This window comes from Podarcis liolepis (assembly GCF_965112155.1).
Source record: "Podarcis liolepis genome assembly, chromosome: 15".
Lineage (NCBI taxonomy): Eukaryota > Metazoa > Chordata > Lepidosauria > Squamata > Lacertidae > Podarcis > Podarcis liolepis.
Genome location: NC_139566.1, coordinates 42676354 through 42943495, shown reverse-complemented (window position 1 = coordinate 42943495; position 267142 = coordinate 42676354). Strand labels below are relative to the sequence as shown.

The window sequence follows — 267142 nt, the reverse complement described above, 5'->3', positions numbered from 1 at the left end:
TCACCTGCAGGCAGAATGAAAACCACTTAAAGCTGGGAGTGCATGCCCAGGACTTGATTTAGTTTTTTGTACCTAGAAAATATTTTAGCCCAGGTTTGAACTCTGTATTCACTCTGAGGTTTGCAAACAAATAAAATTTAATAAAAGTTTCATCACTTAGAAATTATAAATACATTGCTTAGAAATGCCAATGATTCTATGGTGTATAAATGCCTTAAATAAACTGTGAATTTTGGTTTCCTGAAAAAGAGCACCAGCCAAGTTGGGGGTATGATACATAATTATATAAATGCCAAGATGTGGGGAACCTGTGGCCCTCCATATATTTTTGTCTCTAACTTCCATCATCCCTTCTGGTTGCTAAGAGACTTCTACTTCTAGCTGGAAGGATAAATGCTCACCATCCACTCTGCAATGGTTGGAGAACCTCGTGGTCCTGGCTGCAGCTGAATGTGTTTCATGTGTGGATGCCTATCTGGACATTTGGAGGGTTTAAGATTAACTTAAAAGTTTAACTTAAGTTTCTATATACTGATGGCTCATTCTTAAATATTTGCCATGCTTGGCTGGAGATGATGGTAAATAGAGCCCCAAACTTCTGGAAAGCCAGAAGTTTCCCATCCCTGCTCTAGTGTGTCCTCTTGCAGCTTTGAAGGTGGGTGTGTAAAGGCTTCTATTTTTTGCTTTCTCCTCGCTGTGAGTATGAGAATTGTTTTGAAGTGGTGACATGGTGTTATGCCACGGTTGTTTTACTATATTGGGCTGAGAGGCTCAGAGTGTTTATTTTCAATATATTTACAAGTGAAACTGGCAGTGGTGACAAAGAAACATTGTGGCCAAAAGTCCTCCATGCCTGTTTATTCTAGTGAAAACACCACCAAACCTTGTGTTACGTGAATGTTTATTCTAGTGATGCATCAAGATGCTTGTTTTTAATTTTTGCAGCTACAATGCTTTTTTAAAATAAGAACTTGAAAACGTTGTAAATATTTTATTATATCAAATATTCTTTTTTAAAAATTGCAGCCTGCTTTTCCCATGTCTCAAAGTGGCTTAGTAAAAATAAAACAGCATACAAAATTTAAAAACATAAATAAAAACATCAGAGAGCAGTTGCTCTTACATAGTTTTTTATGGTTGAGTTTTATCCCCTTGAACCTTTTCCTTTACTTTGGGTTTCCTGAAAACAGGAATGGCCTTCATGCTCTTACAAAACACACCAGCTGGCATCTGACCTACCTCTTCACAGAAGTCCCAGCTCAAGCTGCAGAAAATATTCTTGGACGCCCCAAACCTAATGAATAAAAGGCATACAAAGTACATCAATAGCAACAGTAATACAAGACACAGAGTTTTGTACTGGCATAATCTGGACTCGCCAACAGAGGCTTGGGTGGGGTTTCTATAAATAGGATTGAAACATTTGCTTCCCATGAAACTCTCTCATCTAGGAATGGGGAACCTGTGGTCTTCCAGATGTTGTTGGACTACAACTTCCATCAGCCGGTGCAGCCAGGATGGCCAAAGGTCAGGGATGATGGGAATTGTAGTCCAGCAACACCTAGAGCGTCACAGGCTCCTGCTCCCTGCTCTTGCGCTAATCCAGCAGGCTTTAAGATGCTGCTTTTGCACACAAAGGGGTGGAAATAATAACAAAAAGATAACCAACATAAAAACCATTCACAAATACAACAATGAACAGACAATAAAGGTACCTTGTCATGCTGGTTTTAAGATTTCTGATTGACGTTTGTGGCCTATCTCAGCCACCACCAGAATGATGCCCTCCAGATGTTTTGAACTACAATTCCCATCAGCCCTGCCATCACATGGCCATGCCAACTAAGGAAGATGAGAGTTGCAGCCCAAATAACCTGGAAGGCAGCAAGTTGGCAAAGGCCAGTGCATTTTAAGGTGTGAACTGTACAAATAATAAATAAATAGCACCTCCAGAACAGGATCCCTGACCTGCCTGAAGCAGGCACGTGCAGAAAATGGGTTGATTCTGATTCTTCTCTCTCTCTCTCTCTCTCTCTCTCTCTCTCACACACACACACACACACACACGTGTCCTGGGGATATGCTGCAACATCCTGGCCCTCTCCTACCTGTCTTAATAGTGAGTGTTTTGCTAGATCAGCACTCTCCCATTCAGCCCACATCCCCTACATCAAAATCAGCACAAATGGAGCACACCTGTAGAATAAGGAGGCGAGGCCTCTGGCCACACACAGAGCGTCCCTCTTCTGCAGAGGGATGGCCTCAACCCACTTCGTATAGTAATCAGTTACGGCGAGGATGTGCGTCTTGCCCTGGACAGACTCTGGGAAAGGTCCTAGGAACAGCAAATCCAAAACAGTCAGTCAGTTGTCATGATGGCATCACAGAGGGCAGTGCTATTGCAGAGAGGTTAGTGGCTGAGGGGGGACCATCACTTTGGAGGTCCCATGACAGAAGCCCAGCCTCCTCCCCCTGCACGTATGCCACACCTTGCCCCACACCTTTGCACTACTCTTGGCTTAGGTTCAAAATTAAGGCTATGACCTTTGGCTTATAACATGCACCATTTTGCTGAAACTTCAAAGGTTTTGCAAACGGTTGCTATCTCCTCTCCTTTCCTTGTCCATTCAGATAAAGTTCACAGATACACACCCCATCAATCAAAGAGACTGTGCACAAACTAATAAGAATGATAATAGAGGCCAGCTGGAATGCCAACCACATCTCAGCATCACAGTGAAGGAAATAGGTCCCAATGCTGAATGAACTGGCATGTACTGAGAGGATCCCATGACTCAGGGGTGGGGAAATGTCAGACCCTCCAGGCATCTCTTATCTGGCCCTCAGGAATCTTCCCCTTGGCTATGCTCCACATCCTTCTCTTTTGTGTGGCTGGAATGTGTCCTTGAAGTGTGCTAAAGCCTCTTGCTTGGCTGGATGGAGGGTGCAGAGATGTAGAAACCTCTGAAAGCGTTTGCCCACCCCTGCCATGAAGGGTGCAATGTGTCTCTGTAGAGAGACGTATTGCCTGATCCCCCACTTGCCCAAGGTTCGTGCTATATTCAGTAGTAGACATCCTCCATCAAAGCCAACCAAGGATCCAGGAGAACTCAGTGCTGCAACTCTTTCCTGAAAATCCAGGATAAGAGTGCTGGGCGGGAGCAGGGGAGTGTTGAGAAAGAAGGAACAGAGAAAACTAGAGCTTTAACAAAGACGGCTTAGCAGTGAAGGGACTTAAGAGTGAGAAACTGGGACCAGAATCTGATATGAGGGCGACGGGCACAGCTGAGCAGTGCTGCAGCTGTGTTGCATTGAGAAGGCCCCTGGTTCAGTCTCTGACATCTCTAGCTAAAAGGACCTCAGGCATGAGGCTGAAGAAACCATGGAGACACGCCATCAGTTGGAGTGGACAACCACCACCAGGCCAGGTAGTACGGGGACCCACATCCGACCCCGGCCTGGCTGTCTGGGACTGATGGGAGTTGGCATCCAACACTCTCTGAAGGCCACATGTTCTCCATCCCTGGCATAAAGGCAGCTTCCTATGGCCCCATGACGGGCATTTCCATAGCCCTGTAGTGTAGGGTTGTCGTATTTCAAACAGTGACAAATCCGGACAGCTTTTTTTCAGCAAAGTTGTTGAGCTATTTTTATGCCAAATCGGCAAAAACGACACTGCCCTCATGGGTTGCCATAGGTCTGGATTTTCCCGGACATTTTTGCTGATTTCTGCCCAGATGCTGCTGCCAACTGCAGTATTCTGGATATGTCTGGGAAATTCCAGACATATGGCAACCCTACCATAGTGCAGATGTGCATACAGATCCCCCACCACAGGCACATACCATAGACATCAAGTCCTAGAACTTCCCAAGGCGACTCCACTTTGACAGGCTGGCTTTTTTTCGACAGGCTCTTGTTATGCTCTGTGTTTTGGCAGGTTTCACACATCTTGATCTGGGGATGGGGCAGGGGAGGAGGACAGAGAGGGAAAGAAATCAATAGGTGCATAGGATTTTGGAGAGGGTAATGGTGTTCCCACCCAGACCATGCTAACCACTTTGCTGGAACAAGAACAGTAAATGAAGGTAATCTGACAAGGAAACAAATATAGCTCAGCTCCTTTTACTTCCAGAAAACTCCGGGAGGTTTTCTGAACATTATTTACCCAGTCCACCACGTCCTTGACAATGCCCAGCCAGTAGTATCTGCTCTGAATCCGGTGCACTGTCTTCTTCTGCCCAAGATGGTTCCCAATCTCGGAGAAGTGGCTTTCAAGGAAGACCTGCCGCCGCCTCTCTGGATCAACCACGACTTCACGTTTTTCCTCTTTCTTTGGACCCACATAATAGAGGCAGCCCCCTGTGGGAGGATGACAGAAAAGCCTAGTAGTTCAGAAGGGGTCATGCAATTGGTTCTGGATGGGGGTCAAACACCCTCTGAGAGATCAGGTTCATAGGTTGTTGTGTCCTTCTGGAGTTGGCTCTATCTGTAGAAGCACAGGTGTGTCTTTTGCCAGCTTAGGCTGGTACACCATCTGCAACCTATCTGGAAGCAACAGATCTTGCCTCCATTATTCATGCTCTGCTTACATACCAGCTGGACTACTATAATATATACTCTCCCCCATGCTTTTTAATATCTATATGAAGCCGTTGGGAGAGATCACCAGGGGGTTTGGACTGGGTGTTCATCAGTATGCAGATGACACCCAGTTCTACCTCTCCTTTAAATCAGAACCAGTGAAGGTGGTGAAGGTCCTGTGTGAGTGCCTGGAGGCGGTTGGAGGATGGATGGCGGCTAACAGATTGAGGCTGAATCCTGACAAGACAGAAGTACTGTTTTGGGGGGACAGGGAGCGGGTTGGTGTGGGGGATTCCCTGGTCTTCAATGGGGAAAGGACCAGGTGCGCAGCCTGGGAGTCATTTTGGACTCACAGCTATCCATGGAGGCGCAGGTTAACTCTGTGTCCAGGGCAGCTGTCTACCAGCTCCACCTGGTACGCAGGCTAAGACCCTACCTGCCCGCGAACTGTCTCGCCAGAGTAGTGCATGCTCTAGTTATCTCACTCTTGGACTACTGCAATGCGCTCTATGTGGGGCTACCTTTGAAGGTGACCCGGAAACTGCAATTAATCCAGAATGCGGCAGCTAGACTGGTGACTGGGAGTGGCCGCCGGGACCACACAACACTGGTTCTGAGAGATCTGCATTGGCTCCCAGTACGTTTCCGAGCACGATTCAAAGTGTTGGTGCTGACCTTTAAAGCCCTAAATGGCCTCGGTCCTGTATACCTGAAGGAGCGTCTCCACCCCCATTGTTCAGCCCGGACACTGAGATCCAGCGCCGAGGGCCTTCTGGCGGTTCCCTCATTGCGAGAAGTGAGGCTACAGGGAACCAGACAGAGGGCCTTCTCGGTAGTGGTGCCCGCCCTGTGGAACGCCCTCCCATCAGATGTCAAAGAGATAAATAATTACCTGACATTCAGAAGACATCTTAAGGCAGCCCTGTTCAGGGAAGTTTTTAATATGTAACGCTGTACTGTTTTTAACACTGATTGGGAGCCGCCCAGAGTGGCTGGGGAAACTCAGCCAGATGGGTGGGATATTATTATTATTATTAATATTAATTAATAATAATAATAATAATAATAATAATAATAATGTGCTCCACCTGGGGCTGCCTTTAAAGAGTTCCAAATGCAGCAAAATGTAGGAGCCCAGATACTTGTACAGGCTAAATGCTTGAAGGGAAACCCAACATCGTGCCCTCAAAACTTCATTGGACTACAACTCCCAACAGCCTCTGCCAACATGTCCAATGATTGGGGATGATGGTAGTTGTACTCCAGCAGGCCACTAATTGGCTATATTCTTGGTTCAAAAGAAATTGCAGAGATTCTGTACCAGCTGCACTTGTTTCCCATTCATTCAAAATGCACGTTTGGGAGAAGGCCACCTGGAGTTCTGCTGTCTCTGTACTTCCCAGCGCTCCAAGATCAGCCATAGAGGCTCTCCTTGTATGCCCACTAATAAGGTCAGTTAGGCTGATGGACACAAGAGATGGGGCCTTTTGGGAGGCTAATTGGACCTACGGCACCTACCTTTTTAGGAATTAATCTCTTTCCATTTCCATCTCTATTGAGGGAATTCAAAGCTGTTAAGGCTGAAATCCTAAACACGCTTACTGGGGAGTAAGCAAGCAAGCTCCATTCAGCCCAGGGAAATTGCTTCCTAGTCAATGTGTGCAAAATTGTGTACACTTTGCAATTTCATGGAAAAGCAACTCATAAAACGTGCACAGTGACATCATGTTACTGTGGTTTTGAATCACTGCATCTTCAGAGGTCCCCATTCCCTCATATTAAAGCCTTCAAGCATAAAGAGGACGGTTGATCAGGAAAGTAAATCCGCATGGGAACCTGAATAGCTTTGGGAAGTCTAGATTCAGTTTCAATAGAAACTGGTCAGGAGTCATCCCTGCTGCTCGGGCGAAGATGGACATTTTAAATGTCTTGAAGCAGCTCTTTTAAAAACAGCAGCCATCCAGTGACAGGAGCCTGGCTGGGGATGCGCATGTAGCAAAAGCCTTGTTTGCTTGTTTGTTTTGTCTTCTGCTTCGCCCCCCCGCCCCCCCCCGCGTTACCTTCCACAATGAATTTCTGAGCGTAGCGCTTCAGGTTTTTCCTTTTGATGGAGCAGAAACTGTGGGGGAAGCAGCCCTCGGACAGCAGGCGGAAGATGTCCTCGAATTTGCTGGTGGGGCTGCAGGACTCCACCACTTCCTCCTCGGCCACTTGCAAAGCGGAGTCCATGCTGGGGGCCGGGACATGTCCCGGGCATCAGCCCCAGGTCAGTCCTGGCTCGAGTCCACGGGCAGGCGGGCGTAGTTCAGGGGCTCAGGCCCCCAGCTGGGAAGGCAGCCACCCGGACTTGTTTCAAGGAGACACAGCACCACCAAGCCGAGGCGAAAGGAGAACGCGGCTAAAGGGGCCGTCTGAAAACGCCCGCCTGCATCACAAGGCCTGTCGCTCCCCCTGCCCTGCTGAATTGCAAGGTGGAAGGCATCCTGGGGGTCAATGCAGGAATCTGCAATGCAGGAATCTCAACTAAAGCATCCGAGACAGGTGACCCTCCAAGCTCTGCTTGAAAACCTTCAAGGCTTCTGTCCTCCTACATCCCACTTCAGACTTCATGGCGTATCTCCTCCACAGGCTCCTTTTCTGCAGGGCTGTGAGGTGCTTGGGATACCTTCCCTTATACAGATATTTGTAAACCTGCCTGTACCTCTCCAGGGGCTCCGCCTGGACACCTCCCTCCCCCCCGCCGCCGCCCGCAGCTGTCAGGGATCCAGACACTCCTTCAGGAAACGAACAAGTTAATTGTTTGCCACAAAGGAAAATGACGGAAGCTTGCTTGCTCCAAATGTTCAAATGCCCTCTGCGCCTTCAACCCCTTAAATAAGGTTGCCAATCTATCCCACTCCCTGCACTGGGTCAGGGCTCCTGTGCCTTTAACAGCTGTATGACAGGCAGAGATCCAACAGGTACAGTCGTTCCCTACATGCCAGGTAAGAAAAGCTTTGCATGTTGCATTCAGCAGAAGAAGCCTAACAGATGCAAACAGTGGCAGCCCCTTCAAACCTCTTACTCAAGAGTAGTCTTGGACTAAGTAGAGCCTGCAAGTTTTTGTAGTTGCCACTACTCAGTGGTCTGCAGATCTTACTGCCCTTTCTGCATTGGGATGCCTGCTTGGACAAATTGACTGTTTATATTAATTTATATGTTTAACTTATAACTGATGAAATATTCTTATTGTTAAGGTAGGCTGATGATACTACCACTGCTTAGTTGCTATGTTTGCAAATTAAAAATAAATTTAAACACTTGAAAGAAAGAAAGGGTGGCCTCAATCGGATCAAGTTAAGGGGAAAGGGAATCCCCTTGCCAAAAAACAAGAGAGAATCTTGTGGTGACTTTAACAAATTTATTAAGGCATAAGCATTTCTGGACCACTACACTAGATGCATGAAGTGTTACCCTGAGATATACAGTACAGTGGTACCTCAGGTTAAGTCCTTAATTGGTTCCGGAGGTCCGTTCTTAACCTGAAACTGTTCTTAACTTGAAGCACCACTTTAGCTAATGGGGCCTCCTGCTGCTGCCGTGCCGCCGGAGCCTGATTTCTGTTCTCATCCTGAAGTAAAGTTCTTAACCTGAAGCAAAGTTCTCATCCTGAAGTAAAGTTCTTAACCTGAATTTCTGGGTTAGTGGAGCCTGTAACCTGAAGCGTATGTAACCCGAGGTACCACTGTATATGGATATGGCTGGAGGGAAATGTTCTTTCGCTTCTAACTCTTAAATGTTTGCATGCTTGTACATTGCTCAGTGAAACTGACTATCACAATATGCGGTCGTGGTCATTAGGTGGCTTTTAAAAGCGATAATTCAGCTGTCACTGGCCACCACAGCCATATGTTCAGAGGCAGTGTCCTTCCGAGTGACAGTCAGGAGAGCAACAAAAGAAAAAGAGGTCTATTGCCTGTGGCTTCCCAGTGGCAACTGGTCAGCCACTGAGGTAGACAAGTTGCTGGCTATGTGGACCTCAGTTCTGATCTGGCCGAGCTCTTTTTTAATTCTTACTAGCCACGTGACAGTATAGAAATGGAACCTCCATATGCAGGCATAGCCTACCCCCCAGTGGGGAACAAAACTGCTGTGCCATACGGCTCTATTGCCTTCATGCCCTGCCTGTGCGCTTTCTGGGGGCGCCCGATAGGCTACTGTGGGGAAACAGACAGCTTGGGTTTGGGGCGATGTAGTAGCAGGTTTCATTCATTCTTCCTTCCTACAAGTCTCAGTGTAATTCGTCGACGCTCCCTTAAGGAGAGCCCTCGTTTCCTACCGGGGCGTTTTCGCCGACGGACCCGTTGCCCCTGGAGATCTGTTCCGTTCCTCTTCGGGGTCCGGCTGGAATCATGGAGCCCAGCGGTATGCGGCCGAGGCCAGGGCCGTTCCTGGCCTGCGCCTGCTTCTTCACCGACAACCTGTTCGTGCCGCGGTATGGGCTTCACCTCCGCTACCACGGGGATCCGGAGCAGCTGCGGAGGGATTATGGACCGGTAAATACATAGCGCCGTGGACGTTTTCCGGAGAGCAGAGACTTTATACACGCGCACCCTCCTCTCCTATCGTTAATCCGGATTGGAGTCATAATTCCCTACACGCAACGAAAGCAGAGGCGGGGGGGGATAGTACGCTTATCCCCTGACTTCTAACAATGCAATGCTAACCGTGCCTACTCAGAAGTAAGCCCCATTGGGTCCAATGAGGCTTACTCCCAGGTACGTGGGGAGAGGATGGCAGTCTCAATTCGCACACTTTAGGGAGTAATCCCTCTGATCCCAGGGAACTTTTTTCCTGACTAAAAAGTAAACACATTTAGGATTGTACTGCAGAGCTGCTTACAGTTACAGTACTGTGTTTTAGAGTTTTAAAAAAGTTATCAGAATGAAGCAAATACAATAGCAAGTACATATAAATAGTAAGCAACCCCCTATGTTGAAATGGCCATAGTAAAGAAATGTCTCCACAGGGCTTACTTCTAGGTTAAAAGAAAGAGGAGAATTGGGCTTTAATCCTATAGGAAGTCCTATTGAGCTGAATGGGGTTTACTTCTGAGTGAGCATATAAAGCCTTCTCCAACAGTGTTTAAGTGCAAAAAAGGGGCACACACCAGAGACTACTGTTGCTTTAATTTTATCCAGACTGGTGTGCCTTTTAAAACAATAAACCCTACTGTATCTGGAGAGGTACAGAGAGAGGTCTTGCCTCTGGCCTTGTGGGTTAATTTCAGGGATAGTCCCATGCTTTTCTAGACCGTAGCGGCATTGGTGTGGAAGGACTGGGACTGTAATGTAGAAAACAAAAACGTGTGTCACACATATAAACTCAGCATCTATCCTACAGGTATTAAGACAACGGGGCTGCAGAAGCGTGGAAGAATTTGAGGCAGTAATCCAAGAGGTACTGTACCTGGCTTCGATGTGAGAGAACTAACAGTCTGATCTTGTGTACATGCTATACTTTACGCTGTGTTTTTCAACCGGGTTTGGCTACCAAGAGCTACCAATAAAAATTCACACAGATGTGTAATGGAGGCAGGGGGAGAGCCGCTGCTTCTGGCCCCAGGTAGTTGGTGATGCAGGTCAGGTTCTCAGCTCTTCTCTCCAGAGGAAGTGGGTAAAAACAGTTACATATGGTCTCAGGCTTGGCTTTGTAGTAAATATGTCAACAGCCAGAGACAGCCTTTGCGTTGATATGCAGAATGTTCCAGTGACATAATCCAAGTTTCAGAGCGCTCTGTAGACTGCAATCCTATACCCAGGGACCTGATGAACTCAAAAGAACTCATAGGGTTTGCTTCTGAATAAAAGCACATAGAGGTGGGCTAAACATATATAAATAATATTTGATTACACAGCCCTGGCATTTCTGTTGCTTAAATATGGAGCCTGGACCTATCCACCCAAACATGGTGAAGACCAGAGTGATACATCTCCATAAGCTGCCTTTTACTGAATCAGACCTTTGGTCCACCTAACTCCCTACCAGAGGTTCAGAACCCATAGCCTGGGGGCCTAGATGGAAAGATGTATATCCAGGCACGTCCAACAGGTAAATCGTGATCTACTGGTAGATCACTGGATGTCTGTGGTAGATCACTGGCTCCCCCCAAAGAAGCTCAACAACTGTTCCTCCTCCCTAAAAATCTCAACCTTTGACCTGAACCCCCCAAAAGGGGGTAGATCACTGCCAGTTTTTAACTCTGTGAATAGATCAAAGTCTCTTGAGAGTTGGCCACTCCTGTACTATACTATGTAAACCTCTGACTTTTGCATGCCTGGAATGCAGCTTCTTGTATGATTCGCACCCACTTCTCCACTCACTTTTGCCTCTGGTCTGGCCCATGACTGATATGTGGTCTCAGGAAGGTTGCCCACGGGCTGAAAAAGGTTCCCCTCCTCACCTCTGGTTTACATTGACTGACTAGGCATTGAGCTTAGAACTCTTTGCATGTAAATCAGATATTCTATACTGAGTTACAGCCTTTCAACTTCAGAATGAATTTTCCTAGGTTGAAAAAGAAGTCCAGAGGAGAAAGGAATTAGAGTACTGCTCTAGGGAAAGGAAAGCAATAATTTCCCAGAACTACAAGCCAAAACATCCTCAACTGTATACTTTACAGGTAAATAACTTGTTTCTTCTATTTGCATGCAAGTCCATAGCTAGAGATAGTTTAGGAATGGCTTCTAGTCTGGCGACATTTCCGTACAACAGTTTAGCAGGAGGGTCGGAGTCTATACTCCTGCAAGTTGGTGCAGAGTTGAAGATGCTTAGCTATCACTGGATAAAATGGGACCTGCATACTCTTAACACACTGGCTAATGTTGGTGCTGATATACTGTGGTTAATGGGGCACAGTTAATGGAGAGGGGTAAATTTTGATTTAATATTTGTATGCTGCTTTTTCAGTAGCAAGGTTTATTCTCAATGCAGCTTAAAACGACAACAAAACATTGAGGGGAAAAATCACACTTTCCCTCCATTTAATAATATCAACAAAGGCTAATATATCAGCAAAGCAAAACCAAAACAGTTCAGCAAAAAAAAAAAAAATAAAAAAAAAAAAAGAAGTGCAGATTCAGAATTCAGAATTGTTCATTAGAAATAGTTGCTGAGTAGCAGCCCATTTTCAGCTGACACCATTCCTCTGGGAAGGGGCTTCCTCACTGGGGACAGGACAAGACTCTGCCTGTACTTTTAGCAGCACAAATAAGAAAAAGAGTTGTCACAAGAGTTGTCCAAAAGCAATTCTTCTTCTTACTCAGCCCTGCATGGAACTTGCACCCCCTTTTGGGAATTTGTCCTGGGCGGGGTAGAGTGTCATGTAGAGAGAGGTGCACACCTTTGCAACCCCACTCCTCCTCCTCATGGTTAATTCTGTGCAAGCAGCCATTATTCACTCTGTCCAAGAACAAAATTAAAGTTGAAGCACATTAAAAACAGGTTAAATAGAAGTAGCTTGTGTGTGTGCGAAAATAATTTTTTCCCACCCTCCTCTCCTCTTCCAATGCTAGGAATCATTTCTTGCACCAGAATTTTTAGAAACGGTCAGATACTGCACATCCAAAGGTGCTGATCTTCAAGGCCTCTTGGACCGTGTGGAATCTATATCAGGTGGGGAGACTGGGTTAATTTATCAGCAATATGTGTACATGGTAAGGGGCTGCCCATATTAATTCTTTTTAAAATATAGGTTAAGCATATGTGCAGTTTGTATTCTTGGAGGGAATTAGTGGTATACACATTACCTTCATGTTTAAAAAGATGCCCAGAGGGTGCGGGCTTTTAAAAGGCTGTTTCCCACTCTGCAAAAGGAAATGGCTGCATGCCCCATGTTGTCTAAGTGGCCCCTTTGGTTTTGGTTTGAAAAGATGCAGGAGACTTTTTTTTTACTGGTTTTTACTTCTGAAGGTTCCAGTTCTGAAAATGTTGCAAATCACAACATGGTCTGTCTCCACTGTTGGGGGTAGCATGTCTCTGAATGCCAATTGGGGTGGGGAGATTACAAGTGGGGAGATTACTGTTGCATTCAGCTTCCCATACATTTGCTGGTCCACTGTGAGAACAGAATGCTCAGGGCCACTAACCTGGTCCAGCGGAGCTCTTCTTATGCTCTGTTCTTAACATAGATGATCTAGCCCAGTGCACTCTGTTTTGACTGGCAAAGGCTCTCCACAGTCCTGGGCGAAGAGGTGTGTCTTCCCTAGACTTTCTAATTATAAGCATTTTAACCAGTGCTTTTCTTCTAGGAAAAAAGGTGCTGGTATCCACCATGAAGTTGTTACAATCAGTGCCACACTTTTAACCAGTGGTTTTCTTATAGAAAAATGGTGCTGGTGCTTTGAGTACTCTAAAAAAAAAAAGCACTAGTTTTAACCAGAGATGCCTGGGGCCTTCTGCATGCAAAACATGGTCTCTGCCACTGAGCTAAGGCCCCTACCCATTAAAGAAGAACAGAGAACCAGCTTTTCTTTGCACTTACAAAAACCCCACCACCACCACCCTTCCCATTCTGGTCGCCAGAAGGAGATTTTCTTCCACTACAGGTGATTAAGCAAGTGGCTATGTGCTAACTTCTTCCGATTTTATTTCCCATCCTCCCCACAACAGATAAGAGAATCTACCGACTGCCAGTGTTTGCCAAAGAATTCTGTCAAGCTTTCATTGAGGAGCTAGAGAACTTTGAACAATCTGAACTACCCAAAGGGAGGCCCAACTCTATGAATAATTATGGGGTAAGAGTCACTATTTAGGATTGTACTGTTAGACAAGTTGCTTTCTCTTGACAACCCCCCCATCTGTAGTAATGGGGTTAATAGCAATTACAGTCTTGTAGTATAGATCACTGTAAGGACCACAAGAAAATAATCAAGTAGTTTGAGCCCTCCAAAGTGCCAGGTGAGAAGAAGGAACATTGTTCCATGCCTGGTGGACTTGCGAAAAATCTAAGGCATGCTGGGGTTTGATTCATGAAGAACTTTAAAAAGTGTTAAACGTGTTAAAAGAGGTTAAAATGCAGAGAGCCAGTGTGGTGTAGTGGTTAAGAGCGGTAGTCACGTAATCTGGGAAACCGGGTTCGCGTCTCCGCTCCTCCACATGCAGCTGCTGGGTGACCTTGGGCCAGTCACACTTCTGTGAAGTCTCTCAGCCCCACTCACCTCACAGAGTGTTTGTTGTGGGGGAGGAAGGGAAAGGAGAATGTTAGCCGCTTTGAGACTCCTGAAGGGGAGTGAAAGGCGGGATATCAAATCCAAACTCTTCTTCTTCTTCTTCTTAAAAGTGTTAAAAGAGGCATATCTACTAGGTCTGATATTCCGCAAAATAAGAAAGGAATTTTCTTATATGCCACAGCAGCTGCCAGGATTGTATTTGCCAGTAAATAGAAGAGCGAGACAATACCTTCAAAAGCCGACTGGCTATACAAACTAAGCGAATTCATGAAAATGGCAAAGCTAACTGCTTACATAAGAATGCACTCAAACCAAAAACTTATTTTTAAAGTCCGATTCTGTCCTACTCTCAAATCTTTGTTTAATATCCAATTGTTCAAATTCTAGGTACTCACAGGTGCTTATTTTAAAGTCCAAATTGTCCCAGGAAAAAGGCAGCGCTCTCCGGCAACAGCTATGTGGCTTCGCTCCACGGAAATAGCGATTGACTCACAGCACCGCGCCGCTTCCCCCTCCTCACTTCGGAGCCCATTGGTGGGTTCCTTAGTGGATTGGGGGGGCGCTAGAGGTGCCCGCCGAGTCCCACGGTCACAGGCTTCATCCGCCTGTGATTTTAAAAGGGTCCCCGCTTCGCCGTAGCGGAGAAGACCCTGTTTACCGCGGAGCCAGTCCCTCCAGTTCAGAGGGAGTCCGCCATTGCCGGTGGCACCACCCCGGAAGTTCAAACCAAAAACTTAGACAAGAATGGCGATGTTTTGAAGAATATATGGATAAACACTGTTCCAAAGAGAACATGTTGATATGCTTAGATTAAAAGAGTAAAGTGAAACAAAAATCATTACTAAAACGTGTTAGAAACGAAATAAAAGATAATACCTTAAAAGATTGCAATGTATACCATCCAGTCTAAAATATACAGAAGTCAAGATGGGGTGGAGGGAAGTTGGGGAGGAGGTGATGGGTTGTCACAGGGTTGCGCTCGATTATTATATGTGTAAGTTGTAGTTTACTTTTTGTTTGTCTATGTATTTCTTTTTTGGCATTTTGTACATTTTAATTAACAAACAAACAAACAAACAAACAAGCAAACAAACAAAGTGCTAGGTGAGTGCTAAGATTATTATGCTTACCTAGACTCACCCCGTATTATAATTAATTTATATATCATTACTATTATATTATTATTTATTAAAATTGTATACTGGTCTTCATCCATAGATCTCAGGGCGGTTCGCAAGATAAAACTGCAATATAAAAGACACAAAATACATAATAAAAATAAGAACAAAAACAGTAACAGGCCAATAATCCCCCCTCCCACAACACATTTAAAAGGACAATGGAACCAGGTTCCATTCCTCTGCTGGGATAGTTAAGTCAGTAGAGCATGAGACCCTTGATCTTAGGGTTGTGGGTTCAAACCCCATGCTGGGCAAAATATTCCTGCATTGCAGAGGGTTGGACTAGATGACCCTTGTGGTTCCTTCCAATTCTGTGATTTGTTGATCTTAAAGTCCTTACTGGGCAAAGAAGCAAATCTTTACTATCCAAATTGAGAGAATGTAGCATGTTAGAAAATGGAGGACAGTTTTTAGCCATCGCGAGAACCTGACTACCGCAAAATGCCCTGACCCTTCTGCAAAAAATATTTATTTTGCATTCTGTTTGGTTCCCCTTTAACTCTTTCTTTTGCATGTTCATATATGACCCACTGCAGGTTCTCTTAAACGAACTTGGGTTGGATGAAACTTTCATCACCTCTCTGCGTGAAAAATACCTACAACCCCTCACAGCTTTGCTTTACCCGGACTGTGGGGGAGGCTGTTTGGACAGTCATAAGGCCTTTGTGGTGAAATATGCTTTGCAGGAAGACTTGGATTTGAGTTCCCACTATGACAATGCGGAAGTGACTCTCAACGTTTCCCTGGGGAAAGAGTTCACTGAGGGCAACCTCTATTTTGCTGAATTCAGAAAGGTGCCTCTTCTTTTAATGGCTTACTTTCACTTTATTATGCCTATTATTTCACAGAATTTGTAAGAAACATGCGCAGTTCACTGCCACAAGATGTGTTAATGACTTTAAACAGAAAAGATGGGGTAAACCAGTGTGTTGGACCCCAACTCTCATAATCCCTGATAACTGCCTGGGGCTGATGGTTCCAAGAATACCCAGAATGCACCATGTTGGCTATGCACAGACCCATGACACTTACATGGAACTTCCATGTATAGCGGCAGTACAACTCTGCTTATTGGCTGCTGGGGTGAAAAAGCAGAGAAAGCCTGCTCCTCCCTCTCCTGCCCTCCTAGGGAATTTCCAGAGGCAGAGTGGTCCCTATTGAATAAGTAATGCTAACCTCAATAGACTTTGGTCTAAGGTTCCATTTAATCCAAGGGTGAGGAATGTGTGGCCCTCTGGATGTTGCTGAATCATTCATCCCTGACCATCCCTGGGCTGATGAACTTTGGGGTATACCAGGTCTTTTCAAAAACACCTAAGCCACCCACCATATCCACAGCTTGCAGCAGTGAGTTTCTCATGTCAAAAGATGTGCCGTGTGAAGAAATCCTTCTATTTGTCCGATATGCTTTTACCCAAAGCAGTCTCATTTTACTGGACCATTATGAGTCACAGAGGTAGCTGCTAACAAGCAGTGGCCTGGAAGACAGCCCTCTCTGTGGAACCCCTAAGTCAGTGGTGTCCAAACTTTTTTAAAAGAGGGCCAGATTTGATGAAGTGAAGGGCCATGAGGGCTGACCAAAGGGCCAAAGTTGTTAACCTTTTTTTAGGATTGAAGTTGTGGATTTTACCCCAGGAAATATACTGCAATAGGGGCTGGATTAAACCAACCAGCGGGCCGGATTAGGCCCCCAAAATGGACATTGGACATGCCTGCTATATGTTTTTCTTCTTACAAAGATGTACTCCTTGCTGTCTGCCTCTTGTCACGTTTCTCTGCCTGGCTCGGACAAAAAGAGCAACCCAGAGCCTTGGAACAAGCTGTGACCCAACGACCCGTACAAGGTATGGGAGGAAATACTTAACAAGGGTTATGATGGGTTATGATGATGAAGCCATCCGCACAACTCATACACTTAAATCATCCACGAAATCTTAAAACTGATTTCACAATTCACTTAAAATTCAGGCATGTCCAAAGTCTGTTTTGGACCCGCTGGTCGGTTTAATCCGGCCCCTGTGGCGGTTGGGTAAAATCCCAAAAAACCTCAACAACCTCAATCCTACAAAAAGCTAAACAATTTTGGGGTAAAATCTTTTTAAAAAAAGAAAGCTCAACAACTTCAATCCTAAAAAAGGTTAACAGCTTTGGTCGGCCCTTTGATCAGCCCACACGACCCTTCACTTCATCAAATCTAGAATCTCTTTGAAAAAAGTTTGGACACCACTGAAGGGTTAAAGTCAAAGAGTTCAAGAGAAGCAGAGAAGGGGGTGCTGGATACTGACCCCACCCATGCCGCTTCCGTTGGGAAAGGGGTGTGGTTTAAGCAGCCCGGTCGCCCCGCCCCTGCCCATTGTGCCCCGCCCCTTTCCCTGCAAGGGTCCAGGTGAGTGCAAAACGCCTTGGGGCTGCTGGGCAGAGAGACCCCACCCCAAAATGAAGGGAGGTGGGTGTGCAGCTGAGCCCCCGCCCCATTACGAGTATTCCGAATAGCAATATGGATACTATAGACACATGCAGAAATACAAATGTTTCCTAAATTTCAGTTGAGTTTCCTGCATTTCAAGGGGTTGGACAATCTATTTTTAATAGGTTTAATTGGGTTTGGTGCTTTGTCTCTGCATGTCATTCCTTGAACAGCTTCCTGTGCAAAGATAAGGCTTGCTTTCACTGCTCTGTTCATTTGTGCATTTGACTAGTGTTGGGTGGAGGGAAATGCAGCCCCTGGGCTGAAAAATGTCCCCCTCCTGCCCTCCTGGGTCTCTTTGTGACATCACAGGCAGACCATGCATAGACAGGGCTGGGGAAACTAGGCCTCAAGGGGGAGCACTTGTTAATAAAGACATGATGACTGAGGAGCCCCCCCCCCTTGTGACACGTGTGGCTTGTGGACTCCATGGCACCCTCAGAAACCCTTCTTAGCACCCACCAAGGCCCCCTGACCCATTTTTTAAAAGTTTCCCCAGAATCTGTTAGTTTTTACAGTGCTGCAAGACCGTTTGTTTTGGCAGCTGAAGGATTGGTATTATTTATTTATTTTGCCCTTTGTGAGAGATAAATAAACTGGTTCCTTTGGCTTAAGGTCTCTGGATCCTTTTAAATAAAGTGATCTGGACAAGATGGGTGAATTAGAAAACCTTTTTATTATACACACTTGCAAGTGGGGTAACCCAAGATCAGGCACATCTTCATCAGGAAAAACACAGCTTGTAAAGTCTCTTGTCCGCCTGCAAGTTCCTCCTTCCACGCCCACCAGAAGGGAGTTTCAGTTGACAGACGTATTGCGTCCGCCTCATTAACATTTTACCATCCCACTTTCCATATTAATCATTATACAATACAGTACAATACAATACAAATACCTTTATTGGCATTTCAAATTAAGACATTTCAAAATGGCATGAGAAACAAAGTCTTTCTTGTTGTTTCCGAGAGATTTGAATGGGGAAATCTTTTTGATTCCTCAAGAATAAGGGGCAGTGGGGTGAGGGAGGCCAGGGCCACATCCACACCTTTTAACGCGCTGTGAAGCCGCTTTAAACACTCATGGCAGTGGAATGGACTGTTTTATTTGCGATTCCTGCACTGCAGGGGCTGGAGTAGATGACTCTCAGAGTCCCAACTCTTCAGTTCTATGATTCTAAATAATAATAACATGTGGTCTTTCTTATTCCTTTTCAAGGACAGCAACCCAGTGCCAAAATACATCGAAGTTGAACATGTTCCCTTCCATGGCTTATTCCACCGGGGAGGACAAATTCACGGGGCGCTGCCTATCGCCTCTGGGGAGCGCTGGAACCTGATTATCTGGATGCGATCGTCCACTGTCCGGAATCATCTTTGCCCCATGTGCAACAGAGCGCCTGAATTGGTGCAGGCAGAGGGATTTGGAGATGGGTTCACCAGGAATTCTGAAAATGTACAGCTTGAGACTCTGGATGTGTGCTCCTTAACCTAGGGAGGTGATGTGCGGCAAATCCTGTGCCTTGATTTCACTGAAGACATTGCTAGAGGGGCTGATGACAATACTGGCAGTAGCCCCCAAGCTGTTTTCTGTAGGCCAAGCTGAGAGAACGTGTCATACATTAAAGTCATACATTAAACACATTGAACACACTCTGAAAAGCTAACTGAAAAGGTTATGTAGAAGCAGATGCCACAACAGCTAATCAAAACACTATGGTTGTGATCACAGATTGTAAAAATCAGCATTTATCCCTAAAAGACAGGTGTCTGTTTTGCAGTATAGGTGGCACACAGTAGGTATTTGTCAACAGGAGCAGGAGAGCAAATCTGAGGGCCTGGCTACCATATCGTCAAGCGTACATGGAACTCCCGCCTTGCTCAGAGGGATTGCGGAAAGCTGCCTGAAGCCTGGAGAGCAAGAGGGGTTGGCGCGCACCGACCCCTCTCGCTCTCCAGGCTTCAGCGAAAGCCTGCATTCGCCCCATAGGACGCACACACATTTCCCCTTCATTTTTGGAGGGGAAAAAGTGCGTCCTATAGGGTGAAAAATACGGTACATGAAATAAAAAGTGGGACTGTGGCTAGTGCAAACAGACCTACAGACCACAGGTTGCTGACTAGGAAGATGATGCCAACTTACTTCGCTTGCCAATTATGCTGGAGCTAAATTCCTGATGTACAATTCATTTTGAATTTGCCATATTTTGGACAAGATGCAGGCAGCAACGAGCACTGGAAGTGCAAAATGGGAAACGGAAGCCTATCATGTGCATGGTGAGAAAGGGAGTTAAGGAGCTCTTTGCTGGGTTCCATGGAAAGGTGGTTGCAGGGGGTGCATTGTAGCCAACAGTGTGCTGAAAGACTTCCGGGGTGGCGCCATCGGCAATGGCGGACTCCCTCTGAATTGGAGGGACTAGCTCCGCGTGAAACGGGTCTTTTCCGCTACGGCGAAGCAGGGACCCTTTTAAAAATCACAGGTGGATGAAGCCTGTGACCATGGGACTCAGCGGGCACCCTTAGCGCCCCCCCACCCCGCAAAGGAACCCACTAACGGGCTCCGAAGCAAAGAGGGGGAAGTGGCACGGTGCTGAGTCAACTGCTATTTCCGTGGAGTGAAGCCGCACAGCCGTTGCCGGAGAGTGCTGCCTTTTTCCTGGGACAATTTGGCTTCTAAAATAAGCACCTGTGAGTACTTAAACTTTGAACAATTGGACTTTAAATAAGGACTGGCGAGCAGAAAGGAATTGGACTTAAAAAATTTATTTCAATTTGGTACTGAAACGGGAAGGTCTAAACAGGAAGTCAGCCTTCCGTTTCTTTGTAAACAGAATAAAGCAAAGACAACTAGAGCTCAGAAACTAGAGCTCAGAAAATCACTTCTAAAGGTTTGGCTTTCATCATTTAAAATTGTTGAACCCCCCTTCGGCAGCAGGAGAAGAAGGAGGATCTTTTCTGGACTGTTTAAACCTGCAGAAGTGAGTTTAAAGTAAAGTAACTTTCCACCGTCCTGATCCTGGAGCGGGGTGTCAGGACTGACGTTTGAAGCTCATTGACCAGAGACAAACGCTTTTGACAGATAGCTAAAAGAAGAGAAACATAGTGATTCCATTGTTTCCTTTCGCACCTTAAAGGAACAAATATTGACAAAATATCTGAAAAAAGGAAACTCTGTTGCTAGACTTGTCTTTAAAAGAAAGATTAAATAGAAGTTTCCCCCCTAGAGGGAGACTGTGAAACTGTAACCAACTCCTGGGAGCTGGCAGCTGTTACAGATTACAATCGTGGGAATAGACATCTGACCTTCAGGACAATGTATTCAGAAGCTCTGTTGTGTGCTTTCTATAAAACAAATGCCCTACTGGAACAGCTACATGAGAAGACGAATTTGATGGCTGATTTGATTAGGGAAATTTTGAACAGGCAGTGGGAAAATATGTGGAGCCCACCCAGGAATTAAATCAGGAGTGTGCCCTGACAGAACAGGCCCAACAGGAATATGAACTTTTGGATTTGACAAATGAACTTGGAAAAAGCCAGATTTGGAAAGACAAAGCTTGGTTTGGTCTGGAAATGGGGGGTTGGATAGACCCTCCTATGCAGGGATGTTTGGACTTTTCAAGTCTGGCAATGGGCCGTGAGATGTTTGGGATTGTGGGGGCTCTCAATTTTGGAGAGATTTTGAAACATGTCTTTAAATACCATATGGAATTTAGTGTCGATTATGGAAAAGGGGCTGATCTGTCAAGAAGGGTCAAAAATATTGCAAAGCTGGAGTTCCCACGAGTGAAACGAGCAGGAGACAAGGGAAAATACAGTTACAAATATGAATAAGAGCTGTGGAAGGGACATGGAAGAGACTTAAGGGCCTCGGATATTAGGATACCAGGTTAATGCGCCAGATTGATGGGATAATGAGGACTGACAAAACCCGGGACCAGGAGGAAAGGACGCTGGATGAAGACTGGATTTGTTTTTATTTCCTTTTTTCACTACTAGGACTGTTTTACAAAATTGATGAATGTTAGAAAAATGTTGGAATGAAATTACTTGGCTTTAGTAAAAATGTTTAAAGAATTATGCAAGAATATTATGGTTATGAGAAGTTGGTAAAAATAAGATTTAAGTTTTAAGTTTCAAGGTTTTTTATAGTAAGATAAGATTAAAATAGTTTAAGGTAATGTAATGACAGAATATTATGAAATATGGAAAGGATTTGCTGTGACAATTAACAACCAAGATACAAGGAAAGGGAGGAGGAGGAGGTCAAGGAAAGAGGGTAATGATAGTTGAGGAGTTGAGAATAATGGATTTGTTTTTAAATGTTTTTAAATGTTTGTGGTGTATTCTTGTCTTGTTTTTTTTTTTTCTTGTTCTCTTATTTTGAATTTGTATATGTATGGTTGGAAGTGGCTTGTTTTTTTCTTTTTCTACTTTGTTTTTCTTTTGTAACTTTAAATTTTTTTCTCTCCAATAAATATTATTTAAAAACAAACAAACAGTGTGCTACATGAGGATTGGAGCTTATGCTGATGGCTAGATGTCTTCTGTGATTTACAGTTGACAGTCACCACGTGAAAGGGTCAGTAATAATCTCTTACTCTCCCCTCCACCTCCTATCAAGCTGATAGCTCTTACAATTGTAATTATCTCTAACCTTAAAAAACATCATTTTATTTTTAATTCATTTCCAACTGTCTACCTTGATTTCCCAGCAAACTAATTTCATACAATTTCCAATTCAGAGGCCAGCTCACAGCTGTCTTTGCTTGGTGCAAGCCTCTAGAGGCAATCAAATGTCCACTTTGAAAATTAATCTGCACAGTTATTAATGCAAAAGTAACCTGATGAAAGGAGGCAAAAAAATCTCCAACACCATTCATTTCCCTGTGAGTGGGATGAGAGAATGGTTGTGTGTTTTGAAATGTCGGTGTTCTGAGTCAATTATATTTTTGTCCAGCTCTATTCTGTCAAAATCACATCTGGCCATTGCAGTGGTGTAAAATAAAGGGTGTAGGAAATGAAATAATTGTTGCCTTTTCATTGTTTAAGGATGTTTTGTTAAGACTTTTGATTCAACACACTTATTTCAATATACAGTTGTACCTTGGTTTTCGAACTTAATCCGTTCCGGAAGTCCGTTCTGAAACCAAAGTGTTCTTAAACCAAGATGTGCTTTCCCATAGCAGCAGGGGACTCAATTTACAAATGGAACAGACTCAACAGGAAGCGAAACATGTTCTGCATGCAAGGCAAAGTTCACAAACCAAAACACCTGCTTCCGGGTTTGCAGCGTTCTTAATCCAACTTGTTCATAAACAAAGCTGTTCTTAAACCAAGGTACCACTATATAAGCGTCAATAGACTGACCTTTTAAATAGGAAGCTACTCTTTATGTTTCTAAGCAATTTTTTACCTTTCAATTAATTCAACAATTTTATAATGGCTCTTAGTACCATTAAATAATGCCTTATAGTGGTACCTTGGTTTACGAACTTAATCCGTTCTGGAGTCTGGTCTTAAACCAAAGTAGTCTTAAACCAAGGCATGCTTTCCCATAGAAAGTAAAGGAAAACGGATTAAATCCGATGATGAAAAACAACTCCTAAAACAGCAATTTTACATAAATTTTACTATCCAACGAGACCATTGATCCATAAAATGACAGCAATAGACCAGGCTGCAATCTACTACCCAGTATAGAAACCCTTCCCCTGCCCCTGCCATCCTGGGAGGGAATGCCGCGGCAGTCACTTCTTGTCGGCGAAGCTCAGATGCTGACAGGAGGAGAAGCAGCAGGCAGAGGGAGAGAACCGTTAGCAGAGGAAGGCAGAGAGGAGGGGAGAGCAGCTGTAATCTGAGCGCGTTAAGCAAAGGGGGGGGGACCAAGGTGCCAACAAAATTCTGTTTTATTTTTTAGCTATGCTAGAAAGACCAAAGCAGGTTGCAAAGAATTTCGTTTTATTTTTTTAAGTAACAGCAACACTCCTGAATCGCCCTCCCTCTCCGCAGCAGCTGGAGGGATAACCCTAACATACAATAAGTCATATAAAACTTGTCAATAAATGATGGTCAATTATATTTTTGTCCAGCTCTATTCTGTCAAAATCACATCTGGCCATTATATTTGTAGACGAATCCCTATGACAATTGCTAAAATGGCTGTTTTAAACAATAATACAGAGTTATTTCACCAACCCACTGGGGTACAGTTTGACATGCATGGAATTTATAGCATATTTTTATTAAAGTCAAGGGTAAGATAATAGTGGTACAGAATATAAATTCTATTTTGTTGCATTTTGTGTGGAAGAAATAAGAAAACTGAAGCAGGACCCAAATATTCACTGTTCGTATAAGAGCTGGACTAATTAACGGTTGCAATCCTATATACACTTTCCTGGGAGGAAGCCCTATTGAACTCAATGGTGCATGCCTCCGAGTAGACATACTGTACCTTAGAGTGTACTGTATAAAATCATTATAGTAAAGCCTTTGTGGTTAAGAGTGTTAAACAGAGGTGGAGCAGGTTTTGTTTTGTTTGCTTATTTAGCGTTCAAATCCAGGCTTGAACCGCTACTGACTCAAAGTCTGCTGCCAGATTCTGGGCTATGCTCAGCCTAACCTACCTTACAGCATTGTTGCGAGGATAAAAAAGTGTGTTGCCTCGAGTTCTGTGATGAAAAGGTGGGATAAAAATGTAAGAAGCAACTACTAAATGCATGTTTTGCCAATTGTTAAAAATATGAATTATACTGCTTTATTTTTAATAATATTTATTTTAAAAGATGCACGCTCCACCTTCTGATCTAAACTGATCCCACAAAATGGTTTACCATTTTATTTTTTGCTTCTTTTTATGATTATTGTTCTTGAACGCCACTTTGGATATTTTTGAACAAACACGTACAGAACACAAAAGGAAAATTTCCCCCCTTAAAAATTGAAAGAAAGAAAACGGGGATCCTCGATCTTCGGCTCCGCTCCCCCGATTTTTTGGGTTGCAGGGATCCCCCTGGGCCACTCGGCACCCTCCAGATGCTGGCCTGACCTCTCGCCCCTCGCTCCCGGGGCCCAGGGAAGCTGGAGCCCAACAACCCGGCGGCGCTTCAGGGAGGCCGGGAACTAAGATGCTCGGCCTCAGTGTTCCCCGCCGGACACTTCATGGCGACGGACGAGGCGAGGACAGGAAGTGGCCGAGGAAACTCGAAAGAGTTGCCGGGGGCCCCGCTCGGTTTCCGGGGCTTCGGAGGCGCAGCCCAGCCCGAGAAGCCCGGCCTCTGCAACGACGCTTCTCCGGGCGCCGCGCCGCGTTCCCTCGGGGCGAGGCCCGGGCCCGGCGGGGTGAGTCCGGCGGGACGGGGCGAAATTGGTTCCGCAAAGATTCTGGCGAGCAGGCACCCAGTGCGCATGCGCGTTGGCTGCCTGACGGAGCCCTTATCTGGCAGGCGGCGGGGCGGGGCTTAGAAAGAGGGCGGGGGGAGACGGAGCGCCGGGATTGGGTGGAAAGGCTTTGAAGGACAGCAGAAACCGCGCGGGTTTTCTTAAAAGGGTCAAGGCGCGGCTGGGTCTTAAAGGGGCCGAAGTGCGCGCGCAGGTATACAGGTGCACGAATTGACAGAGCAACGCTAGCACAGATTTGTGTTCCCGGAGTGGCTTCTTATTATTAAGATTTGTTGGTCACTTAATTTTGCCCAAGGCAGCCCAAAGCGACTTACAAAGTAGTAGGGAATAAAAAGTACAGTTATAATGAAGAAGAAGAATATCAGGTAAACCTACTACAGCCAAATAAAACGACAAACTGAAACGACAACAGCCAGTTTAAAGAAGGCAATAAAATCAAACTGCTCTTGAGTTACAAAAAAGAGGGTTGTGCACTAGAAATTATCCAAAGCTAACGATGAATGAGTTATTGTGGTTATTTTATTTTTAAATTTTCTCTAGTCAACCGAGGTGAGAAGTTGTTGCCCTGAGAGAAACAGCCCTGGCTGCTGAGCTCCAAGGCTGCTTTAATCAGGAAGGTTGCCAAGCTTTAAAAACAAAAAAACCCTGACCCCCATTGTGGCCCATGAGAGGCTAGCAAAGATATTGTGTTAGGCTGTAGGGCAGGGATGTGGCCCTCCAGTTGTTGTTGGACACCAGCTCCCATCAGCCCCAGCCTGCTTGGTCAGGGATGGTGGGAGTTGTAGTCTAGGAGCTTCAGGAGGATCACAGCTTCTCCCTCCTTTCATTTTAAAGAATGAACCACTTGGCATAGAATTAACCTATAGAACTTTCAGGATCTTGCAGTAACCTGTAGCCCCAATGGCCAAGGAAGGATTAGATGACTACATGCCATGGCTTCACATCTGAATAGGCCAAAGTGCAATCCTTGGCTCTGACTAGCAACACGGATGGGATGCTGCTATTTTGCAAACCTTGCAAGACCAAATTTCCCTAACCAAGACCTTTCTGAATGGACATTTACTTCTGGCTGGTTTGAAACTTGAGTAAGACTGAGTGTGATCTTCAAGGGCAGGATGGTCATAGGTAGCCAAGCAAGTAAATAGATCTCCTTGTTTGGAACAGACCTGAGAGTATGATGGCTCACAGCCAGGCGAGGAAAAGGTTTCGGAGCAGGAGCCGAAGCGACTCCCAGAGCAGGCGAGATGTGGAGGAGAAGGAGAAGGAAAGGAGGAGAAGCAGCAGAGAATCCCAGGGGAGGATGAGGAGTTTGTCTCCCGCCAGCAAAAGAGGATCTGAGCCCCCAAGGGTCCGAATGGGCTCAGCCTCCAGCAAAGAAGGTAAGGATGTGGGAAAGGGTGTCAGCTGCTTCTGAAGCAATAGCCTAAGAAATGCAGAACTCTGATCTCTCAGTGTTGGCCAGTAGTGCAGTTTCCTGGGGGAGCTATTGTCACTTTCTGGTCACTGAGGCTGCTCCCTGCACCCTCCACCATGGTCCCCTTGTTTGCTTAGGATGAGGCACTTGTGTAGAATGCAGCCTGCAGAGCAGAGTATTTCTCCCGTAGGTTTTTTTTTTAAATTATCACTCCTTTTGCTTTCATAGAACTTCCCACCAGAACCATCAGGGCTTGAAACTTTGCCTTCTTAAGCTTTGTCCCTCAAGCGAGCGATGGCTGCACACTGACAGCTGCCTTTTGTAACATCCAGGTGTGTCTTAAAATCAGTGCCTCTGATTATATCATTTGTTGGGCACTGACTTCAGAGCCACATCTATGCAGCAGATTCAAACCATATTAATGGGTTAGAAATATGTCCTGGCTGCCCCAACCCCAGGCAAAGAATCCCATGGAGACACTAGACTAGTTGCCTCCCCAACCCCAATTACAATACCTAGGTTATTCTTGGAGGTGAAGCCACAACAATTAAGCTAATCAACAAGTTCCAGTTCTGGGTTCTGTCCAGGGCTGGAAAAGAGAATTCCCTCAGTTTATTTCTCCCTTTGGGTAACAGTTCTGGTGATGTATTGCAACATGATAGATATTCCCTGGTGACTTCTGATTGATGCTGGGTTCCAGTGAAAAAGAAGAAGAAGAAGGAGAAGAAGAAGAAAAGGAGAAGAGGCAGCAGCAGCAGCAGCTCCTCCTCCGAGACCAGCTCCTTATCTTCAGGATCGTCCTCCTCTTCCGATTCCTCTACAGATGTGTCAGGTGACGATGAATCCAACCGCAAAAGGAGGAAGCAGAGCAAGAAGAAGCTAAGCAAAGAGAAAGATAAAAAGCAAAAGAAGAAGAGGAAGAGGAAAACCAAGAAGAAAGCAAAGAATAAATCAAAGGGGAGGGAGAAAGAGGGAGCAACAAAGGGGGAGGCACTCCCTGGCCCTTCCCTGGACCAGTGGCAGAAAGAGACCCTGGGAGACTCCGGGCCAGGTAGGACTGGAAAACAATAACAACACTGTTGGTTAACGAGTGGCAAAATGAATGTTGCAGTCTTGCAATAGGGACCTTAATTAGATCCATTTTCTGTAAGTTTGTTTATTACTAGATGGATTTTTAAAAAATCATTACTAAGCTATTTGTACTTTTAACTGATAGTGCAGTGATTTCTGAACACACTGGAGGAGCCTTTTTTCTGTGGGATTAAACAACAAAAATGCTCTCCCTACCAGTGGTAATACCAGAGCTATTGGTGAGACCACTGCTTTCTGACTTGGGTCTGCCTCTCAGCCCTGACAGATGAGCAGAAATCCCGCATCCAAGCAATGAAGCCCATGACGAAAGAGGAGTGGGACGCTCGGCAGAGTGTGATAAGGAGAGTCGTTGACCCTGAAACAGGAAGAACAAGGTGTGTTGCGTGGGGGGGGGGGGTTGTCACTAGAAGATTGTCACTAAGTTAAATTTATGTAGACCCTCTGGGTTTTCTCTCCTGCATCTGCATTATCCTCTGAAAAGACCACATAGTTCAGTTTCTTTACAGAGCTCTTTGTATTTTCTGTTCTTAAGTTCCTTCATTGGCAGTTTATTTTTGCAAATGCTGACCCCGATTAATAGTATCGTTTTAAAAGCACCACGCGCAGAGCTTTTACACTTTCTTTTATTTTCCCCTTGCAACATCACCATGTGCTCAGTCACTGTTGGTCCCATCTTACAAATGGGGAACTGGACTGTGATAAAGCGAGTGGGCACAACAAGCCATGTTCTTCAGCTTATGAACCTTTTCTTCCTAAGCTTAAAAGCCCCTAATGTAGGGAAGGTGCTCCAGACTTGCGGTTATGTTGTGTCCCCTTTTCTGCACCGTTCACAGGATCCCTTTGGGGTTTGGTCCAAGTGTGGCTGTGCCATAGACAGGGAGAAGCGCATCATGACACTGGTAGCTATGGATTGTATACAGCCTTAGTCATACTCAGAGAAGACCATTTGAAATGTGCCAGTTATGGTTCTTCTCTGAGTAGAACTTTGTTGAATACAGCCCTGCTTTTAATCCTACCCCTCATAAGCTCTAGCTTGGAATTTGCTTTTTCTGCTGCAGCCGAGTTGGCATTCTTTGTGACTGGCCCCATTGCAGCAAGGCGATCCCTATATTCTCACATTCTTAACTATGGGAGGCAGCTTCATACTGGCCAGACCACTGGTCCTCTTGGCCCAGTATTGTCTACACTGACTGGCAGAGGCTCTCCAGTGTTTGGGGCATAGGACATTCCCATCCCTTCCTGGAGATGTAGTTGGGGGTTGAGTCAGGGACCTTCTGCATGCAAAGCAGGGAGCTATGGCCCCCTCTGTTGATAGGAAGGGCATATCTACTGTTTGTGCAAGGTGGCCAGGACTACAATCTGAGTTTCAATTCCAGACTTATTAAAGGTGATGGCGAGGTCCTTGAGGAGATTGTTACTAAGGAGAGGCATAAAGAAATTAACAAGGTATGTGGCTGTTTATTATTGCAAAATCTAACGGATGTAATCTGGTAACTGTAGACTTGAGTATTTAGAGGACAAGGCTGGGCTTTGTAGGCTGGGTTTTGTTCAGTGGCTTATTAATTCCCCTAAAGTGGTTCCACTGACTACAGTGTCATAGGATCCTAGAACTGTAGAGTTGGAAGGGATCCTGAGGGTTATCTAGCCCAACCCCCTGCAATGCAAGAATCTCAACATTCAGTCCCCCATCCAATTTGAAACCATACCAGACCCTGCTTAGCTTTGGAAATATGCTAGCAGTTTTATTGCTAAGAGAGAGAATAAGCTGACTTTTGGGTTGCTGAGACTTTCCCATGTAGGTCCTCTTTGCCTTTGTTTCCATCAGTTTGTAGATCAAGACTTTTTCATATCCTAGATGAGAACTTCCTTCCTTCCTTCCTTCCTTCCTTCCTTCCTTCCTTCCTTCCTTCCTTCCTTCCTTCCTTCGAGGCCTGCAGAGTGTGGGGACATTGATGCTGTTCCCCTTAAATGAATAGAACTTCAGAAATTGCACCAAAGGCTGATACGATTTGCAGACCTTTAATGCATCTACCTTTGTTCACAGCAAGCCACGCGGGGAGATGGCCTTTCCTTCCAAGCGAGGACGGGGATGCTGCAGTGATAACTGGAAGGTTTTCAGAGATGGTTTTATTCCCAGCTTCAGAAGCTTTGCTGAAACCAGGCACTGCACTCCCCACACCCAACACCCGTCCCCATGGAATTTGCATGCCAGTGACCTCAGGACTGAGAACTGCTGGGGCAGGAAGATGCCCAGATTCATCAGCTCCTAGTACAAATCCTTCTGTTTTGCAGTTCTCCCCTGTGAGGCTTTCCAATTGCTGCCTCCAGCTTGTTTCCTCATCAAGGCACCTCCCTTAGCAGTGAAAAACAGTGAAAATAATTATCCCAAAGCAAAAGGGAAGTGAGCAAAAACAGAAGACCCAGGTCACTGGAAAGGAAGCGATGGAAGTCTGACAACAAATGCTGTGGAGATCTTTTGCCGCTCTGCCTGCCTCCAAGGCAGGTGGACCAAGTGCAAAGTGGGCTGGAGGCTTCTGGTTTTGACCCTGCTTGCCTCTATCCTGTGTGGGAGGGGACTTTTTTCTAAAGCTCAGCCCAGCTACTTCCCAGCTGGCTTCATGGTGTCTAGGGGCGAGGAAGCAGCTAGGCTGCATCTCTAAATCCACTGTCCTAAGAAGGTGGTAGGAGGAGCACCAGCAGCTGCAACCTGTCTCCTCCTGCTCAAGGCCGAGGGAGTTTCATGCTCTTGGGTTCTGCTGGGAAGAGTCAGAGCAGGGTAAGGGCGTGCAGTTCTCTCACAGGTCCACTCTTGCTGTGCCCCACCTCTAGCATCTCTGACTGAGCAGCATCTACTCAGGTGTGGGGCTTGGCAAGGTGGCTGGTCAGCCATGTTCTGCTGCTACCTCACCTTTTCTTGTGCTGTAGCCTGACACAACGCAGCCTCTGCGTAAGGGCACCTTAGTGGTGAGATCTGGATCGCACTTCAGGCTGTTCTGGTTTCCAACTTCACACTTACACCTACCTAATATAGCAACAGGAATGCATTGAGGCTTTCCTAACAGGTCCACATGGTAACACTTTTCTGCTGCAGCGTTAGCTAGATAGGATGCATTAAGCTCTGGATTCTGAAAAGTGCTGACACCTGCTGCGTTCACGGGAAATTCAAAGCCTTGACCCTTTAAGGGTGCCACACAATTTGCTTCCTTGCTAGAGGGCCCTTGTGTGTCCTTGTGCCAACAGCTATGCAATTGGCAAGCAGGTCATCCTTTCAGGAGCGACTCTGTCCACGCTGCTTTGCTTTGTTTCCAGGCTCCATTTGGGCAGATTATATATCTGGTGTATCTCTGTATGCCAGGGGTAGCCAAATGCTTTTGGCCCGAGTGCCAAACATTGCCAATCCTCTGAGGGTTGCATGCCTGTGACACACTACACACACAATCACACAGGTACACAAAACATCTCCATCACTATGATGGTTATTTCCTTAATGAAGCACTGGGCTAGGTGGAGAGGTTTAAATCTCTGTTCTCAGGGCAACACTGTGGTAGGATTGTTGCAGAGGTTTAAACTGTGCATGTTACTGGCCCAAGCAATTGATTAAGGGGGGGCATGAGAGAGGCTACAATGCCAAAAATGTATTGGGGGGGCAGGAGGAGAAGCCTGCTGGTTCTGCCAGTGACCCTTAGAGCAACAGTGTTGTTGCTGGGATGGCAGACCTCACACCCACCCCTTTCCTTAGAGGGATGGTAAGGGAACTGATAAGCAGCTCTCCTGAGGCAGGACGTGGTTGTTTGCTCACCAACTTTTGGTAATCAAACAAACGTCAGTTTGTGTGAAATTCATTTTAATTATATCCTGTTAATTATTTACCCAGTGCTGAAGAATAATTCACACTTTGGCCTTATTCCTCCAAGAAGAGTCAAGCCAATGAATTGTTGCTTTAACTCTTTTTCATCAAAACTAACAGAATGATTAAAAAAATGCTTCACTTTACATGGATTGTGCCCTTTAAGGGTGTGGTCTTTGTTTTGCAAAATCACAGCACTCCTATTTAACTGGTAGCATCCAGGTTTGTCCAGGTAATAAATGTCATGTCATCAACTTGCACAGGCTTGCTGATGCAGGTAATACCAGGCCTGTTCATTATAACAGCCTTCCCCATCTTGTCTGTTTTAGGGTATCATCTGTTTATTATGGTTTTGTGCTGTTCTGGGAACAGGGTTGTTCCACTGAACCAAGAAGAACTTCCGACTCAGACACGTGTAACCAAAGTCATGTACATAAGACCGAATAAAGCTTTCCTGCTTTGCTTCAGCGATTGAGAGTGGAGTATAAATGCATCCATATTGCACATACTGCATAACAGCTCCGTAAAATAGGTAGTGCTGAGAAGTTGGGACTCGCCCAACCCAGCTTCTGAACCTCCAAGCTGAAAGGGGGATTTGAAACTGAGATGCTTCCTCTGGCTTCCTCTTCCTCCTCCCTGACAAGTGGGGACACCAGAGAACTGGACCAATTCATACTTGGGAGACTGATAAACAGATTGGATTGCAGTTATAATTTTTGCACTTCTCCATTTTTTCCAATACTGCTCTGTGCTCAAAAATCATATGAAATTTCTATTTTAGGTTAAAATATGCAGTGCAATACAAAATGCTCATTTTAGGATAAATGTGCAGCACAATTGTGTTTTTGCTTATGGAAACAAGACAGAACCGACTTATTAATGAACATCTGCTAACCTGACACTGGGCAGAAATAGACTGATCCCTACTGACAAGCAGCTCTAATTTAAATGCATTTCAAGCTCTCTCCATTGCATACTAGTTGGATGTTGCATGAATATCTTGCAGGGCACGAAAATATTACTGTAACTCTTAGCCATAATAGCTTCGTGCAGGAATGATGATGAACTTCAGGTCTGGAGGCCAAATATGAGTCCAGGTCTCGTCACCTGGCCCTCAGAAATTGAGCCAGGCCACACACACTGCACCTTCAGACCATTCCTCTCCTCAGTGGCCCTGCTTTGCCCCCTGAATAATTATGTTGCTATCCCATTTATATCCCACTTTCTCCAAGGAACTCAGGATGGTATACATGGTCCTCCAGCTCTGCATCTGAACTCCACAGCAGCTCTGTGAGGTAGGTTAGGCTGAGAGGCAGTGACTGGCCTAAGGTCACCTGGTGAGCTTCATAACTCGGTGGGGATGTGAACCCTGATTTTCCCAGGGCCTAATGCCTTAGAACGCTGGAAATCTCTCTTGTCTGTTTGGAGGAGAGATAGGGGTGTTATGGGTATGTAGAAACAAATGTATAAATAAGGTAAAATTTATATGGCTCCACCCACTTTTGCATGTGGCCCTCAGAAGGCCGCTCAGAAGAGAATGTGGCTCCCAGGCTGAAAAAGGTTCCTTGCCCCTGGGCTTAATGGCATTGCTCTGTAGAGAGGCTCTTTGTGCCTTAGGGAAGCCCATGCCATGGTGTCCCGATTGCGGATTTCCCCCGGAAATCTGGCTGTTATAAAGTCAGAATGCTGGGATTTGGTCTGATGCTTCAGGGCTACTTTCTTGGGCTCTGAAAGCAAGTCGCTTTGAAGCTTTATGCCTGTTGTGGACTTTGCAAAGAAGCAGACACAGCAAGAGGGCCTTCCCGTTTCTTTTAATTGGTGTTAACGTACAAGGGATAACCATATACAAAGCACAACCAGGTGGCAGGACGAGGCGGCAGGACCAGCAAGGAAGAGGGTGGTCCTGACATACAAGAGCAAGGAGACAGACAGGATCATGCAGACATAAACGCAGGTAGCTGGACTCTGGGCTGATCTGCCCTTGTGACCTTTCCATAGGGAACGTTCTTGGAGTGCTGCCCCTCCAGCCGAATCTTTGAGAAGCCTGCCCTCAACAGAATGAACATGGTTGAATACAGAGTAACAGTCAGGCAGGAGAAGGAAGTGTGGGGTGGGGTCTCAGTGATGAAGGAGAGGGAGACAAAACCTTAATGCTTTTGGAACTAACAGGAAAAACTGCAGCAATGGTGGTAAATACCTGAACTAGAGGGATGGCTCCAGTAAAGCCCGGGATAAAACTGTCTCGGAGGAGGAGGGTTTTGTTTGTAACTGACGTCGCTCCCCACCCTGCCTTTGGCAGACAGCTTCCCTTGAGCTAGCTTTAAGATACAAAACGTTCATCAAAATTAAAGTTGGCTTGTCAGAAGATGCTAACAATCCGGCCCCAGGGCGAATTACAGGGAAGCTATCTTGTTTGGGAAGAGGTTGGGCCTCTTTTTCCATCAAACCATTGATTGTTTTGTACATTTATATTCTAATTTTCTTTGAATGGAATTCTGGGAGGTATTTATGGGGTTCTTAGGTGGACTCCCCGCCATCTAGATCTGCTTCATTCCAGCAGGCTGGTGTTGTCAGTGCCCTTTTGTAATGTTTGGATATCTAAGGCTTCAATCCTAAACACACTTAACAGGGAGTAATGTGGAGCAAGGCCACAGAACACAATGGAAATTACGTCTGGGTAATTATGTATAGGATTGTGTCATAGGAAATGCCACCTAGAACCCATGTGTGTCCTTTTGTTTCATTTGTTTTCTCAGACTGCAAACATTTTAGGAGCTTTCCAAAATTTAGCATGCTCTGGCAAACTTGGGGGTTGTGCAGAGGCAAGCTTTATTAAACTCCACACCCACCTTGGCTTTTCAGAGCATTAGGCTTTCCCCTGCCCATCTGGAGCCTTTTTTGGCTTAAAAGAAAGGAAAGTTTAGTCCCATGTGATGCCTTTAAACATTTTTAGCCAAGTTTAAACACTTCAGCACCAAATTACCCTGCAAAACTTTCCCCCAAACGCAAGGTCTGTTGATATGGAACATCTGAAAAGAGTAAATTAAGTCTATGTTAAAAAATAGACCCAAACTCAGCAAAATTCTTGTTCCGTACCAAGGCAGCTCCAATTGTGCAGTGTGAATACATGATGTAAACCATACAGCTCTGCATTATGCAAAGTTCCTTGGCTTATGGCAGGAGGATGGGGGAGATGTGGACAGAGCACTTGATCTCGTGGGAATTCTAAATGCCACCCAAACGCCAGGTTGCTGGTGCAAGCTCCTCTAAATATTTGCGGGGGGGGGGGGGTTCCTGATCTCTTGACCACTCCTTTCCTCAAATATCACCCCAGTATGTCCCCCTGTCTTTTAAAAGAGGAAACCACTTCAGAGTCCAAATTACTTGCAAAACATACTTCAAAGACAACAACAAACAGAAGTTATGTGATCCCAAGACAAAAAGTGCAAGTTTTACCTGTTCCTTGGCTGGCTGGGCCTTGCAGCTAAAAACATCTGGAAGGTCTCAGGCTGGGAAAGGCTGATCATCATCCTGGCTGAGTCCTAGGCACACCCAGGTGGCTCTAATATACGCAATGTACTGAAACTCTTCTCCCTGACCACTCATTCATTCACCCGGCTGAGAAGACTCTTGAGGGGCAAGTCTGCACACCTGAGGTTCCCACAGCAAGTTTAGCAGACCTGCCCTTTCCAGGGGCATTCCTGCCTCCCCACTCCATTGAGCTGTCAGAAAGTGCCACAGAGACACAGCCTCATAATAGACACTTACTGGCCCTTAAGGTATAAACTGGATCTGGGGCACTGATCTCAAGGAAAGACAATCACTGAGGCTACAGCATTAAATACAGATGGCTTCAGATTCCACAAATCAGTCTTTGCATTTCCAACTGGGATGGCGAATGCTGCTCTCCAGATTCATTCCAGAGGGAGCCACACTACTTTCTAATGAAGCTATTGCTATTGTTTGTTTAATGCCAGAGTAGCAAGTTCAGCTTTCAACATCAAGGACAACACACGAGGGGTATACATACATAAGTCATGGACCAGAATGATGGCATCCTGCTTAAAAAAATGAAAAAAGCCTCCAGCCATAATGTCACTTGCTCGCCACTCACTTAATTCAAAATTATTACAATCGCAAAGAAGGATGAAGAACCACCTCCATCCCCTTACACACACAAAACAACCGTCTTGAAAAGAAACGGGGAGAATGGCTGGAAGAGAGGAGACGCCTGGCCAAGGGGTGGGGGGTGTACACAGGAATGACTGTCCCTCTCACGGATCATTTGTTTCAAATATGGATTGGCGAGAGGCAATGAGAAGATTTCTTTTAGCATCCTTGGACAGTTTAAACTTGGTCCATAAAATGAGTCTGTTGTAAATTATGCCTGAAAACAAGGGGGAGGGGAAGCTAGGTCTTGAAATGTTAACAAAACCTGAAGGTTTATTTCCCTCCAGACATAGGTTTTGTACATAAAATAAATTACTTTCACTGCATATATATATATATATATATATATATATATATATATATATATATATATATATAAAACCCACTTCCTCCCCAACCCGTATCCAGGCATTTTACATTGGTTTTTTCCTTTACACTGCCTACTCACACACACACACATTAAAAAGGAGCCACTGAACGTCTCAAAGTTTGAATAATGTACATGTCATGTCTTGACTGTTCAGGGGAGAGGCCAAATCAATGAAACTCAAATCCAGATCATGTGGCCGCCTAGTCTGTTTTTGCGATGATGGTCAGATGATACACTGAGCTAGCAAAGAGCTATAATGCAATCCATGTGGATTCTGCATGTCAAACACCCACCCACTCATATTTTTTAATGTATATTTGCAAAGAGCTAGGCTGAGGAGAAAGGGAAGTCAATAGTGCTTGGCTTTTTTTAAAAAAAAAGTAGTAAAAACTCGCCAAGATTTTCTTGTTGACTTCATCTGAGACAAGAGGCTTATAATCTTGCAGTATGGCTCATCATCAACCGTTTAAGAAATGTCGGGAGTTGCAAGCTTCATTTGAAAAGAGCAGCAGTTTCCATGGATAAATAAATGGATTTTACCCCTTTTGGAGAATCACATTCATATGGATGGAGCACACCATTTTAAATTTGGTGTTGAAACCCATGTAGCAAAGTAGCTTTTTACATGTCCAGGTGAGTTGTTGAGCCTCATGGCTTGGAAAGAGGCCGTAATTCACAGTGCTGCCGAGTCTTGGTATTGAAAAAAAGAAACAATGAAAGAGATGTTGGTCTAGGGGGGAAAATGTTTTACGTATAAAGTGGAACACTGAACAAAGAAGCACACCTGTGCAAATATAAAAAATGCCAGAAGCTATAGGCAAGAAAGGGCAACCCCAACTCTTGGAGAACTAGTCCATTATCTCAGGCTAACCGTGTTCTGCAGCAGCTGGGAACTGAATCTGCAGGGTGAGGTGGCGTGATGGTGGCTAGGGAAATTTTGCAGACCCTTCCTTGTAGGTCTATGTTCCCTTGTGCAATTTACCCCCATTCTCAAACAGCTACTATAAGGTGGCAGAGCTCGCAAATGTACTTCACAGAACTTTGCAGCGAATCCAAACCATCAAAGCTGCAACTCCTGTACAGAGAGTAGTTAGGGAAATTTAAGATATTTCTATCCTCTCCTTTTAAAAATCGCATTTCCTTGGTTTGTACCTCTCAATTTGTTGCACTTGTTCTTTTTTAAATCTCCTGACATTGTTGGTGGGGAAAAGCCCTGTGTGTATGCATGTCTGCATTTGGGTAGATGCATCCTGGCTTAGCAACATTTGACTGTCATGCGCTATAAATAGGGAGGGTGTAGCTTCATAAAATAGTAATAGGCCTCCTTTCTAAAAATTATCAGTGCAAAACAAATAAAAACAATGAGGTTTTACAGTTGCATAACTATAGTTAAAAAGAAAAGCAAAATTTACATCCTCCGCTGAAAGCCATTGCAAAAGTTGGAAAGAAGGACGGACTCCCTTCTGAAGAGGGTCATGAGGCAGAAGAGAAGTGGGCGGAGTGGGGAAGAATTTGGACTTCGCTTTTTTTAGGCTGAGCAAAAATAGCACACTGTTTGTTTCCTAGATGCTTGAAACTAACTGTTGGTACTTTCCAAAAGTACAAAGTAGTGTAACTGCCCAACTTCTTTCACCCTGCCCCTCCCTCACACACCAAAGAGCAGAAAGCAGCAGATAAAATCCTTTCTCTGCATTAATACAATCCACCAGTTTCCAAAATCTGGTTTTTGTTTTCCCTCCTTTTTTAAGATGTTCACTTAAAAATAATCGTAGGAAATTGTACCCAAATAAAACAAACTGCTAATCGGATCCCATGCTTCTCGCACCAAAGATGCCTTGAATTAGCCATTGTCCACATGACTTTGCTTCCTAGCGGAATAGGAGTGTGTTCTAAGCATCCTTTGCTTGTCTTGAACTCTTCCCTGTGTCCAACCCGAGTCTCTCCAGATTCCAGAAGTGGAGCAACTTATTTCAAAGTGGTGGCAGGATGCAGCTCCCTTCACTTCAGATAGCAGAACAAGCCCACAGTCGCGGCTCCCCCGCCTGACTGCTCCAGTTCTGCCCGCACATGGCACTGGGATGCTCCCGCCCTCCGTTGCATCTTTGACTGATGGCTAAGAAGCTGAGGAGGCACATAATTGCAATCACCAAACCTGGGTAAGAAAGGGGGGGGGCAGGAAAAAGCTGCACCCAGAAGCTGCCAAAGTATTCATCTTCCCCTTCCTGATGCCCCTCTGCTTGAAAAGGCAGTTTTCTTGTTCCTCTTTGCACAGTGCTCTGCAAAAACCCAGTGCCCCCGTCACCAAGGCCTGTGTGTTTTGCATGGAGGGGGGAAAAACCAGTCTGTTATCGCCTCATAAAGTTATGACTGCCTCTCTGGCAACGAGTAGCACCATGTTTGCCCCACTACACCACACCACAGGCCTCGGTTGTTTCACCTCCGCTGCTGCTGCTGCCATGCACGGTTGCCTCCTGCTGCTGCCGCCCGGCTGCTCTACTTCTGCCCCAGGCCCCCCGGCTCCAGTCTGGAGGCTGTGCTCCGGCCCCAGCACCCTGTGGCAAGGCTCATGCTCCTCTGGCTGCGCTCCCTCTCCCTCTCCCGGTCACTCTCTGACTGACTCTGGGTTCGCTCCGGCCTGTAGCCACTGCTTCCGCTGGCTGCCGTGGCTGGCTGAGAGGAGATGGTGCGCAGCAAGTGGTTTCTCTTGCGCAGGAATTCCGTTTGGCCCGGGAGGCCAAAGCTGCCTTTCCGAAGAGCCATCCGGGTGGTGTTCTTGGCGGGGCGGGAGCGATGGGTGTATTCCAGCTGGGCCAGGTGGGCTGCGTATCCCTCGGTAATGAACTGCAAATTTAATTAAAATGAAAGCTTATTTTTGGAAGACATCTGCAGTCCAAAACTTCAGTCTGGTTTCATTGCCAAATGCAATTTCACAGCTGCCATTTCAGATGCTGCCAAGGCAACTGTTTACCAAGTGACAAATTTATCTCAGGTTGCCAGACCCAGAGAATAATCTGCCATACAGGATGTGGTTCTCACTGCTGAAGTGGGGTAAGTGGAATGTGTGAACCCCTCCATAAGCTGGTCATCTCTACCTTCCTGCCAAGTGTCAAGGAGAAGTCTCTCTGACACACTAGTTTAGAAATTGAGAAGCAGGCACCAAAATCTCCTCAGCAGCTGGCAAAACAATATAGGCAACCAACTTACTTGTATGTGCACCAGGATAAGTTATTCAGCAAAAAGCCATCTAAATGTCAACCCAAATAAGCAAATTTGCTAAACATATTAATGCTGTTTCTGCAATGGCCATTATTCATCCTTGATACACTTTGTGTATATATGTATTTTATTTAATATAATATATGTCTAAACTGTGTTTCATCAAATGGATTCCAAGGAAGTGTACAAGATCTGCGTACTCAGTTCTCCATCGCCTAAGCTCGGACCATGCTATTAAAAGACCCAAATCAAAAAATTTAAAAATCTCTTAAAGCACACTGGTAAATCTTGATAGTACAAATGTAACACTGATCCCCTGAAAATTTTGACTGAAATATGCTTCAGTTTTCAGAAAGACACATAGCCAGGCAAGGCATAGGCAGGCTTGCTGCTTCTCCCCTATCCAATGACTTCCCATCTTGTTCCAGGCCTACTGGGCTACTTGCCTGCTTTTCCTGCGCATCCCCTGACTGGGTCCGTTTTAGATGAGGCAGATACCTTATATGGAGTCAGCATTTGGTGCATTTAGCTCAGTACGGCTGACTGGCAGCGGCCCTCCAGGGTTTTAGGCAGGGGTCTTTCCCAACCTGACATGAAGATGCTGAAGACTGAAGAAGCTGGGATTTTCTGTATGCAGAGCAGATGCTCTACCTCTGAGCTACAGTCACTTCTGCAACTACCTCAGGAGATGCTTGGCTTTCTTTCCACCATTCCTCTCCTCCATGCCAACAAAGATGGCACCATAAAGGTAAGATCTGTGCTAGACTGCTGGTGCTCCAAAATGCCACCCTCCTCTATATCTTCTCTGGGTATCTCTTCGGAGCCACTTCTCGTGAGCCCCACTGACACAGAAGTTGCACCAGAGGCATAGCTGCGGGGGGGGGGGGGGAATGGGCACTTGGCGACCACACCACAGGGGCAGCACTGACCATGGGGCCTGCAGCATGCCTGAGCCACACATCTCCTCTGGGAGTGATGTGATGCACTGGCTCCCGGTGGAGTACAGGATCAGGTTTAAGGTGCTGGTTTTAACCTTTAAAGCCCTATACGGCCTAGGACCCTCGTACCTACGGGACCATCTCTCATACCGCCTCTCCTGGTATGTCCCACAGAGGACCTTACGGTCTTCAAACAATAACATCTTGGAGGTCCTGGGCCACAGGGAGGTTAGACTGGCCTCAACCAGAGCCAGGGCTTTTTCGGCTGTGGCCCCAATCTGGTGGAACGTTCTGTCACAAGAGACTAGGGCCCTGTGGGACTTGACATCTTTCTGCAGGGCCTGCAAGAGAGAGCTGTTCCACCAGGCCTTTGGCCAACGTACAGCCTGACCCTCTCCTTTGGTAATCCTCACAGAACTCTAGCCCAATGGTTGCCATTAATTTGATTCTGAATTGATTTTAAAATGAATTTATTTTAGAATGCTGTGTTACTTTTATTGTTGTTAGCCGCTGTGAGCCTGACTTCGGCTGGGGAGGGCGGGATATAAATAATAAAAAAATTAATTCTTCTTCTTCTTCTTCTTCTTCTTCTTCTTCTTCTTCTTCTTCTTCTTCTTTGGTGGCTCAGGCACCTGCACGCTCCATGCTGCCCAAAATGGCAGTGTGCGGCTTTGCATCTGCTCACCGCCTCCCCCTCTGCTGCCCTACAGCTGAGGGGGAGGCAGTGAGCAGACTCCTTGGAGGCTCCGTGCAGCACGCCCTGCCCGGGCTTACCCTGCCCTGCCTCCAGGCACAGGAGCCACCCCAGGCGCCTGAGCAGCCAGCTACACCGCTGAGTGGCACAGCTGCAGGGTTTGGCCAGGCTGCACCCCCAGCTTCATCACACAGGCACTCATCTATCCCTTGTGAAAGCATCTGAATTCTGAGGTTACCTGACAATGGTTCTGTAACTTCTTGGTTGGCCGCCCAACAATGTAGATCTGCATAGGCGGCAGGCTGATGGAGGTGTAGACCGAGACATCCTTGGTGGATCCATAGGCCGCATGGATCTTCATGTCGAGCTGCAGGGTGCAGGGCAAGAAAAGGCAAATCATTGGCAACTGGGAGGGAAATGTACCCTCTGGAATAGCACCAGACCCTTGGTTTTCACACAAAGATGTTGCAATGTAGCATCTTTTGCAGGATGCCTTGGGAAAAGGTTGTAATGTTAAGAGTAAGGATGCATTTTAGGAGAAGTGCTCGGGAAGGCCAACACCCTCCTTGAATGCTCAAAAGCAGGACTGGCGTTCACAAGGTTCACCCTGATCCTGCAAGCCCACCGGCACAATTTCCCCCAGTAACTTAAGCTGGGCCAGGAGGAAGGCAGCGGTGCCAGCAGCAGCTGCTGCTTCAGGGCCTTCCATCTGGGAAGGGCACAGCGAGGGGTCTTGGTCACAGCCTGCCCAGAAGTGGTGCCACTTTGGGCAGGGTTTGGGGGCATCATTCCAGGGCTTCACCTACCAAGATGAGCAGTCTGGCCAAGTATACATGTTGTAAATCACTCTGATTTTTTTAATGAATAGCGGCATATGAAAATAGATAAATAAAAGTAATGTGCTTATAATAAAAGCTGCATAAAAATGTGTATATTATAAAATCTCATGCAAAAAGATATAAAACTGCTTTGTGTACATTAGACAAAAGTGCATTAAAATGTGTACAGTGGTACCTCTGCACGCCTCTAGTTGTGTATCCTTCAGGATGTGAACGCAGCAAACCCAGAAGCATTTTTCTGGGTTTCGCTGTGCGCGCATGTGCAGAAGCGCTCTACCGCACCGCAGCACCTCCGGTTGCAAATTGCTCGGGATCTGACCGGAGCTCTGGAACTGTGCGCAACCAGAGGTACCACTGTATATTGAAAGAGAAATCTGCACTAAAATGATGAATTTTCATCAGGCTTCTTTTTTTAAAGTTGCAAACTGATGTGGCATTGTTGAGAACTGAAGAATGGAAAAATGAGAAACAGAGAGAAACTTGAACCTGACACCTTTTCCTATTTCTATTACCAAAGAGCCTCTGAAGACACTTGGAGTCTAACATTGCCTAACTGGGCAAAGGCCCCACAGCCTGCAGCCGCCACCTCTGCTTCTTCCTTGCCTGCCCAAAGGGAAGTTTCTTTGTCTACTGGCAGCGGAAGAGGGAGGTGGAGGAGAGTGCTCAGCGCTTTTGGAGGGATTTCGCACATGCTCACTTAGAACATACACCATCCACAGCACCTTTTTGGGAAAACGAATGGAAGCTCTTGCATCCCTAGTTAAAATGTCTCAGGTGGATGTAATGAAGAGGTTGGATGGCCATCAGTCATGGATGCTTCAGTTGAGATTCCTGCATTCTCGGGGGTGACCCTTGTAATCCCTTCCAACTCTATGATTCTATGAACTATGGTTAAAAATTGAACCTCAGTGAACCGAGTTTGTCAAAACTGTGTTTGTTAGATGTTTAAGAGGTTCTGATCAGCTGATTAGTTCTGAGGGAATTCTCCTCTGTATTAGTATATATTCCTGTTATGGACTAGAGCTTAGCTACTAAGAAAGACAGAACACCTCTCTATTTCTCCTAATATGATATACTGGGTTTTCCTGTTCCCCAAAGTATTATCAGTTTCTTTTCTCTCTGGACTCTGTTTGCTATATTTAAGTGACTTCGCTAACAACTGGCCAGTGCCTGGAACATCACCAAAAATCTTCCAGTATCTGTTGGATGCTTAGTTTGATTCAGGATGACACCTCCCCACACTACCCACAGATATTTCCATGCACTGTTTGGATAGACACAGCCTCTGGGCCTTTGAGAAGTTCTCCCTAAACCTGCTGAGAAAGAGAGAGAATGAACCCTGCTCTGCTTGCTTACTTCTGTGAGTAGGGACTTCAGGAAGTTGGCCTTGTGCCGCAGTGGGTCGTGAACCAGACCATCGCAGAACGAGACGATCCCATGGGGGAAGTTGTGCTGTGCTAACCAGGCAACCACCCGTTGCTTCTGCATGTCAGGCCGGCCCGTGACGTAGATAATGAGGTAGCCAAGGTCTTGCCAGTGCCTAAGAAGGGGAAGAGAGAAAACAATTAATAAGAACAGGAGGGAGGGAGGATGTATGCAGCACATTACAGGCTGGGGATCTGGCAAGGGGGAGTGGGAAGGGCTTTAACCATTTGCCCGCTGCTGTAGTCCTGAACCATCTTGGCACATTCACGAGCCTATTTGTATTATAAATGCTTCTGACGAGATATTTCAGAGGAAAACTCTCCAAGTGTTGCCAATAGGTGCTTTGTTTGTACTTTCCCCCAACTTATAACCAACACAAGAAGCTGCCTTATGTTGAGTTAGGCTGGGAAACTCCCAGACCTAAATCGAGATGTCCGTGTGCTGCGCTGGCTCGCCAGATGCAGCTTGTCACGCTGGCCACGTGACCCGGAAGTGTCTTCGGACAGCACTGGCCCCAGGCCTCTTAAGTGAGATGGGCGCACAACCCTAGAGTCGGACACGACTGGCCAGTACAGGCAGGGGTACCTTTACCTTTACCTTTAATGCCAGACTATTTATGTTACTGCTAACACAGTTTTGTGAATTGTCACTGTCTGGATTCCCACCCCCCTATTTTATGTAGATATCAACCCCTCAGGACAAATACTTCATGACTCTAATGGACTCTGGCTCACAAAAGCATATGCTATAATTAAGGTTTTTCCCTGAAACCCTGAGGGTCAGCAACTTCCTTTTTAAAAATGAAAGGGGATATTTTCATAATTTTGCACTCCAAAGTACAACAGCAGACACAAAGCATTTCCAAATCCTTCATACCGTACTACATCAACTGCTCCAGCTCTGACTTTGGGGTCACTGCCCATGATTGAAACACTGGCTGCAAAGGAACCGTCAATGCTGAAAACCACAAACTCAGTCCCCCTGGGCAGAACAGTGATGTAGCTGTCGGCATACGTGTGGTCGCCTCTAAAGGAAAAGGGAAAAGGGAGGTACTGAGTTAGTTAAGAGACTGATCAGGGAGCAAACATGTTTGGGTCAGTCCCTTGCCCTCAAACATTGTAGCTCCAAGTTCAAGTTACTTATAAAGGGATGCAGAAGCCAAACACCCTGCAGCACAGCTTACCTGACCACCATCTTGACAGGATATACGCCAATGCCCAGCCGCCTGTTTTCGGGGATAATGTAGGAAATCCTACCACTGCTGTTGGTGACCTCTGTGTCAAAGTAAGCCCATTCTCCTGATGGGGGTTGTGTCATGATATGAATATCCACCTACGGCACAAAGGAAATTGGGAGGAAGAAGTATGTGGAATCATGAACATGCGTAGCAAGTAACAATCTAGCAAATTATCTTGTTCTGATTTCAAGGTTTCAGGACATTCATTCTTTGTCTACTATCTTCTTGTCTACTATCTATGGTCTTCAGCATGTCTGCACACAGTATTAAAAGTGTCTTAGGTAGCAGGGCCACAAATAACTTCCAGTGCCTGAGATCTTACGAGAGTCACTGCCAATCATAACAGACTATAATAAAAATAATAATTTGTTTAATTTGTTTAATTTATTATATTTATATACCACCCTTCATCCTAAGATGTCAGGGGGGGAAATGTATACCGCCCTATACCTGTAGATCTCAGGGCAGTTATAATGAGGGGGGTGGATCAATTGTATACCGTGGTTTAAGCTATGTCTCTTCCATTTTTGAAATGAAGACTATGAACTCCTTGGGGGCATTTGACATTTATCTAACGCTTAGGTTACTTTGCAGAGCACCCTGAACACTGAGGGTGTTACTCTCTCCTTTAGCACTCTTATGACCCCTTCCAATATTAGCCTCAAGACTAATTTCAAACACCCTGAAGCAAGGCTGAGTGTGCGCGTTTGGTGGAAAAACAGGGCGCCAATTATAACAAATAAATAAATACATGCCACCATTCCTGCCAAGTACAATGCAGAGAAGGTGCTCATTTTATTCTACAATGAAGACAGGGCTTCTCAAACTGTGGTCTGTGGACCATTAGTGGTTCTCAGGTGGTTGGTGAAGAACACATACAATTTGAATTTATGGAATTTGAACTGTAATGCAAGAAAATACAATATAAGCAATAAAAGAAACAATGCTAATGTGATTAAAAATCAAACAGCATCTAGCACAGCACACTGGAATTGCTATAAGAGACAGAAAAACAATGAGGTGGTCTGCCAAGAACCTCAACGATTTTAAAGTTGTTGGGGGGGGGGGGAATTGTTTGGAACCTCTGACATTCCTAAACAATTTCTCCTAATAAAAAGAGAATATGAATATTGGATCCTGGCCTGGGAACTACAGAGAAGAAAAGGGATAACAGCAGCAATTCCTAATAACAATATTTGCTATGCCCACATCAGAGGCAAAAGCACCTTCTCTGTATCACTTGCAAAAGTGCCCTTACATGAAGTCACAAATCAAGTTTCTGAGCAGACAAAAGCAGACCCAGTTAATTGATAGAGTATTACATAGCAGCACTATATAGTAACTTGGTGCCTTGTGGATGTCTTAGATTACAATTCTCACCAGTCTCAGCCAGCATGACCTCATTTGACAATAGACCTCTGGGATTCAGGTCATCTAGCGTGTGTGTGTGTGTGTGTGTGTGTGATGATGAGGCTTCAGGTTCTGTTTATGTTGAATAGCACCAAGCACATTTCAGTTTCAGCTGATCCAGACATTAAATCTATCTGCAAGTTGGGCGTTTAAGATTTATACTCTGAACAAAAAGTTATTGTAGAAAGATAAATGGAACATTTATTTTCTTCTTTGTTTTAAAGGGATCTGATTAGATCTGTAACAAACAATACCTTTTCTCCTGTGAGTGTGACCATGTCCAAGGGGCCATACATAAACCTTCCAGTTAACATCTGGGGTCCGTCCTCATTGGCAATAGCATCATTTATTCGGTGATTGGCTGTGACGTTCTATGAAGAAAAGAAAAACAAGCTTGTTTTTTCCTGCTCTGGAGGTGAGGAGCCAAAACAATGGATTCAAGTTACATGAAAAGAGATTCTGACTAGACATCAGGAAGGACTTTCTGATGGCAAGAGCTGTTTGACAGTGGAAAGGACTCCCTTGGAAGGTGCTGGACTGTCCTTCATTGGAGGCTTTTAAGCAGAGGTTGGGATGCCATCTGCCATGAACACTTTATTGAGGTTCCTGACTTGCAGGGGTCTGGACTAGGCAGGGGTCTGGACCTCAGGGTCCCTGCCAGCTCTACAATACTATGATTCAAAGCCTGTCCTTTCTGCAAGTTAGGTCTATCACCTACCAGCCTGAGGGTGCTGTGTCTTTACCACAGCATCACAAACATTTATTTATTTACTTATGTAGACCCACCAATGTGCATGGTGCAGAGAACAAATAGTTAAGGAAGACACTGTTCTAGAAGGCAGGGCATAAACATTTAAAATAACAACGACAAATATTTATTTGTAAAATGTTTATGTATTTACATAATGTATGTAAATACATAATGTATGTAAATGTAAATTTTATGTATTATGTATTTAAAAAATCAAAGTGGTTTACAACAAGTGCACATAAAGCCATACAATAAAAAGCACGTAAAATGTTAAAATTGGACGCCAATCAGTTATTGGAAATATTGGAGTACAATATGTGGAATGCTTTGAGAAGCAAGACAGGCTGCAAATTACTCGCCCATCAAGGGGAGAAGAGAAGAAGAAACACAGAGGGGAAGAGCAGGATAGCGCCAATGTCCCTATTTCAAATCCTGCCTATGCATGAGTGGCTTGGGAGCACATGAATGGCAACTGAAATTGTTAAGTGGCAGTCAAGGAGACCTCATTTCCACATATCTTATAGGACTTCTTATGCCTTTTACAGAGTTGGACCATTGGCCCATCTACCTCAGTACTGTTTATATGGACTAGGAGGTGCTCTTGAGCGTTTCAGACAGGAGTCTTCCTCACCTACACCTGGAGATGCAGAATTGAATCAGGAATCTTTTGGATGCAAAGTGTGTGCTCTGTCCCTGAGGTACAAGCATATGGTTGATGGTTAAACTAGTCAGCAAGATGTATGTGGGGGTGTCAGACGAGGACTGGGGAGATCCCGGTTCAAGCGCCAGCTCAAGTCAAGAACCTCACTGGGTGTCTTTGCATCAGTTCCTAACTCTCAGCCTAACAGGGTTGTTGAGACTGAGGATTAAAAAGTGGAGGAAGAGGAACCACTTACAAATAAAACAAATAAAATTGTTTCATGCTCAGTAACAAGTTCCACAAGCGACTGTCTTTTTTCCATGGTGACACAATCAATGCCAGATGCAATTTGCTAGAAAGCCAAGGAGCAATGACTTAGCGGGGGAAGGTGCTCCTCAATGAAGCCAGTGGATTAACTCGCGTTAATGAAACCCTTGGACTGGCCAAATGGAGTGCATATTGCTTTCAATATAGAATAAAATTAAATTTTTCAAAAACAACAGAAGACTGTCCTTACCCTTAGCTTCACATGGGTCCTCTTGCGAAGCCACTTCTCCCTGGGCTTAGAAGGAGTAAAGACAGAGACCTCCTTCCCATCCAGCTCCAGGATGCTGGCGTTCTCGTGCCTCATCACCTGAGGAAAGCATAGCCTGATCAGGGATTTCCACAAAGCGCAAGAATCTACTACACTCTGTTTGCCAAGTGGAAGATGCCTAGCTCTGGTGGCAGCAGAAGTCACTGGAGCAGCTGAAATCACTGGACAATTCCGTTAACACCAGATGGGCTCTCCAATATCCAGTTCTTGCCCTATGCCTAGCCAACCCTGCAAACTTGTTGTAGCCTGTTTTTGCATAAGTTGCAGCCTGTTTGCACCCAAATCTGTTTCTGAATGTCCTTTGTTCCATTATTGGGGGCCAGGTGCTTTGCACATGTTGCACAACTGAGTGGCACTAGCTGGGGTTCTGCACTTATTTAAAAGGAAAGGTTTGGTTTTTTGTACTCCTACGTTTTCCCTCTGCCATTTTTATTTTTAAAGAACCGGTAGTTATTCTGGATTAATTAAAACAGAGCCATGGGGTGAGTGTGAACAGATGGTATTTAAAACAATTAAGAGATGGGCAGAGTTGAAGTGGTCAGGAGAACACTTTCAATTGTGGCTGGAGTTTCCATTTGCATATTGAAAGTGCTAAATGAATTATTAATGGCAACAAGCAACACTTTGAAGTGTCTTTGATGTCACTGTGCTGATATAATTAACATTACATTTTAGCACATCTGGTGACATTTGGTCAGTTGAAAGACCAATTATTTTTTAGACTCATCCAATGTCCAATCCTGATTACTTTCAGCTGTCACAACTGTCACTCTGTTCTACACCAGAAACACCAACACAATCACAGTTTTTGCCTGACGCAGGCACTACCTATCAGCTCCACAGACATGGCCACTCTTGGAAGCTGCTGCTGCTGCTGGGGACCTCATCTGCTGGAGAAAGTCTGTTTGGCTCTTCCTGTTCTATTTAGCAGGGGGTGGCACCCCAGTGGTGGCTGATGCCCTCAACTATGGTCATTCACAGCAGCTTCCAAAACTTCCTTCCATTCGTAATGCTTCTTGCAAATTGAATGCTGGATTAGGTCTCTGAATCTTAATGTCTCTCCACTTGTTTTAGGGAGTGGATATACTTAAAAAAATATTTTAAAACAAAGTATGTATACTTTTATGCCTATCCTTCTGTTAAAAATGTATGTAAGTTTATGAACATTAAAAAAACAGTTTGACAATTGCTTTAGGGATACAGGAAAGCATGCCGGTGACATCACAAGTGCTAGTCTATAAGAAGCCATTGTACAGTGGTGCCTCGCAAGACGAAAAGAATCCATTCTGTGATTCTGTTCGTCTAGCAGTTTTTTCGTCTTGCGAAGCAAGCCCATTGACGGATTAGCGGATTAGTGCTATTAGCGGCTTTTAGTGGCTTATCTGCTGATTGGATCAGCTGATAAGCAGCTTAGTGGCTTAGAAAAGGGGGGGGGGGAGGAAAAAAAACCAGCAGGAACTCGCAAGACATTGTCGTCTTGCGAAGCAAGCCCATAGGAAATTCGTTTTGCGAAGCACCTCCAAAATGGAAAACTCTTTCGTCTAGCGAGTTTTCCGTCTTGCGAGGCATTCGTCTTGCGGGGCACCACTGTACTCAGCTTTTCCCTGATTTGCTGAAACACTTGCAAAACTCACCCATCCCTTTCTTGCAGCTCACTCCAGGATGAGAAGTATGTATGTGTGTTTCTAGTACAGTGAAGTTGTGTGCAGCCATGTCTGCCACATTCTGCAAATGTTTTATTCCTATAGCAGGAAAAGCTTTCTCCTACTGGGGGAATGGATGCAATCCTTTGTCATCATTTAGTCTGCTGTCCTCGTGCTAAAGCTGTGTGCTCATTCTGATGGCATCCCAACCCTTTTCTCCCTGCTCTGGGGAAATCTTTTCTTCAGAAATGCATTATTATCACACATTGCCTCCAGATCCACTGACCTCTTGACTCAGCCCTGCAGCACCAGACACTTCCTGGGATGACATAAAAGATTCCAGCAGATTCAGGAAATCTAACTAAGGCAACTCTGTCTCCAGAATTCTGGGAGGAAAGTGTTTCAGGGACCAATCTATCCTCTTGCCCCTTTTCCTGATTCTATCATATTGAGGATGGCAAGCGCCTAGAAAACTCCATGAACAGTGCAATCCTATACAAGGCTTTTTCTGAAACAAGGCCTGCTGAATTCAGGGGGACTTACTCCTAGCTGAATGCATATAGGATTGCAGCTTAAAAGTAATGAATTTCATGAACTGGCCTAAACTATGCAAAACATTCATGCATTTAAACTGCACGCTTTATTTTAGTTAGCCAATCTTAGAGGTTTTGCTTTTACAGAATTTTTGTTCCAGTTATTTTTTGTTATGATACTGAAAAGTCGAAACTAACAGAAAGTTTGTGAGGGGAGGGGTATGCAGGCAAGAAGGCTAGAAGATGTCACATCACACACATGCTCACAAATACTTAAGTCAAAGCCCCCACAGTCCGTCCCCCCTGCTACCATCATGAGCACTAGAAATATGAACACTCTGCCACATTTATTAATAATTTATTAATAATTAGTGTTCATAAATATGAACACTAAGCTACATTTATTAAGAGGGAGAGTCATTCATTATATTTGGAGCTTTGCATCAGATATTTTCAGCTTGCAAAAATGCAAAGCAAAATTGATGATAAATTAGTCCAGTTTCCTTGAATAACTGTGAGTTCCCTCTGCAATTTAATACTAACAGAGGACTGAGGGTGTGTTCACATTAGAACACAGTGAAATCGTTTCACCGCTCTATCCCTCTGGCTGCTCACATCAGCAGGGTTTCATGAGTGTCAAATTAATTTCTGTTTGTGTACACAACAGAGGATCTTGACAGGGAGGGGATGCATTTACCCTACGGCTTGGCTAGAGATGGACTAGGAACTTAAGGGCTCCAAACTGGTACGAAGCAGGCTTGAGAAACACTACATCAAAGAGTAGTGTTTTGGATAACGTTGTGTGAACACGGATTAAAGACCAGGGCTGGAAGCACAGTGAGTGCACGGTAAATGGGAGTATGAGCACAGTCCCTGTGTATGCTGGAGATTTGCAAACCAAATAGGACTGACCTGCCTGAGGAGGAAGGAAACCACATCTGTTGACTCCCAGTAGCTTGCATGGAAAAGATGCGGTAAGGCCACCGTAGGGAAGGCGGTGAGGGCATCGGGGCAATAGAGAGCATAGTCTATTCTTTTCGTTCCCCACCATTTGGCAGCAACTGGGAACAAAACAAAAGGAGACAAAACCCCAACATTTGAATTATTCCTTTCATGGAAAAGAAAAGTAAAAAATAATTCAAGTCTACATTTCAGGCCCATTGCTTTCCCAACTAAAATGTCAGAAAACTCTCTTTCTCTGGGTGTAACAACTTTGGCCCCATCTCCACTATACAACTAAAGCAGTGTCACACTGCTTCACACAGTCATCGCTTCCCCTAAAGAACCCTGGGAAGTGTAATTTGGTTTAATAATTCATTCCTCTTCCCAGGGAATCCTGGGAATTGTAGCTCTGTGAAGGGAGTCGTCTTCTTCTTTGGTGATCACTCGTAGCCGAGAAGATTGTCTTCCATGAACACAGTCTTAACAGTGAGTCCGTGACTGTGGAGGACAATTCTGGATCCACACATCCTTCCACAGTGAGGACACAGGTTTCCAAGCAGGAGTTGATCACAGTGAGGGTTTGCCAAACGTGCCTTCCTCTTTCTCCTTTTTGCCCTGAGTTCAAGCTTCTTCAAAGTCATGACACCTTTGGTAAAGGCTGGTAAAGGCTGTTCTCCAATTGGAGCATTTGCAGGCCAGTGTTTCCCAGTTATCAGTGCTTATGTTACATTATTTTAGGTTTGCCCTGAGAGCGTCTTTAAACCTATTTTGATATCCACTGGTATTTCGCTTTCCACTCTTGAGTTGGGAATAGAGTGGTTGCTTTGGAAGACGGTAATCAGGCATCCAAACGACATGAGCAGTCCAATGAAGTTGATGCTAAAGAATCATTGCTTCGACACTGGTGATCTTTGCTTTTTGCATTAGTTCACCTGTATTCCAGAGGACAGTCAGTTGATGGAATTTTCCAAAGAGCTGGAAATGGCGTTTATAAGTGGTCCATGTTTCACAAGTGTACAGTAATGTTGGTAGTACAATAGCTTTGTAAAATGAGTATTTTGGTTTCCCTGCGCACTCAAACACTCTGCGCTTCAATCGGGAGAAAGCTGCACTTGCAGAGCTCAGGCGATGCTGGATCTCGGCATCAATGCTGGCCCTTGTGGAAAGGTAACGGCCCAGGTAGGAAAAGTGATTGACACTTTCCAATGTTACACCATTAAGTTGGATTTGTGGCGCTGCAGAGAGGTTGTTTTGTGCTTGTTGGTGCAGCACTTTGGTTTTTGGGATCTTGAGTGATAGACCAAGATTTTCATAAGCTTCTGTGAAGATATTTAGGATGGTTTGGATATCATCCTTTGAGTGTGCACACATGACGTTGATCCCACTGTGAATGGTACATTTTGAGAGCCATTGTTATCTGCGATTGTTGCCGTCATGTTATCATGGAGGAGCCGAAGGATGTTCAAAAATTTATCTGGGCAGCCGATTTTCAGGACAGTCCACAGGGCAGTAGTGTTGAAGGCCTTATTCAGGTCAATAAACACCATATACTGGGGTTGATTTTGCTCTCTGCATTTTTCTTGAAGCTCTCCTGACAACTCTCGGCAACCATAACAAACTCCACTTCTCAGGATTCATATCAGGTTTCATATCAGTTAAATTGCCATGGCATCTTCCAAAAAACCTTGAAGCAGGGGTGGGGGACTGCGGTGTTCCTCTGAGGATACCTCAAGAGGATTCTTCACTGGTATTCTTCACTATGCATTTGCTTCAAAAAAATCTGCCTCTCTCCCAAGAAACCCTGGAAACTCAAACTGCTGTGAAGGGCAGGGTGGTGCTGGTATCAGGCTCAATCAATCCTCCTGTCAGCCACATTCAGAGGGAAGTGCTGATCTTTATGTAATCAAACTGGGACCATTCACATACCAGAGGAAGGTATCGACATTATCAGGGGAACCCTGATGTTTGCAGAAGAGGAAACTCTTGGGGCGAGCCCCTACTTCCAACATGCCAGTGAGGATGAACATAGCCAGTGCTGCCTATGGGGTGGAGAATTGTAAAGAAGGGAGAAAATCGGGGGGGGGGGGGAGACAACGTACAGTGGTGCCGCGCAAGACGAAAATAATCCGTTCCGTGATTCTCTTCGTCTAGCGGTTTTTTTGTCTTGCGAAGCAACCCTATTAGCGGCTTAGCGGCTATTAAAGGATTAGCGGCTAAAAGGCTATTAGCGGCTTAGCGGCTTAGAAAAAGGGGGGGGGAGCGAAAAAAATCTCAAGACTCGCAAGACTTTTTCGTTTTGCGAAGCAAGCCCATAGGGAAATTCGTATTGCGAAAAACGGAAAACCCTTTTGTCTAGCGGGTTTTTCATCTTGCGAGGCATTCGTCTTGCGGGGCACCACTGTATCCTAGAAGAGGAGGCTGCTGGCTGGCACTCTGAACAGCACTCCATGCTGCAGCATTTGGTTGCAGATCTCACTTGTAGCACAGCATTCTCAGTCTTGTCAGCACAAGTGCGATTCCTAGGATTCTTTGTGGGAAGCCGTGGCAGTTAAACAAGTATGAAACTACTATAGATTTGTAGCATGGCCATGTCCCACAGTAAGAGAGGAGAAATTAATTGGTGATTCTTAGAAGTTTCAGAACATTTTATGCTTCCCCCAAACTGGTGCCCTTCAGATGTTTTGGCCTACAACTTCCCATCAGCCTCAGCCAGCACAGAGAGCCTGTCATGGCCTCTGGAACAGAAGTAGCTGGGTTCAAACCACTTATTAAACTGGGCACCAAAGTTCTTTAGGAACAAAAGCGGAAATTGTACTTCAGTCTGTCACTTACCTGTCTTATCATTACAGCTATGTGTCAGGAGACCACCACTGAGGCACCTTAGCACCTGCAAACTTCTGCAAATTTCTGGGTGTCTAATTTTTAAAACACACATTCCCTTACAAATTTCTATATCAACAACAGCATCTCAAAAGCTGCTGAGTGTCAAAAGAAAAGGCAGGAAGTGTATTGTTGAGAAAGGATGCCCCTCATCTCACCAATTCCCACAGCAGATCCTCTCTAGACTCCTTGCTATAGAATTTCAGTGCAAAGGCAAGAGGAGGAAACCAAACATTGTCCTGTTAGGAGAACTGCCATTTAGTTGCATGGAAGTCATAAATTGCCATTCTGACAGCACAGCTTCAATTGTCCTGCTGGATTTCTCAAATTTATTTATTTGCCTTACCACAGATGTCTATCATAGAACAGATTGTGTTGTACCAGACCAGCAAGAAAACCAAAACTTCTGGAAAATCCTGCCAAAAAAGACTTCTTCCCCCCCACATTCTGACATAAGAGAGGAGTAGTTATCAAAACAAACTTGCAATTATTTCTACTCCCAAGCCAAAGCCATCTCATAAGTGGAGGTGTTCCAGCTTTCTATTTGCAGTTCAAAGCTGTGATTTTGGGATCCTCCAAACAGGACAGTCAATAATAGGTGCTTCCTCCTAAGAAACAGCAGCAACAGTACTGCAAGTGCTATAGAGGATTTTAAAATTAACCAGAGTGTGCACTACAGAGGCAGGTGGCTGTTAGAGGCAAGAAAGTTAGTCATCAAAGCAGAGTGGAAGCAAGTGTTGTTTAAACTATGCCAAGATGGTGAAGGAGTCCCATGAAAAGCAGACCCATTTGGCTCTGGAGAGAGCGACAGAGGAGGTTCGTCAGTGATGCACCTTGCTCCCCTTGTCTCTCTCCAGAATACCTTTGTCGATGTCCAGGTCCGGGATCTGTAGAATGGCATCCACTTCCCAATGGGAGGAGCTCCCAACCCTTCTTCCTAAGGGGTTCTGGGAAATTTCAGGTTTAGGTGCCCTATGCCTTTTGGGCGAGGGTTGGGTGGGGGCCTTGTGTGGGAGGGCAAGCAGGGCTAGAAGGCTAAACCCCCTGGAATGGGTGAGATGGTGTTTGTTTTCTAAAAGGAACATTTAAAACAATAGGGGGAAAGACAAAACAAAAACAAAACACACACCTGTTAAAACACAACTCATGCAAAGAATGCAACTTAATTTTTGTCCTTTGATAGTGTAATGGGGCTATGAAGGAAAAGCACCGGCTGTTTAAGCAACAGCTATAATCCCCTCCCCGACAGACACTATACACATCAAGGGGCAAAGTGTGTGGAAGGGGGCAGTGGAACCTCCAGCTCTGCTCCCAGCAACCTGTGGTTCTTCCTGGCGCCATCATCCACACCAATGATCTAAGCATCCATGTCATTTCCTTCCCCAACTGCCCCCAACCCCCGCCGTTGCCTCAAATGCTGCTTGCAGGCAGGATGGAGAAGTTTATGGACAGACTTTTTTCTTTTCTTAAAAAAGTAAAAGTGTTTTAGTCACAACCATAATAAATATTTAACTCTGCAACTAATTAATTCAAACCCATAGTATTATCAACTAAGGTGTCTTTAATGAGGTGACAACCTTAGAAAGTATTACATGTGTACCTCTGTGAGTGAGTGAGTGTGTGTGTGTGTGTGTGTGTGTGTGTGTGCGCTTTTGTATATATGTGTTTCAGATATGGAACAGCTCCAACATCTGATCCCTGAGATGCAAAGAGCTGGTGTAGAAATAATGGCTAGAGAAACCTGAGCTATGAATCAGCAAGCCCCTGGTTTGACTCTTGCCTGTGTCCGGATGACGTGGCCTTAGGCAAGACACTCTAGCTCACCCCCAATCTCTCCATTTGCAATATGGAGGAGCACAACACTGACTTACCTTACAGGGATGGTGTGAGGATTTCAATCAGATGATGCATGCACAGCACTTTGAATAACTAAGTATTAAAAGAACTGAAGGAGCATTGAAGTGAAACCAGATTGCAGCCCAGACCCTCCTCCTTTTCAGATGAGAATGCTTGTTCTTTTAGGCCTGCAGTTTGGAGACCCCAGAATCTCAGTGACAAGAATGAAGCAGGACAGGACATCGGTCAATCCTTCAAGCTGCTCAGAGACCTGGTGTGGGGGAGCTAGTGGGAAAGGACGACATTTCCGGGGGGGGGGGGAGAGGAACACTTACTGTTGGCTATGTTGGAAGCAGTGTAACTGTCTGCCATTCCCGAGACCTGGCTGGCAATGCTGGCCTCGCTGGCTCTCCGGAAGCCCCTGAATTGGGGGGCTGAAATGGGAGCCGAAGGGGATGCACTTTCCATGAAGACGCCACCATGAGACTGAACAACATCCGCTACGGAGACGAAACAGGGAAATCAAAAATATTAGACCAAACGGACATAGAGCATGGTGAGATGAACAAGGTGCAAAAATCAAACAAAACCAAGCAAAACATGCAAAACACACAAAGAAAAGGCAGAAAACACTGCAACTGATGTCAAATCAAATCTTTCAAAGTTGGTTAGATGGAATAAGCATTTCAACAGCACCCAGATTGGAAAATTAAACCAAGACCAGCAGAAATAAGCATAAAAAGGGTCCAGCAGCTCTGTGGTCATAAACAAAATAATTGCCTTGGAAGAAAACAGAAATATGTGACTGAAAGAACCCGAGTTGCCTATTGGATGGCTTCACACCAATATACACCGCTTGCACAGAGCAATGTATATACAAACTGTGTTTCTGGGAAATCAGGGCAGAGGGTCTTTTAGAAGCCCCCCACGGATTCTTCCATTCAAACATCATTAATGGCAGACAAGTGTCCGTGAAATACATTTTGCCCGTCATTACTGATCAGCTGCATTTGAGTTTTGGGTGCAAATTATAACTAGGATGCATTCAAAGTTCCATACATGGAACTCCCAAGATCATGTGAATTGAATCTACACTCTAGAATAGGGATAGCCAATGAGATGTCCTCTAGATGTTGTTGGGCTACAATTACCAGCAGCCAGCAAGGCCAGTGATCAGGGAGGACAGCAGCTGAAACCCAGCAACATCTGGAGGGTTCCATGTGGGCTACCCCGCCCCATAATATATCCTGGAAACCTTTGCAATGCAGCTGAGTTGTTCAGCCATTGTAGAAAGGATTCCTTCCATGCAGAAAGCATGAAGAGTAGAGTGGTGTGGTATTGGCTGGGAAATATTTATTTATTTAGACAATTTATATACTGCTTAATTAAAATACAATACTCAAGAATTATCCAGAGATAAAATCAGTTAAAAGCCAATTACAAAATCAGAAATGACTTTAAATTTTATTTTATTTATCTAACACAATTTATATAGTGCTTAGTTGTAGGAAGACCTCTAAGCAGTTTAGGAAAATGTAAAATAAACTTTGAAATTATTAATAAATATATTTAAAAACTGGTATACAAATTTATTTAAAAGATTAAACGTTAGCTAAAACGAAATGAAATATATGTAACTCCTACATGTCTGGACAGGCTCTGAAAAGAATATAGTGAAGGTACCTGCCTGATGGCAAGCCTCCTAGCTGATAGTTACCTGGGTCTTCTCCCCCCCCCCCTTTAAGATAGGGGCAGCATTTGCCTCTACCCCAAGGACCCCACTTGTTCTCCAAAAATTCTCAAGAATTATAGACAGAAGCTCTGAGATCATCAGGCACTGGAGATTTCAATTCTGTTAAACCAGCCAGATGTTCCATTACCACCTCTTTTCCTGTACTGGGCTGCAGCTCTCTCTTTGCACCATTTATTCTTTGAACACCAGGATAGCCACTGCTTTCCCTTTCAGTGGATGTTCAGCAGTTCTGCCTTCTCTGTCACCAACCTCTGTCTTCTCCATCTTCTCAATTTCTCCACCTACATGCTTGTTCTTCCTCTTGCTTTGAACATAGCTGAAGAAACCTTTTCTATTATTTTTAACCTTGCAAGTCTGAGTTCATTCTGAGATTTGGCCCACCTGGCCTTGCATCTGCTGGCTACTTCTGTATACTCTTCCTTCATGATTTCTCCTTTCTTCCATTTCCTACACATCACCTTCTTAAAATCTCAGCTCATCTGTAAGCTCCTTATGTAGCCACACTTTAGGTGCCTTCCACTTTTCTTTCTTGTTGGAATTGACTGCCTTTGTGCCTTCAGTATTTCACTGTTAAAAAACTCCTATCCATCTTGGACTCCTTCACTTTGAGTATTTCTGGCCGTGGGACTTCACACAACAGTTCCTCAAGCTTTTTGAAACCAGCCTTCTTAAAGTCCAGAGTGCATGTCTGACTACACTCAGCCTTCCCTTGCCTCTGTATAATGAAACCCAAGAGGACATGATCACTTCCCAAAGTTCCCAGTACATCCACTTCGTCAATCAGTTCCTCCTGTTGGTGAGGACCAGGTCCAAGATGAGATGATCCCCTTGTTGCTTCCAGCAGATATCGGGATAGTTGAGGTCTCCTATATCCCTCCTTTTTGACTGTTTGGTAATCTGCTCTAGGACGGCATAATCCAAGTCCTCAGTATGGCTTGAAGGTCTGTAGCAGACGCCCACAGCAAGGTCACTGTTGTTTTCCTCTCTTATATATTTTACCCATATATTCTTCCTTCCATGCCCCAGGCCATGGATCTCTTCCCAACTGTATACATCAGGGTACTCTCATTTTGACTCAAGAAAACACCATTTTATAGTTCAAATCAGGGAAAATAAGTACAGTAAAAGGACAAAAGTACAAAGATTCACAAAATGTTTAGGGGTTTGCATACCCCAGAAAAAAAGGACTGCTGCTACTCCTCCTTTCTTTTGAGCAGGTTTTACCTCTCAATTTCTACATTCCAGTCACAAGTCACATCCCACCAGTTTTCAGTAATGCCTATTAGGTCATATTTGTCATCCTGTATTAAGAAATTAAGTTCCTCTTGCTTGTTTCCCACACTTTGCACATTTGTGTAGAGACATCACAGGTGTCTGAGGTGAGGGCATGGAATCGATTTTATAGCTCCAGAGAAATAGCATGGCTCCTAGCAGTCCGGATTTTTATGTCATGTTTCTCCAGCCGTCTGTCCCCAGTATTGGGCGATCTTCCTCACTCCTGCATCTCTTTTCCAGGACGGTCCACTCTGGCACATCAAAACTTCTGACCCCAAGTTAGTAAGTTAACACAGGTAAGAAAGGTTGTGTAATTCAAAAACACAGTGGCAAAGAAACCAAACTCTTGCAGCTAATGGTATATGACCTGGCCCACAAATCCATAGGGGGAAGATGTAGACATAAAAATCCAAACCCATAAGGAATTGTTGCCCCTCCTACCACTAGATGGCACTGTGTGAATCTGATAGAGCCAATACCAGCTGCTGGTAACCACAGGTGGGCAGAATGCTGCTGTTCGGCTTGCAGGCTTCCCACAAGCATCGGGCTGGCCACTGCGAGAACAGGATGCTGGAAGAGATGGGCATTGGCTTGATTCAGCAGCTTTGCCTTACAGTGTTCGTAGAGCTAGGGTGAAAAGGGCATGGGAGACTGTCTTGCAGGGGGAGGACTGTGTAGTTTAGGGGTGGAATAATCTGTTTTGGCTGCAGAGGGTCCCAGTTCAATCCCTAGTATCTCCAGGTAGGCCTGGGAATGATCCCTGCCTGAAATCCTGGCAAACTGCTTCCAGTCAATGTGGAAAAATCTGAGCTGGAGGACCAACGGTCTGACTTAGTATACAGCAGCTTCCTATGTTCCTGAGTCTTAGCTTAAGAGAAGAACCAGACTGCTGCATTCTCCATCTCCATCTCACACATTCTCAATCTTGGCCCTATTCTGCAGTGGCTCTCTCTTGGCCAGCTGCCATTATTATATATATTTAGGCGGCAGGCAAAAACCTTCCTCGGTAACCACACTTTTGGCCTTTAACCATCTGTGGCTTTTAGAAGTGGGAAGGATGTTTCCCCCCCCTAACATTTATACACCCCTTGGCTGCAAAAACAAAAAAGCCAACAACCCTCAAAGTTGTTTACAAAAGATAAAATAGCAAAATCAAGAAAAGTTTACAACCTTACTTTAAAACATACAAAAATTAAAATACTAAAACAGATTAAGATTACCTCAACTTTCTAAGCATCTGGGTAGGCTTGTCTAAACAGGAACGTTTTTAACAGGCACTGAAATTTGCAATGACATCACAGGATGCATAATCTTTCAGTGTTTATTTCTAAATTGATATACTGCCCTTCAGTACACAAATAGGCGAGTTCCGTGCTGTTTTAGAAGTCAATAAAGATTTTAAAACCATATAAACTCTATACAAACAAAAGCAGTCAGTAGAAACAGCAGATAAAATGGTACTAATTTAAAATCCCATCAGATGATAAATTATTAGTTGTTATGGGTCAACGACCACCATGCATCCTCTGTAAGCATCAGGTCTTAGTTGGAGGTCGTTACCTTGCTTCCTAAAAGCTGTGATTTGCACAGTTTTGAAAATAAGTATGAAGGAGGAACGATCCACTCCAATTATTTTCACAAGTCAACCGCGATCTTGCAAAACGCCCCTTTGATGCAAAATTTGAAAAGAAATGCAGCCAGGCAGAAAATCAGCAACAAAAGGAAACTCGATTTTGGAAGCAGAAGCCATTAGAGGCACCAAGGTCTTGAAAGCTTTCCCACATAAACGTTGAATCCTGTACAGTACATGATTGGTGTCTAAACTTAATGCTGAGCATATTTGGAAACAGTATATTTCGGGACATGAAAGAAGTTCCTACAAAGGGAGCTCCAGTGAGGATGCAGGGAACTTCCTTCTGCTTTTAGACCTCCACAGGAGCAGGAGCTGCCTAGGGAGGGGCAAATCTGCCAATTTCAATCTCTCTTTCTTATTTTCCACTTTTAAGTTGAGTTCCCCACATTTCCACAGCGGTTTCTGATTTTTAAAAAGCCTTCATGCAAATTAATCTGCCTTTTAGTATGAATTTCTTCTGATATATGCATTTTTGCAAGGCAATTTCTCTTAAAACAATGCATTTTGTATGCTATTTTCACAAATATATGCACATTTTGTTCCTATTTTATCCTAGCTATATTCATTTTTGCACGCATTGCTTGGCAGAGGAACTCCACACCTCGGCCCCCTAGAGTAGATACATATCGCATAAGCAAGCAGTGCAATTTTACAGGGGTTTTAATAGCACAGGAGAGGGGTGGAGGAAGTGGATATTGCCAGCCCCTTCCTGTGCTATAAAAGGGATGCTGGATGACCACCACCAGAGAGCCCTTCAGGGAGTTTAAACTTCTACGGAACACAAAGCATGCACTTCATATCCTAAACAGCAGGGGGAACACTTGGAATCCAATGCCAGGTGGATAAAATTTGTATATGCTAATTTATATGTACAGATGCAAATTCAGAAATAGTGACTAAAGTACCGCTGCATCCTAGTAGAGAAGACAGTGCTGCTATTTTTTTGATGGGCAACTTCAAGGTTCCCTCTGCTGCTCTCCCTTCTTGGGGCTCTTTATCTTTGAGCTGGATTGGGCAGGCAAGCCCTTCAAATAGAGAACTGTCCTGTGTAAAGTAGGGCAGACGGCCACCCTAATCAGAAACATTTAACGCAAAGTCACAAATTCTCAGTTCCTAGACCTAGCAGTGGGAATGGACTAGGAGTGCAGAGAGGAATCTCTTCCTTCTGCTAGCACTGCAGGCTGGATAATGAGTCAGCTCAATGCTGAGTCACTGGGATTTTCACCTTCTCCTTTTTTGCTGTTGTAGCATCACGCGACCTCCCTTGCCTCTTGCAGTGGGTCACTTGGTTCCTCCTGCCCAGACAGAAAATGTCTCATCACTGTGAACATCAATCTGCAACTTTGCACCTAACCACACGCAAACCCCTCCAAAGTGGACTGAGCGGCAGCATGAAAAACTGCAAGCCTATACATTTGTGTTGAGCACCTTGGACAAGCTTGTCTGCGTGAGCTAGGCTGAATGCAAGCAAAGGGTTTTTTTAAACTCTCCAAGCAGAGGTGGAGGTGTGAATTGGTTCTTCTCGGCTCAGCGGGCATCACCTTGCACACATTGTGTACCAACACCCTGCAGAATCAGGCATGCGTGGCCAAGGGGAGGAAAGAGGGTTGCTTTGCTTGCTTGTCACTTATCAGAAAGGGAGGTATACCAAACAGATGATGTAGTGCCAATGCACTAATGCTAAAGGAGCTGGAGGTGAACTTTTGAGCAACACAGAGTTCTTCTTCAGGTACCAGTGTCCAAAGTAAAAAAATTAAAAGGGGCAGGGAATATTACTCCCAATTTTAAACATAAAATTGTTACCTGTTTTTGTATTTGCTTGTTTCCCATTTCTGCTGTGTGCACCATATCTGAAAAATTCTGTGTAACTCCAACAGGTAGTTGGTCCTCTGAAAAGAATACCGTCCCTGCCTCTGCCAATTTTGTCCTGGGGGAATCAACCTGGCCACTAAGGCAGTAGGGAAAGCTTTCATGATCCTTGGGGGCAGGGAACCAGCTGTTTATCAAGCATCACCCACAATCCCAAGAATATATGTCACAAGACAGTATGGGGAGGGAGAAGGGCACGTTACACACACTCAGCAAATCCAGAATTTTTACTGGAAAAATCTTGCCAATTCAGGATGGGAACAGGGATACTGGTTTCCATGAAGCTGTCGTGGTTCTGGAGAGCAACCAGTGGGCTGCTTTCTACGAGGAGGACAGGGTTGCTCTGGACTGTTTCAACTAGAAGCAGATGAGGAAGAAAACAAATAGGGGCAAAAAAACAACAACAAACCACAGAAAGTGTAACAAGAGACCTCACAATTGATGTCAACAACAGCTCAGGACCTTGCCTAAAGGAATTCAGACACAGGAAAGAAAACCAAGGGCTCTAAGGTAGATGTGATGGCGGTCAGGTCTGAACAGGTGTTAAGAGGGTGGGGTGCTAGTGGCTTACAGGAGAGAATCAGGAAGGGGGTGCTGAACCACTTCTCCCTGCCACACCTGCTTCACCTAGGGCTTGTTCACATTTCTGCTTGTCCCGTGCCTAGAAAGCACACTTCCAAGCAGTTTTCTGCTTGATCCACTTTTCTAGGCATGGATCCGAGCGGTTTCCCCCTTGTCCTGCTCCATTCCCAGGGAAAACCTGCTCTTTAGCTCTAAAATGGAATAAATGGCAGCCCATGGAAAACCTGATTGCTGTTTGCTTCAATTGAGCACTAAAGAGCAGTTTTCCCTGGGGAAAAGAGCAGGACAAGAGGAAGTGTGAATAAGCAGACAAAGCAAAGTCTGTTGCAGATAAAATCGCTCAAATTTGGAAGGAGGCAGACTTCACCGTGGGGCAGGGCTGGGGTGGGAGGGTGCCAGCACTCTGTCTAGTCACGTTCATGGGATCAATTTCAACCTGGCCAGGCTGCTTGAATGAGTCTTATCGACCCTTGCCCATCCTGGCCCACAAAAGCGAGCCAGAAAGGGCTGGGCAATGGGCTCTGTGGAGTGGTGGAGTGTGAGTGAGTCTTCCTGGAACCCCTTAAAGAGGTGGTTATTGAACTGCCTCTTGAAAAAACATCTTTGGAACTGGCCACCATGGCCAATTATCACCAAGTCTCAAATATTCCATTCCTGGGCAAGGTGATTGAGTGGGTGGTCATGGAACAACTCCAGGCACATCTGAAGGATGCAGACTATTTGGACCTCTTCCAATCGGGTTTCAGGTCCCACCATAGGACTGAAACTGCCTTGGTTGTGCTGTTCAATGATCTCTTGCAGGCTAGGTAGGGGCAAAGGTGAAAGCTGTTTGCTAGGTCTGCTGCATCTCTCAGCAGCTTCTGATACTATCGACTACAGTATCCTCCTGGACCGTCTAAGAGGGCTGGGAGTTAGGGGCACTGTTATGCAGTGGTCCCACTCCTTCCTCCTGGGGCATGTCTAGAAACTAGTGGTGAGGGATGAGTGTTCGGACCTCTGGGTGCTCACTTGTGGGGTGCCTCGGGACTCTGTCCTCTCCCCCATGCTTTTCAACATCTATATGAAACCGCTGGAAGAGATCATCGGGGGGTTGGGCTGGGTGTTTACCAACATGTGGATGATACCCAGCTCTACCTCGTTTAAACTGGAACCAGTGAAGGTGGTGAACTTCCTGTGTGGGGGTCTGGAGGTGTTTGGGGGGTGGAGGGTGATCATCGGATTGAGGCTGAATCCCCACAGAAGTATTGTTTCTAGGGGACAGTGGGTGGGCAGGTGGGGGGACTCCCTAGACCTAGGAAGCTGTGGCTGGATGGTTTCGTGGGAGCCGATTGAAACTAAATCCTTCGAAGACAGAGGTCCTATGGCTGGGTCGGGATGGTATGGGGATGAGGGACCAACTCCCTTCTCTTGTGGGGGCCCAATTAGTGCCATTGCCTTCCGTTAAGAATTTGGGTATAATCTTTGACGCCTCCCTTTCCATGGAGGCACAGGTTACAGCAACAGCCAAGGCGACATTTTTCCACCGCCACCCCATCAAGCAGTTGGTCCCTTACCTTTCCCACCCCGACCTGGCCACAGTGATCCATGCGACAGTCACCTCCAGGCTTGACTACTGTAATTCGCTCTACGCGGGGCTGCCCTTGAAGCTGTCCCAGAAACACCAGCGGGTGCAGAATGCTGCAGCGAGGCTCCTCACGGGGTCTCTGCCATGGGAGCAGATTCACCCAGTGCTTTTCCAGCTGCACTGGCTCCCGGTGGAGTACAGGGTCAGGTTCAAGGTGCTGGTTTTGACCTTTACAGCCCTTCACGGTCTAGGACCCTCGTACCTACGGGGCTGCCTCTCCTGGTATGCCCCCCGGAGGACCTTAAGGTCCATAAATAGCAACACCCTAGAGGTCCTGGGCCCTAAGGAAGTTAGATTAGCCTCAACCAGAGCCAGGGCCTTCTCAACACTGGCTCCGGCCTGGTGGAACACTCTGCCTCATGAGACCAGGGCCCTGCAGGATCTGATTTCTTTCCACAGGGCCTGTAAGACAGAGTTGTTCCACCTGGCCTTTGGCTTGGAGCCAATTTGATTCCCTCCCCCTCTTTCTTTTCTTTTTCCTTTCTCCTTCTGTGATGAGGCTGCATTTTAATATTTTAATGTTTCAGTATTAATTGTTGTATTTTACTCTTGTCTTTAAGTTGTATTCATTCAACTTGTTTTTTTTATTGCTTGTTAGCCACCCTGAGCCTGGCCTTGGCTGGGGAAAGCGGGATATAAATAAAAATTATTATTATTATTATTATTAAATAGGCTAACTGTGCCCCCCAAAGACCAGGCACACAGCCTGGGGGTCATTTTGGATTCACAGCTGTCCATGGAGGGGCAGGTTAATTTTGTCTCCAGGGCAGCTATCTTAACAGCTCCATCTGGTATGCAGGCTGAGGTATCTGCCCGTGCACTGTCTTGCCAGAGTGGTAGACGCTCCGGTTATCTCCCGCATGGACTACTGCAATGCACTCTGCGTGGGGATACCTTTGAAGGTGATTTGGAAACTACAACTAATCCAGAATGGGGCTGCCAGACTGGTGACTGAGAGCGGACACAGGGACCATTTAACACCTGTCCTACAGGATCTACATTGGCTCCCAGTATGTTTCCAAGCACAATTCAAAGTGTTGGTGATGACCTTTAAAAGCCCTAGTTGGCTAAGGCTCTGTACCTGATGAAGCGTCTCCACCACCGTTGTTTGGCCCAGACACTGGGATCCAGCTTCAAGGGCTTTCTTCTGGTAGTTCCCTCAATACGAGAAGTGAGGTTACAGGGAACTAAGCAGAGGACATTCTTGATAGTCATGCCTGCCCTGTGGAACGCCCCCCCCCATCAGATGTCAAGGAAATAAACAACTATCTGACTTTTAGAAGACACCTGAAGGCAGTCCTGTACAGGGAAGTTTTTAATGTTTGATATTTTATTGTGGCTTTATAACTTGTTGGAAGCTGCCCAAAGTGGCTGGGGCAACCCAATCAGATGGGTGGCATATAAATAAAAATAACAAATCATTATTAATTATTATTATTACTATTATTAGCCCCTAGTGAGGCTTTTCCCCAGTCAGAGTTTAAATGGGAGACAAACAAGGGATGGGGAGTAGTTTCAAGGAGGTGGGAGTGTGGTGTGGAGAAAGGGTTCAGCAACCTCATTCACACGCTCCTCCACATGAAATGACTTCAAACTCTTATATACCTGTTCAGCTGCGACCAGAATTCTGTAACACAGAGCTGCTGACATCACATATACTTAGACCACAAGGAATGTTCAAGTCAGGGTTACTCACATCTGTACTTGCCTCTGCCACGTGGAACAAAATTAGGGCACATGGTGGCATGCAATTTTGGTGTCTTTTGGGTTATGAACTAAAGCATGCTCACTTGGAAAAAATTCAATAGACATCAATGCACTTTACTTCTAAGTAAAGTTCAAGGTATCATCAGAATCACCCACTCTCCTTGCTCAACAAGGCACATTTCTAGATTTCAGTGGTGCAGAGAATATATATATATATATATATATATATATATATATATATATATATATATATGGTTGTTGCTAAATCTGAAGAGATTCCAGTGGGACTGGGTCATGATGAAAAAGGTAGACCTCTGAGACTTAGGGCTTTTTATACCACACATGTTCCAGTTTATTATTTGTCCTGCTCCTCCAGCAGGCAGCAATGTGGTAAGGTTGGGGAAGCATCACAGAACAGCTAAGACGCGTGGAATAATGTGAAGACCGTCAGATACAGTCCACCATTAAAGCACTGTTATTGCATCAATAATTATTGGTGCAGAATACAGCCGCAAAAGTACCAAACAACCCAATAAGGAAGGTCTCCAACAAGCAAAAGAACACATTGAAAAATGTAAATGTTTCCCCCAAAAAAACTATTGGAATTGTAGTTTGGGAGGGTGCTAGCAACTCTATCTTATCTCCATCTCAAAACCACAGTTCTCAGGCTACTTGACTCATGTCAGCAAAATAGGTTTGGGAGAGGCTTAAACTTGTAGTGAAAACACACACACACACACACACACACACACACACACACCCTGCATCAGCTGGGATTCTTTTGCTCTATACCTGTGGGCTCATGGTGGGGAGACGGGAGGAGCTCTGAACTTTGCAAAGTGCCCCTCCCTTAGCACTGAGTCAACAAAGGCAGATCACACACTTCTGGGGTAAGAAGGCGGGTCTGCAGAATCCAGTTAGGTGGCCTAGCCGCCAGGCATACTCAACCCAGCAGCTCTAATGCTAACTCAAACACTGTTCCTACAACCAAAATGCCTGTTGGTCTCTGTAACTGTGTGTTCCATCTTAGGCTGAGTTCTTACAGAGGTGAGAAACCAGTGCATGAGGTATACCACTTCAAATAGCAGACAAGGGTGCCCATGATTAAATACTTTTTCAATACAGTGGTACCTCGGGTTACATACGCTTCAGGTTACAGACTCCAGAAATAGTGCTTCAGGTTAAGAACTTTGCTTCAGGGTGAGAACAGAAATTGTGCTCCAGAAGCGTGGCAGCAGCAGGAGGCCCCATTAGCTAAAGTGGTGCTTCAGGTTAAGATCAGTTTCAGGTTAAGTACGGACCACCGGAACGAATTAAGTACTTAACCCGAGGTACCACTGTACACTAAAATCCCCTCCACTTGAAAAACTAGATGTTGGAGGGAAGGGAGGTCTTAGCGTAACCTTCTTCCTGACTCACTGACTCAGGTGGAGAGATTTTCACTCATGTGCCTCCACAACCTGAATGCCGAAGTGGCTTATCACTTCAGTGTGGCCATGGATGCCTTTTGGCTTTTGGAGTCAAAAAGCTGACTTACCCAGGAGGGCTGAATTGCCATCCCCGAGAGGAAACCTCTGGTAGCGTGGGACATTAAAGGGTGGTAAAATGTGGAACTTCTTTTCCAGAAGAGGTTCCAAGCGTGAGGCCGATGGGTCTGCAGGGTGGAACAGGTTATAGACTTGCTGACAGGCTGGTCTCAACTGGAAGACTGAGCAATAGAGAGGGGAAGGTGAGGTGGAAGATACAGACAAGATATTAAAGCTGGAGTCTACCATCTTACTGCTGATCTCATCACATTGACAACATTGGCTGTTTATACAGGCATACCTCAAAGATATTGTGAGTTCGGTTCCAGATCACCGCAATAAAGCGAATATTGCAATAAAGAGAACCACACAACTTTTTTTATTTCCCAGTGCATAGAAAAGTTATGATTACACTATACTGTAGTCTTTTAAGTCAGACTGCCCCCCACATAGGCTGCCGGGGCGGGAAGGCAAAAACCAAGTTTCAGCTCTAGCCAGCTCCACTCCCATGGCCAGAAGAGGGGCAGTGGTGGAAGTGGGATTCCTTCCCCTGGAAGCAGCCAGGCTGCCTGCAACTGCACCCACATCCTCGTAGAGAGAAATATCTGTGAAACACAGTAAAGCAAGGTGCAATGAAATGAGGTATGCCTGTGTATTTGCTGGACATAGACACTATGATGCTGCTTACTGGCACAATATTTTTCTTAATGTTGGCAATACAGATTTTTTTTTGCTAATAAGTAAATAAAAACAAAGTATTATTGGCCAGCTTGTCAAATCACAACATGTAAGTAATATTTAAGTCAGCTGATATTTATGTGCACAGTTTTTACTAAGCCCTGGTCATACTGTTTACTGCATAGTCCTAAAGCATTATGAAGTAACTGCATAACCAACATTTCATTTAATAAATCAAACAGTTGCTTATTACAAAGGGGAAGGGTTGTATCCCACTGGGAGAGCATCAGTATCCCACTGGGATTCAATTCTAGCACCTCCAGGCAGGACTGGGAAAGACCACTGCTTGGAAGCCCTGGAAGCCACTGCCAGTGCCATATGTTCCCATGAAGATGGACCTAACACTGAAAGAGAATTCCCAGTGGATCCTGCACTTATAGTGAAAGTCTGGCTTAGCAATTTGCACAAGAAGTCTATGTTCCACCAAGCAAACTCAGGGTTGGTAATCAATCTTACTCCACCGCCCCTCATTATTTATGCAAACTGCCTGCCTTAGAATAATTTTTAAGTGCCATATCTCATTTATCACCCTTTTAAAATGGAAGCACTTTGAAGAGTTGAGATGCTCAAGGGTTTGAGGTGGGTGCCATGGTGACATCATGGACACTAGCCAAAGCAGGTTTGCTGAACATTTACACAGCTCATTATTCTTCAGAACTCAGCCACAGAGAGAAAAAGATACATTTGGAAGTCGTTACAGTGCTTCCAAAATAACTTCACTGCTCTAAAAACCATACACTTGTCTGCTTTATAGTTTGAGTTTTCCATATTTGCGTCTTTGCTCACAAAACCTTTTAACAATTATTTTACAAGTATGTACAAATATTTTGCAAGCATTTTAAAATACCCCTTTACCCAACACGAAAACTTACTGTCAAGAGTTGGAATGACGGTTTTTCGCAATGCGAGGACCAGCCCCAAAGGAGACCCAAACAGGAAGAAGTCTGTGATCTCAAACTCAAATTTCCCAAGATTTCCTCCATCCAGCACAGTGGAACTGCTCGATGTCCTTGATCCCGCATAGTTTTTTAGAGCGCTAGAATGTAAACTGGAGAGAGCAGAAAACAGACTGTAAGCAACAGCGAAGAAGGCAAACTACAAGACAGACAACCATGGATGCGTATCATGCTGTGGTTAATGTTGCATGCTGTTCTTAAGAGTTCTGAACGCACAGGATGATGCTCATAAGGAAACATGTTTGTTTGGACAACTGTAGATTCAGTGCTGGACTGCGGACACTTAAACTGGTGGAAGAACATTTAACACAATGTAAGAATTATTTTGTGCCAACATTATGCAAGATGCTGTACATCATGTAGGATTCGCTGTGAAGTTGTTTCTAGCAGCAAAACAACAAAACAAAATGAAACAAGGTCCCCAGGCTGCTTTAAAAACAAGAAACAAAAAAACCTCAGTCTTCTTTGCATATGTCATGAAGGGAAGTATCACTGTTTGTTCATATAAACACCAGGTGTTGCAGCCATATTGGTCCCACAGAATGTAAGAGACATAAAAATGATGTACTATGTGGCCCAACTAGCTTTTCCATTCATTTATAACCCTTTGAACTGTACCATCTCCACCCTCCACCCCAGTCTAGACATTTTGGAGAAAAGCTGTTTTCATTTCTCCTGACATTCATGACGGGGGAAAAAACCATAGTGGGTTTGAAAGTTTGCTGAACATCTAAGCAGTCAGTTGGTCCAAAATAACATTATCTTTTAAAAATGTATTCTACTGTATATTCCTCTGCATGCTTACTTGAAAGTCAATGCCAATGTGTTTATTGGTGCTTGCTCCCAAGTAAATATGCAGAGATTCCCCCCTTTTTCCCACATGTGGTCCTCCAATGTTCTAGATTTCTCTACATTATGGAAAGCTGTGAATGGTGCTTACCTATTTCTTCCTCAAAGAAGTTGTTGGGACACAAGTGTTAAGGGATTAATAAATGAGAAAAGAAAAAGAAAAGAAACAATAAGAGAGGAAAGAGAAATAGAGAGATCACAATTGGTAGGAAGGGAGTCTTGCATCTTTGCATGCTGCCTCTGTCTCATCGACCAGCTCAAAATGTATATGCATCAACTCACAGATTTATAGCACATGTAATATGAAGCCTTGTGCAGCTCATATGATTGATTATATGTCACACTACGCATCCTGCCCACAGCCTACCAAGGTCAGGAGAGCAAATCCCTCCCCTTCACATTAACAGAGTTGTAGCAGGACTTTTGATCAAGCACTTCTGACTCTGTGACATAGCTGGGTCTCAGCTGGGTCTCCCATCCACCAGGAATGCCACAAACCTCTGCTGCCTTTGTCACTCTGCTGCAGGCTGCTGGACACTTGTGCTTTAATAAAGTGGCTTCCAAACTGTTCTGACGGGCGCCCCAGAGTGCTGTGGTAGCTGATCAGGTTACTGACAACACACAAAGCTACTGAGTTGAAAGACAACTTGCCCACTGCCACCAATCTTCCCTTGCAATGTACAGATGCAGGAGAGCATCAGGGATATTCTACAGTGCTCCTCCTTTGCACATGGGACAACTGAGAAGGCCCAGCTGGTGCACTCCATGAAAAGTGCATTTGACCTACTACCTTCCCCAGAGTCCCCTGCGACATGCAGGGATTTTCTTCACTGATGCTCAAGGGATCAACACAACAGGTTTCCTAAAGGTAAAAAAGTCTGAAAGAACTATTGCCTCCCAGTAGCTTCTCAAGTATGCCCTTAGTGGCTGAGCACATCTGACTTTAAAAATGCCCACTGTTTCGGGTCTCCTACTGGATAGATCCCAAATCTCCTAAGGGCAGGTGGGAATTTCTCCTTTTCATGGGCCACAGCCTCTGTTCAGTGTAGTGTAAAATTCCAAAAAAACCAGGAGCCCCATCTGCATGATTTACAGAGCAACACGCAGAGTTAATAACCATGAAAGAGTCTGGAGGCAAAGGAGATGTAATTCCCTGCTCCCTCCAAGCTTTGGAGAACTGGTGAAGACAACAAGCCTGTGATATTGTTTAGTGCCAAGAGCAATACAAACAGAAGCTGCAGAATCCACTAAATCTTTTTAATATTACCAAGAGGTACTTTTTCCCTGCAGAAAATACGTGGGATAAATAAAATATATGACTTCGTGGTTGGAGAGAAGAGTTTTATGGGCATAGGCTGGAAACAGTCGACAACACAAATTTCACAGCAGCTATGCTTGAAAGTATTTGTGGGTGAGGCTTGTTTGCATGTTAAGCTTTTGGTGAGTTCCCCCCTCCTCCCGCCAAGGTTCACGTGTTCTTAAAAAAAGACTTAGCAAATACGTGGGACACAGCACCTCACAATCTCTTTATCATTCCTGGAACTTTCAGCATGGTGTCATTTAAATTTCTTTTACAGAGAGCTGTTCTTCTGTAAGGCAGATCATAGCTACTCCCATTTCACAGATTAGAGATTGAGGCTGATAGATAGGGAATTGCTCAAGACCACTCAGTATTTTCCCCCTCTCTCCCTTTTCTCCCTTTTGAGGAAGAGCAGCTTAGATCAGGGAACAGTTAAAACACTTGCTCCCAAAATGGTTTGGCTTTTTTTGCTGGGGGTGAGGGGTCCTCGCGGGAAGGGGACTACAGCTGAATGCTTCACCTATAAAAGGTTCCAGGTTCAACCCCCTGTCAAAAAAGTTCAGATCCCTCTCAGTCTCAGACCCCAGAAAGCCAAGCTCTCCTGGGTTAAATGAACCATAAAGGTAGCTTCCTGTGTCCCTATCTCATCACGGATCTCCTATGTTACATGCAGCTTGGCCCTAAAGAGGTGGTCATTTATGTGCCAGGTGTGGGGAACCTTTGGCCCACCAGATGTTGCTGAACCACTGAATCAAGCTTGCTGGGGCTGATGGAAGGTGTAAGTCCAGGAATGACTGAAAGGCGAAAGGTTCCTCTATACCTGGTTTACATATCCACAAGAATGTACAGAAGCATCCATTAATCTGAAAATGAAAATTATAACAATACTATAAAGCACAGTCTATTGGTAACAGTCCCAATCAGCCAACCAGCCACTCTTCCCTACCTGGAGAGGAAGGCCTGGTGCTGCTTGATGGTGTCCACCTCGTAAGTCGACGAGTCGCTCCTCTTCCGCGGCAGCTGCTTCCTGGACTCCTCCCCGTTGCTGCGAGGGATGTCAATGTTGCTCCGGCTGAGGTGGCGGCTGGCTTCCAGGCTGGAGCCCCCTGAGCAGTAGCTGTTGTTCACAATGATTCCAGGAGACAAGAGGTCAGTGTCCTGGAATTTGAAGGGCACAAGGCCTAGGCGTCAGAGCCCTGACAAAGGGCAATCGCGTTGACACTCCGTCGGAAAGCAAGCACAGAAGACCCTCAGCCCAAAGACGTGCCCCGTGGGCTGTCGCTGGGCTTGCCGGATGTCAGTGTTTGACCCCCCAAGCTCCTCAAACTGTTGCGGGCCAGTCACCCAGCCATCAAAGTAATTAGCTTTAGTGTAATCATCATCATCAACATCATTAATACACTGTCATTGTAAGAACGCAAGAGCCTGCTGACTCTTTTAAAAGTCATTCAAGTGGGAGTCACCACTGTCTCCTGAGGCAGGGAGTTCCACAGTTTTAACTAGGCGCTGCATGAAGAAGTACTGTCCTTTATCTGTCCCGCATTTTCCAATGTTCAGGTTCATTGGGTGTCCTTGAGTTCTAGTGCAAGGACAGATCGCAATCCTTCTCTCCCCTTAGAAACCCTGCAGGCTTCATTACGGGCCCTTCGCCACGTGTTTCACCCAAGGGATGGGCAGAAGGTTGCCATATGAGAATGTGACTTTTCAGTGGTGTCCCCCCAACCCCGTTTGTGGAATGCTCTCCCCAGGGAAACACGCCTGGTGCCACCATCCACCAGTTTTTAGGGACCAGGCCTCTGGGAGATTAACTAGGCCTCCTCCACAGTGTTCATCCTTCAGTCAGGTGGCGTAGGACCTGTTCTTTTCATTGTTTTGTTCAATGAGTATTTTAAGAATTTTGTATTGTACACCATTTTGCTTTTTCTGGATTTTAACTGATTCTGTCCATTCATATTTTACCTTGTTGAGATTTTCTTTTTGCATAAAGCAACTAAGAAATGTAGTAAATGATGATGATGATGATGATGATGATGATGATGTAATTAAGAGAGTGGGCATGATACTTCATAGTGCCCAAAGGAGCTTTCAATCTAAAATTCAACACAGGGGAAACAACAGAGGAACAAGAAGGAAGGGGAGGCAAAGGAAGAATGAGGTGGCGCAATTATTTCAGTTACACATGGTTAGTCTTAGGCTGTGAACACACCATACATTTAAAGCCCATGAATTTCCCCAAAGAATTCACAAAACTATAATTCCTAGAGCACTTAACAAACTACAGTTCCCAGGATTCTTTGGGGGAGGGGTCAGCGCTTCAAATATACAGTGTGTAGGCAACCTTAGTTATAGTGGGGCAGGGATAGCAAACAAGGCACCCTCCCAATGTTGTTGTGCTCCCAACTCCCATCGGGGATTTTGGGAACTGTAGTTCAACAGCATTTAGAGAGTACTACCTTGGCTACCCCTGCAGTGGAGCTTGAGGGTGTGGAGGTTATGCCAAAGGCCTCATGGAAAAGGCGTGTTTGGAGGAGGGGCTTTAAGAGGAGCGGCAGCAGCAGAGAAGGGATTTGGGAGGCGGTTCCAGATACATGAGCAACAAGAGAGAAAGGGCTGACACTGTTTAATGGAGCCGAAGTCCTTCAGATGGCTGAGGATGGAGGCTATGGATGTGCACTGGCGGAGGATGAGGACTGCGGGGGGAGCGCTCCGCCCCCGGCAGCGCGACCCCCCAGGGTGCCCTCATGACTGCTCCCTGCCCGCCCCTGCAGATGGCCCGCCCCGCCCCTAGGACATGCGCCCCGCCCCCCAGGACGTGCACAAGCCCCTGGTGCCGGAGCATGAAGCTCCACCGCTGTGGATGTGTGAACGTAACAGGCAGAAGTGTGTCAGGCAAGAAGTGTGTCAGGCAAGGGCCCAAGAAGCTAGAGCAAGGAGAAAGCAATGGAAGTCTTTGAAGATAAAGACAAGGCTGTGTGGGATCTGGAAATGGATAGGAAGTCAAGGGATTTAAGGAAAGGCGTCAGATGCTCAGATGAATGAGAGAACAGGGGAGCACTGAATTATGTGAAGCAACAGAAGAGGACTGTACTTGAGGCCAGATATGGTGGTGACACAGACCAGCATTTCCCTCAGTGGAAGTGTTTTTGTACTTTTAACATGCCCTGTGCGTGAAACAGGTAGTAAAGTACAACAGAATACTGACAGGGTTTACTGCGTCCACACTGAAGGTGTAGAGCCCAGTGTAGGTCAGGTGCCCTTTGGACCAGCAGACTGATGCTGCAGGAGAAGAAAAAATGAAGCAGTGTCTCTGCCTCTTTTCTGGAATGGAGGGAGGCTGATGGGATTATTGAGACAACACAGGCAGAGCAGCCTTGAAACGCACCATATAAATAAATGCTCAGTATTCTTCTGCGGTGAACAGTGAACTTCCTTGCCGCCCCAGAATGGAGCACTGTGGGTGGGTGTATGCCTTTACCTGCACACTTACAACGCTCCCACGCCGGCTACTGTTCTGGCTCTCTGACATGGTCTGGTTGCTGTAGCACAGAGCGTCAAAGGCCAGGATCCCTCCTACGCAGTCCCCAACCAAACACACCTGGGCAAGGGAAAACAAAAACCCATTCATTGCTCTTTTTCAAGGAAAACTCATTCTTCAAATTCCAGGATTTAGAAGTTTCCCAGTGACCTCCCTGCCAGCTGGGACAGTTGGGACCTCTGGGTTATGCATACGTTAGCAGCTTAAAACGAAGCAAGGTCATCAATCCGTCCCTCTCTACCAGTGAGTTTCAAATTTCATTTGCACTTGCTGTACACACCAGGGAGAGGGTGGGGTGTCGTCACCCAACATGCATGACCTCATTTGTTTCCCCACGCCTTCAACTCCCTTCAACTCTCCTATTCAAGGCAGCTGGCATCTGCACATGTGCAACAGCTGTCTGAACTGTATGCACTTCAACTTAACCATGGCTTGCTTTTTCCAACTGGATGCAAGCTGGTTTGAAAGAAAAAGTGTCAAATACAGGATATACATATATGAACTGTGGCTAACACCATGTGTACTCAGCTTTAAACACCAGTGGTGGGAACACATTGTAGCTGGAGTAAATGGTAACATGTACACAGCTGTAGCTCAGAGGACACCAGTCTGGGGAAGGATGGTGTAGAATTTATTCAATTAACACAACACTGCAGCACAAATCACACAGATCCATATATTTTGCTCACTCCTCCCCAGCACTCATACAGACAGCTGTCACCTGTGGTAAAGGAAAGATAAAAAGACTGGCAGGGGAAACCTATATAATAATAAATGTTCTTTTCAGTTGATCAGAAGCCTTGGAACCAAATGTGGCTCTTCAGCCCCTCTCTCACTGGCCGCCAGAACTCTCCCCAGTTCATCACTCGCACAGCCCTGCATCTTACCCTGAGTGTTTTTGCCTGTCTGAAATGTGCCCTGGAACACACTCTTGCTTGTCTGTGTGGAGGCTGGAGAGGGGTGCTGAGCATGCGTATAAACTAGCATGCTGTACAAAGATAAAGGTAACTTCAGTTGTTCTGCCAAGTTTTGCCTCTGGCCACTGGCATTTGGAGCCTGGGGCTCTCAGAAGAAAATGCACCCCAGGGTTAAAAATGGTTCCCCACCCGTGATTTAAGACGAAGTGCCTCTTCGGAGATATTGCCTGCTGATTTAACGTTGGAAAAACAAATGATTTCCCTCCTTTTCTCCAGAGCTACTGCTTTACTTACACCCCAAAATATGCAGATGTATTCAACTTGATTAATCTATTAAAATTCATTGCGTAATCAACTAAGAATTATTTAATCAAGCAATAGACTTAATATAGAATTTTATTTCTATTTAATTCTCCTGTGTTAATTGAGACGTTTTGTTTAATAAACTTCCACACCAAAAAACAAAATACAGAAATGCTTTCGGCTTGCTCTCCAGTTCACTGCCACCAACCAAGGCAGCATGCTAACCTGGCCGCTGAATGAGGCGCCTTCCTGGGATTTGATGAACTCACTGTACACCTGATTGGCTCTCAGGATCACCGTAGCAACTGCCTCCTGGTACTGTGGGGACGATGTGGCCAGCAGAGGAAGTGCTGCGAGTGGAATGTGATCCTGGCTATTGGAAAGGCAGCCTTCATCATAACTGTAAGGACTGAGGCTAAAAAAGAAGAGAGATAGTTAAGGACTTCTGTGGGCATTATGGAGTAGTGAAACCTCTGGAACAGACACCAAATCTGTGTTGCATGGGTCAGCCACAGCCATGCTGGTTGCTAATATTGCTGCTTTGAGCTACTTTGGTAAAAAGAAAAGTGACTAATATGTTTAATTCATAATCATAATATATGGGAACTTGTGGAGATGCACAGCAATGGGATTGCATGGTATTATTATTATTATTGCTATTGTTATTATAATATATTGTCTCACATGCTACGTACCCAACTGATCACCAAAATATGCAGAAGGGGGAATCCTCTATCCACCATCCTAGCAGGAGGGCAGCTACAAATTTCAATCTCAAACCTTCATTAGCATATAGACAAAATTCCGAAAGGTTCAGTACTATAAAATCACTCAGCAAAATCTGAAGGCAGCTACATGTGATGTAGTAATCAGACTTTTAGTGCAGAAGCAATACCTGCCTTTTGGCACTGCCTTCTCTATTGTCCTTTGCCTGTTGAAGATGTTCCTCTTTCAACAAACCTCCAACGTGGAGATTTTATCCCACCTGGTATCTGTATTTGAATGGATTATATACACCTGTTGTTGTTTTAAATTGTTTTTATATATGCAATTGTTCTATATATGGTTTTATGCCATTGTTTTAGGAGGCCTCATGGGAAGGGATTCATAAATAAATAAATACATTTTCTGTTCTGCTCTTTCTCTCAAAGGAGCCCAGGGTGGCAAAGTAGCAGAACAATATAATTAAAAATAAAACAAAAACATCTCTGAAGCATTTAGAAAGCAAGGACATCTAAAAACATTTAACGGTAGTTCCCTTACTTCCACTCTCCACCAGTCACATGCATATGCACTAGAAGAAGTTGCTTAGCTTAGTTTTTGAGAGAAAACACAAATTTACCATCTTCTCTGCACATTCCTATTTGCTACAAAGCACCATGTACTTTTTTGCTTCTTCATATTCCGCACCAAAAGAATCAATGTGGTTTAGGGCATAGAATGCTAGACCTGGGTTCAAATTCCTCACTCAGCTGCAAAGCTTGCTAGTTGAGCTGAGGCCACTCACACTGTTTATTTTCTCTGTGAAATGTACCTCACAATTTAAAAACAAACATCTGTACACTGCCCAGAGCTCCCTGACATAAGAGCAAGAAGCAAATGTGAGTGAGTCATCCCTTAGTCTTGCTCCTCCTCTCATATGTAAGGCAGGCTCTGTAAGTTGATTTAGAAAACAATTTCAAGGGCACATTTATGCACATATACATCCTTCAACTTATAACTTTCCCCCCAATTGCCCTGGGTGTTGTGTGTGGTTTGTAATGTTACAGACAACAATCAAAATTCATTTTGAAAACCCATTTATTTCAAGCTGCTTTTAGCAGAGATGCTATCCAGATGAACAAGATATTTGAGACTTGCTTTACCTTCTGCTTCAGGATCCCAGTGTAGGTCTAAAGGGGGGCTCTGATTCACAGGATGCCCCACTTGCCCCACTCAAGGGGGAGCCCCTGCCTGAGGGATGAGGCTCTTCCACCACCCTCAGAGTCTGAGGACCATTCCCTGCAGCCTCGTTTATTTCACAAGCATGCAGGAAACACGAAATTCCTTTAAAGAGCTCTCCCAGAGGGCAGGGCCATTGAACGCTCAAGCCCTGCCGGCTTTCTAAGGCTTCAGGTGACCTAAGCCAGGGGTTCTAATGTAGCACCCACAAAGGCTTCATTGGTGCCTGCAGGAAGAGACCCTAGACTCTGAGCTTTCATGGGGGGAAAAGCCCTCCTAAAAAGGAAGCTATGAAGGGAAATTTCTGTGACTTGATCCAGCTGACTGCTCCTGTGTGTCAACGGTTTTAGCCAATGAGTGAAGCCAGAGCTGTGATTGAGAAGCGAGCTCTTAGGACTTACTTAAATAATTTGTATGCTGCATGTTGAACCCATGTTAAATGTATATTCTCAGGGCAGCCAGCAGAACAGTATGGAATTTAAAAAGTAGAAATTGAAAATAAAGTGTACACACTAAACCACTGAACCTCTTGGGCTTGCTGATCAGAAGGTCAGTGGTTTGAATCCCCACGACGGGGTGAGCTCCTGTTGCTCTGTCCCATCTTCTGCCAACCTAGCAGTTCAAAAGCATGCCAGTGCAAGTAGATAAATAGGTACCACTGCAGTAGGTAGGAAGGTAAATGGTAAACGGCATTTCCGTGCACTCTAGCACTCGTCATGGTCTGCCAGAAGCGGTTTAGTTCTGCCGGCCACATGACCCAGAAAGCTGTCTGTGGACAAACGCCGGCTCCCTCGGCCTGACAGCAAGATGAGCACTGAAACCCCATAGTCACCTTTGACTGGACTTAACCGTCCAGGGGCCCTTTACCTTTTTTACCTTTAGTAACAGCCCTTTCAAAAAGGGCATAAAAGCAAACTGCTCTAAGTTCAAGAAACCCCAAATGCCTGGGAAACAGAAATGCTTTTGTCTGGCCATTAAATGACAGAAATGAGGTCTCAATAGGGAGGGAATTATGTGCCATCCCTGGAAAACATCCTTATAGAAGGGCACACTTTGAGCTTATAATACTGAAATGTTGTTAAGAAGCAGATGATGAGACGAATTATCTTTTAAGCAGTGAAACAAATCAGAAATAATTTAACTTGCTGTGCAGATGAACCTCATGAGAACTAACCCCTGCATGATTCAAGATTGCAAGAGACCTCTCTCTCCCTCCCTCCCTCCCTCCCTCTTTCTCTCCAATCACAGCCAGTAGGAGGTTAAAAATCAATCCCTCCATCAAACTACAATTTCATCAGCTAAGGGAAATCTTCCAGGGCTCAAGAGTGACTTTCCCCCCTCTCATACCTGAAGTCACAGAGTGAGAGCTATTATCTAAGGGCCTCTTGCTTGCCACACAACTCTACAAATCCACATTTAAACCTTCACCTGATTAGTTTGAACAAATCAATTGCGGCTCTCCAAGTACAATGTCATTACATTCATTACAGTCATGCATGAGATCAAGAATGGATAGCTTAGCCGATAATTAATAGTGTGAGCTCTTGACGCCAGAAGAATGGACCTTGTTGGCATTATGAATTGAGAAAATGGGCCTGCACAGGCTGTGTTCCTAAACACACTGACACACACACACACATATATAAAATAATTTTTATTAAACATTTTCTTTGTTAACGACCACTGACATTATAAAGAACTTATATCCCACCTACTCTCAGCAGCCAGAAGCCTCATAGCCAGACACTCGAGAGACCTGTCAGGAGTGAACATGGTCCAATGGTAGCAAATTGTTTGGGAAACAACCATAGAAAAGCTAACCAATAGACTGAAACTGACACGGGGACAAATAGAAGAGGATGCCTTCACCCTAGTATGGCTCCCCTTTATAACATACACAGCCCAACAAGACAGCAATAGGAACCCACCGACAGCATACGAAACACACTGACTTATGAGGATGCTTGGTTTTGGTTTTGCTACAGTTCCGCTTGTGTAATACTGATATTTCAGGCTGGCAGCTGATGGAGAGGACCAAGGGGATGGCTCAGGAGGTGAGTGAAATAGCTCTGCATGCCTCACAAGGCTATTACTCAATCACCATGTAATAAAACCCACTGGCAGGGACATAGCAATATTTCAGCCATACTCCCGCTGTTGACTTCAGCAGGAGACAGAAAAGTCATTTTAAAAAGAGCTGCATATGGTTTTTGAAATACGGCCAGCCAGGGACATAAGAAGGCATCATCTTCAGTTCTGTCCTGTCTTCACTGCAATCAACACTGTTTCCATTCTGCTGCGGTCAAATACTACATTATTCATCTTGCTTGTCATTATGTTATTCCATCCCATTAATTTCAATACAAAGTGGGGAGGGATGATATACTCAATTATGTATCATTTGCAGACTGAAAGCAACAACTTATTGATTTCCATTCTGGTCATGGGACAAATAAATGAACATGGGCGATTTCTGTTTTTGTTGAAATTTTCCAATATGCCTACAACTCACATGAATGGCATCCATTAGACCATAGGTGACAGGAAGACAAAGAGGTAAAGAGTAGGTCTAGGTGAGTATGAGTTTGTACTGGAGCATGGACAAAGGTCTGGCAGAGATCTAGAGCAAATAGCAAGAGCAGGGGTTGAGAGGCAGAGGCTATGTATCAACCCAAAAGGCCAGCAACCAGAATCAGGGAGCAAGAATGGTCAGAAAAAGGCCCTTCAGGACCCTGGACAGGTCCTAGAGAAGAGGCAACTTGTTTCAACAAGTCCTGGAAGCAAGCTGACCTTTAGTGATGGCGTATTTGTGGTCCTCCAGGTCATTCCTGACAATGAGCCAAGCTTATGGGGCAAGTGGGGTGTTGGCATCAGAGGAGATTCTCCATCCCTGGCTTTTATGGTACCTGACCGTTAGTAGTGCAGTGGCAAATTTAAAAAATGCATGGTCCCTTCATGACAGTCACAGCCATGCCCCTTCTAAGATTATACAACCTTCTAAAATTATGCAACAATAACAATAATTTGGATTGTGCTACCTTTCAACTAGGTCTACTATTTTCTGTGCACATTCACCAGCAAATTATTTGGAGTGCTCTAATAATTTCTCCCAGAGAGACTTAAACTGTTTTTTCCTTGAAGCTCGTACGTAACAGAACTTGCACACCATTCTTTTGCAACTAAAGCATGCTGTGTTTTCAGTGTTCCTAAATGTTTAGCTTTGGAGTACACAGGACAACTCCTCTGCATTTGTCAAACACACCTTCTCCAGAGTGATCCTATGAGCTGATTCTCAGCAGCTAACTCACCTTCTTTCACTCTGGCTTTGAACAGCAAAAAGGGAGAAAAAAGTTCTTCTCAGTGGCTATAAAGCTCCCTTTTGAGGCTGACTGGATGGCTCTAGGACACTGGAGACAGGGACTCTACCAGGAACCTGATGTAGAAATAGTAACGGGTTGTTGACCTCCTGCAAGCCCATACCACTACACCTCGGCTGACTGCCTTTCCTATGTCCCACCTATTTGCTGGAGCTCTTTAAAGGGCCAGCCCTCTGCCCTGGAACCGGACGCTCTCTCACCTCTCTCTGTTAGATGTCACTGGACGTGATGCTTACAGTGCTGAGCAGCTTGGCATGCGAGGCCCTTGGAGATGAAGATGCTAGGTCTGGCTTGGGAGCCTCAGGTTTGGGGCTGAGGCTGGATAGATATGGTACCTAGGCTGCTGGACTCAGGCTGAAGGACAAGGGCTGGACCACAATGGTGCTTTCACACAAGCTGTCAACATTTCCTCTTTCTAAGAAGCAAGCAGTTGACTCTGTCTAGACTAACTTGATTGATTCACAGATTTCTCATGTCCCCTATGGAACTGTGCCATGTGAATTGCAGCGTAATTGGTCCAAAGGGGGCCTCTGCAGCTGCAGTGTAAAAAAGGGTCTGTCTGAAGAGACAGAACAGTCAGACACAGAATGAGGAAGCCTCTCTTCCAAATCACAGATGCAGCTAAGGGTACATCTACACAACAAAAAAAAGACGCGTTTTCTAAAGCTTAATAGTCATGGTTTCCTCTAGTGATTCCAGGTGAGATGCTGCAAATTCTGTTTGAGATGTCTAGCCCAACTCACATATTCATGGTTCTCAGCAGGATATCCTGGGAAGAAGGAATAACTACTGAAATTGGTATAGATGTGCAGCATAGATCCATCTTTGTTCTCCCTCCCTCTTCCCCAGCCCCTTTAAGAAAACTAAGCAGTAACTCACTTAGAGACAAGTGAAAATGCTTCAGAGCAGATGGCTGGGCAAGGGACCAATCTGATGGCTATGCGCCCAAGGGCCGCTGGGTAATGGACCCTAATGACAGTGTCAAAGGCGGTGGCTATGGTGTTGACATCCCCTTGCTTAGAGCTCTGGTCACCACTTCCTGTATCCAAAATGTTGCCTCCATGCAGCACCAAGAGCAGGACATGGATCTTGCTTGGCTGCACTAGTGGAGGCACAACCTCATCCTGAAAGAGAAAACAAGAAACACAAGACTAGTTTATAATGGCAGATATGGTTTTGAGGATCAAAGGCACTTCCATTTTTTAATATGCTTCATAAATAAAAACAGAGCATTACTTAGGCCCCCAGGGACATATGCCTCTATATGGTGAGGCTACCTTGTTACCCTGTGACTCTTGCTTCCCAAATGTCCCTTTGTGGAATCTATTTTATTATGATGTCTGCATAATAACTGCAATACTGTGCCCCACACAATCATTATTCATTGTTTCTTTATTGTTAGCCTTGTCTGCATGCTGTTGTATTGAAAACCTAATAAACACTTCTTCTTCTTCTTCTCTTAAGTGCTTCCTGAAGAAGAAGAAGAAGAAGAAGAAGAAGAAGAAGAAGAAGAAGAAGAAGAAGAGGAGTTTGGATTTGATATCCTGCTTTATCACTACCCGAACGAGTCTCAAAGCGGCTAACATTCTCCTTTCCCTTCCTCCCCCACAAGAAACACCCTGTGAGGTGAGTGAGGCTGAGAGACTTGTGACTAGCCCAAGGTCACCCAGCAGCTGCATGTGGAGGAGCGGAGACGCGAACCCGGTTCACCAGATTACGAGTCTACTGCTCTTAACCACTACAGCACACTGGCTCTCCTGCTGCAGAACAATTAATTATCAATTGACCAGAAACTTTTAGACTGTACAATATTATAGATAAGCAGGGTAGTTGAAATAGTCAAAGCCCCTGTTATTACTGGAAGAATCCAGCAGCACCAACAGTAGATGTTTGGACACTCTAAATGGCTGCACTTGCAGTATGTGAGATGATGATATATAAACAAAGGGATAAGCTGGAACAGTTACACAAAACATGAATTTCCTGGACCTCTTTCAATTCCTGATTGCTTTTATGTTCTGTTTGATGTATCCCTCTGCCTTAATTGTACACTGTGATTCTGCACGTTTACTCTCCTTTATAATTAAGCATCAGCGCACCATAAAAGCTGACGTTCTCATGCAACACAATGTTATTGCCAGGAGGGAAGACGAAAAGGGCAATGGCATTGCAAGTTAATTATGAAATTCAATAAAGTTTAAATTTTAAAAATTAGGTTATCAGGCTGGTATGTTTTCATCCCCTAGGAAGTCAATGGCCTTAAGAACAGAGGAGGCAACAACTTCTCTGCACTGAGGTTTACTTCAAAAACCCATTGTCAGAGCGGAGCCTGCAGGACAACCCTGACAGAAAAAGAAAGCAGCCCATTGTGCTCTGAGCTTGCCGGATTTGGGGGTTTTCATTGGATCCACCCAGGATCCAGCACCACCTCTCATTGCTGGTGGATCCCTAGAATTCCTTCTAAACTTGCCCAGGGTAAAGAAATAGGTTTTCAATGAAGATACTGGCTGTGTACACACTGCTGGGTGAAAGAGCAGCTAGGTCGTTCTCTTTCCCAGCAATTTAGACAGGAGCTGGTTTTAAGGGGGAAATGCATCAAAATGCAGTATTTCCTAACAACAGGATAGATACAGATTATGGATAACGCCGTACGCACACCACTTCCTAGACCTGCGGTGGGCATGCACAGCATGCAGAGTAAACTAGAGTGTGCATACGCCCACTATCCGTTTCTGGTGCTTTTCCATCAAAGCAGGGGTGGCCAGTGTCTGAAATTCTCAGAGATCACAGTACTCAGTGGCTACTACTCTGAGGGCAGGAACAATTTATATCCTATGTATAATGTTGTAAAGTTCTGTAATAAAATTGGCATGAACCAGCAGCTTCAAGAATGTGGAGCACGTCCCCATGGCAATGCAGCAATGTATATGTGTGCGGGGGGGGGAGGAGTGAGGGTTTAATGTGTTCCCTAATAGATCCCTACCAACACCAAGAGGCAGACTGCAAGTGATATATGATACAAAAAGGGTAAGGAATGTTTCTTTTCCTTGCAGGGGAAACCAGGCAAAAGTGTGAATTGCACTGTGGTTAGATCAATTCAAGAGTCATATCTGGCTACAGGCTTCAGGTAGATTCCATATTTTCTGCCAGATCACAGCTGTAGGTATAGAGTGTTTCTGCTTAGAGGGTCAAACGTGGATATAGAACACACATAAAAGCTGCACCTCTAAAAAATATAAGCCGGAAAAGGGAATTTATTTAGATACTGTACCTCAATGATGCTTAGCCTTTCCACGCTGGATCCAACATGGTACTCTGCTGCTGATTCAAGACATGGATCGTCTGGAAGGAAAGATGTATGGTCGTATGAGTTTGAGGTCTTTCCTCCACAGACCATGAGACATTCTAATACTTCCCAAGGTTTAGTATGTGAAGGGGTATCTGCCACTATTCTGCCACTATGTTTGCTGATATGGGAAAAGGGGAGAGAGACATGGTGGGGATTGCTCCCAACTCTCCATTTTGGAAAATCTGCATAGAACAAGATCACAAAATGGCCAAACCTATGAACAGATGTGTCAGGGAACTGACATCGGAGCTAGAGGCGGAGGGAAGGCTCTCAAATGATGCTGGAGAAGGGCCCAGCAGGGAGAGAGGCAGCTCCGCAGATGGGGAAGCAAATCAGCGCAACACCAGGGATAAAGAGGGGCTGATGGGGGAATTGGCGAGAGGGCTCCAGGACTCTTCACCGGACACCAGCGGGGAGAGCACGGGTCCTCCGCTACCCACGCCCACCCTGCGCAGAAGACTTCCGCGCAGAGAGAGTAGGAGGAGACTGGGTGTCAAACAACTTTTATTTTGGAAAAGATTTAAGAAACGCCCACTGACGGATTCTGCTAGCAACTGAGGCAGCCACAAAGTGAAGGGCTGCCCAGACTGAAAGGTTTAGCAAGGCAACAAAGCCTGGAGAGGCGGCAACTTATGCACGAGCAACCCATACACATTACAAGATGTAACAGGAGGAGATGTGAAGTTTTTACAGCTTTTTCTTGTGAAGTATCTTCCATTGTTACCTAGATTGAGAAGACAGGTTGGGGGCAGGGCTTATTAAGTGACTATCCAAATTTATCCCATTTTTTTCAACTTGTTGCATTGCAGATTAGCAAACGCCTCACTCCACACTTTTCAAGGAGGCTTCCTTGAAAATGAGCACTATCCTCTCAATTGCAATGGTCCACTTTTCTTCCTTCTTCCCCACCTCTTTCTCTGTCCCCTTGCGCTCAGTACAGCTGCACATGCCCTCCTTTTCTGTTGCTTTTTTCAGTCCATTGTGTTCTTGTGCACTTGCACACAATATGTTTTCTGGAACCCCCAAAGGGGTGTGCAACAAGTGAAAAATAGACTGTACTTTAAAGGTAAAGGGACCCCTGACATTAGGTCCAGTCGCAGACGACTCCGGGGTTGCAGCGCTCATCTCACTTCCTGGCTGTGGGAGCCAGTGTACAGCTTCCAGGTTATGTGGCCAGCATGACTAAGCTGCTTCTGGTGAATCAGAGCAGCGCATGGAAACACTGTTTACCTTTCCGCTGGAGCAGTACCTATTTAACTACTTGCACTTTGATGTGCTTTCGAACTGCTAGGTTGCCAGGAGCAGGGACTGAGCAACGGAAGCTCACCCCATCGTGGGGATTCGAACCGCCGATCTTCTGATCGGCAAGCCCTAGGCTCTGTGGTTTAACCCACAGCGCCTCCCAAGACTGTACTTTAATTGCCATTAAAGAAAGACCACCCATACAGCCCATAATGTAGAATACTCGAGGTGGCAGTAGCACAAGGCACTGACTGCCCCTGAAGTGAAGGAAGGGGGTTAATTTGGATGATGCACATTCCCCCAACATTCACAATGCTTGCATTGTGGTTGCACATCCAACACACATTGGCACTGGAAAGGGAAAAAGGGAAACTGCTTTCGCTCACATGTACCTAGCTGATCACAATGCCGGTATGAGCACAGAAAGGAGACACCTAAGAAAAAATAGCATGGGGCGGGGAACCAGGAGAGCACAGCAACAGGCTCTAGAAAAAACTGGCAAATTGTACTCAAGGTGTGGGTGGAGACAGAAGGTGTGGAGGGGAAAGTGGAACACCCACAACATTGTGCCACAAGGAAAAGTGTTTATCGTTCAGTTTTCTTATCTATACCCAAAGACCTTCACAATAAACAAAGATGGCAAATCACACATCAAATGTCTATAAAAATCTACAACATAAAAGTCTATAGCACAAAATTTTACAGCATAAAAATTTAAAATTACACTGCATTATCAAAACTGGAACGAAGCTTCCTAGCTGCCAGAGCAAATTTGGCTACCAGATGTATAATTTGTAGATGTTTATCAGCTAAGAGTTCCACTATCACTTCCTGAGGGGATGGACCTGACAACCAATAAAGAATAGACACAAGGAAAAGTGTGTGTTTCTCTGTTCAGGAGTAAAAAAGAAAAAGAAAAAAAGAAGGGGAATTAATTTCTATTTGGGTTTTAAGTAGCCTTTCGTTTGTTCTGATATAATGGTAAAAAGCGGGGGGGGGGGGGCATGTTGCGTTTCTGTGTCAGGATATAAATGAAAAGCTTTTGGACCAGTTCTATTGTTCCAGTGCAACTTCTAAGTAAGTGCAGGACAAATGGAAGCATAGACAGGCCCCAACAGTGCACAACTACACTGCAGGCATACTCTGGTTTTCTACCTGTCCCCCTCCCCCACAAACCCCAAAAACCCTGGGAAGGTAACAGCCTCATTCACTATAGAGGAATGGCTGGAAAATAACTGGACTTGGCTAAGATGGCTAAGCTAACATGTTTTAATAAAAAAATTCCTTCCAGTAGCACCTTAAAGACCAACTAAGTTAGTTCTTGGTATGAGCTTTCGTGTGCATGCACACTTCTTCAGATACACTGAAACAGAAGTTGCCAGATCCTTCTATATAGTGAGAAGGTGGGGAGGGGTATCTTCTCACTATATAGAAGGATCTGGCTACTTCTGTTTCAGTGTATCTGAAGAAGTGTGCATGCACACGAAAGCTCATACCAAGAACTAACTTAGTTGGTCTTTAAGGTGCTACTGGAAGGAATTTTTTTATTTTGACTATGGCAGACCAACACGGCTACCTATCTGTAACTAACATGTTTTAATTAGAGAAATGTTTTTGTATACGTTGGAAGCCGCCCAGAGTGACAGGAGCAACCCAGTCAGATGGGTGGGATACAAATAATAAAATTATTATTATTATTATTATTAAAGGACCCGTCTTTTATTATTCACCTAAGAGTACAGCCATTCAGTGGAATAACTGTACAATACTCTCAGCTGCATCCCATTCCACACACAAAAATTACCTGGTACTTCTTCAGATTCTGGGGTTTCGATCTTATCCATGAGATCGTTTGAACTCCATTTGGTAATTTCTTTTGGGAACACCTCTTCATTCTCAGACAAGTCCTCTTTAAAGAGAGAGAAGAGAACAATTAGGTTCATAAATACAGACACAGAATATGGTGTCATGTGGTCTTTGTTAACACTGTGCCAGCTCTTAACAGCTGGAGGCTAGAAGGGCAGACATGGAGAGCTGGTGCTAAGAAAATCCACAGCAGTTCATAAGGCAGGGAAATCAGAGGCTTTGAAAAATAAATCACAGAAAAAAGCCTTATCAGTTTCAAACACAAACAGGCGTTAACAGAGAATTTAAGGGCAATCGCTTTAAACCATGTATTGACAAAGCAGAATCTTAACTATGATCAATGCTGGGAGTGGTTTTTTGAGCTGCTTTGGAACTGCTATTGTTACACTATGTATTGCTTTGTGCTGTATTTTCTGTTTTATTGAATTTGTATGTAGCCATTTTACTGCATTTTAAAATTAAAAATTGAAAAGAAAAAGAGAGAGAAAACCTGCTCCAATTCAGCAATAATGAGCAGGTTTTTCTAGGGGAAAGTAGCAAGACAAGTAGAAGTGTGGATGAACCTGAAATCACAACAGCGGCAGGCAGAGGTGTGAGGGGGCAAATGGTGGCGAGATGGGGGGTGGCATGGGGCATTTAAAATAAAGCATTGGTCTCTACGGGGACTCTCCTACCTACCAGTTTACCGAGGGTACTGTGCCTTTCTGGACCAGGTTTGGAGGAGGGAATGAGAGGTTGAAGTGACAGGTGGCCTTTCAAGCCTTGGAACGCAGGTAGCCCTGCTGCTGAGCTCAGCCAGTAGCTTTGCACATGGAGCTTCAGATTCTGATGAAAACTGATTTGGCTCCAATTGGCTCCATCAGCCCCAACCAGCACAGCCAATAATCAAGGACGATGGGAGTTGCAGTCCAACAATATCTGAAGATCATCAGGTTGGGGAAGGAGGTTTTAGACAACACCGAGCTAGATAAACCAATAGTCTGACTTAATTTAAGGCAGATCCCTATGTTCCTGTTGTCCTTATAATACACCTGATAGCAACTGTGAACATGGAGAATAGATAAATGGATTGCACCTCCAACAGGGCTATTGACTGCTGAAAGAGAAGCTAGACAATTGAACTCTCTTCCTGTTTACCAATTAATTAACCAGCTAAAATAAAGATTACAAATGCAAGCAACTGTTGAAGTCTTTGCACTGGGGAAAATAACTCTTTCTCTGGGATAATGCCAAAGATAAATCATTAAATAGTCAGAACAGGGTTCAATGAAAAGATGATAAAGCTTGCCTACATCAGTACACTGGTGTCAATCACCCTTCTCACGGCTATGATTAACAACGTGCATATTTCTAATCTGCAATTAATGAAAGTATTGCACCAATTAATCCAACAAAGCTGGTGCATCTGTTGAATGTCATGCGCAGGGTGCGGGGAGTATGCATTGTCAAAACCATAAAGAGCGAAGAGGAGTGAATTTACATTCCAGGCTTGTCCCTGCTACTTTATCTAAATATTGAACCCAGTTGCTTAGAAGGCTTAATTACAGCTCTCTCACTGCTGCTTACCATGATCACTGAATGGCTTCTTGCTCCCATTATTTGCATTTTTATGGAACAGTTATTCAGTGTTAATAATTCGGTTTGTCATACTTTGCCAGCAACTGAGAACATGTGAAAAGTCTTGCAATATATATATATATATATATATATGATCAAGATCCTTTTGTGAGAAGATAATGCAATCCTCATGCCTCTAATAAAAACAGCTAAAATATGGCTAGGATATTATTTGTTACGTGCCCACTTTCTTTCAAGAAGCTCATGGAAACAGTACACAATGGATTTTGCATGTGACCTCCTAGTGTAAAGGGGGTACCCCCTCCCATCTTTACTCAGCTTCAGAAACAGACATCTACATTAAGATGCCTTATAGGGCAGTTATGCCTGGCTCCTCTAGGGTCTTTTTGGGGACCTATTATATTCCCCAGAAACAACTTCAGAGGCTTGGGCAATTGAAGCCCCTTGTGGATCACTTCCAGGAGACCTGTTTATTGAGCATTCATCCTGAAGTGACAACACTGGCTACTTATTGAGCATTCGTTTGATTTGTTTGCAGGGAGGTAAGACTACATTGCCTCAAGCAAATGTTATTCTACAATTCCCAGTGCATTTCCCCATCACTTTCCTTATTGCAAAAAGTCTGTGTTGGGTTGTTGTTGTTGTTGTTGTTTTAACAAGGAGAGGGTTTGTAGCACAAGAGCACCAAATAAGCTTTAATTGCACTCCTGAATTTCCTGTCACATGAGTGAATTCCATCTGCATAACTGTGACAGCCTGGAAGTGCCATACACAGAGAGGGAGTTGCAGGGTCTATGATAATGCTGGATTCATGGGTATGGAGTACATGATCTTGTAAGGTTGCATTAGCAGACTAGAAATAATTAGATAAGGCACAAAGGTGTGGGTTTAAAATTAGAGTCACTTTATTAAATACAATGGCTGTTATGATCTGCATAGGGGAATGTGCAGGAAATATAAACTATCAGGCTCCTATACCTGTCATTGCTGTGACAGCCTACACTTAAGGGAGGAAAGGTGGTTTTAAATGCACCTCTCCCCTCAAGCCCATGTTAATCTACATCCATGTATTTCCATGTACATGTATTTCCACGGCTTGTAATGCTCATCTCAAAGAAGAGTTCTGCATTAGGAACCCTGAATTCTTCTCTGGTTTGGATTTTAAATCACAAAACTATATTCAGCAAGACCTCTCTTGTTCCTTCTCCCTGTGACTGGGGTGCTACTGCCATTGGCCAGGAAGTGGGTTCCACAGGGAGGGGGGGTTGGAGGAAGAGTGGGTAGCTGGGTTAAAGAGAGGGAGGATGGGTGGGAGAGAGCCTTTTTCAGTGTTTATATTACATTAGCTAGGGAGAAGATGAAGCTATTTCACAACTTTTGGAAAAATACTGAGGCTTACGCCCGAGCCAATTCAATGTTGGGCAGTCACAGGCAAGTCACTCACATCCCTCCAACATCTCAATCTCAAATCACCTCAAATGGGAATAAACATGGCCCATGCATTGAGAACAGGGCCCCTCTGCTTTTGAGAGCAGCAACAAAGAGGACAGATGCCACTTCTCCCTCTAGTATAGAACTGAAAAGCTTCCTTCAATGTACCTATCAAGAGTGCCTGGGATGTTTTTTAAGAAAGCAAAATCCCATGCACAATTGCTGAGGAGTTCCACTGAATTCAGCAGGGCTTACTTCCAGGTAAATATGCATGGGATCAGGTTGTTAAAATCTGTAAAGCATTTTCAAGTGAAAAAAGTGGTTGACAGAACAGAAATAAGAACGTTACTCTGTGTCACTATAATGCTATACTAAACCTATGATTATCTGAACATTCTGGAAGTATTCCAGACCAATTAGAACATAGAATGTTCCCTTGCAAATATAAATTACAATTACATTTATGCAAACGGTTGAGGTGGGGGAGGCCAAAACATTAGGATAATCAGTTGTCTCGACATGAGAATGCTATTGAGCAATGATATGTGGTTTCACCGAAGAGGCTCTGAAGAGGCTCTCGTTGGTTCAGTTTTGCTAGTTCAAGAGATGTGCCTGCTGTATCATGATCAAGAAGTTCTGAAGGGTAGAAACTCAAAAACAAGACTTCCCTGCTCTCAAGAATCCCACTCAATACTCAAGTATAGAAGAGTGGTGGACTTCATCCAGGGACATCTTAGGGCAAAGACAAATGCAGTGCTTGCAGAGCAGTGAACAGAAAAACACGAGAGGAGTCCTATTGGTTCAAACCAAAGGGCCATGCATTTTGGCAACCTGTTTCACCCAAGGACCCATCAGATGCCTCTGCAAAACTAGAAGCAGGGCATGAAGGCAACAGCATTCTCCTGCTGTTGTTCTCCAGCATCTGGTATTTAGTGACACACTGTCTCTGAAGAACAACAACAACAACAACAACAACAACAGTAACAATAATAAGACCTTTTAGTTGCTTGTTACCTGAAGGTCTCCAAGTGACTTACAACACATTAAAAACTTAAATATAAATACATTTATAGCATAAAAACAGAACAACAACATCCTCCATAACAGCTACAAGAAACTTTGGTAGCATGCAAGTATCAGCATGTTAGTTTATCAAAAACCTGGAAAAAATATGAGTCTTTATCTGGTGTTGAAAAGATGACGAGGAGGATGCTAGACAGACCTCAACGGGAACAGCGTTCCACAGGTGAGGAGCCGCAACTGAAAGGCTCTCTCCCTTGCTACCATCCTCTGAGCCTCTCTCAGATGGAGAATCCAAATGAGCAACTGATTCACCAGAAACAATCTACGGTATTTCCATTATTAAAGCCAGCTAAGCTGGTTGCCATCATTGCACTTTGTGGCAGTGGGGCTGGTTTGGAAGTACCCTTGGGGAAAACATGTGTCAAGGAGACAACCTTCATCCAAAAGCAGGTAAAGAATGTAAAACAACAACAACCCTTCAGTCAATATGAATCAACAAAATATGAAAGCTATATAACAACCCAACTTATTGAACTGCATTTGGTTTACACTTTTATACTTATACCTTGGACTCAACTAGATTGTGATTTATATGTGTTGTATGTGCGATACAACATTGTGCCATCAGATGGCGATGAGGAGCCCCATTTTTCTCTACAGTACCTGTTTTCCCTGTTTAAATTTACAACACGCTTAACTGAAACGCTTCTTTGATGTGTCTAGATCCAGCCCTTATTGTTCCAAAGAGCTTCAGTAGGAATCTATGGGGTTACCTTTTTTTATCCTTAGGACAATTCTAAGAGGCGTGCTTAGGCTGACACTTTCAGACTGCAAGCTTCCTGGCAGGGTTTTACAGTTTTTAACTATTATTGTACAGCAGCCACTGTTTCAGGCACTTTTACAAAGAAAGTGATGCTAAGGAGGAGAGGCAGCAATTGATCCAAGGCCACCTAACTGAGGAGATCTGAATCCATGCCTTCCTGCTCCAAATAGTCTAATGACTATACCGGACAACACTATCTCTAAAAAATAATATTTCTTGTCATCTATCTAAGCCAACAACAACAAGGTGACATCAAGTTACACTGAAGCAGACAAGCTGTTTATTACAGCCACACCTTTTCTGTCTGTCTGTCTTGCTGCATACCCTCCTTCCTCCCTTCCCCACACTATCACTCCCAGGGAAACATAGTGTTTCATAGGCTGCAAGCACGTCATAGCTACGGTAAATCACTAGGTATGGTAGATTAACTCACTTCAGTGAACAGACTTTGGGGCACCATTAACGGGCAGCAAATTGTTAATGAGTAAAAAAACATTTTACTATATTTTTACCACCATTGCGGATGAATGGGTCACTTCAGCTAGTAAACAAATGCATGTCTAAACTCAAAAGATGCATCTGGATGAACTTGAAAAGTGTCCACAATAACATAGAAAGGGTGGAGTGAGGAAAGTCCAGGCCTTCCATCTGGAGCGATGCTGAAGTGACACAGCTTCATCAGAGAAAGGACAGCTTCTCTCCCATGCAAATGGCTGCACATATACACCATGGCACTCACACACCCGTTAACACAGCTTAGCAGCTGCTCTTTCTATGCCCCACCTACCGTGTGCATCAAAGAATTCGTCGTCGGAGCTCTCGTCTGAATCTCTTGCAATGCTCTGCATTCTCCACTCCGATATGCTATGGCGCGAGGGGCTTGCTAGGAGAAACAGAATGGATTTGTGCAATCAGCGATGCTCAGGAAAAAGCAAGGGAGGTCCTGTCATGCCCTCTGTGGTAGAGGCACACTTTGGTGGTCTTGGTGGAAATGTGTCCCCTAAGTGGGGCACACAGCAGACCCAATGATGCCAGTGTGATATCAAACTTTCCTCCCTGAGTCCTGCATAGTTTATGATTCTTAAAACCCATCGCCGAGACGCCACAGCAGTCTGCAAGCCTCCGCTGCTGTTTCCAAAGAGCAGCTATTTATAAGCATCGGAAGGATGTGTAAAATCATTTCTGTTTTACAGGTTTGCAATTAAAAAAAGGAAGCTGCCTGATTATACATGGTCTTCTCCTCAAAAATCACAAGGACCGCAAAAGAAATATCTTTTTTCAGGAAAGCAGACATTCACAATGGTATCTGCAAGCTTTTGAGTCGCAAAAGACTCTTCCTCACACTGAATATTGAAAAATAAAAAGACAGAAGGAGAGAAGGGAAAGGGCAATGCTGGGACTGATGTTAGACCACATGTCAAAGTATTTACACTTTAAACTCCAGCTGCTGAGTCTTGATTGAGGCCGTAGTTTATGGCTTTCTGTGGCAGTTGCCTCTATGAACCAAGCTGTTTGTTGGTAGTGGCGTGCAACCAGGTGAAGAGCACTCTCTTTGAATCACCACATTTTAGTGGCAAAAGGCAAGGTGGTTTCTCCACACAGTGAGATGCAAAAGAGATGAACAGGCATGTGCAACTTAAAGTGACCTCTGTGGGGGTTGCTGTGCAGTTTGTGCCACCCACGAAAAGTGCTCACTGGCCACCATGGAGTGTTTCTGCTCCAGGATTTTGAAAACTCTCCTCAGGCAAAGCACTCCTAATGGTCCAATTAAAACTGAAGAAGCAAACCGAGAATTCTCTTGCACTGCCCCTGACATCTTGGGTGCTACTTAGTTGTCCTCCCCCCCTGGCAGTTAGCTGTTTTATGGAAAGGCAAATTTGGCTGCTACAATCAGGAGCAGAAGAGCAGTGGGCAGCGCCAGTGGTTAAAGAAAGCTTAACTGCATTCTGCTGTCAGTCCACTCAAAATTACCGTCTCTGTGGGAGCCCTATAACTTTCCCCCTGCAGGGACGGAACCAGCTTGAGTGTGGTTTTGAGTGGACAAATGGAAGGAAGGAAAGGGCTTGCATCTCCTTTTCCTACTCCTGATGGCTACCTCTGAGACAGCTTTCAATAAAAACCACCACCAAAATAAACAAACCAACTACAAACCCATCAGGAGTAATAAAAATAAAAAGCAAGCACTGGCTTGTAGGAATATTGAGAAATCTTTCAGTTTCACTTTCCTAGTTTCTGATGCTTCCATAGTTAAATTCAGTTCTCCACATCTCTGCAGCAATTTGTGAATTCTTCAGCATTTGTAATGTGAATTTCTCCCAACGTACACATTTTTTACATTGTTTTGACCAATACACACTTTTGCAAGCAATTTGACCCAATATAAAGCATTTCTGTATGTTATTTGCACTAATATGAACATTTTAAATCCACATTCCCCCCAATATTTGCAGTTTTATACATACTATTTGGTTGGAGAACTGCATTGCAAAATTCAGAGAAGAGCAAATTTTGAACGATAGCTATGTTTTGGTTTGCATATGGATCCGAAAAGTACAGATTAGATTATTTCTGATTAAAATGCAAACAAATCAGAATTTCTCATCCACCCCTATTGACATAACACTTATGGTTTGGCCCCAAGGATGGCAGTGCTATTGTGCTGCTGGACATTTCGCCAGAGCCCTTATCTGACCTCAGCACGCCCCTGAAGAAACCCTGGTTTAGTTCCCCCTTTCCTTTATCCCCACTTAGTGAAGGTTGGCACTGCTGGGTAATAGACACCAGAGAATCCACACTAAATGCTACAACCACATATAATCTAATAAAGGCAGCCAAATAGCTTCTAACGTATTAAACTCACATGGAGCCACCCAGAAGACATGTAGTGGTTCACGTTAAATGACATACCAGCAAGAAAAACCCATTTATTATTGTACCACCAGAAGGCAGCCACACGTGCTGGGATAATAATAAATTGATTAATAATAATAATAATAAATTATTTATACCCCGCCCATCTGGCTGAGTTTCCCCAGCCACTCTGGGTGGCTCCCAATCGAGTGTTAAAAACAATACAGCATTAAATATTAAAAACTTCCCTAAACAGGGCTGCCTTCAGATGACTTTTAAAAATAGGATAGCTGCTTATTTCCTTGACATCTGATGGGAGGGAGTTCCACAGTGCGGGCGCCACTACCGAGAAGGCCCTCTGTCTGGTTCCAATGGCTTTGGATTCTACTTTTACTAATTGTCATGTAGAAAGGCCACTGCTGTAACACTCCCACCCTGCCACTGGATCAACTGCGTAGCTAATTATGGCTTCAGCTTCACTCTGTCACCCCTGACTATTCCACCCCATTCCTTTAGGAATAAGGGAGCCAAGTGATTGACAGCACACAGCTAAACCACACTGGACTGACGTCAAAGGCCCTCGCATAACAGCTTCTAAAAATAGAACAGATAATAATACAGGCGTGCGTGCGACAAGGGTCCCCGCTTACACCAGGGGTCTCGCTTACACAGCAGAAGACTGACTGAGCCCTCATGCAGGAGACAAAAGAAGCCGCTTTCATCTCATCTGTATCAGCAGGAAACTTGAGGAGCAGCTCCCTTGGCGGTCATGCATGCAAATGTGTGGCCATCTCCTAAAAAAGCTGAGGAGATTAAAAAGACTCTCATGATGTGCTTCCCTAACTTGACTCACTGCAATTCGCTTCTCTCACTAGCCAGATCTAGTCTGATGGGGGCGCCTGGCTAGCAACAAGGCCATGATGCAGAGGGGTGTGCTGGATATGCTCATGGCTTAGCTCTGCCAAGAGTCAGGAGGAGGATGGCTGGGCCTTTGCCGGAGTGGGTTGGCAGGACAGTCCTGTAGTGAACATCTTGCTCTGTGCGTATGAGATTCCATGCAGCTTTCTGCATGCATGCAACTGTGGAAAATGACTGACCGCTGGGTACCAAAGCCAGTGCTTCTCAAAAATGCTGAGCCAGAGCCCCACCTTTTAAATGTGTTGTTCCTGGACTCAGCACCACAGATGAGTGTGCAGCGGCCCTTGCGTGCAACTGCAGTCCTCTGTGGTGCACAAAGATCTGTGGATCAGGAGCACTAACCTAAAACTAATTTTAAAAGTGGAATGGAACAAATAACTCCCCCCCCCCCGCCAATTCTAGAACTAAGCACAGAGAAGCATCCTAAGAGCAAAACAATAGCTCTTTGTTCCAAATCAGGGTGATATGATGAGGCAGTGGAAGAAAAGTTGTCCCACAAATCCACCGTAGATTAGTATGGTCTTCTCTAAGGGACGATTCATTCCAATCACACATTGGAATGGGAGAAGGCTCCAGTTGACTCAGGATCCTATCTCCTCTTTAAACTGTCTCTTTCTCCCCCTCCAGTGAGCACAGAAATGCTCCCTTGCGAGACCAGGTTTGCAATGCAGTTTGAGCTCCATTTTATTAATTTATAATCCTTGGAGAGAAAATTACGGGGGGGGGGGGGTTGATAGTGGAAACACCTTAATGTATAAACATGGTGCGGTACTTTTGCTATGGTCACTGGATTCCAAAGAGCTCCAAAACAGGGGATTAAAGGATCCAAGCAATAATAGAGGCCTCATGGATGAGTGTCGCTTGTTTTATGTCTAGCATTTCACATTAGACAAGCACATGTCCAGGAAAAGCACATCGCTTGAGGCAGTCATGTCATAGCAGAAGTTTCCATGCCTGGTAAATCCTAAGCCTTTCTATTGCTCCTACCCATCACCCACACTTTCCAGTGTACAACCCTGCTCCTCTTGGCAGATAGAGAATGTGCCCTGGCAAAACCCTGATGCCATGAAGCTATGGCTGTCACACAATTAAAGTAATCTTAGCTGATGAATCATATTAGTAGGTTAATCAATTAATTGATTAAATCTGCATGCATTTGCACATAATGGGGGGGAAACACAGCAGTTCTAAAGAAAGCTGAGAGCTGTTGCCCTCCGTTTCTGCTTGCATTCAGTCTTCCCATGGGCACCTGGTTGGACACTGTGAGAAGAGAGGACTGGACTAGATGGGCCCTTGGCCTGATCCAGCAGGGCTCTTCTAATGTCCTTTGTGATAAAATTTTAGTTTTATGGTCATCACATCTTAGAAGAGGCATTCCCCATTATGTCTCATATCACAGAATGCCCCTTCTAAGACGGCGCTTGCCACCTACAGTTTTTATAAGTACTGGAATGCAAAATAATCTTGGAAACATTAACGTCAGTTGCCTGACTAACCAGGGACACTTCTTTAGACAAACAAATTGACTTTGGCTGACAAAACAAAGCAACCCTAAAAGAAGCACTTGGCATATCTGGATTCCTCTGTGTTCTAGTGGTGGAAAAAAGACTGGTGGTTTCAAAAAGTGATAGCTATAGAGCAAGTATGAGAAGCTTGTGACCCTCCAGATATTGTTAGGTTATCATCCCTCACCATTGGCCATGATGGCTGGTGTAATGGGTATGAGTTACTCGTGCGTAAACTGCCGCCTCTCTAGGCTTAATTGCCTTGGTTAAACCATTCTGACTGCACAGCCCATCTCCGCGTGGCTGTCTCAGTCGCTAGCCGAATCTGTCTGTGGGCGTTTCTTAAACCTCTTCCAGCATAGAAGCTGTCTGACTCCCAAACCCCTCCTTCTCTCACTGCGCGGGAGTCTTCTGCGCAGGGAGGGCGTGGGTAGTGGAGGACCTGTGCTCTCCTCACTGATGTCCAGAGAAGAATCCCGGAGCTCTCCCTCCGCCTCCCCCATATCCCGGGTGTTGCGCTGATTTCCTTCCCCCTCTACTGAGCTGCTTCTCCCCCTGGTGCTGGGTCCTTCGCCCGCAGAACCTGAGAGCCCTCCCTTCGCCTCTCGCTCTGATGTCAGTTCCCTGACAGCTGGGACTAAGGATCTGTACATTTTGGTTTTCTTGGTGTCTCATTTTCACAGTCTCAAATCCAGTTCTCTACAAATTCTTTTTTTAAAAATTCCTCATAAAAATTCCTCAGCATTTTAGTCCAAAACCTTCCTAATAAACACATTTTTATATGCAATTCTGACTAATGTACATGTTTTTGCAAGCAATTTCCCCCAATATAATGCATTTTTAAATGTTATTTCAAATAATATCTTCATTTTCATGCACAACTGTCCTCTAATATATGACTTTTTTGAACATTGTTTGGGGAATTACAGTGTGAATGTTGAAGGATAGGGGTTTTTCAGTTTGTATATTGTTTCAGAAAGTGCAGGTGTTATAGGATCAGCTTTAAATTCTTCCTGAATTATTTTTTCCTGCATTCTGATCTGTGACTAATGAGAACTGGTGTCCAATGACACCTGGGGGGGCACAGGTTCCCCACCCCTGATTCAGTGCCATGATGGTCCACAGTCTGGACACTCACCCTGTTATGCTCCTCCTTCATACGGTTTGTGTTTTTTTGCAGTGTTTAAAAGATTTGTTTGACCAGATCTTTAGCAGACAGGCAAAAGAACCAACTGTACACTATAGACCATGATAGCTCTATTATACAGTCCATATCGAGGGGGAGGGGGACGACGACCCAAATCCACTACTGTTTCACAATGAAGGATGGCTGGAAAAGAACACCAACAAAGAAGGGAACCTGACCCGCTGGAACATTTTCTTGGCCTGTAGCTTTTCAAAGGAACGAAACACCTCTAGGTTGTAAAGCTATAAAGAATTCATACTGATGTCAGCCAGCGAGTATAACATTTCTTCAGAATAGAATCAGCTTCTACCGAACTAAAAGGAAACTCTCTCAGGAATGCCTGCTATGCTCTATGAGGGCTATTCCTGTGGCATGTCCACATGGAAACGTCTTCCATTCACTGCTTGAAGTAATGCAAAAATGTTCGTTTTGGGTTGGGATAAACCCAGACTTGGTTAAAGCAAGTGTCCTATCTGGGTCCTCAGAAGCAGGTGTACTTTGGAGAGCATGGCCTATTGGTTTCATCTTTGGAGAGCATGGCCTCTTGGTTTCATCTTTGGGGAGCATGGCCTATTGGGCTTGGATCTTGGAATTGTGGGATCAAATCCTATCTCTTCCAGGGTCACTATACAAAGCATATCTCCACTGAAGGAAAACGGGATTGGTAGTCAATTTCTTCCCAACAAACTGCAGTAATTTGAGGGGGTGAGTGACTAGCAATTAGTGATTGGGAGAAACTGATTCAGTTTTCATTTAAAGCCAAATTTATCAAATCTGTACTTTCCAAACAATATGAAAACTGAAACACAGCCATTCTACATAATTTGCACTTATCTGAATTTTTCAATAAAGTTCTCCAACAAAGTTTCACAACAAAGCACACACCAGGGAGAAATGAACATACAAATCAATGCTGAGGGATTTGGAGGGAAGGAACTGTAATAGGCAGGACGATTCCATAATGCTTCCTCTCGCAGGAAACCAGCCATTAACACCTTACAGAGCGGGAACTAGCCGGTGGTGGCCCTCGGCTCATTTTGGTGGTGTATAGAGGCTGGAGTGTGACAGCTTCTAGCACCCCACCCACCACAACACACAAGCAGGTGCTGTGGCACTGCACTGCATCACTCTTTCAGCTTTATGCCACAACCAAACGCTATGACTCTGTACATCAACCTTCAGAAGTTGTTAGCTACATACTCTGTTCCTTTTGAAACTAACCAGGTGGTTGTGACTCACCTCCTCTTTTTGAAGAGGACTTGGAAGACGTCGACCACTGCTTGGTCAGCACTCTCCCTGGCAAGGCTTCACCGATATTGCTAGCAGTGTCCACCGCCTCGGTGGATGGAGATATGGCCTTTGTTTCCGTATCATTCTCATCCAGAGGGTCTTTGGGAAGGTGCTGCTCCAGCTCGCTCTCATTGCAGCTGAACTGGGCCATCTTCTGTGCCAGCATCAGTTGTGCCTCCTTTTCCAGCTGCCGGATGTCCTCAATGGTAAGCCCATACCATTCATCCTGCCAGCACCAAGCTTGCCTGTGGGCCCGAACCATCACCTTCCGCAAGCCTTGGGGTTGGGGACAGGGAGAGACAAAAATTTTCAGCAGGCCACTGATCTAGCTAATAAGAACACACATTAGGGGGCATCACCACATTTCAACCCATTGTTGATCAACAAAAGCTTCAGTGCTACACTTGGATGCTGATTCCTGTACATACCCAGATCTCCCCTCCTGGAATTCTGGACTTATGAAGGTTTATGTTTTTCTTAATAAATCTTGAATGCCTCCATAACATTCTGGTAAGCTAGATCTCTGCTCAACATATGGCCTGGAGTTCTAGCCTTGGCTTTCCCCCCCTGGGGTTCTGCAAGGACTCTCTGATGTATTTGAGGACATAAAGTTGCAATGCAGTCTCCAGGGCTGGCCCTACCATTAGGCAGAGTGAGACGGCCACTCCCAGTGCTGGGTGCTGGGGTGTGTGGGGCAGTGGAAATGTGTTGGAAGCCAGAGCCTGCCTTGTATGTGTAAGCTAGATGCTGCCCTCAGGTGTGGTGGACAAAGGTGTCTTATCACCAATGTCGAAATAAAGTTAAATTGCTAGCCTGGCTATATGTGGAATGGGTGTGTGTTTCAACTTATCTTTAATCTCAGGCAGCAAAATGTATTTGGCCAGTCCTTGCATTCTCCCATCCAAGCACTGACCAGACCCAGAACTACTTAGTTTCCACAAGGCTGCCATGTCATGTGCCTTCAGATCATGCCCTGAACCAGTTCATGCAGATTTAACTGGAACTTTGTTCTTGGGCTTAGCTCTGGTCTGGCTCTGGGGCCAAGCCCTGCCAGCACCCTCCTAACACCAGCCTTTGGTAGGAAGGTGTGGTCTATGGGTGAGCCCAGGGACAAAAAAACCCTGTGGCCCTCCATACTGAGTTCAATTCCCATCAGCCCCAGGCAGCTTTTCAAGATTCTTCCATAATGTCAGCCTCTTAATGACTGAGCCAGGAGCAAATATGCTGAGCAGAGCTCAATGAGTTAAAAACTTACCAACATCATGAATGAAGCGCTCAATTTTAGACTGCATCCCCCAATATCTGAATTCCACCTTGCACAGCTTGTATGCACACATCATAGGGTATCTCCCAGGGTTGTTCTTGTGCTCTTTGATCCAGTCTTCTGACAGAGGACCCCTTGTGGTCTTCACTGATTTATATAGCTTTGGATCTTCTTCTGATTTGTATTCGTGTGGAGGGATGGGATCTTTAACAATATCAATGGGATCTAAGTCCAGAAAAGTAGTTTAAACAAAAACATTGAAGTGCATGGAACTCCAAACATAATTTCATCACAGCTTTGTTTTGTTTTCATAACTGTTTAGACTTAAACAACTGGTATTTAAACACTTTACACAAGTGAGTCAGAGGCTGGCGTTTCCTTTCTCTGAAGAAGTCTCAAAGAGAAACTTTACTCCAGATGTGTGTGTGTGTGTGTGTGTGAGAGAGAGAGAGAGAGAGAGAGAGAGAGAGAGAAGCAGGCAATCAGAGAATTCTCTGTAAGATTTGACCACAGCATCTCTTTTGAAAAATGCTATGTCTCAGAGGTTTAAATCATAGAACAAACAAATTGGCTACATCAATATCAATTGACCATTTTCTAATGTGGTTGTAGAACACAGATGATTTAAACTGGAGTTCCACAAGTTTCTACAGTATGAAGGTCAAACAGACCGAAAACAACATGTTGTTGCTCATGTGCACCAAGAATCATTCATATGGGTCAGGACTTGTAGGACATTAACAGCAGGTTGAAATTTAGGATTTAGAAATATCAGAAGCTGCCTTAGTCAGACTATTGATCCATCTACTGTAGTATTAGCTACATCAGCTGTCCCCAACTTGGTGCTCTCCAGATGTTGTTCCTGACCTTTGAGCATGCTGGTTGGGGCTGGTGAGAGCTGGAGTCCTAAACATCTGGAAGGCATCAGGTTGGTGAAGGTCGTATAGAACAGCTTGGGAACTGCTTCTTTGTGGGAAGTAATGACTGTTAAAGTGGTATAAGAGTACCTTAAATGCACAGTGTGAATATGACTTTATTATTTACTGTAGGTGTGGAGAACCCTTGGTCCTTCAGCTATAGCTAGACTCCAATTCCCATCAGTCCCAGCCATCACAGCCAATGGTCTGGGAGGATGGGGCTGAAGTTCAACAGGTTCCCTCATGCCTGATTTAACAGAAGGAAGGGAAGCATCTAAATTTTCTGCATTAGACACAAAGCAGCTGGCAGCCCCACAGACAGTGCAGACACACTGTTTTGTTTGCTAATGCTCCACCACAGTCTTCCTGCAGCTCACATTTTCTGCCTTTTTAAGCCTTGAGAGTTATTTAACAAACACTTAAACAAAGGGAAGAGGTTTCATACAAATGTAGTAGAACTAATTAACTATCCTCTTAAATAAACCTTTATGCAGAAACTGGTGTCAGGGGTACATTTAAAATTCAGGCTGAAAAACGTCTCAGCATTTCAGTTAATTTTCTCAGAGAATTAACTGGTCTGTGGGTTCCGAATGACACATTCATCACCATCAACTGTGCATGGACAACTGAGGTGTTATTGCTACACTAGTGCTAATCAGGTGTTCTTTACAATGAGATGCAGTCAATAAGTTGGCTCCAGAGACTCGTCTTTGCCATAATCTTGGGCTTCCCTGAAGCCTGCTTCTGTGTGGATGGTGAGGCTCCACACTCACTTCAGAACTTTGGAAACAGAGGGAATGATATTTGGGTGAGTACTGGCTGTTCAAACACTATCCCCCAAGGCAAGCTTTTGCCTGATTATGTGCAGAAATGCTTTAAGGATTGAGATACAGTTCAGGGGTGCCAGGAGGATTTACAAGTCTCCAAGCAAAAGCACCAGCCCTCCCAAATATTGACGCTGGACAAGTCAAAGCAGTTCACTGACATCACCAGACCCTGTGCTTCCTCTCTGCCTCAGCCAGCAAGTTCTGGTGTGGCAGAGACTGCAGCCAAAACTAATTAAGATATCTGCTGTCACTGGCACACTCACACACCATGTGTTTGAGGCCCAGGAACAAACACCAGCTTCACTCTATTTTCTTGGTGGTCCAGAATGCAATCCTTAAGAAAGAGCCCAGAGATGAAGTGCATATTCCCTAGTTCCCAAATCTGTGTTCTGACACTCAAGAATGGTACCTTTGTCACCTAGTAATGCTGAATATGACTTTGATATGTATGGATGGCACAAGGTGAATGCCCAGAATGGGGGAACATTAACATTCAGATGGTGACAAACATGTTTATTCCTTGTCACCTCATCCTCTCTCTCGGCATTTCCATCTATCTCCCGACTTTCCACTGTGGAATTTTATGTGTATGCCCCTCAGGGCAGCGGCTTGCTTTTTGCATATGCTAAAGCACCATGCACATTGGCACTATAATATGCCCTGCACTGAGTTAAACAATTGCTTAATCTAGGGGTGAGGAACCTCAGGCTTAGGGGATGAATGCAGTTCCCTGACCTCTGTCCCTGGCCCTCCTGAGCACTCCTCATCAATCCAAATTCTTCAGCATTTTAATGCTATTTATCCTAATAAACACATTTTTGGAAAGTATTCTTTTGAATTTTATCCATATAATCCATATAACAAAATAGAACTTCATGAGACAAACACATAAAAATTGCAGGTTTCCATCCTAGGCCCATTGCTGTTCATTTCTTTTTAAAAAAGTAAACAACTTATATGAAGGAATTGAGGGAATGCTCATCAAATTTGCAGATGACACCAAACTGGGAGGGGTAGCTAATGCCACAGAAGACAGAATTCAAGATTACCTTCTCCTTAATAGACTGGAGAACTGGGCCCACACTAACAAAATGTATTTCAATAGGGACAAAATTAAGGTAATTTAGTCAGGAAGAATCAGCTGCACAAATATAAAACATCTGGCTTATCAGTAGTACATATGAAAAGGATCCAGGGGTCTTAGTAGATCACACACTTAACATGAGTCAAGAGCGTGATGCAGCAGCAAAAAAAGCTAATGCTATTCTAGGCTGCATCAACAGAATTCCAGCATCCCATTCAACGGAAGTCATACTCCCGCCCTATTCTGCCTTGCTCAGACCACACCTGGAGTCCTGTGTCCAGTTCTGGGAGCCACAATTTAAGAAGAATATTGACAAGCTGGACCATGTGCAGAGGAGGGCAACCAAGATGATAAAGGGTCTGAAAAGCAAGTCTTATGAGGAATGGTTGAGGGAGTTGGGTATGCTGAGTCTGGAAAAGGAGAGACTGAGATGAGATAGCCATCTTCAAACATATACCTAAAGGGCTCACCATACAAATAATTAACACTATAGTTGTTTACATGCACACACAAGCCACTGTTAGGCAGAATGAAAGATTGGGAGTGGGAAGAAAATACTCACCAAGAATGGTCTGCCTTTTCTCTGCAGGGGAAAGGTTGAAGACGTTGGCTTGCTCTCCTGAGTCAGATATGTAATAGGTTTCAATATCAATAGAGAATTTCTCCACAAATGGGCACGTATACCTGAGAAAGAAATAGCACCAGGGAAGCTTAACCTAAAGCTTCTACACTCCAAAGTGCTTCAAAAAATAATTTGAACACCCACATAAATACAGGTGCTTTTCTTCCAGAAGAGAGTGGGGGGGGGAGCCTCAATGACTTATAGTGTAGCATAGATTTCATTAGCATCTTAGTTTTCATAAGATGAACATCCAGTGTTTGCTAACTTGGCAAAAATATATTATTTTAGACAATATACTACTTTAATTAATGTATATACTTTTATGCACATTTTCCCTCAAAAGAGCATTTTGTACACTATATTTGGTGGCGAACTGCACAACAAAATTAATAGAAGTGAGAATTTTGAAGAACAATTGAGTTTTGAATCACACATTGGTTTGAGAAGTGCAAATTAGATAATTTCTCATTAAAATGCAAAAAACTGAAGTTCTACCCTCATTCTCAGGCACCAATGCTACCTGTGGCAAAGTTAGACAACTCCTTTAGCATGAGCAAAATATCAACACGTGCACATGCCCTTGAATCCATGTGTGGTGAAGGTTAATTAAAACAACAACAAGGAGAGTGTTTATTTTACCTGTTATCTTCATATCTCCATTTTACAAAATGGGACGTTTTGTGGCCTATCTACCACATAGAGCTGTTGTTAATACAAGCCAATGTCAACTGTTAAGTGAGCTACAGAAATGAAAAGCTCTTATAAGAGATAGTACCTTGTCCTTGTATAAGGATACGCATTCCATGACTCCTCCTCAACTCTTAAAGCTGCCTTTGGCAGTATAGACCGAAACCAACTGGGGATATGCATACCAATATGGTATACTTTGTGGGTATACTGCCCATTGCCACCAGGACCATCTGTATATGGTCTGTTTTCCAAAATCTCTACACCACTGCCTTCACCACATGTCTCTTCTCGGCTCTTTTTCTGAAATGACAAAATAAAACAGAGTGAGCAGATTCAACGTTGCCCTTGCTGAATCAATCAGGACCTGCCATCAGGTACCACAGTGGTAAATCAAGATCTTCAGAGCTGTTTAGTTAGCCATATCACCAAGGCAGACCTCTTGGTTTAGCTGCGCCTCCTCGCCTGCCCCCATCTTCATCCCCACCTGCAACAAGCATTTAGTTATACATACTGTAACTGTAATTGTTCACACCCATCCACTGTTAGTCCTACTTTTGAGCATCTCTGTTCTCTTTCCATTGCCAACATTGTAAGCTCCTTGGGGTGAGGATCTGGGTTGGTTTGTGGGTTGTTTATGGGTAAATGTGTGTGCATTAGAGTAAGGTTGAATATTGCTTCTCCACATTTTAAAATGACCATTCATGTCCTGCAAAAGTGGTGGGACCTTTTTTTGGAGGGGTGGAGTCAGGAGATCCATATTGCCCTCAAAATGTTACTGTTTCCAGAGTACCCTGAGAAGAAGGATTGACTGTAAAAGAGCTCTGGCAATTCTGATTTCTGAGGATATTTTCTTTAAGAATGCAAATTTCTAGCTCTTAGTAGCAAAGATAGGCTACAAAGTGCTGCCTCATGAAATCTCAGGTGCCAAAGGGGTGGCTGAATAAGGGAGAAACTGCCTGAGATATTGGTGATCTCCTGTCTCCCAGGGTTTTGCCGGCACAGGCACATAATGACCATGTCAGGTGAAGGGAGAGCCACAAGAACGACACAGGAGACTGGTGTTGGGTTGAATTAGGCTACAACTTTATTGCTTACAGGAAAGAGTAGGTTTGGCTAAGGCACTGGGCATCTGGCAGCCCACCTGCTACCTGATAGGAACCTGGTGGGATCAAACCTGTGCTGGGGAGTCGCCTCCAACATGGTTTGGATGCCACGATCCTGCACAGGCCACCGTTGGGACTCCCAGACAGAGTCACCCCTCTGGACCCCTCTAATGGGGTATCCTTGTGATTAAGGATCCACCCCAGTGCCTTATCCGCCCAAGTTGTGATGGTTGCTATGAGGTAGGTGAAAACCTGCAAGGCAGCCAATTTGCTTGCAGGAGAAAATTCCTCCCTGGCCCTGAATACGGTGACCGAATAAACCACAGCAAGGTCCATAGGCAATGTGCCAGCTTCCCCCCCCAAGTGGGCCCCTAAAGACTGGGTGGGTGGAAAATCCCAGGGTAACAGACCCTTAAATAGGCTGGGGATGGGCTGCTCACAGCCCCCAGCCCCTGCCTCAGATTGGCTGAGAGGGCACTGCCTGCCCTCACCTGCGGGCCTGACAGAAGATGGTGGCCTCCATGGACCCACCACAACTGCGCGATGCGGCAACGGCCACCCACCTGGAGTCCCAGATGAGTGGATATTTCTTTTTTAAAGCATCCATTCAGATAGTGACTCCCCCTCGGCTCCATTTTCTAAATACCAACTAAGTGAAATTACACATATCTGCATAGTATATCGTTACCAGATTTTTTTCAATGGATCCAGGGACCCTTTTTTTATTTCATGCTTTATTATCCATAATTAATGGAGGCACAAGGGGTTCACAAACCACATTAAGCCGAGCTATGGACTGGCCCTTAGAAGTTTTGCCCTGGTGTAATATTATATTCCTGTCATTTAGAAGCACCGCGTCCATCCACACATGGCACACACATTTGTGTACATACACACATAGGCAGGGGACCTGAATAGTGCCCCCCCGGAGGCTTCATCTGGGGCAAAAAACCCAGCTAGCCACTCTCCCCCAGTAGTTATGGCACTGCTTCCGCCAACACAACAATTTCAGCTTGAGTTGGCTTTTGTAGACCTGATGGATAGCTGTGAAATGGAAATTCTGCTGATTTGACATATAAAAGTATACTACATTTTTTATTGCTAAAATTCATAATTGCCTCCTCCCGCAGATATTACACTGACATCCATCCACATAAGTTGCTAGCAGAGCCTCAAGCTCCTTCCCTGTCATTGGTATTCTGTGTTTTCTCAGAATACACAGTTATACACATATTTTTTCCCAGTCACACTCATCTCATGACAAAAGAATCACATAATTCTAGAGTTGGAAGGGACCCATGAGGGTCATCTAGTTTAACCCCCTGCAATGCAGAAATCTCAATACAAGGTCCCCAATCCAATGTGAAACCATACCGGACCCTGCTTAGCTTTGCAAACGTGCCAGCAGTTTTATTGCTAGGCCCATTCCTACCCATGATGCCCTCCTGAATTGAGCGTTCTGCTCAGCTCTGCAGAGCTGTCCCCTTCTCACCCCACTGCTACTTCCTGAACAATGGATGATAAGGTGCCCTTGCGCTAACCACAAGGCCACATGTCCTCTGCAGAGGTATCTCCCCACTCTTGAGAAACCCCAGAACCCCAAATTCTCAGACAACTTCCTCTAACCTACTACTACGCACTCGGTTTCCAAAGCCCTTTTCGGGAGCCAAGATTAATTTGACTTATTTCCAGCAGGCCAGAATGCTTGCAGCTGGGGTTTCAGAGTGCAAGCTCCCCTCCCAGCAAACCAAGACTTTACTCAGCAGTGCCAGCCAACCTCTGATTCCCTTCTGCAACTTGCACGGAGGGCGCGGGGCTTACTCCACCACCCAATCTCCCCGCATACTCTCTTCTGACTTTTTAAAAAAGAGTCATGGAAGACAGAAACTGCCCAGAACGCATCTGTCTTTGGGACTCAGGAGGCGCCAATCAGCAGCTGCTGCAGGCAGAAGAGGAGAAGGCAAAAAATAAAAAATAAAAAGAGCCTTCTAATGGTGAAGAGAGAACTCCCAGGCTCTGCCTGGCTCAGATCGAGATCAGCGGGATCATCAGCTGGGAGCGCCGGCGCCCCCCAACTCCCAAGCCTGGGGGAAGGGGGGGTGAGCTCTGCTTTGCCGGTAGTGCTGGTAAAGCCGCGCAGCTCATTCTCTCTCCTGCCTGCCTCCCTCTTCCAGCTGGGAGTACGGGGGCAACAGTGCGTGTGACACAACGAGTGTCACCTGCGTCAGGATGACACCCGGAGCACGCGCCACTTGCCTTGCTCAGCCTCTGCTGCCGCTGCCACGTTTCCCGGGGACAATTAATGAAATCCAGGGACATTCTGGGGATGGAATTTGTCCAGGGACAGATTTGCAAATCTGGGGACTGTCCCCAGGAAATGGGGATGTCTGGTAACCCTAGCATAGTATCTGTAAGTTTACTTCCATGGAGCACATAGCGCTGGGGGGCTTGCTTTTAATTGGAAAAATGTTTCATGGAAAATAATCAAGTCACCCCCCCTTCAGTACTGTGATCTATGATTCCACCAGCTACTATGAATTTAAAACACCACCACCACAAGAACCCTAATCATGGTTCTCTCATGTTATGTCAAGTTGCTCCCTAAAATTCACCATAATCCATAACTTTGCTGCCCTGAGTCCTGGCATCCCTAGCTGCTGCCATCAAATGTTGCCCCATCTCGAGGAAGACATGGGTTGTATGTGGCGTGCCCTCTCTCGCTTCTAGGACGAAGGCAGCTGTCCTACAAATTGAGTCCTTACAGGTGGGTACATACCTTGGCTCTGCCACTCCTGTTGACCCTTCATGGTGATAAAAAAGACAGAAAGCTAGCACAAAGTTAAGAGACAAGAGAATGTGTCCTTCTTGAAACATCCTGAGGGGGAAAGGTTTCATCAACCTGCAAATCCAGTTTGGAAATGTTAGAGGTGAGTTACATCTAATTTTTTATCGTGCCTACCTACTCTAATTATAAGGGAAAATCCAGTCATCCTCCCAGTGCCCATCAAAAGATTTCTAGGGCAGATGGTGACACAGATCTATCCTGGCTAAAATAATAGCATTAAATTACTTGTAACGGGGAACCCAGAGGAGCAGATGCGCTATGATTAGCAAGAATGGCAGTTACTTAAAGGCTCTTATTAAAACAAATCTCTGGGAATAAACATGGAATGGAACATAGCACATGACCTCATGTAAGCAGTTATGGAAAAACAATTCTGGTGAATGTCATTGAAGCATCACACATCCCTGTTGGTATCACCAGCTCTTCACAACAGAAAATGAAAAGCCACAAACAGCTGAACAAAAACAGATTGTGTCATAGTCTTTTGGATCCACTCCAGCCTTTCCTCCAACTAAATATGCAGGTCAATGGGGGAGCCCCAATTAAATAGACAAGTCACTAAGGGGGTTCTAGTGGCCCCTGTTATTCTGGTATATTGCAGAAGCACAATAAAGAATTTATATGACTGCCAATTACAGCTTTCCAGGATGTTTCCACACAGTAGAACTCAAATACTTGCACACTGTTTTGTGACATTTTGGTTGTCTGAATTTTGGAAATTTTCTTAAGGGCCAACATGGCTACCTTTACTTTTATGTGACACACTTTCTGTAAAGAGATTTAGTAAGGTATAATAACTTCCCCGAGTTTTCTGTAACAAGCACTTCCAAATTCTCTCACAAATATGACTTTATTGGAGATGTTCTGTGTGTGGGAGCCTGTGGAATGTTTTCGTCTGGCACCTAAAGATATGCAACAAAGGTGTCAGCCGAACCTCCCTGGGGAGAGCATTCCACAAGTGGGGAGCCACTGCAGAAAAGGCTCGTTCTCATGTTGCCACACCCTGGACCTCCATACCCACCAAATGTCCCATTTTAAGCGGGGCACTCCAGATCACAGAAGCTAATCCTGGCTTCTGTTTGGATCCTCGAATGTCCCACTAATTGCACTGGACCTCACTCTGGGACAAGTCAGCAGGATTGCACCAGAGTTGGCATAACCCTGCTGACAAGTGTCAGAGTGCCTTCCAGTCCAGCGCTCTGGCAATCATCAGCAGGGGCACGCCAAAGTGTCTTCTGGTCCAGTGCTCTGGCACAACTCTGCTGATGATCGCAAAAGTGTTGAACCAGAAGGCATGCCCCTCCTAGCGTCTCAATTCTGGGACGACAATGGACCTCTCATGGGGGAGGTACATAAAGAAGAGACTCAGATGATGATCACAGGACTGCAGTAGTTTATATGGCGAGAGGCAGTCCTTGAGGTCCTGAGTCGTTTAAGGCTTTATAGATCAAAACCAGCACTTTTAATTGAGCCCAGAAACTAACTAGCAGCCTGTGCAGTCGGGCCAGGATTGGCATTATATGCTCAAACCATCTTCCCCGGTGAGTAACCTGGCGGCCCAAGTCTGCTGCATCTGATATTTCTGAACCATCTTCAGAGACAGTGCCACATATAACGTGTTGCAGTCATTTCCCCAAGATTAACTGGGAAAAGGGACTAAAGGTAATTGGCTTTTAAATTAAATAGGATCAGGAACTAGGTTTTATCTGGTAGCCTTATGCAAACCTTTGCAACTGTCAACTAAAGAGACAGTAACCTTATTACAACAAATGTAAGTCTTAATGGAGCGCTAATAAATTGAAGTATAGTATTAGCTTTATCATACCTTTGTAGTTTATAATAAATAAATAATATATTGTTACTTTTATTAAATTAGCTGAGTCTGAACGTCTAAACTACCACAGCTGCTGGAATATAGCTAATAGTGTTGGAAAACAATAAATTATAGACATTTGATTGGAGGGGTTAAAAGAAGAATCAACAGTGGCAAATATAGGCAGAGAACTAGCTTTTAAAGAAATAGGTGGCTCTTTCCACACAATCAAAAGACAAAGCAAGGGAGAAATGAAAGTGGAAGGGAAGTCACTTGGGAAACCTAGGATTAAAATGCACTTAAATGTAGTAAGAAAAGAGAGCTGCACAAACCTGGGGAGATAATAGCTGAGCCAGGCATTTGCCTAGATTTTTAAACCAGATGAAAATAATTGTTCTCCCGTTTACTGTAGATTACAGCGTACAGAGCAACCTTTCAAAGGTAGTCAAGTTAGACAACATTTACAATCAGCTCAGCACTTTTGTTTCCATGGATCGCTGAGATGTATTTTGCTTCAAATGAAAGGCTTGCAGCCTAGCACCGATATATAATCCAAAGTCTGACAGCAATATACTCACGAAATAAAACCTGTTGCTTATAAATAGCCAAGGCACAACAACATAAAGGCTGTTTGCTAAGTAAGTCCTTGCGGTGCAAGAATCATAAGCAAGGTCAGGGCTGTCTTAAGTACCGTATTTTTCGCACCATAGGACGCACCGGACAATAGGATGCACTTTGTTTTAGAGGGGGGAGAACAAGAAAAAAAATTCTCCCCCTCTCTGCCCAGCGCCCCTTCAGCGAAGTGGCAGGAGGCGCTGCACAGAGAGGGGGAGAACTTTCCCCCTCTTGTTTTCCCGCTCTAAAACAAGGTGCCGTTTAAGGTGCGTTCAGGCGGCTACCTTGGAAGCCTGGAGAGCGAGAGGGGTCAGTGTGCTCTGACCCCTCTCACTCTCCAGGCTTCAGGTTCCTTTCAACCTGCCCTTTGGGGCGGGGGAAGCCCACCACCAGCCCCAAAGAGCAGGTCAGGGAGCAGCGGAAAGGCGCAGCGGAGAGGCTCCTGCCATAGCCGCGCGTCACCTCTCCAGCCGGGAGAGGGTCGCGGGGCTATGGGGTCTTCGCTCCATAGGACGCACACACATTTCCCCTTCATTTTTGAAGGGGGAAAAGTGCATCCTATAGAGTGAAAAATACGGTATATCCGGCACTGTGGTGCAAAGATTCCTCCCCCCCCCCCCCGTTTCCCAGAGTTGCTGACCTTTTTACGGTGCTGCCGACAGCTTTGCGGGGCTGGAGGAGGCAGGCAGCGGCTGGAGGGCGGCTTCTCCAGCGGGGAAGAGGCGGAGGCTTTGGGTGCGGCGCTGCTTCAGCGAGGCAGGCAAGGGTGGCGAGCTGATGCCGGAAGGTGCTGTGCCCAGCCTCCGCCTCTTCCCTGGTGCCCGTGCCGCGGTGGCCATGGCAGGCGGAGGCTCCGGGCACTGTGCTGCTTCGGCGTAGCATGGCGAAAATTGGTGAGAGCAGCAAGCTGATGCTGGGAGGCGCCATGTCCAGCCTCTGCCTCTTCCCTGCTGCCCTCCAGAACTTGGCGCCCCGGTGCCCCCGCCTCTATGAGCAAGACGCCCCTGAGCAAGATGTCAATCCAAAGATCAAAAACTTTTTACAGCCCTGTTGATTCCAATGGAAGAGAGTTAGCTAGTAGGCAAAGGGAGAGACCACTATCTTTCCCTCAGAGCAGAAATAATTCATAATGTCTGCATACACATCATACCTTTAAAGCACATTTGAAGTAACCTCCTTGCCATATAATCCTGTAGTTTAAGGGTTCTGGGAATTATAGCTCTGTGAGAGGTAAACTACCATTTCCAGGATTCTTTGTGGAAGGGGATGTGCTTTAAATGTACAGTGGACGCTCGGGTTGCGAACATGACCCGTGCGGGAGGCATGTTCGTAACCCACAGTATTCCCAACCAGCAGCACCGCGTCTGCGCATGCGCAGGTTGTGATTCAGCACTTCTGCTCATGCGCAAGCGCCAAAACCTGGAAGTAACCCATTCTGGTACTTCCGGGTTCAGCGCGGTGTGCAACCTGAAAACACGAAACCTGAAGCGTCTGTAACCCAAGGTATGATAGTACTGTTCGTACAAAGCCTGTTAGCATTGACCTCTGGACTGCCAGTTTCCTACCTGTCTCCCTTCCTCAAACTGCCAGCTGTTGCCAACAAGGCTCAGCTCTGTCACTTAGAAAGTCTGCTAGTAACCAGCTGCTTCAAAAGCTGCTGCTTCTGCATGGTACCCAGCCTCAGTCCCTGCCTATGTATTTTCAGTTGCTTTCTCATTGTGCTGGCCTTTCAACTAAGTGGATATGGCAAGCAGGTGCGCTGGCTTGCCCCTGCGATTGAGGGGGCAGGAGCTGCATGCTGTGCATGCACATGTAATGTGACGATGTGAGCACACCACGAGGTGTGTGTGAGTGACATGAGCACATTTCACTGTGTGTACACATCATCATGGAATATTGAGGCCTAGAAAACTGGGGGAGGGGCGGGTGCCCCTGAGGCCACCAATGCTGCTTATAGCCACCCACATCCCTGTCTAAGGGCTAAAGCTATATTCTCCACCAAAATTGTGAGTTTTGATAAGAAGTTAATGGTCCTACACATCCTTTGCCATCTGTCAATATCCTTCTTGGTGTATGGCATTCATTAATACCCAAAGAGTCAATGAAAGTTGTTTGGAAATAACTGTTCTGTACTTCTGAGCAAGAATTCTGAGCATAAGGGCAGTACTATTATTTTTAGCACATAATGGAAACAATGTTCCTGTTGACACAACTTCAGATTGCTTTGGCCTTGTGAGCTACAGCAGCACATGACTAGCACATGGCTAACTCATGCTCACTTTGTTATCTGCTATATTGACCTTGAATTCTCCTCCCACAGATATTACACTGACATCCATCCACATAAGTTGCTAGCAGAGCCTCGAGCTCCTTCCCTCTCATTGGTATTCTGTGTTTTCTCAGAATACACAGTTATACACATATTTTTCCCCAGTCACACTCATCTCATGACAAAAGAATCACATAATTCTAGAGTTGGAAGGGACCCATGAGGGTCATCTAGTTTAACCCCCTGCAATGCAGAAATCTCAATACAAGGTCCCCAATCCAATGTGAAACCATACTGGACTCTGCTTAGCTTTGCAAACGTGCCAGCAGTTGTATTGCTAGGCCCATTCCTACCCATGATGCCCTCCTGAATTGAGGGTTCTGCTCAGCTCTGCAGAGCTGTCCCCTTCTCACCCCACTGCTACTTCCTGAACAATGGATGATAAGGTGCCCTTGCGCTAACCACAAGGCCACATGTCCTCTGCAGAGGTATCTCCCCACTCTTGAGAAACCCCAGAACCCCAAATTCTCAGACATCTTCCTCTAACCTCCTACTACGCACTCAGTTTCCAAAGCCCTTTTCAGGAGCCAAGATTAATTTGACTTATTTCCAGCAGGCCAGAATGCTTGCAGCTGGGGTTTCAGAGTGCAAGCTCCCCTCCCAGCAAACCAAGCAGTGCCAGCCGACCTCTGATTCCCTTCTGCAACTTGCACGGAGGGCGCGGGGCTTACTCCACCACCCAATCTCCCCGCATGCTCTCTTCTGACTTTTTAAAAAAAGAGTCATGGAAGACAGAAACTGCCCAGAACGCATCTGTCTTTGGGAGGCGCCAATCTGCTGCAGGCAGAAGAGGAGAAGGCAAAAAATAAAAAATAAAAAGAGCCTTCTGATGGTGAAGAGAGAACTCCCAGGCTCTGCCTGGCTCGGATCAAGATCAGCGGGATCATGAGCTGGGAGCGCTGGCGCTCCCCAACTCCCAAGTGTACCCTGAGCCTGGGGGAAGGGGGGTGAGCTCTGCTTTGCTGGTGGTGCTGGTAAAGCCGCGCAGCTCATTCTCTCTCCTGCCTGCCTCCCTCTTCCAGCTGAGAGTACGGGGGCAACAGTGCGTGTGACACAACGAGTGTCACCTTCGTCAGGATGACACCCGGAGCACGCGGTACTTGCCTTGCTCAGCCTCTGCTGCCGCTGCCACGTTTCCCGGGGACAATTAATGAAATCCAGGGACATTCTGGGGATGGAATTTGTCCAGGGACAGATTTGCAAATCTGGGGACTGTCCCCAGGAAACGGGGATGTCTGGTAACCCTAGCATAGTATCTGCAAGTTTACTTCCATGGAGCACATAGCGCTGGGGGGCTTGCTTTTAATTGGAAAAATGTTTCATGGAAAATAATCAAGTCACCCCCCTTCAGTACTGTGATCTATGATTCCACCAGCTACTATGAATTTAAAACACCACCACCACAAGAACCCTAATCATGGTTCTCTCATGTTATGTCAAGTTGCTCCCTAAAATTCACCATAATCCATAACTTTGCTGCCCTGAGTCCTGGCATCCCTAGCTGCTGCCATCAAATGTTGCCCCATCTCGAGGAAGACATGGGTTGTATGTGGCGTGCTCTCTCTCGCTTCTAGGACGAAGGCAGCTTTCCTACAAATTGAGTCCTTACAGGTGGATACATACCTTGGCTCTGCCACTCCTGTTGACCCTTCATGGTGATAAAAAAGACAGAAAGCTAGCACAAAGTTAAGAGACAAGAGAATGTGTCCTTCTTGAAACATCCTGAGGGGAAAGGTTTCATCAACCTGCAAATCCAGTTTGGAAATGTTAGAGGTGAGTTACATCTAATTTTTTATCGTGCCTACCTACTCTAATTATAAGGGAAAATCCAGTCATCCTCCCAGTGCCCATCAAAAGATTTCTAGGGCAGATGGTGACACAGATCTATCCTGGCTAAAATAATAGCATTAAATTACTTGTAACGGGGAACCCAGAGGAGCAGATGCGCTATGATTCGCAAGAATGGCAGTTACTTAAAGGCTCTTATTAAAACAAATCTCTGGGAATAAACATGGAATGGAACATAGCACATGACCTCATGTAAGCAGTTATGGAAAAACAATTCTGGTGAATGTCATTGAAGCATCACACATCCCTGTTGGTATCACCAGCTCTTCACAACAGAAAATGAAAAGCCACAAACAGCTGAACAAAAACAGATTGTGTCATAGTCTTTTGGATCCACTCCAGCCTTTCCTCCAACTAAATATGCAGGTCAATGAGGGAGCCCCAATTAAATAGACAAGTCACTAAGGGGGTTCTAGTGGCCCCTGTTATTCTGGTGTATTGCAGAAGCACAATAAAGAATTTATATGACTGCCAATTACAGCTTTCCAGGATGTTTCCACACAGTAGAACTCAAATACTTGCACACTGTTTTGTGACATTTTGGTTGTCTGAATTTTGGAAATTTTCTTAAGGGCCAACATGGCTACCTTTACTTTTATGTGACACACTTTCTGTAAAGAGATTTAGTAAGGTATAATAACTTCCCCGAGTTTTCTGTAACAAGCACTTCCAAATTCTCTCACAAATATGACTTTATTGGAGATGTTCTGTGTGTGGGAGCCTGTGGAATGTTTTCGTCTGGCACCTAAAGATATGCAACAAAGGTGTCAGCCGAACCTCCCTGGGGAGAGCATTCCACAAGTGGGGAGCCACTGCAGAAAAGGCTCGTTCTCATGTTGCCACACCCTGGACCTCCATACCCACCAAATGTCCCATTTTAAGCGGGGCACTCCAGATCACAGAAGCTAATCCTGGCTTCTGTTTGGATCCTCGAATGTCCCACTAATTGCACTGGACCTCACTCTGGGACAAGTCAGCAGGATTGCACCAGAGTTGGCATAACCCTGCTGACAAGTGTCAGAGTGCCTTCCAGTCCAGCGCTCTGGCAATCATCAGCAGGGGCACGCCAAAGTGTCTTCTGGTCCAGTGCTCTGGCACAACTCTGCTGATGATCGCAAAAGTGTTGAACCAGAAGGCATGCCCCTCCTAGCGTCTCAATTCTGGGACGACAATGGACCTCTCATGGGGGAGGTACATAAAGAAGAGACTCAGATGATGATCACAGGACTGCAGTAGTTTATATGGCGAGAGGCAGTCCTTGAGGTCCTGAGTCGTTTAAGGCTTTATAGATCAAAACCAGCACTTTTAATTGAGCCCAGAAACTAACTAGCAGCCTGTGCAGTCGGGCCAGGATTGGCATTATATGCTCAAACCATCTTCCCCGGTGAGTAACCTGGCGGCCCAAGTCTGCTGCATCTGATATTTCTGAACCATCTTCAGAGACAGTGCCACATATAACGTGTTGCAGTCATTTCCCCAAGATTAACTGGGAAAAGGGACTAAAGGTAATTGGCTTTTAAATTAAATAGGATCAGGAACTAGGTTTTATCTGGTAGCCTTATGCAAACCTTTGCAACTGTCAACTAAAGAGACAGTAACCTTATTACAACAAATGTAAGTCTTAATGGAGCGCTAATAAATTGAAGTATAGTATTAGCTTTATCATACCTTTGTAGTTTATAATAAATAAATAATATATTGTTACTTTTATTAAATTAGCTGAGTCTGAACGTCTAAACTACCACAGCTGCTGGAATATAGCTAATAGTGTTGGAAAACAATAAATTATAGACATTTGATTGGAGGGGTTAAAAGAAGAATCAACAGTGGCAAATATAGGCAGAGAACTAGCTTTTAAAGAAATAGGTGGCTCTTTCCACACAATCAAAAGACAAAGCAAGGGAGAAATGAAAGTGGAAGGGAAGTCACTTGGGAAACCTAGGATTAAAATGCACTTAAATGTAGTAAGAAAAGAGAGCTGCACAAACCTGGGGAGATAATAGCTGAGCCAGGCATTTGCCTAGATTTTTAAACCAGATGAAAATAATTGTTCTCCCGTTTACTGTAGATTACAGCGTACAGAGCAACCTTTCAAAGGTAGTCAAGTTAGACAACATTTACAATCAGCTCAGCACTTTTGTTTCCATGGATCGCTGAGATGTATTTTGCTTCAAATGAAAGGCTTGCAGCCTAGCACCGATATATAATCCAAAGTCTGACAGCAATATACTCACGAAATAAAACCTGTTGCTTATAAATAGCCAAGGCACAACAACATAAAGGCTGTTTGCTAAGTAAGTCCTTGCGGTGCAAGAATCATAAGCAAGGTCAGGGCTGTCTTAAGTACCGTATTTTTCGCACCATAGGACGCACCGGACAATAGGATGCACTTTGTTTTAGAGGGGGGAGAACAAGAAAAAAAATTCTCCCCCTCTCTGCCCAGCGCCCCTTCAGCGAAGTGGCAGGAGGCGCTGCACAGAGAGGGGGAGAACTTTCCCCCTCTTGTTTTCCCGCTCTAAAACAAGGTGCCGTTTAAGGTGCGTTCAGGCGGCTACCTTGGAAGCCTGGAGAGCGAGAGGGGTCAGTGTGCTCTGACCCCTCTCACTCTCCAGGCTTCAGGTTCCTTTCAACCTGCCCTTTGGGGCGGGGGAAGCCCACCACCAGCCCCAAAGAGCAGGTCAGGGAGCAGCGGAAAGGCGCAGCGGAGAGGCTCCTGCCATAGCCGCGCGTCACCTCTCCAGCCGGGAGAGGGTCGCGGGGCTATGGGGTCTTCGCTCCATAGGACGCACACACATTTCCCCTTCATTTTTGAAGGGGGAAAAGTGCATCCTATAGAGTGAAAAATACGGTATATCCGGCACTGTGGTGCAAAGATTCCTCCCCCCCCCCCCGTTTCCCAGAGTTGCTGACCTTTTTACGGTGCTGCCGACAGCTTTGCGGGGCTGGAGGAGGCAGGCAGCGGCTGGAGGGCGGCTTCTCCAGCGGGGAAGAGGCGGAGGCTTTGGGTGCGGCGCTGCTTCAGCGAGGCAGGCAAGGGTGGCGAGCTGATGCCGGAAGGTGCTGTGCCCAGCCTCCGCCTCTTCCCTGGTGCCCGTGCCGCGGTGGCCATGGCAGGCGGAGGCTCCGGGCACTGTGCTGCTTCGGCGTAGCATGGCGAAAATTGGTGAGAGCAGCAAGCTGATGCTGGGAGGCGCCATGTCCAGCCTCTGCCTCTTCCCTGCTGCCCTCCAGAACTTGGCGCCCCGGTGCCCCCGCCTCTATGAGCAAGACGCCCCTGAGCAAGATGTCAATCCAAAGATCAAAAACTTTTTACAGCCCTGTTGATTCCAATGGAAGAGAGTTAGCTAGTAGGCAAAGGGAGAGACCACTATCTTTCCCTCAGAGCAGAAATAATTCATAATGTCTGCATACACATCATACCTTTAAAGCACATTTGAAGTAACCTCCTTGCCATATAATCCTGTAGTTTAAGGGTTCTGGGAATTATAGCTCTGTGAGAGGTAAACTACCATTTCCAGGATTCTTTGTGGAAGGGGATGTGCTTTAAATGTACAGTGGACGCTCGGGTTGCGAACATGACCCGTGCGGGAGGCATGTTCGTAACCCACAGTATTCCCAACCAGCAGCACCGCGTCTGCGCATGCGCAGGTTGTGATTCAGCACTTCTGCTCATGCGCAAGCGCCAAAACCTGGAAGTAACCCATTCTGGTACTTCCGGGTTCAGCGCGGTGTGCAACCTGAAAACACGAAACCTGAAGCGTCTGTAACCCAAGGTATGATAGTACTGTTCGTACAAAGCCTGTTAGCATTGACCTCTGGACTGCCAGTTTCCTACCTGTCTCCCTTCCTCAAACTGCCAGCTGTTGCCAACAAGGCTCAGCTCTGTCACTTAGAAAGTCTGCTAGTAACCAGCTGCTTCAAAAGCTGCTGCTTCTGCATGGTACCCAGCCTCAGTCCCTGCCTATGTATTTTCAGTTGCTTTCTCATTGTGCTGGCCTTTCAACTAAGTGGATATGGCAAGCAGGTGCGCTGGCTTGCCCCTGCGATTGAGGGGGCAGGAGCTGCATGCTGTGCATGCACATGTAATGTGACGATGTGAGCACACCACGAGGTGTGTGTGAGTGACATGAGCACATTTCACTGTGTGTACACATCATCATGGAATATTGAGGCCTAGAAAACTGGGGGAGGGGCGGGTGCCCCTGAGGCCACCAATGCTGCTTATAGCCACCCACATCCCTGTCTAAGGGCTAAAGCTATATTCTCCACCAAAATTGTGAGTTTTGATAAGAAGTTAATGGTCCTACACATCCTTTGCCATCTGTCAATATCCTTCTTGGTGTATGGCATTCATTAATACCCAAAGAGTCAATGAAAGTTGTTTGGAAATAACTGTTCTGTACTTCTGAGCAAGAATTCTGAGCATAAGGGCAGTACTATTATTTTTAGCACATAATGGAAACAATGTTCCTGTTGACACAACTTCAGATTGCTTTGGCCTTGTGAGCTACAGCAGCACATGACTAGCACATGGCTAACTCATGCTCACTTTGTTATCTGCTATATTGACCTTGAATTCTTACTAAGAAGTGCTGCTCCCCCATGTTTTGAACTTCTAAATTGGACTGTTCTCTTCTGTGACATTTTGGATTCACCCTTGCTCCATTTTTTGTGCACAGACCCACACCGTACATTTGAAGCACATCCAACACACTTGACTTTCCCCCAAAGAATCATGGGAACTGTAGTTTGCTAAGGGTCCAGGGAATTGAAACTAAGTGAGAGGAACCTACAGTTCCCAGGATTCTTTGGGGGAAGCATGTGCTTTGAATGTATGTTGGGTGTGCTTTAAATGTATGGAGTAGATCTGCCCTCTAAGGTACTATCTGCCCAGCTTCTAAGGTTCATTTCAGAACACAAGTATAACCTTTATCATAGTAAACGTAAGAATTTTCCTTGTACCAGGTCAAATTGGTAATAAAATTCATAAAGCCATGACTATCTACTTGCCTTCTACCCAACTTTGTACTGCTTCTAAATATTTTCCCTTGATGCTTCACTTCTCTATAGCCCCAGTCATTTCCCTCTTGTATATTTACATGCAATCATCATGTTTTGTCATTGAGTAATTGCAGTGTAAGTGAATGAGTTGACAGGGTACCATAAATTGCTGTCTACTATAATAGGCAAATTTGTGTTTATTACAGAACACAGTTCTGCCATGGGAGGGGGAGAGGAGAGAACAATAGGGGAAAAGGTGCCTCATAACATGAAGAGTCCTTCCTCACCACTGAGGTTCTAGGAGTCTCATTTTGGCCACTGAAAACTTCCAACCTGTAACCTGCTCAGAGAACTCTTCCCACACAGACTCATCTGCTGCACATTTGCCACCAATCCCACCCTGTCTATTGCAAAAAAAACTGGAAGCATTCTAAGGCACGTTATCAGTTCATGTAGGGTGCTTTCCAAATCTGGAGCCCGTGAACTGAGAGCATGCCCTGCAACTAGGGATGGAATCCAACACTGCTGTGTAGTGCTTCTGGTTTTACTCCAGAATTGGGCGGGTGTGTGTGTGTGTGTGTTATTAACACATCTTATTCTGCTTCTTTATATTGAATGTTGTTAACTTTTTAACTAATAATGTTCCAGTATTTGTTTCCAATTCCTGCCAATACTCACCTATTAAACACCTTGCTTTAATAAACAAATGGCTAATAAATTCACTTTCTTATTTTACACCCATTTTGTTCAGATATTCCAGAATTATCTATTTGGGATCCAATGGAACTAATATACAAGTATACTGCACTGCCTCAGGGAGGTCTACTCAGGTAGCAAATAAGGCATTGGGTTGGGTCCTTAGCCTAATGAGTACCATACTAAAGAAGTATGGGGTGTGTATGTCTCTATCTGGGAGCCCACAAAGGGGATAATGGGCCATAGCAACCCTCCAAAATGGTGGCCATGGTGGGATTGCCCTGTCTGGTGTATGTCATAGGATGACCCTTTAATCCAGGACCAACCCAGCCAATTAATCAATCAGCATGCAGGCTGGTTGACCCAGGATACACACCCAATGCCTTCACCAAAGCCTACTTACATCTGTAGTCAATAAAGTTGTGGCCTATTTTAACCCAATACCAATGTCCTGTGTCTTATTTATCTCCCTTGTCCTGCCCTGTGCTGGCTGAACACTTCCTGTACCTGGAAACCATCTTTCTTCCATTGCAGAATTAAGGCAGCAAGCATGGCATTTCCAAGCAATCTCCATTCCAAGTACTGACCAGACCCAGACCTGCTCCACTTGAGCAAGGTGATTGTATATGTATTTTCAGATCAGGCTCTTGAAGTGCAGATATGCATGTAATAGAATCCTATGAGGTATGGACAGTAGCATCACATAATCTTCTGCCATATATTTTTGAAAGTTGCTTGTCTGTTGGCTATGCATATGGACATCTCTTAAAATATGATAATCAAGTTTTGCATGATGGTTCCCGAGGTCTTTATCTATGTTTGGATACAACTGGGGACCTTTTGACTCAATAAGGCTTGAAAGACAGAGCCTTTCAAAATTGCTCTGATTTTAACCACTGATGTCAAAACTGCATTGATTTGTTAGTTTCTCAGAATTCCCGAGCAACACCAGGAAGTTGCTGATTGCTATTAAAGCAGAAAACTGAAGGAAAGTAGGATAGATTGAAATAATAGTCTCCTCCTTTCCTCTCCCATTTAGAGCTTTAGAGCTGCCTCTCCTGGATAGATAGATAGATGGTTGCTCAACGTATTGTAATTGTCTGAAATGCTGGTGTGAGCAAAAGGAAACAGCAACCAGCCAGCCTCAAACACTCCAGTCAGTATGTGCCTGTTGCAACTGTAAGATTTGTGAAGTCTAGCAGCATTTGAGAGGCACGAATAAATGGGATGACAACAGACAGCTAGGCTTGCAGCTTCTTGTGCTGGGAGCTGTAATTAAGTAAAATCTTAAAAAAAGAATGCTGCCGACAGTTATTGACTGAATTACATGCAACTAAGACACAGTTGATTGTCAATTGGTTTTTCCATTGCAAGCTCTCTTAGATAACAATAACTCCTACTTGTGCAGCAGCAGTCATTTGCACGCATAGAGGAGTACCTGTTTTATCCTGGGCTGTCTGTTTCCATGATGTGAGTAAGACCTGGGTATCATTAACCACTTCTTTTGAATGATTCAATCTGACATGCAATTCATTAGGAGCAATACATCTACAGTGCTGTCTGTTTTCTGATGCGGGTATAGAGACAATGACAAGACCAACTATCTTTATGTCACACCATTTTTCAGTACTTGAAGTGCTCCAGAATTATCAAAGTGGAGGGCACTACTGAGGGAGGATTGGAGCAGGTTTATCCTCCCCATATTTTGGACCATCTGCAATTATTTCCTAGGAACACCTGTATTCCAGGTCAATTCACAGACTATTGTTACAAACAAGTAGTCATATGTAATAAATATGCATGTTAAATAAGTCACAACACTGGAACATAGGGTACACCTCTTATACTAAGTCAGTTCACTGGTCCATGAACTATGCAGCCAAGATATGTACCTCCCCTATGGAACATCACCAGGACATTAGCTAAAGCCAGTGTGGTCTAGCAGTGGATAAAAGACTGGAGGCTCAGGGAGTCTGTAGCTCAGATCCCCACTTAGACATAAAACACATCACCACTGGGTGGTTTTTGCCTTGTTGCTCAAAAATGGGCCTGGGTTCAATCCTTGGTACTTTCAGAAGGGGCTAGGAAAGATCTGCCTGAGAGGAGAGTTACTGCTAATCAATGTAGACAGTTCTAAACTCGGTGGACTAACAGTCTGGCACAGTAAAAAGCAGCTTCCTATGTTCCTAAGGCGATTAATTCCCTCTCTATCTCTCTGACTAATTCACAAAGAGTTCTTGTGAAGTTAAAACAGGGTAACTTGAAGGAAGAAAAGGGAACAAAGGAAGCTGCCTTATTTGTACAGGCCACAACAGTCTATATTCAACAATTGTTGCATGTTCTATTTGTAACATAGAAATATATTGGGTTGGTAAAGGTAAAGGCGCTGTGATCTAAACCACTGAGCTTCTTGGGCTTGCCGATAGGAAGGTCGGCAGTTCGAATCTGCATGATGGGGTGAGCTCCTGTTGCTCTGTCCCACTTCCTGCCAACCTAGCAGTTTGAAAGCATACTAGTGCAAGTAGATAAATAGCTACTGCTGCAGCAGGAAGGTAAATGGTGTTTCTGTGTGCTCTGGCTTCCATCACTGTGTTCCGTTGTGCCAGAAGTGGTTTAGTCCTGCTGGCCACATGACCTGGAAAGCTGTCTGTGGAAAAATGCCAGCTCCCTCGGCCTGAAAGTGAGATGAGCGCTGCACCCCATAGTCACTTTAGACTGGACTTAACTGTCCAGGGATCCTTTACCTTTATTTACCTACCTATGTTGGGTTGCATCCAATGTTAGCTCTATTCAAAGCAGACCCAGTGAAATTAGCAGACAAGACTAACTTTTCCATGCATTCTTTTTCATGCATCTATTCTGAAGAAGACTAGCACTGTTTTTATATACATATTGTACATTATGTAGTCTTCCCTGAGTGTAAGAACAGAGAAAACCAGAAACCTAAATAAAATACAATATACAAAAGTACTCACTTCTATTGCCTTCAAAAGCTAATTTAAGGTTTGTTTCATTGCACTCCATCTCTTTACCATTCGTGTTCACTAATGCAGAAAGATACTGATCAGAATTTAAAACAATGCTTACAGTTCAAAATAAAAAGAATCGTTAAAGGGGATTTCCTTGTTTGTCTGCTAGTTATCATATTCATCTACATTTAAGGTTTACTGCCCCCCCCCCAGCCTGTTTTTCGTTTTAGTTATCCAGCCAGCATCCCGTTATAGACAGAAGCAGCCTTAAGCTCCAGCATCTGTTTCCATAGCAATGGATTTGCATCAGCAACCCAATGGATTTGGTTCAGGCCAGCCTTGGTCAGTTTTCTGCGTAGCACATAAATTGCTAGGACTAATAACAAATTGAATGATGTCACTGGCTACCACACACAAGATCTGTGTATGTCATTTGAGTCAAAACATGCATTTTTTTACATACGACACACAAAAATAAGTTGGATTCCATTTGATCCATGTATGATATATTACTTTAGAAAATGTAATTAATACAAGGAGGCCACTTAGTAAAAACAGGGGCTAAACTTGAGAAAGGGCTTAGCCTTTAGAGATTTTAGACTAACCTGGCTACAATTTTAAAAAGTTATGGCAGTTACACAATAGTAGTATGCTTAAACAGATGACTCTTGAAAAATAATGTCAGAACTCCCTTTGATACTGTTATAGATAAATCCAACTTATCTCTACCATGGCTACAGTATTGTTATATGTATTAAAATGTACATTTTCTCTATATATGTTTGTTAAAATCAGTTGAATTAAAAACAAAACAAAATGAGGCTGAGTAGAGGAAGGTTAACTTTGGCTCAGTTCAGTGTTAACTTGAAAATAAGTCCATTTTGTGGTGGTGGTGGTGGTGGTGGTGTTATTAAAATGAATGCTGAAAATTTCCAACAGCTTGCTTATTTATTTTTCAAATAATGTGGTGTTCTCCATTGATGCAGCTTTTGGTGCCCTTTCTACCAGTTACAAGTGAAATCCACAGTGTGACCAGCCCAATTAAACCACCTGGCTGACAAAAACCTGGGGCGGGGGATCCCATTGTTAATACACTGGGTTCAGTGTGCAGGCCAGAAAAATAGAGGAATGACTCACAGATTCCCAAAGGTAATCTCTGACTCTGGGCAGAGGGGGAAAGCATGTACTCACATTCTTTTTTAAGAGCAGTGCTTTTTTGGTTAAAAAAGTGAGGTTCTGGTACTCATATCTTGATAAAAGTGCTGTGGGTCCCAGTATAGAATGAGTGTCATGGAAAGAAAAAAAGAGGTGACAATAATCTAAACTAGTGAGTATTGTCACACACAAAAAGCACTGATTAAGAGTATTATTATTATTATGGTTTATTTACATGCTGTTTTTCCAGCCCCAATCCCCCCCAACAAACAGCGAACAGCATATTAAAACAAATATATGGTTTACAGTGCAATAAAACACCATTAATGAAACAAAATAATACCACTAGTCCAGTGAAAGATCCATCCCCTATATAAAATTCACCAATTCTCTTTTAAATCAATTTAAGCTATCGCCACATTTTCTGGCAGTAAATTCAGTATATTAATCACTTACTTTATGAAAAAGTATTTTGTCTGCAACACAGATACAAAGTAGATTGAGAGGAAGAGTCAGGTTGTAAAATCTAGCAACCAACTGATAGCCATAGATATGTAGGGCTTGGTCAGTGGACAGACTCTATTTACGTTGCAGTTGGCAGCCTTCCAATTACTTTCCAAATCTATGATTTTATGGTGGTCACAAAAGGCTTGTTACTAGTGCATCTGCTGCGCAATCCATGCAACCTTTGCAACTATGACGGCTCTTTTGGTCCCAGCCCATGTGACTTATTCTCCCCATATCACAACTTGGGCAGATGGTTCGGGGCAAGTCTGGCCAACGGAAACTAAGCTGCATTGTGTATTGTCTGGGGACAGTCAGCTAGGCACAGACATGTGTAAAGTGTGTATGAGAGAGTGGGGGACGTAGCTTGCTAATAACAACCGTCAGGGATTGCTCTTTTTCAGCCTGCCCATAACAGATGGTCACATAATACGGTGCTATTCATCTGGATACCTCACAAGGACATATTCCACACACACCACACACACAGCTGTTAGGAGAGGAAGCCATTTGCCCAGACCTTGCTGTATCTCTACACACACATAAATAAAGAGCAGCTGTGCAAAGGGGCATGGGCCAATGCCCAGGATGAGAGCCTTGGACTGGATTTCCTGGAAAACTGAGAACCAAGATCAATACCAGCAGAACTCGGGCAGCTCCAAGACAGTTGTAGGGATGCACGCAGAATACAAACAAGGAGCACTCAGGCAGATATAGCGATGCAGTGCTTACCTAGAGGCAATGCTATTGGTATAAAAATGGCAGCAAACTAGCATCCTGTGGCCAAAGGGGCCTGATTGTATGTGCAACATAAATTATGCAAATCCTTAAAATACCCAGACATTTATCTTACAGAAAAGCAAATGGATAGTTGTGAAATTCTGATTCTCCCCACCCCCCCATGGCGAAATGTGGTATCTGGAAAAGATGTATTAGTAAATGATTGGCACAGCTGGAGGCCCAAATCTTTATTTCTGTAAAGATGCACGTCATGTGTCAAGAACAATAGGAAGCTACATCCTCTAACGCTGGGGATTTTGGCAATACATTTTGGCACCTGAGGAGAACTGCAAAATGGTGCCCCCAGCCAGGGAAGAAGGGGTGAGTGAAGATCTACATCAGGAACAAGGGAGTAAGAACCGCCCTGAGACCTTGAATAAATAAGTTCAAAAAATAATGATGATGTGCATCAGGATGCTGCCCCTGTTGATCCTGTCACCTGAGGAGGTCGCCTCACCTTGCCTCATGGGCAGGTGGCGCTGCTCTGACAGAGAAACAATCCTCGCCCCAATGGGCATGCGTATGCTCAGCAGCCATGTCTTCTTTGTATCATTCCTTATACTCCAGGACTGAGCCCTGGCTTTCAGAACGGTTCTGGGGTTGAGAATAAGATACCAAGGGGGTTTCAGTCTGGATACGATGGTCAGCCAGACCTGAATAGCATTGTGTCGCCAGAAGAAAAAGTCTGATTTGCTTTCTGCTGCACTTGGCCACCACCAAAGTAAATGGCTAGAAGGTGTTACTGCAGCTCATTAACCGTGAACCCAAGGGGTCAACTGAGTTTCTTAACACCTCAGCCTTTGGCCTCAGCCTGAGCAGCTCGTCTCCTGAGCCAAGACAAAGCTGCTGTCAACCTGCTTGTATCTCTTCCTCAGCGTACCTGCCTGCTTGCCTGCCTCCCTCAGCTTATTCAGTAGCAACCAGGCTTCTGATTTTCCCACTCACAGCAATGCCTTTGGACCTCTAGTCACATAACTAAGCCTCAGTTCAAACTGAGACCTGTGGAAGCCACTAAGGAAGAAGAAGCAGCCATTTGATACACTGAAGCTCTTAGCTTCTAAAACACAAGAGTGTTTTATTTAGCAGCTTGTGCTTCTTTGCTCTACGCAGCTGTTACTGGGTCTTCACAAGGCATTCAAGTCTCTACTGTAGTCACATGCAGCACTGTCACTTTTCTGCTGCTGTTTGTCTTCCATCAAAAATTACATCGTTTGTCATTGTCACTCTGCGGTGAAATTACATAACCTATGTAAATTGCATAATTAATTACGCAAATGTCAATGTCATTACATTATTCCAACCCATTCATTCAAATGCAAAAGAAATGCAATGCAAATGGAGATGGGGAAATGTAATCAATTATGTTTTGTTTGCAGGCTGAAAGCAACAATGGCTTGATTTCCATTCCAGACATGGGTCACAAAATACAAGTTTTGGCAATTTCTACTCATGTTTCCATTTTCATCAGAATGATCTGACACCTCAGTAGTCACTGGATGAAACAGAGAGAAATGAAAAAATGAGAAGCTGCTTTGGGGGGGGGGGGAGAGAGAGAGATTTAGAGCAAAGAAGCAGCTGTGGGGGGTAGGAGGAAAGATACTTGACCCTTCTGCCCTCCATTTCTCTGCTTCAGATTACTATCCAACCAATTCTCCCTCATAAACACATGATTTGTTTTTGCAGAAGGCATTGGGATCCTCTTACAAAGACATTGTGTAGTTGGTTGGCCACTACACCCCACTGAAATAAATAGAGCACTTAAATGCTTATGAACCTTTCGGGTATGCCTTATTTTAATTTTTTTAAAGCAGAGATTCACAGGAATTTGTATCAGATTCTTTGAAAAAGATGACTAGCCCTAATTATATAGCTCCCGCTGTGTTCTAAGACAGAAAAGAAAAATGTGCATTCTCCAGATGGCCGAGCATACCAAAAGATCAATTGCTTCTTGATCAGCATTCAAAAAAGAAAACACACACACACACACACACACACACACACACACACACGCAAGAAAAAGGGATGAACTTTCCAAGTAAGTGTCAACCACCAAATGCTAAGAGAGGAAATGCAAACATATTTCAAAGGCTGTAGACAGATGCTCATTGCTTCAGGGATCTGCAGGTGCACTAAGGGGGCCATCATTGCTCATGCTTGGCACACTCACTTCTGTGCCACTATCATCTTTGGTCAAATAGGGTTTCCATCCGACATAAATGGGGTTCTTAAATAGCAAGCAGATTTATGGTTACCTAAGTTTTCATGGAAGCAAAGGGCTGTGGTTCAGCAGCAGAGCATAACATTTGCATGCAGAAGGTTCCAAATTCAATGCCCAGCATCTCCAGATAGAGCAAAAAAGGATCCCTTTCTAAAACCCTGGAGCAGAGCTTTTCAACCTTTTTGAGTCCATGGCTCCCTTGAGCAACTACATTCTTTCTGCAGCACCCCATGGGGCTCAGGAGCCCAGCTATGTCACTCCTTGCCTACAGAGCTGGCGGCTTCTTACCCTTTTTTAAGCACCCTCTCTTGTGGAGTGTTTCTTCAGCCTCCTGTCCCTGAGAGACCTCCAGGTGACTGCTGCTGCTTTTCCTGGTCTCTGGGCTGCCCCACCCCAAAGAGAGGTGCCTCCTGGGATTTGTCTGTCCATTCCCAACAGCAAAGGCTGGTGGACTGGGGTCCCTCACCCGCTTGCTTGCTTGCTTGCTTGCTTGCTTGCTTGCTTGCCCAAAGGCCACCTCGGCTCCTGGCAACCAACACCCCCCAACCAGCCCCAGAGGCACCATTCACCTGGGAAGCTTGTAGTCAGGGCGGCTGCAACACAAGCCTTTGGGAGGCAGAAATGCGAGAAGGCATCAGCGGAGGGAGGGAAGGAAAGAGGGACAGAGGCCAGTGTTTCGCATGGCACTCCTGACCATCATTCAAGGTGCCATGGCACACTGGTTGAAAACCGGTGCCCTGGAGAATCCCTAGCAGTCAGTGCTTGCATACAACACTGAGATAGATGGAGCTTTGATCTTAAAGTGTTATTATGGCCCAGGGACTCTCACTTCATCTGACAAATGAAGCAGCACAGGCCGTGTCAGAGGGCGAGGAGCACCCCCACCCACCCCAGTCTCCCAAGACATGGAACTAAGCCCATTGTGGCTACTGGAAAAGTAGTGTTTCCGTGTACAAATCACAGTTGTACCTTGGATCCCAAACACCTTGCGAGTTGAACATTTTGGCTCCTAAATGCTGCAAACTGAGAAGTGAGTGTTCCAGTTTGCGAACATTCCTTGGAGCCCGAATGTTCGACGCGGCTTATGCGGCTTGGTTCCCAAACATTTTGGACGTCTAAAGGATTCTGTTCGGCTTCCAAGGTCCCACTGTAGATAGAGTAGATAGATAGATAGATAGATAGATAGATAGATAGATAGATAGATGAGAGATAGAGATAGATAGATAGATAGATAGATAGATAGATAGAGAGAGAGAGAGAGAGAGAGAGAGGATAGATAGAAGCAGAGCCACAATCCTAGGCATGACTATTTGAAAGTTAACTCCAGCAAAATCAGCAGGACTTCTGAGAAAACCTATTTAGGATAGGAATGCTAATGTGAAATATATATTTCTCTTTCAAAAATCTAACATATAGGCAAAGTAAATCCAACTCCCCAAATCCACATCCCCCTTCCCTTCCCCTATTTTGCAATAGGTTCGTCATATTTCTATGTAAACTATACAAAGTTATAAGAGAGTAATGTATTCCCAACAGCAGTCCCTGGTGATAATGCTCTTTTTCTCACTATGCTAATTTAACCCCTCAAGAGGGCAATTATTTTTTTGCCATGGGAAAGGTATCCCCTAAGCAAGACTGCAGTGTATCAAGAGCAGCAGCACTCATTGGGTAATTTGGATTTTTTGCTTGTTTCGACAAGTAAAGATTTTTTACTAGCACATTTCAAAGTGTATGTTTTCAAGGAATTGTAGGTTCATAGAATTGTAGGATCGGAAGGGACCACAGGGGTAATCTAGTCCAACCCCTTGCGATGTGGGAATCTTTTGCCCAACGCAGGGCTTGAACCCACGACCCTGAGATTGAGGGCCTCATGCTCTGTCAACTGAGCTATCTCTCCACCACAGTTTTAATACCTATTTTAAAATATATTACTTTGTAATGCATTTTGCTGCAATTTAGTTTGTATCAGGACACTGGCAGTCTGGGCTGCTGCTGCTGGGATGCATTAAATGTCTAAATACAAAGATGAAGTAAGTGCATCCATTAGCCAAGTAAAAGCTTTCAAACTTAGCCACATCTCACCCGTGGCTTTTGCCATTGTTGTTACCACAATTATGACTGGAATAGGTTGATAACAACATAGCCGTCATTATAGGAATAAAGATGGGAAGGAGACAGAGGGAGAAAGCAAATGTTAGCCATTATCCCCTTAACATGCTGTTACCACAGGAAATGACAATTGTGTGTCCTGCTCCCCGCCCCTTGTCAAATACAGGGAAAACTAACATAGAACCCTCTAGATAGATAGATCAGCCAATTTCAATTCTCTCCATTTCTCATTTCTCCGACCTTACATTCAGTTCTCCAGATTTATGTAGCAATTTGTGAACTTAAAAAAGAATCCTCATAAAAATTCTCCTAATAAATAAATTTTAGTCTGAAGAACACATTTTGAAAGAGATATCTCCTAATATGCTTTCCCCCACTCATTTATTCATTTGCAAGCACATTTTCCCCTATACATGCACTTTTGTAAGCATTGTTTGGTTGGAAAAATGCATCAAAAAATTTGAAAAAGTGCAAATTTTGAAGGGTGATTGTGTTTCAATTTTCATATTGTTTTGAAAAGTGAATGCTTGATAAATCTAGCTTTGAATGCACAATGAATCGTATGTGTCCCCCATCCCTATCTCCAAGTGATGTTGGTCATTGACTGTGCTGGCTGGGACTGAAAGGAGTTGAAATCCAAAAATGTTTGTATGCTGCTGCATTGGTCACACCTAGTTAGTGGAATTTGTTTCATGTCCTGACCTTACACTGCCTCAGGTTTTCCCACTCTGTAGGCACTGGCATCCAACTGTGTGGAGCAAGGGCAGATAAATGCAGAACATCATGAAAATACTAGGCTATGAGATATTATGGAAGGGGATGCAAACTTTGGAAGTAGCTGGACATTTAGAGCATGGCCTACTTGGGCCCAGACAACTTTTACTGGAGTTTGTTAGTGTCTGGAGTAGCAACAAATAAAACCTGAAGCATGCTCAGGTCCATTCTACTCTTTGAAGAGTGCAAAATGTTTTATGCGAAAGACTTGAAAGAAACTGCCTCCATGTATTCCCTCCTTCCAACTTAAGCTGTTACAAAAGAGGAACACTCCATCAATCATGATTCCACCACTTTCTCACAGTAGGCACATAAGGACTAGAAATGGGTCCTGGAGAAACAGCTCATCTGTTTCCTAGGATATCACTTAGAAGAGGCTTTAACTTATAAGGTAATGCTCCTTAAAAGGGGAGGGGCTAATATGAACTACTAGGAAGCTTCTGCCCATTACATGAGAAAAAAGCTGGTGCAGTTTTGAAATCAGTGGTTAAAATTAGAACAGTTTTGAAATTGAAATATACTCAGAGTCTACATAACAGAAATGTTCAGTCTTTGTAGAATGTGAAAAAGAAAAAAAAAATTTAAAACCCGACAAAAATAATAAACCATTCTTAGATTCATAGCAGCTACAATGAGTGCCATGATAAAGTGATCATAAAGACAGAAAAGAGAAGAAAAGAGAAGAGAAGAAAAGAAAAGAAAAGAAAAGAAAAGAAAAGAAAAGAAAAGAAAAGGCAAGACTAACAACATGCACCCTGCACTTCTTGTTGCTGTTTGAAAGCTGACATTTGCAGATAGGCAGAATCACTCTGTTCTCACATCTCTGAGTGACAGTATTAGAAATGGATTGTACCCAAATGGCTGCCTTCAACTGGAAGGTAAGAGGAAGTGATGAACAAACGGCATTGTGTGCCCGACCACCTTGGATGAAACAAAGGCTATTCCTGCTTCCTGACGAAGGCATCCCCTTTCTTCCCATGAAAATAAATGATGAAAAGGGAATCTCACATACAACTGCATTATAAACTACTCCTTTTTACAATTCTAAAGCATCAGCAGTGTGGCAGTAGGGGAAGCTCATTCTTCTTTTACAAGCTCTTGGGTAATTTAAATATTTCACTCTGTTACTGGTTCTATTTTTTAATTTATTGTGTTTTATTTAGTAATTTTAGTATTTTAACTATTCTGGTATTTAATACTGTTTTAAATTATAAACTGTCTTAAAGTTCAAATTCAGTTTCCAAGTGTGGCTTATAAGTTAAGAAAACAATAAACCACAAACAAGTGCCCATAATGCTCCACTGAAAATGGAGGGTGAAAATGCTACCAAACCGAATTCTCTAACACTGCATTTGTACTAAGAAGGCACCTGATGGGAAAATGTTGGTATTGATGGAGTCTAAAATCTAATCAAGACAACAAAGTCAAGTTCACATCTGCTGATCTGCAAGCAAATCCAGGGTACATTAAGTCCACTGCTGTAGTGTAAAATTAATTCTAATTGATGGAAGCTGTTATGTGTTCATTGCAGAATGCCAAACCACCAGGACAGCAGGCAGCCAAGGTGATGAAAGCTCTAGGGGGAAAGAATTGGGGAGTGGTGGGGGAGGGCAGTGACAAGCACTTCACAGGTTACAATTAATCCAGGCTCAGCTTTTGGGCACTTGAAACCTCAGCAGGGGATTCCAGGAGGAGAAAGGATGCATGAAAGTGAGAGACACAAGATGACTCATTGCACACACCCTCTAGAACAGAAACAGCAAAGTGATACAGAACAGAGGACCAACTCCATACTTCTTTATGGCCCTCCACCCATTGTGCACTTACAACATACTATTTTAAATTTAAACCAGAAGCAGCACAGGAACATTACGGTATTTCTCTTGGCTTCCAGCGCTGTTCAGATAAAATCCAAGCACACATTACCATGAAGTACCTCAAGGGAAAGGCCCCAAGGAACTTGGTTAACAATGCATTTTGAAGAAAAAAATTGCTTACATCCCCTGAACTTGTCTCTACTACTCTAGCAGATGAGTTTCAAGAGGTGTCCAAAGCACTGTCTAGTCCTGCTGTGTTAGATGAGTTAGTAAGGCCTGAGGGCATGGAAAAGGTGTTTGGTTTGGCCTGAGGAACCACCGGTGCTCTTGACCTTTGAACCTCAGAGCTGAAAAAACTAGCACAGAGAGGACAGCCAGCTGAGCAAGGGAGGTGATTATTGTAAGGCGATGGCTCCTTCCAGCTTAAAAGAGGCAGTGGTAAGACCACTCCTTAAGAAATCCTTCCTGGATTCAGAAAATCTAAGTAATTACCAGCCAGCTGCTAATCTCCCCTGCTTGGACAACTGTTTTTTAGATCCATTTCTGTCGGGGTTTTGACCCAGTTTGGGCATGGAAGCCGCCTTGGTCACCCTGTACGATGATCTCTGTTGGGAGAGAGGCAGGGTGTGTATTTGCCCTTTCTAATTCTCCTTGATCTCTCAGCAGCTTTCAGTACCATTGACCATGGTTTTCTTCTGGAATGGCTGTCTGAGTTAGGGCGGACAGCACTGCTTTGTGGTAGTTCCGGTCATTTTCAGATGACAGGGCTTGTGCCTAGTCCCATCTGCCTTCAATGTGGGGTCTCAAAGGATTCATTACTATCTCCCATGCTGTTTATATCTATCTATGAGTGGAATCATTAGCAGTTTTTGAGTACGCTGTCAGCAAAAATGCTGGTGACACTTCTTTACATGTGCAAGTGTGTCAGTGGATGTGCTAGATTGATGTTTTGCCTTGGTTATGGAATGCATGAGGGCCAATAAACTGAAGCCTAATTCAGAAATGACTGAGACACGGTTAGTGGGTGGTTTCCTAGACCAGATGGTGCAGATGTGGACTACTATGGATGGCATTACACTCCTTCTGCAGGAGAAGGAGACGCTTAGGAATACCCCTGGATCCATTATTGTCTCTAAGGCTCAAGTGGCCTCAGCAGCAGAGAGCCTTCCATAAGCTTTGCCTGGTGGCTCTGCTGATCCCCTATAACAGGCTTCCTCAACCTCAGTCCTCCACATGTTTTGAGACTACAATTCCCATCATCCCTGACCACTGGTCCTGCTAGCTAGGGATCATGGGAGTTGTAGGCCAAAAACATCTGGAGGGCCGAGGTTGAGGAAGCCTACCCTATAGGGACAGAGACAGTCTAAAAGTAGATGCTCTGGTATTGTCTAGGCTAGACTGCTGTAATGTGTTATACATAGTGCAACTTTGAAGATGTTTCAGAAACTTCTGTAGGTGCAGAATTCAGCAGCCAGATTATGGATTGGGGCAGAACAGTCTGAGCATATAACACTAATTCTAAGATGACTGCACTGGCTATCAATTAGTTTCTAGGCTAAATTCAAAGTGCTGGTTTTGACAGAAAACAACTTATGCAGCTCAGGATCTCAATACTTCAAGGGCTGCTTCTCCCCACATGAAAAGTACTGGACCCAGCAATCATAATCTGAGCCCCTTGATCACCACCTTGAGGGTATTAGGACTATTGCCTTAGCCACTACCTGGGCATCTGGACAGAAGCACCTCCTCCAGGATCCCTTTAACAGGACACCCTTCTCTTGGAGCAGCAGGCAGAGGCTTGTAACCTCCCCTCCAACCATGACTAAGGCTTACCCAATGCCTAAATTGCCCACAGCTGTGACAACTGCAATGAGGTAGGCTAAACCCTCAGAAAGTGCCTATGAGGGGGGAATTCCTACCCAGCCCTGAATACAGCAACTAACTTAGTCCACAGCAAGGTCAAAAACATACACAAATTGACAAATATAGGGAGCAGAATGCAAAGGGAGGGTGGGCGGAAGATCCAATGACAATCTGTGTGCCAAGGCAGACCTGTTTAAATACCCGAAGAGTGGACCTGAGTGAAGCCTGCAGCTCAGTCAGTTCCGCCCCTCCAGGAATGCCCACCCCTCAGCCTGCCTGTCATTGGCCACTTTGGCAGGCAGGCTACATTCAAACCTCCTGCCATGTGCGAACCTTTCTGGCACCCTAACGCCCAGGATCGTCTGGCAGGCAGCCACATTGGGATGCATTGGGAGAGGTGTCACCGGCCGCAATGCCGCCACACCTCACGAAAGGTAAGAAAGGATTTCCAGTAGTGTGTGAGTCTGCTGCAGCAAACAAAGCTAAAAAGCCTTGTGGCACCTTAAAGACCAATAAATTTCACTGTAGCATAACATTTTGTGGGCTGCAGTCCACTTCAGGGAAATATCAGGAGGCTCTGGCCTTGTTTCTCTCCAAGCCCAAATTAAGGCTCATGTGAACACTGGCAGTTGAAATTTGTGTGGGTGGAATTCTCATAATTGCGTGAAGAAAGACAGGCAACTAAATAACGCAAGGTAATCAGAAAGGCTGTGTAACTGGAACACCCCAGAATTGGTGGTTTGTGTCGGCAGAAGGCGCTACCTCAGGATAATAACCTCTAAATTTTAATTGTGCAAACAAGCCTTAAGTATGCCTAAGGCTAGGATTAGCCTTACAAAGGTCTATAACAACATGTGCATAGCTATTAGCCAACTGGCATGCTGCAAGCCAGTCAAATCCAACCACCAAAATGATTTTTACAAGGACATTGCATGGAAAAAAATTTTGTCCCTACAGGCAGAGGGAGGCAGCCAACTTTTTCTCCTCAGGAAGGGACTGCACATTATAACCGTTACTATTTTTCTATATTTATTTATACCCCACCTTTCTCCCTGACAGGGACTCAAGGCAACTTTCAGATAAAAGGACAGTTAAAAATATGGGAGGGAACAATGATTTACACTCACTCATTCACTCACTTACAGCACCAGGCCCCTCATTAACAGCAGTCCATCTCGAAAAGCCTACCAGCTGAAAGACAGCAAGGAGGGAACCAGTCTAACTTCTCTAGGGAGGGAGTTTGAAAGTCTGAGAGCAAACACTAAGAAGGCCCTCTCTTGTGTCCCCACCAAGTGTGCCTGTGAGGGTGACCGGGCCAATAGAAGGGCCTCTCCCAAAGATTTCAAAGCCTGAGAACGAGGGAATACAGTCTTTCCGATAGCTTAGATCTAAGCCATAAAGGATCATAACCAGCACTTTGAATTGTGTCTGGAAACAAACCACTTCATGGGACCATTTAAAAATATTTCTTGACTGCATGGACACAGTGAAGTTACCAGCAAGTCCAAGCAGGTGCTAAATGTTAGAAAAGAAGGAGGGTAGTCCTTGGACACCTCACCAGTATATGATTTTAAATTTTTGTAGAACTATGTGGTGCTGTTAACATCAAAGTTGCAGGTCTGATCCCTGTAAGGGAGAGCTGCATATCCCTGCATTGCAGGGGGCTGGACTAAATGACCCTCAGGGTCACATCCAACTCTGTTCTATGATTTTTTTATATATACATATCTGGGATGGCCCAGACCAGTTTTTATATAGGAGGAAATGACACAGGATGGAAATAAACTGATTCATCTATCCCTACCCACACAAGCTGTCTGTCCCTCTCCCCACCTTCTCGCTTTACAAGTTTGTGAGCCTCCCGTTATTTTTTTCATAGCTTCCTCTCTGTAGCATCACTTTCTCCCGGCTTAGCAGCATTTAAACATTTCAAAACATATTTAAACATCTTATAGAAACTGGGAAGAGATTTTTTTTAAAAAAGCATATTTGGGTGAAGCCACGCAAAAACAAACAAGACTCCATGAGAAACTGTGTGCTAAATATGCCACTTTCATGGGTTATTTTTAAAGTCATTCATCAATTTATGCACTCAGTTAATCACCCTCGCCAAGAGGTAAGAGAGATTTCTGCGTACCTCAGAAGCTGGCATTCCTCTGATTACACACTGGCTCAAAGAAAATTCACGCCATTTATGGTTTTACCATACAATCTGTTATTCTGGGACAGCATGTGAACAATTGTGTGAACCAACCTGTATCATGTACAGCTGGGCAATCCTATATTCATCCACACTCATCGGAAGTGGAATGCGATACTCTTTTATAAGCATCTTGAAATCCAAGCAGCCCTTTGGTCTGGTCAGAAATGCAAGCCAGAGGTGCTTCCTGGAGGCTGCTTACATAACAGTAAGCTCATGCATCGATGCCCCCTGAAATGAAAACAGAAAGAGAGGTGCATTTAATTTTGTGAATGAATTTTTTAAAAAACTTGTCATTAATCAAAGGGTAAGTACTTCCTGAATTACACTTTGGAATGCAGCCCAAAACAACAGATTTATTTCCTAATAAATCACAGGGCTAGAACCATTACACAACACTGACAGAGATCTGAGATAAATTTCAAATTACGTGTTTCCCAAAGTAGGGGGACACACACACACACACACACACACACACACACACACACACACGATCAGACCTCATCAGTCACAATGCAGGAAAGTAAATTTGTGTTGCAGGGAGAGAAGTGCACAGTGAGAGCCAGTGTGGTGTAAAATGTTAGAACAGGGATAGCCTGTTCAGTGCTTCTTAGACACTAACGCCCATCAGTCCCAGTCAACATAACCAATGGATGGGGATGCTGGGAGATGTAATTCAGCAACATTTGGAAGACACAATATTGGCTACTCACAGGTTAAGATGTTGGACTAGGTCTTGGTAGACCCACTCACCCATGAAGCTTACTGGTCCCTTACTCTCAGCCTAACCCACTTCATAATGTTCTTGAGAAGTCAAAATAGAGGGAAGGAAACCACCGCACACCATTAAAGGGTGCTCTATGTATTTAGAGTCTGGCCCTGTCCTGGGCAGGCCAATCCATAAATTGTCTGGGGGGGGGGAATCAAATTCTTAAATTTTTAGCTTTCCTCTGCAAGTTTCTAGTCCTTATGGATATGAACTAAAACCTCAAAACATGTAGAAGCTGCTGGTGAGGAAAGGAGAAGAACTAAGCAGTACTTTTATTCATAGTTCCTTCTTCCTCCCCTTGGACAGCTGAAGCAGAAGCAGAAGCATGCAAATGTGTATAATCTAGATTAGCTTTGCTTGGGTTCACTCTCTTCCAGCATATCGTATACAGTGGTACCTCAGGTTACATACGCTTCAGGTTACAGACTCCGCTAACCCTTCTTAACTTTGGCTTAAGAACTTTGCTTCAGGATGAGAACAGAAATCGTGCGGTGGCGGTGCGGTGGCAGCAGGAGGCCCCATTAGCTAAAGTGGTACCTCAGGTTAAGAACAGTTTCAGGTTGAGAACGGACCTCCGGAACAAAATAAATACGTAAACAGAGGTACCACTGTACAGAGACCCATACACAACCTGAAAGAATTAGAGGTATGTGGCCTCAGTACTAAGCAACTCCTGAGTGCTTTCTTCTGTCCAACACTCATGTAAAAAGGCATGGAGTTTGGGGTAACCTGGAGGGAAGTTAGTAGCAGGCAACACCAGGATTCCTTGGAATCTTTTTGAGAGACTCAGTAGTGGTGGTCAAGCTTTTCCAATAAAGTAACTCACCCACCACCATCAATCTTTCCCTGCAATGCACACCTGTAGATTAATGCTGAAATTTTGCAGCGTACATCCTCAGTTCATGAGGGGTGAGGAAGAGACCCAATAGGTTTGGTTAGTATTCCACTTGAAACATATGTAGAAACGTAAGAAGGCATGGATTTCCATTCTGCCCCATATTCATCACATGCAGAGCACTGTTTCTATTCCACTGCAGGGCATCTTCCAACAAAAGCAGCATTGTTTGTTTCACATAATGCCACATAATTGTCTGCTGTGGCATAATTCTATGTAATTAATTGCATTATTCTGCACCATTCATGTCAGTGCAAATGGGGAGGGGGAATCGTCAATTACATATTGTTAAGTTTAGTTTGAGGACTGAAAACAACAGCAGCAAATGCTGATTATATTTGATTTTAAAAGGGTCTCACAATGGCAGAAAGTTTGAAAACCACTGCCATAGACCAGCTTATCCAAAGCCATGCTTGGTCACTGCAGAGGTGCCTTGGTGCACCACCAAAACAATGATCAATGATCAATCGCCTCACTGAACTTCACAGGCTTAGCTGTAAAGGGTTTTCTGTGCATCTCCTCTTGGTAGATGGTGTGAAAAGGCTTTTTAAAAAATTAAATCCCTGAAAGCTTTTATCAAAGTGTTATACTTGATAATGGCATCCTCTCTCTTATGGAGGTCACCTGTTTGAGGAATGAAGGGTAAGCCAAGTTGTGCAAAGCAACAGCTTCAGCTTTTGGGAAGTCACAAAGTGAATCAAATTCCACACATGTCTGTTTTCATATTACACCAGTGGCGTAGCGTGGGGGGTGCAGGGGGGGCCGGCCGCACTGGGCGCAACATCTGGGGGGGTGCGCTCGCACTCGCAGCTCTCTGCCCCTACCTGGCTCACTCACTCTCTCTCACTGCAGTGCTGGCTGTGCGAATCCGATCCGAGCTGCCGGGTCGCCGCCCACTGTGGAGGGGGAACGTGCCAGGCGTGCGTTGTGGTGCGGAGCGGAGAGAGCGAGGGAGGGACTATCTGGGGGAGGGACAGTGCAGCGGCCGCCCAGCGCAGCGCTGAGCGCAGGAGAGAACCACACCAGACCAGACCAGGCAGCAGCAAGAAGAAGCTGGCAGCGGCGGCAGGTTAGGGGTTAGGGGGCGCAAATTACTTGCAACCCACGCTACACCGCTGTATTACACTACATCTACAATCCACCTGACTATTCATTACCAACAACAATTCTTTATTGCATTCCAAGGACCAACTGTACGAAATTCAGTGCATTTAAAATACATTAAAAGCACACAAACTACTAGGACAGATCATAAGACTATGCTTGTTTCTGACTTTTGTCTAATACAAATTGATCCTGACCACCTCAGACAGAAACTTGGCAACGGCCAAAATCACAACTTGAATCTTATTGTCTAGTAGAAACTTGGCATAGAATTGAGCAGATTTAGCTGGTAGATTTGCCATTAGTGGATTAATCAAATGTTGTTGGGCATGCCTATATAATCTGCAGGACAGGGGAATGTGCTTAAGGACTTAAGAAAAGTGGGAGAAGGAACCCATCCTCTCAAACATTTGTGGTATGATAAGTTACAGGATTTCAGCAAGAAGCTATAGGGCATGCACTGATTGAAAATAAAACAGTGCGTCTGTCAGAGCTGCTTGAAGATCCTAGCTCACAGAGGATCACGCTAGCCAGCGATCATTAAGTAAAAGTCTTTATTGAATTACAGTTTCCATTCTCACGCTGCTGCGCGCAACTCTACGTCTAGTAGCTAGATCGGCGAAGCTCCGTCTGAGTCTCCGCCCCGTGTGCACCAACTTAATATCCTAGCCTTGCTCCACCTTTTCCGCCTGACTGTCCTCCTCTGGGTCCCTCTACCCCCCGGGGCTTCTTCCTTCCGGGATTCTTCTGACGCTGACCCGGACCCTCCTGCCTCCTTGCGCCGGGCTTTAGGACCTGGTTCCCTTTCGGGGCTGCTTACTGCGCCGCCTTCCTCTGCATTTGAACTTGGCGCGCGCGCCCAACCTTCCACTTTCCTCTTAACCGTTTCTTCGCTCCCCGATGGAGGTGTGGCCACTCCTGACTCATGCCCTCCCTCCTGTGGTGAGCTGCCAGCGCTTCCCCCCTGGCTCCCTTCCTCTTCCCTGCTTCCTGGCGGTGACGCTGGTCCCGATTTCCAGCTGCTCCCCCCTGAGTCCCCTCTGGCTCTATCTTCCTGGGGTGCCCCCCTAGACTCCCCCCTTGCCCTGGCCACTGGTGCTCCTTTCTGTGAATCCTCTGATTCACTGGAAAGACTAGGAGATCTCGGGTCGTCGTCATCACTCATCTTTTCTTCTGCCTCCTCCCCTTCGCTCTCTGTTTCCTCCCTTGCCCGTGCCTCTGCTCCTAAACCCCTGACATCCATCCCCCCCTCGAAGCCCCCCATTCCCCCCTCCCCTCCTTCCGGTGCTGGAGCTGGGGGCTGCTGTTGCAAAGGGACGAACGTCGGATATCGGTCGCTTCCCGTGGCGGGCCTCCATCTGAAGTCTCGCGGGTCTTCCTCCCTGCTCTCGTCGACAACGGTCACCTCCGCTTCCATCTCTGTGCCGCCGTGCTCGAAACCAGGGTCGTCCCCGAAAACGTCCATGTCCGTCTCTCCCTCACTTCCTCCTGGCGGTGTTGCTCGTCCTGGGCCTTCCAGCCACCGTCTGCGGAACTGCTCCTCTGGTCTATCGTCCCACCAATACGAGGGTTCTGATGCAGATCCCGAGGGTGACCCCTCCGGGGAACGGACGTCTTGTGTCGGGTCCTCGTCCAAGTCGAACCCCCGGAAAGTGCTGGCCGAAAGCGTGGGCGTGAAAAGCCAGTCGTCGAAAAAGTCTGCTGGCATAGGTCTATGGGGGAAGAGGGCATGAAACTCGTCTTTGAGGAGAGGTTCGTCCAAGGCGTAGCCCGGCACCCAGCTGTTCGCACTGGCCGGGGTGCCCTCCTTGGCGAGAAAGTATTCTACCCCCTCTTCCCCCCATCTGGAGTCCAAAATCTCCGTGACTTCGTTGATGCGCTCCTTCTGTGCCACTCCCGCGTGCCCTGTTCTGTCTCTGACCGGACTCGGCGCCGTTCCGGGTTCCTGGAACCTGTGCGGTGCCTTGTAGGGAGTGAGCACCGATCTGTGGAATACCGGATGCATTCTGGAACCCTCCGGAAGTGCCAGTCTGAAAGCTACCGGGTTGACCTGCTCTTCGACTTGGTAGGGCCCCAGTTGTTTATGCCCTAGTTTCTTCTTGGCCAACGACCTGGCCGGCACTGCGTGGGCTGCTAACCAAACCCAGTCTCCCACGTGGAGCTCTTCGCCAACCCTTCTGTGCTTGTCCGCTTGAACCTTGTATGCGTGCTTGGCCAGCTCCAGGTGGCGCCTCAGCTGATCGTGGACTTCCTGCAGCTCCGACGCGAACGCATCTGCTGTCTGCGGCTCCCCCTCCCCCATTCTTTCCAGTCCCGGGAAGGTTCTGGGGTGCCTCCCGTTGTTGGCGAAGAACGGCGTGACCCCCGTGGACACGTGCTTCGTGTTGTTGTAGGCGAACTCGGCAAGCGGCAGGTAATCCACCCACGTCGCAGGCTGTTGATTTGCATAACATCTCAGGTACTGCTGCATGATGGCATTGACCCGCTCCGCTTGCCCGTTGGTCTGCGGGTGTCTCGCCGACGCCAGGTTGATCTTGACGTTCAGGAAGCCCATCAGCTTCTGCCAGAAATTCGAGATGAACTGCCGCCCCCGGTCGGACAGAATAGACCGTGGCAGACCGTGAACCTTGAACACGTGATCTATGAACAGTTTGGCGGTTTGCTCCGCCGTGGCCACCTTAGCACATGGAATGAAATGCGCCATCTTGGAAAACAGGTCCACCACCACCAGCACTGCCGTCTTGCCCCTCGAGCTGGGCAGATCCGTGACAAAGTCCAGGGCCACCCTTTCCCAAGGTTCGACCGGAGTTTGCAGCGGTTCCAACAGTCCGGCCGGCGGTTTGTGCACTGGTTTGGCCCTCTGGCAGGTGTCACACCTCGCCACGTAGTCTGCGACCTCCCCTCTCATTCCAGGCCACCAGAAATCCCTGGCTACTAATTCCACCGTCTTCTCCTTGCCAAAGTGCCCGGCCGTGGGCGCGTCGTGCAGCTGCTGCAGCACCTTGGCGCGAAGGTCGTCTCCCGGCACGTAGATGGCCCCTTTACGGATGAGCAAACCATCTCGTAGCTGGAAACCGTCGACCGCAGCCGTGCCCCTTTGCACCTCTGCCATCTTTGCTTGCGCGAAGGAGTCATCCTGCAACGCTCGTCGCACCGCCTCCAGGTCCACGGTGGCCGCGGCGCACGCCCATACTGTTGGTGCGAAGATGTGCATGGCGGCCGCTGGCGTTGCGTCCTCCAGATACTGTGGCTTACGGGAGAGGGCGTCCGCCATGATGTTAGTGTCCCCCGGGACATACTCTATGCGGAAGTCGAAGTTCGCAAAAAACTCAGCCCAACGTATCTGCCTCTGGTTTAGGAACTGTGCCGTGCGCCAGTGCTCCAGATTCTTGTGGTCCGTGCAAACCTGCACCGTGTGCTTGGCGCCGATCAGGAAGTGCCTCCACGCTTTGAACGCTGCATGAATGGCCAGCAACTCCCTGTCCCAGATGGTGTAGTTCTGCTCGGACTTGCTGAGCTTCCTGGAGTAAAACGCTGCCGGTCGCCACACCCCCTGCTGGTCCTTTTGCAGCAGGACCGCCCCCACGGCTCTGTCCGAGGCGTCTGTCTCCACCCTCATCGGCCTGCTGGGGTTGACGTGAAGCAGCTGCTCTTCCGACGCGAAGAGACGCTTGAGTGCCTGAAAGGACTGCTCCGCCTCCTCTGTCCAAACGAACTTCTTTTTCTTGGAGCTAAGCGTGTCTGTGATGGCCGCTGTCTGCATAGCGAAGCCCTTGATAAACTTGCGATAGAAGTTCGCAAAGCCGACAAACCTCTGGACCTCCTTCCGGTTGCGTGGACTCTTCCAATCCAATACCGCGCGAACCTTGGCGCTGTCCATGGCGAGCCCCTTGTCAGACAACTTGTAGCCCAGAAAATCCACCTCCGTCACGTCAAATTGGCACTTCTCCAGCTTGGCGTAGAGCCTATGTTGCTTTAGTCTGGTCAGCACTTCCTTGACGTGTCTGTCATGCTCCTGCTGCGATTCCGAAAAGATCAGGATGTCATCTAAGAAACAGACGCACGTCTTGTAGAGAAGTCCCGCCAACACGTGATGCATGAAAGCTTGAAAAACGTGGGAGCCATTTTGCAATCCAAAGGGCATAACTCTGTATTCGTAGGTACCCAGTGGCGTGAACATGGCCGTCTTCCACTCATCTCCCTCCCGCATACGAATGAGGTTGTACGCCCCTCGCAGGTCTAACTTGGTGAACACTTTCCCCTTCCGCACCTTCGCCAGGAGGTCGTCGATTCGGGGCATGGGGAAGTCCGACGGCTTGGTCCCATTGTTTAAAATGCGATAGTCCACGACCAGTCTTTTTTGGGGCGTGTCTCGCTTCTTAACAAAGAATACTGGACTGCCCCCCGCTGCCTTGGACTCTCGGATGAAACCGCGCTCCAAATTATGATCTATGAACTGTTTGAGTTCCTGCAGCTCGTCCTCTGACATGGAATACAGTTTCCCCTTAGGCAGCGCCACCCCCGGCAGCAGGTCAATCTTGCAGTCATATGGTCTGTGAGGGGGTAGCCTGTCCGCCTCCTTCTCGCAGAAAACTTCCAAAAATTCTGCGTACTTGTGGGGAATCGCTTGCAGCGTGCCTAGCAGCAGCTGTGACTCCTCTTCCTCTCCTTCCTGCCGGGGCACGATGCAGTGTTCAGCACAAAAGGAAGAGCCGAAGATCAGCTGCCTCTGGTACCAAGCCAGCGTTGGGCTGTGCTTGTCCAGCCAACTCATTCCCAATACAATGGGCGTATCCGATAGTTGAGTGACATTGAAGCTGATGATTTCTTTGTGATTTCCAAGTCGCATCGCCATGGGCGGCGTCTGCTTCACCACTTGCCCCCCTAGCAACTCCCTGCCATCCACCGTGACAACCTGCAGGGGCAGTGTGGCCGGCAGCAACTGTATAGCGTGCTTGTCGACAAAGTCCTGCCCTATAAAGTCCGCGTTGCTGCCCGAGTCAACTGTGATGGGCACGTCAGTGGTGATTCCATTGGGCAGCTGGAGAGATGCGGTGAGCCTCACCACTGGTTTGGGCGGGAGGGGGTTCACGGGCTGTAAAACCTCTGGGGACTGCGTCACTAACACGTCTGGCTGGGCCCCAGGGCCTCTTCCTCCAGCCAGACTGCGTCGTTTCCCTGCTGTGGTCCCCCTTGCTGCGTTGCTGCAGTCACCATTGCCGAGGCTGCAGTAAGCTTGTGGAGCCTCTGGGGACACTCTTTTGCCATATGCCCTGGCTCCTCACAGACGTAACACTTCCTGTTCCCTCTAGGAGGCTTCGCTTTCACTGCTGCCGGTGCTAGGGCTCTGGTTGCTGACTGAGCCCTTGCACCTCGAACCTCCATAGGTTCGGCTCCTCCTCCTGGCGGAGGCGTGGATTGCGCCCGCGCTGCTTCTCTGGGAAGGAAGGAGGGGCCCCTGGCTGGTTCGCGCCCTCCACGCCCTTCGTCCCTGCTCCACGGACGTTCTTCCAGCCTCACCCCCACTGCCAGTGCCCTCTGAACGACCTCCTGGGTGGTTCGGGGTCTCTCCCCCCTCGCGATCTCATCTTTAATCGAGTTGTGCAGCCCCTCCCAAAAGAGGTCTCTTACAGGAGCCGAATCTCTGTCCCATTCCAGGGCACTGACCAAGGCGAAAAAGCGGGCATGATACTGCCTGACGCTGGCCCTCCCTTGTCTCAGCCCATGCACCTCCTTCCGTGCAAGATCCACGTCAATACTTGATAAAAAACACCCATCCATCGCTTTAATAAAGGCATCTGCATTCTGGAGCGCCGGATCCTTATCTCTCCATAAATTGCGTAGCCATGCTTTAGCATCCCCATGCAGATGGGACATGATGAATCCCACTCTCTCTTGCTCATCTCTAAAGTCTTTATGCAGCAGTTGCAGTGCGCACAGTACGTCGGCTCTAAAGTTGGGATACTGTTGCAGGTTCCCATCGAAGTGAGAGACCAGCCCGCCTGTCCATCTCGCCAACCCAATTCCCTCCTGCCGGGGTGTCTGCTTTGTCAGCACGTCTAACCTGACCTGGAGATCCCTGCAGGCGGCAGCTGCCTCCTCCTCTCTCTTCCTGGATGCGAGAGCCTCGGCATTCAGTTGTGCCACTGCTTTTCTGAGTTCCTCTATCTGCTGCTCAGCCGTCATGTCGTCTGCCGTTCGTGAGCTCGCTAGTAGGCACCTGTTTCTCTCCCCTCCTCGAGGCTGTAGATGCCCACAATCGGGGGACGGAGCTTACTGTCAGAGCTGCTTGAAGATCCTAGCTCACAGAGGATCACGCTAGCCAGCGATCATTAAGTAAAAGTCTTTATTGAATTACAGTTTCCATTCTCACGCTGCTGCGCGCAACTCTACGTCTAGTAGCTAGATCGGCGAAGCTCCGTCTGAGTCTCCGCCCCGTGTGCACCAACTTAATATCCTAGCCTTGCTCCACCTTTTCCGCCTGACTGTCCTCCTCTGGGTCCCTCTACCCCCCGGGGTCTCTTCCTTCCGGGATTCTTCTGACGCTGACCCCCCGGACCCTCCTGCCTCCTTGCGCCGGGCTTTAGGACCTGGTTCCCTTTCGGGGCTGCTTACTGCGCCACCTTCCTCTGCATTTGAACTTGGCGCGCCCGCCCAACCTTCCACTTTCCTCTTAACCGTTTCTTTGCTCCCCGATGGAGGTGTGGCCACTCCTGACTCATGCCCTCCCTCCTGTGGTGAGCTGCCAGCGCTTCCCCCCTGGCTCCCTTCCTCTTCCCTGCTTCCTGGCGGTGACGCTGGTCCCGATTTCCAGCTGCTCCCCCCTGAGTCCCCTCTGGCTCTATCTTCCTGGGGTGCCCCCCTAGACTCCCCCCTTGCCCTGGCCACTGGTGCTCCTTTCTGTGAATCCTCTGATTCACTGGAAAGACTAGGAGATCTCGGGTCGTCGTCATCACTCATCTTTTCTTCTGCCTCCTCCCCTTCGCTCTCTGTTTCCTCCCTTGCCCGTGCCTCTGCTCCTAAACCCCTGACAGCGTCCAACCCCAAGCTTTGCAAACAATGTTGAAAGGATCGTGAGAAGAAATAATCATGAACGAACAATGAAAAGGATGCCTGGAGGGGCCCTCTGTTAGGGCGCTAGATGTACATGATGTAACAGCATAAACAAAAGTCTCAGTATAGCCCTGTGCTTTCGTCCTGTGCCATTTGATCTGTTCCCAAGTATAGTTCCCTCGTAACTTTCCATGTCACAGTGGCAGCCATGAAATAGGCAAAGATCAGATTGTTACACACCAGCCTTCACGGTTAATCGCATTAGCCTCAGAAGGCTACAATCCCACTCAAAGTGACAAGTCAGTAATGGAGCGCATCATCTTGGGAGAAAAGTGTTCGCCTCTCCTTCCCCCCACCCTCTTCCCTGCCCCCATTTGTTTCAGCACCTTTGCCAAGTGCTAAGTACTTGCAGCTCACAGAAGAAACCAGCACTTGCTGACAGCTCACAGGGCTTCATAGGAACACAGGGCCTGGATTCTGAGCAAGAAGTCAGAGGAAATTACCCAGTTAAAGTATCTGGAAGACCTCCTCCTTCCTTCTTCTCTACTGGTTATTGACAGACAGACAGACAGACAGCCAGACAGACAGCCAGACAGACAGACAGACAGACAGACATAGATAACACCTCCGTCCTTACTGACCATCCTGGGCTTTACTTGCTGCGCAGGGGGATCTAATGGTAGTTCCACCACCCTCAGAATTGGCTGCCCAGGAAAGGAGCAAACAGCTCACATAAAGATAAACCATGTTCAAATATATAAAAGGATGTCACATAGAGGAGGGAGAAAGGTTGTTTTCTGCTGCTCCAGAGAAGCGGACACGGAGCAATGGGTCCAAACTACAAGAAAGAAGATTCCACCTAAACATTAGGAAGAACTTCCTGACTGTAAGAGCTGTTCGACAGTGGAATTTGCTGCCAAGGAGTGTGGTGGAGTCTCCTACTTTGGAGGTCTTTAAGCAGAGGCTTGACAACCATATGTCAGGAGTGCTCTGATGGTGTTTCCTGCTTGGCAGGGGGTTGGACTCGATGGCCCTTGTGGTCTCTTCCAACTCTATGATTCTATGATTCTATGACATCCCGCTGCCAAATCCACCAAAGTATTTATGGCATGAAAATTGGAAGGGGGGAAGTCACTATTTGGTCACTCCCACACTTTAAAAAAACAAGAAACGAAAACAAGGTCAAGTGGGAAATGGCCCCCAACAGTTCCCTGTGTGTGGTGTACATAGGGAAGGGTGCAGGCCCTTGACCATTTTTGAGATGAGAGCGTAAAGCAAAGCAAAACTTTTTCCCCACCTCAGTTTTTCGTACTTGAAGAGCTGAGGGCTAAGGTTTTATGTTTTTGTTTGTTTGCTTGTTTACAGGGCATGTTTTTGGTCCCCAGAAAAGCTCTCAAACTGACTCGCAGAAAAAAATGAAAGTCAGCTAAAACACAGTAAAAGCCAACAACAGAATTAAACATAACAGGATAATCAGTAAGGATCTTCTTCCAGTATTATAAACACTCCCAGGGCTGGAGTATGTATTATCGCTGCTCCATGGATGCCGCCCAAACCAACGCTGTGGTAATAGTTGCAAATAATCAGGTGTGCCGTCTCGACTGGGGGGCATCAAAACTGAGCAGGAGTGTGTGGGGAGGACTTGACCAATGTCACCGCTGGACGCGTTTGCTCACCAGGGGGACGCCATTTTTAGTGGCATCCCCGTGGCAACCGTAACACTGGCTCCAAGTCTTTTTCATTAAAGTGGTAATAAAACAAGCCTATCTTGTCTCCCTCAGAAGCTCTAAATAAATTAGCTGTCTAGCACTGCATGATAAACAACTCTTCCCCTCTTGTTTTCAAGACCTCATTTCGTGCCTTTTTACTGCTTTTAAATTGCTGTTATACCTCCCATCAGAAATCCCAGAGGAAATTTCCCTGGTGCGGCTGACCTGCGAGGAAAGCAGGTCTCTCAAAGCAACTCACCCCCCACTTCCTTCCCCTGACAAACTGACCCACAGAATTTCTCTGACAGACTAAACCTCCAGGAATAGAACAGAATTAGTCCACAGACCATATCAAAAGAATAAAAAACTACAATCATCACAAAAAATATGCATACAATTAAGCAATAAAAATCCTAAAAATAACAGGAAAAATACATGTCAGAATATGTTTATAACCTTCCACGCTGACCCACATAATTTATTTGACAGGCTAATCCACCAAGAGAACATTCTAGAACAGAGTAAGGATAATCTCATTAAGATGCTCTTAATTAATATTCTCAAACATACCAATAATATTTGTATGCAAAATGGGCATGAATCAAATTCTTCACACATCATGGGCCCACAAGCCCAAACAGGGCGGGAAATAGTTTACAGCCCTTAGGAAATATGTTTATTTCTGAAGATTTACTTAAAGTGGTCTCATCCTACTTTGGAAGCAATTCAAACATGTTTCTTTTGGGGGCAGGGGTGCATTTGGACTTTTAAAGGGCATTTAAAAAAAAAGTGGAGGAAAGAACAATAGGCCATCAACTTAAAAGCAATAAAAACCACAGGAACCATGGGACTGGGGCAGGAAAAATATTACACTTATAATGAAGTGACACAGGTAATTTCTCAGACAGACATGGTGAACCAAAGTGCTAAATTGTGCTTCAGAATGAAAACAGACATTAAACCCCCTACCATTTAGGGTCTGTATAAACGGAGCCCCTTTAGGGGCTGTAAAAGAAAGCTTGCGGGAAGCTTGGAATGAAATCCTATAATTAGGGAATAAGAAGTTAACGATCATAAAAGGTACTAACAAAGTCTTAATTGTAAGACCAAAAGGCCAAGCTGAGAGTGGGAAGCGCTGAAGGGGGAAAATAAAAGCTCTATATATAATTCTCTCACCTGTGTAATTCAAAGGTCAGGCTAATATTAGAAGGGTTTTTTCCAGAATGTTTGAGGTGCACGTTGATATGGTGTGCTGCTCAGCTCACAATCACAGACAATCGCAGAATGTCAGGCTTGTGAAATCTACCGGGGACTTTGTTTTCTCATTGTGATCCTGAGACCCACCAGCCAAGGGGAAGTGCCACAAAGGCCCAGGAGGCAGAGTCTTTTGCCCTCCTGAGTTAACCGGATGTACAAAAAAGCACAAATCTACAACTGAGTTGCAGCAGGCCAGGGATTCCAACATCCTAATTTAGAAAAAAAAAATATGTTGCTGTTAAACAATTGGGATCCAGAAACCCTTGCTGCAAATCATCAAGATCTACCTTCTGCCCACCAGCACATCAGGTTGGGCTAGGTTTTTTTGTAGTGCTTTAAAAAACGTAATCTCCTGTGCAACTACAGACAAGACCGAGACAAAAGAACCACATGTACACACCTCCATCACATCACTTTCAAAACTCTAATGCAGGCAAAACATGTTTTCAGCCTGACCATGGCCTTATTTGGCTGTTGGGTCTTAAATTCACACATCTTCTCTATCTCTGCCCCAATTCCCTTTCTGACTCCTAGGTTTGGACAAACCACAGCTTGCAATCCCATCTCAATCAGCAAACTACAGTTTGCACTCATTCTCCAAACCACAACTTCCAATTCTGCTTTGGAGGGCTACCATAGTTGGAATATAAACAGCAAACCATGGTTTGGAGATCAGGGAGAGAATCAAAACACACAAGGGGAAGAGGGGAACACACAAACTCAAGGTCAGTCAAACCATGGCTTGCCATTACTCATGAACTAGTCCAACAGCTTTTATTGTACCCATTTTCAATAGCAAAAAAAGGCTAAGCTTTTGATTTAGAGGGGGGAAACCCTGCAATGAGCACAACTCGTGAAAGCAAGAGAAGTGAGATTCTGTATTAGCTTTGGTGGAGAGGGTGCTAAAAAAAATTGAAAAGAAATTTGCACCAAAACAGGCAGCAGATTGCAGCAATCTACAGCAATTCAATTCAATTAACTTCTTCTCATACTGATCATAAGGCTTTATCAATGTTTCTCAAACTTGGGTCCCCAGGTGTTGCTGGACTACGATTCCCATAATCTCTAGCTACTAGGACCAGTGGTCAGGGATGATAGAGGAGTTATAGTCTCAAAACATCTGGAGGGCCGAGGTTGAGGAAGCCTGCCCTGGAATGAGTTGTTTACAGCTGCTTCCTCACCACACCTTACCCAAGCTCAGGAGTTGCTTTTCCACAATCAGCTGGTAACAGAATTAAGACAGTGGTTGCATATCACACTTAATATGATACTATATTCCCCACAGAAATTCAGGAGCGTCCGTCTTCATTTTGCAATTACTATCTTAAAAGATAAAATTAATGAGAAATTGCTCTGGCTACAAGAAACTGAGACTAAAATCCCTGCCACCAACAACTCTCACAGGGAGCAGGAACTGACAAATTAAAGGCCAATTCATGAATGTCACAATCACAAACGTAAACAGGAAGCCACTAACTAAAGAGGAATAATCCCCTCTAAAAGTAGTGGGCAAAGGGAAGCTACTCATTAAAGGGACTGTCATAGAGACGTAGGGTCTTGTAAGTAAATTTCCTTTACTCTGAGTAAATGCAGTAGTGTGTTATGAGGGCAGGCATTTTTAAGGGGAACATAATGCTACATTAAGTGAAATAACCCTTTAAATTATCAGCGCAGATGACCTGTGGAAAAACAATACCTCAGCGGCATCAGAGGGCCCTAAGTCTGTTAGCTACATTACTGTTCATAACTCATGAAATCATCGATTTCTCTCAAAATAGCATCACACAAATGATTAAGGCAAAATAAAATCTGGAAACAACAGTACTCAGCAATAAACCCTAAGTAATATACATTAATAGGAAAGCTGCCAATAGGACAACTAGGACTTCCAAATACTTCCATTACTGCCAAATTAGTAATTTATAGTTCTTGGCTATGCCCAGTGTTCAATTACGTGAATCAGCACAATTGGGCACCAACATTCCCAAGTCTGACACAAAAGACCATACCAGGTATGAAAGTCACCCTTGTAGACAGAGACACTTCGCTTAAAGTGGCCAGGGATTAACCTTGATTCAAGCCAGGCCTGCACAAGTTGTTATCTACCAAGTCAAATGCAGCCCATCAGTGACCAGCTGCAATCTGCCAAGATTTTGACAACCTCCCTGATTCTGCAATCTCAAGCAGACAGCAAAATCATAACATTCACTAACCCTTTTGCTGAGCTGCTCTGCACAAGAGGTGAACTGCATTTTATCACACAAGATGTACAGACCAGCCTTGTATATTCAATACACGCATGTACCGTATTTTTCGCTCTATAAGACGCACCAGACCACAAGACGCACCTAGTTTTTGGAGGAGGAAAACAAGAAAAAAATATATTCTGAATCTCAGAAGCCAGAACAGCAAGAGGGATCGCTGCGCAGTGAAAGCAGCAATCCCTCTTGCTGTTCTGGCTTCTGGGATAGCTGCGCAGCCTGCATTCGCTCCATAAGACGCACACACATTTCCCCTTACTTTTTAGGAGGGAAAAAGTGAGTCTTATAGAGCAAAAAATATGGTACATAATGCTATGTTGTCCATACACATAGCTGGATTTGTCCATTTTTGTTTCTGTCCATTCTGGCTTCTCTACATAGCTCTTTTTTCCAGCCTTAAGTTCAATTTACCCTATTTCTGCATCAATTTACAATTTCCCCCTTAATGTTGGCACAAATATTTGCTTGCATTTTCATTCACATCTACCCTAATATATGCAATGTTGCCTAATATACATATTTTAGCAAGGAACTTTCCTTGACATAATGTAGTTTTGTACATTTTCACTAATATATGCACTTTTTAAGCGCACAGTCACAGTACAAAATTTGGAGATGTGCAAATCTCAAAGGATTGCTGTGCTATGGTTCACTTGTTGATTTGGGCAGAGTGAATTACACAGGTTTGCATTAAAATATTAACTGAATTAATTTATCCCCAATCCCTAGTTCTATTTTAACACTTTATTCATATATTTTAGCACTCATGACAATAGCTTTATTCAGGCAATAAACCATTTGATGGTTTATTGTTCCAGGAATGAGCTGCAGCAAGCGTTACGTGTCAACACCCTCTTCTCCCCTCTCCTCCTCTGGTGTGGCCAAGAACCAGTTTTTTTCTAGTTTAGAATTATAGCAGTTAAGCATTGCGCCTGAACCTGGATAAACTGTGGTTAGTTTTAACTACGGTTAAATTGAATAGAAGATTTCACTTCCCATTTCTGTCAACTAAAGTTAAACATTGTGTCGCAGCCCTAAACTCTGGTGAATCTTAGCTATTATGCATTGAAACAAGCCAGCTTCATAAACTATGGTGAAACAGGCTTGATCTGTTCCTCATGGTGGCATCAGAGAAAAGCTGGGAGACAGCACAAGCCTGAGGTCTGTGCACATAACATTAAATCATTGTTTCTTATTATGTTCTAACTTCCACATCTGAATGCTATGAGTCAACAAGACCCCGGTTCATTTCTCACCTCTGCCACAAATTCATACAGTAGATAGAATCAGGCCCTTGGTCCAGCTAGCTCAGCACCATTACTAGTAGCAGCTTTGCTCCTCCTACCTGGGGAATGAACTTGGTATCTTTTGAATGCAAACATGTGCTCAATATCTCTAAGCTATGGCTCTCCTTCTCACAGGGCTGCACTGTAAACGTAGACAAGCCAGTCTCCCCCAACTTCAGTCCCCACTCTGCAACACAGAACAATGCCTCCCTTCAAATATTGTTCTAAGGATTGCTGACTTAATGTATGTGGAGTCCTTTGAATAATCAAATTAATATTGAATATTTTTATTATGAAAGCTCATTGATTGTAACAGACAGAAGAGTCAAATTTCAAAGGAGCAAGTTGATGAATCACAAGGATTATAACCACTTTTTCAAACTTAGCAAACAGATTCTAGTACAGGAGAAGAGAAAGTACAGGAAGAGAGGATGAAGCATTTTACAGTCTTTCTCTTTCCCTTACATGCACACAAGGAGCGCAACTATCAGCACTATTGGAAGAGATGGTGTAATAATTGATAGAGAAAAAACAATACATTATGAAGGTTTCCTAAACAAGGCAAAACAAACAACTCCCCATTTAGGCAGGGGTTACGTTCCGAGGCACCACACATTTAAGTGAAATTGCATATATTGCAAACACCGTTGAAAAAGCCTGCAAATGCTTGAAAACCCCCTTTAAAAACCAGCAGCACTTACCAGACTCCCTCGAAACTTCCTTGCTCAAACTCCAACTTTCAACAGGCCTCAAAGGCTCCTGGGATTGCACTTGCAATGACTTGTGGGATTGCTAGGCGCTGTTTTCACACCATTTTTGCTGTTTCCGTGCTCTTTTGGGGGCTGTTTTTGCCCCTTTAAGTGCCACTTCCAGTTTCGCAGTGATATGTGTATGTGTGCAGTCACATGTGATTTGAACACACATTAATGTGTTGTTGCCTGTATATCTTGCTGTTGGGACATCAGAGTAGTTTGGATAATCAAGAGTTCATCAAGAAGAAGAAGAAGAAGAAGAAGAAGAAGAAGAAGAAGAAGAAGAAGAAGAAGAAGAAGAAGAAGAAGAACGGAGAGCCACAAACAGCTGTCTGCTTTTCAAAGATTGGAAGATGGTGAATGTTTAGGGCTGGGATATATATATCAATATATCACCCCAAACTGGTTTGACGTGCATATTGTGATATTGGTTTCATAATTTTTGACCTGGCACTATATTATGAATCATGATGTGTGGGGGTGCCAACCTGAATTTTTAGTGCTGCCTTGATATAATCCTTCCAAGTGCCCTTGGTGGCATTGTTGGTCCTAACATAAGGCTCTGCAGATGGTGAGAGGTGTTTCTGTATTGGTGATGGGGGATAAATTCAATTCAGTTCACATTTAAAGGCAAACTTCCTAAATTTGCACTTTACAAAACAAGTGCATGAGCCAAAGGGCGATTGTCTTTCAAAATTCTTCAAACTCTGCCATGCAGTTCTCCAGTCAAATCATGCGTACAGAAATGCATGCGCGCGCGCGCACACACACACACATGAGAGAGGGAGTATACACACTGCCCTGCACTGTAGAATGGTGTGTTTCATTGTCAACCCTGCTATGAAATTAAAATGGAACAGCCTGAGGGGCTGGTGCTTGAAAAACAGTTGGAGGCTGGAGCTGTTACATTTGCATTGTGTTGCGTTACTGCAAACTCACTCTGTATTAAAAACAAAAACAAAAACCCTTGTTTGACTCAAAGGAAGTGATGAAGTGCGTTACAGATGCAGTAGTGGTATGTGGCCCTTGATCTCTGAATCTGCTATCGAAAATGTGAAGATGTTTATCCGAGTTGCAAAGAATTTTAGCGAAAGTCAGCAAAGGGCGAGGCAAGGTGAGCACGTGTCCAGCTGAGGAAAAACTCTGGGCCATTAAGGTACAGAAGGGAACAACACCATTTGACTTGGCCCCGATGCTTCGCACTGTTTCACAGCAATCTGTGTAAATCCAGCGTCACCATCCAGGAACATTTTCTCCCTCCAATTAGTAACCCCTGCACACAGAATTAGGAAAATGCAGGGAGGTCTAATAACAGAAGAAAACACTGAAAAAAACTACACAAAGAGACCGAAACCTACAAAGTGCAGTTGGTTAGACACAAGAATCATTGCTTCAAGAGCACACTAAAAGAAGCAAATGCATTTATGGGTCTTAATCTTTTTTGTGCTGTTAGATGAAGTCTGACGTCACCTGCTGAATTTAAGAGCTCATTAGGAGGCCGACATCAATTACAGCAGAAGGATGGACACGGGCCATATGCCATACAGCCATGCTGTAGCTATTAAATCTCGCTACAGGTCACAGGGCAGTCAAATACCTACTTGCAGCAGAAGAGAAAAAGAAATACATTCCTAAAAACCAGTTTTTAATTGAAACCCACAAACAGGAGCTCTTATTTCTTCCACCAACATTAATGGAAAAAGAATATTGAATTTTGGCCTTTTCTGCCATATTAAATGTGGCAGCCGCACACACTCCCCTTGTAATGTTCCCAGCTCCATATTGGCATTTTAAAACTTTAATGGCAGCAAACGCTGCAGCTAAATAGCCACTAGAAAATTAACATAGAGAGTTATTCCATGCCTGAGAAAAGAAATGAAACAAAAACCGAGTGATGGGTGTTCCAAGCCTGCTTTATATAAGCGACACAGTCACGAATCGGGTTGGTGAGCAGTGAGGATAATCAAATAAGATTTAATCTCCACACAGAATAGCTGCTTTAAAGAAGTCCACACATTTTCCTACAACAGGAATGGGATGCACTAGTAGCATAGCCAATCCAAACCTTTTTGCTGCCTGTGACATAGTCAGTTGACGTTTAATGACAAACGCACCCAATCTGCACTTTTGGAAACAGTATGCAAACCGAAATGCAGCCATCCTTCAAACTGTTCACTTCTCTGCGTTCCCCAGTCAAGTAATGTTTAGAAAAATCACACATTCCGCAGCTTCCTGGTGAAATTGTGTAACTTTTCATATGGCAAATGTGCTGGGGTTGTTGGTGCTTTTTTGTCCTGCTTTTGTTTCGTTACAGCACTCCAGGCGGCAGTAATGCAGTAACACTGGGGAAGCATCTCAGAACAACTAATAAAGCAGAATGATGTGTGGTCCATTATAAATCCAATACTAACACACTTTTAGGGGTCAGGAACATGTTGCAGAATACACCATGTTTTTTAAAAAAAACACACAGTCTGGAGGGTCTCAGAATCTGTTCACATGCCCTAATTCTTTTCCTTCGAACTTCCCTGTCTCCACCTTCCTCTTCTCTTTTCTCTCCATCATTCTCTTTCTCTGTCGTACTCCTGACCCACGCCCTTCTGAAACATGAAGCTAAAAATACCTGGTTAAATATATACGTGAACAACATTGAAAAAGAAGGAAGGTAGGGAGAGCTGAAAATAGTCCACAACAAAGCAGCAGGGAAGGAATCTGCTGGAAATAGACACTGCAAAAACTCAAAAGGACATATTTGAAGAGGGTGCGTTGGCAGCTATGAGATGGCGAGCCTGACAATCAAATAATTGCCAAAATTACTGTTATACAATAATTGATCCTTGGAAGATTAGATTTTTCAATGGCCAGCTGTGGAGAACTGGAAAAATATATGAATTTCTCAGAAATGCCAATTTATAACTGAGGCTTCGGTGTTGGCCATTGGTAGACTTTTAAACAAGATCAATTGTTCCTGAAATAACAGGAAACATTCTGTCTAGGGGTTTCCCCCACCAATCCCATTATTACGTCCATTGTTTCTCCCCTATCACCACCATCCACACACTTGCCAAAGGTATCTTTGGGGAGGCAGCATTTTCCAAAACAATATGCAAATCAAAACACACTCATCCTTTGAAATTCGTCCTTCTCTGAATTTTGCAATGCAGTTTGCCAGCCAAGCAAATAACTACAGAAATGCATATACTGGGGGTATGGTCTGCACAGAAATCCACATATTTGTGAAAACTGTATACTTTGATGCATTATATTTGGGTAATCGATCAGTCTGGACACCACCAAAATGCTGAACACCTTCCATGGTCCACCTGTTCTGTGTCCATTGTGGGCATTTGAAAAGGACTGTCAAGCTATCACTTGACACTTCCCAGTCTTTGAAAAGAAGAAAGATGTTTGTGGCTCTCTGCTCTTCTTCTTCACTAATATCATTCTCTTTTTATATGAACTCTTGTTGTCCAAACTATTCTGATGTCCCAAAAACACCACATAGAGAAACTGTATATGGCTTTGTTTAGGAAACCTTCATAATGTAATGATTTTTCTCTGAAAAAGAAAAAGAAACCCTTTTAGCAACCTAGGAACCATAGCCTACCATGAGCAAACGTTGGCTATAGCTCATGCATACTGTGGAGAAAGCTTAACCGCAGGTCTTGGTTCAGACAACACACTTAGCTCGGCTTGCGTGGTCTTGTTAAGGCAAAGTTTGGCTTAGCGTGTAAAGTAAAGAGGACACTGATTGACACTGCTACCATTTTTTCAAGATGATAGGCATGGAAATGTTGTGTTGTTACTCCCAAACAAACACATCTAAAAACTTCAGTTTGGTGGCAAAACTTATCGGGTTGAGTTTATTTTTTTAGTCAAGAAAGCCAAAAGAAGCAATAGCACTCTGCTAAAAACATGTCTTGTAACAGTGCAAATGGTGTACAATTTAAAAAAGAAAGAACATACCATAACGTATGTTTTCCCTTCTGTCTCTATATATAACAGGGGAAGGATATTTTGTCTGTCTTTTATCTTGGAGATGCAAGACAGAAAAGCATTATGCAGCCAATAATAGCCTTTTAATTGTCAACAGGTGCAAAGTAACTACTTATTATACCTATTATTTCCCTTTGTCTGAGGTTGCTCTGAAAAAGCACTAAGAAGAAAAATGGATGTGCACGTAACACAGATAAGAGAATTCTGTAGATTCCGAGGCTGATCAAAGTTTTCAGTAAAAGACCAGAGTTTTACAGGGATCAATTCTCATCCCTATGTGGTCACCTTGAGGAAGTTCTTACTGACCCAGGAAAGTGTCTGTTTACAGTGGTACCTCAGGTTAAGTACTTAATTCGTTCCGGAGGTCCGTACTTAACCTGAAACTGTTCTTAACCTGAAGCACCACTTTAGTTAATGGGGCCTCCTGCTGCTGCCGTGCTGCCGGAGCACGATTTCTGTTCTCATCCTGAAGCAAAGTTCTTAACCTGAGGTACTATTTCTGGGTTAGCGGAGACTGTAACCTGAAGCATATGTAACCTGAGGTACCACTGTACAAGCCTGTAATAACTTTTGAATCTTCACTGGGTAAAGCTTTCTGTCAACAGCATCACGTGAAAGGCTTTGTATGAATTAGAATCTTCAGAAATATGCTTCTGGAGGTTTATAGCAGGAGTAGTCAACGTGGTGCCCTCCAGCCAACATGGCTAATGGTCAGGGGTGCTGGGATTTGCAAAACATCTGGATGACACTGAGTTGGCTAACCCTGATTTAGAGGGTGGTGTTTGTTTGTTTGTTTGTTTCTTTAATTTGCTTTGCCCAGCACCAGCTAGGCAAAATAAATGTGGGGAAGAGAACGCTCCAATTATTAAATCACTGAGGGTAATGAATGCTCACATAATTTAATTGGTGTTTCAATGCAAGGGCCCAATTTCGCTGCAGTGGTCTAAATGTTTAATATCTGTGTCTTCATGCCTGACATTAACAGATTAGCAACACCACATCCATTCACTACACAACACTTCTCCCAGTTTGTCTCAAGAATAACTATTGAGAATAAAAGCATTCAAAAATGATCAAGTGAAAACGAAAAGAAGCATCTCGTAGCAACTGAGACCAGACTTCCAAATCAGTTTCCAATATGGTTTCAGATCCTGCAGATTCCTCATTTCCTTTTCAACGGTGTGTTCAACTTCTCTCTCTTTCTCCCCCCCCCCCTGCTTTCTTTGTTTTGTAAACCATGATTTGGTGTCACTACTGCTGCAAATCACTATCTACACCAGCACTGACATGAAATCCAGACTCTAATAGCGTCTAAATAATTTATAGGCTTCCAGAATATGTTCAGGCTGTGAAGCAAGGCAAGAGGCACAGTGAGGACAGAGACAACATGGCGCTCTGCTTCTGGTTGCTGTACAAAACAAGGCACATTCATCTGAAAACATAGATGCAGAGAAGTCAAAGCATGCATCTGCAAGGGTGTGTCTGCTTGTCTTCTGCCTTGCTCGAAATAAGAAACAGTGCTTCCCTCCCACGCAGAAACCTGTATTTTTTATTTAAGTCTCAGACAGTTTCGCTGTTGCCCTATCAGGCATGCAAATGGCTAAGGAACCAGCATGGCTCCAGGGCCAGACTGGACGTGACCAGAGACACAGAGCAGGAGCAGCTCTATCTTTCTAGGAACATCTAGTTCTGCCTGAAATTGGTGCATCTAAGCTCAGCTGAAACAAGGAAGAGGTAATAAAGAATCAGTACAGATACACAGCGCACCCTCGCCTCCCCATTAGGGTGAGCTCATCCTTCTTTCTTTCATTCACTGAAGATGCTCATATTAGCCTTTAAACCTCTAAACCATTTGGGACCAGGTTATCTTCCTCCATCCATGCAAGCCTGCTCAAGCTTAAAGTTCAGCATCTGTGATCCTGCTCTCTGGTCCATCATTGAGAGCCGCCAGATGAGAGAGAACAAGGCACAGGGTCTTTACTGTAGTGGCTCCACATCTCTGGAATAACCTCCCCAGACAAGTACATATGGCTTCCTCTTTGAAGGCTTTTAGGAAGACTTTAAAGACTTCTTTATTTCAACCTGCATTTGGTTAATTTTAGTGAACTGTGCTTTTTAATGAGTTTTTATCTGCTGTTTGTCATTTGTCATTTAATTATCCCTGTATTTTTTAATATAGTTTGGGGGGTTGTGGCTTGATTATTTGCGGAAGGAAGGATGAACAAGGATAGGCTTATAAATTAGTACAGAGGTGAAAAAGAAATAAATAAAACCACACGCAATGAGAACATTGATCTGGATGCAGCCTTGGGAAAACCTCCTCTTCCAAAGGCCTCTCTCCATTAATCACTGGATAACAAACCAAGCGGACTTAGCAGGTAATAGAAATTCTGCAGGCGCTCTGCCAAACCAAAAATCCTTTAAAACGTGCCTGGATGAAGAAAGATGGTACATCCAAAACCATCCTCAGAGGTTTGACAAGGTCTCAGCTAGTTTCGTTCCCCATTAATGATGAGCGCAGGGGAGGGGTTTAATCAAAAACGGCTGGCTGGCTGGCTGTGAGGGACTTTCGTTCATTTATCTCGAAACGATCTCTATGCCTAGCAGGGGACTGTTGACAGAGCTGTGGCAATGACTTGAGTACACAACTGCAGCCTGGTTCGTCCCCCTGCCTAGCCACGGCTGGTGACTGATGCAAAACAGCGTTGTCTCAACAAAAAGTATTTTCCCATCTGACTTTCCAGACAGACTATCAACAACAGCATAGACTGAAAAGCAGGCAGAAAGTCGGCCTTTAACTAAACACAAGAGCAAGTTTTGTGTTTAGAAGCAAGTTTGCTTACTCCTAAAGGAAGACATGTCAGCTCTGATTTACATGAATCATGTCCTGCAGTTGGAATATTCTGACTAGTAAAAACTGATCCAAGAAAGGGGGGGCAACACCCCACCTCACCCCACTAAGGATGATGGGACCTAGGTATGCATGTGTGATGGTGGTGAAAGGGGCAAAGGAGACACAGACTGCCATTTTTTAGTTTTCCTTACTGGCTGGGACTGATGGAAATTATAGTTCAGAACATCACCAGGTATGCAAAGGCTGGACAAGACACTATGGCCACATGTGCACCTCATATTGAAAGCACTATTGTACCACTAACAGTCAGAATAATAAATAAATAATAAAGTCGATCCCTCTTCCCAGGGAATTCTGGGAACTATAGTTCAGTGAGCAGAATAGGGGGTCTCCTAGCAACTCTCAGCACCCTTAACAAACTACACTGCCCAGGATGCTTTGGGAGAGTGCTATAAATGTATAGTGCAGATGCAGTCTATGATTTATATAGGCTGGAGGTGTTTTAGAGAGCCGAAACGAATCTCTGCCCATAGTGTGTATATTCATCCTACTGACGCATTGCACAAACAGGCACTGTAGGTTTATACTTTCTTTGAAAAAACCTGCAAAATTTGTTTGACCAAAGGTGATGAATATGTACAGAAGTGGGAAGTGACATCTCTCTTACTCCCAAACCATTCTCAAGTCTCTTCAAAAATATCATCTGTCTTCCCAGTGGAATATAAATTTGCAGAAAGCTCTTTGAATGCTGGAAATTCACTTTATACAGAAGCAAGCAGCAAGCAGTTTTTTCAAAGCACATTTAGGTAGCTGCCTTGACTTTACCATTTGCCCTAATAGTTGGATTATTCACAAGTGTTTTAAAAAATGCAGCTGCTTTTTCAAAGTGAGCCGCCAAAGAGCCCCCCAAACACTGGTGCTGAGCAATGTTGCTGGAAGAAGCAAATGGCCACGGAAGGGTCTACTTCCCCGGTACAGGAAGGCTGGAGACTGGGAGAGAGCTCAGCTTGAAAGTCTGGGAAGGGCTGAGTCGCAGCAGAATGAAGCAGGCCAACCCAACAGATTAATTTTACGCACATGACTAATAATTGACTACAAAAAAAGCTGAGTTGTGTTAAAAAGCAGGGACTGTCCATGAGGCATCGCTGAGCTGCCTACACCTTCGACAAAACTGGTTTTTACACACAAGCAGAGCATTCCCCTCTCCATTAGACTTGTATTCGCTAAAGGACTCTCCTACTTCCCCATCCCAATTTAAAAAATAGTTCAGCTTTGCATGATGAGGAAACACAAAGGTAGAACTATTCTGGACATCTAGCGAAGTACTGGCTGTGTATAGTCCTTTTTTTCTTTTCTTTTTGCATAAACAAACTGTCTGGAGGGGAAAGGCACATGCACAGTGACGAATCAGAGAGAGAAAAGAATCCAAATATAGAAACTGTAGATGCAAATGACTGCACCCAAAGCAAAGCAAAGCAGCTATTACTGGACTAGGGAACCACAGGAAAGTGAGGCAATTTGAGGGCACCAAAACAGAGCCTACAAGCCACACAAAAGTGAGTGGAGCAGCTGGATGGGCAGCAGTGGGTGGGTGGGGGGCATACTTTGTAAAAGGTTTCCTGCCTCCTTGCCCAGAGGTGATTGCTGCTTTTGAGCCTGGGCCAGACAGAATTCAAGGAAAGATTTGAAGGTATCCTGGTTGGACATCACACTTTCAAAAAGCAAATTAGTACAAATACTTCATGAAAATTCATCAGCAACTTAATGTGAATTTTTCCAAATATAAACATTCTGGTAGCACAGTTTTGTCCCAAATACACATTTTTGCAAAGCCATTTCATTTTTGTATGCTTTTTCACTACTATATGCATTTTTATGCAGATTTTACCATAGTATGTGCATTTTTGTAAACCTTACTTGGCTGGAGAACTGCACTGCAAAATTCAGAGAGGTGAGAACTTCAAAGGATGGCTGTGTTTCAGTTCATTTATTGTTTTGCAAAGTGCAAATTAGGTAGGGTTGCCTTTGAATGCCGAGAATCAGATTTCTCCACCCTCCCTACTCACATAGAAGAGTCATTCCCGCCTAAGGGACGAACCCAGCACCTCCAAACTCAAAGTATGCTTCCCCCACTTCAAAATTATTGTTTTCATCATATGTAAATGTATGCAGGCTTAATCAACCAATTAAATTGATTTTTTTCATTCAGGTGACAGCCTGATACACAATTTATATTAGTATTACTAAATGTTATGAGAGGGAAATGTAGTTCTGTCACTTTCTTCAGCAATCACACAACAGTTGCAAAGGTCTAGGTCAGTGTTTCCCAACCTTTTTTGGGCAAAGGCACACTTGTTTCATGAAAAAAATCTCGAGGCACACCACCATTACAGCCCCGTGACGTCAGCGCGCAGCGTCACGCCGGGAGGGACATGAATTGCTAGCAAATTACATAATCACCTCCTTGAGGGCTGGCTCATCTTCTCCGAAGGCAGAACCCCATTAATTAACAGGACAGACTCACACCATAGCCAAGACGAGGGGGGGAAACCTCAGTCATGCACAGTCATGCACATGTGGGGGCTAAATGAGGACGAAGACCGGGCAGAGAGCAGGGTTCAAATCACCCCACCTGGCCAGGACAATCCCTGGGTGCTCCCTTGGGCCACTCGCCTGACCCACCTCGCAGGGCTGTTGTTGGGAGGATAACACGGGGAGAACCACGCGCGCCCCCGGGAGCTCCTTGGAGGAGAAAGCGGGCGATGAATGCAATGCACGAAATATATGAGAGGCGACCAGGTTTTGCAGGTGAGGGGCCCCCACCAGCCTCCGCTTCCAACACCCGGTGCAACGACGCCCAAGTTTCCCCCCGGGCTCGGCTCGGGGAGCAGCGCTGCTCCCCCCCCGGCTCCCCTTCGCCCTCCCGGCTCTCTCTGCCGCCCACTGGGGACCCCCCTCACCTGCCAAGTCCGGAGCGCCGGTGGAAGTTGCATGCATGCATGCAGGGCGCCGCGTTGCCATTGCATTGCACTGCACTCCATGCAACGCCTGCACGCATGCATTGCCTTGCACGCCCGCCAAGGGGTCTCCCCGCGGTCTGATGCGTCCCCTCCGGTGCGGATGCAGCATTGCAAAAATAAAAACCCCCCGACGCAGCCCTACCTGGGGGGCAGCCTCCGCCTCCGCCGCTCCGCCTCCGCGGGGATCCCCGGGCTCCATCCTGCCGCCCGATCTCCGCGGGGGCGCAGGCAGGCTGCGCGGGGTCTGCGCGGAACAGCCCCTGCCCGCCCGGCCGCCGCCGCCGCGCTCATTCCATGGCCGGGAGAAGAGCGCTTCAAACAAAACGCCCGGCCCGCCGGGCCACGCTGGGAAACGTAGTTCGCGCACCCCGCGCGGGTGCGGAGCCCAAGGGCGAGGGGACTACGGATCCCGGCAGCCCCCGCGCCGGGGACGGAGGGGGAGAGGCTGGGTGCAGGGATGGAGGGACGGGTGGGCGAGCGAGTGAGTGAGTGGCAGCCGCCAAGCCTTGGCCGAGAGCCAGGAAGGGCCTCCCAGAGGAGGAGGAGGGAGGCGCAGAGCGGGAGGGAGGGAGGGAACCCCAGGGGTCATCTAGTGACGGCGCCCCAATCGAAAATTTGACTTTTTTTAAAAAAAAAATCTTTCGAATTTTTTAATTTTTCCCGCGGCACACCAGGCAACATCTCGCGGCACACTAGTGTGCCGCGGAACAGTGGTTGGGAAACACTGGTCTAGGTGCCCATTTTTTGTTTAAAATTCAGACCTGGCAAGAGCTGGGATTCTTCCCCCAGAACCAGGCAGCCTCCACCAGGGACAGATTTGTGATGTGTGCTCCTTGCAAATCATAGCATGATATCAAATGTAATTAACTTGAAATCCAGGCCAGTCGCTTAGCATTAGTAACCCAAGCAAGTCAACATGAATTCTTAAGACATCAAACCCTCAAACTCCAGTTTAGGAACAAATTGGCAGCTGTGGTGTGTGTGTGTGTGTGTGTGTGTGTGTTATTTTTGGCTGGCTAATGCTAAAAGGGGGGGGGTCAGTACTTGAGGGAAAGGAGACTATAGTTTGATTACAGCTCTTCTTGGGATTAGGAAACCACTGTGCCAGTTTCCAGCCCCCAAGACCCTTGCAAAATAAGCCAGGCCCCACATTAATAATGCTACATTGAATGTCAAAACAAGAGCACAAGTTTTGCTTAAAATAGGCTCTGCCAATTTTTTGGGTTGGCAAAACCTGTGTAATCCCTCTAGTTTATAGAGCTCTCCAAACAAATTTACTACAATGCATTTCCCCTTTCTATTTAAAATAAAAGGAAATGGAGGAATATTCAAGCCACCTGCTCAAGAATGTGAGGGTGGTCTAACAAAGTATTGTGGGGGAGGCGGGGGGGGGGAGGAGAATGAACTAGACGTAGAAATTTATTAAACAAACTGGGAGTACAAATACACTCGCCTCCCTGCTTTTCCCTACCAACTCTCCCTGCATCTCATCATATGCGATTCCCATCCAATGACAGGAACATGGTTCAATTCCTTTCCCTATGTCCCCCATGGGAGCCAACACATTGAAGGGAGAGAAAAAGGTATGTCTCACCAGGCCTGCATCAGGAACAGAACTCAGACAGCATCCTCCACACACGAAGCAATGACCAGGCTAGAGAAGAAAGAGAAGCAGGATGTGGCACGCTGGACCTGTGCCACCCACCCCAAGTCTTGCTTGGGGGTGAATACTCAGCAGGTCCTTCTTGGGAATCTATGGACTGAGCTGGGAGTCTCTGGGAAGCTGTCCCAGGTCCTGCCAGTTACCTCTTTGCAGCCTCTTTTGACGTTTAACGGTAAACACATGAAACTACTGTTTACTGCCAAAGGAGGCTTACAAGTATAAAGACCAATTGCGCAATCATTGAACTATAAACATAACCAGAATTAAAATACACAATAAAATAAGCTTGTTAAAACTCATTCACATATACACACCCATAATTAAAATGTGCAATAAAACAAGCCCATTTAAACAAAATAGGAAGTGTGGGTTGAGAAATTTTGCCTGGCCCCCCACTGAATCTCAGCATGACCTGAAGAGGACATTGTTGCTTACTTGTTCACAGCGATGGGGTTTGGAATGCATCAACTACAAGCAGAGGGCAAGATCCTGCTGAGGAGTAAGGGGGCTATCCCAGATAGGGCTCCGTGTCCAGTTTTTGGAGACAGAGAAGCAAATTCTCCATTAAAGAGGAACACACAGCAAACACCTCATTTGGGGCTTTTTTAGTTTAGGAAAAAAGGCAGGTAAAATGGGGGACATGACACAGGTGTATAAAATTATGCATAATGCAGAGAAAGTGGATTTCCCTCTCTCATCATACTATAAGGGTCACAAAATAGCACATGGTTAAACTGCAGTTATACCTCAAGATGTAGCAAGGGCCACTATTTTGGGCAGCTTTGAAAGGGTTTTAATTAGCATTAATTAACAAGGGATACTGGGAACTGGGCAGAGCTGATCGAGGTGAACCACGATGAGAAAGTGGCTGCCATGGAATGTTTTGAGATCAACTAGCAAATCAAGCACCTGACCTTGGACTCCATGACCCCAAAGACCAAGGAGGTGGAGCGGCAGCTACAAGTTGCAATGGCTGTATCCAGGATCAGAGGCATACAGAATACCAGTCTCTGTGGAACAGCAGCTGTGGGAAGGGGTTGTGGCACTCAGCTCCTGCTCTGCCTTTAAAGAACATGTGGTTGGCCACTTTGGGAAAAGGATTCTGCAGGTTGGATGCCAAGACCCCGTGTCTCCACGGTTCCCTAGGAAAATGAATAACCACACTGGGCAACAGCATATTGGGTCTTTGACTTGAATATGGCCACAACTTTTATAGGCTACAGTAGAAAATGTTTTGGTGTGGATAGAGTGTTGCTATGTCACTCCAGTCCACCTGCTGGGAGCGCACGTAAGGGTAAAACACATATTGGGAGGATGCCGTGTGTCCTGCATCAATTAGGGGTGCCCCTCCGTGGGTTCCCTGTTGGAGGAGTGGTATGGCACCAGCCCCTGTCTGGGCATCGGACAGAAGCCACGCCTCCCGGATCCTTTTAACAGGATACCCTTTTCCAAGGAGGGGCAGGCAGAGGCTACAGCCTCCCCTCTGACCAATAATAATAATAATAATTTTTATTTATACCCCGCCCTCCCCAGCCAAGGCTGGGCTCAGGGCGGCTAACAAGCAATAATAAAAACAAGTTGAATGAATACAACTTAAAAACAAGATTAAAATGCAACATTAAAATACTGAAACAATAAAATATTAAAATGCAGCCTCATCACAGGAGGAGAAAGGAAAAAGGAAAAAGAAAGGGGGGAGGGAATCAAATTAGCCCCAAGCCAAGAGCTATGTTTCCCAATGCCTAACCATCTTACAAAGTTGTGACAACTGCTACGAGGTAGGAGAAAACCAAATAGCTGGTGCCAATTTGCCAAATGGAAAAAGCCCCCCAAATGGTGGCCAACTTGGCCCATAGCAAGGTCGAAGCAAGTAAAAGGCATAAAATCAAGGGAGGGAGGGAGGGAGGGTGGGAGATACGGGGAAGAAAAGCAAGGAAGGCTGTTGGGCAGGCCATATATATCTATGCCTGGGAGTGGGACCAAGTGTTCCCATTGGCCAGTTGGGCCCACCGCCAGGGAAATGCCCATGAAAGACTGCCAGCTATGGTCAATCAACCGGCAGCCGAGCTATCTGGCCAGCTACTCACCGTATCACTTATGTGATCAGAGGCCTGGCCGCAACACCGTCCACCGATGAAGGTGAGCGGACTTCTTCCTATGTTCATGTTACAAAAAGGGAAAAAACAAGATGTATTAGCCTGTCCACTCAGAGAAAGAACATGGAGTTGCTAACATGCCCCCTCAATAATCTTCCAAGGCATGCTACAATCTGCCTGAAATAAAGAGGAAACAGGGGAGCAGGGGTGGAACGGTTTGCCAGGTTCCCATCTGCCAGAAGTTATTCTGGATCCTTATGGGGGGGGAGGCAGGGTGGAGGGAGATCAGCAAGAAATCCAGTAATTAGACTGCTGCACGCCATCTACGCATTCCTCTCCATTGGCCTGACATCTGGGAGGCACAGCTGTCTAGCTCCACCAGCTTTCTTTTCAGAGGGTGATGACGGCAAGAGAAAGACAAGGCAGCGGCACCAACAGCCCCCCAGAGAGAGACATAGCAGCCAGTCAGCATTTGCAGAGATGCCGTAAATGCATTAGCAGACAGGCGCTTGGTGTTATTTGATTGTGGAAGGGTTTTGCCTGAAATTATTTATTCCTTCTTTTCTTTTTCCTGCCCCTCAAGGCATTCTTCTCTCCCTTTCAGATCAGGGTTGTCGATCACCAAATAATTCTGAATCCTGCCCAGCATGGCCAGCCTTTGGCTCTGTGAGCCGCCTGGAGAGAAAAGGCTCATTCAGCACCAGCAGCTTCACATCCCCACCTGTGTCCAACCTCTCCCCCTGTCAGTAAAAGGACTTCCAAGATGCTGCTGTGCATCCAAATCCTGTACAGCCAAAGAAAACAAAATGGTGCCTGCCAGAGGAAACCTGACCTTCTGGCAGCCATTTTGGAAGGCCCTAATGCTTGCCACTGAGCTTGATGGTGGTGAGGACCAAAGAGCAGCATGACTCAGGCAGTTGTCCAAGATATTCCACCGCTGTCCCCTCACCCCAAATTTCCTGCCTGAGGTGAGGCCTTTGAAATGACTGAGCCAGCAGGAAAGCTGAAAGAGGCACTTTGTTTAAGCGACTTGCATAGTCTGTCCATTGTTGCACATTGGTTCAAGGCAGATGCATAATCATATGCACACACAATCCCAGAAGATTTTGAGGATTGGATCATGTTAAAATCTGGTGGGGCTGGTGCCTGGCATGACAACAGAACTCCTAGCACAGTGGCTGCAACACTCTTTCCGTGGGAGCCAAGGGGTCCTTTGGCACCAGACAACTGCCAGTTTAAATTTCCCAGAATACCCAGAGCAATACCACACTGCATGCTGCAGGGCACTCTAGGAAATTTAAAATAGTGGTTTGTAGTTGCCCATCAAAGGGAGCCACGGGGGAAGTCTTAGGATGCTGGGCCCTTGAGGATTCTGGGTGCTGACTCTAGTCCTGTTTGGGGTTCATGTGGTTCAACCCTAAAGTGAGACCATCCAAGCCAGGCTTTTATCACATGCCTTAACAGAAGACAAATAATTGATTTATTTTGTTCAAGGAGAGCTGTGCAGATATAGATAGTAGGCACATGATCAATATCTTGCAGTTTTGTGAAATGTCACTACTGAGAGTTGAAGTCTAGACAAAATTGGTCACGTCAAGCACTGGAGCCGAGGCCGGGGTATATAGGGGCTGTAAAAAAGAGGTAAATCAACACTCTGGCTTTATGACAACCTCGTCCCCATTCCCTGAAGGAAATTTCAGAGCTGAAAAGCTGTGCAAAATGACTAAGTGGGGGAACTGAAGCCTCTTCTCTGTGAGGAAAGGCTAATGCTTCAGGGACTTATTAGTTCAGAGGCGAAGGGCTGATAGAGATTTATATAATTGACATATTGTGTTGGGAAGTTGGATGGAGAGAAGTTTTTCTTCCTCCTTCATAAGGCTAGAACTTTATGGGAATCTACAGGCAGAGATTCAAGATGAACAAGGAAATAGCCGCCTTCACACAACACCACATCCCTTTGTGGAACTCACCCCCCTGTGGCATGCCAATGGCCATCACCTCAGACACATTCAAGGAGGAGGAGGAAGAGAGCCCAATGGAGCCTCCAGGTTCAGGGGCAATATACCACAGCATACCAGTTGCTGAGGGGGACCAGAATGTTGCCTTCATGCCCTGTCTGAGAGCTTTCCAGGGACATCTGGTTGACCACTGTCAGGAGGAAGGTGCCTTTGACCATCCATCCCCACCAGTAGTGTGTGGTCTCCTACCATGTAGCGCCTATGGAAAGCAAACATTTATGACTAGGCAAAGTGATATAAAACGCAGCAAGTGCCCATCAGTCACCATGGCTAAATGGAACCTCTGTTTCAGAAGCTGCAGGATATCTAAAAGACCACCACCTTTTTTACGGTAATTCCCAGGACAGCTGAATGCCTGCTATGCTAATTTTACCCCTTTCACTCAGGACACATCCATCTCTTTCTTCCAGGGCTGCTGAATATTGTGCTGCTGCATGTAAAACTCACCAGGGGTTAAATTTAGCAAACTTGAAATTTTGCTTCCTATGCCTGGCATTTTATAGTATGATATTAGTTCTTTTTATTGCTATAGTCTTCTGCTTTGGCTGGCATGGCATTATTTTATATATTCTTTCTGAATATTAGCCACTGGCTGCAATAAAGAGATAAGACTGCTTCAAAAGCATTGGGTGATGGGAACAGGAGACAGGGCCTTTTCCGCAGCTGCATCCCAGTTCCACAATCACCTCCCAAAAGAGGTGTTCTGAGCACAGCTGAGGGAGGACAAACAGCTGGCAATTACTGACAAAGCACAAACATACTGCAGCTCCCGAGGTGCCCTAAATACGCACACATGTACTTCTGATAGCTAGATAGCTGGCGCCCTTCCCTGGGCTTGCGCTCTGTGCCAGACGGTTGCAGCAATGGTGTGGCCATGCCCAAACACAAGCTTAAGTACCCTCGCCTGAAGGCACGACGCAAGCAACCTGTGACTTCTCCTAGCCAGATGCTGTTGCTGTGCTTGGCTCTTCAAGCCCCTCCTGGTCCTGGGGGGCAGTGGGGGGAGGAGATTCTGCCAGCTCCCTCCCTTCAGGCAGCGTCTCCATGCTGATCCATGCGACGGTCATCTCCAGGCTGGACTACTGTAATTCGCTCTACGCGGGGCTGCCCTTGAAGCTGTCCCAAAAACACAAGCGGGTGCAGAATGCTGCAGCGAGGCTCCTCACGGGGTCTCTGCCATGGGAGCATATTCACCCAGTGATTTTCAAGCTGCACTGGCTCCCGGTGGAGGACAGGATCAGATTTAAGGTGCTGCTTTTGACCTTTAAAGCCCTATGTGGCCTAGGACCCTTGTACCTATGGGACCGCCTCTCCCGGTATGCCCCACGGAGAGCCTCAAGGTCCATAAATAGCAACACCCTAGTGGTCCCGGGCCCTAAGGAAGTTAGATTAGCCTCAACCAGAGCCAGGGCCTTCTCAACACTGGCTCCGATCTGGTGGAAGGCTCTGCCTCATGAGACCAGGGCCCTGCAGGATCTGATTTCTTTCCGCAGGGCCTGTAAGACAGAGTTGTTCCGCCTGGCCTTTGGCTTGGAGCCAATTTGATTCCCTCCCTCCCTCTCTTTCTTTTTTCTTTTCCTTCTCCTACTGCGATGAGGCTACATTTTAATATTTTAATGTTTCGATATTTTAATGTTGTATTTTTAATTTTGTTTTTAAGTTGTAATCATTTAACTTGTTTTTATTATTGCTTGTAAGCCGCTCTGAGCCCGGCCTTGGCTGGGGAGGGCGGGGTATAAATAAAAATTATTATTATTATTATTATTATTATTATTATTATTATTATTATTATTCCTCTGCTCCCGGCACATCCTGTCCCTCCGGCACATCTCCTCCAGCTCCGGCTTCTCCCCTGCACCTGCACTTCCTCCCCCATGGCCAATGCTCAGACCCCTCCCCATCCTCCAACTCCTGACTCATAAATTGCTACCTGCTTCCCCTCGGTCAGTTCCCGGCCCCACTACTACCTCTTCCACCCACTCCTCAGAGCCCTGCTGGTCTTTGACGTGATATTAGACCTTTCCCTGATGACATTTAGGGCAGGCTGTGAAAGCATAATTATTATGCATGGCTCTTGATGGTTGTTAATATATGATTGAAATCTTTTTTAAAAGCAAAAACTAACCCTACTCCTTTTTTCATTTCAGTGATTTATTTTTAAATTTTGCTGCTTGGCAATGTTTGGCTTTCTTCTTTTATGTAAGCTGCTTTGGGGGCTTTGGCAGGGCAGAAAAGCAATACAGACGTGATTTTATAAATAACAATAATGATCATGCTTTGCTTGTGCATTTCTGGTTTGCGACTGTTGAAGACAAACTTGGACGGGCCTTGTTCAGAGGAACAAATTTTAGTGTGTGTTCAGAGCCCACAACACCCGCAGGTTCTGAAACGTGGGTCAGGACCCAGTTCCCCTGAGCTCTGGGGCCACTTGGCTTTGCCAGATACTCTTGCAGATGGCGCTGGGTGGACCATGAGTCGGATCCGGGATGGCGACTTGAACCTTCCCAGCTGAACAGGCTTTCCAGTAGCTCCTTTTGCTGCCAAGCTGGCTCACTGCCTCACCGCCTGTCTACAGTATCGCAAAAGAAATGGTCTCTCCAAAAGTGTTTGAGCTGCGAGTGGTTGAGTTCCAGCATTCAGAGCTGTCAGAGCTGCATGCGAGAAGCACAGGAGGGGGAAGACTAAGAATGAAATGAAGACGGCTATGGGAGGATAAACATGAGCCAGCAAGTCATCAATCTAGCATTCATTTGACTTTGCAGCTTAATTGCACAACATAAAATTGAAAAATTGCTAGAGCAACAGCTCAGAGCATATAAAAAAAAGGTTCCTAGCAGTATATTCTAGAAGTGTTGCACGTTATAAAGGCTGCTTCTATCAGATGCATTTGCCATGATTTCAGCAGTTGATTGTTGATGGGATATCCCCCTCCGCTTTTAATTAGCTGTGTGTGTGTGTGTGTGTGTGTGTGTGTGTTTAAAGGATAGCTTTACAGTTGCTCTTAATTTTCTGCCAAGTAGACCAAGAAAGAGAAAATAGGAAGCAACGTTTTGTTTTTCAGCCTCGTTCCATCCAGAGAAATATTCTTTCCGGGAGCAAACGCTGCAAAGGCCTTGTACAACGACCCCAGCCCACTCCTCCTGCGCAGCTAAATACAGGACAGAAAAAAGGAGGCAAGGAAAGGTAGCTTGTAGCACACAAGAGCAGATCTCCATGTTTAGTAGGAAAATCCTGACCAGGAAGTTTTTATGGGGGGGGGGTCAGGGATAATCACCCAACCTGCTCCTAGACTATTGGCTTCCTTTGCCATTACCTGACAAAGCCAGAGCTTCCTGAGGCACATGTCAAGGTGTGAGGTCACCAGCCCAACACCTGCTGCGGTTTTATCTTATTTGTATTCACATAAGTTTTGTATTCAATTATTTTAAGACTACCCAGATAATTTTATATTATGGGCAGGCACTCAAATACTGTATATAAAATAAATGCATGTAGAAAGGAGAGTGTCAGTTAATCCAGTGATAGTGTTCCATCAAGTTGGCCACCGTCACCTCTTTGAGAGCAAACTCACAAGCAGTTCTGAAGTATGCAGTTCAGTGCAGCCAAGATCTGATAATATAGTAGTTGCCATTTACAATAATCTTATCTCCACAGTACACTCATTGAACTGTGTCAGTTTAAGACTCCATCCATAATTAATTTAATTTCATCACACTGAAAGATGGCAGGCAAGTAAGACACGGTAATTGTTTCTTTCTGCTGCCGGGTGAAAATCCCGTGCAATGATCCTAACCCACCTGAAGCAGCTGGCGTCACAGCGGAGGTATTTGAACAGCTGGGAAAAAAGGAACGCACCAGGGACTGTTTCTTGGGTGCTTTTCATCCTTGCCTTTCAAAAATGCAGCTCTCAGGGACTATGGATTTGACCTGGGATCTCATGATGGGACTAAGACTGTACGGAAATGACCTACCATGAACTGTGCATCCTCACAGACAAAAAGAATATATACAGGTATGCAGCACGGACTTTGCAATTGGCAAGCAGTATAAGGAAGCCTAGAGGGACGCGGGTGGTGCTGTGGGTTAAACCACAGAGCCTAGGACTTGCCGATCAGAAGGTCGGCGGTTCGAATCCCCACGACGGGGTGAGCTCCCGTTGCTCGGTCCCTGCTCCTGCCCACCTAGCAGTTCGAAAGCATGTCAAAGTGCAAGTAGATAAATAGGTACCACTCCGGCAGGAAGGTAAACGGCGTTTCCGTGCGTTGTTCTGGTTCGCCAGAAGCGGCTTAGTCATGCTGGCCACATGACCTGTACGCCGGCTCCCTCGGCCAGTAAAGCGAGATGAGCGCCGCAACCCCAGAGTCGGCCACAACTGGACCTAATGGTCAGGGGTCCCTTTACCTTTACAAGGAAGCCTCTTGGTTAACCAGGTTGGGAAGAAAGCCTGCTGATCCTACCCCAAACAGCCATCATGACACATAGCCACTGACAGTTTTATCCTCCATGTTTGTCCAACCCCCCTTTAAAGCCATCTATACTAGCAGCCATCATTACATCTCGTAGTTGACAATTTCATACTTTTATACACTTGTCTGTCTGTGTCCCAAATTTTCTGTCATTTTTCTTCATTGGATGTCAAGAACCCATCACAGCACCCTTCATTTCTGCCCGTCCTTGAGGGCACTTTCGCATAGTCCTTGACAGGCTCATTTTGAGTCTTATTTTAATGTCCAAGATCTGTGATCCAAGGCTCTTGAAGATTTCTGAACACCACGAGATCAAGGCAGCAGTTCTATCACGTTTCAGAGGAGCGGGAACCTCCAGCAGATCCCCCACTTTGCCAGTACAGTGGTACCTCGGGTTACATATGCGCTTCAGGTTAAATACACTTCAGGTTACAGACTCCGCTAACCCAGAAATAATACCTTGGGTCAAGAACTTTGCTTCAGGATGAGAAGAGAAATTGTGCTCCGGCGGCGCGGCAGCAGCAGGAGGCCCCATTACCTAAAGTGGTGCTTCAGGTTAAGAACAGTTTCAGGTTAAGAACAGACCTCCAGAACGAATTACCGTAAGTTCTTAACCCGTATAACATTGTGACACCAGATGGCAACATGGAGTCCTGTTTTTCTCTACCTGTTTTCCCTGTCTAACATTTACATTTACAACGCTTTAAACTGAAACACTTCTTTGATGTGTCCAGATCAGGCATAGGCAAACTCGGCCCTCCAGATGTTTTGGGACTACAATTCCCATCATCCCTGACCACTGGTCCTGTTAGCTAGGGATGGTGGGAGTTGTAGTCCCAAAACATCTGGAAAGACGAGTTTGCCTATGCCTGGTCTAGATCCAGCCCAGGTTAGTGAACAGTCAGCAGTCAGGTTTTCTATAATGTAGGTTATATAAATTTTATGTGATAGTTGGGACCTGCAACAAAATGTTGCAGTTTGGAGTGCTCCTGTCAAAGGTTCCAGCCAGCCAACCAGACATGTCATCTTCCAGCATACTCTGTTTCATTTCAAAACACACAGAGAGAGAGAGAGAGAGAGAGAGAGAGAGAGAGAGAGAGAGAGAGAGAGAGATCCCTCACTGAGCTGTTTGGGGTGGAGTGGGGGTTACCCCCAATTTATTTATGTTTATGTTTATTTATTTTTAAGTACATCAACAAGCCTTGAAAATTTCCCCAAACCTGCTAATTCTTCCCCTCTTCTGCATGGATGACAACATGAGATCTAGAACTGGAGGACGAGTTTGCTTCTAGTATACTACAAATCAGGAACAGGGAAATTTTTGAAGAACAAGGGTTTCATTCACGTATTGGCAACCTTCTGGGGTCACAATGGTGGTGAAGCCAGAGGCAAAGGCAGGCAGAGCAAGCGACGTGACTTACCTTTGTGCAGCAGGTTACACTCCAGCCACACAAAAGTCAGGGATTTCTGAATGCACACATCACAAGCCTCTCTCCATTCAGCACCCAGACCAGCAAGAGATAGCATCACAGGCCATGGACCCATTCCAGCCAGGCAAAACCACGCAATTAGCAGGCAGAGCTGGGCTGGCGCAGGCTGTGGCTTTAGAAAGAATAGCAGTAAGGTACAAATGAGTTGTGGTTCTTGATCAACCCACACCACGCTCCTGTACCAAGTTCTCCAGCAATGCAACTGGGGCCTTTAAGTCACCTTCAAGGGGCAGGGAGAGGGGGAAGGGAAGCAGGACAAAACCTATTTTAGGTCTGACTTCTTTAGCTCAGGAGCTGACCTAGTTTTGCCTCCTACCAATTAAAAGCAGAGATTCTCAAAAGAGCCTAAGGGGATTAGGTGCCACAGGGGCAGAATTTCAGGAGGAACTGGAAGCCTTCTTAGCATCTTTCAAAAAATCCCGGCCTGTGTCAGGCAAGGACCACTGAACAAACAAAAAAACAAATGAGAAGGTGCATGGCATATTCAGTGCTTATATTGAAAACATTTTTCTTTTTCCAAATAAAATGTTACTAATTAATTGGGGAGGCATTTTAAGTAAAAGAAGCAGCAGCGTTTAATCAATCAAGCAGATCAAAATGTTGCAGTCTTGCAAAAACAGCATGTAAAGGAGAGAATATTAAGCTAGGCTTCCCCCTCCACATTTGTCTGTGAAGGAGATATTTGCATTGACGCAAACACAGGAACTTTGTCCTGCAGCCTGAAATAGTCTGGCCCAGTTACAGGTAAGCCAGGTGGACCTTTTCTGCTTACAAATTGCAGGTCTCAGCTCTGGGCCTGCAAGGGTTCAACATGCTCACTTCCTAGAGGGAAGAGAAATGTTACGTCTGGGTGCACCCATAGCTTCTCAGAAAGTTCAGCCCTGCCTTGAGCAGGAGAAAGCAGCTTTCGTAACAGCCACCCACATTTATACAGCAAAGCGTCTTCCGTAAGATGTTCTCTGTAAGCTGCCAAACCAAGTAAATCCAGCCGTGGAAGATGCAGGGAAGGGAAAAGGTTCTTCAACAGTTCAGACACATATCTGTGAGGAGGGAATTCCACAATTTAGGGGATTCTACAGAGAATACAAACTTCTGCCCCCCCCCCCAAAAAAAAATAATCCAAGAGCTGTGAAACTCCCAAGAGCTTCCCCTCTGCTGATCTTAACACCTGTGAGTTCTGCAGGGAAAGAGATCTTTCAGCTATGTGGGACCTAAGTTATTTAGGGCTTAACACACTAGCGTGAGTACTATAAATTGGACCCAGAAAGGCAGGACTGTGATTGCCAGATATTGTTCCCTCCAAAATGTATCCTTTCTTGCTAGTCCCCTGTCCCTATAAATGTAGCTTTCCTCTCCCCAGTCTTTAGTCTTGTTGCTTTAATAAAGAAGTGTTACTAGAGAACTGTCTCCAGCATGTTATATCAAGAGAGCTGAAATCACAAACTCCACGTCACAACACATGGTTCTGGGACAGTTAGCTTAGCACAGTATTTAAGTGTGCTCTGTATCATTCTGTTCAAAAAGACATGGTGATTTTTTACTACTAGTACTACTATTATAACTTATTGGTCTTTTTTAACCAAGGTAATTCAAAGCAACTTTCAATATATGTACATACATATACATATACATATACATATACATATACATATACATATACATTGAAACCAGCATAAAAGAAAAAATAAAGACCCTAAAGGAAAATCCTATATTTAAAAGGCAGGATTAAAACATTCCACCCACTCATGGCCAAAGACAATTATGAGGCAAAGCCCTGGTTAAAAATGATTTTTATATCATGATGGTGCCAGAACATTCCACAAACAGGGAGTCACCACTGAAAAGGTCCATTCTCACTTTGCCACCCTCCAGATCTTCTGGCTCTCTTTGACGGGGGTGGGGGTGGGGTGGAGGGAGGGGGGGAGGCGGGATCTGCATTGCGCAGCTCTCTTTGACAGATTACAATTTCAACTGAGTGGGGGGTGACAAAAAAAAAAATCCGCACCGGGTACCACCTGACCTTGCTACGCCACTGTCTATTACTTATCTTACTTTGCTGGATAACTGCATTTATCTCTCCTTTTACCTGCCCTGAATTCTCCCAACCTCCAGCTTCCCTGGACGCCCTCGAATTCTAGCATTATGAAAGGGAGAAACACTTTTCTCTGACAGCTTTCAACACACCACACACAACTTTATACGCATCTATAGTGTCTCCTCTTGGCTTTTCTCTCAACTAAAAAGCCTCAAATGATTCAGCCTTTCCTCAAAAGGGAGCTGCTCCAACCTCTTTATCATTTTGGTGGTCCTTTTCTGGACCTTTTCCAGCGCTGCAGTATCTTTTTTGAGGCGAGGTGACCAGGACTGAACACAGTACTCCCAAGCGCAGTCAGTCACACAGCAGATTTGAACGATCGCGTTGTGTTAGCAGTGTGCAGGCATGGTGCACCTCATTGTCCTCCAGCTACTGGCATTTAGGGGGACCTGTTCCGGTACAATGAGGTTCCATTTAGTCAGGAGAAGACATTTGAGGGCAACGTGTCAGGAATTCTCTTGTGCAAGGCTCATGCAAATGAGGGCACCTGTTTTCTCCCCAGGGCCTGGTTGCTGTTCTGGGATGCAGAAGGAAGTACAGGGTTGAGAAGCCGTAAGAGCAGTACAGGAAAAGCCAAACCGCAAAGAGCTCTTGGAATAACAAGATCCAGACACTCTTCTCCTCCAAAAGCTCTTAATAGCTTTACAGCAAACTGGCTTCAACCTCACCCAGTCAACCTGTATTAGGCAAGTGAGACTCCCAGCTGGGATGGAAGATGAATTCAATTCTTTCCTGTTTAAAAACGAACCTACCGAATTTGCACTTTCTGAAACAACACATGAATAGAAATGCAGGCCCCCTTTGAAATTTGGGCTTTTCCAAACCTTCCAGTGCTGATCTCCAGCCAAGTTCCATGAACAAAAATGCATTTAAGAGGGTAAAGTGTGCATAAAAACTCACATATTGGTGGGGGACATACAGCATACAAAAATACACCACTGAATTAGGGGGGGAAGCAATTTATAAAAATGTGTTGTGTTATGCACAAAGCATATGAATTGGGAGAAATGTACACTAAAATGCTGACAGATTTAATGGGATATGTTCTGAAACTGCTGTAGAAATGGGAAAAATTAGAAACTGCGAGAAACCAACATGAGCAGATCTGCCCCTCCCTTCTCCCAGCAGGCTCTTGAAGCACAGCTTCAGATAAAGGACTTTAGTCTTGATCCCAGGCCCCGTACTCTTGAAATGCCCCAGGTCTTAAGCGTTGTAATTCAGGGTGTGCGAAGAGAGCAACAATATCATTGTGTTTTGCTATTATTATCTCTCACATAATTAATACGTGCAACAATAGGTCTCATGGAGACGCAGGTAACTTTTCATGGTTTTAATTTTGATAATTGAAGCACCTTGTTGCTATGGCAGCAGTTGCTATAAAAAATTAACATCTCCGCACATGCAGCAATGACTCAGTTCCACGTCCCCATCTCCCCCCCCCCCCCGCCCCACAGGCCTCCAACAAGAAGCTGTTGCTTTGTGCAACTCGCAAGCCCAAATATATGCCCGGGGGGAGACGAAGAAAGGGGGGGACCTCCACTTTAGTCAACATCTGCCAGGGTCACTGTTCTGCACCCATACCAATAACACTGTTTCCATAGAAACTCAAACGGAGAAGCATCAGGCATAAAAATAGCCCCAGTGAGCCGAAAATAACCATCATGTGTCATAAGCAAGAGATACGCTTCTAGCTGCGAGAGATATTTTTACTATCCCTTGTATTGCAAAGGCCGGACCAGAATTTTTTTCCGATCAAAGCAATGTAGCAGTTATGAACTTCTGCCAGTCGCCCTTCGCTGCCGTCACGCTGCTCTCTATGCAAAGGCTGCCCTTACGAGAACAATGACGTCAGGCTGGAAACCCAGCTACTTCGTTTACTGGGACCAACTAATAGGGTGCAAGCTTTGGAGCTCAACTGAACTCTTCTTCCAGGAAACACAAATCTCATGAGTCCTGCGTAACTCAAAAGCTTGCTTAATTTTTAAACTATCAGCTTTATAACCAGCAGCTTCATTTAGGGAAGGGGTGCTCAGCCCACCCCTTCCTATTTTTCAGACCACATGCGATTGGTCTTTTGCAGCACCTATATAGCTCTTCCTACTCCCAGGGAAATCGTAGTTCTATGGCAGTAACAAGGGACCTTCCATCAATAACTCTAGGCATCTTCCCAAATGGAAGATCAAAAATCTATTTAGACAACGCAGTTCTTTCCTTTGAAGCAAGGAAACAGATCAGTTATCTGAGATGACCAGACTATCCATTTTGTGTTGATTTCCACCCCACCCCACTCCAAAAAAACCTAGCTGAAAAAATAAATATACGGTACCTGACTCTAAAGTCAACAGTTGTCAGTGCAGCAAGCACTATGACCCACCACCCTTTCAAGCCAAGAGCTATGGGTAATCACTGGTCCAAAATCTGCTTTAAATCCTGTCTTTCCTTGTTTTGCCACTTAACAAACCAGTAAGTGATTTGCCCAAGTCCACATGCAGGAAGTCAGTGGCAGAGAAAGGAAACTAATCTGAGTCTTCTGAAGTAGTGACCTAATGCGCTGTTTTCAGAGGGTTAGCTAAATTAATTTGCCAGAGCAAAGAATGAATAAAGAATATTATGGCGCTTTAGGATATTTACAAAAGTTTCTACCACAAAAATTCAGCTAGTGTTTCAGGTTCCACCAAGCTCTTCATTGTTTTCACGAACATCCTGATGCACCCCTTTCCTTTGTTTTTTATTAAAATGTTTATTCAAAAATTACAATACAGCTTTGTCCACTGCCATAATATCACAAAATGATCACTTCAATCCTTAATCCTTTGTTTTAAAATTCCTGATGTTTGGCTGTGAGACCCAAACAGGGGAAAGAGACAGGCACTGACAAAGGTTAACACAAGGGCTTTTCATTAGCCAGAACTTCCCAGAACTCAGTCCCGGCACTTCTCAGGTGGGCCCTTTGCCATTACAAGAGAGGCGTTCATGGTGAGTTCTGGCCCCTCTTTTTCTAGAAAAATAGCACTGGTTAAAGCCCCCTCTCCTTTGCATCCCTTCTCAAAGCTCCCCCTTTTTATTAACCTTTTGACTTAACCCAGTGGTACTTAAACCATGTGGTGCACCTGGAGAGGAGAAAACATACTTCCAGGGAGAATTCATTCTGGAAGCAGATATCTTTCTTCTCTGCCACCCAAAAACTTGGCTAGACCCTGGAAGGAAACCCTCACTGACCCACCAGGAGGGTTTCTTACTGCACCATCACTGCCCCCATCATCCCAATGTTTAGTTTGGTTTTTATGCATTTATGGTATTTGCAAGTTGCCCTTTGACCATGTCATAAAGGGGAAAGAGAGCTCAGGAAGGACAGCTGTTTTGCTTTGCTTTGCATTCTCCCCGTTTCCCTCTACATCACTCTTCAGAGCAGAATCAGACATCCTGCTCTCCTAATCCTGATGTAGGATTTACTATCAAAATCCACAGATCTTTGCGTGCAACAACAGACAGTATGCACAGGAGACAGCTGCCTATGCAAGAACCTCTGCCTGTTCATCTAGGGAACCAATAGTTGCTGCCTAGAAGGTAGTGCAAGTGAAAATTCAGAAGTGGGGAGGAGGGAGATGAATTTCAACAAAGAAGAAAAAAGAAGAACCCAAGTCTTTAACCCCACAATACCCATCCCCAGCTAAACCCTGATATTCAACACTTTCTTAGCTTTGTCTCTCTTGCTGCTAAAATTCAGACTGTAGGTTCCTTGGGGCAGTATCCTGCATTCTTTCATTATATTTGTACCTGGGTGGCATAAACAACAACCACAATACATTTTAGATCATATTCACTTTTGGCAGACAAGAAAGAAATCTGGTTTACTCACCTTAACCCCAGCAGGCTTTCTTGCTTTAACTCTGATTAACTTCCCTGGAAGATCCAAGGCTAAATCTCCAACAAAGTTGCCATCCAACTGACTACTGAAAGCCCTTTGCCGGTTTCTGAAGCAATGTTTTTTAAAAAACCCATACCCAAGTAACGCAAGACAGCGTTCTGAACTGCATCCCTGTCGCTCATGCAGTCCTAGGAAGGGTCATTTCCTGCTGGCTGACTGAACAGCACTAGCCAAAATACTGCCGGGCAGAAGGAGAGAGAACCAAAAAATCATTAACGCACGCCCAGGCTTGCAGCCCTCAGCCCATCTGCAACCCGACAGACTTCCAGTAATAAACCTCCTTCAATCTGCTGAGGAAGAGTGATGACCCTCCCCAAACCCTCTAGTGAAGAAACAGTCCTGTCTTCCTGTCATTAGTTATTAAGGTAGATATTCTTTCCACAATTCTAATCCACAGAAAGATAAGCAGGGAAACACCAGTGGGAGACATTATTAACTCATCTCTGGGCTGGCTCATGTTTTAAAAGTGAATAAGGAGTTTTAGAAAATGCACTTATCCCCTTTGCAGGACTGCTGCAAGAATGCATTTAATATATTACCCACCAAAAAACCAGCTAAAAGGAAACAGTTTGTCTAAGAACCTCATATTTTCCTTGATTTTTTTGACACTTTCAACAGCAGAAATGAAACAGAATCCCTCCAAAAAAAGAGAGCAATGGATCATTGCAGTGCATGCAGCGTGCGTGTTTTTCTCTGTGCACGTTTGTGTGTGAGAAAAACACACAGAACAAACTCTGAAAAGGAAGGAAACTAATTACAATGCATGCATTTGTCCTACTGGGGAAGTAATACAATGAGAACCACAGAACCAGAAGCCTCAGAGATGACCTTTAAAAACCCATATGGCCAGACATGCTATTCATTGTTAAACAAGTACTGGGGGGGGGGGGGGAGAGATTTCATTTAATCAAACCTGCTACTTTCCACAAAACTTGATAATGACAAATACATTTTAAACCATGGGTTCCAGGAATTGGTCGTTCGCTGCGCCCCAAACCTCCTTCAAAACATCACAGAAGTTTAACCTTTACTGACATATATTCTGTTTAGCCCTCCCTCACACAAGCTGACCCCAAACTGATGTTTAATGTATTTAAATATAAAAACAAATCTTGTTCAGCCCCGTGTTGCGCTGCTTCTTATTCCACAGATTCTCCTACCATAAAAAGATTGGTTTTTCTTCACTGCTTCTCCTCCCTCTCCTTTTAATTTTTAGTTTCACTAAAAAAGCATTGGGGTTGGTTAGACCCCACTGAACAGGAGAGGGGACAGCTGATAGCACTGAACACTCAATGTGCCGTAAGTCTAAGGGGGGGGGGGGGGACTGGACATGTGGTGAAAAAAATCACAGAAAAGCTGTTCAGACAGTAAATCTAGCTAGGAAGGTCTATCATTCTCTCCTCCTTTTTTAAAGAATCGTGATTCTGAGAGAATTCTCAGTTGAAGGTGGGGGGACATGAGCAAAGGGCCCCATAGGAATTGTCGCGGCGGCCATTAAGAGAAGCCTGACATCAGCCCCGCATAATTGTTCCCCTGTACTATGAACCATAATATTTAATGCAATTTTCTTTTTGACATTAAATTGAAATCACTGTCAAATACACCTCTTTACAGTATTTCACTTATGACTTATCAGAAAAGTCTGTTTTAAAAGCCAGATGTGAGAGGAATGTGCATGGGGCGGGGGGGGGGGCGGGAGGTCGCAAATCCTGCTTTGCTTCTGAAAGCAAACTGAAAGACACGCTCTCTCCAAAATGAAAGCACTCTACCATCGAAACAGAGGTGGGGGAATGGGAGAGAGGGGAGGTCTGTAGCTCAGCTATAGGACATGTGACCTGAATGCATGCAGAAGGTCCCGGGTTCAATCCCCGCTGGCATTTCCAGGTAGGGCTGGGAGAGGCTCCCTGTCTGAAACCCTGGAGAGTCACTGCCAGTCGGTGTGGACAATATGGAGCAAGAAGCAATTGGTACAAAACAGCTTTCTATATTTCTGGGGGTGGGATGGGGGACTGTATAAAGACTGCAATCTAGCAGAGACATTTAAAAAGAGGAGAAAAATTGTGACAATAGATGAAAAAGCAAACATTTCTTTATCAGTACTTAAAAATACAAAAAAGAGAGTAAAAAACATGTTACAAACGTCTGTTAACAAACCTCGACTCTCAAGCTGCAGCAAGAAGCTCTCCATCTGCTCTCCTGGCTATATTTACTTTTCCCAAGCAACAAGTCATTTAAGGATCTACAAGAAGACAGCTGGGGTTTTTTTAAACCCACATTACAAAAGGATCCTCCTCCAGTTCTCTTACTGAACTGCCAGGTAACTCTGCGAACGATCCAGCATCTCCCCAGTGGAAGATTTTCTCTAAAGCAGCCCTCACAGCAAATGGGTACCACAACATCCTAGTACCTCCCTCGTTCCTCCCCTGTGGACCACGTTATCATCGCATGAGCAGTGAGAAGTTCAAGGGGCAGCAGCATTGGGTTGGCATTTTGGAGCATTTTACTTACAAAGCAAAAAGAGCAGAGCAGAGCTGGAGGCCGCCAGCAACCACACTCCTAGCAGTTGGCTGATCCACGGCCCCAAACTCAAAGAGGGCCTCAGAATTGGGCACCTGCTAACTTTTCGGGTAGCGCTGTGGGTTAAACTACAGAGCCTAGGACTTGCCGATCAGAAGGTCGGCGGTTCGAATCCCCGCAACGGGGTGAGCTCCCGTTGCTCGGTCCCTGCTCCTGCCCACCTAGCAGTTCGAAAGCATGTCAAAGTGCAAGTAGATAAATAGGTACCACTCTGGCGGGAAGGTAAATGGCGTTTCCATGCACTGCTCTGGTTTGCCAGAAGCAGCTTAGTCATGCTGGCCACATGACCCGGAAGCTGTACGCCGGCTCCCTCGGCCAATAAAGCGAGATGAGCGCCGCAACCCCAGAGTCAGTCATGACTGGACCTAATGGTCAGGGGTCCTTTACCTTTAACTTTTAACTTTTCGGCATTTGATCAGTTTCACCACTTGCTTCCGTGAACATTGGGCCACAGTATGACACTCTCTCAGCTAGAAAAGCATTTGTTAAACAAAGAAATATACCAATTGGGACTGCTCTCAAGATGCTCCCAGAACTTTTACTCCCCACTTCAAAATACAATTTCTTTTACATGAATACCTTAGGATCAGTTCCCACCCCTTAACTGGGTGGAAGCTGCATGGTCTTTCCCGCAGCCTTTTCCACTGAGAAACCACCAGCCAATAGCTCAGTCAGTAGAGCATGAGGCTCTTAATCTCAGGGTCATGTGTCTGAGCAGCACAGTGGACAAAAGATTCCTGCACTGCAGAGGATTGGACTCGATGATCCTCGTGGTCCCTTCCAACTCTGCGATTCTGTTATTCTGTCTCCCTAACAAAACAAAGGCATGGGCAGGAATGGCTGGCCATGGGCATCTCCAGATGATCAATATCATTAGGCAACAAGCAAAAACTTCACCCAGGCCTTTGGCTAATTAAACAATCTATGGCCTTTTAAACTATGGAGGGGTATTGTTTTTGTTTGTTACTATGGTATGCATTTTGTGTTTGTATACTGTAAACCACCCTGTGGTCCTTGGGTGAAGGGCAGTATTGAAATTTAGATCATAACAAGCAAACAACAACAATCTGTTTATTGGATATTTATCCTGATTTGTTTGCACAAATGTTATGCAGAGAATACGACAGACTTCATATGGTCTTTACTGAGAATGCATTTGATTTGTTTGCAGGGGGTGTTATGTAACAATGAGCACTCATCCTGATTTGCCTCTGGGGTGTTTATGTGCCTTCCCATTAATACATTGTTCATCCTACACTTTTCAGTGTTTCCCCATCACTTGTCCAACCACAAGAAGTCAGGCTGTTTTTTAAAAAAGAACCATTGTTGTGCCAGGGCAACAGAGCACTTCAATCCACTTTAATTGCACAAACCTACTTTTCCAGTGTGCACTTGAATCACTCCTGAAAAAGGCTAACAGTCTGGAGGCAACCCATGAATGATTTTGTTATGTGTCTACAAGTGTGCTTCCACATGGAAAGGTTGATTTTCTAAACGAGTTATTGAGATATTTGCAAGAGGATCACTGGCAACAGAAGTTTTTTCTTTTACTTATCTGAGTTTCCCTGGATAGGGTAAATCTGAATTAAGGGGGAAGCAGAATATGGATGACCAAAAAAATTTGTTGTTGTTGTTTAGTCGTGTCTGACTCTTCGTGACCCCCTGGACCAGAGCACGCCAGGCACTCCTGTCTTCCACTGCCTCCCACAGTTTGGTCAGACTCATGCTGGTAGCTTCGAAAACACTGTCCCACCATCTCGTCCTCTGTCGTCCCCTTCTCCTTGTGCCCTCCTTCTTTCCCAACATCAGGGTCTTTTCCAGGGAGTCTTCTCTTCTCATGAGGTGGCCAAAGTATTGGAGCCTCAGCTTCAGGATTTGTCCTTCCAGTGAGCACTCAGGGCTGGTTTCCTTTAGAATGGAGAGGTTTGCTCTTCTTACAGTCCATGTGACTCTCAAGAGTCTCCTCCAGCACCATAATTCAAAAGCATCAATTCTTCAGCGATCAGCCTTCTTTATGGTCCAGCTCTCACTTCCATACATCACTACAGGGAAAACCATAGCTTTTACTATACGGACCTCTGTTGGCAAGGTGATGTCTCTACTTTTTAAGATGCTGTCTAGGTTTGTCATTGCTTTTCTCCCAAGAAGCAGGTGTCTTTTAATTTCGTGGCTGATGTCACCATCTGCAGTGATCATGGAGCCCAAGAAAGTAAAATATCTCACTGCCTCCATTTCTTCCCTTTCTATTTGCCAGGAGGTGATGGGACCAGTGGCCATGATCTTCTTTTTTTGATGTTGAGTTTCAGAAACTCAACGAAACTCAACCAAAAAAATACCCCCCCAAAAAACCCTTCCATGCATGAGGCATTTGTCCCACTATAAACACCTGTCCGGAAGTACCCTGTTTTTGTATGAATGAGTTCAAGTTAACTCAGCAGGAGGTCTACATGAAAACCATGTTTTAGCCACTAGTTCATAGCCTGCCACCCAGTTGCTTCTGTCCTACTCAACCTCTGTTGACAAAAGGGGAATGTGAATGCCTTACTGCACTGGCCCTGTCTTATGTAAGGAAACATGACCATAAAAGAGGGTTTGCATACTAACAAAATGTGATAGGAGCATGCAACAGCTTCAGACACTTTGGCCTCAAATGACAGTCCACTGGAGTATGGAAATGATAAACAAATAGTCAAATGTGCAACCAATTATTGGAAAAATCAGAGAAAAACTTTAAAAAACAACAACAATAATTCTCCTCCCATTTATGGAACCTGTTGACCCACCCCTCTGAAAACAACATAGAAATGATTTGATTCCTCTCTTCAAAAGTGAAAAAGAAATCAATACTAAAAACTAAGACTAAAACCTATCCTTTGAGGAAAGGTTAAAGCGTCTGGGACTTTTTTAGTTTAGAAAAACGGTGTGCAAGAGCTGACTTGGCAGAAGTTTGTAAGATGATGCATGCTGGGTAGAGAGTGGATAGAACTTGTGGACCTCCAGTGACACTGAATGTTGAAGATTCAAGACAGACCAAAGAAAAGACATTGTTTATTAAATTTATATACCGCCCTATACCTGTAGCTGTCAGGGCAGTTCACAACATAAAATCACAATGTAAAAAAACACAAAATACATAATAAAAACGAAGACAGCCCCATAATCCCCCCATTCAGGGTATAGTAAAACTACGAACTCGTTCCCACAGGAGGCAGCGACGGCCACCAACTTGGACGGCTTTAAAGGGGATTAGACAAACCTATGGAGGAGGAGAGGGCTATCAATGGCTACTAGCCAGGATGGCTATGTTCTACTTTCACTGTCAGAGGCAGCAATGCTTCTGAATGCCAGTTGCAAAGAAGCCACAGGAGGGAAGAGAACTCTTGTTCTTGGATCCTGCGTGAAGGATAGCCCCTGTGAGAACAGGATCCTGGGCGAGAGAGGCCTTTGGCCTGATCCAGCAGGCTCTTCTTATATTCTTACTAGGAAAGGTCTTGCTGCTGATGCACTGGTGTGCAAAAGCCTCTTCCCGGTTTATGTCAACTGGAACAGGGCTGCTGCTCAGCAGCTATTTCTGATACCTCAAATCACTATGAGTTTGTATTGAATTGCATTGATGCATTTGCTTTTTGCTTTATTTATATGCTAGCACATGTTCAAAAGTATTATGGTGGCTGTAATGTTTGTTAATTTTAAATGCTGCCGTTATCAACCGCTCTGAGCGCAACATTTTGTTGTTTTGGAAAAGCGGAATATAAATAGTAAATCATCAGCAACAACATCAATTAAAAAGTGGGTTCTAATTGTGCTCTGAAGCAGCTAAGCTACCCTCATGAAGACAAGGAAGCTGACATTTGGTGCACTTGTTGTTTTATACACATGCTTCAAAATGTAGAGGCAGAACCCCGAGATGGTGAGATGGATGGTAGAACTTCAGGCTGCTGGTGAGTGACCCCATTTTTGTATATTCCTCAGGTAAAGCAAGATGCAAAATCAAAGTCACCCTGGAAAATACAGAACTAGTCTATCAAGGAGAACAGTCCTAAATCAGCCAGCTCCCTGCTCTGCTAGCTTTTTTAAGACCCCAGAGTTTTTTCCACACGGAGTTTTGCAAAATGCAATCCTTCCACCTGCAGTCTAAGATACTACAATTTCTACCACCTCATTCCCACCTCATTTTGCTACAACTGAAGAAAAGGCCAAATTTTCTATGTGGGATTTTAAAAAATCCTAAAGGAAGGAATTGGGTGAGCCCCAAACTACACTTGAGTGCTTGGAGCACTAAAGCACTCCAAGCGAGTTTTCCCAAGAGCTGGACTTAATGGTCAAAGGGCTTTATGCCAGCTCTCCTGTCTCCACCTCCCAAGCTTTTGTTTTAAAAAACCTGATTGTGGTGGAAGGAGACTAGATAAGAACAAACTGCCTTATGCTGAGTCAAACCACTGGTCCACCTTGCTCAATGTTACCTTTTTCATACAAAGCTATATAGTTAGCATAGGCATAAGCAGCACATTCCATTAGGGTGTGAAACCCAGGGAATCTTGCAAAAACACTCAGGGTGTGTGGCTTGTGGGGTGCTCAGGTGCGTCAAATCAAGCACACCCTTAAGTCTGCTTGGAGGGGTGAGCCCTGTTGCTCGAGGTGATGAGCAATGCAGGGCTGCCCCATGCAAGTGCACCATAAATGCAGCCCCTCTCTGCACAAAAAGTGGTGGGCAGTTCTCACAAGCCAGCTAAAGTGCGCTCCCATTCTTGCAAGAACAGCTCTCCCATGCCTCTTCTGCCTGTATGCACCACGATGCTCGTGGCTTGGACAAACAAGGCAGTCTATCCCATTTTGCCACTTGAGGCAAACTGGGAAGGTGCCACCCCTGCCCACTGGTGGGCCAGCCTTGTGGATAGAGGTGGGCATGGCTGGGGTGCAAGATGCAGCTCACTGGAAGGTGCAGAGAAGCAGCCTGTTAACCACGATGCACTGCTACAACTGAGCATGGGCAGGGACCTGCACAGCCACTTTTTGTTATCTAGATATTAGGGTGGGCCCGGGCCCAGCCAACACCCCCCCCCATGCACACACCTGTGATGGGAAGGGGCAATAATCCCCACCTTAACAAAAAAACAAAAACACTTAAGGACACAGTATTTCACACACTGTGAAAGGGTTTTAAATGGCAAAGGTAAAAGGAAAGGGTTAGTTAAAAATTCTATCTGAAACTAAACAAAAAATAGTAACACCATGACTATAGGGCCATGCTTTCAAATTCATGTCTTGGAATATTACTATCTTAGAAGATGAACAGACCAAAAAGGCAACTGGGTATTTTGAGCTCTACTTGTGAAACTGGGAGGAGTAAGGCAAGTCAGTGAGGAGCACCAAGTGATTTCAGGCAAGTCAGGCTTGATCAGGAAAAGGGGATGGGGAGGGAAGAGGGAGCATTTTCCTCTTCATAGAATTGTAGAGTTGGAAGGGACCACAAGGGTCATCTAGTCCAACCCCCTGCAAGGCAGGAAACTTTTATCCAAAGTGGGGCTCAAACTCACAATACTGAGATTAAGAGTCTCATGCTCCACCAACTGAGCTATCCCTTCAATCACTTTTGTGTCGTGTATTTTAGACCAAAACCCTGAGAGAGGAACTGCTCTTTTTCTTTATTGGTCGGTAAGCTGCTCTGGGAGCCTTTTGGCTGAAGAGCAAGATAAAAACAAATAGTAAATTTTGAGAATATAGTAGTGAAAGTAACATATAAATATACAGATTGTAGCTGAGCAAATAGCTTACAAAAATGGCTTCCAAAAATGCATGCATTAGACAAAATACATACTAAAATGCTGATGAATTTTCATGAGGACTTCTTTAAAAAAAAAAGTCACAAACAGATGTGCAAAATCTATTGTGCTGAACCTAAGGCTGGCAAAGTGAGGAAGAGAGAGAAGCCAAAACTGACGGATTCCCCCATCTCTCACTGCAAATACTTTGAGCTGCTTTTCAAAGGCCAGCTTTGAACTGTTGCTAAGAAAGGAAAACTTGCTCCCCCCCCCCCCAATTCATCTTTAACCCTAAAAACAAACACACACTCTTTGTGGCTCTTAAATCAACAGATGGCAAACTGCTACTGAGTAGAGGCAAGTGTGAAAGTGGCGGCAGTGCTGGGGGGCGGGTGCTTATGAAGTTGGTTTGGTACAAAAAGAGAGGTTCTGCAAGCTTGTTTCCCTGTTCTCACCTGTCAAACATCAGAGGGCCTTTGGATCTTCCCTGGTTTTGACTGAAGCAAACAGCCTTGTGTTCCAACCACACTCTTTGAGCAACCCAGATTACAAATGATGATTCATATTACTCAATGCAATCAACATCAAAGCTTCTTCCCTGGTTCCACAGATCTCAGCTGCAAGCACCACTCCCATGAGCCTACCTGCTTTCAATACATCCCAAACACGCTCCCTTGTGTCATACACTGGCATCTGAAAAATTACGGCAGACCCAAGTGAGTGGCAACCCTGATTGATGGCTGACTACTGTGATTCCTCACAACTACTCATTCCCATCTGCAAGTCACAAACCCCAATTCCACAGCACCGGCAAAGAGAATTGCTACTACAAACTTCTCCAAGGCAGACACATTGTGGAAAGGCACTTACAGGGCCAATTAGGTTCAAGGCAAGACCTCTTCATCTCTATCATGGGAAGCCAACATAATGCCCTTCATATACTGGGGAACACAACTTCCAGCAACCCCAGCAAGGCCAATGGCCCAGGGCTGATGGGAGTTGTAGTCCACAACGACTGGAGGGCAATATGTTGACAACCCCTTTGAGAGACTAAGGCCTGGAGACACATAATAACAAAAACTAACAACAACAACAACCAGAACAGCAGCGTGAGATGCACTAGGTTGCTATACACACGTTCGCAAGCGATAAGCCATCCAGAGGTTAGGTTAGGTTCAACGAATGTATGTATTGCATCCCATTATGAAATTCCTCCAGCTATTTACAACCAAGTAAGAAATACAATAAAATCACATCAACATATTAAAAATGGTTTTAACAATGCAATCCAGGAAAATATGTATTTGCTTGGCATCAAAATGAGGACACGGTTGCTGCCTGGTGGGCCTAACATGGGAGAGAAAAGGCCCATTCTCCCATGGCCACCCCCAAACCACCTGTGGAAGGCTTTTAAAAAAAAGTTTTTTAAATCTTTTAATATTATTCATTATATTTTAGATCCCTTGCTGTTTTGTTAATGCTTGGATTAACTGGCCAGTTTTTAAAACAACAACACTGTTATCTAATTATTTTTTTTTCATTTTTCTTGTTTGTAACATGTTATTTTGTGTCTTATTATATTTAAGCTGCCTTCCAAGGCATATACCCTAAAATAAGGCCCATAAATAAATTTATAGCTAAATAAAATAATAATAAATGTATTACAAGTGGCACATATTCATTACCATTTTCACCTTCCTGAGGGAGAGGAGAAATCACAAGCATATATAAACCATGAAACATGGCCCCAGGGTCTGGTGATGTTAGAGGCATTGCCCAATAGGTGCTCTTTGAAGCTAGCTGCTCCCAAGTTGATACTCAACTGTGTCAAAAACCTGCAAATCCATCCATCCCCACCTACTGAAAAACAAACCCTCAGGATGAACAATATACACCTAACCTGTACTACAAGGGTAGCAATGTTGCTATCAAATTACTCCAACATGTAAAAATACATTTTTGCCCTAAGCCATATTATATTTTCACAGTCTTCCCCATAAACTGTTCAAATAAGAGCCACCTTTGTTACAAGGCAGTAATAAGTGAGAAGTAAAATACGTACAAGTCACTTGGTTACCAATGACTCACCTGCCAGACAGGTTGGAACAATACTAGCCTATTAAAAATTTCCTCTTGGAAAGGCCAACCTGCCTCTCTATTGTTCCACCTCTGAATCAGGTGTGTAGATATTTATTATCAAAATTGCTGGTGGTTTAAGAGAGAAAGCAAGGGTGCCACCACCGATGCTTAGTTTTACCAGCTGACAAAAACCAACCGTGTTGTCACCCTGCATTTGCAAATTACCTTTTGGAAAAAACCTGAGAGCGGTGTTTGATTGCGTTTCTTTTTCACCCTGGCTCCCAAAGCGTTCCCTCGTTCTGCCATCCTTCACTAAGAAGCCTTGCTGAACTGCTGTGGCCACCGGTCTCATCACTGCACACTCTGGCGACAGACAAAGCCCAGCAAAACATCCATGTCCGTGGACAGGAAAGCCCAGTTGAAGAGAAGGGATGGGGAAGGGAGGGGAAGGCAGGGGAAGGGAAGAAGGGAAGGAAGGGGGGAAAGACACGGGAAATAAAACGGATTCTCTGCTCTGCAGGGAACACTAAGCTATGTTGCCATGGAGAAGCGGGGAGCTGTAAAAAATGAACAGAGGTACTCCTTAGAGAGCGAGACTCTGAGGCGGCTTGCAAAGGCACCACTTTGCAGGGGAATAATCCTGAGTGAAAGGCAGGCAGCAAAAGAGGCAGTGTCAGAAACAAAAAGAGTCTGCAAGAACAAGAGGCTGGAAGGATGAAACAGTGCCCCAAATGGTGCAAAGATCTGGAGCACTGGCACGGCCCGTGACAAAAGGACGCTTTTTGCTTTTTCACCTATGGGACGTTTTACTAGTTTGCAAATGGTGGGGGTGGGAAGATGACAAAGGGAGGGCAATGTTTCTACAATTAGACATAGTGTGGAAGAAAGTGGGTATTGCTTTATTTTATTTACAGTGGTACCTTGGGTTAAGTACTTAATTCGTTCCGGAGGTCCGTACTTAACCTGAAACTGTTCTTAACCTGAAGCACCACTTTAGCTAATGGGGCCTCCTGCTGCCGCCGTGCCGCCAGAGCACGATTTCTGTTCTCATCCTGAAGCAAAGTTCTTAACCTGAAACACTATTTCTGGGTTAGTGGAGTCTGTAACCTGAAGCATATGTAACCTGAAGCGTATGTAACCCGAGGTACCGCTGTATTTGCGTACCTTCCATTTAACAACGTCTCTAGGCAACTAATAATAAAAAGTTACAAACCACTAAAAACAAGCAAGTGCATGAAAAGGTTAAAAAATAGAGCAAAACAACCACAGTATTAAAGTAAAAGAACTAAATAAATAAAATCAGCAACATAACCCAGCTGAACCTAAAGAGGCTGAAGTTTTGTGCTTAAAAAAAAACAAAACTGGAGGTTTCTTCTTGGTACAGCCAGACATCAGATGCTCATTTCTGATCCACCGTGGGAGCCTAATCTTGCTGGGGGAGAGTCAAGGAGGGGCAGCCCCCACCACTCCTGCTCCACCCTTTTTTAACACCCCAGGGTCAGGCAGGCAGTGTACTAAGGTGGAGCCCAGTAGTAATGGATAAACTGAAAAAGGTGGTGATACCCACAAATGAATCCTGTGTGCTTAAGGAAGTACTGCAGCAGAACTTAAGAAGGCCCAAACTGGGGGAGGAAGGAGGCACTGAGGGATAGATAAGCACACTGCAGGGAGAGCAGAAATCTGACAATACCTAAACAGCCAAGGCCCAGCCCAGCCTCACTCAGACACAGGGAAGCCTTACCCAAGGGCACGGATCTGGTTTTCCAGAGCTAAGAGTCACTTGCTCTTCTTCTTACCCACTGAACTGCAGCAAGGTACGTCTTAAGAAAAGCTGGACCAAAGGCCCATTGAGTCCAACATCCCGTTCTCACCGTGGCCAGCTCCATGTCCATGGGAGGCCAGTGGCTTTATGAAGAGAATCAGCCAGCCTTCCCCAGCCAACACCCAAATTGTGATTTGTTGGTTCATTTGCATCATCAAAGTGCAGTTGGCCTGTACTGTATTATACAAGGCAGCTGAAAATCATGGTTGCAGAAACTTGTTTCATAGCCACTCACAAAGTATGGTGGTTTGGATGATGGTGGTTCAAACATTATGACAGACAAAGAGTCGGACACGACTAAATGACTCAACAACTATTTCTGGGTTAGCCGAGTCTGTAACCTGAAGCGTCTGTAACCCGAGGTACCGCTGTACTGCTCTAACCCTTTCCTTTTCAGCTAGGAGCACTTTGTTGAGGTCTTTTGGCAGTTACCGTATTCGGAGAATTTCCCCTGCTCTGCAGGTTTCGCCTTCGCCACAGCACTAGTCACAACAACGGTTTAGGCCTTGGGTGGAATCCTATTGCATTTCATCCACCCCCTCTTCCCTGTGGCGACATTAAAAGGATACTCCATTAGAGGGGTCTGGAGGGAAGTCTCTGTCCATAAAGCCAAGTGTGTAGGGCTAGCGGGCTACAGAGCTTCCCTCAGCGTTTGGGGGCCATCCGCGTAAACCTGCGTTTTGTGATGGATCCACCCCTGAATTGAACCTGTCATGCCTTGATCCTCCAGCAGGGCCTATGCCAAAGCTTCCTACGTCTGAAATCAATAAAATTGTGCCCATTTAAATCCCAGACAGTTGTTGTATCCATTCATTTTCCACTCAGCAGTTAGGCATGCCGGGAAGGGGGACTCTGCGGCTGGGAACCAATTTGCACCATAAACAGATTAACAGACAGAGAGAATGAACAAATGAAAGAAAGGTACATGCAAAACAGAGAACAGGGATCCAACATCTGGGTTATATTCTCCCTGTAATGAGCACACTGTCAACAGGACAGAACCCTGTCAAGCAAATTACAAAGCAATGAGGTTTTATTCACAGGGTGACAAGTCAACAGCCCATCAGTTAATTTTAAGAACTGACTACATACTCAGGCCTTAAATAAAATAAACGAGCTGTCTTCGCACACACACACAAAATTGGAACATAAAACAGAAGACGACTAGGACTGGTTTTTCTTGATTTGACACCCTGGGATTAGAAGGGGGGGCCTTTAGATCAATTCAGTCTCTTGACTCCCCATAAGGACTGCAGTGCTTTATGTACAAAGTCCATTCCAACCACTATATACGGTATTTCAGTTTCACAGCAACTATGCAAGTCCAGCCTCCCTGACAGCTGTGCCTTTGAAAAGTCATGGAGAACAGCAGTTTCAGCCAGTGTAGCTTACCATGTCAAGGCACCACAGAGGAAAGGAAAGTTACACAGCCTGAAATTCTGTATTTCCCCCATTCATTAAAGCTGTAAAAAATTGTCCTCAGTTATAACTGGTTACCTCTTTTTGTTCCCATTTTGCAACAAGGAACTAGGGCTGAGAGAAATAATTGGCTAACATGAATATCACAGCAAACCATATGTATCAGAAAGTGCTGTTTGCAAATCCCACTTCAGATTAGGGGTGTTTGGAGAATTTGATATTTGCAAATTTCAAAATTAATTGACCTGACCTGTACTTCCCAGACTAATGCACAGGTCAGAATTTAGTGATCCAGTGGCTTTAGTGCTTTCTGAATTTTCTGACCCAATTCTAAGCTCAAAAAAAGGTATCAAAATGCAGTTTTTGAAATGGGTGCTTTAAGAGAAAATAGGTTTAAAATATATATTAAATAAATTAAAAATGCAGTTTAATGCAGAAACAGGAGGAAAATAGTACAAAAATGGCACAGTCCAGAAATATGCATCTGTCCATTCTTAGTTATGAAGCAACCACAAGCTATGGTTTGTCCATTGGGATGTCTTGCCAAACCAAGGTCAAGCTTCATAAACCATGGTTCATGGTTTGGTTTGACATGTGAGCAGAACTAGTGAACTGTCCAAGTTTACACCAGAAAAACCATTAATATGGTTCAGATATGATGCCAAACCAATGGTCTGTCATAATGTTTGAACCACCATCATCCCACTTTGCGTGGTCAACCGGCTCCAAAACTCCTTGGGCGATCAGTTTGTCCAGTTGTTCGTCCACCTTAGCCTTGAGAGCAAAGGGAACCCGGCGTGGCTTTAGCTTGATGGGGGCGACTTGTGGATCAAGGCTAAAGGAGATGGGCGTACCTGTATATTGGCCCAAGGTGCCGTCAAAAACCTCGGCAAAGTCTTTGACCAGACCCTCAGTCTCTGCGTTAGAGATGCAGTTGATGCCGGTGACTTCCAGGCCGAGGGCATCAAACCAGTCTAGCCCTAGGAGGCTTGGCCGCTGACCTTCGACCACCAGCAACCGGAGCAGGCCCGAAAAATCCTTGAAGGCGATCCGGAACCGGCCAACGCCTACCACGGGAATGTCGTTTCCCTGGTAGTCTCTCAGGTGTACGCGGTGAGAGTCGAGTTGCCTTTTGGACACTCTGGGTACCAGTCTTTTGATGGTGCTCCATGACACGATGGACAGGGCAGACCCGGTGTCGATCTCCATGTCACATGGAGCTCCTTCAATGAGCACCGTGACGTTCAGCTTGCGTCGCGTAGGCGAGTCGGTTTGGCCAATCGTGGTTCCAGACGGGCAGCGGCAGTTGGTGAGAGCAAAACAACTTTCCTTGGCAGACTGGAGTGAAGACTTGGACTTGCGAGCCGATGAAGGGGGGGTGTCAGACGGAGCCGATCGGCAGACCTTAGCGATGTGGCCCCTTCTGGAACACTTCCTACAGATGGCGTCTCTGAATCGACACTTGGCACGGGAATGGTTGCCTCCGCAGCCAGCACATTCCGGTTGGCCCTTGGACTTCTGTTGGAACTTCCTGCGCTCCCGCTTTGTCTGGTGCACGTCATCGTCTTCACTGGAGGATGCCTCCTCACTGCTGGCCTCTTCATGATGCACCGGAACTGGCTCCCTAGCAAGACGCGGGCTGCTGGACTTGCGGATCTCCTGGGCGGAGCGTTCAGCAGCTTCTGAGGCCACAGCCTCCTCAATGGCTTTCTGTAGCGTGAGGTCTGGCTTGGCTAGGAGGCGCCGTTGCAGATGGATGTCCCGGACCCCGCAGACGATTCGATCCATCAGGGCATCGTCTAAGTCTCGGAACTCACAGTGCATTGCAGCCTGTCGCAGGGCGGTGGTGTAGTTGTTGATTGACTCCCCCTCTGCCTGGTTCCGGTGGTAGAACGCATGGCGGGCAGCAATCTTGGACGGCTTTGGTGCGTAGTGGTTGCGGAGCTTCTCTTGGATCGTGTCCCATGGTGTTGCCTGGACTGCTTCAGGCGCAACCAACGCTCGGGCCGTCTCAAACACCTCAGGCCCACAGAGGCTAAGGAATAGGCCCCGCTTCCGATCCTTTGATACTGCTGTCAGCTCGTTGGCTTGGAGGTAGCAGTCGAACCGAGCGAGGTAGGAGTCCCACGATTCAGAGGCTGGCGCAAACGGCGGTAGAGGCACAAGTGAAGCCATGATTCCGATGCCGGCGTGAAGGGCGATGGATGGAACACAGTGCTCTAGCCAGAACAGTCAGCTCTGAATTGGTTCTCCCCAGTGATTTCGCTCAGTGATTTCGCTCTGTGATTCAGCTCAGTGATTCAGCTCAGTTCAGAGGCTGGCCGCATCTGGCTGTGCTCTGATGTCCATCAATCCCATCCTCGTCCCCAGTGTTAAGTCGTGGGTTGACATAGCAGCCGGCACAGCGATTTCTTCAAGTAGCTCTTTATTATGGTAAGCTGGAATAGAACTGACTGCGAACAGCTCAGCCGGCCTGTATTTATAGGCAGCCGGCTGTCAACATTGTAACCACAACAGCCCAGAGTTCCCGCCTAAAATAACTGCCGCGGACCTGAGTGAAAACTATATACAGACATGAGTGAAAACTATATACAGTATCCCCCTGTTGGCCCAGGGTGAAACACACTACATAACAAGGACTGCAGTGCTTTATGTACAAAGTCCATTCCAGCCACTATATACGGTATTTCAGTTTCACAGCAACTATGCAAGTCCAGCCTCCCTGACAGCTGTGCCTTTGAAAAGTCATGGAGAACAGCAGTTTTAGCCAGTGTAGCTTACCATGTCAAGGCACCACAGAGGAAAGGAAAGTTACACAGGCTGAAATTCTGTATTTCCCCCATTCATTAAAGCTGCAAAAAATTGTCCTCAGTTATAACTGGTTACCTCTTTTTGTTCCCATTTTGCAACAAGGAACTAGGGCTGAGAGAAATAATTGGCTAACATGAATATCACAGCAAACCATATGTATCAGAAAGTGCTGTTTGCAAATCCCACTTCAGATTAGGGGTGTTTGGAGAATTTGATATTTGCAAATTTCAAAATTAATTGACCTGACCTGTACTTCCCAGACTAATGCACAGGTCAGAATTTAGTGATCCAGTGGCTTTAGTGCTTTCTGAATTTTCTGACCCAATTCTAAGCTCAAAAAAAGGTATCAAAATGCAGTTTTTGAAATGGGTGCTTTAAGAGAAAATAGGTTTAAAATATATATTAAATAAATTAAAAATGCAGTTTAATGCAGAAACAGGAGGAAAATAGTACAAAAATGGCACAGTCCAGAAATATGTACCTGTCCATTCTTAGTTATGAAGCAACCACAAGCTATGGTTTGTCCATTGGGATGTCTTGCCAAACCAAGGTCAAGCTTCATAAACCATGGTTCATGGTTTGGTTTGACATGTGAGCAGAACTAGTGAACTGTCCAAGTTTACACCAGAAAAACCATTAATATGGTTCAGATATGATGCCAAACCAATGGTCTGTCATAATGTTTGACCCACCATCATCCAAACCACCATACTTTGTGAGTGGCTATGAAACAAGGTTCTACAACCATGATTTTCAGCTGCCTTGTATAATACAGTACAGGCCAACTGCACTTTGATGATGCAAATGAACCAACAAATCACAATTTGGGGCTTTGGCGCCCTTGGAGACTATCATTTGGGGGTTCATGGAGAAGGCAGGGAAGGAGTGAAGCCAACCATGATCTGCCTGGATGACAGAAACAGAAATCATGGTTTGGAGCATAGACACCTGAACTAAAAGTACTGGATTAGGATTTGAATTCAATCAATGTAAATGCAACACTTGTAATTTATTACCTCCTCATACCTAAAGCAGTTTTACAACTAAAATTAATTACGCTAAAGTTCCTAGCTCACTAGACTACCAGTATCTGCACTAATGGTTGTTGCATGGGGGGGGGGGCGCAATTAAACATCTGTAAACACTTTTCCTTCACTGGAAATGATTCTTGTCAGAGCTTACCAGACAGAAAGGATCTTTATTTACAATAAAAAACAGAAAGAATTAATGAACTGTTCAATAATAAATTTAGCTCAGTATTCTGAAAAAGCTGAGGGTCGGGGCTTGTCCAATATGGCAGGATACGGTTTTAATATTAAATGCCTAGCAGTGCAAAAATTGTCCTAGGCCAGCAGGACACGGTGCCACCTGCAAGCATGTACACCAAGCTGAGCAGCATGACAAGTTGGATATGTGTGTGAAAGATTTCAGATCTGCCAATTCCTTCTGAAGCTGCAAACCCGAGTGGGTGAATGTTAGCATGCGTTGTGCCATCTGCAGCTAAGATTAGGGCTAGCAAGATGCAGGGAGGTGTAACATCTTCAACAGCCTGTGCATGGCTCAGAACATCTTCAGCCCAAATGTGCTGCTAATTACAATAGGTTGGGGAAGGGGGGGGGAAATATATATAACCAGATCAACAACACGCAGATGGTCTTCCCCCTCTACCTCCGTCAGATGTGGCAGTGCAGCTATATTCATATTCTCCATCCTCCAGAAGTGACAGCTCTGAACCCAGAAATTCTCTTACATGCATGGGCAATTTAAAAATGACATTTTGGAACACGGGGCCTGTGTTTTAAAGTTTTATCAGAGGCAGGGTTCTGAGCCCAAACTCCCCACCCCACCCACCACCTCTGGGCCACAGCAAGCCCTGTTGCAGACGCAAGATCAGATCTCTGCAAATGGTGATTTCCATTGGATTGTAGCCAGGGTGGGGGGGGCTGGAAGAGGTCTGTCATTTCACACATACGTGTGCACATGTGTGCACGCACACAGACTGCAATGCCACTCTGTGAATGCCAATCCCAAAGCAGCATATTGTTTATTATTACTACTACTAAGAACATCAGAAGTGCTTGCTGGATCACGCCCCTGGCCCATCATAGTGCAGGATCCTGTTCTCAAAGTGGCTGACAAGATGCCTCTGAGAAGTCTGAATGCAGGATCTGAGCAGAACAGCCTCTTTACCCTCTTGGGATTCCCAGCATTCAGAGGCATTGTCATCCTCATCTCGTCGATTATAGGCTACTTGCAACACAGAAATTTCAAAATGGTTCACGGGAAGGAAATTAAAAATACACGGAGATGCAATATCCACAATTTCAGATAATTTACATTAAGGTAAATCTAATAATATAAATGCACAATAACCATAATAACACATGGTTAGTGAAAACTATTAGGCAGCATGATACAAACTTCCAACCAAGATAAAACCCACTATTCACACAACCACCCATCTCACCATCCCACAGGACCACTGCATTCGCCACTTCATACTAAGAGTAGACAAATTGACATCAATGGACATAAATAACTTAGGTCTGTTTCAGAATAAATGTTAGTTGGACACAACCCAGTACCTCTACCTCCCACTCTTACTCAACAATACTGAAACCCACATATGGTCACGACACCCTTACGTCCTCCTTGGGCGGGATCACTGTCAAGCCTATTCTCCAGTGTGGTGTAGTGGTTAAGAGCGGTAGACTCGTAATCTGATGAACTGGGTTCGCGTCTCCGCTCCTCCACATGCTGCTGCTGGGTGACCTTGGGCTAGTCACACTTCTTTGAAGTCTCTCAGCCTCACTCATCTCACAGAGTGTTTGTTGTGGGGGAGGAAGGGAAAGGAGAATGTGAGCCGCTTTGAGACTCCTTAAAGGGAGTGAAAGGCGGGATATCAAATCCAAACTCTTCTTCTTCTTCCAAACTGATGCAGCACTAAGGCCCCTGTCCCTCTCTCATGATTAGCATTAAGCGTGATTAGCACTGAATCAAACGCCACTGGAAAGGCAAAGAGGGAAGAGAGAGGGCGATGTGTGGCTCAGAAAGGGTGTGCATTCCCAAGGTTACAAGTTAGTATTTTCCGAAAGCTAGCATAACATCTGCACCCGACGCCACTGAAGCAGAGAGCAAGACTTTAGTGATAAAATTCCTAAAATTCTGGAGGAAATATATATAAAATTCAAGGAACAATATATATAAAACCATGAGCAATTACATACTCTCAATAGGATATGCATTATTAATATCAAATTGTTCCAGAATGAGAATGAAACTTTTAATTATAGAATTTTCTAGCGCAATTAAAAAACAGGGATGGGGAGGACAAAGTAAAAAAATTAAAAGGGGGAAGAGGAAAAGAGTAGCAAAACTGGAACATAAGAATGAAAAATTCAAGTATGTGGGAAGGTTATTTTACCCGGGTGGTGGCGTTGTTTTAAACCTCCCTCTTTAAATAAGGAATGATTGATTTTACAGATGTTATTTTAGAACGTGCCAATGTCATGCATGGCACTCTGCAGTACAAGCACAAAAAGACAAAGAGTTCTGCCCCAAGCAGCTTACAGTTTAAAGTCAAGAGAGACCAAAGGGCATTGAGCTGGATCTAAGTGTTTCAACTTGAAACTGAAACACAGCAGAGGCTTTGCTGGCCAGCAGAAGAGAGAAGGAGAGGGTCAAAACATTTCTGCTAGGCCTGGTCAACCCCAAGGCTTCCTGTTGTCAGCTCATCCCTGGGAAAGATGCTGCATCACACAGATTCCCTTCAGTGCCTGAAAAGGTCCCGAGGCCTCAGCGCACTCACTCTCACGTCTCTTCCAGACCGCTTGCGTATTGGGCATTCATCCCGATTTGTTTCCAGTGAAGTTAGACAAGGAAGTGTCAAGCAATTGTTACCCCACACTTTCCAATGCAAGTTCCCATCACTTTCTTTATCACAAAAACTCCCACCTTTGTGCATGTTTTATTTTTTTAAATTTTATTTTTTATTTATACCCTGCCTTTTTCCCCCTGACAGGACTCAAGGCGACCTACAGATGAAAATAAGAACCACTAAAACGTAGAAAAAACAATCATTTAAAAAACAACTAAACTTTGATGGAATTAAAACTATACATGTGTACCCTGTATCCACGGGGCCTCTTTTAAAGGACTCACCCTGTATAAAATCTATTAAAACCATACCAATAATGACAATAAAAACAGCCACATCACCAGCCCCTTCATTAGAAGTAGTCAGTTCCCCAAAGCCTTTTGGAACAAGAAAGTCTGCATCTGTCAGCGGAAGGACAAGAAGGAGGCAGCCAGTCTAGCTTCTCTAGGGTTTCAAAGTCTGGAAGCAGCCACCACGGAGAAGGCCCTCTCCTGTATCCCCACCAATTTGTGAGTTTGTGATTGAATCCCACCCAAAAACTGCAAGAGTCTGGAAGTGCCCCCATGTGGGGACCATGGCATAGATGGAGGGGAGAGCAGAGAACAATCCCGTGATGAGGAACTTGTGGCCCTTCAGACGCTGCTGGACTTCAACTCCCATCAGCTCCAGCCAGCATGACTAAAGGTCAGGGATGTTGGGAGCTGAAGTCCATCAACATCTGGAGGGCCAAAAGCTCCCCATCCCTGGGCAAACCCTTCCACCTCCCTGATAAAAGTGGTCCAACTCTACAGTTCTGTGATTCTAATGGCTGTGGCTCAGTGGTAAGACCTCCTGCCTTTAATGCAGGAGGTCACAGATTCGGACCCCCCAAGGGCCCCTACTTTCCAGGGGCAGTCCTGAATTTACAGAGGCCCTGCCAGTTTCTTATTTGATCCCAGAATGCCCCACTTTTCCTTAGGTTGTCCCTATTTTCATCAGAAAAATGTCGGAGAGTATGCAGATTCCTTCTCTGGCCCTTCTAGAGAGGGCTGGGAGAGATCCCTGCACGGGAGAGCTGCTGCCAGCCAGTGTAGCCAATACTGAGGTGGACAAGAGTCTGACTCAGTACACGGCAACTTCCTCTCTTCCTATGAATTTAATGGGCTGTGTCGCTTGCCTCAGGCCATGAATTACAGAATGTTGAAGCCCCGACAGAGCGGGAGAGAATTAGACCCAAGAAGCAGTACTTCCTGCTCAAGCAGTGACAACAGTCCAGCCTCCTTCTGCCGCTAATGGAACAGGGAGGTTAATGTCTTTACTCAGCAGAAAAAAAACCTTGGTGCATGCGACAGAAACAGGGTGGGAGCAGGGACTGAGATCGCGCTGGACAAGCTCCAACAACCACAGTTTGCAAACAAAAGAAGGAGAGACCTTTTTTGGGCTGCAATCCAGAAGCAGATTGTGACCTTTAGCTGAGAGAAACGAAGCCTCGGAAGAGAGAGACAGGCAGCTGCTTGTCCTAAGGTGCGTATGAAACAGGCCTACGATTCCCACTCTGATCTTACCATGAAGCTAGCACCCCACAAGTGTGGGATTTGAACTCATTGGGTGGAGAATACAGCACCCCGAGAATGTCAGCTTCCACTTTCACTCAGCCCTAGAACTCCCTGGGTGACCTTGGCCTCCCACCCACATGGCTCAGCCAAGCCCACCTCACACGGTTGTTTCAAAGATAAACTGGGGGGTGGGAGAGAACCACATCCACAGTCCCAAACTGCTGGGAAAGAGGGCAGATAATAATAAAACAAATAGCTTTAAAATAAAAGAGTTTCATTAGGGTTAACATTAGGGTCACAGTCAAAAGTCACAATATGGCTTGGTTCATACAGCACAGTAGTACAAACCAAGGCTTACTGGAAGAGTGTGAATGTGCAGGCTCCCAGAGAGAATCTCATGGCCACTTTGCTCCTCCATGGCAAGAGTAGAATTGGAAGGGACCCCACGGGTCATCTAGTCCAACCCCCTGCAATGAACATGGTGGTAGCTGAGACTGTGAGTAAGGTGTCTCTGCCTTAACCATGATGTTAATCTGCAGTAACACACAGTTTGGCTTACCATGGCATATGAGCCAGGCCTGTCACACAAGGAGGTTTCTAAGGCGCCAAGTGCACTATACACCTAAAGTAGCACCAGGCCACTGTAAGCAATCATGGGAAAGAATTTTGGGAAGTGTAGTTTGTAAAGGATGCTGAGAGTTGTTAGGAGATCTCTATCCCCCTCACAGAACTACAATTCCCAAAGTTCCTTAGGAAGAGGGATTGGCTAGAATCGTAGAGGGGGATGTTTCCTAACAACTCCCAGCACACTTTACATACCACAGTCCCCAGGATTCCTTGGATAGTGCTGTGACTGTTTAAAGTGGTATAATCCTGCTTTATGTACAGTGCAGATGGGGGCTACAGCTCCTACCCATTGCACTATGCCACCCTCTCTACCACTAGCCGAAACACCAATGGGCAGCTTGTGCAATCCATCAAGCCAAACTCACTTCGCTGTGTCTGTTTTATGCTCAGTCATGAAAATCTGCCTTTATTTTCCCCAGTCAGGATAACACAAACTGGTTGATTCAGCCCTTGGAAGCCTAACACCATCCATAGTTTGAGAGTGGCTTGGTGGGTCATAAATTGGGCAGGCCAGAACAAAATTTCAATCAAACTAAAAACTGAGGCAGGCAGGTGTGCACCATCTCCACTCATACAGACTATAGTCTGAAACAATCCGCTCCCCACCAGACAGAAATAAAAAGCAATATTGTTTCTCTTGCTGTTTTCCCCCGCTTCCCATTAAAAGTCTTTTATTGCTTCCTTTGCCCTCACAACCCCAACATCCTCATGGGAGTTCTACCCAGGCAACTGATGGAAAATCAGATATGCTTGAGGATGAAATTTGGACACGACACAATTTTAAAAGAGTTTGGAAGTACAGGGGAGGGGGTGGCAACAGGGAGAAATAATTTAACCAACATTTATGTGATCGCTGTTTCTAAACAAAACGTCTGAACATACTTATCTTTTATATTACAAAAAGGAAACTGGAGTAAGGATCTACCTCAAAATATCTGACATACGAACATAGGAAGAGTGTGCAGGATCAGGCCAGTAGCCTATCTAGTCCACGATCCTGTTCTCACACCAGCCAACGAGATGGACCACTGAGAATCTGCAAGCAGGACTTCCCTGCATGTGAAGGCAGGCTCTGGCAGATGGAGCAGACGAGAGCAAGAGTGGGTCCAGTGGTCAAGAAGACAGTTTCTGCACTTTCCGTAGAGGGAAGTGAGGGGCAGGTGGGGCTCATCAACCTGGGAAGGTACAGTGGTACCTCGGTTTTTGAATGTAATTCGTTCCATGAAGTCCGTTCGAGTTCCGAAACGTTCAAAAAACGAAAACTGAAAGCGGAAGCCTCAAAACGGAAAATTCAAAACGGAAGTCACGTTTCCTGTTGGACTTCCGAGGTGTGTTCAAAAACTGAGGCATTTACGTCTGGGTTTTCGGTGTTCGAGTTCCGAAACCTTCGGCTATGGAGGTGTTCTAGGAGAAGGAAAACTCTGATCCTAAACTTGGTGAAGAATTTGGCGGCCAAACTGCTCACCAGGGCAAGACGGTTTGAGCATATAACACCAATCCTGACTTCACTGGCTGGCTGCCAATTAGTTTCCTAGCACAATTCAAAATGCTGGTTTTGACCTAGAAAGCCTTAAATGGCTCAGGACCGCAAAACCTCAAGGACCACTTCTCCCCACATGAACTGACCCAGACCCTGCGATCATCATCAGAGTCCCTCCTTTGTGTGCCTCATCCATGAGAGGTCTGGAGGGCAGCAATATGAGAACCGGCAGCACAGCACTTCCAAAGCAGTTTTGACCTACAGAGCCAAAGGCTGACATTGTTATGCATAAATGCTGCATTATAATTTTAAAAATATTGTTACTTTCCCCTAGTCTCTGGGAATAGAGAACGGGTTTCTTTAATGCCCATTAAATATATTTAGAGTGTAATTTAGCCCCATTATGGCTAATGGTAGTTTTGCTATTGACTTCAGTGGGAGGCAAATTACATTGTTTAGTCATTAAAATTTTTATTTAAAGAGGTGAACTTATCTCCTCAGTCTGCTTGTGGACAGATATACTGTGGCTGCTTCTGGAACACAGGCAATAAATAATGCAAAGAAAATGCATTTTGACTAATTGCAGACACACACACAAATGTGTTTTTATGTGGAAAAAAATAAATCCGCAAGCCCTGCTTATTTCAATTTTTATGCTGAAGTATCTTCTGCACATCTTGTAATTGTGGTCGGTGCTGTAGCAAAACAAGCCATGAGAGGATTGGAGAAGGAGATGGTTCACTGGATGTGGTAGAAGCAGAAATGGGCTTAAATGGCAACAGCCAAAAGGGCAGCTGAATCCTGCAGACGCCCCCTCACTGCTTTATTATATTCCATTTTGCAAAATTCACTTAATTTCCTTTTTAGATGAAGATGAGCAAGAATCTAAACGAGATTTTGGGTGCTTTCCTGCTCTTATAATGACTGCCTATTTAGCTTGGCTAGGATTCAAAAAACCTTGCTGCATGCCTCATTTCAGTAACCAAATGGGATTGTTCTGTTTCTGATGCAGGAGTCCTGATTTGTGCTTAACATCTAAGAGAGACTTCACTCCTTCTAGAGATGGAAGGAACCCCAAGTGCCATGTAGTCTAGCCCCTGCAATCCACATGTCACAGATACCATGAGCTTGTTTAGAAGCAATACCAAACTAAATTTTAGGACCCTGTAAATGAGTCTTAGGGACGCGGGTGGCGCTGTGGGTTAAACCACAGAGCCTAGGACTTGCCGATCAGAAGGTCAGCTGTTCAAATCCCCACAATGGGGTGAGCTCCCGTTGCTCGGTCCCAGCTCCTGCCAACCTAGCAATTTGAAAGCATGTCAAAATGCAAGTAGATAAATAGGTACCGTTCCGGTGGGAAGGTAAATGGTGTTTTCGTGCGCTGCTCTGGTTTGCCAGAAACGGCTTAGTCATGCTGGCCACATGACCCGGAAACTGTACGCCGGCTCCCTCGGCCAATAAAGTGAGATGAGCGCCGCAACCCCAGAGTCGGCCATGACTGGACCTAATGGTCAGGGGTCCCTTTACCTTTAAATGAGTCTTGGGCTAATGTGCTCTTTCCTACTAATCCTAAGTTTAGAGAAAACCATATTTTGCTGTTTGGTCCAGAGCACTCAAACCATGGTTTGCCAGGTACAAGCCACAGTTTGGCCATTTGAATGAAACAGCAAGCATTGTAAGCTGAGAAGGTTCCCGCAGCTCAGCTGACCTCCCTCGCCTCCGAAGTCCTCAGTGGGAGCTGCTGTCTAGCAGGCAGAGGCCAATAGGCAACATCTAGGAAGATTGGCAGCAGTTCTCCAGAGTTTCAGATAGGGACTCTTTCCTAGCCCTACCTAGTTCAAAAGCAACCCAGTGCAAGTAGATAAATAGGTACCACTGCAGCAGGAAGGTAAACGCCGTTTCCATGCACTCTAGTTTCCATCAGGGTGTTCCACTGCGCCAGTAGCGGTTTAGTCCTGCTGGCCACATGACCCGGAAAGCTGTCTGTGGACAAACGCCGGACCCCTCGGCCTGAAAGCGAGATGAGCGCCACAACTCCATAGTCACCTTTGACTGGACTGAACCGTCCAGGGGTCCTTTACCTTTTACCTTACCTAGAGATGCTGGGGATTGAACCTGGGACTGTTGCGTGCAAAGCACAAGCTCTACCACTTAGGTACGGCCCTTCTTCAAACTCCACAGGAACACCATGTTACTTCTGTTCCCAATACACGACTTAAATGTGATTTTTATTGCCAGGTTCTTTTGTAGACTAAATTTGTGGGGAACAGACCGGGGGTGGAAGTGACTTTAGTTACTGGGTAAAAATGACTTTATCTGGAGATAATTTTAGGAGTAATGAATGGGGGTAACCAAAGCGTCACTGAATTGTCTTGGAGTAGGATGATCTGTTGAGAAATTAACTGAACTGAATAGGAATTGGTTTGGGATGATCTGGTATGGGGTGCAAGCAAATATAAATTCTACTATGGGGTAATTTTGAATGGGAAATTAGGTGGTTTGCCTTCTGTCAGAGTCAGGTTCTAAATTTGCCAGTATACATATTAATTGTCACATGCAATTTTTTGCAAATTTGTGACTATGGAATCGTGCCACAAATCTTTTAAATACCAAGCTAGGCCTCTGGCCTTCAGCAAACAGATAGTGGGCACTCAAGAGCTAGCAGCCCCCGCCTGATAAAAATATTTTGCTTATGCATCATCCCCATTATTGTTTATATACAAGGTTCTTGTTCATTTTAAGATTTTCCTTAAAAATTAATGCATCTTCTTCCTGCTGCTCAGCTACAGACGTACAGTACTGAGGGATTGGGGATAATATTGCCCTCTTTCCTCTCATTCCATTTTTCATCTGCTGAGGCAGGTCTGCCTTATATTGTGTTTCCAAGAGTCTTTCAAAACCATTAGTGAGTCTCCTCAAAATTACTTTCCCCAAATGCTTTTCAGATGGCCTTGGTTTCCTACTTTAAGTGCACCTGTACTGTATGTTGTAACAATAATATATAAAAAAACTGTAGATAATTTTAATGAAAGCAGCAAAATTAAATTAATGATGTGGATCTTGAAGTCCACAGAGACTGTCCAAATGGCTCGTTCAGGAAATTTATTTTCCTGAAAGCATCTGTGTGCTGGAAGAAAGTGAACAGATCATTTCTTTTATTTCTTTATTCTTAATAAGAATTTATTTAATCAAACAGCTTCCAGATGACTTAAAATGATGAATGAACAATTTTCAGGTTCTCCTTGCCTTAACAGAATTTAAAGAGTGGAATGCAAGAGGCGAGAAAATAGATGAGTGTCATTTTGTTTGAACCCGATGGGCATGGGAGACTGAGGACCTCTCCTCTGAAATACCCATCACCATCAGGAATTAATTTATACACTACATAGTGGTACTGGGGCCCAGTACTTGGAAGCCATGCCTTCTGCCGGGAAGCACTGACCCTTCAACACTGTTGTCCAACTCAATCTTGTAGGCTGCTTCAGAAAAACTGTTTCATTCCAAAGCAAAGACCTGAAGCTCTGAAAGCAGGCCAGTGGGGGGGAACCTGCCTCCGGTGACAGCTGACTCAACTTGTTCGTTTTTGTGTTCGTTTCGATGCCAAGAGTTCCCTTACAAATTAACCCTAACCTTTATTAACATTGGGGGGGGGATTTTGAAAACGTAATGAGGTAGAAGGAAATCAACAACACGATAAATTGAAAAAGGATTCAACCCAAAACGAAACTTACAATGTATAAAAAACACTAACATTGGTTTGAACTATGTTAAGTATTACTTATCAATAGATAGGATTTTGAAACATTCTTGTTCACCCAAGCATCATCATCATCATCATTATTATTATTATTATTATTATTATTATTTTACTATCTTCATTTATTACTGGCCCTTCACCCTAAGGGTCTCAGTGTGGGTTACAGCAACGTTAAAAACTGTTTAAAAACTAAAAAAAATTACAACCACAAAAATAGGGTGGCCCCTAAAAATATGTATCTTGCGTGGCAAAGACCAGGGTAAAGAGATGTATCATGAAGTTACCAGGTGGGCAACTCTCTGGTAGGCAGAGGATTCCCAGTTTAGGTGCTGCCACAGAGAAGACTTTCCTCCAGATCACCCCCCCCAAAAAAAAAACCTTCTGAGGAAGGAAGAACTACCACGGGGGGGGGGCTCTCTGTCGATTTGAACACCCAAGAGAGTCTGTAGGGAAAGAGGCAGTCTCTCTCATGAGTTCGTGTTCCTGGCAATACTGAAATTATTAGCTGTGAGGATATGCGACTCTTTTTAAACATTTCTTATATTCTTAATGTGTTAAATACGTTGCTAATGTTTTTTCAAATGTTTTTGATCTTTTTGTTTATTTATTTGATTGTGTGGTTTTTGCTGCTTGGTGGTTTGCTGCCCTAGGCTGTTTTGGGGGGGGGGAAGGGCAGGATATAAAGTAAAAAAATAAAAATAAAATACCGGCTCCATACTTCTGGCACCTTCTGGAGCCCTGGTAGAGTTTGCCATGGCACTGAGACCTGCCCTGGGCCCTCTGTGCCAGGTCGCTGGGTCGGAGCTGCCATTTGAATTTTCCACACTCCTTCCAGTGCATCGTTGTTCCGAGGCATCGTGAGAAAACATCATGGCAGCTCTGGCATGAATGGCAAAGCTGCCAGATAAGCCCACTTGGGCACAGCAGTGCGTGAGGAGAGGTAGAAGAGGAAGCCGCTTAGACAGCACTTTATTCCATTTTCATGATGTTTCCTTACATTATAATTTTCATGCTTTATGTGATCTTTCACACAACACAAGAAGCTCTGGTAATCTAGTGCAAGTTTAGCATTCATGGTCACACCGACTGCTTCGGGGGGGGGAGAGAAATCTGTTTACCACCCCACCACGTGCCCCCCCCCCAAATCACAGGGTGGTACTCCAGTATACAGCACCTTCCTGCCATTTTCATGCATGAATAATGGGGGAACAGAACCACATGCGGGCATAAAGGGTTTGGGAGCGTGACATGCCTAGTGACATCTGCTGTTGTGTCACACCACAACCCACTGGCCTGGATGAAATCTAGCATGCCGAGGCAGTATAGCGAGCAAAAAGCCACGGTTCCATAGCAGCAGTGTAAAAGGAAGTATTATAACCAGGACAACTAACACAACAATCCCAACATCTGACTGTACCCCCCAAAAGAAAACTACCAGCCAAGATAAAACCCCAAAACAATTGGCAACTGGGAGCTCCATTTTCCTGTTCCCTCAACCAATATCAACATAGTGCCCATCTGAAGATATCTCTGCATTTCAAACTAGTTTTTAAAACTGGTTTAGCTGGAAAGGCTTCATGGCTGTTCCCAAAGGAAGACTGGAACTGTAGATTTATTTATTGCTTGGGGTCTTGCGAATTCTCTGTTCATCATCCTTGCTTCCTTCAGAGGGGTTCAATTCTAAGGAATCAGGATTAGGGAGGGTGGAGAAAGCCCAGGCATTTAAACTACAGTCTGCTTGAAGCACCATGTAGAGACATATCCTAATCCTATCCCTGGATAGAAACTAACTTTAAAATGTCAAAGTGTTCCCCTCCCCAAAAAAACATTTTCTCATTTTAAAAGCAGTTGCTCTACCTTTCCTCCTTGCAACAAAATAGCTTATTTTCACCAATCATTCCCACTATTTTGAATTTTTGTTTATTTGATATATAGCCATCAGGGATCAAACTGTTTCCGAAACCTGAAGGTAATCAATCCAAGACTCTCCCATTTCCAGGAACCAAAAAAGGAGAAAGTCATGAATTTCTTTGAACTACAGATGCCACATTAAGAAGTAAGCAAGAATGGCTTTGAGAGTTTCTATAGAAACCAAAGTTTGTTTTACTTACTTATTACACAGCTTACGGTTAAAAAAATGCTCCAAGCGGTTCACATGAAAACAATAAAAGTACTGCTCTCAATAAAATGTTGACAAGCTGGAAGGTGTGCAGAGGAAGGCAACCAAGCTGATTAAGGCTGTGGAAATCAAGCCTTATGAGGAATGGTTGAAGGCACTGGGTATGTTTAGCCTACAAAAGAGGAGACTGAGAAGAGATATGATAGCTATCTTCAAACATCTCAAGGGCCTTCACATGGAAGATGGAACAAGCTTGTTTTCTCCTGCTCTGGAGGGTATGAATCTTACAAGAAAGGAGATATACTGAAAAACTTTTCGACAGTAAGAGCTGTTGGACAGTGGAACGGTCTCCCTTGGGAGGTTGTGAATTCTCCTTCCTTGGAGGTTTTCAAGCAGAGATTGGATGGCCATCTGTCATGGAGTCTTTAGCTGAGATTCCTACATTGCAGGGGGTTGGACTAGATGACCCTTGGGTCCCTTCCAACTCTACCCTTCTATGATTCCTTAAAAAGAAGGCAACTGGTTCAGCAGCTAATGGGCAACCAGTGCAGATGTTTCAACACTGATGTGTTCAACACTGACTAAACTGGGAGGGGTGGCTAACACCCCAGAGGACAGGATCACACTTCAAAACGACCTTGACAGATTAGAGAACTGGGCAAAAACAAACAAGATGAACTTTAACAGGGAGAAATGTAAAGTATTGCACTTGGGCAAAAAAAATGAGAGGCACAAATACAAGATGGGTGACACCTGGCTTGAGAGCAGTACATGTGAAAAGGATCTAGGAGTCTTGGTTGACCACAAACTTGACATGAGCCAACAGTGTGACGCGGCAGCTAAAAAAGCCAATGCAATTCTGGGCTGCATCAATAGGAGTATAGCATCTAGATCAAGGGAAGTAATAGTGCCACTGTATTCTGCTCTGGTCAGACCTCACCTGGAGTACTGTGTCCAATTCTGGGCACCACAGTTCAAGAAGGACATTGACAAACTGGAACGTGTCCAGAGGAGGGCAACCCAAATGGTCAAAGGCTGGAAACGATGCCTTATGAGGAACAGCTAAGGGAGCTGGGCATGTTTAGCCTGGAGAAGAGGAGGTTAAGGGGTGATATGATAGCCATGTTCAAATATATAAAAGGATGTCACATAGAGGAGGGAGAAAGGTTGTTTTCTGCTGCTCCAGAGAAGCGGACACGGAGCAATGGATCCAAACTACAAGAAAGAAGATTCCACCTAAGCATTAGGAAGAACTTCCTGACAGTAAGAGCTGTTCGACAGTGGAATTTGCTGCCAAGGAGTGTGGTGGAGTCTCCTTCTTTGGAGGTCTTTAAGCAGAGGCTTGACAACCATATGTCAGGAGTGCTCTGATGGTGTTTCCTGCTTGGCAGGGGGTTGGACTCGATGGCCCTTGTGGTCTATTCCAACTCTATGATTCTATGATTCTATGTAATATGTTTGACTAAGGTCATCCACTGGGGCAAACAAGCCAGATACTGTCTCAAAACTAGGTCTATCAGTTTAATCCTAGAGCATATGCAGTTGAACTGCTGCCATCTTTTCCTGCCCTCAAAACCGGTGGCCAGGCATTAGTCAATATAAAATCTCTGGGTTCAGGGCGATGGTTTTCCCCAAGAGTGGCTACATCACCATATCCTTCAAGGCAACCGGGATCACATAACAAAGCATTCACCTTACTCTGGCTCCATCCAATCAACCTTTCATGGCTGATTCAAATTAGCCAGGGTGGGCCTCCGTCGCCATTTCTCCCCTTTGGTCAACAACCAAGGACTACAGGGCAGACTTCTTTAGCTCATGCTGATAACAATCTTCTGTAATCTTTTTTTAAATTTCCAAATAAATTCTGATTTTTATTAAGGAGCAGGATTGCATTCTGGAGGAATTATAATAACAGTTTGGATTTTCTCCCAAATTTATTCCCCCCACCCCCCGAAAAATCCTTTCTGATGTTCAAAGGCATCGGCAAGAGAGGGTGACTGCCCTCATGCCTTTGCTGTGGGCTACCTGTGAGAAACAGGATGCTGGACAGGATCAAAGTTAGCTCACCTGTGGCCATCCAGAAGTTGTCAGACTACAATGCCTATTGTCCCTGATCACTGCCCATGCAACAACTCAATCTGGATGCTACTAAAACATCAATGATTATAAATAGGCCTAAAACATCAATGATTATAAATAGGTTAAGAGTCGTCAACAGGCTCATCTCAGCTATCTGCCAATCTCCCATTCCCACCACCCTTCTGAGTAATTCCCCTCCCCACCTTCTCACTATATAGAAGGGTCTGGCAACTTCTGTTTCAGTGTATCTGAAGAAGTGTGCATGCACACGAAAGCTCATACCAAGAACTAACTTAGTTGGTCTTTAAGGTGCTACTGGAAGGAATTTTTTTATTTTGACTATGGCAGACCAACACGGCTACCTATCTGTAACTATAAATAGGCCTGTAATTGACAAAGAGACCCAAAAAATTATTTTGTAATTTAGAAGACTATCCTTTTCATTTGCAGACAACTGAAGTACCACAACTTAGCTTGTTGCAGGCTGGCTCGATTAGAAGAAAATGATGTGCACTAGCAACTTTGTAGACTTATATACTTTTCAAATTCAAGTGGTTGTTTTATTTAAAACAAAATTTTCACAAACTTTATGAGTCTGTAGCTATTGTTCTTTTAAAGCCCTATAAGGGTAGAACCATCCCAGCGCTAATTTTCCACAATACTGAGAGACATTTTTCCTTCACAACAACCAAAAACTGTTTTGTTTACATTCCTCCCCCCCCCCCTTTCTTGGAGACGCCACATCACAAGAGAGCAGGACGTGTGACCCGGCCAAGATATTATTTACAACACAGCAAACCGCAAGGGAAGGAGCTGTCCAAGTTTTCCTGCTGGATCAGGAATAGCAAGAGAGAACGTGCTCTTACATCCGGAGGCCGTGATATTTTACACATTGCTGGGAGGGGGGATGGAGGGGCATTCCGTAGTGATGTCAGAGTCCAGGGCTCTCTTCTGCTCAGTTACATAACCCTTATGAGAGTGACTTTGGAGTTTATGCTTTTCACAAAAGCCCTTTTTAGGACAATGCCTGGAACTTCCCAAAGGGTTGTAAGAATTGTGTTGCTTACCTCAAAGGCTAGTGAAGGTACCGGTAGCTTTCTGTTTCCAGGTGATTCAAAAAGACATGTCAACGCTCTTGGTATGTGAGATTTGAGTGCAGCTGGCTTTTATTGTCAGGCAGAGGACCAGAGTGAAGGCATCTGCATTCTGGTCCACCACCTAAGTTCCACCTCCCTTGCCTGCCCCTGACTGGGCAGTTCAGATTTTGGTGTTGGTGGGCTATCCCACCATCCACAGTGGTCAGCCAGGGGAGGACCCAAGGGCCAGCTGTGACAGGGAGCCTTTTGGCCCCCGGGGAAAGAGGGAAAGCCCGCAACGGGCCACAACCCCCCACCCCCGGAGTCAGGGAAGGAGCCATTACATACCTAGGAGAATGTAGTTATGAACCACCAAGTCACCAAATTCAGTGAGTCAGATGGCCGCAAGTACCAGTATGACACTTTCCAAACCAGCAGAGTCAGATTGTTGGCCTCAAAGTCTCTTGCCAAATCTGTGCGAATGGGTAATCTGCTGATATCCTCCCCAATGCTTATAAATAAACCAAAAGGTTAAAAAAAGGCAAGGCTTGCCTAATGTGCATGTGAGATACAATTAAGAGTTGGATAAGGTTCAGAAAAGGGCAACTGAAATGATCAGGGGAATGGAGTGGCTCTCCTATAATATTAATATTTTATTGAAAGAATTTAAATTATAAAGAAATATGGGGGAAAGGGGGAAGTGAGAGGAAAAAAGAACGAAGGGGGGGTGGGGGGGTGCGCGCGCACACACAATGTAATATCCTCCCATACATTCTAATATGAATTAATACAGTGTTATTAACCTAATATCTATGTAAAGGTAAAGGGTAAAGTGACCCCTGACCATTAGGTCCAGTCATGACCGACTCTGGGGTTGCGATGCTTATCTTGCTTTATTGGCCAAGGGAGCCAACGTACAGCTTCCGGGTCATGTGGCCAGCATGACTAAGTCACTTCTGGTGAACCAGAGCCACACACGGAAACGCCATTTACCTTCCCGCCGGAGTGGTACCTCTTTATCTACTTGCACTTTGACGTGCTTTCGAACTGCTAGGTTGGCAGGAGCAGGGACCGAGCAACGGGAGCTCACCCCATCACAGGGATTTGAACCGCTGATTTTCTGATCGGCAAGTCCTAGGCTCTGTGGTTTAACCCACAGCGCCACCCATGTCCCAATATGTATGTAGATAGATATTAATATCCTACTCATTGCAAATGTCATATTTATCCAAACAAAGTCTACATCTGTAAGCAGTCCATTCCTAAGTTGCAAGTGTTGTCATATTGTCAGTCCATTGATTAAAGGGTATCATATCTTTATTCTTCCAATTCATCAGTATCAGTCTCTTGGCCACCATTAGGGAACATAGATAAGTGCCAATTTTGATGGATGGCTGTGTTTTGGTTCTCATATTGTTTCAGAAAGGGCCAATTTGATAAATTCAGCTTTCAAAGAAAACTGAATCAAATTTATCCCCATCTCTAATCATTTTGAGCAACTGAATCCTGTCATGACTATCTTTTGCAAAATCACCAGAACTTCTCACAGCATACAAATGGAACTTCAAGGTTTAGAAGAAGAAGGAAACAGATCCTTTGGGAATCTTCTTCTTAGTACTAGCCCAGACGGGGCAAAATGCCTTTTCTAATGCTTAGTTGTATAACCATTTCTATAGTGCATTTGTTCTCTCCTATGGACAACCCACTACAAGCATGGCAGACATTTCAGGCGTCTGCTTTCAAAGACAGAAGAGAATCCCAGATTAAAAGCAAAAGAATAAATTTAAAACCAGCAAAGTTAGTTGGAGCCTTCTGTTGATAACAGGAAGTACGCAGTCAGTCAACTCTGTGCTGGGAGCCCACAGGCAGCAACCCACTCTTTCCTCCTTAGTTCTACCCATGAGGTGCTTGAATCATGTGCAGAGCTAGGAGTTTTCACTAGAAAGGAGACAGATAAGGAAGCAACCCCAAACTAACCACATTCAGGAGATATATTTAGACCTACAGTACTTCACATGTTGCTGGAATGGCAGAAAGAGCCACTTCGTCACAGACAGACAAGTTCCACAGAGTTCAGACATTTGTAGAGAGGTTCAGACAAACTGAGAGACTCCTTCTGCCATGGGTGCTGCTGGCCTCCAGCAGAGGGGTAACATGGAGGTGGCAAGGAATTGTGCCATCCATCCGCCCTGAGGTTTCCTTTCTATGGATGTTATAGGGTTGCTGTGGGGCTGGGCCACGGAGAAGTGCTTGCCAAGGCTCTCTGGGACTGTATGAATGCTGGACCTTGTAAGAGGGAATGGATCGTGTAAGTAATTCCATCCCATTTCAGTCTCAAAGGCACTCAGTTTTATGTCCTTTCCATCCAAAACTATCCTCTGCATTTGTTAATTTTTTGGGAAGACGCACCTGAAAAGTCCACATCTGAATTGTACATGTATTTTATGTAAATGCATATGTTTAGAACATAGAACATGCCCCGAAATACACATCTTTCAAGTACAGTGGTGCCCCACAAGACGAAATTAATTCGTTCCGCAATTTTTGTCGTCTAGCGAATTTTTCGTCTTGCGAATCACGAAATCCCATAGGAATGCATTGAAAATCAATTAATGCGTTCCTATGGTCAAAAAAAAGTCCAAACAAAGCCAAATTTGGTACAACAACAGTTTATTAACTGCTCTTTAAAGTCACACATACTGTAAAGAGCAGTTCAAAAATTTAAGGGAAAATAAATTAACTTTATAAACAAAACATGTCTTTGTTTTTAGACAAAGAAAAAAAAGTCGCGAGACGTTTTCGTCTTGCGAAGCAAGCCCATAGGGAAATTCGTCTTGCGAGGCAAATCGAAAAAGGAAAAACCTTTCGTCTAGCGAGTTTTTTGTCTTGCGAGGCATTCGTCTTGCGAGGTACCACTGTATAATACATATTTATGTGCAGACTTCTTGTGCACTGAAGCTGCATCACAAAACCCAAAGAAGTTTGCAGTGCAGAGGTAGTTGCTGTGTTGCGATTTGCACGTTTGGGGGGCATCTGATTGAATCAGCCTGCTGTGAAAAGCAGATAAATTCTTCCTCCTCTCTCCCTCCTTAGGAAGTGTTACTAGAACCTTCTAGCTCTTCTGTTATTCCCAGTGAAATCTCAGAAGCCCTGGAGTGGCAGAGGAGGTTAGGGAAGATGGATGAATAGGAATTCCTGCACAAAGGCAACTAACTATATGTTGCATAGATCTTTGTCCCTTGCCACAATTAGCAGAAACAAAACAAGATATACAAATAACATTTTCATGATTTATATGGGTTGTATTTATTTAAATGTATTTGCTTATTCTGTTTTTTGGTCTCTTTTCTCACAGAGCAACCCAAAGTGACTTACACAGAAACCAAATGAGAACCAACAAAGTTCTAAAAACACAGCTGAACAGATCAGGACTTACAGATCCTATCACACTAAACGAGGCCCCAATGTCACCTTTCAAATTAAGGTCTAAAAGCCCCAATAGAGAGAAAAGCCTTTGCCTGGAACCGAAAAACAGCACCAGGCGTGCCTCCCTGGAAATAACATTCAACAAGCATGGCCCACTACTGAAAAGGCCCCATCTCAGTTGCATAATTCCACCTTTTTTCGCACTATACACAGCAGAATATTGTTTTCATACATGCAAGGCTGTCCATATGCTGCAATTCGTGAGTGGAGGATCCAAAATGTGTTCCCAGAACAGTTTCATGACGTAAAAGCTTTCGTTTTCATTCTTTTTTAAAAAAACGTTTCCCGCCCTTGTGACTGTAAAAATATGAAAGCAGGTGGGCAGTGCCCGCTGAGGTCTCAAAAGCCAGAAAGGTAGCCAAATTACATTTCCAGTGATCAGGGGGAGGGCCAACAAAAAATCTTTGTCACAATCTGTCCTGAAAAAGCTGAATAAATGACACAAGGAGAAATTGTAAGTATTTTGTTTACCTTACCTGATTAATGCAGTCACAAAGTTCGTATATCCTTGTAGCTGGGTGCAGAAAGTAACCCCCCCCCCCAGCACAAACAATATGCAGCCAGAAATACAGCCTTGCTAGAATTTGGAGGGAGAGGGAAACAAAGGAATCAGCTGGCAGAGGATGTACATCTTCTCTCTCTTGAGGTACGGCCACATAACTTACCTCGGGGGCACAAGATGTGTCCGTACGCTGGAGGAGCTCAGGGCAGCATTGGCAGTGGAGGATGTCAGCGCCAGTCCCTGAACATCAATCTCCTAGAGGGAAGCCAAAGCAACATGGGCTTAACAAGCAAGCAGGAGGGAAATCAGGAGCAGGCAGCAAATGCATTGGCTAATCACCCCTGTACAAACAAGCAGGAGGCTGCTAGGGAGGCTTTTGAACTCTGCATCATCCAAGAGACTTCCCCCTGGTATGTTAGAAATTCAATACGTGACAGCAGGCGGCCAAAGGAGCGCTTTGGGGATTTCGGCTGGCTCCAAGCTGTGAAACATCGTCATCGCTCTAACTCATGGAAATTTAACCGGGGAGGGGTGAGGCAAGGGACAGCAGAGGGCAGTGGCCACCCTCACATGCTCCCTTCTCCAAGGGATCAACAGACGGTCTCCATCCACACAAACGTCTCCAACGCACCATTTTAAACATGCAGCTGTTAAGTTAGATAGACTGGCTACCTCCATGCCTGGTCATTCTCCACATACCCCACCACACACACACACACACACACACACATGGTCACTAGCTTTCCAGTGCATCTATTTATTATTACCTCCCCTTCATCCTAAGGTCCCAGGTGAGGTTGCAACACAATAGTAAGAGCAATTTTAAACAACTTACAACCCTAGAAAGGAAGGTGGGTTCCAGAAACCTGCTGCTACACCAAATGGTGGTAACCAAGGCAGCCATGCAAATAAGTCCATCAAACTAAGTAGCCCATAGTAATTTCTGCCTAGCCAACTGCATGTGTTCTCTGTCTCTCAGGCTACTCGCGACTGATTTTTGTGAAGCCTCTCTGACTGGTCACCTAGATGCAACTCGTACAAGCCTGCAGTAAGAGCTGGTTTGCACATGGGCTCAGTCCCCTGGCTCAGCCACAGATGAGGGTGGGATCCTGCACCCATGCCACATCAGCCAGCCCTTCCATATGATTGTGTGGAATGTATATAAACTGGTCTGGGAGGACACCTAGCAACTGGATTTGAAACCAGTAGCATGCAACCTGGTACATGAGAGATGAGACTGATACATGAGAGAGGCATTTAATGCAGCAAAATTAAATTTAAATAAAAAGATAGTCTAAAAAAAAATAAAAACCAAAACCTAACATTTCCATTGCCGTATATGACATATTTCAGAAACAAATCGACATTGAGGCCATAAACACAGGAGTGACTGCGTGTGTGTCCGGTTTTCCCAGCTGTTTCGCTGACAATAAAACATTTTTACAGCTGGTGTAGATTGATACTGCGAGGACTCCCAATTATACTATGGAAAATTTGAGTCCTTAGCCTCAATCCTATATGCATATACGGAGGAGCAAGTCCCACTGAACTCAGTGGGGTTTACTGCTGAGTAGAGGATTTGCACTCTTAGCCTAGCACACGATAAAAACTCTCCTGCAATTTCAAAAACTAAATCATTGGATGGTCCCCTGGGAAACAAAGAGCCCAGTGAATTGACAGGCATAAGTATAGGAAGTTCATCTAAAAAAAACCAACAACTACGAGAAGGAATAATAATAATAATAATAATAATAATAATAATAATAATAATAATAATAATAATTATTATTATTATTATTATTAATACCCCGCCCATCTGGCTGAGTTTCCCCAGCAACTCTGGGCGGCTCCCAATCAGTGTTAAAAAAGGTTAAAAAGGTTAAAAAATAAAAGGTTAAAATAAAAAGGTAAAAAAATAAAAAAGTTAAAAAATAAAAAAGGAAATCAGAAATTTAAAAACATGGAGTTATGTTTACAGCAGATTGATGAACCACCTGTTCTAAGGGGGGGGGGTGTAGAAAGCTCATCCACACAGGCACATTGCAGTTATTTCAGACCAGTGGTGCAAATTCTGAGTGGTATATATATATATATATATATATATATATATATATATATATATGAATGAGAACAAAGAACCAAGTTTAAAGAAAACATACATGGAAAGACCATGCCCTTTGGTCCTTTTTTTTTTTACCTATGCCTGCTTGTTATTTATTGGATTTTAATGCTGCTTTATTTTAAATGAGTTCTGAGTAAATGTGCAAACTGAAAGATTTTTTTAAAACCACAAATGTAAATAATTCACAAGGAAGGACTGAATGCTGATTTCTGTTTGAAAAATTGGATATTTATTGACGAAGGATCTAGCATGTATATTGCTGTTTAGAGAATGTTTGAAACATTGCGAATGCATGATGCCTGTGTGGTTTTTCTGAAAAAGGCAAGATACGCTAGTATTATCCATTCCAGCTTCCAATGACTGGTGTTGTGACATGAGGAGGGGTAGCAGAGGCAGAAGGAGTCTGGCTTGCCTAAGTCCAAATACTATCTATGTTCAATGCATGTCTGATACATTTGGCTAAAGGTTTCAGACTGTTTTGAAAGTGAAAGAATGGTTCAATACTACAGGGTCTAAATAACAAGAACTGACTTTGGACACAGACCAGGAAAGGAGAGTTCTTGCGCCCCCCCGCCCCACCCATGAGCATCATATTTTGCAAGTGAAAGTCAGTGCAAGGGTGTTTTTCCTATTAGCAAAGCCACTCAGATAGCACAGATGGAGTCCAGAGAGGGGGGGAAATATTGATAACACTTCACTGAGGGAACTGAACAATATGATGCATAATTTGAGAAGAAAGAAACAAAGAGGTTTTGTCTGGAGAAGGGCTGTAGCTGAGAGAATTTAGTAATAAACTGATTAACATTTTATTTGAGAACTCCAGGACTGCAGACGGATAAATGCATGTATCAAGTGCTAGTAGGAAAGTGCCTGCTGTTGATCATGAATTATAAGAAATGCCCCCCCAAAAAAATTCAGTGAAGTTTGGAAAGGTTCTGTACACCATCTTGATTCAAAATGGTGCCCAATTTTATCCAAACACAGATGAAAACCTGCTCCTTGATCTCAACAACCCAAATGCAAAAATTGGGTTTCAATATCTGAAGATGTGTCCAAATGTGTAGAGGACAACAGCTTTCCAAAATATATACTAGAAGTTAAGAGTTTGAGGGTTTTTATATTCAAAAGCAGTAGTAACTAGCTGATCAATATGAAGTCAAGCTAATCTCAGGCCACAGTTGTTGTTGGGATTACAATTCTCATCATTCCTGACTACTGGCCATGCTGACTGGGGCTGATGAGAGGTGGACACCAGCAAGGTTCTATCTTCTCTTCTCAAGAAAGGAACATACTGGGTTGCACAGAAGGCCACACAAAATTGGTTTAGACACAAGGGACACCACTGACATCTTCTTTCACATCATGCCTCGTCAATAAGACTTAAGTTGTCCAGAAAAGTTCATTGGTTTTGGAAATTTTTGAGGGCTAACCCGTTTTCTTTGCTCTTCTGCAATAGGAATTATATATTCTGAACTCAACAAGTAAAGAGCTAGCAAACTTCTATGTACTACAGAAATTGCATAATCAAGCGCTGCAGTGAAAGTCCCAATCTCAGCAAACAGTCCTCCTCCCCAGTCTGCTCCCCTGTTTAAGACCTTTTATTTGCACCTCTGATTATTTCTGCATTAATGTGCCAATTTTATCTCATTTGTGATAAACTCCACCTGTTCTGCCAACATGTTCTGCCTCCTGCTTCTCTGGGGGGGGAAAGTGCTTTAATGTGTTTCCCCCTCCCCCCACATTACTTTTTACTCCAAAAGAACCAAGTCCTGGCAGGGATTTAACAAATTAGTGCTGACTAACTGTGCCGTTAAAGCAGACATGTAAATAACCGCCCTCCCAATCGCCTGTGGCGAGATAAAGGAAACCAGCCGTGTGTGCTTTGGTAAACTAGGAGAGAATGGGCTCTTTTTCTTGCCCCTTCCTAGGTCAGCACTGTTTATGGACTCACTTGCAAGGCTGGGTTTTAAATGTGGTATAGTGGGGGATATGGAACATTTGGCCCCCCAGTTAGTGGTGGACTACAGTGCCCATTACTCCTCACCACTGGCCCCGTTGGCTGTGTCGAATGGAAGCTGGAGCCCAAGAGCGTTTGAAGGACTACAGGTTACCTACAATTGCGCTGCAGAAGAACTAATCAGAGGCTTGGCAACCATATGTCAGGAGTGCTCTGATGGTGTTTCCTGCTTGGCAGGGGGTTGTACTCGATGGCCCTTGGGGTCTCTTCCAACTCTATGATTCTATGATTCTATGATTCTATGATCTGCCCTACCTTGAATGGGACTTTCCAAACCAGAGCGGCATGGCGGTAGAGTGGGAGTGTTATAAATTGTGATGATTGATCAATGGCAACTTGCTCCAAAGTAATCTACGTTAAGCATGATGTGTGCGTCATGTTTAGGTAGGTAGGTGACTTGAAGGAAGGGCATGTAAGGGGTAAATAGGGCCTTGTTTTACGTGAGTGAGTGATGGGAAATCAATCAATTTCAGCATAAATTTTAAAAAGCGAAAAGAATCTTCTCTGGCCCTTCCTCCTTCGTTGGTTTATAGATTATTTCAACGCAAAGCCAACTTAAGAGTTGAGAGCACCATGGGAAAAATGCCCCCATTGAAGCAATGGTCTTTACCAACTGTCCTCTGATTAGCATCTGGTGAAGCCTCCATTTTAAATTTCACGCAATGCCCTGGTGTAAAAGTAAAAGGTAAAGGACCCCTGGACAGTTATGTCCAGTCAAAGGTGACTATGGGGTTGCGCCGCTCATCTCACTTCAGGCTGAGGGAGCCGGTGTTTGTCTGCAGACAGCTTTCCAGGTCATGTGGCTAAACTGCTTCTGGAGCAACAGAACACCATGACGGAAGCCAGAGCACATGGAAACGCTGTTTACCTTCCTCCTGCCACAGCGGTACCTATTTATCTGCTTGCACTGGCATGCTTTTGAACTGCTAGGTTGGCAGAAGCTGGGACAGAGTAATGGGAGCTCACCCCATCATGAATATTCGAACAGTTGACCTTCCGATATGCAAGCCCATGAGGCTTAGTGGTTTAGACCACAGCACCACCCGCATCCCTGTGTAACACTATGTCAGGGGGTATTGTGAGAAACTAAAACTGAACTCTCCAGAAGCAGTCACTGATTTGAACATCAGGAAAATAATAATATAGTGGTGGGCTAGTAGAGGCATGAGGGGTGGGTCCTACTCACCAAGGGCACCCCATGCTGATCCCATGCTTATTTTAAAGGTTGAGATAGCATTGGAGATTGTATTCCTTGCCACTAAAGTTGCAAGGCTTGGAAACACATTGGCCAATAAACCACTGTCAGTGGTTTTCTCACTTTTTATTGCCTGTCCTCCTTTCCTTCTCAAGTTGTGGCAGTTGTTTTTATTATTAATTATTATTAACAGTATAAAAATTTATAGTCTGCTTCACAACATAAAGCCACCAAAGCAATGCACACAATAAAAACAGAATAAAACACACAAACAGAAACTCTAAGAACAATAAAATCAGTTCCACAAATGCTAGAAACCAAAAAGGCATCCATACAAATTCTAAAAACAACAAAGGAATTTCATCAGATATCAGATAGATGTAACCCACAAATGACTGGGTTACACTGCAAGGAAAGCCTTCCTAAGTTAAACAAGGTCTTCAGTGGGTGCCTAAACATCACCACACTAGGCACTGGTCTCATTTCGGCTGGTAACTGATTCCAGAAAGCTGGAGAAGGAACTCTCAATACAGGCTAAGCTCATCCCTGGAGCATACGGTACTCTCATCCATGCGCAACCTGAGGAGCGCAGTTGCCAGGCAGGGATACGGTGGGCAAGGCAGCCCCTTAGATACCCTGATCTCAAGTTTTTCTAGCACTAAGTGCTAAAAGCAAAAGCTTGAACTGTGCCCGGTTGCATATTAACAGCCAGAGCAGTTTACAGATCCTTTGTCACAAACCATAAAAATAACACTTTCCTACCTCTCCTGAAATCAGCTATGTGCTTCCATTCCTTTCGGGGTCGTGCACCCAGGCAACACAGGAAGCTCCCCAATGCAAGATCAGATGAATGATCTCTCCAGTTCAGTCATCCCCACACCAAGCGTCAAAACAGCTCTCCAGGGTTTCAGACAAAGGTATTAATTCCCCTGTTCTAGCTGAAGGCGCCAGGGATTCTGCATGCAGAGCATGTGCTCGGCCACTTCACAGCGGCTCCTCTTCAAGTTCTCAGTGGATTGTGCCCGGTGACACTTCACATTTGTAGAGATCTCTGTTGGCGCTTTAGATTCACCAACAGCTTGCAGAAAAGGTTTTAATCTTTTCAACTGTATACTAAAAATTCCTGCGCTGAAGTGATGCACTTCTGTTCCATTACGCTTACACAACGTTGCTTTGTTTATTCAGAGCCAGTCTGAAAGAACATTCAGCTAAGAACATTCAACCAGGCCGGGCTTAGACCAAGTCTCCTGCCAACCTCCAATTCTACCATTTTGAAATGAAGTAGACATTCTAATGAAGTGGGTTAATGGATTGAAGTCAGGTATAGATGAAGCTGGCAGTTTTGGTTTCTCTCAGCTTCTCAATCTTAAATTCAGTTTTCTATGTTTCCATATCAGTTTGCAGTACTGTATTATTATTTTTTAAAGTCCTCAAAACATTTATTAGCATTTTAGGGTGAATTTCTCCTAAAACACCAATTTTGTATGCCGTTTTAGTTTACCTGCACATTTTTGCAAAGTGATTTTCCCTAATATAACACGTTTTGCATGCCATATTCACTAATATGTGCATCTATATGCACACCTCATTATAGGTTGGGTTTTTTATTTTATAGTTATGAATACATAACTTGACCGGAGCACTCTGTTGTAAAATTCACAAGATTGTGAATTTTGAAAGATGGCAGTTTCAGTTCACACACTGATTCGGAAAATATGAATTAGGTAGGTTCACTTTTAAATGCAAAGTGAATTGAGGAGTAGAGGAACCAAGAGTGGCAGTCATGAGATGTAGGAGCACCACTCTGGGAAGAAAAACACAATTCTTAATGCAAAATCATGTCCTGTACTGAATATGCACAAACTATTGAGCATGGCTTCCGACCGCCAGTTGGAACACTGTGGAATGACGCTTTCATCTGACTACCATACATGCAATGAACCACAACGGGGTGGTTTCAGGTTATATTTTCACCTCTTTTTGTGATGGCTCTGTACTCCAATTTGTTGTTAATGTTGATATTATTCTTTCTCTTTCCTTTTTTAAGATATCTAATTCATTTGCAAGTGGAAAATCAATGATTTTTTTTTTAAGTCGATTAAAGTACCCTGTTGCCCTAGTGTAACAAATTCACTTTTTAATAAATGCACTTAAAATTGTAGGGTGAATTAATGATTAACAGGATGTGTAAACACATTGCAAGCAAATCAGAAGAGATTCTCATTGTTACATAACCTCCCCATAAACAAAACAAAATTAATGCTCAGTAAAAGTTAAACATAGTCTAACCGCCGTGTAAGCTCTGTACAAGCAAATCAGAATGATTGCTGAATAAATAAGTTGTCTGAAGTAGCCTTTACTCAAGACGTGGTGGCAGTCTAGAGGCTTTCAAATGGTGTTCTGGAGTACCATGAGGTTCCTCAGTTTATCACAGGCTGACAAGATCAGTAGTGGTGAGACTCCAGCATTGAAGGTGGCTGGAGTAATGACCCTGGGGACCCTTCCAACTCCATTCTATAATTCTATGAGTCAACAACAGATTGAAGAGAGCTTGCTCACCACTACCAATCCTCCTCCACTAGGGAATTACAAGTAGGGAGTAGGGCTGGGCGATACCTGGTATTCAACATCGTGATATATCACCAGCAAAACATCAGAATATACCAATATATCATGGTGCTTGAAAGAAGGATGGAGCTATGTAGAGGCATTGGCTGGCTTCACGGTTTCCCCCACATCGTGATTTCTGCATAACACACACACATACATCATGATTCACAATATATTGCCAGGTCAAAATTATGAAACCAATATCACAAAATGGACTTCAAACTGGTTTTGGATGATATACTGATACATCGCCAGGTCCTAGTAGGAGGGTGCTGCTGCTGTTGCCCTTGGTCCTGCTTGTGGGTTCCCTGCGAGCATCAGGTTGGTCTCTGTGAGAAGAGGATGCTGGCTCTTATTTTCTCCTCATGAAAAGCAGACCACAGAAGTGCTGGGGAATGTCCTAGTTCCACTCTCTAAGCTCATGCAGGCAGCAGTGTCAAATCTGCATAAAATTTGCTAATATGTACAGGTGTATATGTATAGATGTTGAGTATGACATCAAATGTGTCAAAAGGCAACCCAAATGATTTCTCATCCAATCACTTGATTGCAGGTGAAATGGAATAGAAAAGGCCACGTATCCCACTCTGTCCCTCTTCTCAGTGGAGTGAAACAGTGATGTGTCTTTGCACCGACTCTCTTCAATTTTTACATAAATTATTGGGCAGGAAGCGTACCAGTGAAGCACACTCACTACCCTAGTCTGTCAAACAAACCCCTGCAGATTTTATTATATGCAGACGATGTACTACTTTTTTCTTTGACAAGCGTGGGCTTAAGGCGTTTGCTGAGAGCTTTGGAGAGTTACTGCAAAAAGGAAACATTACAAATTAACTATGATAAAACTCATCCAAATCACTCAGATAATTTCTCCAATTTAACCCCCCCTTCCCCAATTCAGATTCTCTTTAATTCACTTACCCCAATTTATTTCCAATAGATCCAACTCAAAATCATTTCAATTCCCCTTCTATTACTCCCAGTCCCTTCTAAAGCAAGTTTAATACCATTAATTCCCCCAAATCAATATTCTACTCCAGTAACCCACCCCCAGTTCAATTTCCGCTGAATTCATTATCCACCCAAAATCACCCAGGGCACTTAGATATTCAACATCTGTGCAACAGCTGGGTAAAGAAGGAACAGACAGGACCCCTAGGCAGGGATGGGGGAGGTTCAATTCAGTTCACATTTAAAAGCAACCTAATTCATACTTTCCAAAACAGTACGTGACTCGAAACCCAGCCATCTCTCAAAATCTGAACTTCTAATTTTATGACACAGTTCTCCAGTCAAGTAATGTGTAAAAAAATGCAGATACTTGGCTAAAGTGTGGATATACATGTACTGCATTAGTGAAAACAATAAAAATGCATTGTTAGAGGAAACTGTTCAGCAAAAATGTGTATATTAGGTAAAACTTCATACAAACATGTATATTTGATGAGCTTTCCTGATGACAAGTTGATCTGGAATTGTAAGGAACTGAGCTGAAAACAGAAAAATGAGAAACCACAACTTAGAGATTCACCCAACCCCACAGTCACTGCCTTGCATACAATGGGCACTTGCATGATGAGCGCAATAAAATGCCGTCTACCAGTTCAGACTGCCTGCCTGGCAGAGGCTCTCCAGGGCCTCAGATAGCGGCCTCCCCCTCCCCCGCAGCCTGATGTTTTTAATTGGGAGATGCCCCAGGCTGCAGACACACCATACAATTAAAGGACGCTCCCAAAAAGAAAGAATACTGGGAACTATAGTTTGTTAAGGGAAACATCGTTTGGTAAGCTGGAAATTGAAGCTCTGTTAGGGGTAAACTACGGTTCCCAATATTGTTGGGGGTGAGTGTGCTTTAAATGTATGTATGGGGGGGGTGCAGCCCCAGACTTCTTTACAGACATGCAGTTCTTCAGCAGACAAGCTGATGTGGAAAGTATTATCTTCAACACACTGGCATAGGAATAAATGCTTCGGAAACCACATTTTGATGCTTCCATGGAACAGCAACCAATAAATGTAGCTCAACACCTCCGTCGACTAGACGGGACTTCAGAAGCAGCTGGAGGACGGCGCTAATTGATCATGGCGTGATAAACGCCAGCTCTCCTAGTGTCAGCTCTGCCTTTTGTACCTTTACTGATTTTTAATTTGAACAGCCCGAGTATGCCCCTACGTGCATGGAGACACAACAGGATTGCCATCATGTGAATCAGGTATAAGATCTGGCCAGTGGCCCGTCTAGTCCAGCATCCTGTTCTCACAGGGGCCAACCAAACCTTGGCTTCTCTTCTCAGACATCTGTGTAGCTGGGATACCCCCAGGGTTGTGGCTGTTGATTCAGTCTCCTTGCTCCTTTTCAGCTCCACATTTTGGAGGCTCCTGGGGCAAGATCTGCCTCAGGGAGTCTACTCCTCACTGCAGCAAGTCTAGAGAGCTCTTGTCAGTGGGCCCCCTCAAAAGAGTAGCCATGTCAGTCTTTTGCATGAAAACAAAGAGTCTTCTGGGACCTTACAGCAGGTGCAGGGAACCTATGGACATCCAGATGTTTTTGGACTACCATAATCCCTGACTACTGGCCATACCAGGGGTTGGGCATTCTACAACATCTGGAGGGTGCCAGGTTCCCCACCCCTAGGGTAAGTGAAATCCACAATTCGTGTATACAGTGGTACCTCGGGTTAAGTACTTAATTCCTTCCGGAAGTCCGTTCTTAACCTGAAACTGTTCTTAACCTGAAGCACCACTTTAGCTAATGGGGCCTCCTGCTGCCACCGCGCCACCGGAGCTTGATTTCTGTTCTCATCCTGAAGCAAAGTTCTTAACCTGAAGCACTATTTCTGGGTTAGCGGAGTCTGTAACCTGAAGCGTATGTTACCTGAAGTGTATGTAGCCCGAGGTACCACTATAATTTGGTCTAGAATTCTGGAGGACCAGAAACTCAATTTTTCCTTTCACAAACAAGCTTTGAGTCCGCAAGTGTTGCAAAGATAAGCTTCGAAATGCAATGCTGCAGAAAAGTTAACTGATCAGAGACTTCTTTAAAAAAAAGAAATCAATCTACATCTAGCTTGAGAAGGAAAGGAAGATCAGCAGTTAAGTTACCTTTTAAAGTAAACATGCACTCACAAAAAGGACATAGCTGGATTGGGTTGACATAGCCCCCTAAAACCTTTCGGACAAAAGCAGTGGCTCTGTAAGCAAAGCAATAAAAGAACGATTTAGGCACAGGAACGTGTGGCATTAAGGAACCGGGAACAAAGCTCTCTTAAAGGCAGGCTGCACGACTTGCGGCCGAGAGCATGGCACTGCTGCTATTTTTAAGAACCACGCCTACAGTATGCGACGGCTCCACAAAGCAAAACAACTACATTTAAAAATAATACACTTTGAAAAATCAAAAGCAACCGCGGAACACGCTCCAGCCGCTGCATTGCCTAAAATGAATAAAGTGTTTGTGCTGGGCTGGGCTGGCAGATTTCCTCCATGTTCAAGCTTAAGGACCTGGAATCCTGTTCATGGAAAGGAGAAGAAGAAAAGGCCTGAAAATAGAGAACGATTACATTACGCACCTGAAATAAATTATGCCGGGGTGAAGCTTGGCATGTGCCTATCAGCAACTCACATTTGAGATGAAAGAAGTATACTGGTTCTGGAAAATGAACGGCCTTGTCCTCAGGATCAGCCAGCCGACTCACATACATTGAAGATGTTTGGCCCCTTAAAGTGGTATGACACTGCTTTAGAGTGCAGATGAGGCCTACTGTAGGTACATGCAACTGAAATACAGTGGTGCCTCGCAAGACGAAATTAATTCGTTCCGCAATTCTCTTCGTCTTGCGGTTTTTTCGTCTTGCGATGCACGGTTTCCCATAGGAATGCATTGAAAATCAATTAATGCGTTCCTAGGGAAACCACCTTCAGGCCAGACTGTCCCCGGACCTCTTCTGAAGGCTGGGGGGGGGGGGACAAGGGCTTTTCTTCCCACCCCCAGCATTTTAAAAAACCCTGGGACAGCGGAGGACTTCTCCGCTGTGCGGGGCTATCTTAAAATGCTGGCGGGCGGCATTTTAAAATCGCTCCGGACAGCGGAGGACTTCTCCGCTGTCCGGGGCGATTTAAAAGCCCCTGGGAAGGCAGGCAGGGGGGACAAAGACTTTCACCCCCTGCCCGCCTTCAGAAGGTGTTCCCGCCCCCCGCCCCACTTCGGAACAGCTTTCCGAAGTGGGGCGGCGGGGCCAGGTGTCCCCGCCCCCCCCGCCCCACTTCGGAACAGCTTTCCGAAGTGGGGCGGCGGGGCCAGGTGTCCCCGCCCCCCCGCCCCACTTCGGAACAGCTTTCCGAAGTGGGGCGGCGGGGCCAGGTGTCCCCGCCCCCCCCGCCCCACTTCGGAACAGCTTTCCGAAGTGGGGCGGCGGGGCCAGGTGTCCCCGCCCCCCGCCCCACTTCGGAACAGCTTTCCGAAGTGGGGCGGCGGGGCCAGGTGTTCCCGCCCCCCCGCCCCACTTCGGAACAGCTTTCCGAAGTGGGGCGGCGGGGCCAGGTGTTCCCCTGAGCGCTTCTAAAGGCGGGCGGCTGGGAGGGAATCCCTTGGCCCCCCGCTGGACTTCCCGAAGCTCTTTTGAAGTCCAGCGGGGGGCCAAGGGATTCCCTCACCGCCGCCCGCATTTAGAAGCGCTCGGGGAAAGCAGCGCACTTCGCAGCTTTCCCCGAGCGCTTCTAAATGCGGGCGGCGGTGAGGGAATCCCTTGGCCCCCCGCTGGACTTCAAAAGAGCTTCGGGAAGTCCAGCGGGGGGCCAAGGGATTCCCTCCCAGCCGCCCGCCTTTAGAAGCGCTCGGGGCAAAGCAGCGAAGTGCGCTGCTTTCCCCGGAGTGCTTTTAAACGTGGGCGGCTGGGAAGGAATCCCTTGGACCCCCGCCGGACTTCAAAAGAGCTTCGGGAAGTCCAGCGGGGGGCCAAGGGATTCCCTCCCAGCCGCCCGCATTTAAAAGCACTCTGGGCAAAGCAGCGAAGTGCGCTGCTTTCCCGAGCGCTTCTAAATGCGCTGCGCTTCCCCGCTGTCCTGGAGATTTCCCTATGGGCTTTCGTCTTGCGAAGCAAGCCCATAGGGAAATTCGTTTTGCGAAGCGCCTCCAAAGCGGAAAACCCTTTCGTCTAGCGGGTTTTCCGTCTTGCGAGGCGTTCGTCTTGCGGGGTACCACTGTAAATGAAAATATTTCTTTTCTCTACCCCTTCACTCTGCCTCCTCCACCTTCCTGAACTTCCTCTGTGTGGTCTCACCTGTTTTGGATTTTAGGCTGTCAGATCCTTGAGGGCAGAGGTCTCTATTTTTTTATTATTTTGCAATAGAGAGAGAGTGCGCTCAACAACATTGGTCAACTGTTTTCACTTTTTGAAAGATAGCATCCCTTATGTAGTCCAGCATCCTGTTCTCACAGTGGCCAACCAGGTACCTAAGGCCGAGGTGCCAAGTTCCACTTGGCATTGGGGGTGTGTATTGGCTTGTCACATGTGCATGACATCACACGTGCGACACATGTGTGACGTCACATGCATCGGGAGGAGGCCACAAGGCTGCCACAGTGGGTAGGCCTGACGAGGCCCTCTGCCACCGCAGGGAGGCCCAGTGGGGGAGACCCGGTGTGTCCTCGTCCCTTAAGATCGGAGGGGCTCAGCCCCGCATACGGGGGGGGGGGGCGCTGAGCTGTCCTCAGCCCCACAGAGTTGGCACCTATGGCCTAAGGAAGGCTGCAAGCAAGATGTGAGAATAACAACACCAGCTATAAAAATAAGACATATAGACTCCTGCAGCACCTGAAGTCCTAACCAAATTTATTACAGCATAAGCTTTTGTGGACTGGAATGACTTCAGGAGTTGCACATAACAGTAGCCTTCATTGGCAGATAATGTAAAAAGTACAATCTCTGTGTACTTTTAGATCCATAATTAATGTTGTTACGCACACATGCAAGTAACGTTGCGCTCGTAACAAATGACCATTTTTAGTAAAGCCATTAATTGTGTTCAACTTTCAGTAGCTAAAGTATATGTTATATACATGCACAGACAATATTTAACAGCTGGGACAAGCTGTCCAGCCAGAGAACATTATATAGCTATAGCAAGTTGAAGCTGCAACAAAATGTTGCCATGCAGGACAGTCCTATTGAGGGTTCCCGATACTTCATTCCACTCCCACTCCCAGCAAAAAAAAAAAAAGGCAACCAGTATTCTGAGGCTGGACACTGAGCATACTCAATTTGCTGTGGGCTACTTTGAAGGGGGAGTTCCCACCTCCCCTTAGTTTCCCCTAAATATTTTGGTACTTCTGCAAACTTTGGGGTTGCTATGAGCCTGCTAACAGGGCTGCCATGCTAGCAACTTAGAATTAGAATATAGGATGATTTCTCAGCTCATGGGACACTACTGCTGACAGATGGGCGGAAGTGACTTTTGCAAATTCCACCTTCCCGCAGTCCCCAGTGCCACTCCTACACTTTTCTGAAGGGTTAGGTCCAGCCATGGAAAGCAAAGTCTGGATCCAACCCCATGGGCCTTTTCCAGAAGAGGGCATTTTGACTGTTAGCATCCCTGTCTGGCTCTGTGACGTGACATTTTGCCCTGACAAGGAATCGTCATCTCCATGACATCAAACTGGCTTCAGGTGTCAGTTCCCAGGAAGGCCCAGGTTAAAATCCTCACTCAGCCATGATACTCACTGGGCAACCTTGAGCCAATCAACACCTCTCAGCTTAACCCACCTCAAAGGTGACGAGAAAACAGGCAGCTTGGGGGACCACGCTGAGCACCCTAAGCGACTTGCAAAGACGGGCAAGATAAAGACCTAGAGAAACATTTGAAGTCACAGCCTAAAAGCCCTGAGCTTTGTTGCATCTACCTGAAAATGGAAGAACACCAAAGAAAAGCCTACAGCACTCACTTAAAAGCTTTTGAAATAAATAAAGGAGACACCCACAATGGGTTGTCAGCTCAAGAGATAGTCAGAAGACAGAAAATATTTGGATTTCGATTTTATCTGCAACAAACACGCAACATCGTCTATTTATATGAAAGAAGAGGGAAGGAGAGACGATGGAACAAAAATGTAGCATTGAGATAAGTAAGCCACCCACACAGAGAAAACGGTTCCATATTGTGTCAGTTCTTTCTAAAATGAGGGTACTTAAAAATATACACAGTGTATTATTTTTTACCTGGAATGGCATAAAAGGAAAAAGAGAAAGACAACTTCTACTTCAGAAATAGTTTGAGACCTCATCCATTTGCCCCTCTCCTTCCAGGCAGTGTGCTTGTGTCTTTATTACAGGCAGCAATTCAACAGGCAAAGCTTCCTGCAGCGCCAATGCATCCCCCTTATCTCTAACCATTGGATTTCTGCCTGTTTAACCGCTGTTAGGCCTTCTGGCGCAGAGCAGGGAAGGAGAGGAAATGAGAATGCTAACCTGAGCCCATTTGGTTGTCAGGCCAGTTCCATAAGGAACAACTGTTTTTCCCTCTCTGGAAAGGAAATATTAAAATTATTGTATTACTTGTTTGAAGGTCTAACACATTCTTCCCCAAGGACAGGAAGGAGCCAAGAGTCAGTAGAAGGTCAAGGTAATACCAAGGGAGAGATGAAGCCATCAATTTCACTTCTCTGTACAGTACTTCTCATTTTCCCAACCTTAAAATCGGTTCACATTTCCACAGACATTTTCTTTTTCTTTTTTTTAACATCCTTATCCAAATTCATCAGCATTTCAGCACTAATTTCTTCTAGCATTTTTGTATGGTGTTCTGACTAGCACATTTTTATGAGCAATTTTTTCTTATGGTATTTTCACTAACATAACACATTTTTATAAGCAAAAAAATTATGAGCAAAATTCTCTTATGGTACTGTATTTTCACTAACATATGCCTTTAGTGAATGTTTCCCCCTAATTTTTGTGCACATTGTTTGGTTGGAGAGAGCAAATCTGGAAGGATAGTTGTGCTTTGGTTTGCATATTGGTTCAAGAAGTGTGACACTGACATTTTCTCATTAAAATACAAACAAAATCAATTTTCTCCTCCATGTTTGGCCACAGATCTGAGAGAGGCTCAGGTGCCAGCCAATTCGTGGGGGCCTTATTGCTCTTTAACTATTAAGCAGTATTTCCAGAGCAAGTCAGGCAGGACAAGGCAGCCGACTCCGGCCGTGGCAATACTTGGATCCCATTCAACAGCAGGTAATTGCCCCCTATTTAGTTGAACAATTCTCACTATATAATTTATGAAGCCGTTTCATTGGCGCCATTTGACTTTTCTGCTACAGATGACAAAACGTCCCAGTCAGTCTCTCTCAAGTGTTTGCCAAATTTTGAGTAGCTAAGGGACCTTTTTTATTTCTTTGCATTAATATGGTAGGCAAGCTTCATTAAGATACTTGAAAGCGTTCTTCGTTTAGAGTGGGCAAGTATGGTTCACATCTCCGCAGTGGAACTCACCAACTGTAACTCTGTGAGAGTCAGTGTTCTGGGCATCTCTCTTCTGAAGGAAGGCAAATCTGCCGCACCTCCACGCCAGGAGTGGTTGAAGGATCCAGTCAGACCCAGTCAGGCCCAAGCCAGACCACGGAATCGCTCACCCAGCCAGCTTCATCCGAGTCTCAGCAACTTAGGCTCACAGGAGACTTTAAATAATCAATGCATTTCTTACTGCCCATGCAACTGTTTCTTCACCCCATAATGTTGGAATTGCTGCAGAGCCCAAATGGGAAGTAATTACATTGGGGTGTGTGTGGCTGTTTTGTCCCAGGAAGATTAAGACAGATGCAGCAGCAGCACTGCCGGCCGCTCTAAGAAAGCAGCGCTGCTCATGAGCGTAGACGTAAATCATCCAACAAGCGTGTGACTCACCAGCAGGCCTGAAGCCCAAAACCAGATTTTCCAATGATGACTAAACATTTTAAAAGGCGCATGGCTGTAAGCTGACCTGTGAGCTTGGCACAGCCTTAATGCACAATACAAAGCCAAGTCCTCCCGTTACCCTTTGTTAAGGCCCATAATGGAATTAAAGGACCTTGTGACACATCCTGGGGTTTAAATGGTCTCCTAATGACTTGAATACCCTCCTCTCCAGTGCTTCCCAAATTAGCATCCCGGGAAAGGAAGGCCAGCGAGGGTGGGGGCACAGATCAGCAAAGGATGCAATGCTGCAACCTGGCTGGGAGGACAAAATGAGGTTGGGGGGGCAGGGACAGCACACAGTGGCAATCACAAATTATATTGGTTGCTCCATTGCCTGCCAAATGGAACCCCCACTTCCAAATGGAATTCCAATTACTCAGATGTCGTCCTCGCCAAATGCACCAACCACTTTCCCTGGGACATCACTCCCTGCTCAAAACCAACAAAACAGTTTAGACTAGAAGAGGGCTGCTGCCAAAGAGGATCAAGATATTGGAGGTTCTTCATGGAACGCACAGGCCTTCGTTCATTTGTGGAAGCTTAAGCTTTTTAAAAATAAAGATGGTCCAAATGTAGATGGTATAGATTTTGCATGGTTTCAAAGAAGATAGATAGAGCAAAGAACCCAAACTGTGCCTGCATTAAATACTTATACTGATTTCTAATTGTATTTTCTGTTCCTTTTTTTCTTTTTTCTTTTTTACTGTATTACAATTCTGTGAAATTCAAATTGTAATACAATAAAATGCAATATAAGAAATAAAGGAAGAAAAAAACCAATTAAAAATGATACCGCATCTAGCACAGCACGTGACAATTGCTACAAAAGGCAGAAAAATCAGTATCTGGTCCAACATGACCCTCAGTAATTTTCAAGTGGCCCCTTGGGGGGAAAGTTTGGAAACCACCAGGACAGAAAGATGTTTTTCTACTTCTCTTGTCTATGAGATAAACAGCAGTCAGAAGGAAGCACTTATCGGTTAACTGTTGAAACTCACTGCCACTAGATGTGGTGACTGGCCAATTAGTGGAGAATTTGGCTATTATCTGCCATTGATTGTGAATGATAAATGGAACCTCCATCTTCAGAAGTAGCACTGAATCAGTGTCCGTAGAGGTTGACCGCTGTGAATTTCTCCCAGAATTACTAAACTGATTTGAGAAAGAATCTGTGTGAATGCATCTCCTGTACTTGCAAGTTCAAGGAAAACATTTATTGGGTTCTTACTCACGACAATCCAGCATGTTTCTTTGGCACATGCAAGTCACACAGTCTGCAGGCACAGGGCTGGCTTCCTACAATGAGCGCAGCAGCAGCTTCCTGGGGAGGCAGATAACCCGCTTTTTCTCCCAGGTTGCCTCCAGGGCCGGCCACAGGATGTGCCCTGGAGGTCTACTGTCTGTTGACATGAATTCTTCCGGCAACGTCACAACCATTTCTGAGCACAGCTGTCCAAACATAACATGAGTTCAAAGCTACTACGCACCATGTTGCTCGATTTGATGCCCCTGCTCTGTGCAGCCTGGAGTCACCAGATCCAGACTGTAGCAATCTGAAGCATATTGTCTCAGGACTCTGCATTTCCTCAAGTGGTGGGATGTTCCAAAGGCAGTCTTTTACAGGGTCCATTCACTTGCAAGAATGGAGGCTTGCCATGCTGGTCAACTTTAAAAATAAATATGCAGAATGGTGCACAGAGGAGTAAGGCAAGCAAACATCCGAACAGGTAATGCTTGTCTTTATAGTACCATCAGTTCTCACAAAAGCAAACAGCATGCATGAGCAACCCAGCAACCTCCAAAAGGCCAACCAGGCACAAAACCCAACTTCTGAATCTTCTACTGGTCCATTCTCACTAGCAAGTGGTTCTTCTCCAGCTCAGAGCCAAGCAGGTGGATGTGCCCTGTACAAAACACCCAACAACCATTCAGGACAATTAGAAATACAAGACGACTGTTGCTCCTTGGGGGTTTGATTCCACCACACACTGGAAAATTCAGGTTGTGCAATTATAGTTGACTGGCAGTGTTAGAAACTCAGATATATAAGCTTATTGCCAAATAGCACCTTAAACCTGGGTTACTGTCACCACAACAGAATGCCTGGGCGCCTTTCCCCTGCAATGGGATCTATTTTTCTTTGTTTCATTTCTATACTACTTTATACAGTGGTACCCTGCAAGACGAACGCCTCGCGAGACGAAAAACTCGCAAAACGAAAGGTTTTTTCGTTTTCGAGTTGCCTCGCAAGACGAATTTCCCTATGGGCTTGCTTCGCAAAACGAAGCTTGCCCCGGGGACAGCGGGTCTTCTCTTTTGAAGCAAGGGGCTGCGGGGAGATCGCTTCTCCCCACCGCCCCTTGCTTCAAAAGAGGTCCGGGGACAGCGGGAAGAGCTTCCCACTGCCCCCGACCTCTTTTGAAGCAAGGGGCTGCGGGGAGATCGCTTCTCCCGGTGCTCCGAAGCCGGGCGGGGGGCAGGGGACACCTCCCACCGCCGCGGGGACCTCTTCTGAAGGCTGGCGGGGGGCAAAAGTCTTTGTCCCCCCTGCCTGCCTTCCCAGGGGCTTTTAAATCGCCCCGGACAGCGGAGAAGTCCTCCGCTGTCCGGGGCGATTTTAAAATGCCGCCCGCCAGCATTTTAAGATCGCCCGGACAGCGGAGAAGTCCTCCGCTGTCCCGGGGTTTTTTAAAATGCTGGGGGTGGGAAGAAAAGCCCTTGTCCCCCCCCCAGCCTTCAGAAGAGGTCCAGGGACAGACTGTCCCCGGACCTGGTCTGAAGGCGGTTTCCCTAGGAACGCATTAATTGATTTTCAATGCATTCCTATGGGAAACCGTGCATCGCAAGACGAAAAACTCGCAAGACGAAGAGACTTGCGGAACGAATTAATTTCGTCTTGCGAGGCACCACTGTATTTTAAAGATAAAATCTTAAAGTCATTTACACCACATTAAAATATAAAACAATCCAGAGTAAAACAAATTCAAGTTTAACCAAAATATTTCAGATCCTTCTCTAAGTGACATTTTGTTTTTTTCCTCATTTATTTATCTACTTAATTTATATAGTTGCCCCATAGCAGAAGTACTCTAGGAAGCCAGTGTGGTGTAGTGATTAGAGTGTCAGACAACTAGGACCTGGGAGATCAGGGTTCAAATCCCCACAGTCATGAAGCTCATTGGGTGACCTTGGGCCAGTCACAGTCTCTTAACCTACCTCACAGAGCTTAACTGAGAAGGCGGGGTGAACTCCTTGAAGAAAAAGGTGGGATATAAATGCAATTAAATAAGCTCTTCTGCTTACCTGCTTAAGAAAGCTGGAGGGGCCAGCCAGATGGAGATGTCAGCTGTCAACCTGGCATCCAGAGATCTCCACATGGACACAATTGGACCCAAGCCAGTCGCAAAACGCGCCTGGCACCTGGCTAATTTCAAAGGCTGTTGACTGGGAGTCATGGAATATATCCACTCCCCCCCAAATCACAGGCTTTTTGCAATCAAGAAAATGTACTAAAAAGTGTAGAGTAACTCTTGCTTTGACATATCATCTAACCTCCCTGCAAACAGATCAGGATGAATGCTAAACATTGAAACAGCCAGGGACACATCAGTAGAGTTCATTAGCACATCAAGCTACACACAGAGATAGCCGACATTCCCTACACTTAATGTAACTCAACAACATTCTCCATTGCAATAACTGTATTTAAGCAGTCTGCTCAATTGGGTAAGCCAGATGTAGTAAATGGGGACAGGTTGGGCAGTTATAAAGGAACATGATGTTAGCAAAAGCCATTTCAATAAGGCACAGGAATGTTCCTAATACTAAAAGTTTAAAAGTTTCCCAGCAAGGGAAGCAAACTGAATTTCTCCCTCCCACCGTCAGCTCTCTATAAAAAGGATGGTTATAAACGAAGCTGTGGCTTCTGAAGAACTATTTTGCGGTATTGTTTCTTGTACAAAATAATTACTGGAAACTGGAGAGCAAACAATGCGACGCCCTGCTGGAGCGAGGAACAGAACAGCGGGTATGAACCATAACACAGCCCAGAAAAGAGGTCACTTGCAGATACAGATATTGCAACCAGTTTACAAGGAGGAGAAAAGCGCACACAGCCTCCTCTAAGGGCTTGATGGGTACACAGAGAGGGACCAAGAGGGGTACTCGGCAATACCCTTTGCTGGAGAAAATTGTGTTCCTCTCCTCCAGGCCAGCATGAGAGACAAAACATAAAATACAAAATAGGAACATAGAGAGTCTGTCTTCTACCGAGTCAAGCCATCTGGCTTAGTATTGTCTGCACTGGCTGGCAGCAGCTGTCCAGGGTATCAGCCCCTGTCAGATGCTCTCTATTGAGTTCTCCTTGGTGGCTGCAATATCCCCCGTCCCCTGCAAAAAAGCCCTTGGAAATGACATTGTGATGCCATTGTGCACATTATTATTATTATTTAATTTATTAATTCGTTAATCTTCTTTCATATTAAGCCCCAAGGTAATTTACAAGCATAAAAGAAAAACATAGCAAAAATCTCTCTTTCTCTCCAGTTGTGAAAGTTTGTTGAAGCAAACATATCTTAAATTCTTTCCATAAAGTATAAATTGTGGGTGCTCCTGGTGGCTTTTGAGAGGAGGGAAATTTGATCCTCAAACTTTCGGCAAATTAGGTTGCAAAATGCAAGGGGAGGGCGAAGAGGATTTAGACTCCTTCTTTTTTTATAGCACTGCTAAACTTCATATCAGTGTTGTCTGCCTGTCTATACCTGCTCATTTTCACCACCTCTGTGCACAGAAAACGGGAGGTTAACCCATAAGAAAAAAATTATATCCAAAAGTAACAGCAAGTTAATACATTTATTAGAACTAGATAAAATATTCACAAATAAGTGAGCAGATTTTTGAATTAACTGACACTTCATCAGACTAGAGAAAGGAACAGGTTATGAAAACCTCAGAATGCAGTAAATTATAATGTATTTATTAGATTTCTTACCCACCCTTCACTGTAAGTTCCCAGGGCAGGTTAGAACAATATAATATTAAAATTGTTTAAAACAATGTACAATCAGACGATCAGAGTGAATCCTAAAAGCAAGAGGTGTGTTTTCACCAAACAACGAAAGCTGTACGATGGAGATGCTGCTTCATTCGTCAGGTGAAGATGAGATTTTACACAGACTAACAGAACGATCCCTGTGAATCTTTACTCAGAAGTAACTCCCATAATGCCCAACAGGGCTTACTGCAAACGAAATGACTTAAATTTAAATGACGAAGGCAAACCAGCATGTGAGAAGTGGTGTTAGAAAAATTTGAAGCAAGGGAGAAATTGTTCCGTTAGTTCAATTAGACGTACAAATGTCCCATCATTTTGATGGCTTCACCAGTCACAAGATGGCTAAAGAACCATTTCCTAACCTGTCCACTCCCTATGAGACTTTCAAGCCCAACTTTCTTTTCCTCTCTTTTTTTAAAGAACTTCTCCATGGTTGAATACTAAATTGCCCCAACTTTTCAGGCAGTTGCCAACGGCCTAAAATTAGGAAAACGACTAAGAACTCCCACATACCAGATGGCCAAAAAATCACAGCAAACGTTTCGGCTGTTAGATGCACAGCTTCAGTGAACACATGAAAACACACCATGAAAGAAAAACCCAAAATGAATCTGAAATTCGTGTGACACCCAAAAAAAGTTGTTGCTGTTCACAGGTGTGTGTGTGCAGCTCCACCTTGAAGGTAAGGGGGAAGGAGGGATTAGGACCCCTCAACTTTAAGTAATATTTAAAAAGCAAAGACTGTTACATGAAGATCTGATAAGAAGTCTATTGCTCCGTTCTGAGTAATGGGGCTATGGAATTTTCCCTCCCGAAATGTTGAGGGTGTGCAAAGTGGGGGGCACACATTGCACCACCCCACCCGCCTGATCTCCGCTCTCCGCCCATCCTCCCACTTCCCTCGCACCTTTGCCCACCTGCCACACGAAATCAGGGCGCTCTGGGATGAGAAAGTGGGGCTGTCCCGCTTAAAATGGTGCGCTTGGCTGGTATGAATTTATCACAGTATTATCACGCCAACTAGAAAACTGAAGTTTTATAACATGCAGCACAGCATTCCTGAGCTGTTTTTGCCTGGGATGATCTTAACCGAGCAGCTGAAATACATGGTGCTATTTTTATTTTGCTTATAATGTGTTTTATGGTCTTATGAAGACAAGTGTAGGGAAAAGGGAGGAATTCAGCTCACATATTAATGAAAACCTACCTAATTCTCACTTCCTGAAACAAAGTGCAAACCAAATCGCAGCTTCAAAAATTGAACTTATCTAAATTTTGGACTGTACCTATCTAACCAAATGACGTAAACAAAAATGCAGATATGATGGAAAAGTATGCATATAAGTGAAAATAGCACACAAAAAGGCATTATGGCAGGGCAAATTGCACACAAAACTTTGCCAATTAAGCAAAGTTGCATTAAAAATGTGTGTATTATGAGAAATTTCCATTAAAATGCTGGTGAATTTTCATGAGAAACACTTTAAAAAATCAGAAACCGATGTAGAAATGTGGAGAATAAAACTTAAATTTGGGGGAAAAATAAGAAACTGAGAGAAACCAAAGTTGATATTTGTGCCCAACCCCAGCTGACTTTTCTTCAAATTCAAAATCCACAATGGGGCAATACCTTCACTGGGACCAACCAAAGTGTCAAAAGATAGTGGCAAGTTTTCAAGTTCTCCAGATCTTTTCATCAGGCAAGATGCTACACAGCAGGAATTGACGTGGGATGAGCAAAAAAGAAGCCAAGAAAGGACATTAGGTAGCAGGAAGATCACTTTAGGCCCCATCATACCACTTTAAAGAGTCAAGGCTTTCCCCAAAGAATCCTGGGATCTGTAGTTTGCTAAGGGCGTTGAGAGTTATTAAGAGGCCCCCTTTCCCTTACAGAGCTATAATTCCCAGAGTTCCCTGGTAAGAGAGGTTGGCTGTTAAACAGTTCTGGCTGCAGACCTCTAAGACTCTGGGATAAAGAAGCAATGCTTCACCCTGATTTCTGAACACAGAAATACTGGCTGTTACCTAAATCAGTCCAATACCTTAAACAACACAGCAGTTGACTTGAGAGACCACCTTATGCAGTGACGTAGCGTGGGGGGTGCAGGGGGGGCCGGGCGCACCAGGCGCAACATCTGGGGGTTAGGGTTAGGGGGCGAAAATCCACGGGTTAGGAGGCGCAAATTACTTGCCTTGCCCCGGGTGCTGACAACCCATGCTACGCCACTGACCTTATGTCATCTATTCCCAGTAAATCGTTCATTTTGAGATATGACAGACACCCGCTAGGCATACTTTCAAGGAACAACTGAAGGCATTTTTTTTGAAACTCTTTTCAGCTAGATGAAAAGATCTCTGCCTTAGTTGTTCGTTTTGTATTGTTTTCAAACGTCTCTTCAACAATTTTTTTGCACTAGTTTTACATGTTTGTACACACATTTTCATAAATTATAAATCCATACAATCCATAAATTAATTTAAAAAAATAACTCACAGATTCTGGCTAGGCAAGGAACATAAATTTTAAAAACCCATGGGAGTCTATATTTCAGCAAAGGATTAGTTTTTAGGTGGTGTATCGCTAGTATAGTACTGTATTACTTAGTGGTTAGAGGGGAGTTAATCTTAAAAAATGTGATTATTATTATTATTATTATTATTATTATTATTATCTTCAAGTGGTAGGAAAAAATCAACAGAACTGCAAGATACAAATATTTAATCATTCACATGTATCTACAAAATATACAAATATTAAATCACCCACCTCTACGAATTGAAAAACTCCCATATTGCAGCACAGCCCAAAGCAGAAAGATAATAAACTGCTTATGAACAAATCTTAAGGCGTCCATGATAATGCAGATTAATTTGTTTAAAGCCTCGTTTCAACACGCCCTGGGCACTTAAATTGCCATCTACGTGATGCCTAACCTTAGGGTAATAAACCCACAATGTTTCCTGTAAATACAGCCTCAGCGCCATGGCACACGTTCCAGGTTTTTCCTCTTCATTAAAGAGATCTGTTTCACAACACAGTTCTTAATTGTCAAACACAGGTAGAGGGGAGGGGGAAAACAAGTTGCCACTTAAAATAAGTTGTCATGATTGAACAGCTGTTGCTGGATGACATTCAAAACGTCCACAAAAGCAACCACGGACCATTAGAGGAAGTGCTAAAGAATTGCAAAAATATTTTTATTCCCAAATAAAAGTCTTACATACACATATATACATTCATTAAGGCTGGCATCAGCTGGCCATTTAATTTTAAAAGTTAGTTATGAAATCTTAAATAGAATTAGCAGAAACTAACAAGCTAAAAGGACTCTCTTTCAACCTTTTTCAACGGCAAGGAATGCTAATAAGGTAAAATTTCAGTCCTTGAGGCTCTGTTGTTTGCTTTCACCCCATCGGATCTTCGGCCTTCCAGACACACAACTGATTCTTAATCTTTGTTTCACACTCAGAATTTAAAGGTACAGTGGTACCTCGGGTTAAGAACTTAATTTGTTCCGGAGGTCCGTTCTTAACCTGAAACTGTTCTTAACCTGAGATACCACTTTAGCTAATGGGGCCTCCCGCTGCCGCTGCGCCACAGTCGCACAATTTTCTGTTCTCATCCTGAAGCAAAGTTCTTAACCCGAGGTACTATTTCTGGGTTAGTGGAGTCTGTAACCTGAAGCGTCTGTAACCTGAGGTACCACTATACTAAGGTTCATATGTGCCTGGAGCTTTACTAAAATATTGACTATATATTTCTGTAAAGCTGTTTGTTCTCTGTGAACTGGACACCTTAAGGTATCCTAAGCAAATTTTGCATAATGGCTCCTGAGACCAAGGAGCAGGTTTTCGTCTATGTTTGGATACATCTGGATGCCATTTTGAATCAAGATGGTAGACTCACCCTTTCCAAACTGCACTGCTTTTAACTGCTGATTTCAAAAATGCACTGGGGGGGGTGTTGTTTTGGCTTCATAGAATCCCCAAGCAATGCTGGCAGAAGGCTGCTAGATGAATCAGAATTGGTATTCTCTGAATCTATCAGTTGCTGGGGGGCATTGCCAGAAGAGTGCCCTCGCCTTCAGGCTCTCCTTGTGGCCTTCGCAGGGCATCCGCTTGACCACTGCAGGAAACAAGATGCTGAACGAGACTGGCCTTCGCCCGGATCCAGGTGAGCTCTCCTTCTGCTCTTATCTCATATCAAACAACACCAGCAGAACTTTTGTATCTCTCCCAATACAAAGGCTTTTCAACAGATGTCTGTTCACACATTCAGTTGTGAATCATCGCTTGTGTACTTGTAAACCTGCCCTTAGCTGGACTCAGGCCTTAACTCGGGGGTGGAGCGCATACTTCTTTTGCATGCAGGTTCAAACACTGTCATCTCCAGGCAATAAAGCATGAGAGGGTGGGAGGTGGGGACCTCTCCCTTGAAAAGCCACTAGCAGTCTCAGTAGACAATACTATTCGTTATTTATTAAAGAGTGTTACTGTATTGCTTGTGGGATAACTGGCCTCATATAACCAACATTCTTAAGTCGAATTAATGCATGAAGGGGTTAAAACCATAGAGGAAGCTGTCCTGCCCGACTTAGCTATGTCACTTCCCTTCACCTTGGGAGGAAATAGGCAATCAAGTCTTGGCTTCATTCAGTCTACCTGAGCATTCAGTGGGTGAGGAGGTCTGGGATGGTTGCTCCAGCTCAGCCGCATGGCTTTAACCAGCCTCTTTTTTCCAGACAAGAACAGAGTGTGAAATGAACGTTCTCCTATACCAATAGTTTAGGAACTTGAACCATTTTGTAACCAAGCTACACTTTACAGCCTGTGCAACTATCTGTGAAATAGCTCAGTTGGTGGAGCAGGAGACTCTTAATCTCAGGGTTGTGGGTTTGAGCCCCACATTGGGCAAAAGATTCATGCATTGCAGGGGGTTGGACTAGATGACCCTCGTGGTCCCTCCAAACTCTACAATTCTATGATTCTGTATGGAAAAGCACATGACTCTGACCTTTGGAGAGTTTGTAAGTAAAACATTCTTAAATTACCAGATGTGTGGTATCTTTCTATGCTGGGGGAAGTGGGAAACTTTGGTAGGAACTTTAAAGAGCACATTTAAGGTTAGACGGCCTATATGCGCACGCTTTATTTGCTGCGTGTTTTGTGATTTTGAATCTCTGCTGGAGTTCTTTCACCAAAGAGCACTTGCCCCAAACTTGGATCTTGGCATCCAGGAATTAATTGTTTTCCCCATCACTGCTTCCCCTTAAAACCTGGGACAGGGTTTACACACCACTCAAACACAACTTGATGTTTTATTGTCTTTTATATATGCTGTAAGCTGCTCAGAGAAGCTGGGGAAAACCAGCCAGGTGGGCAAGGTATATATAAAAAAATATATTATTATTATTAGCAGCCTTGGATGAGAGAAAACAATGGGCTGCACATGAGGAAGACACAGGACCCGATGATTCACTTATTCACAATGGTATCTGTCAGGGAACTGACATCGGAGCAGAGGGGAGAGGCGGTACTTCCCGATTCTGCAGAAGAAGGAACGAGTAAGTGTAGAGAGAGAACGTCATCTGGGGAAGAATGTCCAGGTGACACCAGGAAGAAGGAAGAGGAGGAAAGCATCTTGGAGGAGAGGCTCCGAGACTCTGGCACTGAAGGCAGTGAAGAGAGTGGAGGGCCACCCCTGGGCACGCCCACTCTGCGCAGAAGGGTTTCGCGCAGAGAGGGGAGGCGGAGATTATCCGTCAAGGAGCTTCTATGCTGGAAGAAGTTTAGAAGCCGCCCACTCACGGATACGTCCAGCGACTGAGCAGCAGCAGCACCCAAGCTGCTCAGTCAGGGAAAGACACAACCCACCCCCTAGCAGTTTGGAACCGCTGGAGGTTTACACACGAGCAACCCCTATTCCCGTGACAGTATCCCTCCCTTTTCTGGGCATAACGTGGGGCTTTATCATCACAACAGCCCTGTGAGGCAGGTCGGGCTGAGAAAAAAGGGAGTGTGAGTTGCTCTACAGCACAATGTGAAACCCCAAAGTTGAGGTTGGATGGCCATCTGTCATGCATGCTTTAGCTGAGATTCCTGCGTGACAGGGGGTTGGACTAGATGACCCTTAAGGTCCCTTCCAATTCTACAAGTCTTTGATTCTATGAACTGGGGGGACTTGAACCTGGATTTCCTCAGTCTGGCACTCTTATCCGACCCAGGTATGAAATTCCAAAAGAGCCCTACAGGTATCCCACCCCTGACAGCTGTCATGACTTGACATGACATGACAACTTGACATGAGCCAACAGTGTGACGCGGCAGCTAAAAAAGCCAATGCAATTCTGGGCTGCATCAATAGGAGTATAGCATCTAGATCAAGGGAAGTAATAGTGCCACTGTATTCTGCTCTGGTCAGACCTCACCTGGAGTACTGTGTCCAGTTCTGGGCACCACAGTTCAAGAAGGACACCGACAAACTGGAACGTGTCCAGAGGAGGGCAACCAAAATGGTCAAAGGCCTGGAAACGATGCCTTATGAGGAACGGCTAAGGGAGCTGGGCATGTTTAGCCTGGAGAAGAGGAGGTTAAGGGGTGATATGATAGCCATGTTCAAATATATAAAAGGATGTCACATAGAGGAGGGAGAAAGGTTGTTTTCTGCTGCTCCAGAGAAGCGGACACGGAGCAATGGATCCAAACTACAAGAAAGAAGATTCCACCTAAACATTAGGAAGAACTTCCTGACAGTAAGAGCTGTTCGACAGTGGAATTTGCTGCCAAGGAGTGTGGTGGAGTCTCCTACTTTGGAGGTCTTTAAGCAGAGGCTTGACAACCATATGTCAGGAGTGCTCTGGTGGTGTTTCCTGCTTGGCAGGGGGTTGGACTCGATGGCCCTTGTGTTCTCTTCCAACTCTATGATTCTATGATTCTATGTGGCTTCTCACCCTGCAAGAAAAGCAGAGGCAAAGAGGCAAGCAGGGCTCTGAAGGGCTACCCATTGTCCTAGAAGGAGGTGCTGAAGTGGGCCCAGAAGTTATCATTAACACAAGAATTGGTGGCCAGTTACCCTGGGAGAGCGTCTCTTAGCAACCCATGAAGCCTCCTTTGTTTCCACTGCATAAATAAGAAAGGAGTCGGATGGGGGCAAAGCAAGTTTAGGAATAAACAAAAAGGGAAACATCACTGGATCTATCACTGCCTCACACTTCCCCTCAGGGCAGGGTTAAGAATCATGAATCTAGTGGAAAGAACCATAAAGTGAGCAGCATGCAACACAAGGGAGAAAATGAACAACAACAGAAATAAACCTGGAGTTATGCAACTCCATACAAAACAAGGAAAGAGACAAGACAGCCACTCGACTTTTTCTTACTTTGCTTCTCAATTGTTCTTCAATGTGCAGCGCAGCAAACTTAAGACCCAGTTCACACATGACACTGGGCAAACCTGGGTTTGTAATCTTGAAAACACACTGTGCAGAGGGATACAAAAGTCACACACCACACACTTACAGCACACTTCTACCACTTCAACAGTCAAGGGTTCCCTGCAAAAAAGCCTGGGAACCATAGTTCACCCATTTTCATAGGTCCCAGCACCCTTAAACAAACTACAGTTCCCAAGACTCTTGTGGGGAAGGCGTGTGCTTTAAATGTAAGGTGCAGATGTGACCACCCATGATTCACTATCGGCAGATATTTGCAAAAGATATGTTTGTCCCTAACTGATCTTTGCAGTTTGCATTTTCAATTATACATCTAAGGCATCTTTATGGCACAACCTTTTTAAAAAGGTTAACTGGGAATCAGGAGCTGTCTTAAGCAGGATCTGATTCTTGGTCCATCTTGCTCAGTATTGCTGATACTGGGCATACTATATATAATTAATATTGGTAAGGTCATTTTCCTTTTTTCCCCCTCTCTGACCCTGATTCTCTTACAACAGCACACCTTTAAAGCATATTCAAGCATGGGCATAGCCAGGTTTTTTGTTGCCGGGGGGGGGGGGGACCTCAATTAGCTATGTATTTTTATTGACTGATTTTTGGGGGGAAGCTGCCCCCCGCCCCCTCTTGGCTACGCCCATGAATTCAAAAGACATTCTTTCCCTCAGTTAGTTCTGGGCATTGTAGTCTACCGCTCTGGGAGTTACAGTTCCCAGGAACCATTAACAAACGACAGTGCCCAGAATTCTTCGAGGAAAAGGACGTGCTTTGCACCTTGAACACATCATCTGTACCCAGTCCGAGTGGCAGCAGCAATCCCGGTTTCTGGCACCGAGCCCTACCTGCAGATGCTGGGACTGAATTAGGGACCTTCTGCCACAAAGGCAGAGCTCTCCTCCTGTGGCCCTTTCATTTCATTTCGCAAAAAGCTAGTTTGATTTGTTGGATGAGTTTTTAGTTGGTTAACTGCTTAATTTGTCAGCTGGGGCCACATCCACAACTATGGTGCCACTTTAGACCATCATGCATTCTTCCCAAAGAAAAATTCTGGGAGATGTAGTTTCTTAAAGGTGCTCAGAGTTGTTAAGGTAAAGGGACCCCAACCATTAGGTCCAGTCGTGGCCAACTCTGGGGTTGCGGCGCTCATCTCGCTTTATTGGCCGAGAGAGCCACTGTACAGTTTCCGGGTCATGTGGCCAGCATGACTAAGCCGCTTCTGGCGAACCAGAGCTGCACACGGAAACGCCGTTTACCTTCCCGCCGGATCGGTACCTATTTATCTACTTGCACTTTGACGTGCTTTAGAACTGCTAGGTTGGCAGGAGCAGGGACCAAGCAATGGGAGCTCACCCCGTTGCGGGGATTCGAACTGCCGACCTTCTGATCGGCAAGTCCTAGGCTCTGTGGTTTAACCCACAGCACCACCCGCGTCCCTCGCTCAGAGTTGTTAGGAGACCATATTCCACTCCCTGAGCTACAATTTCTAGAATGATATAAGAGCCAATCCCTCTTCACCGGGAGCTCTGTGAAGGGTCTCCTCTCAGCACGCTTAGCAAAGTGCAGCTCCCAGGATTCTTGGGGGGGAGCCATTTCTGTTTAAAGTGCTTTCAATATATGGCGTCAATGTGGTCTAAATCTAGAATGTTGTTGTTCTATTACAGACTTCACAACTCCCACCAGCCCCAGCCAGTACTACTTGTGGGGCTGAGGGGGTTGTGGGGGGAGGAAGTTAAGGCTTTTCTGTTTAAAGAACCCTTTTGAGCCCCCCTCAATATTTTAGCTACTATGCTTGCTTTGGTGTTTCCTACTGTTCATTTATAAAGCTTTACTGTTTTCAGTGTATGCTAGAATGATCTCCTTAGAGAGGAACGGCAGTATATAAATGATTTTGAAATAAAGAAATGAACTGTAAGTCACACCCATGCCATAAATTTAAAGCAGATATAATGCCAAGGAATCCTGGGAGCTGTAGTTTGCTCCCCAGAGAGCAACAATTCCTGGCTATGTGACAGCATCATCCACTCCACCTGAAGCACACTCCCCCCCCCCAAAGAATTATGTACACCACAGTTTGTTCAGTATTGCTGGGAATTGGGAACTCTGTGAGGGCTAAACGACAGGGCCCAGAATCTTTTGAGGGAAAGAATGTGCTTTAAATGCCTCAGTATGTCCATTCTGCACCCAAGACCATCCTACAGAAACCAGGGTCCATTTCACTCGCATACATCGCTCAGTTACCAAGTGCCTAGTGGCTCATGCTTGAATCAGTTCCACTGTGAAAGGCCTCTGGGACTCATTTTGTGCGCCTCCCAATATTCCATCAGAGTTCCTTCCTTCCTGTTAATTTCCTCTTCATTTTTACCAGCTTCTTAAAGTTTCCCCTACCCCCAGCTGCCAGAGAACAAACTGGCAGGCTTCTGCACACACACTCTGTGTGTATATATGGATCACCAACAGTGTGGCGTAGTGGTTAGACTGCTGCACTATAACCTGGCAGACCTACTTCATAAGGTTGTTGTTTCTCAGACTTGGGTCTCCAGCTGTTGTTGGACTACAACTCCCATCATCCCTGACCGCTGGTCCTACTAGCTAGGGATTGATGGGAGTTGTAGTCCAACAACAGCTGGAGACCCAAGTCTGAGAAAGAATAAAAATGAGGAGGAAGAGAACCACATACACCAACTAGAACTCCTTGGAGAAATGGTGGGATATAACTATAATAAATAACAATATAATAAAGTCAGAAAGGGATTGCTTTCACTTGCTTTCCAAAACAGTAGCAATATTAGTCTACTGTACTAGAAAAAAATCCTCAGGATATCTCAGAGCAACCCCATCAAACTAGACTAGACAGGGCTTCCTACTAAAATAGACCTGAATAAAATCCTGAGCTGGACATAGTGAAGATGAAAGCAGGCAGTTTTTGTTCAGTACCAGCTAATCTAGAACACTTTTGCTGCTGGCTCCACCCATCATCAGCTTTGGCTCCACCCACTGCCACCAAGAGAATGTGGCCCTCATCTGCTGCAGTTTAATACATCAAGCAAGCATGGCTTTGATCTACTGTATGGGATGCGGGTGGCGCTGTGGGTTAAACCACAGAGCCTAGGACTTGCCGATCAGAAGGTCGGCGGTTCGAATCCCCGTGACTGGGTGAGCTCCCGTTGCTCGGTCCCTGCTCCTGCCAACCTAGCTGTTCTAAAGCACGTCAAAGTGCAAGTAGATAAATAGGTACCACTCCGGCGGGAAGGTAAACAGCGTTTCCGTGCGCTGCTCTGGTTCGCCAGAAGCGGCTTAGTCATGCTGGCCACATGACCCGGAAGCTGTATGCTGGCTCCCTTGGCCATTAAAGCAAGATGAGCGCCACAACCCCAGAGTCGGCCACGACTCGACCTAATGGTCAGGGGTCCCTTTCCCTTTACATTCACATGCAAGGCCAGAACTCAAGAGGCCAGAGCATCTGCTTACATTCCAGGTTCAACCCCCGGAAACTACGGTTAAAATCCCAAGAAGAAGGGATGGGAATGGCCCTTCTTTGACTGAACAGCTGACCTGGCAGAAGGTGGCTTCCTATGCATGGCCAGCCCACCTATGAGGCAAGCTGAGGTAGCTGCCTCAGCAGCAAAATCCACAGAGACAGCAGATTCCAATGTGGATCTTTATTCAGGGCCAGCCTCCCCATGAGGCAAGGTGAGGTGACCCCCTCACTTTGCAGGGTCCACAAAGGCAGCAGATCCCAATGCAGATCTTTCTTTCGCTCTTGTTCCTGATGTAGATTTTCCCTCACTCCTTCTTACCTGGCGGGTAGGAAGGCATCATTTTGGGGTCTGCCCCAGGTGCCAAAGGGGCACATATTGGTTGCTAGATAGGGGAAAAATCAGCTCATCTAAACTGCACTAAGGGGATGCAGGTGGTGCTGTGGTCTAAATCACAGAGCATAGGGCTTGCCGAGCAGAAGGTCGGCGGTTCGAATCCCTGCCATGGGATGAGCTCCCGTTGCTCGGTCCCACCTCCTGCCAACCTAGCAGTTTGAAAGCACATTAAAGTGCAAGTAGATAAATAGGTACCGCTCTGGCAGGAAGGTAAATGGCATTTCCGTGCGCTGCTCTGGTTCGCCAGAAGCGGCTTAGTCATGCTGGCCACATGACCTGGAAGCTGTACACCGGCTCGCTTGACCAATAATCCAAGATGAGTGCCGCAACTCCAGAGTCATCCGCAACTGGACCTAATGGTCTGGGGTCCCTTTACCTTTAAACCCCACTAAAGATGGATTTGTGCTTCTTTCATTTTTCTATCCCCGGGTCCTTGGAACTCCGTGCCACAAAAACCTAACTTCCTCCACATGACCCTTTACTGCTGCCAGGCATTCCCGCAGCTACATCCTATTGGATTCCGGGAATTCACCCGGTGATTCCCTTTCTGGTTTCCCCCGCACACCTGGCACGGGCGCATCAGGGCAGCAGCCGCCTGGAAGCGGCCAAACACGACAGAGGCAGCTGGACGGGGCTCCACTTGCTGCGCGCCGCTGCCACCAAACCCTTTTTCGAAGCTTTTCCGAGGCACCGCAAGGCGCCCCCCCCACTTGTCTTCTTTTCCTTTCCCGCGTCACGTGAGAACGCTCCTCCTCCAAGCGAGCAGCGGGCGCGTGTCTTCCCTCCCCCGCCCCCGCTTCGGGAAAGGAAAGAGGGGGTCCTCGGCGCCCCGGCCCCCCGCCCAGCCCTCCTCCGGGCGACGACTCACCTCGGCGCCGGGGCATCGCGTCCTTCACCTTCGCGGCCGCCGGCCTGCTCTGCCTTCCCGGCTCCCTCCGGGGCGCGCGGCTCGGGCTGGCAGGCTCCCTCTCTATCCGGCGGGGGCCAGCCCCATGCAAAGAGCAGCCCGGGCAGGAGGGCCAGCCGCCTTCTTCTCCGGCTGCCGCGCGGCTCGGGCTGGCAGGGGGGCGCCTGGTGGCCCTCCTCCTCCTGCTCCTGCTCCTGCTCCGGGGCGGCAAGAGCAGCAGGGAGCGCGCTGACAGCGGCGGCGGCGGCGGCAGCGGCTGCTACTTCCTTCTCCTTCGCGCACATTCCCGCACTGGGCGCTGCGGGGAAGAGAGCGGCGCGCGCGCGCCCCTTGCCGGCCGGCCGGCCTCCCGCCCGCCCGCAGGTTATTACGAAAAGAAAACACAGGCATATGAGTCTTTTATTTGAATTATAGGCAAAACCGTGGACGGTGCAATGGATGCAACGCATCTGAAGGAATACTTTTCTATGTGCAGTGCGTGTGGCAAAGTTTTTATGGTTAAAACTGCTCACTTTAAATCAATTGTGCAGTTAACAATTCCTCACTGCACTGGAAAAGTTAAAAACCATCAAAGCAAACCAGAACACTGTTATAGGCCAGACAGTCTGTTAGAACTAAATCAGAAACATCAAGGATATCTGATTGTACAACAGTTGAATGTTAACTGTTGGTTTTGCTGTTTTCCTTCTTTTAATTTTGTTTGTAAACTAACGTACAAGCACGTTAGTTTAGGGATGATGAACCCTGAGTGGCGAAGATGCCACAGTAAACCTAATGTGTTACACCTTGTCATCTGTGAATGGCACCAGGCTGCACAGGCTGTTTATTTGCATTACCTGTTCTATCTGTACTTTATAAAACCCAATATGAACAAACCAGAGCACTAACCATTAAGCAGGAGGTGCTGCAATCCTACCCCCATACCCACTTATGCCCAGCTCACTATGTTGGTGGCGGGGGGGGGGTAGGAGTGGTTTAGGATGCAGCAGAGAGGAGGGCAATTAATGCAGTGTGTGTGTGTGTGTGTGTGTGTGTGTGTGTGTTGATGTTCCACTCCAGCAGAGCCCAAGCAGGCAGTAAGTTTATAAACCTGTAGCAGCCTACAGAAAGCCCCCAACAAGGTGTTTCAGGGCTTAGACACTTTCATTAAAGCACAGGTAAAGTCACCTGTGGCAAATAGGCCTTGGACCCATTTATCTGGACTTGGCAGTTTTCTTACCCAGAGGTGCATCTCGCAAGTGTCAAGTTTTCAAACTGATTCCTCACCCGCATTTTTCTGAAATTGGCTGTCGTCAGAAGGGGTGACCATGCCTGCAATTTGCATCTACCAGTAAGTCTGAAAGAAAAATAAAAAAGTTAGAGAAATGTCCTTTAAAAAGGAATTGGCGGAGGGATCCCTGCCTGAAAACCTTTGGATGGATCTGCCTGAAATTTGGCAAATAAAAGAAACTGTATACAGTATAGGCAATTTTAGATTCCCCATTGCAGTTGATGCGGAGGAAACACAGCTTTAGATTTAACAAATCAGACCCAGATAATGAATGAGAACACAGATCAGGTCTGAAACAGACCAGACTGCTTCCAAATGCTTACAGATACAAGGTGAATGTACTGGTCACTTGCACACCCCTGATAAATAATTGTAATTAATTAATTTGCATTTTGGGTACTCATGGTTTGAAGTAGGAGTTCACCATGCTTCCTGTTCCACCACCAATGTTCCAGTCCTGTGCAGCCCCAGCCAACAGCCATGCATTGATGCTCTTAGGGCCTCTTGTGAGGATTGTGTGGGGTCCCTATGCACAGACAGATGCTCACATGTAAGGGCTCTTCTGCAGATAACAGTGCTTAGTGCATTGATGACAGAGGGTGGCGTCTCTCCATTAGACTGTGAGTACCTTACACACTATTATTACCCACCGCCCTTTCACCATAAGATCCCATGGCTGGTTGCAACAATTAAAACATACATCTCAAGTGTCGAAAGCCAGGTTGAAGAGGTACATCTTCACATTTGCCCAAATCTGTACGATGAAGGTGCCAGTCACACTTCTGTGGGGAGGGAGTTACACAACAGGGGCCACCACAGAGAAGGCCCTCTCCCATGAGTTTCTGAGGCAGCAGAACAACCAAAGAGGGCCTCCTCTGCCAATCTTGGCACCTGAAAGGGTCCAAAGGCAGGAAGGCACTTCAGATAAGCCCCAACATGAGCACCTGGAAATGGGCCTGGAAATGAACTGGCAAACTACGCCTGTTTTAAAATGGGGGTTATATTACATCCAAATGGACCCCCCAAGTAATTTGGCTGTTGCATTTGGGATGAATAAAGTCTAAAAGGTTAAGAGTCACTTAGGGTTGTAGGCAACATGTTCACTTCAGAGTAGACCCATTTAAATTACTGGGCATGACTCACTTAGATCCATTAATTGTAATGTATCCACTCTGAGCAGAACTTAGCTGAATTAAACTCATATATTGATGTGCTTTGGTAGGAACACTGTTGAAACATAAATAAAATGATTGTTATGTACAGTGGTACCTCGGGTTAAGTACTTAATTCGTTCCGGGGGTCCGTACTTAACCTGAAACTGTTCTTAACATGAAGACCACTTTAGCTAATGGGGCCTCCCGCTGCCGCTGCGCCGCCGGAGCACAATTTCTGTTCTGATCCTGAAGCAAAGGTCTTAACCTGAAGCACTATTTCTGGGTTAGCGGAGTCTGTAACCTGAAGCATATGTAACCTGAAGCGTATGTAACCCGAGGTACCACTGTACTGAAGTTCTCACCCTGGGCCAGCAGGGGGTACTGTAGATAGTTTTCACTCAGGTCCACATATGCAAATAAGGGATTGAAAGTGACATTCAGTGATTGGATAGTTACAGAAAATGGTTACTGTTGCGTTCTAGTGGAGCTCTATGTAAGCAGGCTGGCTGAACCCTTCAGTTCAGTTCTGTTCTGGCCTGTGAATAAACAAGAGCTGTTTGAAGAATCGCTGTGTCGTCTGATATGTTCACTCACAACCTAACAATGATCATTCACTTTATTGCAGGCTAAGGAAAGGTGGTTGTTTATTGGTGGAATACACAGGGCAGAACCTGAAAGAAAGTGGGGCTGAAGAGGTCTGAGGGTGAAGTCTTGCTCCTGTAATCTTTGTCTAGGCCGGAAGTTGCTTTCCCTCGGTGACCCCACCATATTGAAAAGTGTGCAAGGAGAGGGGTTGTCTTCTGTCCTTTCCAGAAACACACGCGAAGAAAGTGCAACACTGAACAGAAACCTGTGGCTCCTTTTAAGTTGCAGTTAAATCCTTCTGCATATCTAAAAGTGAAGATACATCCTTTGCACAATGAGCATGCATTTATAAAAATAACCAAATCATGCATAACTGTTGCATGTGCAAATCTAAGAAAATACCTGAATTTGACATTAATGCTCAGTGTGCTTGCCATGGAGAGTCTCATTTGGGGAGGACGAAGAGCAGGGCACCTCCTTCCCATGTGAGGCTGTAGAGGTAGACTATGATAACCTCAGCTACTGTACAGCAACACCCACAGAGGGCAGGGGAGGAGAAGCCCGCCATATCTTGGCTATGAGTGTTCAAACCAGCAAACATCTCACCCATCTACCCTGCAAGAGGCAAATTGGGGGCGAGCAGGAAGTTTCCTTTGGTTGTAGGGATTGCTGCTTCTGCAACAAGGAGACAAAACTGTCCAGCTGCCCGACAATCTTTCCAGTTCCAGGTTACAAAATGTTACTTGCCCAGGGATGGTGTGGTCTCTGCTTCACCTCAATACTTCGTATCTTTTTTTTTTCTTTGCTCAACCCAGTTTTCCTTTATTATTTTGCTGCTAATGCTCTTTTTTTGCATAATTTTTTTATTATTTTTCCTTACAAACTTTTTCAAACAATACATTAACAATACTTTTGTTTCTACTCTGCTGAGCTTGCGACTTCCCTCCTTCCCTTCAACCAGTATCCCATATCAAATTAAATCTAACTCTTTACAATATCTCTACATTGTAGGATTTACTTCAACCCTCCTAGTGTCTTCAATTTTTTACAGTTTTCATTTAAATATACAGTAAATTTACTCCAGTCTCTCTGGAATTTCTGATCATCCTGGTCTCGGATCCTGCAAGTCAGTTTGGCCAACCCAGCAAAATCCATCATCTTCTCCTGCCACTCTGCAATAGTAGGAATTTATTGTAATTTCTACTTTTGGGCCAACAAAGTCCTCGCTGCAACTGTGGTGTACATAAATAGTCTTTGGTCTATCTTCATAATCTCATTTCCCATCAAATGCCTCTGGCTTTTGGGGAAAGGTATATCTAGACATCTTCTTTAATTCATTGTAGATCAATTCCCATAATGTTTTTACTTTTTCACAGGTCCACCACATATGGTAGAAATCTCCATCTCCATCTTTGCATTTCCAACATGTTTTTATTTTATTATGTTCCATTACTCCTAATTTTTATGACTGGACACTGCACTGGAGGAAGGATGGCCGATAACATTTAAAAACAAAACAAAACTGCTCAATCCCTATGAATAAAAATAAGATCAATGCCCATGGCGGAGCAAGGCGGCGGAAGTAACCGTGGCATGTCCTCCATTGTGACCCATCCGCCCACGGGATGACTTGGTGGAACTTTGGTAAGAGCAACTCTTGGAGGAGAGTAAGGTGAAAAAAGAGAAGTGCTGTGTGTGGTGGAGTTCTTAAGTGCATTTTGTATTCTGGTTCTGTCACCATCCATGTTACCATCCCTCCTCAGTCATGGCGAAATTGTTTTTTAAATATTATTATTGGGGCCAGTTTATTATTTTTTTAATATATTTTTTATTAACAGGCCAATCAAATCACATTAATTCCAAATCACATTAATTCCAAATTATACAGCCAGATTTTTAAGATTTTTATTGGGGGTACCCATACTTCAAGCTCCGAAAGGGGTCCAAACATCACTCTTGCTGCTGCTTTGATTAAACAGTTCTGTCCAGATAGTCTTTTTGTTATTTTCTTCATCTTCTTGTTGTTATCATATATTCCTTTCTTTGTGATCTCTGATAATCTTCACAAGCAGGTGAAAGACAAACATCTCCTGTGTGGGTTTTACACTCTCCAAGAGTCATATCACATAAAGGACAGACGCCATTTCCACACCTCCGTTAAAAACATTCCCACAGTCCGTCCGTTGATTTACAGGCTTGCCAATCTATATCTCAGAGGGCCCTGCCAGGTCAAGATAACGTTCTGATAACCATACATTCACATTCCAATGACCCTGGTCCTCCTCTCTCTCGTCCTCCTTAGGCAAGCCTGTCTTCTCAAAACTCGATTTATAACTGCGTCATAAAAATTTCCTTCCATTCCCCGATGTTCCCACCAGTCCTCTCTTTAATCAGTAATTCATTCCCACACAGTTCTTGGTCTCCTGCTTGTGATTAATAATAGCAACGATTCTTCTCTCTGGATGGGAGGGTTATTGGTACTCACATAAGGCAAAAAAATAAAAGTCTTTTCCTCCCCCCCTTTCTGTTTCACTCCAACATACCAGTCTTTTAATGATGATTCTTCACTTGATTTATTTGTCCAGCCCGTTGCTCCGCTCACAGAGATCCCATTATTCAGCAGTCTTTACTCCCGATCTTCACTTGATGTATGTGCATTAGCTTCTTTCCAATTATAAATTTCCAATTATATATGTCGAGCTAATGCGAACCAGTGTGCTGATTAGAGACAGCATCAGGGAGAGCCGACCTCACTCGAGGGCTTCGTGCCAAGTGTCCACACCCCCTTCTTTCGAATCCGGGGGTGAATTATGGACACAGCTGGCAAAGGCAGTCCCCCCCATCCCCTTGGGGGGGCAAGGGAGGCTACATACTCCCATAGCAGCCTCTTAATTACCTCGTGTGGGTCGGAGAGATGTTATTGTCGGCCATCTTCCAATGCGCCCCCTGGTGGCCTATTGGGGCCAGTTTAAATACATTGCGGGAAATAGATTGCCTTTTCCCTTGTGGGCTTAATCACAACTAGGTAATCTCCATAGGCACCAAAATATGTGGGTCTGGAGCTGAGGGGCCCTACCAGGCCTCCCCACACGGATGGTGGACCTTGTTGAGCCTCACCGCCCTTTCCCCATACACGTGACAGGCAGACCCAGTGCCTCTGGGCATCTCCAAGTTTGGGAGGGTCTTTTGACAATATGGCCTTGTGCATCCAACTCCTTGCTGCACTTTTCATAAGATGCTCATAGCAGCAAATTCATTAATTTATTTATTTTTTGCATTTTCTATTTTACATAAACAAGTTAATTAAATACATAAATAAATAATCCCTTTTGACACCCCCCCCCCTGCATTGTGGATCTTAATGTAATGATTTCCCCCTCTGCATCTCATAACTTTATTTTTATAAGTCCTTTGTCAATCCATAGTTCAAGTTTTCTGTCAATCCTATCTATGTATGTAATTGTTTACAATAGCTTTTCAAATAGATTATAAACTTCCCCCATTGTTTATTAAAGACCTCCTCTTCCTGGTTTCTTTCTTTTTTTAATAATTTTTATTAAGTTTTATATTACCAAATTAAACACATAATACCAATTAGTCCAAATTATAACAATACATATCATATAATCCAATTGTTTTCCAAATTATTAATTTTTGTGGGGGGTACCCATGCTTCTTGATTGGCAGGAGTCCAATCCTCGAATATTTGTTCTGCTTTCATATTAGGAATGATGTTTCTAGTCCCCTCTTGTCAATCCTTGTCATTACTCATTTTCCTTTTCATTCACCTCCGAGTTGCTCCACAAGTGGTTTGAAAAAAAAAACAGTCTTATTTGTGTTTCTGTGTGGGCTTTGTACTGCCCTCTCTTCCTGGTTTCTAATTCTTCCTGTACGCTTTGCCATCTCAGCATAGTTCATCAAATTTGTCTGCTGCTCTTCTTTGGTTGCTACCTGCTACCTCTCCAAATTCATTAATTTGTTCTAAAACCCAAGGTATGGATAGCACCATTTCATCAGCAAATGCCTTCAGCATGTATGCTCTCTGCCCCCATAGCAGCAAATTCAGTTGTAAGGTGCCCAATTTTAGTGCAGCAATAAAGAACATGAAGACATTGCAACCCAGTTTATCCCCTTCTCCTCATTCTCCCCTGGGTTAAAAAGCCTATGCAAGCTGCTGGTCTCCTGCTGCTGGTATTCTAAACTCTATCCCCTGGTTTGTCTAATAAATGGTGATTTGTTTTAGAATACAGATTCCCCTTTCGTGGGAAGACATGTTTTAATAATTGCTCAGGCAAAGTTTACCATTAAGCCATCAGGTTGGCTTCAGATTCATACGGCAGAGTCTGCCAGGGCCTTGTGAGCCACTCAGTCCTCTAGCTAATTCAGACAACTCGGCTGCTGGGCAAAAAGGAAAGAAAATGCAACGGGTACATTGAGGTCCAGCCACCCAATCATCCACACAGCCTGGGAACACATCGGTGGGTGAAAATTGGACTCAAGAAAAGGCACAAAAGGTTTCCAGAAGTCTGGTCCAGTTAATTAACACGTCAGACTGGATTTCTCAGGGGATAATGTAGCGAATTAGAGAAAATGCAAAAGGGCAGTTTAGAGAGGACATCAGCTGCTGGGGGCTTTGGGGTAGAGTGGATTATCCTTTTCATTTTTTATTTTTTTTAACTTAGTGTGAAGTGAGGTCTTGTCCAGGCAAGTTAATTTATTTGTTTGCTTTGTTGTGTTTGCAAAATGTAGGCATTTGCTGTGATCGATCAGCCCCTCGGAGATTGCTTCTGGGTAGAAGGTGCGGCTTTATTCCAGAAGCTGCTTGGGAAGTGAGGCTTAATTCTGGAGTTGGGCTGCACCAGGGCATGGCTTCCAAAATGGTAACCAGTTTTGTGTAGTGGTTAGAGCATTGGGCTAGGGACCTGAGAGAGCTGGGTTCAGCTCCCCACTCAGCCATGAAGCTCACTGGGTACCCCGGGGCCTGTCACCCAACCTCTTCGCGAGGCATGAGGACCCGTCATTTCAGGTGAGAGTTGAATTATTCATTTGCCAGCACCACATGTGTAGGGCAGTCATGCGCAAGTGGGGAGATCCCTGCACTTAAACCTAGATTAGGGATTTTTTACATAAAATAAATAAATACTGAATTTATTATGTGTTTGTTAAATGGTTTGATTTTTTGTCATTTTTGAATTTACTTACATGTATGCTGCATATTTGTTTTGGGAGGGGGGTGGCTTAACCCTTTGTTCCCCCCATGCTTGTCCCACTATCTAAATTCAAATAAAAAGCTTTCATTGATAGGCATGTGAACTCTTATGCCATCACAAATAACAGGTGTGGGTTCCTGATTTGGATAAGGAAACAAAAGCATAAAAGCCTTTATTCTCCTGACATGTCGGGTCCCAGTTTGGATCCCTCTATACCTATTTCCTAAAAAAATTAAAAATAAAATAAAAAAGCCATTCAAGCAATTGCTAAGTGAGGGAATGGCAATTTGTCTAGCTTGGCCTTCAGAGTGTAGGACTCAGGAAATTTGTTGTTTTACTTTTTCTCCTCTGCTACAGGCCGTTTATTGTGGACATTAAAATCAAAACAGAATTTGTTTCACAAAGGTGTCCTGTTATTTCCAGGTGTTTTTTTTACATTCCCTCACACACACGAAGGGTAACAGGTTTAAATCCTGGAATATTTATTCCTTATTTTAATTAGCATAGACTGTGCTCGTCATATGATTTGATAGGGACAAGTGCTCCGTCCCCTCGTCTGCCTGTGTGCAAGGCCTGAGCAGAACCAAGTGGAGAGAGTATACATCAGCTGGTATGAAACACCTAGGAGATTTTGTGACTAAGCCTCTTGAATTACCAGAATAAAAGGCAAAGAGTTTGCTACAAGGAGTGTGTGATGGAGGTAAATTTAGGCCTGGAATGACAGGAAGGGAGAGGTAATGGAAACTGGTATCTGAAATTGGAAAGCAGTGGGCATATCCATTACCCAAAGAAGATTAGTTTGGCTGCAGAACTGAGGGAATGAGGCCACAATAAAAACAAGATGACAAGGAATGGAGACCAATCCAGAGAGAGATTCCTCAGAGACAAAGGTTTCTGAAATGGAATTTTAATAGCACAACAGAAATCAGGGCAGGGCTGGCCATTATGTGCTGACTTCCCCATGCCTGCCAACTGGAATTAATGCAATTGTACTTTTCTCTAATAACATATCTTTGCTATCGGCCTGTTGCATTGTGTGTGTCTGGTTGTCTTTCAGAGCTCAGAATACAATAGGCCAATGTGATGTTGCTGGACTACTGCTCCCATCATCCATGGCAGCTAGTCAAGTTGGATGGGGCTGATGGGAATTGGAGTCCAGCACTAACTTGAGGATCACGGTTGCCCCATCTCTGACAACTCTCCCATATTTAGTGGCAAACATGTGGCTTTAAAAAACAATAATTTGCCCGATAATAAATGCTGGAAATGTAAAGAAACTGAAGGTACATTCTTTCACCTTTGGTGGACGTGCCCAAGGATTAAGGCTTTCTGGGAAATGATATATAATGAACTGAAAAAGGTATTTAAATATACTTTCCCGAAGAAACCAGAGGCCTTCCTCCTGGGCATAGTAGACCAATCGGTGTTAAAGAAGGATAGAACTTTCTTTATGTATGCTACAGCAGCAGCAAGAATTCTCATCGCAAAGCATTGGAAGACACAAGATTTACTCACTCTGGAAGAATGGCAAATGCAATTAATGGACTATATAGAAATGGCGGAAATGACTGGCAGAATCCGAGACCAGGGAGAAGAGTCGGTGGAAGAAGATTGGAGGAAATTTAAAACTTATTTACAGAAACATTGAAAAATTTTTGAATGTTGATGACGTTGAAATGAATTTAAGGGGTTCTAGCAACAAGGTAAAATGCAAGATGGGATTGATAATAGATAAACTAAATTGATTATGAATTTGCTGAACCAACTTTAAAAAAGGGATACAAAAAAGGGAGGCGCGAGGAAGTCAGGAAAATAACTAAAGAAGAGTTAAAAAAGAGGGAGTTTTGTGTTTTTCTTTATGTGTTTTTAATTTTTCTTCTTTTTTGTGTTTAATGTTTGCATTTTTGAATTTTGACTTTGTATTTTTCTGTTTTGTACTTTTTTCTTCTGTTTTTGTATTCTTTTTGAACTTCTTTATTGAGAAAACTTAATAAAATATTAATAATAATAATAAAAAACCAATCACATTTCTTGTGGTTTTGAAAACTGCATCTCCCACCCTTGCTTTGTTCCACTTGGGTTCATTTTACATGCACCTTTCCTGAAATAATCATTATTGCCAACTGGCTGAGAAGTAGAGCTGGGTCTGGAAGCCTCAAATGAAAACATGGGCTAAGCAGCAGTGTGAATGCTCACTTACCTTACCTATAATCCCAGAATTAGCCAGGGAAGTGAGTCTCATGCCTTCAAATCAGCTAAATTATGCCCTAACGGTTCAGGTGGCATATAGTGAGAACTACGAACCTGGACAGCGTCAAAAGGGATTAGACAAATTCATGGAAGCTAACAGCGGCTACTAGTCTCAATGGCGATGGAGATAGCCTCAGAATGTTAGTTGCTGGGAATTGCAGCCTGGTGTACTGGTTTGGAGTCTTTCTCAACTTTGGGTCCCCAAAAGTTGTTGAACTACAGCTTCAATCACTGTTGGCCCTTCTCACTAGGGATGATGGGAGTTGTAGCTCAACAACTTTTTGGGACCCAAGGTTGAACAAGGCTGGGTTAATGTGTTGGACTAGGACCGGGACACCCAGGATCATAGAATCATAGTATTGTGGAGCTGGAGGGGACCCTGTTAAGGTCAGCCTGAATCCCTATTCTGTCTTCTGTGGCATTAGGTACCCCTTCCAGTTTGGTGTCACTTGTAGAGTTCATGAGCACCCCCTCAATTTCTTTGTCCCATGGGCACAGGACAGAACCCTTTGGCAGCCTGCTTGCCACCTTTTTTCCAGGATGATGAAGATCCATTGATGAGTATTCTGGGTTTGGCCAGTCAACTAATAAATCCACCTAATAGCAAGCCCAAAGAGGGAGGCAGCTACCTGTCAGAATCAAAACATCACTTTGAGACAAATCCCTGCACAGCCAGGATGCTCACTGGGTGACACTGGGCAAGCCAAGCTCTCTCAGCCTATTACTAGCATTACTATTTAGGAAATTTCTATACTACTTTTAATTCAAGGATCACAGGACAATCATAGCTGTCAAGCGTCCCTTATTTGGTGGGGAAGTCCCTCATCCCAGCGCCGTGTCCCGCTGCTGTCCCTTATTGATGATGTCCCTTAAATTTCCTGAGTTTCAAAGGAAGCAGCTCCTCTCCCTCCCTCCCTCCCTCCCTCCCTCCCTCCCTGCCAGCCAGGGAGGAGGGAGGTTCCAACTGTGTTGTTTGGCTGTGTTGCTCACCCAATAAGAAGTCTTAAGAACGACTGGGGGGTGGAGCTTGCATGCCTTGTGCTGATCAAATCGGCTGCGTTGCCTGGGGACTCACCTTTGCTCAGCGCTTCCCAGAGGAGAGGTGACGGTGGTTTTCCTTGAGGCTTGAGGCTTCGTTTGGCTGCTGGCTGGGCTTTCTGTCTTTGGCTCGGAAGGGCTCAGAAGTTGAACATACCTGTGCTAGGAAAATCCCTTATTTTGGCTGCTGATCCCTTATTTTCGAGGCTGCTGGTCCCTTATTTTCAAATCTGTAAGTTGACAGCTATGCAGGACAATATACAATATTAAAACATAAAAATGCATAACATAGTAAGAAACAAAAACAATACCCCCCAGCTTAAGAGACTGTTTAATTAGCCAAAGACCTAACCCACTTCACAGGGTGGGCAAAGGGGTGAACTGTGTGGGCTACTTTGAGCTCCTTGGAGGATGGGTGGGATAGAAATATAATAATCAAAAAAAACGTTCTGCTTGTGGGCTTCCCTAGTTGGCCACTGCTGGAGTTTGATGCTGGACTAGATGGTCAGATTGAGCAGGGCTGCCCTCAGGGCCAGGAAAAGGCAAGAACACCAGTGCCCTGTTCAGCACCAGCGGATCACCAAAGCAAGTGAGACACCACAAAATGGCCAGGGGGTTGCATCAAAAGTAATTAATAAAATATTGCTTATCTGTGGTGCTGGTGGAAGGCTGGAAGAAAAAGTTACACAGCTGATTTTTTTTAAGACAAATGAAAACATTTGGCTGATTTGCGCCAAGTCTCCAAGGAGAAAAATAAATAACAATTTACATTAACTGTATGTATTTATAATGTATGAAAGCGTTCCACTGGGGACAGAGACAGGCCTGCGCTTGTGACTTGCCTCTCTGCTGCACATCTATAGCACCCGGGCTCAGACTAAAGTGTGAACACAGCCGCTGGCACTTCCTTGATGCCCAGTTTGCTCAGCAGAAAGGGTCAGCGGGAGCCTTTGTCTTGGGAAGGAAATAATGCAGAATAATCTAGCTGCTTTAGAGCCCCCCTCAGGTCCTGCTTGTAGGCTCCCCATTGGGGAATCTGATTGGTCAGTGAGAAGAAGATGCTGAGTTTAGATGGGCTCTTCTTAGCAGCCGGCCTTTTGTCCACAATAACCTTAGAAATAGGCACAAATAGCAGGAACCTGCTGGTACTGAGATTTATGGTGCAAGGTCTCCAGCCTGGTTGATATACAGCAGAGGGACAGGGAGCACTCTTACAAGTGTCCTTCTTGGTGTTCAAACCTGCTCCCTTGAGCCACCATCCTCTGAAATTGGAAGAATAGTTTGGATTTGATATCCAGCCTTATCACTACCCGAAGGAGTCTCAAAGCGGCTCACATTCTCCTTTCCCTTCCTCCCCCACAACAAACACTCTGTGAGGTGAGTGGGGCTGAGAGACTTCAGAGAAGTGTGACTAGCCCAGGGTCACCCAGCAGCTG

The 267142-nt window shown here is 45.1% G+C and overlaps 3 protein-coding genes across 13 annotated transcripts; 2 read left to right on the top strand and 1 right to left on the bottom strand.

Annotated features, from left to right (window-relative positions):
- Nucleotides 1-8829: 8829 nt before the first annotated feature.
- Nucleotides 8830-22466, top strand: OGFOD2 (2-oxoglutarate and iron dependent oxygenase domain containing 2). Of its 4 annotated transcripts, XM_083476480.1 has the most exons (8): nucleotides 8830-9119; nucleotides 9967-10023; nucleotides 11135-11245; nucleotides 12138-12237; nucleotides 13234-13358; nucleotides 15511-15768; nucleotides 18657-19791; nucleotides 21940-22466. In XM_083476480.1, the coding sequence occupies exons 1-7, from the start codon at nucleotides 8976-8978 to the stop codon at nucleotides 18930-18932; spliced, it is 1071 nt and encodes a 356-aa protein (XP_083332606.1). In that variant the 5' UTR covers nucleotides 8830-8975; the 3' UTR covers nucleotides 18933-19791; nucleotides 21940-22466. The 4 variants fall into 4 exon arrangements, with proteins under 4 accessions (XP_083332606.1, XP_083332608.1, XP_083332609.1 ...); XM_083476482.1 differs by lacking the exon at nucleotides 21940-22466 and having other exon boundaries at nucleotides 8883-9119; nucleotides 15511-16818; nucleotides 18657-18931; XM_083476483.1 differs by lacking the exons at nucleotides 15511-15768; nucleotides 21940-22466 and having other exon boundaries at nucleotides 8885-9119; nucleotides 18657-19088.
- Nucleotides 22467-23421: 955 nt separating this feature from the next.
- Nucleotides 23422-31665, top strand: ARL6IP4 (ARF like GTPase 6 interacting protein 4). 2 transcript variants are annotated; one of them, XM_083476505.1, is made up of 6 exons: nucleotides 23422-24781; nucleotides 26006-26220; nucleotides 26956-27306; nucleotides 27604-27721; nucleotides 28724-28793; nucleotides 29392-31665. In XM_083476505.1, the coding sequence occupies exons 2-6, from the start codon at nucleotides 26016-26018 to the stop codon at nucleotides 29446-29448; spliced, it is 801 nt and encodes a 266-aa protein (XP_083332631.1). In that variant the 5' UTR covers nucleotides 23422-24781; nucleotides 26006-26015; the 3' UTR covers nucleotides 29449-31665. The 2 variants fall into 2 exon arrangements, with proteins under 2 accessions (XP_083332631.1, XP_083332632.1); XM_083476506.1 differs by having other exon boundaries at nucleotides 24774-24881.
- A 1324-nt stretch (nucleotides 31666-32989) lies between these two features.
- Nucleotides 32990-254491, bottom strand: PITPNM2 (phosphatidylinositol transfer protein membrane associated 2). 7 transcript variants are annotated; one of them, XM_083476373.1, is made up of 27 exons: nucleotides 254161-254491; nucleotides 220186-220277; nucleotides 138357-138533; nucleotides 105749-105963; nucleotides 104914-105035; nucleotides 101515-101748; nucleotides 100209-100535; nucleotides 93298-93393; nucleotides 87594-87698; nucleotides 84470-84540; nucleotides 82078-82322; nucleotides 76106-76295; nucleotides 74601-74720; nucleotides 72072-72283; nucleotides 68893-69068; nucleotides 67294-67464; nucleotides 62051-62200; nucleotides 55649-55813; nucleotides 54340-54549; nucleotides 50568-50716; nucleotides 47402-47518; nucleotides 45748-45864; nucleotides 44030-44178; nucleotides 43723-43872; nucleotides 42778-42961; nucleotides 40821-40949; nucleotides 32990-38575 (listed from the first exon to the last, which is right to left on the bottom strand). In XM_083476373.1, exons 3-27 carry the CDS (start codon nucleotides 138432-138434, stop codon nucleotides 38228-38230), a joined length of 4230 nt encoding a protein of 1409 aa, XP_083332499.1. In that variant the 5' UTR covers nucleotides 138435-138533; nucleotides 220186-220277; nucleotides 254161-254491; the 3' UTR covers nucleotides 32990-38227. The 7 variants fall into 7 exon arrangements, with proteins under 7 accessions (XP_083332499.1, XP_083332504.1, XP_083332501.1 ...); XM_083476378.1 differs by having other exon boundaries at nucleotides 62075-62200; XM_083476375.1 differs by lacking the exon at nucleotides 254161-254491 and adding an exon at nucleotides 226119-226279.
- Nucleotides 254492-267142: the final 12651 nt, after the last annotated feature.

Excerpts from the sequence above, each read along its gene's own strand:
- OGFOD2 (XM_083476480.1), top strand. The coding sequence starts at position 8,976 with ATGGAGCCCAGCGGTATGCGGCCGAGGCCAGGGCCGTTCCTGGCCTGC. Across the intron at positions 11,246-12,137 it reads CTCAACTGTATACTTTACAG|GAATCATTTCTTGCACCAGA; the intron begins GTAAATAACTTG and ends TTCCAATGCTAG. Across the intron at positions 15,769-18,656 it reads ATTTTGCTGAATTCAGAAAG|GACAGCAACCCAGTGCCAAA; the intron begins GTGCCTCTTCTT and ends TTCCTTTTCAAG.
- ARL6IP4 (XM_083476505.1), top strand. The coding sequence starts at position 26,016 with ATGATGGCTCACAGCCAGGCGAGGAAAAGGTTTCGGAGCAGGAGCCGA. Across the intron at positions 27,307-27,603 it reads CCTGGGAGACTCCGGGCCAG|CCCTGACAGATGAGCAGAAA; the intron begins GTAGGACTGGAA and ends TCTGCCTCTCAG. Across the intron at positions 27,722-28,723 it reads CCTGAAACAGGAAGAACAAG|ACTTATTAAAGGTGATGGCG; the intron begins GTGTGTTGCGTG and ends TTTCAATTCCAG.
- PITPNM2 (XM_083476373.1), bottom strand. The coding sequence starts at position 138,434 with ATGCTTATAAAAGAGTATCGCATTCCACTTCCGATGAGTGTGGATGAA. Across the intron at positions 50,717-54,339 it reads GGACCTGGACATCGACAAAG|TTGCTGCCAAATGGTGGGGA; the intron begins GTATTCTGGAGA and ends TTTTGTTCCCAG. Across the intron at positions 43,873-44,029 it reads CCTGTCAAGATGGTGGTCAG|AGGCGACCACACGTATGCCG; the intron begins GTAAGCTGTGCT and ends CTTTTCCTTTAG.